Genomic DNA, 288,358 nt, shown 5'->3' on the forward strand with positions numbered 1-288,358 from the left:
TGGCGACCATACTGGGGAGAACAAACTTGTTTGTGGATTGATGTGTTGGTTTCATAAGTCTTAGACGGAGACTGAAGTTACACCAGGTAGCCTTCGAAACGCTTTTGCTTTGCATAAGCGGAAGTAGATAAACGCTGCTTCAGTCAATCTCCGTGAGCTTGTGAATACAGCACTTCATTTGCATTTCACCCCAGTACATGTATCAAGTTCAGATCTGATTGTTGATAGTGGACAACGATCAGACACTTGAAAGGCTGAAATCATTCACTGACGACTCCTTTCACTGCAAGAATCCAGCAATCTGTGCTTCATGGTGACTTCACTGCAGAGAGATTAGTAGCTTTGAGCTTTTCAAGATGGATCGGATCGCAAGAAGATATGCTCCCTTGAGCCGAGATCACATTCCTGGTTTTCCAAATAAAATTCCAAAGGTAGATTGGTCAAGGAATCTGCCTATATTTAAAGATGATGGTAAGAAGGATGTTGCTCTACATCTGGTTAGATTTCACATGCATATTCACAGGTTGAAGGTGGATTTTCCTGAAGATTGCTTGATGAAGATATTCCTGGCCACTCTGGAAGGTGAAGCCCAATCATGGTATGAAAGTTTGCCGCATGCTTGTATTTACTGTTTAAAGGATTTTCATGCCTTGTTTATTGAAAGATATCAAGCATCGTATCCATCATTAAATTTGGTTCATGATTGTTGCAAGCATGCTTATAGTTTTATTGAAAGCCTTGAGAAATTTTATGAAGATGATAATTTTATGGACGTTGAGATTATGGAGGCTCTGTATGAGAATCCATTTCAGCAACATGAAGAGAACCTAGTGGATACCTATCAAGATGATCAAGAAATTTTGCAGCAGAATCAAGATCAGCAGCTTGAAGATAATATGGCTGAAAATGATGAAAGAGAGGGTTCTATTTCAGATCTGCCCATAGAAGAAGACAGCGTGCAGGGTGGTCAAGATTCAATTTCAGAATGTGATGCAGTCAAGTCAGCTATTTCAGATCAACATTCAGATCATGATGACCAAGAATACCTTGTGCTGAATCCTGAAAAGGAGGATTTTGTTGTTGAGATCATAGACAGCGGTATGGATTCAAATGTTCTCAGTCGTGCTGCCAGTCTATCATTAGAACCGAGTCTTCATGAGGAGGTCATTCAGTCAGCTCATGAACAGCAAGGTGAGGTCTTTGCTCAAGCAAATGAAAAAGTTTCTTTGAGTGAATTTGTGGCAGACGATGTAAATGATAATACTGTGCTTGATAATATTGAAGAATGTAATAAGGAACTTGATAATTTGGTTGTGATATCATATGAAGATGACCTACAGCACATTCACACCGTAGAAGAACAAAACATTCAGGATTACCTTTCAGATTCTTCATATGTTTCATGTGCTGAAATGTTTTTCCAAGAAGAGATCTGCTCATCTACATGTTCAGATTTTTTTGAAGCTTATGAGCATACTTTTACTGAAGCACATGATGAAGGCAGATCAGAATTTGAAACAAAGGACACCTTGTTCTTTCAGCAGGAGGTGGCAGTGCAAATCTTCATGCTTTTTACGATCCTCTAGCAAGTTTGTTGCAGCCAGCAGTGAAAGTGATTATTGCAGGGTTCAGTGATGAAGGAGATCATGGTCAGCTATGTTTTTGGATGCCCAGTTACCAGTATCTATTGTTGATCATGAGATCTGATTGGGAGAATCAGTCAAGAAGGCATCTGCTTGATTGGTTACATTGGCATTATGATATAGTTTGATGTATATTGTCTTGTAAGAAACACAGGTGGTTGTCATCATGATTTCAAATCTTGATGGACTGCTGCCCTTCAAAAAGCTTTGTAAGTTCTTGTTTTAGTTAAGTCAGTCATGAGTCATTTGTGTTTGGTCTGTTGAGTGAGTTTTTCAAGTTATTTCAGTTTGCCATCGAGTCGGTTTGAGTCAAGTTTCAGTCAATAAATGTCTCAAAGTTTTATGTCGTTTGCCGAAATAATGACTCCATCGCCTAATGATTGAAAGGCACTGGTCTGCTCTCCCAGAGGTCTGAGGTTCTTGGCACCTCCAAGGAGCTACCATCCCCATTGGAGCCAATGTTAGTGTCAGTCTTTCCAGCCTTCCTCCAGTGATCAAATATGCTCTTACAAAGTGATTTTGAAGTGTCAAGGTCAAATTTTGTCATTTCAGTGAGTCTTCAAGCAAAATTTGGTCACTAGGCATTAGATCTAGGGTTTGCCTTCACTCCTTTTAAAGTTGCCCAAATTCCCATCTATGTCACTATTCAGCTGAGTTTATCATCATTCAGAGGGTTGTCATTATCATGTCAGTGTCTAATGAGTCATTCTACATCTTGTTCATGCTTCAGTTGCGCCTAGGCAAGGTCATTTCCCTCTCCTAGGGTTTTGAAAGCTAATTTCTCTTGGACGGTCAAATCATCGGCAAAACTTGTTTCCTGATGTTCATACACCTTCCCCTATCTTTAAAGTACCTTAAAAAATGCTTCCCATCACTGAGATTCCCCAAATTCTTCATTTTTGCACAAACCCTAGTTTCTAGCTACAACCTCGCAATTTTCTAGGTTGGGCTTGTGTTTTGCCCTTTTGGACCCCTTCCCCTCGCTCAATCTCTGAGATTCCACTTTCCCCTACTTCCTAACATCCCTCCCCACTTCCAAAAATTTCCCCAAGAATTTAGAAGCCCCCTATCCCCTTCATTTCGCTCCATTTCGACAAAATTCCTTGTTTCACACATCGGGACAAGTCACACTCAAATGATGTTCCAGAGCAATAAAAGATGAATTTTGGAAAACTGAGAGAGGTTTTTGTCCATAACATGCCAAAGAAGAAAAACCTCATTCACTTTTTGCACAGGTGTCATGGTTTTAGAGAAATGTCAAAATTACAATCGTCGGATCCAAGGAGGTTGGCCAAGGCACTAAAACGACGGAAAAGGCCCGATCCACTCCAAATTTTGGTCAAAGCCTCTTTGACTGAGCATGGCACTAAACAGCTCAGCACCAGTACAAATCCCAAGAAATTTTGAAAATTTTGGGTCAATTTTGATTTTTCATGCAATTTACAGGTTTTTGCTCATTAACGGGTCTCACCCCCCGCGCGACCCTACATCATTGCAACTCCATTTTGCAAAAACTCAGCATTTCCAGACTTGTCATGAAAAGTTACATATGCTCATCAATGCACTTGAGATTTTATGAGGTTTTGGGCCTCCAGAAAGTCAAAAAACAAGCAAAAAATGACTTTCTGCCACATTTTTGAGTTGCAGAAAGCAGTCTTGGGAGATTGCAATTTTGGAGGGGCCAATGACCACCAAATTCAGAAATTCCAGTTGGGTTGGAAAGTAGACTCACAGACCTTTCCAACAAGCCTACTCTTGCTCAATTTTGACACCTGGAAGTGCCCCAAATGTGGTCCCAAAGGCGCGCGACCCGTCAGGCAGAGGCGCGCGACCCGTCAGGCAAACTTTTCCAAATTTCAGTGTACAGCTCAGAAAAACGCAGTTTGACCCTGTTTGACTTTTTGGGGTAGATTATTAGGCTCTTTGATGTAATTATTGTACTTTTATGACACTTTTACTCTTATGTACCTCTTCTAGAAGATTCATTCATGAAAAAGGTGAAAATTAAATGAATGAATTGGTTTCCTAGCTTATAGAGGCAAGTTGTTTTGACTGCCTATTTTGTAGTGCTTAGTTTAGAAGTGGTTGAAACAGCTCCTAGGATAGTGATTTCGACCCATGGAGGCAGGGAAAGAGGTTAGATGATCTATATTATGTACTTTCTTGCTCATTTTCATGGTTGGACTCTTGAGGGATAAGCTATCATTGTATTATTCACTGTATCTCTGCAATTTTTGGCTAAGGAAGACCAGGATTTTGCAGTCCTCTTTGGGATTCTTGTGGACTCATGTGTTGATGGTGTGTTTCTCAATGTACTTGTAAGTGTGTTATGTGACTCATTTCCTTTCTTTTACTTCTGCTCATTAAACAAATGAGGTGTTAAAGTAAGAATTCATGCTTGCCATGCTCTGCTTTTAAGTTTGTTTAATTTCAATGTTTTTTACTGTCTAAAGAGAGTTCAAAGTTATTGTTTTCTCTCTTAAGCTCCTCACCTTTCATTCCTGACCATCCACCTCAATCAAAGGCATCAATACTGTCTTCTACCTCGCCCCAAAGAACCCCCTGCAGAAACTGTGTCCAATCCCCGCACCCAAAATTGCCCTCTCCTCAATTTGCCACCAAAAACCCAAAAAAACCCCAAAACAACCTTTCTGATCAGTTTACTAGCCTAATATCAGTGTTACATGATTGGTCATCTCATCTATTGAATATTTTACTGAGATAGACCGGAGAGAGCCTTCTCCTGCCCCGTAGGGCTAGCTACGAGGCTAAATGGTTTGATGTTGCCTTGAGGTTTACCTTTCTCAGCCTGAGGTGAAATTTCAAGCGCTAACATATTGGCGACCATACTAGGGAGAACAAACTTGTTTGTGGATTGATGTGTTGGTTTCATAAGTCTTAGACGGAGCCTAAAGTTACGCCAGGTAGCCTTCAAAACGCTTTTGCTTTGCATAAGCGGAAGTAGATAAACGCTGCTTCAGTCAATCTCCGTGAGCTTGTGAATACAGCACTTCATTTGCATTTCACCCCAGTACATGTATCAAGTTCAGATCTGATTGTTGATAGTGGACAACGATCAGACACTTGAAAGGCTGAAATCATTCACTGACGACTCCTTTCACTGCAAGAATCCAGAAATCTGTGCTTCATGGTGACTTCACTGTAGAGAGATCAGTAGCTTTGAGCTTTTCAATATGGATCGGATCGCAAGAAGATATGCTCCCTTGAGCCGAGATCACATTCCTGGTTTTCCAAATAAAATTCCGAAGGTAGATTGGTCAAGGAATCTGCCTATATTTAAAGATGATGGTAAGAAGGATGCTTCTCTACATCTGGTTAGATTTCACATGCATATTCGCAGCTTGAAGGTGGATTTTCCTGAAGATTGCTTGATGAAGATATTCCTGGCCACTCTGGAAGGTGAAGCCCAATCATGGTATGAAAGTTTGCCTCATGCTTGTATTTACTGTTTAAAGGATTTTCATGCCTTGTTTATTGAAAGATATCAAGCATTGTATCCATCATTAAATTTGGTTCATGATTGTTGCAAGCATGCTTATAGTTTTATTGAAAGCCTTGAGAAATTTTATGAAGATGATAATTTTATGGACGTTGAGATTATGGAGGCTCTGTATGAGAATTCATTTCAGCAACATGAAGAGAACCTAGTGGATACCTATCAAGATGATCAAGAAATTTTGCAGCAGAATCAAGATCAGTAGCTTGAAGATAATATGGCTGAAAATGATGAAAGAGAGGGTTCTATTTCAGATCTGCCCATAGAAGAAGACAGCGTGCAGGGTGGTCAAGATTCAATTTCAGAATGTGATGCAGTCAAGTCAGCTATTTCAGATCAACATTCAGATCATGATGACCAAGAATACCTTGTGCTGAATCCTGAAAAGGAGGATTTTGTTGTTGAGATCATAGACAGCGGTATGGATTCAAATGTTCTCAGTCGTGCTGCCAGTCTATCATTAGAACCGAGTCTTCATGAGGAGGTCATTCAGTCAGCTCATGAACAGCAAGGTGAGGTCTTTGCTCAAGCAAATGAAAAAGTTTCTTTGAGTGAATTTGTGGCAGACGATGTAAATGATAATACTGTGCTTGATAATATTGAAGAATGTAATAAGGAACTTGATAATTTGGTTGTGATATCATATGAAGATGACCTACAGCACATTCACACCGTAGAAGAACAAAACATTCAGGATTACCTTTCAGATTCTTCATATGTTTCATGTGCTGAAATGTTTTTCCAAGAAGAGATCTGCTCATCTACATGTTCAGATTTTTTTGAAGCTTATGAGCATACTTTTACTGAAGCACATGATGAAGGCAGATCAGAATTTGAAACAAAGGACACCTTGTTCTTTCAGCAGGAGGTGGCAGTGACAAATTTTCATGCTTTTTACGATCCTCTAGCAAGTTTGTTGCAGCCAGCAGTGAAAGTGATTATTGCAGGGTTCAGTGATGAAGGAGATCATGGTCAGCTATGTTTTTGGATGACCAGTTACCAGTATCTATTGTTGATCATGAGATCTGATTGGGAGAATCAGTCAAGAAGGCATCTGCTTGATTGGTTACATTGGCATTATGACATAGTTTGATGTATATTGTCTTGTAAGAAACACAGGAGGTTGTCATCATGATTTCAAATCTTGATGGACTGCTGCCCTTCAAAAAGCTTTGTAAGTTCTTGTTTTAGTTAAGTTAGTCATGAGTCATTTGTGTTTGGTCTGTTGAGTGAGTTTTTCAAGTTATTTCAGTTTGCCATCAAGTCGGTTTGAGTCAAGTTTCAGTCAATAAATGTCTCAAAGTTTTATGTCGTTTGCCGAAATAATGACTCCATTGCCCAATGATTGAAAGGCACTGGTCTGCTCTCCCAGAGGTCTGAGGTTCTTGGCACCTCCAAGGAGCTACCATCCCCATTGGAGTCAATGTTAGTGTCAGTCTTTCCAGCCTTCCTCCAGTGATCAAATATGCTCATACAAAGTGATTTTGAAGTGTCAAGGTCAAATTTTGTCATTTCAGTGAGTCTTCAAGCAAAATTTGGTCACTAGGCATTAGATCTAGGGTTTGCCTTCACTCCTTCTAAAGTTGCTCAAATGCCCATCTATGTCACTATTCAGCTGAGTTTATCATCATTTAGAGGGTTTTCATTATCATGTCAGTGTCTAATGAGTCATTCTACATCTTGTTCATGCTTCAGTTGCGCCTAGGCAAGGTAATTTCCCTCTCCTAGGGTTTTGAAAGCTAATTTCTCTTGGACGGTCAAATCATCGGCAAAACTTGTTTCCTGATGTTCATACACCTTCCCCTATCCTTAAAGTACCTTAACAAATGCTTCCCATCACTGAGATTCCCCAAATTCTTCATTTTTGCACAAACCCTAGTTTCTAGCTACAACCTCGCAATTTTCTAGGTTGGGCCTGTGATTTTCCATTTTGGACCCCTTCCCCTCGCTCAATCTCTGAGATTCCACTTTCCCCTACTTCCTAACATCCCTCCCCACTCCCAAAAATTTCCCCAAGAATTTAGAAGCCCCCTATCCCCTTCATTTCGCTCCATTTCGACAAAATTCCTTGTTTCACACATCGGGACAAGTCACACTCAAATGATGTTCCAGAGCAATAAAATATGAATTTTTGAAAACTGAGAGAGGTTTTTGTCCATAACATGCCAAAGAAGAAAAACCTCATTCACTTTTTGCACAGGTGTCATGGTTTTAGAGAAATGTCAAAATTACAATCGTCGGATCCAAGGAGGTTGGCCAAGGCACTAAAACGACGGAAAAGGCCCAATCCACTCCAAATTTTGGTCAAAGCCTCTTTGACTGAGCATGGCACTAAATAGCTCAGCCCCAGCACAAATCCCAAGAAATTTTGAAAATTTTGGGTCAATTTTGATTTTTCATGCAATTTACAGGTTTTTGCTCATTAACGGGTCTCACCCCCCGCGCGACCCTACATCATGGCAACTCCATTTTGCAAAAACTCAGCATTTCCAAACTTGTCATGAAAAGTTACATATGCTCATCAATGGACTTGAGATTTTATGAAGTTTTGGGCCTCCAGAAAGTCAAAAAACAAGCAAAAAATGACTTTCTGCCACATTTTTGAGTTGCAGAAAGCAGTCTTGGGAGATTGCAATTTTGGAGGGGCAAATGACCACCAAATTCAGAAATTCCAGTTGGGTTGGAAAGTAGACTCACAGTCCTTTCCAACAAGCCTACTCTTTCTCAATTTGGACACCTGAAAGTGCCCCAAATGTGGTCCCAAAGGCGCGCGACCCGTCAGGCAGAGGCGCGCGACCCGTCAGGCAAACTTTTCCAAATTTCAGTGTACAGCTCAGAAAAACGCAGTTTGACTCTGTTTGACTTTTTGGGGTAGATTATTAGGCTCTTTGATGTAATTATTGTACTTTTATGACACTTTTACTCTTCTGTACCTCTTCTAGAAGATTCATTCATGAAAGAGGTGAAAATTAAATGAATGAATTGGTTTCCTAGCTTATAGAGGCAAGTTGTTTTGACTGCCTAGTTTGTAGTGCTTAGTTTAGAAGTGGTTGAAACAGCTCCTAGGATAGTGAGCTTGGCCCATGGAGGCAGGGAAAGAGGTTAGATGATCTATATTATGTACTTTCTTGCTCATTTTCATGGTTGGACTCTTGAGGGATAAGCTATCATTGTATTATTCACTGTATCTCTACAATTTTTGGCTAAGGAAGACCAGGATTTTGCAGTCCTCTTTGGGATTCTTGTGGACTCATGTGTTGATGGTGTGTTTCTCAATGTACTTGTAAGTGTGTTATGTGACTCATTTCCTTTCTTTTACTTCTGCTCATTAAACAAATGAGGTGTTAAAGTAAGAATTCATGCCTGCCATGCTCTGCTTTTAAGTTTGTTTAATTTCAATGTTTTATACTGTCTAAAGAGAATTCAAAGTTAGTGTTTGCTCTCTTTAGCTCCTCACCTTTCATTCCTGACCATCCACCTCAATCAAAGGCATCAATATTGTCTCCTACCTCGGCCCAAAGAACCCCCTGCAGAAACCCGCACCCAAAATTGCCCTCTCCTCAATTTGCCACCAAAAACCCAAAAAAACCCCAAAACAACCTTTCTGATCAGTTTACTAGCCTAATATCAGTGTTACCTGATTGGTCATCTCATCTATTGAAGATTTTACTGAGATAGACCGGAGAGAGCCTTCTCCTGCCCCGTAGGGCTAGCTACGAGGCTAAATGGTTTGATGTTGCCTTGAGGTTTACCTTTCTCAGCCTGAGGTGAAATTTCAAGCGCTAACACCTTGATATGAGGATTTTTTTTGTTGCAAGTCACCTTGTTCTCTGCATCCCTCAGTCTCCTTTCAAAACTTCATAACCTTGGTCCCATTAAGGAATAATATGATATAAAAGGCACACTGATCCTAAGCTTATTTATAGTGATTTAACTAATGAAGTCTTTCCTTTTAAGTATGTTGTAGCATGTTATTACAGTAAGGAATTTACTTTTATAACCGTAATCATAAGATTACAATACATGACCTAGATTTGAGTTGTGTTAAGCTCTTTCGAGACAACATTCCTTGAACTCTTGCCTTGGTTTCTAGGAATATCTATGTGACCTAGAAATTGTAGTAAGACATTGACATCCCATTGTCAATATATGACATTGATTCTCACCGTACGACAATGACAATAATCTCTTTGTATTAATTAACAACTTCAAGGATTAAATGCACTAAGTTAATCATTGAATTCGAATTTTGTTGTGAGGTATGTTATGGATTATTATACTTGCAGATATCATTGACGTGTTTAAGAGTTACATACATTAGGCTAAGTTTGCAAGAATCCAAAGACATTGAAGACTATATTACTATACAAGATTCAGTAGGTACCATTGGCACACCCTTTCCGGACTATCTCTGTGTTGAAGTTTTATCTCTTATAGTTACAAATCGTAGTGTACCAGGTTCTCATTGTCTCATCATTGCAGCAGTAGAGATTCACTTCATGACTAAGAGCTTTCTAGACTAATAAGAAGAACAACACATATACTATACAAGATGTAAAGGTAAAGCAATTTTATGTACATGTAGTACTATAAATACAAGTGATCTTAGTGACATGCCTAATTAGGTTTGTGAAAGAACTCTTGGACAGTGATAACAACAGTTGTGGTCAATGATATATATATATATATATATATATATATATATATATATATAGAGAGAGAGAGAGAGAGAGAGAGAGAGAGTTGTAATAGTGTTTGATTCATATGATGTGACTGTGGTCTAATAATAGGTGACTTAAACTCAATATACTTGACATTTAGACTTAATAGAGACTTGACATTGACATGTACACTTGACATATAAACTTGACTTGAATTGACAATGACTTGACACATAGATTTGAAATTGATGCACAAAATAATATTTACATAACTCCTAACTATGGCAAGAACTTTGTTGTACAACGGTGATGTTGCAGTGATTTGATTTGACAATCTCAATATGATGTTTTGACTTGACTTGGTAGCATTGTATGAAATTCTGGAAGGTGTTTCATAGCCATATCTGAGCATGCTGGTAACCTTCCTTGCGCAGAGTTTGAGAGCATTGCAAGTAGGTCATAGGGATTACCTCAGTCATCTTTGTTCGAGCCATCATAAGGCTGTAGTGCTTGGTACTTGTAGCAACATTAGAAACTTGGTACAGTGTTTTGGACAGATTGCATCATGAGCCTTTGAGTGCTTATTCACTTATGTGCAGTGCAGTGGCAACAACAGTGACAGTGTATTATGCAGTGATCAGTATTGATAGTCAGCATTTGATGTGCAACTTGTATAATGGCTTGGTTTGGAATTATGATTGAGAGTATGTCAATTTGGTGAATAGTTATTTAAAGTGGTCAGTTAGGGCAGTGTCGAGCAGTGTCGCTGCTATGACTTGCCAATGATATTCTTACCAAGCAAGAACAATAATATCTTCTTTATATTTTTCTTATATTGATTTAGAACATAGGGGGATCCAGTCTAAAATTGTAAAATGTGATATGTTGACTCTTCAAGTTGGCAGGTGTTGAAGAAAAGGGTAACTAGGTTCAGTATTTGTCAATGTAATTTTGATCTTTGTACTTGTCAAGAAAAAGAATTATTATTTTTATAAATTATATGAATGAGTTTCTTTCTCATTCTATAGGTCTAAGAAATTCAAAGAGTCAAAATTATATTGAAGAGCTCTTCTTGAGCATTTATGTAATGAACACGAGTCAACCTAGTGTCAAGCAACCCTCCAAGACAAGCACCATCCTTCAAAGAAGAAGCATGCAAACAAAGCGATGAAAATACATCATGTCGGCCTGCAAATATATATTAAATAACTAAAGGATGACATGTCGGTTCACCTGGATAAGTCGGCTCAAACTGGAGACATAACCACTATATATACCTAGTTGGGGTATCTGCAAAACACAGAAAAATTTCAGACATCTCTGCAACTTCGGATGAGTACAGAGGTACAAAATTTCGGATGGGTACAGTAGGGTGCAGGAACTCGGATTCACTGTAATTTTCGATGGGTACAGTGAGTACAGGATCTCAGATACTTCTGAAATCTCGGTGGTGATTACAGTATGTAATTACAGTGTAACCTTCTCGGTGGTGACAGTCTCGACATAGCTGTAACAATAAGGATCTCAGTGCAGGGAAGAAAAACACAGTCACGTTCTTGGCTTAATTATTATGATGAGGATCTCAGTGATACTCTCTCGGCATACTTCTAGATGTTGTCATAAGTCTCGGTATATTTGTGATAAGGATATCTACTGTCTCGGCATACTTCTAAATATAATCATGATCTTGATGGAAGACCATCTAGATGCAACACTCTTATATGTACATGTCTCAGTATAAGATCTCGTTGTTATGATCTCTATGAAGATGCAACAGTGTTGCAACATTAGTGATCTCAGTGATGACCTTGATAGTGCAACAGTAATGAAGAATTCAGTGAAGCAGCAGTGTTGATGATGACCTCAACAACAAGAAGAGGATTGGTGACTTGGTCTTGGAGTGGCCTAGTAGGTCAAGGGTTATGGTCTTGGTGTTCGTCAATTGAATCTCCATAAGAAGAATTTCGTGTGGGTTTTCCTCTCCAAGAGGGAGAGGTTTTGGCCCTGGCAGAATGCCAACATCTTGTGTTCTTGTCTCTTTGTTTTTGGTAGCAGTTTGATGAAGTAAACACACACACTAATAATAAGAAGAAGATCAAGCTAAGATAAATTGTAAAAGAACTTCACAAATTGTTATCAAGTCTAGAAGAACCTTACCATGTTGAAGAATCTAGGGCAAATGTAGTTAATGTGATTCTTCTTTGCATGATAATTATTTGTGAGGTATTTAAACTTTTTGCTTATTAGCACAATCTTATCTTGATATCATTATTTTGTGTATTTCTTACTTCATCAAACAGTTACCAAAATACAAGAGACAAGAACACAAGATGTTGGCTTTCTGCCAAGGCCAAAACCTCTCCCTCTTGGAGAGGAAAACCCGCACAAAATTATTCTTATAGAGATTCTACTTGACGAATACCAAGACCATGACCCTTGACCTACTAGGCCACTCCAAGACCAAGACACCAATCCTCTTCTTACTGTTGACATCATCATCATCATTACTATGTCATCTAGATCATCATCATAGCTGCATCATTGAGGCCATCACTACTGCACTCTTCATTGTTGCAACATTATTGTTGCACCTTTATGGAGGGCTTTACCATGATAATGAGATCATCATTGTTGTACCATAGTTTCTCCTTTACTTATATCCTTGTTGCACCCTTACTGAGATCATCTTTATGTCAACGAGGTCTTTATAATGTATGAGAGTTGCACCGAGATATTGATCATGACCTTATCTTTATGATTACCACCTCACTAAGATCATGATTTTGGCTAGTATGTCGAGAATGGTTCACTGTGAGGTCACTACTTCTTATTATCATTATGCCAAGACTGTTAAGACATGACCCTTCTTCATCGACACACTGAACCTCTGTCCTTATCCAAGATTCCTGTACCCTGAACTAGGCCGAGACAGCAGAGAAATATGCGAGGAGATTACTGTAGTTGTAACCAATATTTTAGAGGTATTCTGAGGTTTTGTCATCATCCGAAGTTGCAGACACTTATCCGAGATTTCTATCTTACTGTGTTATCCGAAGTCCTGTACCATACCTCTGAAAACTTCAGAGATGTCCGAGATTTTCTGTCACTTTTGCGGATAACCCAACTGGGTATATATAGTGGTTATGTCTCCTGTTTGAGCCGACTTATCTAGGTGAACTGACATGTCATCCTTTAGTTATTTAATATATTTTTGCAGGCTGACATGATGTCTTTTCATCGCTTTATTTGCAGGCTTCTTCTTTGAAGGATGGTGCTTGTCTTGGAGGGTTGCTTGACACTGTGTGTATATATAGTCTTCCGAAGACTTGTAGGTGTAATGCAACATCACTCCTTATATATATAGATCAGCGTTGGTGTATTAGGCAGAAATGAGTGCCTTAAGTTAGGCCAACGTATCATTCAAGAATATCACTATCTTTTAGTTAGCCGACTTGCACAAGGATAGTGACATTCGTTCTTGGAGTGTAGATCTTTGACATCATGACTTCTATAATACTTATGTTGAAACATAAAATCATAAAGACATCGGGAAGAAGTCTTTGACCTATGGTAAACACATCGTGCTCATGAAACCCATGATGCAAGGAATAATAATAATGTGTTTCTTCTTTTACATAATATTATAATTACAAGTCATAATGAAATCCGAACCTAGTTACATTTTGTTCAACACTCCCTCTTAACTAGAGAGGTATTCATGATGGTACTTGGTCATTCTCAATCTGAAGAATTTCTCATAAGAAGAATCAGATTGTTAACCCATCTGTTATAGCATCATAGTAACCAACATTGTTTCCACAGCAAGGCCTTGACTGACAGCTCTATCTCTCATTAGATCAGAGCACAATGTTGGCGAGACCAATGACTATAGACACCTTCATCATTGTCTCTCAAGGTACATACCCACCCGGGTGTTCACTGAGTATGACCTTCTAGGACTATTCTTATCTTGGGTTCCCAACCTTCAAAGAATATCGGTCCTCTTGCCTACTCTTGTCTTGGATGCCCTACACATCCTCAAAGAGCATCGATGTCAGATGATTACCCAATCCTCCATTCTTTCTTCTAAAGTGAAGACAAGAATGTTGTGTCTATCTCTCCCTCTCAACTAGGGAGGATATCATGTCTTTACATTTTTCTTTATGGCCTTCACCTAGACTTACAGTTGTCAGTCTTGGTCTAGTGCATGACACATGAAATAGAAAAACAATTGTCACTCCTTTTAAATTAGAGGTGATCCAATCCCAGCTCCTTCTTGATCAGGGACTTGTCAGAGCTCCCTGTTAACAAGGGAGTCTCATTTTCATCAACAACTTCTTCTTCGTGGGTCCTTTAGCTGTTTGATCAACTTCTATCCTTGATGTCACAAAATTTAGTTAAGCTTCTTCCTTGTAGGGCATCATCCATCGATCACTTTCCTTCTTGGTTCGTCATGTCATTCCTTCCTTCATGGAAGGTGGCCTTCTTGATACATATCTGGAACCTTCGTCATATAGCTACTTTTTTCCCATCATGCTTCTTTCAGGAATTCCATCCACCACATGAATGTTAGTTGTACTTGTACTTACAACTCTTGTTCCAATAGCCCTGCATGCACTTATCCATATATTATTCAAGAAATCAAAACATACCTTACAAGATGGCTCTTCATCATGACATCGTCTTGTAGGTATCAACATCCTGCACACATATTGACACATCTCTCAAAGATATCCATTGTCAAGGGTTTTTATCTTTTTTAGACTTTCATCAGAGTATTCATATCTTTCCGGGAGATTTCCTAGACAAATCTTCTTGGTCTTTTGGATGTTGATTGCCTTCATCATGGTTGCATATCTCACGATCTCTTCCTTCCTCACACATTCCATTCCTAGGAATTTTCAATCAGATTTTCTTAATTGTAGTTAACCACCTCATACTTCGTATGAGGACATATTGTGTTGATTTCATCTAGTGTGACTTACGCCTTCTTGCATCCTTTCAGAGGAGGAGATCCTTTTTCCCTCAATCATGCTTCTCAAGATAGAAGTAATGATCCATGTTACCTGCAACTATACGACATGACATTACAATATTAAATACAAATATACATACCTTATTTTACCTTTAGGTCATCTAGGCTTTTTCCAACAGCTTCCTTGATTGAAGTGTCTTCAACCTCTTGATCTGCTCTTCATCTTATGTCACCATAACATCATCCATGAATTCCACAAATTGGAGTTCTTGATGAAACACTTGCTTCATCTCTAGATTAGTGAACCCTTCGATGAGGATTCCATCAAAGAATCTTGTAAACAATATAAACTTTGAAACGAGAACTGATATTGTTACCCGTTTCGTAGAGATAGCAAAAAAGTGACCCAATTTTGAAAATGGGCAATGCAAAACACACATATTTTTTTTAGAGCATAGTTTTTGGCACTTTAAATTTTTTTATGTACATTACGTTTTAGAATGTTAGTGGTTTGTATGCTGATTTTAAAAAGTGGTGATTCTGCATTAAGCCCTTTTTTTAAAAGACCTATTTTTTGACTTTAAATTTTCTAATGTATGAAATGTAAATAATTATTTTCTAAATTTAATAATTTTTGACACTTTAAATTTTTTAATGTATTAAGTGTGGATATTTTTTTTTAAATGTTACATTTTTTACACTTTAAAATTCTTTATGTCAAATTTTTTTAGACAAAAAAAAAGCAAATATAAAAAAATAAATAAATAAGCATTTAAAAAAAAAAAAAAAATTATCACGCAAACATTAAAATAAATAGAGAAAAAAAAAAAATTAAACTATAAAATTAACTAAAAATAGAAAATTTAAAAATAAACATTAACAAAAAACTACTAAAAAAATAAAATTAAAATAAAAACAAACCGGACTAAAAAAACCAATAAAAATATAAAAAAACTATTAAAATCGAGATTAAAAAAAATAAATAAATAAATACAATATTAATAATATATATATATATATATATATATATTAAAATTTAAAAATAAATAAAAACATTTTAAATTTTAAAATATATATAGTGGATTTTTTTTTTAAAACCATTTAAAAAAAAACATATAGTTTCGATTTTTAAAAAATAAAAAACATTTAATACTTTAAAAAACATATATGCACGCAGCGCTATCGCCTAAGGTTGTGCCCCCACGGGCGGTGGCTGTTTGATTCTTGGAATCGGATAACCACCGCCCGGTCGCCTGTGGAGGTGGCTATCCGATTCTGAGAATCGAATAGCGACTGCACGGTCGTCCATGGGGGCGCGGCCCTGGCGATGGAGTTGCGTGCAGCTCCACCTCCCAGAGGCGTGCCCCCACGAGTGGCCGAGTGGTGGCCTATAAAATTGTTTTTTTTAAATAAAAAATAAATTTTGTTAAATATGTTAATTGTATTTAAAAAATAAATATTAAATATTTTTTTAATTTTATATATATTTGTAAAATATATATTTTTAAATATTTTAAATGTTATTTTAAAAAGATCAAAAATATATTTAGCTTTTTTTTAATTTTAAATGTTTTTTAATTTTAAATGTTTTTTAATTTTTATTTTTTTAAATCAAAATTTTAAATCAATGTCAAATCCAAATCTTAAATATTAAATTTTTTGATATAAAACTTAAAATTTTTTTTTTTTTTTAAATCAAAAATATTTTTTTTTTTTAAATTTTTTTTTTTAAATTTGAAAATATATATATTTTTTAAAATTTTAATTGTTTTGTGGATTTTTTTTTTATTTTCGCATTTTTTAAGGGAATTTTCAAATGTTTTTAATTTTAATTTTAGTAAGTTTTTTAATTTTTTTGTTTTTTTGTTTTTTTGTTAATTTTCTATTTTTTTTTAATCTAGTTTGTTTTTAATTTTTAAATTTTTTTAGTTTTTGTTAATGCTTTTTAAAAATTCCCTATTTTTACTTCCTAATTTTATAGTTTAAAAAAAAATAAATAAATAAATTTCCATTTTTTTATGGTTTACGACATTATAAAAAAAAAACGTTATTTTTTTAAAATATGTTTTTCTTATTATTTATTTCTTTATATTTGTAAATTTTTTAATTCTTATCTTTTATGGGTTAATTTTGTTTTTTTTTAACAATTTTATGATAGATGTTTGTTTGTTTTTTTTTTTTTTTTTTTGAAATTTTAATGTTTTTCCGAGTCATGATAAAATCTTTTACACCATTATTTCAAAATGTTGAAAACTTACGTTAGAAAAAAAAAAAAAAATATATGTGTTATTCAGCATTAATACTTTTCGTTTTGAGAGTGTTTTTCGCAAATTTTTTGCACAAAAAATTGGTTTTCACTGCCAATTTTAAAACATGTTGAAAATTTACCCTTAAAAAAATAATAATAATAATAATAATTGCAACATCAACACTTTTCGTTTTGAGGGTGTTTTTTGCACAAAAAAATTGTTTTCACTGCCATTTTTAAAACATGTTGAAAATTTACCCTAGAAAGAAAAAGTGTTATTCCAACATCAACACTTTTCGTTTTTAGCACTGTTTTTCATGTTTTTCTGGGGTTTTTAAGCTAGAGTTCTCGTTTTGAGTTTATAGTTCCCATTTTAAAGTTTACATTGTTTGTATATCCTCATCTCGCAGATGTATATCCTCATCTCGCAGATGCTTCCTTTTTGTCTTGATGTATGAGCCTTGTCCTGGATGACTTCTTCCATTCCTTCAATGTCCAACGATATTCTCAAGAGCTAGATCCTTCAAGTTTTTTTGTCATGGATTTTGTCCTTTATGATTCCCGTGGTGAGTCACGAGCTCTTGTTTTTAATGCTTCCATGATGCCACGATGCATCATATTATCATTGGCACATCTTATAACAGAAACTTATGATAGGACCCTTTTTGAGGAATACTATCCCAGTTATAGTAGAAATCTACTACTCCCTCTTTCTTGGCCATTTTCTTCAGCTTCCTCCATATATCCGGTGATATGAGCTTCCATAATTTTAGCTATACCTATTCTGCCTTGTTTGAGGACCAAATTTCCTTTCCTCTTTGCACATGATTTAGTCCTTTACCTTTCAATACTTTCACAGCTAAGGTGTTGAAGTCAAAGGAAGGGAAGTAAAAAGAGACATTAAAGCAAGGTTTAAGGGTTGAAGAATCAAGTCTACAACAACAAAGAATTTTTGCCTATACAGCCTTCAACAATCTATACTACTCAGAAGTCTCAATACTATACTATTGAGATCGTGGTGCCACAATAGGATTAAGCAACCTCGGTCAAAGAATGAAGTTTTGATCACAAGTACTTAAAACTCGAGTTCATGACAGCAGGTTTCGATGCCTTTCACAGTCTTAGTCTGTACCACAAGGATCTCAATATAGAATGGTGGTGTTCGGTGATGGGTCTCTACTATAAAATGATCACCATGCCAAGCAGCGTCAATACCTTATGGTTCTACATGATGCTGCAAGATTCCATAATCCACTTATGTGATAGCAAGACAATGCCATCTCCAAAAAAAAATATAAATAAATAAATAAAATTAGATAGTAATTATTACTAATAAAATAAAATTTTAATCTTCAATTTAATTCTAAATATTTTAACCTCGAAAAAACCTTTAATCTTCAATTTAATTCTAAATAATTTAAATCTTCATTCAAATAAAAATTTATATTTTATTTCAAAAATTTAATTCAATGTTAATTTCAATCTCAAAAATTAATAAAAATTAATTGATTTTGCAAAGAAATTAGTAGGTTTAGTTTGTAATCATTAATTAATATTAAGCATTAAGGATCATTGCTTTAATCATTCATTGTAAAACTAAAAAACAATTTAAATAACCTAGTAAATATAATTGTCAACAAATAAAAATTCACTTATTAATAATTAATTTGTGAATCAACCTTTCTTTAAAAGTCAAAACTAGATAAAAACTATAACTAAAAAATATTATCAAATTAGGAAATTAAAACTAAAACTAAATTAAATCATTATCATTTGATTCACTCTCCTTCCTTCAAAACCTATTGTTGCCATTCATTCCCACCCAAACCCTCACATTTATTTATAAACGCTATTGAGTTTTGATTTATTGACTCATGGATCTATTCTAAATGCATTCCCACCCAAACCTTCACATTATTTATAAACGATATTGAGTTTTGATTTATTGACTCATGGATCTATTCTAATGATGAACCTCAGACCATGGTTCGAAATGTCGATTCCAAAAATATATGAATGCGATTCCAAAAATATATGAATGCAATGACTCTGAAAATAACACCACACAAAATATAAATCGCAGAAGCCTCAAATCAATAATTTTCAACCTATACGAGTGAGAGAAATTACAAGAAATTGCTACATTAGAAAGTCAGAGCTCACATTTCTCAAACGTTGCAGAGACGCCTCAGTTATTCCTTGCAGAGACGCCTCAGTTATTCCTTCATTTGCCTGCTTCAAACTCCAGAAATAATCACATGTTCGCTAAATCTAGCCAATCCCTTCTCCGTTAAGATATCAATAAAATCTGTGTTGAACTTAACCTATTAAATAAGAAAACTCTCAACCTACACTTAAATTTATCTAACCACATTGATCCAGCACTCTGGTCTAGAATAGGCGCTGCTCAGCACTGAAATCTCTCAAAATTGAAGAACAAAGTACTTCAAGCAAGCAATAAAATTTTTAAAAACTGGATAAGAAATCAATCAGCTGTACCAACTCTATGACAGCCTCCGGTGAACCTCGGTCTCACTCCAAAATAAATTCTGCACAGATCTCCTTTCTAAATTCACTCGTCTTGAATGATCCCATGCCTCCACTAAACACCCTTCACAACTCGTCGGAAGAATAGGCCATCACTAAGGTATTCAACGTTGTTCCTTCAAGCAAATGCGTTACCAGAATTAAGGACGATACGGTGTCACAAGTTGAACAAATTACAAAAAGGTCGAATTTTGTAGTAGACAACGTGTCTTTGAGGATTGAGACATCAACAACCTGTGATAAGGATTCTGATGAAATAATTAATCCTCGAGTCTTAAATGATTATAACTAATCCTCGAGCGATAACTGTTGTAGCTGTTTAAGAATCCGCCAAACAAAGCGAGTCCAACACCTACGAGGATCCTGATGCCAGAAATAATGATCATACGGCGTCACAAGTTGAACAAATTACAAAAAGGTCGAATTCTGTAGTAGACAACGCGTCTTTGAGGATTGGGACAGCAACAACCTGCGATAAGGATTCTGATGAAATAGCTAATCCTCGAGCGATAACTGTTGTAGTTGTTTCGAAATCCGCTAATCAAAGCGACTCCATAGCTATTCTTCGAGCGATAACTGTTGTAGCTATTTCAGAATCCGCTAAACAAAGAGAGTCCAACACTACGAGGATCATGTTGCCAGAGATAATGATAATACGGTGTTACAATATAATATGGGACATTACAAAAAGGTCGATGGAACATTCTACAATGGACAGCGTACCTTCAAGGATTAGGACAGCCACATCGAATAGCAGCCCCGACGATAAGGCTTCTGGTGGAAGCCTTAACGATGGTAGGGCATCACGCCAAGATCAGGTTGCATCCAAAGAAATTAAAAAGCGACATCGAATGTTGAGAATGTTAACAAGCATATCGTGAATCTCTCCAGCACTGAGATTGACCAAGTCACTCTAGGCCTAGGTCTCCCTGAAAGAGGCTTGGATTTTGCCATTTCCTCTCGTACCATACCAGAGATTTTGTGCAACATTGAGTATGGGATCAAAGATTTACGAGATAAGAACAATTTTTCCATCACCCTTAGAAAAGCCCAACCACCTAGAAGCAACATTTCCAAACAATAATATCTTGAGAGCAAGACCCTAAACCAAAACCCTAATATTGTGGTCTTGAAAGCTGACAAAGGTGGTATAACTATTATTATGAACAGTAGTGATTATGATGAGAAGATGTTGGACCACCTTATATCAAATTAAAAAATAATTCCATAAGAAAAATATCTAGGAATGTTAATAACTTGATAAAATTAAGCAAAGAACACAACATTAAAAATCTTATTGAAACCAATCCCTACACCCGCAGGATTTATAGAGCCCCTAAAATACACAAAGAAGGTATCCCCATAAGACCCATTGTCAACACCATTGGAAGTCCCACTTACCATCTAGTGAAATATCTTGCTAAGAAACTCAAACCCATGGTTGGGAACACCAGTTCCTTTGTCAAAGATTCCAATCACTTCATCAATGAGATCAAGTAAATAAAGCTAGACCCACATGACATCTTGGTTAGTTTTGATGTAAAATCTCTCTATACTAACATTCTCATAGATGAAGCCATGGAAGTTGTCCATAAAATCCCTAATACCGACATAGCCAAATTAGTTGAAATTTGTCTAAAATCAACCTTTTTCAATTTTAAAGATGATATATATGAATAGACTTACTGTGTATCTATGGGATCACCTCTGCCTCCCCTCATTGCCAATTTGTTTATGGAAGACTTTGAAGCTAAAGCAATCAATTCCTCCGCATTAAAACCGAAACTTCGGAAAAGATTTGTTGATGACAGTTATATTATTTGGCCTCATGGAAAAGAAAAATTAGACATTTTCCTAAAGCACCTAAACAGTGAATCTGGTTCTATCAAGTTTACAATGGAGGTGGAAGAGGATGGTAGCTTGCACTTTCTTGACATCCTAATCAAGAGAAACTAGGATGGCTTCATATCTCACCAGGTCTATCGTAAGAAAACCAACACAGAACATTACCTTCATGCCAACTCTCACCATCATCCTGCTTAGAAACTTGGGGTTCTCAACACTTTAGCAACCAGGGCTATTCGCATTTCAGATCACAATCATTTTGAACAAGAGAAGAACCATTTCATGGATGTTTTTGAAAAGAATGGATATAGTAGACACCAAGGAATCAAAGCTTTCAAGAAGGCAGAGAATCCTAAAAACAGACAACCAAGGGATGATTACGCTGGTAAGGTCCACCTCCCCTACATATTGGGCACCGCTAATCAAATTACATATATCTTAAAGAAGAACAATATAAAAACCACCTTCAAGCCTATGAACACCATTAGAAAATCCCTGAAATCAGTAAAAGATCCTATAGATCCTAAATGCCACAAAGGGGTTTATTTGGTTCTTTGTTCTTGTGGCAAAACCTACATTGGTGAGATCGGTCGATCAATCTTAACTAGGATTCAAGAGCATGCCGCTGACATCAAGCATAATCATTCCAAAACCTCAGCTTTGACCGAGCACTCCCATAAAACCAATCATCATATTTGTATTGAAAACGCGTGTTGTGGCCAAGATTGATCATTATCACCATAGGAAATTTAGAGAAGCAATCGAGATAGGAAAGCACCCTAACAACTTTAACCGTGATGATGGTTGGAAAATAAGTGATAATTGGATTCTCACTCGAACCGCTAATTCCACCTTCTCCTAGTTGCTCCCTGCCTTCTTATCGCTAAATCTGACCCTTCAAGGTCTTCCATATAGTATACCATCCCTAAAATTCATTAAAATATCCTAATAATAAGCATTAATCATAAATGGATAATTTTTATTTTTATTATATCAATTTAGTTTAATTTAGTTTAATTTTAAGTTTAACTAAAACTTTAGTTCAATTCAATCCCATTCAATTTTAATCTTATTGACAACATTACAAATCATTGAAAAAAAGATAAAATAAATTAGATAGTAATTATTATTAATAAAATAAAAATTTAATCTTCAATTTAATTCTAAATATTTTAACCTTCAAAAAAAAATAACTTTAATCTTCAATTTAATTCTAAATAATTTAAATCTTCATTCAAACAAAAATTATAAGTAAAAAATTATATTAAATTTCAAAAAGTAAATTCAATGTTAATTTCAACCTTAAAAATTAATTAATGTTGCAGAGAAATTAGTAGGTTTAGCTTGTAATCATTAATTAATATTAAGTATTAAGGATCATTGCTTTAATCATTCATTGTAAAGCTAAAAAACAATTTAAATAACCTAGTAAATATAATTGTCAACAAATAAAAGTTCACTTATTAATAATTAATTTGTGAATTAACCTTTCTTTAAAAGTCAAAACTAGATAAAAACTATAACTAAAAAACATTATCAAATTAAGAAATTAAAACTAAAACTAAATGAAATCATTATCATTCTATTCACTCTCCTTCCCTCAGAACTTGCCGGATGCCATTCATTCCCACCCAAACCCTCACATTTATTTATAAACACTATTGAATTCTGACTTATTGACTCATGGATCTATCCTGATGATGAGCCACAGAGGATGGTTCGAAACGTCGATTCCAAAAATATGAATGCGATGACTCTGGAAGATAACAACACACAAAATATAAATCGCAGAAGTCTCAAATCAATAGTTTGTTAATCATAAATCAGATGTAGAAGGCGAAGAAATTTCAAAGAAATTTGAAGACAATAAGGCAAGCTTCATACCATTTCATCAAGGTTCTCATCCAAAGGAAGCATCAATGCATCTGCTTCAACCATAATTAAAGCAATCAAGGTGAAGATTTCATCTTCACGTGAAAAGTATCTTTTCAATTTATATATTTGGTTAAATGACTTCATGATTGCAAGGACATCTATAGGTTGGATGGGTCAAAAATATTCCTTGCATGGAGGAGGATAGACATAATCCTCTAAGTAGTTGAAGTCATTAAACATATTAATAGGTCTCCTCTGAATTTATAGAAAGGGATGCTCATGAAAGGTCCCCTCACATAGCAATATATGAAACATCAAAGTGATGTAGGTGATAAACTCATTCTCTAAAGTTGCAATGAAGAAGGTCACATGGAACTTATTCTTCGTGAAAGTAAAAAGGGTATCAAGGGATGTAGGATATCTTCATAAGATCCCATCTACAAGGTCTAGGAAAGAAGATAATCATCATCGTTCTAACTGATAGGCAAGGTAACAAATGTCCATGAACAAGAAGGTTACCTCATTCAACAACTTGTGGTCTCTATGCTAGATAGAGAAAGACAAGTTGATTACAAAAATATTGAAGGTTAAAAGAACTCAACCATGTGTACAAAGGAAAGGCAAGGTTGGTCCTCAAACAAGACAGAATAAGTATAGCTAAGATTCAATGCTATAGAAAGATTTTGGAAGCTCATATCACTGAAAGATGGAGGAAGCTAAAGAAAAAGGCCAAAGAAAGAGGGAGTAACAAATCTCTCCTATGAGTAAGATAGTATCCCTCACAAAAGGGTCCTATCATAAGCTCCTAAATCTTGTGTTTTAGGATATGGGAATGATAATAAGATGCATCATGGCATCATGGAAGCATTAGAAACAATAGCTCGTGACATCACCATGGGAATCATGAAGGAAAAAATCCATGGCAAACAAACATGTAGGGTATATAGCTCTTGGGAACCTCAATGGACATTGAAGAAAAGAAAGGAGTCATCTAAGGCTCATCATACATCAAGTCAAAAAGGAAACATATGTCAGTTGGGGATATACAAGATGCTCAAAATTCTCTGATGGAATCCTCATCGAAGGGTTCTCTAATCTAGAGAGGAAGTAAGTGTTTCAACAAGAATTCCAACCTATGGAATCCATGAGATAACGATGTGATGACATGAAGCAAATCAAGGGCTTGAAGATTTATTCAATCAAGGAAGTTGTTGGAAGAAGCCTCGATGACCTGAAGGTAAAATAAGGTATGTATGCTTGTGTTTAATATTGTAATGACATGTCATGTGGTTGCAGGTAACATGGATCATTACTTCTATCTTGAGAAGCATGATCAAGAGAAAAATGATCTCCTCTGAAAGGATGCAGAAAGGCATAAGTCACACTAGATGAAATCAACATAATATGTCCTCATATGAAGTATGAGGTGGTTAACTACAATTAAGAAACTCTTATTAAAAGCACTTGGGAAGGAAATGTGTGAGGAAGGAAGAGATTGTGAGATATGCAACCCTAATGAAGGGAATCAACATCCAAAGACCAAGAAAAATTTGAATAGGAAATAACCCGGAAAGATATGAAGACTCTGATGAAAGTCTGAAAAAGATGAAGACCCTGGACAATGGATATCTTTGGGAGATGTGTCAACATGAATGCAAGATGTTCATACCTACAGGAAGATGTCACGATGAAGAGCCATCTAGTAAGGTACGATTTGATGTAATGATATGTTTTGATTTCTTGAATAATATCTGGATGAGTGCATGCAGGGCTACTGGAACAAGAGTTGTAAGTACAAGTACAACTAGCATTCATGTGGTGGATGGAAATTCTTGAAAGAAGCATGATGGGAAAGAAGTAGCTATATAACGAAGGTTCCATATATGTATCAAGAAGGCCACTTTCCATGAAGAAAGGAATGAAATGATGAACCAAGAAGGAAAGTGATCGATGGCAATTAGAGTTAAAGAGATTCTTCTAGTCATGATAACTATTTGTGAGGTGTTTTTAACATTTTTGTCTTAGCACAATCTTCACTACTTATTATTAGAGTGTGTCTTCTTTAGTTCATCAAATAGCTACCAAAACAAAGAGACAAGAACACACGATGTTGGCTTTCTGCCAGGGCCAAAACCTCTCCCTCTTGGAGAGGAAAACTCGCTCAAAATTCTTCTTATAGAGATTCCAATTAACGAATACCAAGACCATGACCCTTGACCTATCAAGCCACTCCAAGACCAAGACACCAATCCTCTTCTTGTTGCTGAGATCATCATCATCATTACTGCTTCACCGAGATCATCATCATAGTACCACAGAGGTCCTTCTAGTTGCACCATTGCTTGCTTCATCACCATGTCAATGAGGTCTTTCTACTTGAATGTGAACTGCACCAATATCTTGATCATGACCTTGTCTTCATTAAGGAACAAGAACAAGACTGCTACTTCATCAAGATCTTGATTGTGTCTAGAATGTCGAAAATGTATAATGTGAGGTCACAATCATGCTGAGATTGTGATTGTGTCTCAAAAGCAATGTTAAGAGTGCATTACTGAGAGTTCCTTGCATCAATATCTTTACCTTCAATTATGTCGAGACTATTTGTGCTACTGTAGGATTCCTGAGATCTTCTTCACCACTGAAAACAATGACTGTGTTTCCTTCACTAAGATGCGCATCACCCGAGTGTTCACTGAGTATGACCTTCAACATGGTATCAGAGCTAAGGTGTTGAAGTCAAATGAAGGGAAGCAAAAGAGACATACAAGGATTTGTCTTCAAGGACATCAAAGAAAGTTGAAAGCATTAAAGGAGCAAGTATACAACAGGCAGGTCTACAAAATTCATGGAGTATCAACTTCAATAATTACAGTCATGCACTCAACTCATGCTCACTTTGATGGAGTATATCAGTGATCCTTACTTCTTGATCACTGAACTTTCTCCATGCCATAAAAGATAGTCTCAAGTATATGTATATGTATATATATATATATATATATATATATATATATATATATTGCATACATATCCAAGGAATACCTCTCACAATCCATGATTTCATCACTGTCTCAATATAATTATTACATCAAGGCAATTTCGGTGATAAGACAATCTATCTATATAGTGCCACCCACAGTTTAGTTATGTTATTCATTGACAAGTTTGGGCTCTCAATACATTGCCTCTCTACACAATGCACATAGACATCATTGTGTAGTGCCATATCAATATACTTGTCACGGTCTCGAATTTTGTCTATGATTATGATCTCAATAGCATGGTGCTCGAATCAGAACATAGTATCATTAACATGTCAACAATATGTTGAAGTCAAAAGTACCTTAAAATTAATTTGGAAGGTCGTGAAGCAATCTCGGTGATGTCAAGACCATTGATGGCATGGTGCTAGAAGGCCTCCAAGGAAGTTGTGATGAAAGAGTACTAATGATGGGCAGCTCAAGCAAAAGAAGCATCAAGGTGAAGATCTCCTCTTCACACACCAAGTAAGTATCTTTTTATAATTAGATTTGGTTAAATGGTTTCATGATTGCAAGGGGATTTATAAATCGGTTAGATAATCGGAAGTCCTTGCATAGAATAAAGAGGATTGTCATAATCCTCATAGAAAAGAGAAATCATTGATATCTGTGAAGCATGATCAAGAGAAAAAGGATCTTCTCCTCTGAAAGAATGCAAGAAGGCATAAGTCACACTGGATGAAATCAACAAAATATGTCCTCATATGAAGTATGAGGTAGTTGACTAAGAAACTTTGACTAAAAGCTCCAGAAAATGGAATGTGTGAGGAAGGAAGAGATCATGAGATATGCAACCATGATGAAGGAAATCAACATCCAAAAGACCAAGAATATTTGACTAGGAAATCTCCCGAAAATATATGAAGACTCTAATGAAAGTCTAAAAAAGATGAAGACCCTTGACAATGGATATCTTTGGGAGATGTGTCAATATGTGTGCATGATGTTGATACCTACAAGAAGATGTCACGATGAAGAGCCATCTCGTAAGGTATGATTTGATTTAATATGATGTTTTGATTTCTTGAATAATATCTGGATAATGCAGAGCTACTCGAACAAGAGTTGTAAATACAAGTACAACTAGCATTCATGTGGTGGATGGAAGACGCATGATGAGAAAGAAGTAGTCACATAACAAAGGTTCCAAATATGAAGAATACCACTTTCCATGAAGAAAGGAATGACATAGTGAACTAAGGAGGAAAGTGATTGATGGTTGTTGCCCTACAAGGAAGAAGCTCAACTAAATTCCATGACATCAAGGAGAGAAGTTGATCAAGTAGTTGAAAAACCCACGAAGAAGAAGATGTTGATGTATAAAAGAGTCCCTAGCTAAGAGGGAGCTCTGACAGGTCCCTAATCAAGAGGGAGTTTGAATTAGATCACCCCTGATTACAAAGGAGTGACAATTGTGTTTTTCCATTTCATGTGTCATGCACTAGACCAGGACTAACAGTCGTAAGTCTAGATGAAGGCCATGAATGGAAATGTAGACACATGATAGACACAACATTCTTGTCTTCACTTGGGAAGAAATAATGGGAGGATTGGGTAATCATCTGGCATCCGATACTCTTTAAGGATGTGTAGGGCATCCAAGATAAGAGTAGGCAAAAGGATCGATATTCTTTGAGGTCTGGGAACCCAAGATAAGAATAGTCCTAGAAGGTCATACTCAATGAACACCGGGGTAGGTATGTACCTTGAGAGACAATGATGAAAGTGTCTATAAAGCATTGGTCTCGCCAGCATCGTAGCTCATGGTCTCATGGAGAGAAGAAGTTGTTAGTCAAGGCCTTGCACTATGACAATGTTGATTGATATGATGCTATACATATGGGATTACCAATCTAATTCTTCTTATGAGAAATTCTTCAGATTGAGAATAACCAAGTACCATTGTAAATACCTCCCTAGTTAACAGGGAGTGTTGAAGAAAAGGGTAAATAGGTTCGGTATTTGTCAATGTAATTTTGATCTTTGTACTTGTCAAGAAAAAGAATTATTACTTTTATAAATTATATGAACGAGTTTCTTGCTCATTTTATAGGACTAGGAAAGTCAAAGAGTCAAAATTATATTGAAGAGCTCTTCTTGAGCATTTATGTAATGAACATGAGTCAATAGTGTCAACAGCCCTCCAAGACAAGCAACATCCGTCAAAGAAGAATCATGCAAAGAAAGCGATGAAAAGACAGTATGTCAGCCTCCAAAAATATATTACATAACTAAAGGATGACATGTCATTTCACCTGGATAAGTCGGCTCAAACTGGAGACATAGCCACTATATATACCCAGCTGGGGTATACGCAAAAGTGACAGAAAATCTTGGACATCACTAAAGTTTTCGGAGGTATGGTATTGGACTTTGGATAGCACTTTAAGACAGAAATCTCGGGTAAGTGTCTGCAAGACAGGACCTCTAAAATATCAGTTACAACTACAGTAATCTCCTCGCATATTTCTCTGCAGTCTCGACCTAGTTCAGGGTACAGGAATCTCGGATAAAGACAGAGGCTCAGTGTGTCAATGAAGAAGGGTCATGTCTCAACAATCTTGGCATAATGATAATAAGAAGAAGCTCAGTGACCTCACAGTGAAGCATTCTCGACATACTAGTCACAGTCATGATCTCAGTGAGGTGGTAATCATGAAGATAAGGTCATGATCAATATCTCATTGCAACTCTCATACATTATAGAGACCTCGTTGACATAAAGATGATCTTAGTAAGGGTGCAGCAAGGATATAAGTAAAGGAGCAGTTATGGTACAGCAACGATGATCTCATTATCATGGTAAAGCCCTCCATAAAGGTGCAGCAATGAAGAGTGCAGTAGTGATGGCCTCAATGATGCAGCTATGATGATGATCTAGATGACACAGTAATGATGATGATGATGTCAACAGTAAGAAGAAGATTGGTGTCTTGGTCTTGGAGTGGCCTAGTAGGTCAAGGGTCATGGTCTTGGTATTCGTCAAGTAGAATCTCTATAAGAAGAATTTTGTGCGGGTTTTCCTCTCCAAGAGGGAGAGGTTTTGGCCCTGGCAAAAAGCCAACATCTTGTGTTCTTGTCTCTTGTATTTTGGTAATTGTTTGATGAAGTAAGAAATACACACAATAATGATATCAAGATAAGATTGTGCCAATAAGCAAAAAGTTAAAATACCTCACAAATAGTTATCATGCAAAGAAGAATCATATTAACTACATTTGCCCTAGATTCTTCAACATGGTATCAATAGGGTGGTGCAAGGCATGTTTATTGGAATCACCTTCAGGTTGTAGCCTGAGAACACTTCAGGCTGGCAGGGTGGTGCTAGGGCAAGTTATAGCCTGCAACAAGGCGTTGGAGCGTCCTTTTAGTGGGAGATGATAAATCACAAGGCATTGGAGCATCCATCTGATTGCAGCTGGTATATAGCGTGTTGGAGCATCCATCTGGTTGCAGCTGGTATAAGGTGTTGGAGCATCCTTCAGATTGGAGCTTGAGATTTAGGATGTTGGAGTGTCCCCTTAGTTGCAATTGGTAAACCAGGGTGTTAGAGTGTCCTACAGGTTGGAGCCTATAAATCTAGGGTTTGAGCCTCCTTCAGTTGGAGTTGAAAACTTGATGTAATTATTCTTTTTAAGGAATAAGACAAATATTAAGAAGCATTCAGTGGTTTTTGACCCGGAGGGGGTTTTCCATCTAAAAATATGTCTGTTGTCTCTATCTTGTGCATTGTTGTATGGTGTTGTTTACTGCTTTTTATCTCTGATATTGAATAATACTAATATTGTTGAATACTAACTAATGCTTTGAAAAGGATTAATAAAGTGATAATTGCTAAGAAACATTGATTCATCCCCCCTCTCAGTTTTTCCAACAGGATTCACAGTCCTTTCCGCCACAACCTCAATAGAGGTTTCACAGATCCCAAGCTATATTTACAATTCTTCAATCATTTTTCTTTGAAGATGACCTCAATCCTTTCCAAAAACAACACATAATATAATAGTTCACAAGCTCGTCTTTAGTAGTTTTAGATTATCATAATCATTTAAGACTTCAAGCCATCTTCATATTCGAAGTCACAACTGACTTCTTTATATCATGTTGATCTTATCTGCTCCCTCTTAATCCAGAGCTCATCCAATCACGAGTCTTCTTGTAACATAGTTCTTCCATCCATTTCCAACAATTTCCATACCTTGGCAGTTTTCATTATGTACCTGTAATCCTCACTAGGAGGAAATGAAAGAACAAATCCATCCAACAAAGACAAGAGACTAATAATAATTAGAAGAACAATATAAAAAATAATTAAGAAATTGCTTACCTCTTGAGCATAGGTCAACTCCCTCTTGATCTTGGTTCTCTTAGATCCAGTGAACCTCGATCACATCATCAGCTAGGAGTCCAAGTCCATATCATCAAGGGAACCATATCACCAAGGAGACAATGTTCTCATCAAGAAGTCCACATCATCAAGAAATCCATACCATCAATAGATCCATATCATCATGGAGTATATATCAATTATGTCATCAAGGAGTCCCTATCATCATATCATCAAGGAATTCAAATCAAAGAGTCCATATCATCAAAGAGTTGACCTAGGGCCTTGTTATCATGAAAACAACACCATCAATAAATTCACATCATCAAAGGAATCATCGAGGAGTCCATATCGTTATTAGCAAGGAATGAGGGCTTCCTCTTTCAGCAGAAGCAAGCATAGGGTTTTTCCATAAGCTCTAGCTACATATATGACTTTCAACAAAACAAAATAAGTTAGTACATTCACCAAACACAATAACAACACTATCATCTGCACATTTTGTCTTCATACATTAGCACCAACAGTTATACAGGGAATCAATTCTTATAACCCAAGCAAGCATACAATGATATGAAATTATATTCATTCATCAAGACCCATTAGGGTTATATGGCAGCAATACAACAAGAGCGTCTCTTTCTTAACAGTAGTTTAGAATAGGGACAAACAAATCAATACCCTCAACTTTCAAACCTTCTTTAGTTGCCATAAGATCAAGAATCTCGATCTACAATATAGAATGTCCTTTCCGGGTAATGACTTACACATCGAAAAATACTTATGCACAAGTATTAGATCAACAAGGAAAACATATCATAATCATGTGACTAATATATTTGTAGCAAATTTGAGTATTCAGGCTAGGGTTTGAATAAAACCCTAACAATCCTCAAAGCTTACAATCTTCTAAAGCATCACTAACATTTACAACCTAAAAGGTTATTGCATACTACTAGGGCCAATGAATCTCACTGTATCCATCCAAAGAGAAATTAATCTTGTAGATCCATTCACAACCAACAATATACTTTTCTTAGGGGAAGGAAAATGAACTCGTTGAATTCTTTTAACATGAACTTCCTCATGAACCACAAGAAGCCAATATTTTCCCACAAGAGAAAAAATTTGCCCAATATCTATTGCCACAAAATTTCTGAAATTCTAACGCATCACCTACTACTTCATGCAAGAAACCTTGCTTACTGCAAGAGTTGAAAATACACTATGGGGAAACAAAGACCTTAAAAATATCTAACATTGAGCTTACTATCAGTCACAAGAAACCACTTCAATCCAAAACTTAAAAACATATACACAACCTTTGATTCAAGGTGACATGTTTCCTTTATCTTTGCAACATAACTAAGTGACCATACCTCACTGCAGCTTAGATGACTAACGAAACAAGGCCACAAAATCCTTTGATAGAAGTTCAAATTTTGATACAATCTTGAAGTCGGCCTTATGGCAACACATGTCCCTATATAAATACTTGAGACTTAAGACCTCAACACATGATTTGAAATGATCATATGTAAAATTTAAGTAGAATTGATTAATGCCATCAGTGAACTAAATGTTAACTTAAGTACTTTAACCATGAGCACTGATTGAAAAAGAAATGACTTTACGATGGAATTGAAACATAAGAAACATGTAAACATAAGTAATAAGCAACAAAAACACAGCGATACCAAACAGCAAGATTGATTATGGAGTTTGTCCCTGATCGACTACGTCTCTGGGTCCACTTTCAAGATGGGCATCCGCTTTATTAAGATTAAATCCGAGAAGGTTTATTACACAAAAATTTAACTAGACTGATTGAGCACGCAAGCACTTCTGGTCACTATCACAAGAAAGCTCTCTGAATTAGCTTTCCAATGCCTATCACGGTTCCCAATTCTGACTCTGGATGCTCCTGTTACGCTGAAAACAAATCACCCTATATCCTCCAGAATGTGCATACAAAACTCTAAAACCACTCCAATGCTTTCTTCATGACCAAAAGATGAATTTATAACTTGTTTGGGTTCATTTGAGCTCTCTACTACTATGTTTAGCCATGAACCTATCTAAGGTTTCGGTCCAATCCACTAGGGACACCTTGAGGGTTTAGTTATATGGTGTGATTTTAAAATAGACATAAAACTCAACAAAAACCCAAATCCGACTTTGGATAAGCAGAAACTGCTGACGATTTTCTAACCGGGTGGAAAGAGGTGATGGATAACATGTGACCAGCCGCAGTCTAACCGCACACTGACACCCAGCGCTGATCCCCAGCGGTTATGGCTAGCAGACGGTGACGGTGCAATGAGTTGCTCTATTCACATGCCGAGGTTTTCTCTCGATGCCGTTACGGTTGAAATCTTCACGTGGTCAGGCCCTAATACTGTTAACCCCGACGGTTTATCATGTCTGCTCACATCGCACGCTACAGTTAGCTCCCCACGCAGTTTAGGCCAGTGGTTAGGGGTAATGTAATCCATTGTAATGTTTATTATATGGTTTATGTGTATTGTAATGTATTTACATGGCCCGAGAGGGTTTGTAGACTAGGTTTAATTTATTTAAATACATGGAGTAGTTTCTTGGTTACGTTTTTTAGGTGTTAGGGCTAGGACTTAGGTTATGCATTAGGGTTTTAATATGATGTTTTAGAGTTTAGTCTTTTAGATTTTGTCACATGATCAAAAGAACTCCTTTTACAACAATTGTCACAATGTGACATAAAAACCCCACAAGACGACCTATTCCATCCCTGACAACCAAACCCCGGCGGAACTGACGACAACCATATGTCGACAACCAAGTACATATCCTTCGAACACCATGAAAACCATTGACATCACCAGACAACCTGAACCATATACATTATTGTCGAAAAAGAAGATACCGGACACTGAATGCTGACAACGAATACTGGCGAAGTTGATAAAGTTCAAGACCTCATCGACCATGATCATTTGAAGACCATTTCGACTTTGAACCACTGAAGACTCCACTCATGCTGGACTGACAAGATCCTCCTAGATCAATCCTCTCCACTTGAAAGCTTTTGGACCACAAAAGTTTGACTAGACAAATAGCGGGTGAGGGTAGAGCTCCCTCACTCTCCACCTTTCCTGTTTGATGTACCAATACATTCGATCAACAACCTGAAAGTGATTACCCTGATCATGTTGATCATGGCGCATTTTGACTCTGTAAATTGTGCCATCCATCTGCAGTATGCATAACTTGCGAAGATGGTTAAACAACCTGTTATGAATATGGCAATTGACTTCTTTCCACGAAGTACCATGAATTAGTGATTCATAAACATCTTTGAAAATAGTCTCTGCAAAATATTGTTCAATACTATTGACATGTACTAACAATCTATTTTGCGGAATAACAGAGACATTCAAAGACATTCTTAACATCATACCAGCTACTTGACTTGATATACTTTCCTGATTCCTGATTATTAAGTGAACTTGCTGCAATAAACCCATCAAACTGTAATGTGAAGACTATTGCAACTTAGTTTGATTTTGAAAGTATTGAAGTCGTTGTTGATTTGTTTGAATCATTGTTTCCTCACCCATTAAATGATGTTTCCATTAATTAACACTTTCCCTTAATGCATAAGTTTCCCTTTTATGTACTGGATACTTTGACATTGCTTTAGAAAATGTTTTGACATGAAAAAAAATAGGCTTCGTCTCCACTTGAAAAGAGGCTTCAAAACTGTTTGAAATATGAAAGGGTGATACAATACAAGAGAAATGTAACACTGACTTTCCCCAACACTGACCTGCATCCCTGTAACTTATAACTCCCAAAATTGGACTGAAAATACACATTTTGACATTAGGAAGAGGAGCTTTGGACATCAACTGTAACTCATGTTGTATTCCCTGCTTATGAGTAAGATGTTTAGTTTCTTTAAATAGAACTGGAAAAGTTTCTACCTCTTTGATCAAACTATCTTTAAACTGGGACTTATAATCTGAACAAACATCATGTCAACTCTTATGTTGTTCCTTTACACACATGAGTACAAATCTCTTCTTTGAACTTATTAATTGCTTCATCTGATTAGCAACAACTAAATTCAAGTGAGTTTTACTTTTAAGTGCCCTGACAATAAATTCTTTTTTTTTTGTAAGCTGGGGCGGGACTCTCTGATTTACATGTCCATTATGTACCCCTCTACGGGGGAAGGGTAGCCCAAGATTTGAACCCAAGATTTCCGGTTCGGTGAGACTTCATTTCCACGGCCCTTGCCGCTTGAGCTACCCCATGTGGACTCCCTGACAATAAATTCAATCCCATCTTTCTTAAGGTGATATTTATGCTCTCTTCTATAAAATATTGCATCACGATCATAAAGATAAGGAATTCCTAAGACAACTCCACATATGTCTATTGGAACCACATCTAATTCCACTTCATCAATGTAATTAGTTGTAATGGAAAATTTTAACCGACACTGCTTTGTGACTTTTATCTGAGTTGATTTATTCAGCGAACCTAATGGGTAAGGTCTTGGATGATTTCATGTCTCTAAACCCAAGTTCTTAACTAAATATTCAGATATCAAATTTGCTTTTGATCCACTATCAAACATTGTATCTATCTTTGTGTGCTTAGAAGTTATTCTTATGTGAAATAGTTCAACTCTTTTATCCTCATTTGAAGGATTTATGTTTGATGAAGATGCAATAGTATTCGAACTTGAACCAATGTCAGAAGTTTTACCTGTCGAAACTATGGCAGTTAGCCTCCTTTCATCACCTGAATCGGAGCCTTAGTAGATCTTGTTGGATCGCTGCATTTGCTTTCTTTTCATCCTTATCCTTAAGGAACTTCTTTGGCTTAAGTTCGGGATGAAGTTTCCAACACCTAGATTCATCATGACCGACTCTCTGGCAATGGGAACAAGTAGGTCTTTCATTCTGAGCTATCGTTGATTTCTTTCCCTTCGAATTGTTCTTCCTCTTGCTATCATTGGAATCCTTGATTTCCAACTCTTTGGATGATTGTGGTGAAAACTTGAATGGTTTGCCACCTGATTCAATATGTATGGGTTGAACACACACTCCATCAAAATCATCACGATTAAACATCAATAATGTATGCTGCAAATATGAATGTAGACTACCGTTGTATTTTAATAAAGTTTCACGTGTATCCAATGAAATACCAAGCGCCAATGCTTTCTTTTTGAACTCCTGAGTAAACTCCTGAACATTCTGCCCTTTACCTTGCCTCAAATGTTTCCAATCAATAACAGCTTGTTGCATGTATCCTAAAGGATAGAATTGTTTCCTAAGAGCTTTTAAAAACTTAGACCATGAAGAGATGACTTTACCTTTCCACTATACATCTATTTGAGTTTTACTTTCCCACCAAATTAAAGTTGTCCCCCCCATTCTAAGTGTAGCTAACTGAATTTTCGTTTTATCGTCAGAAATGTTCTGAATATGACAATACACTTCTAACTGCTTAATCCAGTTATCTAACTCTTCAAGATTCATTTCGCCATCATAAATAGGTAACTCAAATTTTACATCAAGTTTCACCAGAGAGTGTTTTCTTAGGTTTCTTTTATGTTTCAGATTTTGAGCTGGAAGAAGAAGAAGATGATGATGATGATGGAGGTGTAGGAGGTTTATCAACCTTGCCTTTACCCTTGTCCTTCTTTGATGTCTTTGAAGAAGAAGCTGCATCTCTCGCCTTCTTATCTTCGTAGATTTCTCCCAAAATCTGTTGCATGCTCAAGAATGCTTGCTGACATTGTTCCTTGCTCATCTTAGTTTCAGGAGTTTCACCTACATCAGACCCTGTCATGATCGACTTATGAGCGACTCTTCGCTTTCCAATCTCTAGATCAAACTCCTCGAGTATTCCTTCTCCACATTGCAACTTGGACTTGGTTATCATTCACTGGCGAAATTCTACAAACGCAACCTACTCTGATACCAAATTATATGATCTGAAATGATCATATGTTAAACTGAAGTAGAATTGATTAATGCCATCAGTGAACTAAATGTTAACTTAAGTACTTTAACCGTGAGAACTGATTGAAAAAGAAATGACTTTACGACGGAATTGAAATATAAGAAACATGTAAACAAAAGTAATAAGCAACAAAAACACGATGATACCAGACAGTAAGATTGATTAGGGAGTTCGTCCCTAATGGACTACGTCTCTGAGTCCACTTTCAAGATGGGCGTCCGCTTTATTAGGATTGAATCTGAGAAGGTTGATTACACAGAAATTTAACTAGATTGATTGAGCACACAGGCACTTCTGGTCACTGTCACAAGAATGTTCTCTGAATTAGTTTTCCAACGACTATCACGGTTCCCAAGTCTGACTCTGGATGCTCCCGTTACACTGAAAACAAATCAGTCTATATCCTCCAGAATCTGCATACAAAACTCTAAAACCACTCCAATGCTTTCTTCATGACCAAAAGATAAATTTATAACTTGTTTGGGTTCATTCGAGCTCTCCACTGCTATGTTTAGCCATGAACCTATTTAAGGTTTCGGTCCAATCCACTAGGGACACCTTGAGGGTTTAGTTACATGGTGTGATTTAAAAATAGACATAAAACTCAACAAAAACCCAAATCTGACTTTGGATAGGTAGAAGCGGTTGACAGTTTTCTAACTGGACGGAAAGAGATGATGGATAACATGTGACCAGCCGCAATCTAACTGCAGGCTGACACCCGGCGCTGATCCTCAGCTGTTACAGCTAGCTGACGGTGACAGTGCAATGAGCTACTATGTTCACATGCTGAGGTTTTCTCCCAATGCAGTTACGGTTGAAATCTTCGCGTGGTCAAGCCCTAATACCATTAACCCCGACGGTTTATCTTGCCTGCTCACATGGCACGCTACGGTTAGCTCCTTGCGCGGTTTAGGCCAGCGTTTAGGGGTAATGTAATCCATTGTAATGTTTATTATATGGTTTATGTGTATTGTAATGTATTTACATGGCCCGAGAGGGTTTGTAGACTAGGTTTAATGTATTTAAATACATGATGTAGTTTCTTGGTTGGGTTTTTTTAGGTGTTAGGGCTAGGAATTAGGTTATGTATTAGGGTTTTAATATGATGTTTCTAGAGTTTAGTCTTTTAGATTTTGTCACATGATCAAAAGAACTCCTTTTACAACAATTGTCACAATGTGACATAAAAACCCCACAAGACAACTTGTTCCATCCCTGACAACCAAACCCCCGCGGAACTGACAACAACCATATGTCGACAACCAGGTACATATCCTTCGAACACCATGAAAACCATTGACATCACCAGACAACCTAAACCATATACATTACTATCGAAACTGAAGATATCGGACACTGAATGCTGACAATGAATACTAGCGAAGTTGATAAAGTTCAAGACCTCATCGACCATGATCATTTGAAGACCATTTCGACTTTGAACCACTGAAGACTCTGCTCATGTTGGACTGACAAGATCCTCCTAGATCAATACATAACTCAAATCCCAACCTAATATTGCCACACCCTTACTAACACAGTTATATAGAACTCAACGATCAGCCTTGACGCATGGGATTTTCTTTAAGTCAACGAATTTGATCTAGCTCGGATTTAGTTTCAATCATGTCAAAGTTCCATAGAATTGGCACAAAGTTGGATTACATGCCCTTGTTACAATAACTTGGTCCTTTCATCATTCAGATCTTATTTCAAACTTTACCTCAGGAAATTTGGAAGCTTGAACCTTAGATACAAGAGGCCAACTTCTAGGTCTCAACCTACCAAGCTAATGCAGGAAGTCACTCTCAAGTCATTATTATACTAGGTCTCGACCTAGCAAATAAGATCATATATAGTTGGATCAGAACAAAGGACAAGACTCAGACCATGATTAGAATCTCGCCATAGTGGATCCTCGTCAGGGTCTCAGTCTAGAGATGATCAGTAAGTGATCATTACAAGGATGGGCTATTGACCTCATGTTCTATTGCAGTAGCCTATGACTCAGATCAGGGAAGTTAGTTCTGAACTTCATAATACAGTGACATGGATTCAGATTTCCATAGGAACATAGATTCAGTCCTCCACATAGAAAAAACTTCCACCAGGACATAAAGTAGGTCCTTTGTTGTAGCATGAGATTGATCCTCTTCAAAAATATAAATTCAGGCCTCATAAAATTTGGGTCAAGAAACAATTGATTGACCCTTGGAATTTTGAATCTTCAATAATAGCTCAAAGACTCAGATTCTCGAATCACAATGGAGACATTTAAACTCGAACCATATTGCCATATACTTTGAAGCCTTCTCCTTAGATGCCTTCGCATAGACCAGATCTATAAGATTATCAAAAGAAGACAAGGGAGGTCTTTTATATGATGCCTCTTGAGGGGAAGGTCATAGCCTTAGTACTGGAAAATATGCCCAGAGTCTCACAGAAATAGAGATATATACTTGACTTTAATAGACGCAAAGGAGTCTTAATTATAACATGGGGGCATATCTCAGATTACATCGTATGACAAGAGGATTAGGAGGCCTCGATTATTTCAAATGGTTGTAACAAAAATAAGCCTTAAAGAATAGGTCTTAGAGCTTGCATGCCTCAACTCCTTTGAATGAGCCTAGAACCTTGTTTGAACAAAGATATAGGAGGATCTGAAAGTCTCTTTCTTGAAGGATGAGGCACCCTAGATTTTGCGGATTTGAAGGCCGAAGATCATTTAAGAACAACAAGGGGATAAAAGGTCTAATGGCCGAGACCCTTGTATAAGAAGCATGCCTAAGGACCTTCATATTAGGACCTCAAAAAACTCGTACATACCTTAAGGATAAATTAGAGACTTGGCCTTAGAATCCTTGGTCTCATTCAGACTGCTCTTTGATGAAGATTCTTCAATGCCCCTCCAGCTATGATACCATGTTGATTTTAACTAGGGCATTGCTAGAATTAATTTTCTTTAACAGTTTGCAGCTTCAAATGATCATTACTAATTTTCATCTAACATTAAGCAGTTAATCATCCATTAAATCATGAAAAAGAAGTAAAATAAACCATGAAACCATGACACAAGAGACACAGAAATTAGGCCTGAGGCCAAGGAAAACCCCACAAGGGGAAAACCCAGAAAAGTCTTCCTTATGAGAGAGAGAGAGAGTTTCAAGATACATCAATACATTAGAAACATCATCAGGATAACCAAATCAATACCAAAGAATAAGAGATATCCCAAGCCATGTCCCATAGCCCTTCTCTAGTTTTCGACCTCTTTTCTCCTTCTAAAATTCATCCTCCTTTCCTTCCACAGAACTTGCTGGAGTAGACAGAAAAATGTGTGAAATGAATTGTCCAAGTGAGGAGGAGAGAGTCACATATATAGTCTTCTTAAGGGGTCCAATGGGTGCCTCAAAGGGGATTGTAGGGTGTGAAAGTCCAGTGGTATGAGGACCCTGTTTTACACCCACATTTATTTGTTTATTATTGTTGTTGAATAATGAGAAGTGTAGAGACCATTGTTTCCTGAAGTTTTATGGTACCTGTGAAAATTTTTATCTATTTACTCCAATTGGCTAAGAAGTTGGAAGTTGTTTGGGTGACTCTGACCATGCTGCTATACTTAATGAAGAAGATAGAAGGAAAGGCTTATTTAAGGCAAAGCATATAATCTGCTCTCTATGGGATTCTAAACATAGCCGTTTATTGTTTTCTCATAATCACTTCATTTACTATTGGAAGAAATCCACGAGAGCACTAATTTTCATCTTTGTGTAATTTCAAATTCTTTCTTGATCATCCTACAACCAAAATTTCACTGTCAGTTCGATGTTGCCACAATCACAAGTATGTTCTTGCAACCTCTACTAAGAAATGACATTAGTAAGGGGTTGAAGTTTATGCCCTTAACTAACCACTTTCAAGACTCACTCTCTCTATATAGAGCATCTACGTTGATATAAACATTAAGTGCACATCCAAGCAAATAAATAAAATAAAAATAGAACATCATTTGTAAAATGCAACAAATTAACCAGTCTAAAAGTGGATTGCATAATAGTTATAGTTATATGAGACAAATGAATTGAATAGATAGCACCTGAAGGTATCTCAATCTCTGTTGAAAAAGGAGAACAAAGCAAGCATTCCATAAAATAAGAGCATCACAGTGCAACCTTTATTTTTGACAAGACAATATGTGTTCTCATGATCCGAATGTTTAAACAGAGGATGTTCCATACTTGTTAGACGAAGTCTATTGAGGGCCAATGGTCCAAACCAGGTTAGGATTGTTACAATCCAGATGACCTGGATCTACTCCTTGAATCTACTTTATGCCGTAATTGCAACGAGCAGTGCAGCGAAAAATCAATTGTTACTTCAGTGGATAAAAAGAAAAGTTCTCCATGTTCACAACCTTACATGGAAAACAGCATGTCCAGTTAAAAGCTAGTGTAAAAATCCATGTTGCCGAATAGGGATCTCAAAGGCTGACATTTTTTTCCCTTGAGCAAATCCATTGCGATCAATGGTTACTTGAGAGATATCTTGCTCAATACAAGCTTTAATTATCTCTTCTCCAACATGCCGTGCAGCATCCTGATATTTATTAGAATCATTTAACATGTTAAAAAACTCTAGCATAACAGAGGAATACTTTAGTAGAAATGGCGTTTCAGCATATCTGGAATCTTTTAATCATATGATAGATGAAGATGCTAACAGTCAAGGCCTTAAATTCAACCTCAATGACCAAAACATTCATAAGAAAGCCGATTCGAATATGAAACAAGAGTGTTGGCAAACATATAAACAGGCTGCATTTTTGATAGATTGAAAATTAGCAAAATCATGAAATCAGCATTTGGCATGCATCTACCCCATGCCAAACGGAATGTCTTAAATGGCAACCAAATAATTTTAGAAGTATTTCTACACATAACAGGATAATTTTATTGCATAACAATCTTTATTAGACTATATGGTCTATTTAACAAAGCAGTAATTTTAACCATGCATCGTCTTTCATGCTAAAGTAAATGTCCTTAATGATTGGATGTAAGGGGTTGTGTTAATAATGCTTTCCTGCAAATGCATTTATCCAACTTTCCATTATCTTGATATATCGCTAAGTTTTTTGTCATTATACTTTTGACATATGATCATTCTGTTAAGTTGTCATGAAACAGCAAATCCTATCCAAAACGGAAAATGCCATTTCTTTGGATAATTCAACAACTGAAGGGTCAAGCTTGTGGATTGAAAGTATTTGATAAAGGGCCAAATTGCCAAATGACATATAAGCATTATGAAATAATCTTCACAGAACAGATATATGATACAGGAGCATTCAGAATTTAAGAGGACCTTTCAGGAAAAGATATGCACAAAATGTAAAACAATAGAGAGAAACCCATGTTTAAAATGATCATTGACTGTATGGAGTGGCATTGGTTCAAGTATGGTGCTCCAGATAACCATAAACCAATACTATAGCTCTATTTCTACGTTAAGAAACTAGCAAAGAATACAAAAGGTCATAAATGCAAAGTTTTCTTGTTACTTTACAAAACATTGAAGAAAGGAGGCAATCAAATCAAACAAAGAGAAGCTAAAACTCCCTGTGAGATTATTGTTGAAGAGACAAAATACCACTAATATATTAGATATCATTTTTGGGATTCAACTGCGTTAAGTAAGTCATTCAAACGTATGACCATTTCCATGAGAGGTAGTCGTAACTGACTAATTTCTCATGATTTTTGAATAGTTCACTTAGCACTCATTGCATCGGGTGATGCTCACAGGGGTGAAGAAGTGGGATTGAAACTAGTGAAATGTGGAGAACGAATCACATAGCATCAATCATCACTTCCGGGGCTTGCACCCGGTAACCAGGACTTCCCAGGAGGTCACCCATCCCAGAACTCCTCTGGCTCAAGCGCGCTTAACTGTGGAGATTTTCCCCACAATCAAGCCCACTTAGCTTGCTACCCCATTTGCAAAACCTTAGCAAGTATTGTGCCTCATGAACCATTCAAGTAGAGATCCCTTGACTCTTTCTGAATTTAAGTATGGGGGATTTACGCAGTGCATTATATTAGATATCATTTTTGGGATTCAACTGCGTTAAGTAAGTCATTCAAACGTATGACCATTTCCATGAGAGGTAGTCGTAACTGACTAATTTCTCATGATTTTTGAATAGTTCACTTAGCACTCATTGCATCGGGTGATGCTCACAGGGGTGAAGAAGTGGGATTGAAACTAGTGAAATGTGGAGAACGAATCACATAGCATCAATCATCACTTCCGGGGCTTGCACCCGGTAACCAGGACTTCCCAGGAGGTCACCCATCCCAGAACTCCTCTGGCTCAAGCGCGCTTAACTGTGGAGATTTTCCCCACAATCAAGCCCACTTAGCTTGCTACCCCATTTGCAAAACCTTAGCAAGTATTGTGCCTCATGAACCATTCAAGTAGAGATCCCTTAACTCTTTCTGAATTTAAGTATGGGGGATTTACGCAGTGCATTATATTAGATATCATTTTTGGGATTCAACTGCGTTAAGTAAGTCATTCAAACGTATGACCATTTCCATGAGAGGTAGTCGTAACTGACTAATTTCTCATGATTTTTGAATAGTTCACTTAGCACTCATTGCATCGGGTGATGCTCACAGGGGTGAAGAAGTGGGATTGAAACTAGTGAAATGTGGAGAACGAATCACATAGCATCAATCATCACTTCCGGGGCTTGCACCCGGTAACCAGGACTTCCCAGGAGGTCACCCATCCCAGAACTCCTCTGGCTCAAGCGCGCTTAACTGTGGAGATTTTCCCCACAATCAAGCCCACTTAGCTTGCTACCCCATTTGCAAAACCTTAGCAAGTATTGTGCCTCATGAACCATTCAAGTAGAGATCCCTTGACTCTTTCTGAATTTAAGTATGGGGGATTTACGCAGTGCATTATATTAGATATCATTTTTGGGATTCAACTGCGTTAAGTAAGTCATTCAAACGTATGACCATTTCCATGAGAGGTAGTCGTAACTGACTAATTTCTCATGATTTTTGAATAGTTCACTTAGCACTCATTGCATCGGGTGATGCTCACAGGGGTGAAGAAGTGGGATTGAAACTAGTGAAATGTGGAGAACGAATCACATAGCATCAATCATCACTTCCGGGGCTTGCACCCGGTAACCAGGACTTCCCAGGAGGTCACCCATCCCAGAACTCCTCTGGCTCAAGCGCGCTTAACTAGAAGCAGTAAATAGACAACTAGAGGATGGCCTAAACAACATTATGTACATGTGCAGAACACAAAAAAAGGATGCCTCCCAGTGCTAAGAGTAAAGACTACATCCAAGTCAATATAGGTTTGCAGTTCCTACACTTCATTTTGATCTAAGCTAGAATTAGGAGTTATATTGGCAAGACTAACAATAATAAATTCCTAGTAATTGGTTCATGTGGAACAAAAAGTTTGTGAAGGAATGCTGAGTTGCTTAGGTCTTGTTATCACTAAGGACGAACTTCTCAAAAGTTCATGTTCGTCGATTTGGTATCAAAGATTCATGTATACATTACCACTTGATTCAGCACCAATGGTTCATGAATACAATTTGATTGATTCGCCATTGCAATTTGTGAGTGCTTTAGCCAGACTTAACACATGGCCATAGATCATCATTCTCAAAGTTAGAGGTTAAACTCGTTTCTTGCATAAGATCTCTAGAGTAGTTATCCTCCAAGATCAATCCACATTCACACTAGTACAGAGTTTAACACCTTTTTTTTTTGGAATGAGTTTACCATGATTGCATGTGACATGCAATACTTGGTATGGGAAAGAGGGGGCTTTAAAAGGGTGATTTGTGATTTCCGAGAATTGTCATTTTGAGAAATTTATAATTTAGAAAAGTTCATATTCTTGGGCATTGATCATATTTCTCGATGCCCTTTATGGAGAAGTGAATATATTCAGTTTTGGCGATCAAAGAACATGAAAATTTAGGGCCAAACTAGGTCAAAATAAAAATAAAAATAAATCTTTCTGGAAATTGATCACATTTTTGGATACCATTTATGGAAAGAATGTGTGAAAATATTTATCTTCGGCATGTTCTTTTTCAATATGCTTTTCCAGTATGCTTTTTGAAGCCTTTTCCAATGTGTTTTTCTAGATCTTATCTTCTTTGTTTTGAGCCATATTACGAAAATTGAATACCAAAGAAACCAAACAAGAACAAGAGTAAACTTGAAAGAGAGAAATACTTCTTGGATAATAATAAGAAGTGAACCACCATCTCTTATAGCAAAGGAAAGGAAAACCTTAGATGCATAAATCCTAAAATGGCTTGTGTACTTTAAGTCAATAATACAACACTAAAGCATAAAGTAACTTTATTATTATGAGGTGTTACACCTCAAATTCTTTGCAGTGTACCCTATATTTTTTTTGTCAGATGTGACCACCATGATGAGCCAAAAGTGTGATGATTTTGTTGTATTCAGCCCACAAGGGTTGATTAATTGGTAGCCAAAATTCCCTTTGCCAAAGAGTCGTGGCAGGTCCTTTTAGTCCCCATTCTCAAGGTGCTTGGTTTTATTGCTCTAGCTAACTATCCCTTGATGGTGGCAACTCCCACCAAGTCGAGCATTTATGCCCTGGTAGGTCTTCGAGCATCTTGAGAGGGGTCTACCAAGATACAATGTTTATGGGAACACCTAGCTACTCACTTGTTTTATTTGCTATGTAAAGGTGATTGGGCTTTGTAAAGGTCACACCTGTTGTTTAGCACACCTATTTTACCCCACATGGACCCCTTGTCTGTTATGTGTGTACCATACTTTGTCTGTAAGCCTTTGAAGGTGATTTTGCACATGATCATTTAGTTTCACATTTGCCAAGTTCATCTCACAGTTCTCAAGGCATTGGTAACAATCTTTGAGGCACAAATGGTCTACTTGAATCCACATGGACATCCTTAACACATGCCATGTGCAAGACCCTAGAGCGCTCTTCCCATTTGGCATGTTTTGAGTCGATTTTTATACTTGAGGGACAACCTACATGTCTGATCACATATGACAGTCTTGGTGTTTCTTTTGAACATATTATGATGTGGAAGGGTCACTTGAGTGAGGTTCTAACATGAATATATGACATGGCACTCATTTAAAATCATTTTGATGATGTGGAGGTCATTCAAAGACATGATTTGAGGACTTATGAACCCAAAATAGAGGACCCATTTGTTAATTTGGCAGCTCAAGGACAAATTCCCTCCTTTGGACAATCTTCCTAATCAAGAAAGACCCCTCTTAGCCCTTGAAAGAATTTAATTTATTTAAGGAAAAATATAATTTTATTATGGAAACCCACATGTGCACAAAAGGACAGGTCGGCCCTAAAAGGAAATTGGACACCCTTGGATGGCTATAAATACAAGTCAAGTGACCCTCATTTGGACATCATAATCAATCATTCTTCTTCTCTCTTATTTGGTTTTGGCTCACACAGGACTGAAATTGGTTCACAGGAAATTCATTCGCACAGGTCCAAAATTGCAAGGTCAAAGCTCGCACATACAGATTAGGGGTTTTGGTTCGCAACCACAGGGTTGCCACGGGACATTTTCATTGCAGCCGCATGCATGCAAGCCTCTGCGTGCGGTCGAAAGGCTTCAGCCACACACATGATTGTCAGCTCCATGCAGCCAAGACTCGAGTTTCTTTTCCAAAAATTGACCGCAAATTTCGACAATTGACTGCAAATGTTAACAGTTGACCATAGGCTTCTGCAGATGTTGACAGTTGATTGTAGGCTTCTGAATCATGATTTTGAATAGTATTATTGTTGGGTTCATCTCTGGAATATAGTTTCGTTGGTTTTGTTGGGTAGCCTTGTGAATGAAGAATTGGATGATTGTACCCTCTCTTTGCTGAAATTTTATGACAATATAATAATAAGAAGAATTTGAAAGAGTTTTCCCCCCTGTGGGGTTTTGCCCTAGTCTCTGACCAATCATGGTGTCTCTATGTGTGAATGTTTTTCTTCTATTGTTCCTTTATGTTCAGCTGCATTGATGATGATATTGTTCATTCTATATAATTGCATATGTCATTAATGATGTTATGATGTTGTAGGGTGAATTCAATATGTAAATAATGAAATGCAATTATCAAAGCAAAAAACAATATAACCCTAAAAAACATTAACATGGACAATTTTCCTCATAGAAGACCCTCTTTGCCCTTGGAAGAATTTAATTCGGTCAAGGAAAAATATATTTTAAATGAGAAAATCCTCGTGCACAAAGGTACAGGTCAGCCTAAAGGACAAATTGGGTCTCCAAAATCACATATAAATACAAGTCAACCTCATTTGGACACACATCACACACATCTTCTTCTTCTCGTGGAGGTTCGCACAAGTTTGAAATTGCAAGTCTTCTTTCACATGTGCGAAGAGGAGAGAAAATTTCAAATTGGGAAGAAATCTGTCTTTGACCAGCCTTGAACCAGTGTTGACCTTTTGGTGTTTGGGAGTATTTTGACTTGGTTTGACTTCTGTTGTAGCGGCTGCAACACCCTCCAAAATTTTGGCCTGCATCCAATTTTGAAACCTTCCTTAGGCTTTTCCTTGATGTTTGCCAGCACTCGGGGTCATCCCTGTGAGCTCATGTTGAGTCTTTGTACCCTCCTCGCTTGACCGTTCATCGGAAATCTTTTTGCATGTTGGTCACAATGTCATGCTTGCAGCCATGTTCTAGCTATGCACAAGATTCGTCTTATGAGTAGAAGTTGTATTCGCTATGTAAACATCTGTCGCACTCACACACGAAGTTCTATGCACTGTCGCGCAAGTGTCGTCACAGTCGTTCAACGATCTATCACAAGTGTTGCGCTTGTCGCTCGCACCGTCAGTCAGTCACATTGAGTGTATGTTGTCTTGATGGTTTGAGGCATCTTGTCATCAAGTCATGTTGAGTGTGTGTTCGCAAGGTCATGCATGTATGAAGTCACTCGTTCACACACTTAGTCATTTTGTTGAAGCTATGTCGACCAGACCAACCCCAATAGCCAGACCTCTGCTAAGCTACACTGCGCAATTTCAGCCCTCAGTGAACATGTACTGTTGCCCAGAATTGCACAGAGCTTGAGGCTGCCTCCCAAGCAGTCTACGCTGCACAATCCTAGAATCAACTCGACTAACTGTCAACCAGAACATCACAGAAGTTTCCCAGCAACCCATCTCGATCTGCGTTGCCCACAAGCAAATCAACCAAGCCTCCAGCTAGTCAACTAAAGAGTTTGACCAGGCAGTGACCCCGAGCCTCACTCCTCCAAAAAATTGTGCAGAAGCTGCCAAGCATGCCCACTTTCGTTGACTGAAGAAATTGCACAGACATGCTGGACAGACACCCACTGCCTGTCACTGCACTGCCCTAAAAAATTGCGCAATTTTTCCAGCCAATCACCCTGTCAGCTGGCCTGTTGCTCATCCTGAAAACTACGCAGTTTTCATGAGCAGTCTCCCAGCTACCTAGCATCTCGCTCAGCTCAGAAACTACGCAGGGATGTCCAGCAGGCCAGCCTCCCAGCTCTACGCAGTTTTTGCCAGCAGCCTCCCGCAGCGCGCTGCCAGCACCCTAGAAAAATTGCACAATTTTTGCCAACAGCCTCTCGCATCCCGCTGCCAACTCCCTAGAGAGATTGTGCAGTTTTCACTGCCAGTCTACCTCTGCTTCTTGCACTGTCTCCCTGGAAAAATTACGCAAATCTGCCCTCCAGCCAAGCAAAATCTCGCAGATAGTCACTGTTGATCCGAATTGCCCATCTCAACCTCCCAATGACCTCTGTGCATTTTTCATGGACAGTGCCCGGAGCCCGCCTCCCGAGTTGAAATCTACCTTACATAGTCGCAGAGCCTTGTCCGCTCTCCCGGTCACCTGCATCCGAAAGCAAAAGACAATGCATCATGGTAAACTAGGAGATTTCTGGATTTGATGTCGTCTCGTCATGAGTGATTGCAAATACAGGTACATGGATGAGACATGGCACGACAACGAACGGGATGAACAAGGAGCGCATGCAAGGAGACTTGTTCACGAACGGACAAACACATGAAGCTTGCCAAAGTACAATCGAACACCAAGACCATCGAAGACTCCGCACACCTTGCCATGTGGAGGTGAAGCTATGATACACCAAGAGCACATCCATCACTCAGCAGCACTACAACTCGACATGCACACCACCACCAGCATGAACATACCAGCTCTGTTGTGTCGAGTCATGTCATGAGTCATCTCGGCCACATCACTACTGTGGGCCACACTGTTGTAATCAATGTAATGTAACGTGGAAGTCCAAGAGACCCACATGTAAATCTGAAGAGTCATGTAAGTCAAACAGTCATGAGGGAAGTCGAACAATCACAAGGGCCAATTTTACCCTTGGCTATAAATACCCCTCATTTGTACATGCAAAGGACTTTTCACCTTGGCTCCTCCCACATAGCCTTGAGAGTCTGTAATCTTTTCTTTGAGGAGCGAGCAGTGGCTCCAACGCTCCGCTATCGGGGTTAGTGATGTAATGGTGTATGGATGTGTCTTGGAACTTTCGATTAATTCAGAACCCTGTTAACAGGCCAGCCTGCTTTCACACATGCATTGTATTCGTTTGTAAGACTATTCTTTGGACGTTTGTAATGCATGTTGATTTAACCTGTATTAAGACAGTTGAATTATTTTAGTTGTTTTAGTACATAAGCTATTGGAAATGTGTCGTATCAGTTATTAACAATGTCTTGCCCGTGTGGGCTATCCCGCCGGACATTCGACAGGTTCATTCTTGTAAATTTGTTATAATGCCCATCGCACTCGTGTGGACTATTCCGCTGGGTGTTGTACGTGTTATCTGTTCACCTTGTGTTTGTAACTGTCGAATCTGTGTGGACTACTCCACCGGAAGTTGTGCATGTCTTGTTGTGTTGTGTGTTTCTAGCACAGTTGGGACTATTCCCTTTCAACCAGAGACTCACTTCCACCCTTTCCCTCTGTAGTGAAAGAACTTTGACACAAGTGGCACTAAGCACTCACCAGGCACGTGAACCTCACTGTTCGAAGACAAAGAAAATGACTCTCACGTGTTAACAAGCAAGAGCTAAGGCATATCTTTAAGATAATGGCAACTGGGCCATCGTACTGGATGGGACTCCTACACCAAACGGTGTGAGGTCTAGTTGGGACTTCATATCGGGGAGATCCCCTGAATGTTGGCAGGTCCAGCACCATCAACATTTCTGGCACTAGAAGGAGGGCCAGATGACAAGATGAGCCTGTTACATCTGGTTTGAATCTCTTACCAAATGGATCATACACAATTCGTGCTCCCGGGGTGTTTCTCTCATTTCTCCCTTAATCAACTATCAATCCCCGATGAGCTTCTCAATCACTTGTCCTTGTTAAAGTTTGACAGTGAGGACAGAACGTCCATAACCAAGCATATTTCTGATTTTCTTCATTTCTGCGAATCTCATGAAATCGATAGTGAAGAGCTTGTTTGCATACTTTTCTTCCTCACCCTTGAAGGTCGTGCTAATCGGTGGTGTCATACCCTGCCACCTACTTCCGTCCATTCCCTTCTCACTCTCCTCAAGGAGCTCCATCAAGCCTTCGATAAGTGTAACCACCAAGATGTCTATGAAAGAATCTCTCGTTTAAGAATGAAGCTTGGCTAGCCAGTTGAGGACTTTTCTACTTGCTTCCTTCACCTTTGTCACGAAATTCCTGAATGGTTTGTGGACCTTAACTTCATGAGCGAAGAGTTGAAACACTTGGTTCATGTCTCCCGAAACGGTGAACCTCCTGATTTCCCTTCTTCCTCGACTCTTGCGGATCATGAGACCCCTCATTTTGCAGAGGAGGAACCCAACACCTCGTTTGTTCCTTGTCCTCCTCCCTTTCCGATCTCGAAGAGGGTGCCCCCTCGCAGCAGCTATGAAGCTAAGAAATCTGCGCAGAGGGTGCCCCCTCGCAGCAGCTGTGAAGCTAAGAAATCTGCGCAGATGGTGCCCCCTCGCAGCCGTCGCAAAGCTGAGAAATTTGCGCAGCATGTTCCCAACCCATCTTCTCAGCCGTCTCCCACTCCCATGGAGGAAATTCCATAATGGCTCAGAAAGCCTATGGCGAAGATTCATTCCTCCATTCTGCAAGAGGACATCACCGTTCATAACCCAAGTCTTGAGTCTAATCTGTGTCTCTGTTATCCTCCATCATCTACAAGCCATGACTCCTTGTACCATGACTCGCTTGATCAATCCGCTTCACAAGCTAGCTGTGTGCATTCTCTTGATTCTCAAGCTATTGGCTCAAGTTGTAGTCATGTGCAAGGCAGTCTCATTATATAGGAGGAGGAGCAGGAAGGTGAAGACACAATCAATTCCTCTTCTATGTTTCAAAATGGTTCACATCAAGACATTGAGCTTCCATTCTTGATTGACTCTCAATCCGCTAATCTTGGTGAAACATCATGCACAATTAATTCTTTCAATCAACCTCCAGTCTTGGGTTGTCATCACTCCCATGCTTCCGTATGTTGTGATGAACGCCCAAGCACATCATGTGATCTATTGTTCTCTCATGTACACTCTAACTCAGATCTAGAATGCGCACCGGTCAAAGCAGACATCCATATCAAAACTTCCTTTGCACCTCACTTTCCTGTGTGTCCTACCATTCACAGCGCATCTACATGCGGCAGAGATACTCCCTGTTCTCTTGCTTCTTCATCTGATGAGTTATCTCCTCGATCGATACTAGGCAGTGAGGTTGTCCATGATGAGAACAGTCTCAATGCACAAAACTCTTCCCACTCGTCATCATCTTGTGTGTTGCATGAAGACAACTCGTCAAGTCAACTTGCTAAAGCTGGAAAATTTGATGAGGTCTATGAAAGATATGGTTGACATCTTAAGAGCAGTTTTGAAATCAGCAACAACAGTCATCCTCAAGCCATGCATGATCTAGTTCACATCTCAAAATGCAAATTTTCAATTCTGGAAAGTTCCAGGACGTGCCAGGGAGTCGAGGCACTTCAACGTCTGTTGATGGTTATGTCAGGACCTCGCGACTCTGGTAAGCCCCTCGAACCAAATCAGATCTTGTTTCTCACGCACAATCCGTCTATCTGCATGGTTTCACTCGACGTGGATCCCCATGTAAAAAATATTTACTATTCCAGGTGTGATATTTCAAAATTCAAATTTTCACTAATGACTGAATCCACGAGTCTGTTACAGCATGTCCATCTTCATGCACTTCTCTTACATCCAATTCGGGTTGGGAGTGTCCATCCCTCATGCAATCATGGAACTGTGAAGTTGATCATCTCAAAGACTATCTTTGTCCAGAATCATACTTATCAGATGTTCTCTCTCGTGATCAGCTCCTTGGTCTTCTTGCAAATCTTGCACTTCAAATCTGCCCGCTCATCACACCAGCAATCTCCCTATGTGATGACAAATGCAGAAGCTATCACACAAATCAAGTTCCTCTCATTTCACCACACCCCAACTGGCTTCACACAGTCACAGTGCTAGTATCCTTCCTACATTCTTGTGATGACCATGATACCTGTGCAATTTTTCACCAGTTGCAGGTGGGTGTTCTGTCATATCTAGCACATAGCGAACTTGGTTCCATCATTCAGAGTGTTCGCAAGATTGTTCAAAAATCTTCTATGTTCATGTCAAACTGGGAATCTGGCATCTCGACCAACTCATCTGATCTTTCTTCTATCTTGGGTGACTGTCATGCAGTTTATCATTTTCCCAACAGTACATCCAATGACAGTCGCTTCGCGCATTATGATCTTCAAAGTTCACCGTGTAACATCTTTCTCCTCAAACTTTTGTCAAGCAGGTGAGGCACTTCGGCCTGCGCTGATGGCTATGGCAGGTCCTCACTGTCTTGACATGACCAACGAGAATGATCAGATCTATCTATCCGTACCAGATTCCCATCGTGATCCCCTCTCTCGAATCAGGAACCCATCTTCTCAAAGATCACGAATCTTTCAAAGCAGCCATCATGAATTTTATGATCCAATCGTTGAATGGCTGGAACAATCTTACTTGGCGAGTTATGTTGCAGGTAACAAGCTTCAGTCCTTCCTCGCACTCGCTAAGAAACTTGGTGCAGAAGAACACACACTCACAAGAGGCCTCCAAGGTTTGTTGAAAAACGGTAGTCGCCGACGACGTGAGCATGTGTGCTGGGTGGTTGTGACACATCTTTCTGCCCATAGGCGGGACCTTTTTTCTCGTGTGCAAGTTTGTCGAGTTTTTGTATTTTCTATTGCACACTATTTTTTATCTATTTTAATCCCCTGTATCTTTGTGGTCGTAGGTCGGGTACGCCTACGGTGGCTTCACTGGAAATTTCATTTCACATAACCCCAACCGTTTAGCATAGAAGGAGTAGTGTTTGCTTTCTTGCTTGTCTTTTCTTTCTGGTTTGCATGTTTGTTTGCTTGCTGACTTGGTTTGGTTTGTTTGCTTGCTCGCTTTGCTTGCTTGTTGTCTTTTCGCTTTACTTTACTATTTTTGCTTTGCTTTGTTTTGTTTGCTTAATATCATGCTATTTTTTGTTTTTTCAATAAGTGTTTCCCTCTACTGAGTTCTGGCTTTTGAATGAGTATGTGGTTGAGATCCAAGGAGTCTTGTGACACTGCAGCACTTGGCCAATCCTGTGTCCGTCTTCTCTGTGCTTGGTTGTAACCTTCGGCCGATGAAGTCTTGATAGAAAATATGAGCCGTCTGCAAGGGAAGCTTGGGTCCAACCATGAACCTGTGTCCACACTAGGAAACCTCGTGCCTGTACTCAGCCTTCTGCTCTGTGTGTTTAAGCTCAAACTAGTAGAAACGGAGAAGGGGAAAATCTAAACAAGCAAACCTATGTCAAAGGTCTTACATGCTTCTTTGAAGGAACAACCTCTCCTGCTCTTGATAAGTCGAGATCCCTTTTCCGCCCCAAAAATAAATAAGTGCCTATGCACAGTCCTCTTTTAAAAAATACAAAGGCGAAAGAATAGAGGCTTCCTGCGCAAAGAGGTGAAGCATGCAACTGCACCTGGGTACTGACCAGGCTCGCTGGCAGTGGAGCAATGCATGTATTCCTGCGTGACTCCGTCGGGGTACTGTCCAGGCCTGTTAGCAGCAGAGCAACACCAGAGATGAAAACTTAAAATTTTAACTCACGACCCAAACTACCCTTCTCGATTTCTAAACATTGTGATCAAGCTGAAATCTGTTGTTGTGTTTGATTGAGTTGGCGAAAGGTGAACCATGTCTGTCCATGGGGTAAGTGGGGAAGCCGAAGTAACCTGCACAACGATTCAATACTCCCTAAAAGACCAAGGCCATGCGCTGTCAATGGACCAAAACAGAGAAGCTAGAGTTCAACCAGTGTGTCGCCAGGTGTTGTAGCAGCTACAAAACCCTCCAAAATTTTGGCCTCCATCCAATTTCGAAGCCTTCCTTGGGTTTTTCCTTAATGTGTGCAAGCACACGAGCTCATCCCGTGAGCTCGTGTTGAGTCTTTGCACCCTCCTCGCTCTACCATTCATCAGACATCTTTTTTCATGTTGGTCACAATGTCATGCTTGCAGCCATGTTCTGGCTATGCATCGTGTGTACAAGTTGTATTCGCTATGTAAACATCTGTCGCACTCACACACAAAGTTGTATGCACTGTCGTGCAAGTGTCGTCACGATCGTTCAACGATCTATCACAAGTGTCGCGCTTGTCGCTCGCACCGTCGGTCAATCACACTGAGTGTATGTTGTCTTGATGGTTCGAGGCATCTTGTCGTCAAGTCATGTTGAGTGTGTGTTCGCAAGGTCATGCATGTACGAAGTCACTTGTTCACACACTTAGTCATTTTGTTGAAGCTATGTCGACCGGACCAACCCCAACAGCCAGACCTCTGTTGAGCTGCACTGCGCAGTTTCAACCCTCAGTGAACATGTACTGCTGCCCAGAATTGCGCAGAGCTTGAGGCTGCCTCCCAAGCAGTCTGCACTACGCAATCCTGGAATCGACTCGATTGACTGTCACCCAGAACAGCACAAAAGTTTCCCAGCAAGCCATCTCAATCTGCGCTACCCACAAGCAAATCAACCAAGCCTCTAGCTGGTCAACCGAAGAGTTTGACCAGGCAGTGACCCCGGGCCTCACTCCAAAAAATTGCGCAGAAGCTGCCAAGCATGCCCGCTTCTGCTGACTGAAGAAACTGCGCAGACATGCCGACAGACACCCGCTGCCTATCACTGCACTGCCCTAAAAAATTGCATAGTTTTTCCAGCCAGTCACCCTGTCAGCCGGCCTGCTGCTCATCCTGAAAACTGCGCAGTTTTCATGAGCAGTCTCCCAGCTGCCAAGCATCTCGCTCAGCTCAGAAACTGCACAGGGATGTCCAACAGGCCAGACTCCCAACTCTACGCAATTTTTGCTAGCAACCTCCCGCTGCCACCTCCCCAAAAAAATTGCGCAATTTTTGCCAGCAGCGCGCTGCCAGCTCCCCGGAGAAATTGCGCAGTTTTCATTGCCAGTCTCCCTCTGCTGCCTACACTGTCTCCCTGAAAAAATTGTGCAAATCTGCCCTCCAGCCGAGCCAAATCCCGCAGACAGTCACTGCTGATCCGGATTGCCCATCTCAGCCTCCCAGTGACCTCTGCATAGTTTTCATGGACAGTGCCCAGAGCCCGCATCCCAACTTGAAATCTGCCTTACACAGTTGCAGAGCCTTGTCCGCTCTCCCAGTCAATTGCATCCGAAAGCAAAAGACAATGCATCATGGTAGACTAGTAGATTTTTGGATTTGATGTTGTCTCGTCATAAGTGAGTGCAGATATAGGTACATGGATGAGACATGGCGCGACGACAAACAGGATGAACAAGGAGCGCATGCGAGGAGACTTGTTCGCGAACAGATGAACACATGAAGCATGCCAAAGTACAAGCGAAGGAGTGACGTGCACATGCAACATCAAGCGAACACCAAGACCATCAAAGACTCTGCACACCTTTCCATGCGGAGGTGAAGCTATGATACACCAAGAGCACATCCATCACTCAACAGCACTGCAGCTCAGTGTTGAAAATATCGGTATCGGCAAAATATCGGCGAGGGTCCAGAAAACATCTTATCGGCAATATCGGCAAAATATTGGCAAATATCGGCAAGCATAAAAAATATTTTTTCCAAATTTTTAAACATAGCCGATATTTTGCCAATATTTTCAAAATATCGCGATATTTTGCCGATATTTTCAAAATATCGCGATATTTTGCCGATATTTTCAAAATATCGCGATATTTTGCCGATATTTTCAAAATATCGCGATATTTTGCCGATTTTTTCAAAATATCGCGATATTTTGCCGATATTTTCAAAATATCGCGATATTTTGCCGATATTTTCAAAATATCGTGATATTTTGCCAATATTTTGAAAATATCGCGATATTTTCTCGGTGATATATCGTTTTGCCGAAAATATCGCGATATTTTCGAATATCGTTGATATTATCAACAATGCTGCAGCTCGACATGCACACCACCACCAGCATGAACATGCCAACTCTGTCGTGTCAAGTCATGTCATGAGTCATCTCGGCCACATCACTACTATGGGCCACACTGTTGTAATCAATGTAATGTAACGTGGAAGTCCAAGAGACCCACATGTAAATCTAAAGAGTCATGTAAAGTTGAAGAGTCATGTAAGTCAAACAGTCATGAGGGAAGTCGAACAGTCACAAGGGCCAGTTTTACCCTTGGCTATAAATACCCCTCATTTGTACATGCAAAGTACTTTTCACCTTGGCTCCTCCCACATAGCCTTGAGAGTCTGTAATCTTTTCTTTGAGGAGCGAGCAGTGGCTCCAATACCCCGCTATCGAGGTTAGTGATGTAATGGTGTATGGATGTGTCTTGGAACTTTCGCTTAATTCAGAAGTCCATTAACAAGCCAACACGTTTTCACACATGTATTGTATTCGTTTGTAAGACTATTCTTTGGATGCTTGTAATGCATGTTGCTTTAACCTGTATTAAGACAGTTGAACTATTTCAGTTGTTTTAGTACATATGCTATTGGAAATGTGTTGTATCAGTTGTTAACGCTGTCTCGCCAGTGTAGGCTAGCCCGTCGTACACTCGACAGATGCATTCTTGTAAATTTGTTATAACGCTCGTCGTACTCATGTGGACTATTCCGCTAGGTGTTGTATGTGATATTTATTCACGTTGTGTTTGTGAATGCCGCATCTGTATGGACTACTTCGCTGGAAGCTGCGCATGTCATGTTGTGTTGTGTGTCTCTAGCAGAGTTGGGACTATTCCCTTTCAACCTGAGACTCACTTCCACCCTCTCCCTCTGTAGTGAAAGAACTTTGACACAAGCGGCACTAAGCACTCACTAGGCACGCGAACCTCATTCGAAGACAAAGCAAACCACTCTCACATTCTAACAAGCAAGAGCTAAAGCATATCTTTAAGATAATGGCAACCAGGCTATCGTACCGGATGGGACTCCTACACCAAACGTTGTGAGGTCTAGTTGGGACTTCCGGGGAGATCCCTTGAATGTTGGCGGGTCCAGCACCGTCAACAACTTCATATTTTGGATCTGTTTTGCAAGCCGAATTCTTTGGCAAGGAGGATGAACTTTTCTAGGCACTTTGACCTTGGTTGACTGTAGTTTTGCAACTAAGGTTTCAGTAGACTTTGACTTTGACTTTGACCAATTTTGGAGGACTGTTTTGGGACTATTTTGACTTCATTTTACCAGCATTCAAGACCGCATTTTTGGACAGTTGACCAAGCTATTTTGGAGGCAAGATGACCATTGACCATCGACCATCTAGGATAACTGTTGCTGCCATTAACTTTGACCAAAATTGCAGATTTGACTTGTTGACCATATTTGACTATTGGGCTCATCATTTGGATATTGATTGGTTGATTTAGTTGGATAGTCAAAGGTTCGACTTTGACTCTTGTTAATGAATTGAATTATTGTATCTCTCGACTGAACATTTGATGACAATCTAATAAAAGAAGAATTTGAAAGGGTTTTGCCCATTGTGGGGTTTTGCCCTAGTCTTTAACCAAATCTTGTGTCTCATTTCATTGCTCTTGATTGTCTACTATTGTACATTGCATTTATTGTTCTATCTACAACTGATATTTATCATTGAAAGATTAAATTTGATTGCTAATTGAAGAAAAGATTGGGCTAAGTAATTGTAATAGCATAGAATAGTGGAAAATTAACATGGTATCAAATCTAAGGTGAATACAAGCCCAACGAATCAGTAGACGAGCAATCATCTTTGAAAGAAGTTAAAGGAGCCTATTTGACTTGGTCAAGATGTCTACCTCCTACTTCAAGGACTCTGAGAAGCTGGGTGACTCATCAAATTTTGTTGCTTCGAAGGATAGGTTGGAAGTAATATTGGATGAAAATGATGTCTTGGAATATGTGGAAGGAAAAGTACTTGAGCCTCTAGAAAATGCTCCTATTGCTACCAAGTCCAAGTATAAGAAAGGTGAGATCAAAGCTAAGAAAATTCTTATTGATTCCTTGCAAGATCATTTGCTTGTTTATGTTGGAAAATTGAACAAGTCTAAGGACATCTATGATAAGCTGGTTGGGATGTATGAGGTCAACAACTTGAATCATATCCTCTCCTTGAAGAATAAACTCAAGGAATTGAATATGAACAAGGGGGGATCTGTGCAATCCTATGTCCTGAGGGTATCCCAACTATGTGCTAAATGTAAGTAGTGACAGTGTTCAAAATTGTATTTGAGTCATGATGTAATGTATTTTTCAAAAGAAGCAAAAAGAAATTTTATTGTAAAAGAAATTGACTTATTAAAGCATGGGTTTCATGCTTGGGTCAATGATTTTTAGGTCAAATCCTCCATTGTAGACTTCTAGGGTTTGTGTCAAGAATTCTTGTCCTTGTCATTATGTAACAGACACTACTTGGGCATTATCAGTCAAGAAAGAAATTTATTTTAGTGTCAAATAAGTCATTTAGGCCTCCTCCACGAAGTCAGCCTCAACCTGGACAAGTCGACCTAATTGGGAGGTAGAATCCACTATATAAAGGCAGTAACTCGACCTCATTTGGAGACAAATTCAACAAGTTTGATCTGCAGTTATTGAAGGAAAATGTGTGATATTCACAGAAGGAGTAGGAAAACCTAGCGAAGGAGAAGAAAGTATTTGTCAAGCAAAAGAAGTTGATTTTTCTCTCTCTGTCTCACACATGTGAAGGAGTTGAAGCTGCAGGTGGGCCGAAGTTGCAGACATGACACTGGGTCGAAATTCTGAAGCAGTAGGGCCAAAATTTTTGTCTTTGATGCAGTATTGTTGTAGTTGATCTTTGAAGTTTGGAAGGACGGTTTGAGGGCTGACTTGTTGGAGGAGAAAGGTCATTTGGTTTGGTCTAAAGTCTTGGTCTATCTCAATTTGAATTTTCTAATGGAAGAGCTTCACTGGGTTTTCCCCTCTAGAGGGGTTTTAGCCCTAGCTAAGTGCCTATATCTTGTGTCATTGATCTTCATGTTTTGATTTGATGATTGCTTGATGAAAGAAGATAAAAGAATAATATAAAGTTAAGTTAATAAGACTACAAGAATATCACAAGTAATTATCAATATAAGAAAATATTTCTACCTTTCTGATTTTATAACATAGTATCAGAGCTGAGGAGGAGGAAAGAAAAAGGCAGCAAGAAGGGTTAAGAAGGAAGGAACAAAAGAAGATCATTAAGGAAAGGATCATATAAGAAGAAAAGCTTACTATCTATATCAAGTAAAGAAGATATTATAAATTCTATGGAAACCTTAATGAAGACAAAAAAAAAGCTAGAAGGAGCCTCCAACTATAGGGAATGGAAGAATAGGATAGATCTTATTCTTGCTAAGCATAGAGGTTTGGATTTTGTTCAAGGAAAAGTCAAGGAACCAGCAGATGATGCAGGAAAAGAAAAATACAAAGAAACTAACATGTTGGCCATGAATTTGATTGTAGATGGAGTGAAGGACAATCTAATCCCATACATTTCTAATATAGAGTCTACAAAAGAGATGTTTGAAGCCCTCTCCAAGTTGTTCACCATCAAGAACATTAGTCAGATAGATACTATCAAGAATGAACTAAGAACAATAAAGATGACAAAAGATGATATTGTATCATCATATTTTACAAGGATCTCTAGAATAAGAGATGAACTCCAAGCTATCGATGAAGTTGTATCAGAGAAAGAACTCGTGATTGTTGCACTCCTAGTGTTAATCTAGGTTGTCATTGATGTCAATAGTTGATCGTTGATATAGTAGTGACTGGATCGCAAATATTCTTGAAGATGCCAGAAGATTACTACAACTCTTGTTTAAGTCGATGGAGTGTCAATCATGATTCTTAATGACATGTCTACGATAAAAGACTACATGATGACTTATGTGGACCATGATGATGACTTAAGTGGACTACACTTGGAAGACTGCCTATATGACATAAACATGATGACATGCCCTACCTACAATGATCTTCATGATGACAAACCTCCAATAATGTTGAAGGAGAGAAGGTGATGAAGAAGGCAATCAAGAACATAATTAAACCATAAAGAAGTCCTACACTCAAAGGCATTCTGCCTTGCCTCCATTTTTGCACTCATAAAGGACCAGTCACATTAAAAATTATTTTTCACCTCCTTAGAGGGAGAATCTCACCATGAGACCTTCACCATCTTGAAGAGCTTAATTTTCCTTTCCAATGAGCTATTACTCAACCCGAAACTCCAAGCAGTTTGGGAGAAATGAATTTTTGAAGTTAAGTTATTAATTCTGGACATGGAGCCGATCTGAGCAAACCTACCTTGTCGAACAACAAAAGAGGCATGTATGTTCAAGGTTCACGTTCAAGAAGCCTATTAATAGGAGGTTCGAGCTCCTTGTTTGAATCATCATTTTTCGCAAATCAAAAAGATAGAAGTTTATTAGATGTTCACAACTCGTGAACTGAAGGAGGTAGAATTGAAGGCTTGTTTTAGGTTATAAAGACTATAGCTCCTATAATATCTTGGACCTTACCTCTATCTGTCTTGGAGTTGCTATAATAAATTTCTTTCTGGAGCTCGAACTTCACCTTACCTTAGTTACTTGTGCAGCCCTGTATATCCATTACAGTGGCAGTGATCACCTTGGTAACTCAGACTTCAGTCGTGTGGAAGATTAGTGAGCAGTCACCAAGACAACTCGAACTTCACCTCAGCTCGGACCTTCAAAAACAGTCAAGAGCTCAAATCTGTGATTATAGTTCACAATTGCACATAATTGTTGGAAGAGCTCATATTACTGCCTTAAGCTCAAACCCGTGGAAGAGCTGTATAGATATATATAGAACTCTGTTAATTTTAGGTATGTTTTATCCTTAGAGCAATTTATTTCAATTTTCACAGTTAGCTCAATATCTTTTCCAGATTAGCAATCACATCAGCATTAAAGTAAACTGCAAATAGAACATAAACATAAATCGCAAAAGACAAGCCAAGACAAGAGGACACAAGATGTGGCGCTAGCCAGGGACAAACCCCAATGTGGGGAAACCCTTGATCAATTCTTCTTATATGTTCTTCAATAGTTCAGCAGAGAGAGAGAGATAGTATGTTTACAACGGAAATCAACACTTTGACTTATCTAGATAAGAGCATAGATCATCTCTAAGAAGATGATACATGAGATCAGTTAAAGACATGCTGCTTCAACTGATTCTCCAAGGTGACTCCACCTATCGTTGTGCTGCATTTCGTCATCACGCTGCACCTCACCATGTTGCACCCATCATCACTATGTTGCATCTCATCATGCTTCATTAATCATGACTGTACCCATCACTGTACTGCATTATGTGCCATTGTTGCACCATGTTGCCATACTGACCTATGTGTTGGCTGCATCTTGCTTGCTTGTTGTCCCTAGCATGCTTGTTGTCCTTTGCATGCTTGTTGTTGCATGCTAGCTGTAACATTGCATGCTTGGTGTATTTGCTGCTAAGTACCATACAACTGTCCCAATGTTAGTTAGTTGTCCCTTGCATGTTGCTCTCCTTCAAAGACAGATGCTCTGGCTGTTCCGACAATTCCCAGCAGTTCCGACAGTTCCGGCTATTCCCGGTAGTTCCGTCTTTTGCCTTCTGCGTCAGCTTTCCCGCCTGTTCCGGCAGTTCTCGGTAGTTCCGGCAATTCCGGCTGTTCCGGCAGTTCCGGCAATTCCAGTTGTTCCGGCAATTCCCGGAAATTCCGACAGTTCCGGCTTCTGCCCTCTGCGTCAGCTATTCCGATAGTTCCGGCTGTTCCCGACAGTTCCGGCTATTCCCGGCAGTTCCGACAATTCCGGCAATTTCGACTATTCCCGACAGTTCCGGCAATTTTGGCTATTCCGGGTAGTTCCGGCAGTTCCGGCTTTTCTCGGCAGTTCCAGCATTTCTCGCCAGCTCCGGCTTCTGCCCTCTGCGTCAACTTTCCCGCCTGTTCTGGCAGTTCCTGACAATTCCAGCAGTTTCAGCAATTTCGGCTATTCCCGGCAGTTCCGGTAGTTCCCTGCAGTTCTGGCAGTTCCGGCTTTTCCTAGCAGTGTCGGTAGTTCTGGCTTCTGCCCTCTGGATTAGGGCAGCATTATCCCTTAGGATCTCTCCTACTAAAACCCAAAGAAGTAGAGAGAAAGAGATCCCAAGTGTGTTGAAATGACTTGAAGGCCACCTCTATTTATACTAAAACGTTGGGCACAAGTGGGGTTTATTTGGTTGCTGGCCGACCTTGATGAATTGTCCCATAACACAAATAAATTCGTATCTCCATGAATACTTATCAGAATCGAATGATCTTTAGACCAATCCTACACCTCTCGATGAGAGGGATCCAAGAAAAATATCAGCTTCCATTAATAAGATGACCCACATGGAGTTTGGCCCTAGTTGCCAATTTTAACACTCCCTCTCAACTAGGGAGAACTCCATCCGTTGATCCATATGTCCAACTATACTATCATCAGTGTCCTGCATTGCTCTGCTATGTTGAGCTCTGCTTTGCTCTGCTCTGTTGAACCATGAAGAAGAAGAATTGATCGAGAATGTCTCGTACCATTCTCTACTGACCCGAAGTTAGTTTCATCTAAAGAGAGTGTGTCACATCACTTTTACTGGCCCAAAGTCAGCTTTATTGATCCCAAATCAATATCACAAGAGAGTGTCTCAAACCACTCATACTGATCCCAGATCAATGGAGGTCATCCTAGCATAGGGAGTATAGTAGATACATCGATGCATCCATCGATAGTACTACTATAGTCCCTAACCCCATTTCCCTGTTCATTGATCAAATGGGAGGTACTTCCCATGAGTCCCAGAGTGCATGGGTAGGATGCCTCGACAGGAGAACTAATCATCTTGTCCATAGGAGAACGAATCATCCTGCCCCACAGTCGCCACATGAGAACTAATCATCCCGGCCCACAGGAGAACTAATCATCCTATTTCATAGTTGCCACAGGAGAACTAATCATCCTGTTCCACAGTTTCCACGGGAGAACTAATCACCCCGGCCCACAAGAGAACTAATCATCCTGTTTCACAGTTGCCACAGGAGAACTAATCATCCCGGCCCACAGGAGAACTAGTCATCCTGTTTCACAGTTGCCACGGGAGAACTAATCATCCCGGCCCACAAGAGAACTAATCATCCTGTTTCACAATTGCCACGGCAGAACTAATCATCCCGGCCCACAGAAGAACTAATCATCCCGGCCCACAGGAGAACTAATCATCCTATTCCACAGTTGCCACGGGAGAACTAATCATCCTGTTCCATTGTTGCCATGGGAGAACTAATCATCCTGGCCCACAAGAGAACTAATCATCTTGTTCCACAGTCGCCACGGGGTATCACAAGGGAAGGTTGAACCTGTCATCCTATACATAGCGCACCACCAAGGGAGGGTGAGTCGCCCTGTGGTCGTATGTTGCTCCAGTAAGTACCCCAAGCCCCCCAGAGCTCCTAAAGCTCAATGCATGCAACATGCAGGACCCTTATAAGAAGTTCTCTCAACGACTCCAAGTCGTTCAGGAAAGTCACAGATTTGACCTTTCCCCAGGGTTTTGACAAAATGTCTGCGACTTGTACATCAGTCTCAATGAGATGGAGCCTCCTCGCTCATCAACTTACCATATACCAGATAAGGTAGTATCTGATGTCTATTTGTTGGAGCAATCATCGAATACGAGATTCCTCAATAATCGAATCCCCCCTCTAGTTGTCACAGAGAATCACAGTGGTATTCATCATGTGTACAAACAGCTCACTTAAGAGCTTCTACAACCATGCAGCTTCACACGAGATCATAAGCTATGTATTCGGTCTCGGCAGTGCTTATAGCAACCGACTTCTGCTTCTTGCTTATCCATGATATCGAAGCAGAATCCAAAGAGAACCAACACTGAGAAGTGTTCTAGTGATCCTCCACACTTCCTGCCCAGTCAGCATTCGAATAATCATGCAATTTCATATTTCTGGCAGTGTATCTCAATCCATGAGAGATTGTGCCCCGAAGATATCTCAGAAGATTCTTGGCACCAATCTAGTGAGGCTCAACCAAATATGAGCTCACCATGCTAACTGCAAAACATATGTCCGGACAGAAGTTCACCAAGAACATCAACGCGAATGAGTTTATGAAACGCAGAGGCATTTCCCAAATCTGGTCCGACATCACTACCATATAACTTTTGAAAGTTAAGATCCTCGAGGTAGTCACAGGCTTGCAGTTTATCATTCCACATCCGGAATCCAACTCCCTCTTACTTCTGCAAATGAGAGGGTTTGCACCTGTCATAAATAGGTCGTCCTCATAAGGTGCCGGTATGAGAGGTTTATCATCCACAACCTTTGGGTAATGGTTTGGATCAGTTTCACTCCTAGTGAATCTTAGCTTCATCAGACAGCGATCAATCCTCTCATACTACGCCCGAGGTGTTTTGCCTCAAGCCATAGAGGGCTTCTTCCACCTGTATAAATGAGATTCCCGATCATGAATCTCAAACTCCTCGGGTTGTTCCAAACTTGTGGACCTGCTGCATGAGTGGAAAGGTCCCCTTATAAGATTTTCCTTCAGTATATCTCAGACATGTGCCTTCATGCTCTTCTTGAATTCAGGCATACCTATCACCATCTGACTCACATCGAGTAGGGCCCCATAGGTAGACCTCCGGTGTTATAGATGCGATATGTCAATTGACATGATCCCCAATGGACCATCCTGCAACTTGATACAAATTGCCAACCTTGAACCCATGAGAAAAATCATCTTTGAAAATTCTATTTTTTAACACGTACCTTTCCATCGATGAATGCCACCCTGAAACCTTTGACTTCCATTTCCGAGATGGACACCAGGTTCTTCTTGCGATTAGGTACATAAAAGAGATTCTTGTAAATGAATAGAGTTACCCTCATTCAATTGAGGGGTGACATTCCCTACACCCTTTTTGGGATAGGTGGCATCGACTCCAAGTATAATCCCACCATTGTTTCCGTCTCTACCAAATTCGAGAGAGCACCCTTCTATCCGATGAGGTGCCTTGAAGCACTACGATCAATAAGCCAGATTCCCAAAGAATCTGAAGGAGAGGGCCAATACAAGATAACGCTTCTTTATCTTATCAGAAACAACATTTGATTCTTCATACCTGGGGTTCCTTGCTTTCTCTGAAGAGTCGTCGTTTCCATGATGACCTGCATTACCTGTCATTCCTCTGATCATTGAAGATGTCCCTGGAATGATTGTTATCATCATCGAGTGATGTGTCCCTACCTCAGAAACTCCTTCGCATAATGGTCGAACTTATTACAACCAAGGCATCTGCCTTTCCTTCCACCCTTAGATCCGGACTTCCCATTGAAGTGATCTTTAGGTAGGCCATCAGAAACTTCTGTTGCGCCATTCTGATAATATTCTCTGCTTCGACTTCACCCTTGGTGAATTTGAAGAGGGATGAGGAATCCATTGATCCTTTTTTTTTCCTTTCCCAACTGTCTTCGGTGATTGCTCTTTCACTCTTGCTTGGGCATTGTCTTCACCTCAGCTCTGATACCATGTTAATTTTAGGTATGTTCTATGCTTAGAGAAATTTATTTCAATTTTCACAGTTAGCTCAATATATTTTCCAAATTAGCAATCACATCAGCATTAAAGTAAACTGCAGATAGAACATAAACATAAATCGCAGAAGACAAGCCAAGACAAGAGGGCACAAGATGTGGCGCTAACCAGAGACAAACCCCAATGTGGGGAAACCCTTGATCAATTCTTCTTATATGTTCTTCAATAGTTCAGCAGAGAGAGAGAGATAGTACGTTTACAACGGAAGTCAACACTTTGACTTATCTAGATAAGAGCATAGATCATCTCTAAAAAGATGATACATTAGATCAGTTGAAGACATGTTGCTTCAACTGATTCTCCAAGGTGACTCTTTCACCTATCTTTGTGTTGCATTTCGTCATCAAGTTGCACCTCACCATGTTGCACCACGCTGCACCGATCATCACTATGCTGCATCTCATCATGCTTCATTAATCATCACTGTACCTATCACTGTACTACATTATGTGCCATTGTTGCACCATGTTGCCATACTGACCTATGTGTTGGTTGCATCTTGCTTGCTTGTTGTCCCTAGCTTGCTTGTTGTCCTTTGCATGCTTGCTGTTGCATGCTAGCAGTCCCTTGCATGCTAGTTGTAACATTGCATGCTTGGTGTATTTGCTGCTAAGTACCATACAACTGTCCCAATATTAGTTAGTTGTCCCTTTGTTAAGTTATGGTATGTTCTATGCTTATAACAGTTTACTTCTTTTTCTTATTATATTCCACCAATTAGCAATCACATGTACATAAAGTAAAGTGCAGATAGAACATTAAACGATCGATAGAAAACAAGCCAAGACAAGAGACACAAGATGTGGTGGCTAGCCAGGGACAAACCCCACAAAGTGTGGGGAAACCTTTTGATCAAATCTTCTTTTATCTTCAATAATTCAGCAGAGAGAAATAGTACAATAAATCTGATTCATATCAGCAGTAGCAAACCCTAGATCAGTAGCATCAGCATTAGCGGCTTCATTATCAAACTAGAGCAGACCATATCTCACAAACCGACAGTCGGATTGACTTCATTCCACCACCAAAAGTTTCGGCTTCCAGAGGAGGTTCAGATGAACCTACAGCGCAGTTCAGATGAGGAGATCTTCTAGGCCACGCAAGTCAATCTTTACTTCTGCAGTTGCAGCTTCAGTTTCAGCAGTTTCCGGCTTCAAACTAGGGTAGTCGATATCTTGCAAACAATTCGTCGGATTGACTTCATTCCACCACCAAAAGTTGCGGCTTTCAAAGGAGGTTCAGATGAACCTACAGCGCAGTTCCAAAGAGGAGATCTTCTAGGCCACGCAATTCAATCTTTACTTCTGCAGTTGCAGCTTCAGTTTCAACAGTTTCCGGCTTCAAACTAGGGCAGTCGATATCTTACAAACCGTTCGTCGGATTGACTTCATTCCACCACCAAAAGTTGCGGCTTTCAAAGGAGGTTCAGATGAACCTACAGCGCAGTTCCAAAGAGGAGATCTTCTAGGCCACGCAAGTCAATCTTTACTTCTGCAGTTGCAGCTTCAAATTCAACAGCTTCCGGCTTCACATGTGTGAGAGAGAGAGACCCATTTCAGTGCAGTAGAGAAGAGACTCATATCTGCGCAGTAGAGAGAGAGAGATGTGATGAGATGAGTGAGTCTAAATGAGGAAAAGTCCTCTTATACTTATACACAACGTTGGTGGGTGAATAGATGCGACTGTTGGGCTTCTGAGCCTACATGAGTTGTAGGTCGGCTTGATAATAATTCCATAATCAAAATAAATTCATATCTCCATGAATACTTATCGGAATTGGATGATCTTTATATCAATCCTACACCTCTCGACGAGAGGAATCTAATAAAAATATTATTAGCCATGAATAAGATGACCCACATGAAGTTTTGCCCTGGTTGCCAATTTTAACACTCCCTCTCAACCATGGAGAACTTCATCTGCAATCTGTCTATCGGTCGTCACTATTCATCCATCAAATGCACTGCCTTGTACAGCCTGACCCTTGCCCTGCTCTGCTCTATTTTGCCTGTTCTGCTTTGTCTTGTTCTACCCCGCACTGATCTGTATTGTTTTGATCTGTTCTGCTTTGCTCTTGCATTGTTCTGTTCTACTCTGTTTTTGTCCGAATTATGAAGAAGAAGAAATGATCGAGGATGTATCATACTGACTCAAAGTCAATCTCAGAGTATGTACCACTGGTCCCAGACCAGTCTCAACCAACCCAAAGTCAGCGTCATAGTGAGTACAACTCCAATGGTCCCAAACCAATATCATCCTCCACTGACTCAAAGTCAGTCTCAGAGTATGTACCACTGATCCCAGACTAGTCTCAACCGACCCGAAGTCAGCGTCATAGTATGGTACAACTCCTACCACTGGTCCCAGACCAGTATCATTGATCCCAGATCAATGGAGGTCATCCTAGCGTAGGGAGTACGGTAGTTACAATGATGCGTCCATCGGTACTACTATGGTCCCTAACTTCATTTCCCTGCTCATTGATCAGATGAGAGGTACTTCCCATGAGTCCCAGACTGCATGGGTAGGATGCCTCGACAGGAGAACTAATCAATCCTGTCTTCACAGGAGAACACATCAATCCTGCTACAATTGCCATGGAGAACACATCAATCCAGGCCGCCATGGAGAACACATCAATCCAGGCCTCACAGGAGAACACATCAATCCTACTACAATCGCCATGGAGAACACATCAATCCAGGCCTCACAGGAGAACTAATCATCCTGCTACACAGGAGAGCGAATCATCCTGTTCCACAAGAGAGTGAATCATCTTGTCCCACAAGAGAGCGAATCATCTTGTTCCAGTGTGCACCACCAGGGGAGGGTGAGTCACCCTGTGGTCGTATGTTGCTCCAATAATAACCGCAAGCCCTCAGAGCTCCCAGAGCTCAATGTATGCAACATGCAGGACCCTTGTACAAGGGTTTCTTACCGACTCCAAGTCGTTTGGGAAAATCACAGATTAGATCTTTCCTCGGGGCTTTGACAAGGTGTATCAACCTGTACATCATCTTAATGCGATGGAGCCTCCTTGCTCATCAACTTACCAGATCCAAGATGATGTCTATCTGCTGGAGCAATCGACGAATACGGGATTCCTCAATAATCGAATCCCACCTGTGGTTGTTATAGAGAATCACAGTGGTATCCAATGTAAATCCAAACAGCTCACTGAAGAGCTTTCGCAACCAGACTACCTCACACGAGGTTATGCTAGCAACAATATATCCTGCTTCGGCGGTGCTCAAAGCCACCGACTTCTGCTTCCTGCTCATCCAGGATATCGAAGCAGATCCCAAGGTGAAACAGCACCCGGAAGTGCTCTTACGGTCCACCACACTGCCTGCCCAATCAACATCAGTATATCCAAGTAGTCTCACCTCTCCGGCAGTGTATCTTAATCGATGAGAGATTGTGTCCTAAAGACATCTCAGAAGATTCCTGGCATCAATCCAGTGAGGCTCAACCAAATATGAGCTCACAATGCTAACTGCAAAAAAAGTATGTTCGGACGGAGGTTCACCAAGAACATCAATGCGAATGAGTTTATGAAACTTAGAGGCATTTCCCAAATCTGGTCCGACATCACTACCATATAACTTCTAAAAGTTAAGATCCTCGAGGTAGTCACAGGCTTGCAGTCCATCATTCCAAATCTTTCCAATATCTTTACCACATATTTCCCTTGAGATAGGAAAATTTCCCTTGGCTTCTGCCATACTTCAAGTCCTAGGAAGTAGATCAGTCCTAGGTCTTTCATTTCAAGTTCAGAGGCCAGCTCCCTCTTACATTTGTGAATGAGAGGGTCTGCATCTGTTAGAAAGAGGTCATCCACATATAATACCAGTATGAGAGGCTTGTCATCTTCAACCTTAAAGTAAAGGTTAGGATCGGCTTCACTCCTAGTGAATCCCAGCTTCATCAAGTAGCTGTCAATCCTCTCATACCATGCTCGGGGTGCTTGCTTCAGCCCATAGAGAGCTTTCTTCAACCTGCATACATGAGATTTTCGATCATAAATCTCAAATCCTTCGGGTTGCTCCACGTAGACCTCTTCTTTGATCGAGCCAGGCAAGAATGCAGTCTTGACATCCATCTGATGTAGGTTCCATCCTTGTGAAGCGGCAAGGGCTATGATCGAGTGGATGGTCGTATATCTGGCAACAGGTGCAAATATCCCATCATAGTCTATACCTTCCTTTTGGGAGAAACCTCGAGCAACAAAACGAGCCTTATACTTTTCTGTGCTTCCATCTATTGCATGCTTTATCTTGTAAAGCCATTTTGAAGTAACAATTGTCTTGTCCAGGGTTTTGGAACTACTTCCCAGACATCATTCTCCATAATAGACTCATATTCTACGGTCATAGCATCCTTCCATACTTGATGCTTGACGGCATATGAGAATGACGAAGGCTCATTTTGTATGATCGTGCTCATGATGGTCAGGTATCCTTGATACCTATTAAGTTTCTTACTTTGACGGAAGGTTCCTCAGGGTGCAGCATGTCCTTTAGCATCATCAAGTATCCCCCTAAGCCATGAAGGCCTCTTCCTAGAAGAGGAAGGCTCATGTGGATGAGAATCTATCAGATCCATGGGTTCTTTTACATCAGGCATTGATTCATCATCCTTTTCTTTCGGTTCCCTGGTGTTGGCTTCTTAAGAGCTCCTCAAAGTCGAAAGATTGTTCACCTTGCGGTGAACTTTTCTTTAGGAGTCTTGGAACCCAATGCTTGATGAGGGCATCAATTTTGTACATATACGACGGTGATTGTAGTTTCAACCCATAGAAACATCAGAAGTCTTTGATCATGTAGCATGGCCCAGACAGCTTCCATCATCGTGCGGTTCTTCCTTCCCACCACACCATTCTACTCAGGAGTATGTGGTGTAGTAGTCTCCCTCTTAATGCCAACCTCAGGTATGCCTGAGTGAACCAATTGTAATATATTAGAGGTCTTGCTTTGGCTTGAGGGGAATGGTCCCCTTTTGAGCTTTCCTTCAGCACATCCTGGACATACACCTTCATTCTCTATTCAGAATTCGGGCATCCCTATCACCATTTGTCTTACACCGAGTATAGCTTTATAATGAAGGGGGGAAAACCTCTAATGCCAAAGTTCGGACTGAAGAGATGTGTCATAAGACATGACACCTAGCAGACTTCCATAGACCTGATATAATGAATCACTAAACCCAAGAGTAAAGGCATCTTTAACATTATTTTTCCATATACATACCTTGCCATCGCTGAAGGTTACCTTGTAGCTTTTGTCTTCCGTTCCCGAGATGGACACTAGGTTCTTTTTGAGGTCAGGTGCATTTAATACATCCTGGAATTTATGGCCTTCTTGAATGCTTGTCCTCTTCCTTGATTCCCAGCTCTCCTCTTACCTTTGCTGTTGAATTTGTCATTCCTTTGATTGCCATCAGAGGGATTTTGATCATCGTCCTAGAGTGAGTCCTTTCTATCAGGGCACTCCCTTGCATAGTGACTTGCTTTATCGCAAATGTAACATCGTCATTTTCTTCTAGCCTTAGGTCCAGCCTTTCCTTTTGATTTAGTCCCGGAATTATTTCTTTTCTTTGCATGAAAAGAAAAGGCAGCAGGAGGACCTTTAGGCATGGGCATTTCTTACACCTCTTCCCTTGTTTCTTCTTGAATGCATCTAGCCATTAATTCCTCGAAACCAGGAATTATAGTTCAGAAGAGTAGTCCTGAACACATACCATTCAGATGGTAATCCTTCAAGAGTTGTGAGTGCCATTTCTCTGTCAGTAATAGTTTCCCCAATAGATAGGAGATCGTTCTTGATCTCGGTGATTCTTAAGAAGTATGCTTGCATACTTTCATCTTTACCGTTCTTGATTTCCCTCAGCTTATTTCTAAGAAACAAAACTTGATTTGCATCATTAACTTTAAACAAACTCACCAATCTGACGTAGATTTCCTTGGAGGTGTCTAGATCAGAGATGTAGGCCACCAAGCGCTTGTCGATAGAGTCCTGGATGATCTTCTTTGTTTTGACTTCTCCATTTTTCCATTTGTTCCAGGCAGCAGCAGATGCATTTGATGAAGGCTCAACAATATTGCCTCTTACATGGTCCAACACTCCTTGATCTTCAAGGGTTAGATCGATAGACATCTTTCATCCGTGATAGTCAGCTTTCTCACGGAGCTTGTCTTCGGCAGGAAAGAGTGTTGAGGACCCCATAGTTCTTTTAGGATAGCCTTGCCAATCTTCTCTTCAATGATTGCTCTTGCTCTTGCTTGGGCTTTGTCTTCACCTCAGCTCTGATACCATGTTAAGTTATGGTATGTTCTATGCTTATAACAGTTTACTTCTTTTTCTTATTATATTCCACCAATTAGCAATCACATGTACATAAAGTAAAGTGCAGATAGAACATTAAACGATCGACAAAAAACAAGCCAAGACAAGAGACACAAGATGTGGCGGCTAGCCAAGGACAAACCCCACAAAGTGTGGGGAAACCTTTTGATCAAATCTTCTTTTAACTTCAATAATTCAGAAGAGAGAAATAGTACAATAAATCTGATTCATATCAGCAGTAGCAAACCCTAGATCAGTAGCATCAGCATTAGCGGCTTCATTATCAAACTAGAGCAGACCATATCTCACAAACCGACAGTCGGATTGACTTCATTACACCACCAAAAGTTTTGGCTTCCAGAGGAGGTTAAGATGAACCTACAGCGCAGTTCAGATGAGGAGATCTTCTAGGCCACGCAAGTCAATCTTTACTTCTGCAGTTGCAGCTTCAGTTTCAGCAGTTTCCGGCTTCAAACTAGAGCAGTCAATATCTTGCAAACCGTTCGTCGGATTGACTTCATTCCACCACCAAAAGTTGTGGCTTTCAAAGGAGGTTTAGATGAACCTACAGCGCAGTTCCAAAGAGGAGATCTTCTAGGCCACGCAAGTCAATCTTTACTTCTGCAGTTGCAGCTTCAGTTTCAGCAGTTTCTGGCTTCAAACTAGGGCAGTCGATATCTTGCAAACCGTTCATCGGATTGACTTCATTCCACCACCAAAAGTTGCGGCTTTCAAAGGAGGTTCAAATGAACCTATAGCGCAGTTCCAAAGAGGAGATCTTCTAGGCCACGCAAGTCAATCTTTACTTCTGCAGTTGCAGCTTCAGATTCAACAGCTTCCGGCTTCACATGTGTGAGAGAGAGAGACCCATTTCAGCGCAGTAGAGAAGAGACTCATATCTGTGCAGTAGAGAGAGAGAGATGTGATGAGATGAGTGAGTCTAAATGAGGATAAGTCCTCTTATATTTATATACAACGTTGGTGGGTGAATAGATGCGACTGTTGGGCTTCTGAGCCTACATGAGTTGTAGGTCGGCTTGATAATAATTCCATAATCAAAATAAATTCATATTTCCATGAATACTTATCGGAATTGGATGATCTTTATATCAATCATACACCTCTCGACGAGAGGAATCTAATAAAAATATTATTAGCCGTGAATAAGATGACCCACATGAAGTTTTGCCCTGGTTGCCAATTTTAACACCCTTGCATGCTACTCTCCTTCGGAGACAGATGCTCTGGCTGTTCCAACAGTTCCCAGCAGTTCCGACAGTTCTGGTAATTCCAGTTGTTCCCAGAAGTTCCGACTTCTGCCCTCTGCGTCAGCTTTCCCGCCTGTTCCAGCAGTTCCCGGTAGTTCCATCAGTTTCGGCAATTCCAGTTGTTCCCGACAGTTCCGGCAATTCCGTCAATTCCCAGCAGTTCCAGCAATTCCCGGTAGTTCTGGCTTCTGCCCTCTACGTTAGCTTTCCCAGCAGTTTTGGCAATTCCGACTGTTCCCGGCAATTCCGGCTATTCCCGACAGTTCCGGCAGTTTCGGCTTTTCCTGGCAGTTCCGGCTTCTGCCCTCTGGATTAGGGCAGTGTTATCCCTTAGGATCTCTCCTCCTACTAAAACCCAAAGACAAGTAGAGAGGAAGAGATCCCAAGTGTGTTGAAATGACTTGAAGGCCACCTCTATTTATACTAAAACGTTGGGCACAAGTGGGGTTTATTTGGTTGTTGGCCGACTTTGATGAATTGTCCCATAACACAAATAAATTCATATCTCCATGAATACTTATTAGAATCGGATTATATTTAGATCAATCCTACACCTCTCGATGAGAGGGATCCAAAAAAAATATCAGCTTCCATTAATAAGATGACCCACATGGCGTTTGGCCCTAGTTGCCAATTTTAACAAACTCAGACCTCAGCTCGAACTTAGTCAAGATTTGTAGCACAGTGCTTGGATTTAAGGGTGAACTGTGGTCACAAACAGCTTGGATAGAATAGTGACACTTGAATTTGTAATCAATACCTCAGACTTGTTACACTGCCTAAAGCTTGGATTTGTTGGAGGACAGATCTCAGGTTCAAAACTGTGCCCCTGTATCGTGTATAAACTTTGGACCTAAGAAGAAGACAAGGGGCTTGGATTTGTAGCTCAGACTAATACTTAGAACATTTGGGCAGTGATAGTTAAGCTCGAATCACAGGCCTTATTCATTAATTTCGTCCTAAGGTATCATATTCGGGCCTGTAGCAGCATATCAAAATTCCAATCAATAAATTGGTGCAACATGGTGGCAGAATATTATTGCTAAAGTTTTGGTGCAATAAGGACATTGGTGAAGCTGTGGTGTAGAAGTCTTGGTGCAGTGTTGAAGTCTTAGTGCAAGAACATTGGTGCAATATTAATGAAGAAGTGTGGTGCAGAATAGATGGTGCAGTATGGTGTATAAATCCTTGTGTAGAAGTATTGGAACAGTTTGAACAGTGATCTGGTGCAGTGTGGTGCAAGGACATTTGTAAAGAAGAATTGTCACAATCTGTTGATTTGTGGTAGCATCGGATGTGCTCTAGCCACGAAATTTGGTGGAGAGGTTGGGGCACATGAGATCTCCAATACCCAGAAAGGGTTTGGGCAGATTTTAAACAGTTTAGGAAATATTAAAATAATTAATATTTTTAATGGAGTCCCTAAGTCTAAACTTAGGGAAATTAAAATATTAATGTGGATTAATATAAAACTGTGTTAGAATGGTCCAAAAGACATGGATCAAGTCAGATCTAATCTTAGCCGTCGATTAGGGACTTAATCTCGGTCGTTGATATGTCAAAGAGAAAAGTATAAGAGGAGGCTTCAGGGTCACTTGGAGAACACACCAGAGTGATCAATCATTCTATTCTTTGGGTTTGCTAAGAGAAATAGAATCAGTGATCGAAGTTGCAGCTAAGGGGCATTGAGTACAAAGAGACAGAGAGGCAGAGATAGTGCCGGGAGAGCAGTGCAGGAGCCACAGAGAGTGATGCAGTAGCCACAGAGAGTGATGCAGTAGCAGCCAGGGCTCACGCAAAGGCAGCCGAGAGCTACGCAATGCTTCGGAGAGGCCAGCGTTGTTGACGCAGAGGGCCAGAAGGCTGACGCAGGGCCTTCTGAGGCTAACGCAGGCCCATTCAGGGTGACGCAGGGCCAACGCTCAGTTAACGCAGTCCAGAAAGGCAAACGCTGGGGTTTTTGGGGCAGATTGGAGCTGAGGAGTTGCCGGAAGGTTTATCCGGGGTTTCAACCAGGACATTTGTCTCAGATTGAGAGATACTACTGCCAAGGAAATTCTCCGTTGGGTAAGCCGGATTTGGCACCCCGATTATACTCTGAAATTGCTTAATAAGAAAACCCTTAGATAGCTGCATCGGTTTTCTCACATTGGGTTTTTCTGGGGACATTGGTCCAAAAATAACGGTGTCATTTGGTGTGATTGTTTCTGTTTCCTTTAGTTGTTGACCTGTAATATGTTGAGCATGCACTACTGTTTATTTTTAGTATTTACATTGTAAATAACTTGTTAAGTAACGGAACAAGTAGGCAGGAATAAATCAGTAAAGTGCATGGAGGGTTTCTAACTAGTAGACTTAGAAACTTCAACATGGTATCAGAGCGTGGTTGCAGATCATAGGAGAACCGAGGACATCAGCCGAGCGGAGCAATAGCAGCAAAAAACAGTTGTCCCGATCGACAGAAGTTGTTTCTGGCATAGCAGCAACAAGGGAAGGGTGACACAGTGTCTGCATCATCAAGTGTGAGCCAGGAAGAGACATCGCAGAGGCTAAGGGAGGCAAAGGGAGCCTCACGCAGAAGCTAGGAGGGCTGACGCAGTTGGCTAAGGAGGTCGAGTTGCTAGTGCCGGGATTGCGCAGAGCCTAGGAGCTCTCACCTTCAGGTTGACGGGGTTTAGAAGGTTGTGGGAACGTTGCAGAGTGGAGCTGGTGAGGTACTGTAGTCAGAACAATACCTGGTAGAGCAAGGCCAAGAGGAGGGAGTTGCTACCAAGGGTTTCTAGCCGAGAAATCCGGACCAGTGGTGTTGTTGCATAGACGATCAGAGTAGAGGGCATCTCGACATCAGCAGAAGGATTTCCAGGAGGGAAATCAAGACTCAGAGGGAGTCAGATCGAGAACTTTCAGGAAGGAAGTAGAAGAGCATCAGGCACTACAAAGAGTAAGAGCCCAGGATATACTGGACGGAGCGTCAAACTTCGTAGTTTGGCAGGCCAGAATCTTATCCGTACTTGACACAAATCGTGTCAAGCACTTCGCCTTGAAGAGGATAGCTATCCCAATCGACCCAGCGAAGAACGATAAGTACGAGGAGGCAATGGCGAGGGCCAAGAGCATCATCCTTGACGAGGTCAATGACCATGTAGTACCACACATTGCCGAGAAAGAAACGGCATATGAGATGTGGGAGGTGTTAGCGCTCGAGATTTCACCCTAGGCTGAGGAAGGTAAACCTTCAAGGCAACATCAAACCATTTCACCTCGTAGCTAGCCCTACGGGGTATGAGAAGGCTCTCTCCGGTCTATCTCGACAAAATTTTCAATGGGGTGAGATGACCAATCAAAGGTAACACTGATATTAGGCTAGTAAACTGATTAAAATTTTAATTTGGGGGTTTTTGGTGGCAATTGGAGGGAGTGCAATTCAGGGTGCGGGGATTGAGCTCAGGTTTTGCAGGTGGGTCTTTGAGGCAAGGTAGGAGTTTGTGCTGATGCCTTTAGCTGAGATGGATGATCAAGGAAGAAAAAAGAGAAGCTAAAGAGGGCAAACAATGACTTCGAATCCTCTCTAGACAGTGGAAAACATAAACATTAAACAAATTTGAAAGCTGAGCATGGCAAGCATGAATTCAAACTTTATCACTTCATTTGTTTAATAAGCTGCAGTAAAGAAAGAGATGGAACACATAGACACACTTACAATTACAGTAAGAGAACACACCATCAACACAAGAGTCCACAAGAATCCCAATGATGTCTGCAAAACCCTGGTCTTCCTTTTCCTCAAATTGCAGAGATACAAGTAAAATATACAATAGGAGCTTCTCCCTCAAGAGTCCAACCTTCCAACCTCTGAAAATGATTAAGAAAATACATAATATAGGCAAGCCAACCTCTTCCCTTGCCTCTAGGGGTCGAGCTCATCCTTCTAGGAGCTGTTTCAACTAATTCTAAACTGAGCACTAGATAATAGGCAGTCAAAACAACTTGCCTCTAAAACTTAGGAAACCTATCCATGCATTAAATATTTACCATTTACATCAAAGAATCTTCTAGAAGTGATGAATGAGAGTAAAAGTATCTAAGTGCCATGAAAATTACACAAAAATCCATCATTTACATGCCTCAAAAGTCAACCAAGATGAAAACAGTGTTTTGCTGGCCGAACTGGTCAAAACAGGCAAATTTCCCTGACTGGTCGCGCACATCACTCTGACTGGTCGCGCACATTCACAGCTCTGTTTGAGGGACTTCCCGGTGTCCAAATCAGGTGCAAGATAGCTCGTTGGAAAGGTCTGCGAGTCTACTTTCCAACCCCACTGGAATTTTTGAATTTGGAGTTGATTTGACCCCTCAAAAGTCATTTCTCCCAAGACAGCTTTCTGCAACTCAAAATAGGGGCAGAAAGTCAAAATTTGCATGTATTTTGAGCTTTTGGAAACCCAAATCTCCATAAAATCTGAAACACATCCATAGGCAAGTGTATTTTTGCATGACAATTCCAAAAATGCAAAGTTTTCCCCGTTCTGAGTTGCCCCCATGTATGGTCGCGCGCGGGGTGAGACCAGTCAAATGGCCAAAACCTGTAAAATTCCCAAAAATGCTAAAAATGCCTCAAAACTCTCAAAATTTCTTGGGCTCCTCTCTTTTATGATGACCACCTTTGCCTCCCCTATGAGGCCTCCGCTGTACCTCAACCTCTGTGGAAGAAGACCGGTCATCACCTTGCTCATAGGTTTCAGTGGTTGACATGGTGCTTTTGAGCAAAGTGGAGAAAATAGATAAAGTAAACTGCTGCCCTTGCCTGCAAAAATACTGAGTTGTATGCTGTTTTCAAGGGGAACAAAATCATGAAGGAAATGTTAGGGGAGGGGATTTTTCACAAGGAAAGGGAAACAAGTTGTATTGAAACAAGGATATTTAGGGGATAAAAGGGAAAAGGAAAAACAGGGTTTGGTTTTGGGAGACACAGCAACATTATTTTTGTAATGAATACTCAAAGCAATGTCTTTTTGATAAATATACACAGCTGCATTGTCTTTGTTTTTGCTTTGAATATACACAGCAAATATGTTCTCTGTTTTGTAATGACTATGCACAGTCATTTTGCCTTTCTTTTAGTTTTTGTCATTTTGCCATCATATTGCCTTTTTCTTTTTGCACATCATTTTATTCTTGCTGTGTTTATTTGTTATCCTTGCTGTGTGAAGGACGTTAGGGTTTTGGGTAGATTAGATGGAGGGCATTAGGGTTTAGGGAATGTATGTGAGGGAGGGATAGGGTTTAGGTATTGGGGATGGGAAATTTAACATTCTTTGCCAATGACATAAGATAGAGACATATCATAACAATTGTGAATTTAATGGGAAACAATGGAGGGAATAAATGGGAGTTTAAAACCTTGAAAAAGAACACCAACCCTAGCATAATGCCTACATGAACAAGCAATAACTAAAATCCATTCCTCTTTACATTCTTGGTAGCAAATATATATGAACACAAGCCCAACATCCTTGATTTCAAGCATCCAACATGTTAGAAGACCCTACCTCGATCAATTTAGCAAGCAAGAGGGCGATTGAGCAAATTTGGAATGGTTTTGTGGAAGACAGTTTGACTGGTCGCGCACGGGCTTTGACTGGTCGCGCACAGCCTGACTGGTCGCGCCCGTTAGGAATTAACACTGCGGAGGAGCTGCTGACTGGTCGCGCACTGCCCAACTGGTCGCGCACAGCTCCTGAGTGGTCGCGCACCTGAAAATGACCCAAATTCTCTGCAATTCGCCTTCTTCGCCCTCTCACTCTTCTTTGCAAGCTCTTAGATGCACAATGAGGGTGTTTTAGAGGGAATTTGACTCTTTATAAGCCCAATTTGAAAAAATTTACTTACCAAACCCACTTTCTAATGTTTTGTTTTGACATTCTCTTTAACACTGTTTTGAGTTTGCTTTGTCCTGAATTTGACTTTTTGGGTGCTTTAACTCCGTTCTTTTTGCAGGTTGACCATCTGATGGACTCTAGTGAGGAGACCAAGGTTATTGCCGGCATTTTGAAGAATTTTGAAAATTTCCTTATTTTTTGCAAAATTGACATGACCTTGGCTTTAAAAACATGGTTTTTAAATCCAAGGTATAAATGAGCTGTACCTGATGAAAATATCAATGAAACATATTTACATACCTCCTTCCGGCTTGCTGGGGACCCATGGACCTCTGACTCATGATCTTGCAATGACATTTGACTGAAACCCTAGAACTAAGACTTTGGACTTCAAGACAAAACAAAACAGGAGGCCCTAAAGAAATTGTACCAGCATACTTCTGTGCAGAGAAGGATGTTACTAGAGAATCAGCTGAGGTTATATCAGATGAAGAAGGGAGAACCGATTGACACCTTCCTTAGAGAACTGAATGAGATCCGAGATCAGTTGACTGCTATAGAAGCCACGCCGGATCAGGAATTGATGGTGAGGACAACCCTGAATGCAGTCTCAGAAGACTGGGAGGTATTTTTCCAGGGTACACAGGGTAGAGGGACACTTCCAACTTGGGATGAGATGTGGGCAGCGCTTCGCCAAGAAGAGATTAGACGACAATCAAAGGTGGGAAGAAGCAATACAGGGATCAAAGTCAAAGAGGAGGAAGATGTTGCCCTAGCATCTGAGGGAAAGCAAGAAAAGCGGAAGAAGAAGGATCTCTCCAAGATCAAGTGCTTCCACTGTGGGGAGCTAGGTCATTATGCGACCCAGTGTCCAAGGAAGAAGAGTAAGGGAGAGTCTTCCGAGACTGAGGCAGCACCAGCAAGGGCAGAGAAGGAAGTAGAGAAAGACGATGACTATGCCATGAGTGTACACGCGCCACTTGAGAAGAAGTGGGGAGACATCGAGCTGTAGTCAGGCGGACTACAGGCGATGAGGGGCAAGATCCTCGAGGTACCCAGCCTCTTGGATTAGACCTTGCTATGGGAGCCCCGAAGAGGAGTAGTAGGACTGGCTAATGTGGGTAGAGATGGATGCAGATGGAGCGGCAGCGAGAGCTACAGTGCAGGAGTCCCAAGACAGCGCAAGGCTAGCAGGCTGCAACAATGCGAGAGGCACGGGAGTGTTGCACCAGTGCAGGATGGCACAGAGAGGTGTGCAACGGTGCGAGAAGCAGGAAGTTATTGCAACAGCGTAGAGGTCAGAGATGGAGCACTTGTCAGTGACAGAGGGAGCTACAGCATCAAGAGGGTCTCTAGCCCAACAAAGAGGTCAGAGTTGGGAGATCAATTACTTACTTCTCAGTAACTGAGTTGCAGTGCAGCAGTGGGCAGCACGATGCAGCATGATGAGAGGAGTTGCAGTGCGGATGTAGTACAGATGCAAAGGGAGTTGCAGTGCGGATGCAGCAGCGGCAGTGGCAGGGCCATGGGTAGCAGTGCAGAGGATGGTGGGCAACAAGGCCTAGCATCAACACAGGGACCGATGTCGGATGATCAAAGTAATACTCAATGAGGAGTATTGCTAGAGCACAATCCTTGCTAAGAGGGAGTGTTGATTTGTGGTAACATCGGATGTGCTCTAGCCACGAAATTTGGTGGAAAGGTTGGGGCACATGAAATCTCCAATACCCAGAAAGAGTTTGGGAAAATTCTAAACAGTTTAGGAGATATTAAAATAATTAATATTTTTAATGGAGTCCCTAAGTCTAAACTTAGGGAAATTAAAATATTAATGTGGATTAATATAAAACTGTGTTAGAATGGTCCAAAAGACATGGATCAAGCCATATCTAATCTTAGCCGTCGATTAGGGACTTAATCTCGATCGTTGATATGTCAACGAGAAAAGTATAAGAGGAGGCTTGAGGGTCACTTGGAGAACACACCAGAGTGATCAGTCATTCTATTCTCTAGAGCGGGGTTTGCTAAGAGAGATAGAATCAGTGATCGGAGTTGCAACTGAGGGGCATTGAGTACAGAGAGATAGAGAGGCAGAGATAGTGCCAAGAGAGTAGCGCAGGATCCAGAGAGAGTGATGCAGTAGCAGCCAGGGCTCACACAGAGGTAGCCAGGAGCTGCGCAGTGCTTCAGAGAGGCCAGCGTTGCTGACGTAGAGGGCCATAAAGCTGACGCAAGCCCATTCAGGGTGACGCAGGGCCAGCGCTGGGCAGAGAGAGGCTGACGCAGTCCAGAAAGGCAAACGTTGGGGTTTCTGGGGCAGATTGGAGCTGAGGAGCTGCCGGAAGGTTTATCCGGGGTTTCAGCCGAGACATTTGTCTCAGACTGAGAGGTACTACTGCCAAGGAAATTCTCTGTTGGGTAAGCCAGATTTGGCACCCAGATTGTACTCTGAAATTGCTTAATAAGAAAACCCTCAGATAGTTGCACCGGTTTTCTCGCATTGGGTTTTTGCAGGGAAATTTGTCCAAAAATAACGTTGTCATTTGGTGTGATTGTTTATGTTTCCTTCAATTGTTGATTAGTAATATGTTGAGCATGCACTAGTGTTTATTTTCGGTATTTACATTGTAAATAACCTGTTAAGTAACAAAACAAGTAGGTAGGAATAAATCAGTAAAGTGCATGGAGGGTTTCTAACTAGTAGACTTAGACAATCTAGTGCTGAAGTCTTGGTGCAGTAGTGGTCCAGTTGTCTTGAGATAATCTGGTGTTGAAATATTGGTGCAATGCAGAAGTCATGGTGCAAACCTTTGGAGGTAACTTCATGTAATCTTTGGGACTAACCTTAGACCAGATTTGAAGGAGGTGCAGAACTTGGTGCAGTTAATTGAAAACACATTGAAGTGTTGTATTGAAGATCATAATGCATTGTTAATGTCATCATGAGGTAACCTTGAAGATTTTGTTTGGGTGAAATGAAGAGTTGTGGTGGCAGCTTCATGAGAAGACAAAGTTGTCATTGATGAGCTAAGTGCCTTGGAGGAGGCATTGCTGAAGATAGACAGGGGTCATTGAAGAAGACATTGGGAACCATGAAGAAAAACCAATAACATCTTGATAAAGTGAAGCTAAGGGTTGGAGCCCAAGAGGTTGGAGCCTCGAAAAGACAAGGTTGGTGCCTTGGAAGATAGGGTTGGAGCCCTAGAGGATTGGAGTCCTATAGAAACCAGGTCAGAGTCTAAACCAAATATAGGGTTGGAGCCCTTGAGGTTGGTGCCTCAAAATTGACAAGGTTGGAGCCTTGGAAAGTCAAGTCGGTGATGGGCACATTACAGGTTGGAGCCTGGGGAATTGAAGATCGGTGTCTTCATCTAGGGTTGGGGCCCTACATATGTTGTACTTGATTTATTGTAAAGAAGAAATTAATAAAAGCATTTATTCTTATTGTTCATTTTGTGTTCTAAATATAAGTGATCTAATTGGTAAAAGTAACAATTGAATAGAAACACTGATTCACCCCCCCTCTCAGTATTTCCAACAATTGGTATCAGAGCCAATACCTTCACTCAAAGCCTAACAGCTTGAAGGTTGATCATTAGAAAACAAATGGCAAAGCCAAGGAAGAAAGTCTCCAATCCTCCTAAAGTTGTGTCTCCCTCAACCATTGCAATTGAAGTCAATCAATTTGTGAAGGCTCCATTGTTCAATGGAAACTTTGATATATGGGAGGCAAGAATGAGGAATTTCCTAAAGACTCAAGGCATTGAAGTCTGGAAATCGATGATTGTTGATAGCATGATGGATGGAGAATCCAAGGAACATAATACAAGAGTAATCAAAGCAATCTTGAATGGGCTACCTGATTCTATGAAGGCCAATTTTGCAAAATGTTTGTCAGCAAAAGGCATATGGGATAAACTTCATGATCTTCACTCTGTTGACCTCTACTGGTCAACTACCCCTGCAGTACATCCCCCTTTTCTTGGCAAAACGGGGCAGCACCTGATCAGCATGTCCGTGCCATCCTGCCATCATCAGCAACTTGATCTTTTTGATTGTAAACCCAGTCTGCATGTATTAATTGTAAATAATCTTAGCAGACATGAGTCATGTATGTAGTTTGCCTAGGTGGACCTAACTTTCTGATGATAATCTACGTCCCGGAAGGTTTTTCGTCTCACCGATCCACGGATCGGCAGAGTTTTCCTTCAAACCTGACCCCAAAGCCGGGATGCATTTTGTCATTAGAACTTTAGGAGAATCCTAGTGTGTTGATCTGCTAGATTATAGTTGTGTCGCAGAACTGGGTGATTTGTGAGGGTCTGTATTAAGTGAGTTTGTCCCCTTAAGATGTAAATTTGTAAAAGTCATCATGAAATGTGTCTTGAGGGTTGAAAATGTTTTAAATCCCCTCATGAGTCCTAAGTCCTAGGTCCTAGGTGATGTTTCCGAAGGCTTAGTTCGGTGATCCATAATAAAATGAATTAAAAAATTAAAAAATGAATAAAAATAATAAAATAATAATAAAAAATTAAAAAATAGAGCAAAAACCCTAACTAATAAAATAATAATATTTTAAGTGAATGCATTTTTTAATAATAAATCGACGGATGAGATCAAGAGATGTCTTGATCCTCATCAACGGTCGAGATCATTTCAGCATGGATCACTCGAACTAGCCGTTGGAGACATTTCCTTTAAGTAGGGTGCTAGGGGTCATTTTCAGATAATCTGATCTGTGAGTCTGTACTGAAAAAGCTCTCTTGTAAATCTGTTTCTGGTTAATAAAAGAAGACTTTGGGGTCCATATCTGGCTGGTGTTACTCTCTTAAAATGCTGTGAGATTGTTTTAGTTTCTGCATATTTTATTTTCAGTCATTGATAATAGCTTTTTTAAGAGTATTGTGAGCACAGGTAGCTTGTTCACTTGCTAGGGTTTGGGTGTTGTTAGGGTTTCTGAAGTAATGGCAGGTATCTCCATTACTGTTTGAAACCTAGCAGCATTTTTGCCCTCTTTACTGATAGTTGTTTCTGAGCTGTGCAGAAAGCATTTTCTGAAGGAATTTTGTGGGCGTTCGGGGAAGTTCTCGGCTGAACCAGCCAACTCCCGCAAGCATTTTTTGCTGAGCCCAGTTGGATTTGACCCTGGGTCTATCATTCAGTTTTATTTTTCTGATCTGCATGAGAGATTTTCTGAAGATTTTCACAGTGACAATCTGAAATTTCTTTTCTTTCAAATATTTATGTGCTTGCTGCTAAATCTGGCTATCAAGGGGCCAAAAATTTGTACATTAATCAGCTGTTTTAGGGTTTCAAATTTTTGATCTAGGGTTTTAAATTTTGGCTTTTCATTAGGGTTTTGTCTTTTTTGCAATTGCAGGATCACCGTCAAGGTTGACACGCCAACACACTGTGCATAACCAGCAGATTTCAACGTGATGCATTCTTTGGTTGTTGGGTCTTGAGGTTCTCCGCCAGCTAAAGGAACGATTATTTTTGCGCTAGTCTTTCTCTTCATTACGCAGACGTTGGATATCAGACGCAAGCTTGCAGAAAATCATATGCTGGGTATCATTACGGCTGTATAAAAGGTTATTCCAACATCCATTTCAAGCCACCAGCAGTGATTAACGAGTTCTGGTGAGGTGATTCACGAAATATTTGTTGAAGTTTCTCTCGTCAAGCGCCAGGAGCGTGCCAAGACCTCCCTCAATCCAGACGAGGATACCCTTCGGCTTGCTGGACATTCAAACAAATCAACGTGGGCTTCAGCAATACGCATTTCTGACTCACGCCAAGGAGGTTTCACGTTTCATCATCACAGCTAGCCATTGATGGTTTGCAGACTCAGTATTCACCCTCGGCCCAGGTAAGAGTCTCTCATAAAATTGATTGCCGTCTGTTATCGTAGAAGTTATAATTTTCATCGTGCTCCAATCCTCGCCGGCAGCAGGGTTCCTCGTCTGCGTTTGCCCAGGTAAACGTATGTATCCGCAGGCAAATCGTTTTCATTAGTCATACAGCATTTTTTATAGTTTGCGTAGGATTTTTTAATGTTCATGAGGTTACGTTAGATTAGGGTTCCGATTTATATCGTTTTAGTTTCATTTCATTAGTTTTAGATTTAATAACTTTTGATCATATGAAAATAAAAAATGCGATTGGCCTTTTAATGTAGATTTTTAATATTCGTATGGTGTGTTTTATATAGATTTTAATTAATGTTCAAACTTAGCTTTTGTTAGACTTTACCCTTATTAGATTTTATTTCTTTTTAATATAGTTACGTATTTCATTTCTTTTTTTAGATTTTAATTCTTTTCTTTTAGGTTTAGTTTCGTTTTTGTTAAATTTAAATTTATAAAAAAATCAAAAAATATAAATATATATATTTGTGTTTTTTTTTTTAGGATCTAGATTTAGTTAGAATTCATTTTAGGTTTTGTTTAGTTTTTTTTTTTTTTTTTTTTTTAGTCTTTTAAATTTTGCTTTCAAATATTAAAAAAAAAAAAAAAAAAAATTATTTAGTTTTTTTTAGATTTATGTTTTTGTATAATATTTTAGGGTTTTAGTTTAGATTTAGTTTTAAAATTTCGTTTTCTTTTAAAATCTTGAAAAATATAAAAAAAAAATTTGTCGAAAATCAGTTTTGCCAGATCCAGTCATTTTCGGGATTTATCATCTTTCATGCTGAGATCTAAAATTTTCAAGTCGAGATGCGAATATGATATCTAGTTAACAATTCATGATTCTCGTGGTGGTTTAAGGCTTTCATCTTTTCAAAATTTTCAGTTGCTGGATATCGTTTTGGTCATTTTAAGAGCATTGTGATTTAGCTGATGACAAATGATTGTTGTTCACGATTTACGTTTCTATATCATCTAACAAGTAATCATCTTAACTATAATCTCTTAAGGCACTGGTCTGCTAAATTAATTAAATCTTTTTAGTGCTTATCTTAAATCGTATCTCGTGTCTCCCAACCAACTGGTTGACAGTTGGTCTCATCATCTCGCAGGGACTACCCCCCTTAGCCGCGGGAGACAGGCTTAAACGGAGAGACCGGGGATCAGAGTGACAGCCCCCGGTCTGAGCGTTGTCGTGTCAATCCGCGCGACAACATTTTTTGGCGCCGTTGCCGGGGATAGAGTTTTTCTGTCCTTGGTTTTTCAACATCTTTTCATCATTCATCTTCTCATCTCTCACCTCTCAGTTGAGCTGGCGGATTCAATATTTTGGCAACTTTTCATCACATATCAGCAGCGCCTCTTGGGTTTGTTTCCTGTTTGGGTGGCGACTCCACTTTCTCATTTTTCCCAGACAAGAAGCTTTCCTCATATCTGCTTGTGGTTACTTTTTGGATCCTAGAATCAGATTCATTGTTCAAGTGGCGACTCCACTTCTCTCATCTCTTAATTCTCTTGAGCAGAAATCTCTCTCTATCATCCATTTGATCCCTTGTTGTTCATCATGGATTATTCATGTAAACCATGTCATTTTACTAATAATCTCCATGATCTTCCGAAAGAGGTCATTTCTAAATTATTTAAGTTCTCGGGTGATGATCCGGTCGCTGTTAGACATCATTTAAACATGTTTACTTGTGTAATGACCATATATTGTAGACTTCCTCAATATAATCATGAAGATTTCAAGATGCGTCTATTTGTCCATTCTTTAGAGGGTGATGCCTTGAATTGGTTTAATAACTTTCCTAATAATTTTTTCACTTCTTTACAAGACATTCTCAATGCTTTTAAAGATAGATATGATAGTCCAAACAGCTTGCCTTCTGCCCCTAAAATTGTGCAACAGAAAGAAAGAGTTCAAGATCAGAATGTGTCATCAACCGGAACTATTGCAAATCAAGTTCATGATAGTGAAAAATCAGGGATAAATGACAATGAAAAGGAAGAGCAAAAGCAAATAATACAAGATTTAATGATGCTGGTGAAAAATATGGAAAGCAACCAAACTAATCTTATCAATGATGTTAAAACTTTACGCACCCATCTGGAAAAACGTAATAAGGAGATTGAGGACACGCAAAATCAGCATGTTAAGGAAATTGAGGCCATGAAAACTAAACATGAAACAGAAATTGGAAACATGCAAGCGAATCATGAAGAAATAAATTCCATGCAACATTGCTTGATGAACATAAAGGAAGAAAATGTTAAAGTAATAAAAGACATGGAAGAACATCATGCCAGACAAATTAGTGCTATAAAGGTTGAACACTCTAGACAGATGGATGCCATTAGAATACAGGTTCAAAAGTTTCAGCAATTGGAAAATGAAAGAAACCAGATAACATCAATAGATCAGGAGCCTTCTCATTTGTTGCAACAAGCTCCATCTTATTATGAGGAGGTTATTAGTTCAGTTGAAAGATGGTTGATTGAAGATGGGCTTAAGAATGATAAAGATCAGATGCGGGCTAAAGAGAGACATATCACGCATACTTCATCTGATAGTTTCGAGACAGAAAGTTCCAGCTCATCAGTGATTCATCCTGCCAGAAAGAAAAAGCGCAAGAGGAAGAAAATGAGAAGAAGATTTGACGCATCAGACGGCCGCGAGCTGCTTGATTTTCGGATAGGAAAAAGTCCTACCATATGCAAAATTGGACATGGCACATCCGACAAGCAGCCGACAGATTTGCCTGAAAGTAGGCAAATGCTCAGTATGCACTATATTGAACACATCTGATGCCGTGGGGCATTTTTGTATTGTATTTCTAACTCTACTCCTCGTCTTTTCAGCGTTTCATTTCTGTTTTAGGATTAGATTTACTTTTCATGTTATTAGATAGTTAATAAATGAAGAGCTTTTATGTGCTTAATGTATATGCTGATTTTTTGGATGGACGCTACTTATTTTTTGTGTTGTATGGATGCAGATTCTGGATTCTCACATTCCTGCAAGCAGCAACGTGTCCCCAAGTAGAGCCAGATGTTGACCTCTACTGGTCAACTACCCCTGCAGTACATCCCCCTTTTCTTGGCAAAAAGGGGCAGCACCTGATCAGCATGTCCGTGCCATCCTGCCATCATCAGCAACTTGATCTTTTTGATTGTAAACCCAGTCTGCATGTATTAATTGTAAATAATCTTAGCAGACATGAGTCATGTATGTAGTTTGCCTAGGTGGACCTAACTTTCTGATGATAATCTACGTCCCGGAAGGTTTTTCGTCTCACCGATCCACGGATCGGCAGAGTTTTCCTTCAAACCTGACCCCAAAGCCGGGATGCATTTTGTCATTAGAACTTTAGGAGAATCCTAGTGTGTTGATCTGCTAGATTATAGTTGTGTCGCAGAACTGGGTGATTTGTGAGGGTCTGTATTAAGTGAGTTTGTCCCCTTAAGATGTAAATTTGTAAAAGTCATCATGAAATGTGTCTTGAGGGTTGAAAATGTTTTAAATCCCCTCATGAGTCCTAAGTCCTAGGTCCTAGGTGATGTTTCCGAAGGCTTAGTTCGGTGATCCATAATAAAATGAATTAAAAAATTAAAAAATGAATAAAAATAATAAAATAATAATAAAAAAAAAAAAAAAAAATAGAGCAAGAACCCTAACTAATAAAATAATAATATTTTAAGTGAATGCATTTTTTAATAATAAATCGACGGATGAGATCAAGAGATGTCTTGATCCTCATCAACGGTCGAGATCATTTCAGCATGGATCACTCGAACTAGCCGTTGGAGACATTTCCTTTAAGTAGGGTGCTAGGGGTCATTTTCAGATAATCTGATCTGTGAGTCTGTACTGAAAAAGCTCTCTTGTAAATCTGTTTCTGGTTAATAAAAGAAGACTTTGGGGTCCATATCTGGCTGGTGTTACTCTCTTAAAATGCTGTGAGATTGTTTTAGTTTCTGCATATTTTATTTTCAGTCATTGATAATAGCTTTTTTAAGAGTATTGTGAGCACAGGTAGCTTGTTCACTTGCTAGGGTTTGGGTGCTGTTAGGGTTTCTGAAGTAATGGCAGGTATCTCCATTACTGTTTGAAACCTAGCAGCATTTTTGCCCTCTTTACTGATGGTTGTTTCTGAGCTGTGCAGAAAGCATTTTCTGAAGGAATTTTGTGGGCGTTCGGGGAAGTTCTCGGCTGAACCAGCCAACTCCCACAAGCATTTTTTGCTGAGCCCAGTTGGATTTGACCCTGGGTCTATCATTCAGTTTTATTTTTCTGATCTGCATGAGAAATTTTCTGAAGATTTTCACAGTGACAATCTGAAATTTCTTTTCTTTAAAATATTTCTGTGCTTACTGCTAAATCTGGCTATCAAGGGGCCAAAAATTTGTACATTAATCAGCTGTTTTAGGGTTTCAAATTTTTGATCTAGGGTTTTAAATTTTGGCTTTTCACAAATTTTTCATTAGGGTTTTGTCTTTTTTGCAATTGCAGGATCACCGTCAAGGTTGACACGCCGACACACTGTGCATAACCAGCAGATTTCAACGTGATGCATTCTTTGGTTGCTGGGTCTTGAGGTTCTCCGCCAGCTAAAGGAACGATTATTTTTTACGCTGGCCTTTCTCTTCATTACGCAGACGTTGGATATCAGACGCAAGCTTGCAGAAAATCATATGCTGGGTATCATTACGGCTGTATAAAAGGTTATTCCAACATCAATTTCAAGCCGCCAGCAGTGATTAACGAGTTCTGGTGAGGTGATTCACGAAATATTTGTTGAAGTTTCTCTCGTCAAGCGCCAGGAGCGTGCCAAGACCTCCCTCAATCCAGACGAGGATACCCTTCGGCTTGCTGGACATTCAAACAAATCAACGTGGGCTTCAGCAATACGCATTTCTGACTCACGCCAAGGAGGTTTCACGTTTCATCATCACAGCTAGCCATTGATGGTTTGCAGACTCGGTATTCACCCTCGGCCCAGGTAAGAGTCTCTCATAAAATTGATTGCCGTCTGTTATCGTAGAAGTTATAATTTTCATCGTGCTCCAATCCTCGCCGGCAGCAGGGTTCCTCGTCTGCGTTTGCCCAGGTAAACGTATGTATCCGCAGGCAAATCGTTTTCATTAGTCATACAGCATTTTTTATAGTTTGCGTAGGATTTTTTAATGTTCATGAGGTTACGTTAGATTAGGGTTCCGATTTATATCATTTTAGTTTCGTTTCATTAGTTTTAGATCTAATAATTTTTGATCATTTGAAAATAAAATAAAAATGCGATTGGACTTTTAATGTAGATTTTTTAATATTCGTATGGTGTGTTTTATATAGATTTTAATTAACGTTCAAACTTAGCTTTTGTTAGACTTTACCCTTATTAGATTTTATTTCTTTTTAATATAGTTACGTATTTCATTTCCTTTTTTTAGATTTTAATTCTTTTCTTTTAGGTTTAGTTTCGTTTTTGTTAAATTTAAATTTATAAAAAAATAAAAAAAAATAAATAAATATATATATATATATATATATATATATATATATATATATATATATATATTTGTGTTTTTTTTTAGGATCTAGATTTAGTTAGAATTCATTTTAGGTTTTGTTTAGTTTTTTTTTTTTTTTTTTTTTAGTCTTTTAAATTTTGCTTTCAAATATTAAAAAAAAAAAAAAAGATTTTATTTAGTTTTTTTTAGATTTATGTTTTTGTATAATATTTTAGGGTTTTAGTTTAGATTTAGTTTTAAAATTTCGTTTTCTTTTAAAATCTTGAAAAATATAAAAAAAAAAATTTGTCGAAAATCAGTTTTGCCAGATCCAGTCATTTTCGGGATTTATCATCTTTCATGCTGAGATCTAAAATTTTCAAGTCGAGATGCGAATATGATATCTAGTTAACAATTCATGATTCTCGTGGTGGTTTAAGGCTTTCATCTTTTCAAAATTTTCAGTTGCTGGATATCGTTTTGGTCATTTTAGGAGCATTGTGATTTAGCTGATGACAAATGATTGATGTTCACGATTTACGTTTCTATATCATCTAACAAGTAATCATCTTAACTATAATCTCTTTAAGGCACTGGTCTGCTAAATTAATTAAATCTTTTTAGTGCTTATCTTAAATCGTATCTCGTGTCTCCCAACCAACTGGTTGACAGTTGGTCTTATCATCTCGCAGGGACTACCCCCCTTAGCCGCGGGAGACAGGCTTAAACGGAGAGACCGGGGATCAGAGTGACAGCCCCCGGTCTGAGCGTTGTCGTGTCAATCCGCGCGACAACACACTCAAAAGGAGTGTTGACAATGATCTCCAGACAAGAAAATGATGGTAAACAAGAAGGAAATCCAAAGCCCATCAAGGAAGCTGAAGATAAGAGTGATAACATCAAGGCTAAAGAAGACCTAGAAGATGAAGAGGATGAAGAAGATTTTGAAGAAGATCTCCTCACTAAACTTATGGCTGCCATAGAAGAGGTTAAGAATTTGAAAAACGAAAATGAGGAACTTAAGAAGATAGCGCAAGTTGGCGACCAGGACAAGACAAGGAAGGAATTTGACCTTGTCAAGCTTCAAGTACAAAAAAGAGATGAGGAGCTCGCCGAGATTAAGGAAGAATTTCATCAAAACAAGAGAAACCATCATGAAGAAGTCATATCCATGACAAATCAATTGGACAAGGCAAAGAAACGAGAAGATACCTTGTCAAGCCACCTTGAACAAAGGCACAAGAGCTTGAACAAACTTGAAGCAGAGATTGGTCAATACAAGGAAGAGGTCTCCTCCCTTAGATCTCAACTAGAAGAACCAAGGAAACAAGCACAAGGAGCTGAGAAGGTGATGGAAGCTTTGGCATTCATAGCAGGGCAAGTTGATGAAGCAGAAAAGGAGCGAAACACCATGATACGCCAACTAGAAGAAAAGGATAATGGCATCACCAAGTTAAGATCAGAAATCACTTCTCTTAAGGCCCAATCATGTGTAGCAACCAAGATGAAGGAAGAAATGGAGATCATTATATCAAAGAAGGATGAAGAATGCAAGCAAATGAAGGAAGAATTTGTCTCTCTTAAAAAAGAAGTTGACTTGTTGAATAAGAACTTGAAAAGTTCTCAAACCCTAGATGACATCCTAAGTCATCATAGGTCTCCCCTTGATAAATCAGGTCTTCGCTATGCAGGTGAACCCTCAAGCAAGAATGATGCAAACCCTAATGCTTCAAACAACAAGGATGTGGAGAAACTTGGAATAAATATTGATGCTCCCAATTCCAGCAAAGGCAAGGAGAAGAGTCAAGACAACAATGGAAGAAATCCTATTCCAAGAAGAAATGCAAATGGTGTCAAGGATGCAAGAAGCAATGGTTATCATCAAAGGATCCCAAGGCAAAATGACTTCAGAAGTACATCAAGGAAACTTTCTTCTCCCATGTACCAAAGTATATTTCTTGGTTATTGCTATTCTTGTACAAACTTTGGGCACATGGCAAAAGATTGTAGGGCATATCACAAAGACAAATATAATGGTCACCGTCAATCTCCGAGAAGCAATTTCGCAAGAAGTCATGAGTTCCTATTTATGAACAACATAGAGTGCTTCAAGTGTCATAACAATGGTCAAATGGCACGTGATTGTAACTTGACTTGGGCTCCTACACAAGCTAGAACCATGCTAGAGAAGAAAGTTACACAAGTAGGGAGAAGGAAGCAAATACAATCCGAAAATCTCTTGAACTCTCCAGCCAACAAAACAGGCATGTATGTTCAAGGTTCACGTTCAAGAAGCATATTAATAGGAGTTTCGAGCTCCTTATTTGAATCATCATTTTTCGCAGATCAGAAAGACAAAAGTCTATTAGATGTTCACAACTCGTGAACTGAAGGAGGCAGAATTGAAGACTTGTTTTCAGTTATGAAGACTGTAGCGCCTATAATATCTCGGACCTTACCTGTAACTGTCTCGGACTTGCTGTGATAAATTTCCTTCTAGAGCTCGAACTTCACCTTACGTTAGTCACTTGTGCAGACCTGTATATCCATTACAATGATAGTGATCACCTGGTAGCTCGGACTTCAGTCTTGTGGAAGATTAGTGAGCAGTCACCAGGACAACTGAGACTTCACCTCAGCTCGGACCTTCAAAAACAGTCAAGAGCTCAGATCTGTGATTATTGCTCGCAATTACACAGAACTATTGGAAGAGCTAGAATTACTGCCATAAGCTCAAACCCGTGGAAGAGGTATCTATATATATAGAACTCGGACCTCAGCTCAGACTTAGTCAAGACTCAAGATTTGTAGCACAGTGCTTGGATTTATGGGTGAACTATGATCACAAACAACATGGACAGAATAGTGACACTTGAATTTGTAATCAATACCTCGGACTTGTTACACTGCTTAAAGCTCGGATTTGTTCGAGGAAAAATCTCAAATTCATAACTGTGCCCCTGTATCTTGTATAAACTTTGGACCTGAGAAGAAGACAAGGGGCTCAGATTTGTACTCGGACTAATACTCAGAACATTTGGGCAATGACATTTAAGCTCGGATCACGGACCTTATTCATTAATTCGGACCTGAGGTATCATATTCAGGGTTGTAGCAGCATATCAAAATTTGGATCAGTAAATTGGTGCAGCATGGTGCCAGAATATTATTGCTGAAGTCTTGGTGCAGAAAGGACATTGGTGAAGCAGTGGTGCTGAAGTCTTGGTGCAGTGTTGAAGTCTTAATGCAAGAACATTGGTGTAGTATTGATGAAGAAGTGTGGTGCAAAATAGATGGTGTAGTATGGTGTATAAATCCTTCTGTAGAAGTATTGGAACAGTTTGAACAGTGGTCTGGTGCAGTGTGGTTCAAGGACATTTGTAAAGAAGAATTGTCACAATCTAGTGCTGAAGTCTTGGTGCAGTAGTGGTCCAGTTGTCTTGAGATAATCTGGTGTTGAAATATTGGTGCAGTGCAAAAGTCATGGTGCAAACTTTGGTGCATACCTTTGGAGGTAACTTGAAGTAATCTTTGGGACTAACCTTGGACCAGATTTGAAGAAGGTGCAGAACTATTATTAGAGCTGGTGCAGAACTTGATGCAATTAATTGAAGACACATTGAATTGTTGTATTGAAGATCATAATGCATTGTTAATGTCATCATGAGGTAACCTTGAAGATTTTGTTTGGGTGAAATGAAGAGTTGAGGTGACAGCTTCATGAGAAGACAAAGTTGTCATTGATGAGCTAAGTGCCTTGGAGGAGGCATTATTGAAGATACACAGGGGTCATTGAAGAAGACATTGGGAACCGTGAAGAAAAACCAATAACATCTTGATAAAGTGAAGCTAAGGGTTGGAGCCCAAGAGGTTGGAGCCTCGAAAAGACAAGGTTGGTGCCTTGGAAGATACGGTTGGAGCCCTAGAAGATTAGAGTCCTCAAGGAACTAGGTCGGAGCCTGAACTGAATATAGGGTTGGAGCCCTTGAGGTTGGTGCCTCAAAATTGACAAGGTTGGAGCCTAGGGAATTGAAGCTCTGTGTCTCTAGGGTTGGGGCCCTACATATATTGTACTTGATTTATTGTAAAGAAGAAATTAATAATAGCATTTATTCTTATTGTTCATTTTGTGTTCTAAATATAAGCGATCTAACTGGTAAAAGTAACAATTGAATAGAAACACTAATTCACCCCCCTCTTAGTACTTCCAACAATTGGTATCAGAGCCAGTACCTTCACTCAAAGCCTAACAGCTTGAAGGTTAATCATTAGAACACAAATGGCAAAGCCAAGGAAGAAAGTCTCCAATCCTCCTAAAGTTGTGTCTCCCTCAACCATCGAAATTGAAGTCAATCAATTTGTGAAGGCTCCATTGTTCAATGGAAACTTTGATATATGGGAGGCAAGAATAAGGAATTTCTTAAAGACTCAAGGCACTGAAGTCTGGAAATCGGTGATTGTTGATAGCATGATCGACGAAGAATTGAAGGAACATAATACAAGAGCAATGAAAGCAATCGTGAATGGGCTAACTGATTCTATGAAGGCCAATTTTGAAAAATGTCCGTCAGCAAAAGGCATATGGGATAAACTTCATGATCTTCACTCAAAAGGATCATTGACAATGATCTCTAGTCAAGAAAATGATGGAAAACAAGAAGGAAATCCAAAGCCCATCAAGGAAGCAACAGATAAGAGTGATAACATGAAGACCTAGAAGATGAAGAGAATGAAGAAGACCTCCTCACTAAACTTATGGCTTCCATAGAAGAGATTAAAATTTGAAAAATGAAAATGAGGAACTTAAGAAGAAAGCGCAAGTTGGCGACTAGGACAAGACAAGGTAGGAAGTTGACCTTGTCAAGCTTCAAGTACAAGAAAGAGATGACGAGCTCGCGAAGATTAACGAAGGATTTCATCAAAACAAGAGAAAGCATCATGAAGAAGTCATATCCATGACAAATCAATTAGATAAGGCAAAGAAACGGGAAGATACCTTGTCAAGCCACCTTGAACAAAGGCACAAGAGCTTGAACAAACTTGAAGCAGAGATTGGTCAATACAAGGAAGAGGTCTCCTCCCTTAGATCTCAACTAGTAGAAGCAAGGAAATAAGCACAAGGAGCTGAGAAGGTGATGGAAGATTTGGCATTCATAGAAGGACAAGTTGATCAAGCAGAAAAGGATCAAAATGCCATGATATGCCAACTAGAAGAAAAGGATGATGACATCACCAAGTTAAGATTAGAAATCACTTCTCTTAAGGCCCAATCATGTGAAGCAACCAAGATGAAGGAAGAAATGGAGTTAATTCTATCAAAGAAGGATGAAGAATGCAAGGAAATGAAGGAAGAAATTATCTTTCTTAAAAAGGAAGTTGACTTGTTGAATAAGAACTTGAAAAGTTCTCAAACCCTAGATGACATCCTAAGTCATCAAAGGTCTCCCCTTGATAAATCAGAGCTTGGCTATGTAGGTGAACCTTCAAGAAAGAATGCTGCAAACCCTAATGCTTCAAACAACAAGGATGTGGAGAAACTTGGAATAAATATTGATGCTCCCAATTCCAACAAAGGCAAGGAGAAGAGTCAAGACAACAATGGAAGAAACACTATTCCAAGAAGAAATGCAGATGGTGTCAAGGATGTAAGAAGCAATGGTTATCATCAAAGGATCCTAAGGCAAAATGACTTCAGAAGTAGATCAAGGAAGCTTTCTTCTCCCAGGTACCAAATTATATTTCTTGGTTATTGCTATTCTTCTATAAAATTTGGCACATGGAAAAAGATTGTAGGGCATATCACAAAGACAAATATAATGGTCACCGTCAATCTCCGAGAAGCAATTTCGCAAGAAGAAGTCATGAATTCTTATTCATGAACAACATAGAGTGCTTCAAGTGTCATAACATTGGACATATGGCACGTGATTGTAACTTGACTTGGGCTCCTACACAAGCTAGAACCATGCCAGAGAAGAAAGTTACACAAGTATGGAGAAGGAAGCAAATACAATCCGAAAATCTCTTGAACTCTCCAGCCAACAACACATGTTGTTGACCTGATCTTCGACAATCTAAGCATTTGATGGGGAAACTCTGCCAAAAGGAAGATCATGCATACAGTTAGGGGAGCTTATGATGATTAGGCATTCTTGCAAAAGCTATTCATGGAGGGATCCTATGAAAACCTTGATGAGTCATATCTAGACATTCATAGATCATCTCTCAGTGACACTCCATTGAAGAACATAACCCATATTCATCTGATGGACTATTGCTAAGATCTCTTCCACTTAATCACTAAGCACCTAATCTTTCATGAGCTAGAGGAGGTCATGCAAATAGGGGGAGTTGGTTCATCACATGAAGGAATGTAACCACATCTATCATAGACCACATTGCTAGAAAGAAGAGCACCGTGACAAGTGTAGTAGCATACCCATGAAGATTTACTATTTGTGAAAAAAGAAGCAGCTTGACAGGGGGAGTACTTGGGCACTCTATTTGCCATTGATGTCAAAGGGGGACAGAATGTTGAAAGGGCAAGAATATTGCCATCAATAACAAAGGGGGAGATTGTTATTCTAGGTTGCCATTGATGTCAATAGTTGATCATTAATATAGCAGTGACTGGATCGCAAATATTTTTGAAGATGCCAAAAGATGACTACAACTCTTATTTAAGTTGATGGAGTGTCAATCATCCTTCTTGATCATGTCTATGATGAAAGACTACATGATGACTTATGTGGACCATGATGATGACTTAGGTGGACTACACTTGGAAGACCGCCTATATGACATAAACATGATGGCATGCCCTACCTCCAATCATCTTCATGATGAAACCACATTATGACAAACCTCCAATAATGTTGAAGTAGACAAGGTGATGAAGAAGGCAATCAAGGACATAATTAAACCATAAAGAAGTCCTACACCCAAAGGCATTCTGCCTTGCCTTCATTTCTGCACTCATAAAGGACCAGTCACATTAAAAATTATTTTTCACCTCCTTAGAGGCAGAATCTCACCATGAGACCTTCACCATCTTGAAGAGCTTAATTTTTCCTTTCCAGCGAGCTATTACTAAGCCTGAAACTCCAAGCGGTTTGGGAGAAATGAATTTTTGAAGTTAAGTTATTAATTCTGGACATGGAACCGACCTGAGCAAACCTACCTTGTCGGCCAACAAAAGAGACGTGTATGTTCAAGATTCACATTCAAGAAGCCTATTAATAGGAGGTTCGAGCTCCTTGTTTGAATCATCATTTTTTGCAGATCAGAAAGACAAAAGTCTATTAGATGTTCACAACTCGTGAACCGAAGGAGGCAAAATTGAAGACTTGTTTTGGGTTATGAAGACTGTAGCTCCTATAATATCTCGGACCTTACCTCTATCTATCTCGGACTTGCTGTTATAAATTTCCTTTTGGAGTTCGGACTTCACCTTACCTTAGTCACTTGTGCAGACCTGTATATCCATTACAGTGATAGTGATCACCTTGGTAAATCAGACTTCAGTCCTGTGGAAGATTAGTGAGCAGTCACCAGGACAACTCGGACTTCACCTCAGCTCGGACCTTCAAAAACAGTCAAGAGCTCAGATCTGTGATTATAGCTCACTATTGCACAAAACTGTTGGAAGAGCTCGGATTACTGCCTTAAGCTTAAACCCGTGGAAGAGGTATATATATATATATAGAACTCGGACCTCAGCTCAGACTTAGTCAAGATTTGTAGCACAGTGCTTGGATTTATGGGTGAATTGTGATCACAAACAGCATGGACAGAGTAGTGACACTTGAATTTGTAATCAATACCTCGAACTTGTTACACTGCCTAAAGCTCGGATTTGTTGGAGGAAAAATCCCAGATTCAGAACTATGCCCCTATATCTTGTATAAACTTTAGACCTAAGAAGAAGACAAGGGAATCAGATTTGTAGCTCGGACTAATACTTAGAACATTTCGGCAGTGACGGTTAAGCTCAGATCACAGACCTTATTCATTAATTCGGACCTGAGGTATCATATTCAGGCCTATAGCAACATATCAAAATTCGGATCAGTAAATTGGTGCAGCATGGTGCCAGAATATTATTGCTGAAGTTTTGGTGCAATAAGGACATTGGTGAAGTTGTAGTGAAGAAGTCTCGGTGCAGTGTTGAAGTCTTAGTGCAAGAACATTGGTGCAGTATTGATGAAGAAGTGTGGTGCAGAATATATGGTGCAGTATGGTGTATAGATCCTTGTGTAAAAGTATTGGAAGAGTTCAAACAGTGGTCTCGTGCAGTGTGGTGCAAGGACATTTGTAAAGAATAATTGTCACAATCTAGTGCTGAAGTCTAGGTGCAGCAGTGGTCCAGCTGTCTTGAGATAATCTGGTGTTGAAATATTGGTCCAGTGCAGAAGTCATGGTGCAAACTTTGGTGCAGACCTTTGGAGGTAACTTCAAGTAATCTTTGGGACTAACCTTGGACCAGATTTGAAGAAGGTGCAGAACTATTATTAGAGCTGGTGTAGAACTTGGTGCAGTTCATTGAAGACACATTGAAGTGTTGTATTGAAGATCATAATGCATTGTTAATGTCATCATGAGGTAACCTTGAAGATTTTGTTTGGATGAAATGAAGAGTTGTGGTGACAACTTCATGAGAAGACAAAGTTGTCATTGATGAGCTAAGTGCCTTGAAGGAGGCATTGCTGAAGATAGACAGGGGTCATTGAAGAAGACATTGGGAACCGTGAAGAAAAACCAATAACATCTTGATAAAGTGAAGCTAAGGGTTGTAACCCAAGAGGTTGGAGCCTCGAAAAGACAAGGTTGGTGCCTTGGAAGATAGGGTTGGAGCCCTAGAGGATTAGAGTCCTCAAGAAACCAGGTCGGAGCTTGAAACGAATCTAGGGTTGGAGCCCTTGAGGTTGGTGCCTCAAAATTGACAAGGTTGGAGCCTTGGAAAGCCCATGTCGGTGCTAGGCACATTACAGGTTAGAACCTGGGGAATTGAAGATCAATGTCTTCATCTAGGGTTGGGGCCCTACATATATTGTACTTGATTTATTGTAAAGAAGAAATTAATAAAAGATTTATTCTTATTGTTCATTTTGTGTTCTAAATATAAGTGATCTAACTGGTAAAAGTAAAAATTGAATAGAAATACTGATTCAGCCCCCCTCTTAGTGCTTCCAACAATTGGTATCAGAGCCAGTACCTTCACTCAAAGCCTAACAGCTTGAAGATTGATCATTAGAACACAAACGGAAAGGCCAAGGAAGAAAGTCTCCAATCCTCCTAAAGTTGTGTCTCCCTCAACCACCGAAATTAAAGTCAATCAATTTTTGAAGGCTCCATTGTTCAATAGAAACTTTGATATATGGGAGGCAAGAATGAGGAATTTCTTAAAGACTCAAGGAATTGAAAATCGGTGATTACTGATAGCATGATCGATGGAGAATCCAAGGAACATAATACAAGAGCAATGAAAGCAATCGTGAATGGGCTTCTTGATTCTATGGAGGCCAATTTTGAAAAATGTGTGTCAGCAAAAGGCATATGGGATAAACTTAATGATCTTCACACAAAAGGAGCATTGACAATGATCTCTAGTCAAGAAAATGATGGAAAATAAGAAGGAAATCCAAAGCCCATCAAGGAAGCTAAAGATAAGAGTGATAACATGAAGACCTAGAAGATGAAGAGAATGAAGAAGATTTTGAAGAAGATCTCCTCACTAAACTTATGGCTGCCATAGAAGAGTTTAAAAATTTGAAAAACGAAAATGAGGAACTTAAGAAGAAAGCACAAGTTGGCGACTAGGACAAGACAAGGAAGGAAGTTGACCTTGTCAAGCTTCAAGAACAAGAAAGAGATGAGGAGCTCACCAAGATTAAGGAAGGTTCATCAAAACAAGAGAAAGCATCATGAAGAAGTCATATCCATGACAAATCAATTGGATAAGGCAAAGAAACGGGAAGATACCTTGTTGAGCCACCTTGAACAAAGGCACAAGAGCTTGAACAAACTTGAAGCAGAGATTGGTCAATACAAGGAAGAGGTCTCCTCCCTTAGATCTCAACTAGAAGAAGCAAGGAAACAAGCACAAGGAGCTGAGAAGGTGATGGAAGCTTTGGCATTCATAGAAGGACAAGTTGATGAAGCAAAAAAAGGAGCGAAACACCATGATATGCCAACTAGAAGAAAAGGATGATGACATCACCAAGTTAAGATCAGAAATCACTTCTCTTAAGGCCTAATCATGTGAAGCAACCAAGATGAAGGAAGAAATGGAGATCATTCTATCAGAGAAGGATGAAGAATGCAAGGAAATGAAGGAAGAAATTGTCTTTCTGATAGAATGACGAAGAATACAAGGAAATGAAGGAAGAAATTGTCTTTCTTAAAAAGGAAGTTGACTTGTTGAATAAGAACTTGAAAAGTTCTCAAACCCTAGATGACATCCTAAGTCATCAAAGGTCTCCCCTTGATAAATTAGGGCTTGGCTATGCAGGTGAACCTTCAAGCAAGAATGATGCAAACCCTAATGCTTCAAACAACAAGGATGTGGAGAAACTTGGAATAAATATTGATACTCCCAATTCCAGTAAAGGCAAGGAGAAGAGTCAAGACAACAACGGAAGAAATACTATTCCAAGAAGAAATGTAGATGGTGTCAAGGATGCAAGAAGCAATGGTTATCATCAAAGGATCCCAAGGCAAAATTACTTCAGAAGCACATCAAGGAAGCTTTCTTCTCCCATGTACCAAAGTATATTTCTTGGTTATTGCTATTCTTGTATAAACTTTGGGCACATGGCAAAAGATTGTAGGGCATATCACAAAGACAAATATAATGGTCACCGTCAATCTCCGAGAAGCAATTTCGCAAGAAGAAGTCATGAATTCTTATTCATGAACAACATAGCGTGCTTCAAGTGTCATAACATTGGACATATGGCACGTGATTGTAACTTGACTTGGGCTCCTACACAAGCTAGAACCATACCAGAGAAGAATGTTACACAAGTATGGAGAAGGAAGCAAATACAATCCGAAAATCTTTTGAACTCTCCAGCCAACAACACATGTTGTTGACCTGATCTTTGACAATCTAAGCATTTGATGGGGAAACTCTGCCAAAAGGAAGATCATGCATATAGTTAGGGGGAGCTTATGATGATTAGGCATTCTTGCAAAAGATATTCATGGATGGATCCTATGAAAACCTTTATGAGTCATATCTGGACATTCATAGATCATCTCTTAGGAACACTCCATTGAAGAACATAACCATATTCATCCGATGGACTATTGTTAAGATCTCTTTCACTTAATCACTAAGCACCTAATCTTTCATGAGCTAGAGGAGGTCATGTAAACAGGGGGAGTTGGTTCATCACATGAAGGAATGTAACCACATCTATCATGGACCACATTGCCAAAAAGAAGAGCACCATGTCAAGGGGAGTAGCATACTCGTGAAGATCTACTATTTGTGAAGAAAAGAAGCAGCTTGACAAGGGGAGTACTTGAGCACCCCATTTGCCATTGATGTCAAACGGGGACAGAATGTTGAAAGGACAAGAATATTGCCATCAATGACAAAGGGGGAGATTGTTAATCTAGGTTGTCATTGATGTCAATAGTTGATCATTGATACAGCAGTGACTGGATCGTAAATATTTTTGAAGATGTCGGAAGATGACTACAGCTCTTCTTTAAGTTGATGGAGTGCCAATCATGCTTCTTGATGGCATGTCTATGATAAAAGACTACATGATGACTTATGTGGACCATGATGATGACTTAGGTGGACTACACTTGGAAGACTGTCTATATGACATAAACATGATGACATGCCCTACCTCCAATGATCTTCATTATGACACCACATGATGACAAACCTCCAATAATTTTGAAGGAGACAAGGTGATGAAGAAGGAAATCAAGGACATAATTAAACGAAAACGAAGTCCTACACTCAAAGGAATTTTGCCTTGCCTCCATTTCTGCACTCATAAAGGACCAGTCGCATTAAAAATTATTTTTCGCCTCCTTAGAGACAGAATCTCACCATGAGACCTTCACCATCTTGAAGAGCCTAATTTTTCCTTTCCAATGAGCTATTACTTAGCTCGAAACTCCAAGCGGTTTGGGAGAAATGAATTTTTGAAGTTAAGTTATTAATTCTGGACATGGAGCCGACCTGAGCAAACCTACCTTGTCGGCCAACAAAAGAGACGTGTATGTTCAAGGTTCACGTTCAAGAAGCCTATTAATAGAAGGTTCGAGCTCCTTGTTTGAATCATCATTTTTTGCAGATCAGAAAGACAGAAGTCTATTAGATGTTCACAACTCGTGAACTAAAGGAGGCAGAATTGAAGACTTGTTTTGGGTTATGAAGATTGTAGCTCCTATAATATCTCGGACCTTACCTCTATCTGTCTCGGACTTGCTGCGATAAATTTCCTTCTGGAGCTCGGACTTCACCTTACCTTAGTCACTTTTGTAGACCTGTATATCCATTACAGTGACAGTGATCACCTTGGTAGATCGGACTTCAGTCCTGTGGAAGATTAGTGAGCAGTCACTAAGACAATTCGGACTTCACCTCAACTCGGACCTTTAAAAACAGTGAAGAGCTCAGATCTGTGATTATAGCTCACAATTGCACAGAACTGTTGGAAGAGCTCGGATCACTGCCTTAAGCTCAAACCCGTGGAAGAGGTATATATATATATAGAACTTGGACCTCAACTCGAACTTAGTCAAGATAGTGCTTTGATTTATGGGTGAGTTGTGATCACAAACAGCTTGGACAAAATAGTGACACTTGAATTTGTAATCAATACCTCGAACTTGTTACACTGCCTAAAGCTCGGATTTGTTGGAGGACAGATCTCAGGTTCAGAACTGTGCCCTTGTATCTTGTATAAACTTTGGACCAGAGAAGAAGACAAGGGACTCATATTTGTAGCTCGAACTAATACTCAGAACATTTGGTCAGTGACAGTTAAGCTCAGATCACAGACCTTATTCATTAATTCGGACCAGAGGTATCTTCAGGCCTATAGCAGCATATCAAAATTCGAATCAGTAAATTGGTGCAACATGGTGCCAAAATATTATTGCTGAAGTTTTGGTGCAGTAAGGACATTGGTGAAGCTGTGGTGCAGAAGTCTTGGTGTAGTACTAAAATCTTGGTGCAATGTTGAAGTCTTAGTGCAAGAACATTGGTGCAGAATTGATGAAGAAGTGCAGCGCAGAATAGATGGTGCAGTATGGTGTATAAATCCTTGTGTAGAAGTATTGGAACAGTTTGAACTGTGGTCTGTTGCAGTGTGGTGCAAGGACATTTGTAAAGAAGAATTGTCACAATCTAGTGTTGAAGTCTTGATGCAGCAGTGGTCCAGTGGTCTTGAGATAATCTGGTGTTGAAATATTGGTGCAGTGCAGAAGTCATGGTGCAAACTTTGGTGCAAACCTTTGGAGGTAACTTGAAGTAATCTTTGGGACTAAACTTGGACCAGATTTGAAGAAGGTGCAGAACTATTATTAGAGTTGGTGCAGAACTTGCTGCAGTTCATTGAAGACACATTGAAGTGTTGTATTGAAGATCATAATGAGGTAACCTTGAAGATTTTGTTTGGGTGAAATGAAGAGTTGTGGTGACAGCTTCATGAGAAGACAAAGCTGTCATTGATGAGCTAAGTTCCTTGGAGGAGGCATTGCTGAAGATACACAGGGGTCATTGAAGAAGACATTGGGAGTCGTGAAGTAAAACCAATAACATCTTCATAAAGTGAAGCTAAGAGTTGGAGCCTCGAAAAGACAAGGTTGGTGCATTGGAAGATAGGGTTGGAGCCCTAGAGGATTGGAGTCCTCAAGAAACCAGGTCGGAGCCTGAACCAAATATAGGGTTGGAGCCTGTGAGGTTGGTGCCTCAAAATTGAAAAGGTTGGAGCCTTGGAAAGTCCAAGTCGGTGCTTGGCACATTACAGGTTGGAGCCTGGGGAATTGAAGATTGGTGTCTTCATCTAGGGTTGGAACCCTACATATATTATACTAGATTTATTGTAAAGAAGAAATTAATAAAAGCATTTATTCTTATTGTTCATTTTGTGTTCTAAATATAAGTGATCTAATTGGTAAAAGTAACAATTGAAAAGAAATATTGATTCACACCCCCTCTCAGTATTTCCAACAACTAGGTCTACCAAAAAGCTTGGAGCTCTTTTGCATCAGGAATTGAAAGTTGGAAAGATACACCAACCTTTGAACAAATGTGGAATGCATGCAGTCAAGAAGAAGCCTGCATCTCATTAGTAAGGAACAAAAGGAGGATGAAGAAAACAAAACTTCAAATGCCTACTATGCTCATCATAAGAAGAAGGGAGTATACAAGAAGTTCAAAAGACCAAAAAAGAAGGATGACCTATCAAAGATTGAATGCTACAATTGTCATAAGATGGGACGCTACAAAAGTCAATGTCCTGAAAATCCAAGAAATAAGAAGAGAGAAAAAGAATATGGAGATATAGTCGATGAAGCTCCAACCAAGAAAAACAAGACTGAAAACTCTGAAGTCAAAGACTTATTTACTAAAGTCTCTTAGGGATACTATCCCTTACATATCCTTCTACTTTAATTTTTGTAATGTTTTTCTTTTATGTTTTTAGAGTTCGTAGATCTAATATATCTTTTTAGAACTTTTTGAATTGTTTTGATAAGTTGTCGGTATCCCTCAAGGAGCCTTCACCATTTTACCAAAAGATAAGTATATTGTTCTTTGTTTCATTTTTCATGTTTGGTTTCCTACTCACATCAATATTTGTTTGTATTGTATACTAATAACATTTTCTTTATAATTTTCCTTCGTAGTAAAGTATGCAGAATACACAAAGGTCATGGAGGAGACTTCAAAGGAAAGACTTGAATCATGAAAGAAGTTATGTTGCAAAGAAAGCCCTTCAAGAATTGATGTTCTACAAGGTTTGTTAAATAACAACTCAAGGTATGTCTTAGATTAAAAGCTTTGTTGCAAAAGGTACGATTATTCTCACTTAAACTTTATATTACTAACAACTTTATGTCTAGGGTTTTGAATCATAAAGATTCTTGTTAGGGTGATTAATCATTAGATTGAATCTACCCTTGTTATATCGTCTCTTGTCATTTGATCATTCTTGTAAAACCCTAACCCTTAGGGTTCACTGTAAAACCATAGCCTCTTGATGCGAAGGGTATGTCAATGTCAATAATGAAACCCTAGTCTACTTAAAGATTGTTGATAAAATCCAGAACATATAATGAAATCCTATTCTTTTGAAGTTTAGGGTTTTGGTAATGATTGTGGTAAAAACCCTAGTCCTTTAGGGTTTGTTGTTGATGTCTTACTTATATAATGAAACACTAAATTTTTAGGGATTGGTGAATCAAGGTTTATGAACAAAACCCTAGTATAACTAAAGTAAGATCCTAGGAATGAAACCCTCGGTATATTCATCAGTATGATCGAAACCCTAGCTTGGTCAAAATTGTTGTATATCTAACTTCGACATATTGATGTTTGTATCTCGGGTTTACCTAGTAGATATTGATATGAGATGCTAGTGCATGATAATGTTGGGCATTGGATAATCCAGTGCTCCATGTGTGTTTCGTGACATGTTCTTAACCGCCTCTCGAGGATCTGTTAACTCTGGCGATGCGTCTGTTTACTAACACCTGCAGGTTTTGGTGTATCAACAATCGTGACTCCAACAAGTGGTATCAAAGCCAAAGGTCTCGAGTTCGAATCACACCCAGCTCACGTTGGGGGGAGATTGTTGGGCATTGGATAATCCAACGCTCCCCGTGTGTTTCGTGACACGTGCTTAACCGCCTCTTGAGGATCCGTTAACCCTAGCAATGCATCTGTTTACTAACACCTGTGGATTTTAGTGTAACGGCAATCGTGATTCTAACAAATAATCCTAGATATGTATATGTGAGTATGCTAACTTGATTATTGATCAATGTAATCTAGGGATTGTAACAAAAACCTAGTAGAATTTGTTATAAATTCTAGGACATAACATTGAAGCCCTAAATTTATAGTGCTATGATTGGATTGATATTGAGTTGTTTTAAGTCTTGATGATGGATTTTAGGGTTTGTGACAAAACCCTAGCAAGTTGTTGAAGTCTAGAATATAAAAGATGTGACCCTTGCTAAATATGAACCTAACTAGGTTTAGGACCTGTAAATGCCTCCTTGTCAGATTTGTCTTCTACTATCTTATGAGGATCTAATAAGATCTAGGATTGGCCCTGGGTGGCCTAATGTGATGTAAGACTTATGTCTCATGATATTTGTGCTTTGTATCTCAGCTTAGCATTTGATGAATATCTAAGAAGAAGAATTTGGGTTTTCCCCCTTGTGGGGTTTTGCCATGGTCTCTGACCAAGATACTGGTGTCTCTATTGTGTATGTTTTTCTTCTATTATTCCTTATTGTTCCGCTGCATTGTTGATGTTATTGTTCTCTCTACAATATTTGCTAAACAATGATATGATGTTATGGGGTGAATGTAATGTGAAAATACTGAAAAAGTTTTAAAATGCAATTATCTACAGCAGAGAACACACTAGCCCTAAAAATTAACAGTAGTGACTGGTGCATATGGTGGAGGAGTTGGCATATAATCATCATCAAGCAAATGTGTAGGGCTGCTTGTGGTCTGGCTGTCCAAATGGGAGAAAAAGTTTTCTCCTAGGGGGTTACCCATTTTGGTGGGTAACAATGTCTACAAATCTTGCAGCAAGGGGGGATTGGTGTCTCCTATAGGTTAGTGCCTACAAAGTTTGTAAGAGTAGGTTGGTCCCTATAAAGTTTGTATCAATAGGTTGGTGCCTACGAAAATCTATTATATCTTGTGTTCCATATGTGAGATTGTTTGGTTATGATTCATGAATGTTTAAATAAGTAGAAAATTGTCTTATATTGATTCACCCCCCCACACTAGTATAAGTGTGAATCCAACAGTTGAAATGATGGTAATCTTCAATTGTGGTTAACAAACATCATGGCTACGTACCCTCATTATTATATTACTAGGATATGGTTTGAAAGCCAACTTAGTCAACATTATTTTATATTATTCTAGATGGCTAATGTTGGACTAGGGATTTATGCGCGTCCATAAACCCCTCATGGTGGAAGGAGACAAGTCTTTTGTACTATCATCTCAAATAAATTAGAAGAGTCAAAAGTTATAGTGTGAACATATGAATACCAAGATGAGGTAAGCAATTTTCTAAATTCTAAATGACATTTGCAAACATGCTAGCTGCATGAGACATTAGCTAAGTTTAAGGAAGATGAGGAAAAGTATAAGACCTCACAAAAGGAGGGCATCTAAATTCACTATTTTTAAGTTTTAAAATCGAGTGGAGGATTTTTTTCCTAGTTCAATGGTAATAATTTTAAACATATGAACCCCAACATGAGGTAAGCATCTTCTAATTCTGAACGACATTTGTAAAGATGCTACCTGCAGCAGAGCTTATCTAAGTCTAAGGAAGATGAGAAAATATACGAGACTTCATCAAAGGAAGGCATCTGAATTTACTGTAAAAGGAATATAGGATGGCAGATCCATTTATATAGAGTGCTTTTAACATAAACTGAAAGGATCTTTTCATAATTCCAAGAGCTTGTTACTGAAAGTCTTTTCAATAATGATTTTTTCCTACATTGTTGGCATGTCTGGACAGTGACCCATCCATTGAAAAGCCTAGCGCCATTTGATCAAGAGAAAACTCAAGAAACAGTTATCAGGAAATCTTGTCATAGATATGGATCTACCGTAAGAATGACAAGAATACTTACAACAGTATTGCAAGGCTGATTACCACATATAGATTCCTGTGCAGTGGATGCAAAAGCCAGTGTCTTCTTTTTTGAGTCATCAACCAATTGAGCATATAAGTGCTTGCTGGAACAAAAAATTGAAAGCCTTGGCTTCTGAGCTGTTCCATTAAACTTCAACCAGAAAGAAGCATGTCATAAGAGGTAACAAATGACAAATAGTAAAGGACATGCACTTAAGTTAATTTTAATACATACAGCCAAAGGCTAATGTAAATTGAAGCATCAGAAATATCACTACAAAAGTTTAAAGCTACCTCACAATTTCAACCATTAATAACAAACAAAAATGATGAAGAAACTTTGTAATGAGATATGAAGGCCCACAATAGTAATCTGAAAAATGATGAAGAAACTTCGTAATGAGATATGCGGGCCCACAATAGTGATCTGATAGTGATTCTTCTTAAACATCTAGCTCATTGTTGATCTGGTAGATATCTAATAGGGCCTACCCGCTACCTCCAAACATAATGACTACATCTTGAATTCTGGTGCGATTTAGGAAGACTATAACTGGAGAGAAAACAGCAAACATGTTTTTCAAGCATGTTTGTGTGACTGAGAGACTTCTTCATTCCATCATTTAGACAAGGACAACAGATTCCTCAGTTAGTTTTCAAATGCACTTTAGTCTCTCTTGGACACTAAGCTAAAAAAATACAGCATTTCAAGTGAAAACAGACAGACAAACTGAGGTAGTACACTGAACTGTACTTCAGTTGCTGAGAACCTACAGTCTGACATCCGATTTTGGGATGAAAGATTGCTGGATAGAAATATGGGATCCCAAAATCGCCATCAGAAATTTGTTTGGGATTTAAACCTCAAGCACCCACTGAGTATTGTAGAGCAAAGTTCATTGCCAAAAACCTGACAAGAAGAAACTGCATGTACCGGCTGAAAAGACTGCCAAACACCTCTGGATAATGCATCAACAAGTGTAAGAAATGCTGCAAAAAACTCAGCAGAGGTACAAAAAATGGTGTAACAAGCACCAAGTCAAGCACAAGTTTGAAGTAGGACATCAGGTTTGGCTACATAGTACACAAGAACAATCCAAGAAGAAGAATCTGAAGTTGAGAGTTGTTAGAGATAAAATTCCCTTTTCATCTGGGAGCCTTGCTCTACTAAAATGAGAAGTGGGTAGGTCTAGAAGTGTATGGAAAATTTAGAGGGGAAACAAATTCAAGTTATCCTATTTTTGGCTAGAGGATAATAGTTATCCTCAGCTGTCCGATTTTAGAACAAATTTTGTACTGTGAGTTTATGTTTCTGTGGAATACAAAGAGAGAATAACTCATATGTGAGAATTGTCTTGCCACGAATTTGTGATCTCAAAACCCAACATGTTATGAGAAAGAAGGAAAGAGATAGATTAATGTTCATTAACAGCCAAAACAGGTAAATGGAACTTAACAATACAGCAAATAAAAATAACAGAACAGAAGTGCTCAAAACATCTCCTCCCTAAAGCTGGACAAGAAAGTAAATAAAAAGAATAATATCCAAAGTTTTAACAAAATGCAGGAGGATATATAATGCAGAAACCCTCTGCGATAGAGTACAACTTTGAAGATAGATATGGTCAAAACAAGCGATGCCATTGAAGAAATGAAGCTGTTGAGATCACCAGTGCTAAAACACAAGAGTTATCATTGATCTGCATCAGGTCATCAGAGGAGTGGCATGAACTAAGAGTTAATGGCACTACCCTATGAATTGACGAAGAGTTACACTCCAAAGCTCTCCTAACAATCAAAGGTCAATGAACCCTCAGTAGAGGGGTGAGGCGGGGGCGAGGGGGGTTGATGGATTCCAAATTTGAAGGGAGCACAGATAATCATTGGAAAACACTGCAAAGTTTCATTCAGTTTGTAGCAGCAGGTTGATAGGCTTCTTGTACCTGGTACCTAGACCTCAAAAGAAGATGCCACTGCTGGTAAAATAAAATGACTGCTATAGCAACTTGAAGTTTACAGACAGAATGCCAAACTTTAAAGCAATTGCTGCTGTTTAGGGTAAATGAGTCACAAGAAGGTTATCCTATGAGTTTACTGAAGATAGTCATACTGAATAAGCTGGTTTATACAGAAAGAAGATACTAGTTTGCACTCTGAAGAATAGGATAAATCTGCTCAAAAAGTCACCATTGTTAAGAAAGGAAAAAAAACAGATTAAAGAAGGCATCACCAACCAGTTGAGTTTTCTGTAGCAAATTGTGGAAGCTGATTTGCAGAAAAAATTGTGATTGTGAAGCTCAATGCCTTCATGGGAACTGATTTGGAGAAAAAACACTGGGAAGAAGCCACTGTTGTCCAAGTTCAAAGGGATTCCAATAAGAAAATAACGTCTGTCAAAAGAAAGGCCTTGAAATTAAAGAGTAAGGTGAAAAACAATTGTTGAAAATCTAAAAAAGAGAATATTGAATTTGGAGTTTATTATGAGCACAATCTGAATTTGACTTGGTGCCCTCTCCTCTAAGTAGAGTGCTTCTTTTAACAGAGGTTTTTATTTCCCACAGAGGTGTAGTTTAAAGGTCACTCTTTTATGCCATTATGGCAGAGCCAATGAAAAACAAAATGCAGGAACAACAACTGGGGAAAGGCTCCTTCATATCGAAGCTTTGGAAGCCAGTTCTTCCACAATCGTACAAAAACCATAACAATGAATAAAGGCCTTTATGTCATGATCAAAAGAACACGAGGAGGTAACATTGTAAATTTAGAATCCCAAACTATAGAATAAAAAATAATTTAGCTCCTATTAAATCTAATGGCAGTCACAATCACGATGATGCATTGAGAAGCGAGAGTCAAAGATGATTCATTGTTGATTGTTGAACTAGAGTCAAAGATGCCAGGCATGGTCATTCAAGGCCTAGTGCTACAAGAGTCTAGCACAATGGGCATTGTTGAAGCTCTAGCACAATGAGCACTACTAAGGCTCATGTGATAAGCTAGAGAAGGTTGCAAGGGCTATGAAAAAATCAATGTAAGTTTTTTTATTGGGAAAGGAGGGCACACACAGACACATATAAAACCAATCATTTTCTGAAGGAAAAATGCTTCATATATTACACTAAAAGCACAACCAATTTGCAACTACATTTTGGAGCAGAGGCCTAACAATAATGGCTTCCTCACTCAACACACAGTAGAAAAGCCAACGTGTCAGCTTTAGCTCCTACTTCAAAAGAGGCTAGATCCTTTTCTGAAAGATAAATCCTAGCCATGATCTAATCTGCTAACTCAGCCTTGAAGGCTGAAAATTCTTCTAAGTTGAATTTGCTAAGCTCCTTATTTGTTGTTGCCCTGCAGCTCCTCCTCCACAAGAAATAAATGATTTGTCGTATATCATACACCAGATATCTCCAACATGCATCCTAATCATCTAGTTATCTCATAAGATAATTCTAACCACCTTTCACGTCCAACAAACAAAACTACATATTTTATTACAATCCAATTCCACATACTACGCAGCAACTCCAAAAATCATGCCGCATTGTCTGCTCCTTGTGACAAATATCACAATGTCCATTTGACCAGTCTATTGCATGGAGTTTATCCTCAACTGCCAGGCTCTAATGAAGGGCAATCCAAACTTTTAAACTTTGCAACTTAAGATTACATATACTGGGTTTTCATTGGTAAAAGGAGAAATGAAACAGAAAATCCTAACTACAATTTTGTGCAAGGAGGAGTTAGACACTCACCTTCCTCCCATTTATTTATGTTCCTTTTTCATTTATTTTGATACTCAAAAGTAATTGCATCAGATGCACTTTATTATAAGCCAGAAAAAAGCAACACACAAGACTATTACAAAATGCCTTTGTAGTGAAAAGTGTATATTGCAACTGCAAATCGAACTTGACAAAAAAGAGTGAAGGAAACAAAAATATCACGTGTTAACTAGATGACTTGGAGCAATAAAGCTGCAGCATGGCATCGGGCAATGATGTGCAACATCCCACTCTAATTCTGTGAGTATACTACAAAATTTGTTTTCCTTAATTTTAAATTATATGTTAACAATTCGGCAGAATCAATTCATGATTTTGAAACATCTAGGTGGAGAACTGAGTTTGTTAAGTCCATCCAGATTTCTATTCCAACACTTGCTCTGATTTTAAATGAACTTGTGCACTGATATCAATAGAATAAGCTGAACACGGGTATGTACTCTACTCAGCTTCTTAGGTTGCAATTCAATGTTCCTGTTATAAATTAAAAGAAAAAAAAGAAATCAAACAGAACATTTGTATTCCTCAATAGCAATATTGAGATACAGACAAGAAAAAGCCTACCAATCTATATTCAAAGGAGAAAGCCAGTCTCCCAGAACTGCACTATGAAAGAATTCCCTGAAAAGTTGGGATATGATTCAAAAATCAAATGATTTAAAAACAGAAATTGATTTTAAAAATATGTAGCCTTTATAGATTTCAATAAAATTTACCCACAGTGCCTTCTGGCAAGCACTTTGTGCTTTTAATGCATTACAAGGTACTAAAATTTAAACATGGAAAACTACATCTATATCTTCAAAATTTGATACAGATAATATAAATATGCAACACAAAAAAGTTATCCAGCTCCCAATTCCATACCTTTTTCCGCAGCCTTCGGTTGCGAACTTTAGCACTTTCTTTGCGAGTTGGTTCTCTTGCTTCAATCTTCAAGGGGAACCGGAAAGAATCTGGACAGTATAAAATTAGAAAAGTTGCTTAGATCCACAAATCTCAATACAAGATCTATACTTTCAATGTCAAATGGAAACATGATCTTCGATTTATATGCTAATACTAATTTCCGTGAAAATAATGTCCAATAACTACAACAATATCTATCTATTTACTCAATCTCTTCCTTTGGAAGAAGATTGAAAGATTCTTAATATATTTTTTCTGTTTAGCAAAGAGATTTTATTTTACTTTGAAATGAGGATGCCCATTAGCAATCTATATTCAAACTATAACATGTCACATAACAACTAAGAAAGCAGTCATTACATTATGTTGTGAAACCCAAAAAAAGGGAAATAAACATAAAGAGAAGATGTCTCAAATATGTAAACAGCAGTTACAAGGGTAAATATCAATAACATTTAGCAAATTTGCAATCTATTCCATTCAAAATGAGGTAGGTCAAGACGATCATAAAGTTATAGTGAATTTACCAATTGAAGGGAATCGAAATAGCAGTTTTTGGTCAGTAAAGCATAATGTGTTCTGAGCAAATGGAGAAACATTAACAAGAAAATAGTAAAAAAAAATACTAACCTTCCTGACTGAAGATTTACCTGATGAAATAGAGCACACAAGCATAGAATAAGCCAATTTTTCTAGCTTTCCTTGTTGACAATATATTATCCCATTGTAATGATGTTCCTTAGACCTTATATAATCTGTCCAAATCAATGCAATCCATCAGATCCATTTAACACTCCCCTTGACCAATTTTCATAAAACAACATAGAATTTTCCCTTTCAATTGGATGAGATCATGTAAGAATTGCATTACTTTTGGTCAAGGTGTTCATAGCAATTTTCCCAGATCCATCTCTTTTTTCCTTATTTGTATCTTTGTTTTTGGATCTTCACTTGAATGGCAATAGAAAATATTGACCAACATTTGTTTGCTCTTCATTTTTCTCCCATTAGTCATCTATATTGCAGCACCAGTAAACCATTATATTGCATTCCTCATCTGACTGTAAACCATTTTATTGCAAACCTCGTCTGATTGCTTCCAATTAGCAATTGAGGAAAGCCATACATTCAAAACTCAATCTTGGACGTTGGCTTTAATTACAACAATTAATTCTTTCATCCTTGTCTGGAGCAGATTTGCATAATTCAAAACTCCAATGTCAATGAATTCAAGTAACCTAGCACAGATTCTGAGGGCATGCCTGTAAATCGGAATGCAGATTACCGGAACCCCACCAATAGGTTCAGAGTAGTAGCTCTTCTCAGTCCGAATTAAATGACTCCCTTCATTGGGGATCTCCCTCAAGCAGACAGTGCTATACAGTCAAATGGCACTATGAGAAGCTGCTGAGCATAGATTTGGACCAGCCTCTGCAGGGCACCAAAGGGAGCAAAATCGGGACATCTTACTTATTACCCAAAAGTTCAAACTTCAAATGTTTTTTATTGGTTTCTAGCATTGAAAAGGGCATTAATTCCAGAAAGCTTATAGATAGGGACATTCACAAGCCATTTAGGCACCCACTATGCCTAGAGTGGGAAGAACCTCTACATGTTTTTCTCTGGTGTGAACAAATCAGAGGTTTGTGAGCAAAGCTAATGATAATCGCAAGCCTCTCTGAAGATTTAATTCCAAAATCTCGAGGAGACATCCTTTAGAAATGATCAGATACATCTGAAAGAAAAATCTGTTTGAAAATTTAAACAAATAATTTTTCACAAGAAAAATAATGAAGTAATCATTCCATTTAGTGGAAAAATCTATACGGTAAGGATGACAAATGAAACTCAGTACTATACATCAGCAGAAGTCAGATGGATAGGAGATTGTAAAATTGAAGACTGGATCAAATCAAAAGGAAACCTTAACTGAAGTAGAAGTTCCATTGGACAAAACGCAGATTTTGGAAGGGGAAGCACAGTTTAGACTATTTTTCAGTGACGTGACCAAGTGAAACCCAGGCAGAAATAGGGATGGGGAATTTATCAATGACCCAGGCAGTCACAAGTTATCAGCCATTGCTATCAAGTTAGGCATTAGTACTAATAAAGTGGCAGACGCCTCTGCACTTCACCAAGGATTAATGATGGGTCATCGCAAATGATATAGCAATTGAGAGTTTGATATGCATCTGAGACTCTAGATTTCTATAGATATGATGAAGGGCAAGGCTGTCCCTTAAAACATCATGATAGCACATATTGTGGCCAAGATGCCCTTCCTTATTAATATCTCTGATTGTGCAAGTTTTGTACATGTAATATGTCTTAGATATCTGACTGGATGAATTAGTGTAACAAACAATCCCTATTTAATACTTGATGACCGAATATTCCTGCAAATATATATTGAATAATAAATGGTTGATAGAATGATAAGAATGATTGGTTACAATAAGCCTCATGATGGTCTATTTATACACATTGACTAGTGATGAAGTGGAGGGGTATGTGCCCTTTGACTTTTCATTAAACTAATTACATTATTATTTTGTTTATAATATTGCCACCTCTTAAGGAATGTTTTGTCCTCAAAGTAAATAGGATTATTTCTAATTGAGCATGTTTCTGTGGTGGAATGAAGTTTATCTATTTTTAGGGGTTTGACTTCATCCATGCTTTGGGTGTTGGTGAGGTTCCTGTTACCACCCAAACTAGTTGGGTTGCCAAGGTCTTTACAAACTACTAAGATGGCACACACAAAACAAGTTTCCACTGTCACCTCAACACACGAGTCTCCACTCTTTAAGCCCAACTTCCTCTTGAATGGCTATGGGAGGATTCCCTGTATAAAATGACTTCACCCAATGAAAATTTAATCAGTGTCTTGTATGGAATCTTGGGTGAAGAGAGGAGTTAATTGTCTAATGCTTTACTGATCTGGAAATGTAAATTATGCAGGGAAAAAGTGCAAACTAGCAAGATGATTCACTCAAAACTGAAGATAAACAACATGCAAATAACTCAAATGAGTGAAAATTTAATATATTTAACAAATCTATGAGTTATCATTGAATTGAACCTTTGGTAAGGAGTTTTTTGCGTTTTTTTGCTGCTTGTCTCATGACTGCAAATCTGAAATCTGCAGAAAAATGCAGGAAAACAGCAAAGTGATCCCTTTATAGAGCTACACACAACTACCTAAACACTCTAGGTAGATAATTTAGAGGTGGGGAAGCTAGGAAAGCAATGTTAGATCACTTAGGCCCTTCCTAAGCTTTCTATATGCAACAAATACGTGTTTCCAGCTCTGTTGCAGAGCTCGTGGGATCAAATCCCACTGGGTAAAAACCGAGAAATAAATTCCAGCTTATAAATTAAACATCTAATTATTGGAATGTGCTTAAAATAGTTCCAAATTAACGATATTAACTTGAATAACAGATCTAGTAACTATCACAACGTTTTTTAGATGAGAATTACTTGGAGAAGCCCTTGTACCTTGGATTTTGTGAAATTTTAAATATTGTTGCAATTACTGGTTATTATTTGCCTATTGTTGTGAAGAAAACCAGTGCATAAGAAGGTAATTGTATGTGTAGAATGTAAGAATAAATAGGTAAATTGTATTATTGATAAAATTGAATAGTGATTACAATTCTTCGTGGCGGTGTGCCTATATAGGCATTGACTGGCCACAAAGATAGGTGGTCACATCTTTTGACCCATGTCCCTTCATAATTAATGGGATATTAATTAATTTAATTAAATAATTATTATTAATACTTGTTATTTAATGTTTATTTATTAATTGATGTTTGTTATGAATATTTTATTCATAACATTGCCACCCCCTTTAGAGATGCTTTGTCCTCAAAGCATAATCAGAAGGGTTTCCTCTAGTTGAACATTGTTGCTATGGAGTGGCATCTTTACGTTGACTGGAGTAGTCTTCACAAGTAATTGTACCTTCCTTGAAGTTGGGATTGTTAACACCATATAATTTATAATGTCGTCCTTGCCAGTTAAACTCCATGAATTGTTCTTCAAGGTTTGTAGTATAGCTTCCTAGTTGTATTAACCATTCTGCACCTAGAACTACATCCATTTATTTGAGTGGAAGGGAAAATAGATATGTTTGTAGCTCCAATTCTTGTATTTGGATTGAAGCCTTATGACATTCTCCTATTTCCTTGAACTCTTGCCCAATAGCGACAGACATGGTCAGGTCCTTGATTGGGCATATGCAAAGATCAAGTTGTTTAGCAAGATCGATGTTTATACAATTGTGAGTACTACCAAAATCTACAAGTATATTGACATTTCTGCCTCCCATGAATCCCTTGAGCTTTAAGGTTTTAGAACATAATCTCCTCCTCATGTTTGTTGATGGTGTAGTAAGCTTAATGTTCCTTCTTGGAGATTGGTTTCTCTTCTTTCGAAGATGTGGTGGAACATATTTTGCAATTGCTTGTTGTTCTTGATCTCTGGGAGAGTTACTATTTTCATCATGGTTTTTCCAGTCACATGAGATTGTAGCTAATGATGGTTCCTCTGACTCTGAATCTTCACTATGTGTGACACTGATTCCTTCATCACGTTCTTGTACTTCAACTTGCTTCCCATCTATTATTTTATTGTAGTGCAAGGATGTGTCTTCACATTTATGTCCTGGCATCCAGTTTTCTCCACATTTGCGACAATTATTTTTCTTTTATTTTTATTTTTTTTCTGACTCATTACTTTAAGTGTCTGATTCCTTCTCGACTTCATAAGTATATAACTTCTTGTTAAAGCATCTGTGTCCTGATGTCCATTTGTCTCCACAATACCTACATTTGTTAGTTTCCTTTTTTCCCGAGTATTGTTGTTGGTCTTCATCTTCCTTGAATGATGACATTCTAAACTTATGTTTTCTCTCAATAATTATTACTGCATGTCTAGCTTCTTCAATGGTTTTGGGTTTATATAGTTTTAATTCTTCTCGAATGTACTCTTTAAGCCCACATCTATACATTTTTAGCAGTTCTTCATCTGAGAACCCCCTTTGTCTTATAGCTAATACTTCCCACTTGTGGGTGTATTCGCTTACAGATCCTTTTTGTTTGAGGTGAATGAATTTTTCGTAAACATTGTCTTCTTCTTCGTCATGGAACCTTTTGAGCAGGGCGTCTACAAAAATTTTCCAATTGAACAAACGAGCCTCACATCTGTTGGACCACCATAGGAACCAATCATATGCTTCAGCTTCCAGGTTGTTAGATGCGGTCATGACCTTCTCTTGTTCACCTATTGGCGGGTTTGCTCTGAAGATGACATCCATTTTATTTACCCACACAATGGCACCCTTATGGTCCTTACCATCGTACTTAGGTAATTCCCTTTTAATTTTGTGGTAGTCTCTTTCGGGGAATTTTGTATAGTACTGACTTCCTTGGAATTGTATATGCGGTATTCGTGGGACTTCGTGCATCGACGGGAATTCATGACTTGGAAAAACTTCGCCTTCTGGAGTCTTGGGACTTTGTGGTGACTCTTGTGTGCTTAAGGGATTAAAGGGTGGATTGACTCCTCCCATAAACTGGCTCATCATATTCTCTATTTTTTTATATTAATTGCCATTTGGTCTTGAGTGCTAATTATCCTCTCTTGGTTTTTTCTGAATTCCTCCTGCTTCTTTTCGACATTGTCAAGGCATTGGCACATTCTATCGATTTCCTCCTGAAATTTCCTTAAATTCACATCGTCATGGCTACTTCCCATTTTGTTCCTCTTTTTCTTAGTAGACCCAATTTTAATCTTTTTATTTTTTTAATTAAATAATAATAAAATTATATATATATATATATATATATATATATATATATATATATATATATAGATATATATATATTTTAATTTATAATAATTAAATTAATTTAAAAAATTTAATTAATTTAATTATATATTGATTTATTATTATTATGTACTATATAGTAATATGAATTATAATATACAATGTAGCGTTACATATTAAAATCGAACCGAGCCGTTGTTTGACTGTGGAGTTGCCATTTGACCCTATCTACATCCATCCTACTTCAACGGCGTCCAATTCAGACTCGGTTAAAACACTAAAATTGTATGCCCAAGTCAATGCACGCAGAGGTCAATGCATGAAGTTTTTAATATAGGTCCTCTACGCCATCTTCACTCCACACGCTGCCTACAATTTCAATTGTCGGATGCTCCACAGGTACTTTCCTTTGTTGTTGGTCTGCGCAGATCGACCCACGATTGCTTCTTAGTTCCATGCTTGTCACGCAGGTTCTTTAGCAGCAAGATTATTCTACACTTCCAATGTTGCTTTACATAGATTCTGCACATGAACAAAAAGCATACACACCTGAACAACAAAATCACTCGTCGAGAACAACAAATTTGCTGAGAACAACAGGAGTCTTCTCACCAATTCAATAACAATCCATTTAGTCCATTACTCTGATACCACTGTTGTGAAGAAAACCAGTGCATAAGAAGGTAATTGTATGTGTAGAATGTAAGAGTAATAGGTAAATTGTATTATTGATAAAATTGAATGGTGATTACAATTCTTCGTGGCGGTGTGCCTATATAGGCATTGGCTGGCCACGAAGATAGGTGGTCACATCTTTTGACCCATGTCCCTACATAATTAATGAGACATTAATTAATTATTATTTTTAATACTTGTTATTTAAAGTTTATTTATTAATTGATGTTTGTTATGAATATTTTATTCATAACACCTATCTGTTTAGTTTATTTGTCTTCTGCAATTAACTTTCGGCAAATATTGAACAAAACACAACTGCAACTTCACATAAACTAAATAACCACATGAACTGAAAAATTTATGCACACGCACACACACAATTAATGGACACCAATATTTTTTGACCAATATCCCTGGAAAAACCCCAGCGTGGGGAAAACCAGTTATGCAGATGAGTTATTTTATTATTCTTCAACAAAATCTGTGATGGAAAATTTACAAAATTGCTTGTGTAAATTAGCAAACCTCCGAAAAATTATTCTAATCACTTTTGCAAGTCACTCTGACCTCCTAGAAGCAATTCGTCCCTCCTGATCAAATTTGACCCCCCTTTGAAGCTCAGCCTGGCTCACATGTGTGGCATGGAAAATAAACTCGACCCTCCTGGTAACTTGCACTAGTTGGGAAAATCAACTCGGCCTCCACTGGAAAATCTAACTTCAACTGGCAAATCAATCCTCCTGTGCAAATCAGTGTGTCCTGGAATTTCTCCTTCCTTCGGAATTTCTCCCTCTTTGAGCAATTCGCACTGCCTACTAGGGTAATTCACACCACTACCTAGAGCAACTCGCATTGCTCGAAAATCGCCTCTCTACAAACAAATCAATCTCCAAATCTCCTTGGAAATCACTGTGAAGAATCTCTTCGGTAATCTCGACTCCAACCATTGTTGATCTCTCTCTGTTGATGTCCCTATGTTGCCTTTGTGCCCTTGCTATCACTGCAAATTTGCCTCAATATGTTCTCCAAATGCCCTTTGATTTCCTCTTATAATCTCTCATTAGCGAATCAACGACCATGATCTAATCACAATTAATGGCTAAGATCATCTTGACCTCATCAAGTGACTTTTCCAGAAGTCTCTAGAGGAAAATCAATTTACCCCAATTAATACTAATTAATTAAGCTTATTTCCCTAAGTTAAACTTAGGAAAATTAATTAACTACTTAATTAAATCTAATTAAGACCTTTTCTTGTGAAACATTTTTTGGGTATTAGAGAAAATGTGTTCCCTAGCCTCATAGACACAATCTAAGACTAGAACACTTGTCTGAGCTACACAAACTAACAAATTTCTGCATTTAATGTAGATGTACAAAAAAAAATTCAAAATACCCATGAAATATGTGTTTGAAAGCTTAAAATTGTTGAAAATGTAACTAGTATCGGTCTTCATAATTGTTGTCTAGCTCATAATATGATGTATTTATCAAAAGATATGAAAAAGGAAAATTATTTATAAGCATGAGTTTCATGCTTTATTCATTTTGTTTCTAGGTCAAAGCACCCATTGAGTGCTTCCAGGGTTTGTGTCTTGAGTCATTGTCCTTGTCATTATGTACTAGCCCCTCCTTGGGCTCATTGTATCAAAGAAGAAAATTATTTTTATGTAAAATATGTCACTTATCTCTCCTCCACCAAGTCAGCCTCAAGAGAAGACAAGTCAGCCTCATAAAGGGAATTCAACCACACCTAAAGGCTATATATAGAAGTACAATTTGACCTATTGTGGCATCTATCTATCCAAGAGTTCGATCTGCAAATTAAGGAACTAAGAAGGCAAGGAAGAAGACTTAAAGAAGAAGGAAAAACCCTAGCAAAGAGAAGAGGAACCCTAGCGAATAAGAGAAGCTCATTTTTCTTTTGTTTCCCCTCACACGTGTGAGATTTTATGTTGCAAGAAGGGGCCGAAATTGCAATTCTACAGTAGGGCCGAAATTCTGATGCAATAGGGCCGAAATTTTTGGTTGATGCAATATTGATGTAGTATTGAAGAAGTTGATTGGAACGACTGCCTTGGGAGGTTGACTTGGTGGATTGGAGGTCTTTGTCTTGGTCAAAGATTTTGGTTGTCTCATTTGATTTGGTTCTAAAGGAAGAAAAGAAAAAATTTGGGTTTTCCCCTATGAGAGGGGTTTTGCCCTAGCTGAGAGCCTACATCATGTGTCCTTGTTGTTTTGATCTTTATGCATTTATGTTTTGATAGTTGCTTGATGACAAGAAGATAAAAGAAGACAAAAAAGAAGTTAATAAGATTGCTAAGAAATCACAAGTAATTATTAAGATAAGAAAATCTTTTTGCCTTTCTGATTTTCTAACATGGTATCAAAGCTAAGGTGAAGTAGAAGAAGAAAAAGGCAACTTGAAGATCAATAGCTCTCATCATCTTAAGGAAGGATTCAAGGAAAGAGACGTGAAGTTTTATCTATTAAATATTTAAAGATCTACAAGAGTGAAGGAAGGATTTCATATACAAGAAGGAAGGATGTCTTGGGAAGGTCATATACTAGCATACTATAAGAAGAGAACCTTTTGAAATCTTCAAACATATTTGGTAAGGATGACATTTACAAATGGCATCATCAATGAAATCTGAAAGCAAACTTCAAGGAGCCTCTAACTTTAGAGCATGGAAGACAAGGATGGACCTCATCCTTGCAAGGAATAAAGTATTGGAATTAGTACAAGGAAAAGTAAAAGAACCTATAGATGATGCTAGAAAGGAGAAGTACAAAGAGAATGACATTATAGCCATGAACCTAATTGCGGATGGAGTTAAAGACAACTTGATTCCCTACATATCCACTTTAGATACTTCAAATAAAATGTACGATGCTCTATCCAAGTTATTTACAATCAAGAATATTGGACAAGTGACAACTCTAAAGAATGAACTTCCAATTGTCAAAATGACCAAATATGATACAGTATCTTCCTATTTTGTAAGAATTACCCGTATAAGAGATGAACTACAAGCAATTGATGAAATAATCCTTGATAAAGAACTTGTGATTGTCGCCCTTCTAGGTAAACCAAAGTCTTGGAATGCCTTTGCAGCTGGAATTACTACTTGGAAAAATTCTCCCTCCTTCGAAGAAATGAGGTATGCCTGTATTCAAGAAGAAGCTCATCTTTCCTTGATAGGAGGTAAGCAAGAAGTGAAGAAAATACCTCAAATGCCTATTCTGCCCATTCCAAGAAGAAAGGAGGAAACAAGAAATTCAAAGGGTCAAAGAAAAATCATGGGAAGATTGACCTTTCTAAAATAAAATGCTACCATTATCACAAGATGGGACATTATAAGAATCAATACCCCGATAATTCTAAGAACACGAAGAGAGAAAGGGACCAAGTTACAGTTGCTACTAATGATAATCCTCCAAAGAAGTCTAAAACTGGGGATTTTGAAGTCAAAGACTTAATTCTATTAAGTATCATATATCCTTTACTTTATAGGTTATTGTTTTAGTTCTTGTAGAGTTTCTCTTATGTTTGACTCTAGGATCAATCTTTCTTTTTATTTCTAGGATTTACAGATTTAATATGTTTTGTTAGAAAGTCCTAGAGTTGTTATGATGATTTAAAGGAATCCCCACAAAACTAGATTGATGCAAGATCAAGAGGGAGCATCCACCTTTTCATAAAAAATAAGTACTCCTTATTTCTTTCATTATTTCGTTGATTCCCTCTATACATATTTAGCCTTATTTTTGATGATTGATAATAATCCTTTCCTTGTGTTTTTTACTTGGAAAAAGGATTGCAGATATATTCTAAAGAAGTAAGGATTGTGGTTAGATTCAGAGGGAGCCCCCAAAAGGAAGACTTGGGAAGCCTTGTTGCACATAAAGCCCTTCAAGGTTTGTAAAGAGAGGAACTCAAGGTATGTATAAGGTTACCAAGTTTGTAACATATAAGAAGGTACAATCATTTTGTCCTTAAAAGTTACTTTATATCAATGACTCTCTCATGTCTAGGGTTTTGCTATAGAATCATAAAGATTCTTATATTGTTAGGATGATTGTTCTTTAGATCAAATCAACCCTTGTCATATTGTCTTTTGTTATTTGATAAAACCCTAGTATTTTGATTTTTAGGGTTTGTTGTTGATATCTAGGGCATACGATAAAAACCCTAGCTTTTTTGGGTTTGATGATATTATCTAGGGTTTATAAGATTCTAGGACTTGAAAGAGAAACCCTAGATGCTTTCATTATGGTTGAAACCCTAGCATAGTTTATTTTTTGAAGATTTAATATTGAAGTTTTGATGATAATATCTAAAGTTTATGACAAAACCCTAGCAAAGGTTGTTGTAAGACTCTAGGGCATGAAAGTGAAACCCTAGCTGATTGCTTTTGTATGATTGTGATCCTATCTAGGTTTAGGTTTTGAATATCTAAAGTTTAATTTCTTATTCAAAGTTTTTGATAACACTAGATGCTCTCCTTATGCTAGCATGATAACCTTGGATTGATAAAGTTAATTTCATGTTCTCGTACATATATGTTTGTGTGCTTGGTTGTACATGTTAATGAGATTTGCAGGTACATAGTTTTTAAGTAATTATAAAGAGGTATGTCTATCTCATACTTGATGATGACTTTATAATGATATTGAGCATAATGGAAAGAGGGAGCTTGGATGAAGGAAAGTGTATATCCTCCATAATTGGTATTGATGTGTTGAAGATGAGATTTAGTTGTTTTGAGAAGTGTTGAAGATGAGTTTGGTGTTGCTGGTGAAGTTGGAGAAGGAAGCTTCCGCTGAGATTTGTTTGGATATTGTGATGACCTAAGCAGCATCAAAATGATTGAGGACCTCGGATATTGTGCTAGCACATCAATAATAAGAACCAATATATTGGAAGCAATTGGGGTCGTGAAGCTAAAGTATGTTCAGATGAAAGAAAAAGTCGTTGATGTGTTGATCTCTCCCTGAGAAGTTTGTGTATTTCAGAAGCATGATTAGATTGGTGGATAACTCTAGTTTGGTAGAGAGGGAGAGATGAACACCATAAGTTGCTCGTATGATGGTACTTGGGAGGACATCTTGGCCTAGTTGGTATTGAGATCTCATGTTATGGTTTGACCTTGATGATGTCTAGATCCCGATGTGGGAGGGAATCTTGGTCTTGTGGAGCTCTATTTTAGTGTTTGGCCTTAATGATACCCAGATCCTAAGGGTTGGTGTCTTGGCATGAAGGCCTAAATGGTATCTATATCTTGTTGTATTGATACCAGGGTTGTAGCCTGATGGTACCTATAGTGGCAAATTGTCTTGATGACACCTTAGTCCCTGTTAATGTCTTAGACCCTTGTATTAGTGACTTGGAAATGACACTTGGATCCTTGAATTGGTAATGATGCTTGGATCCTTGAAATAGTGTCTTGACACTTAGATCTTTGATGTGATATCTTGGTAGTTTGGTATCTAGCATTACATATGTTGTTGTACTCTTCTTGGAACATTTCAAATTGAGGTCAACCTTGTACCAGTTGAAAAATTATGAATACCTCCCTATTTAAGAGGGAGTGTTGAAAATGTAACTAGTATCGGTCTTCATAATTATTGTCTAGCTCATAATATGATGTATTTATCAAAAGAAAAGAAAGAGGAAAATTATTGTAAAAAGAAAATTATTTATAAGCATGTGTTTCATGCTTTATTTATTTTGTTTCTAGGTCAAAGCACCCATTGAGTGCTTCTAGGGTTTGTGTCTTGAGTCATTGTCATTGTCATTATGTACTAGCCCCTTCTTGGGCTCATTGTATCAAAGAAGAAAAATATTTTTATGTAAAATGTGTCACTTATCTCTCCTCCACCAATTGAGCCTCAAAGAAGGCAAGTCGGCTTCATAAAGGAATTCGACCACACCTAAAGGTTGTTGAAGAATGTAACTAGGTTCGGTCTTCATAATTGTACTTGAGTCAAAATGAAATATATTTATCAAAAGAAAGCAAAAGAAATTTTATTATTAATTAAATTGACTTGTTAAAGCATGGCTTTCATGCTTGGGTCAATTGTCATAGGTCAAGCCTCCATTGTAGGCTTTTAGGATTTTTATTTAAGTCAAAGTCAAATTTATTTTGTTAAAAGACTCCTCCATCAAGTCACCTTGCAAAGTCGGCCTCCAAACAAATCCTCCAGAAGTCGGCCTCACAAAAAGATCAAGTCGGCTTATTTCACTGTGGAAAACAACTATATATAGGCATGTGGACTTCGCTCAAATTGCAAAGATACAAGTTCGAAAATTTCAGAGAAGAATTCGGTGAATCTCAGTGAGGGAATTCGGTGAAGTTACAGTGAAGAATAACTCGAAGTTTCAAGAAGTTGAAGTGTCAGTGCAAGCCGAAATATTTTAGGGCTACCACCACCACAGATCGAAGTCTAGGCTGCCACCACAGGACCGAAACTTGGGCTATCACCACAGGACCGAGGCATGACTGTATTGCAGTGTTTGCTATCATGACAAGACCGAAAACTTGGGCTATCACCACAGGACCGAGGACTGAAACTTGGGCTACCACCACAGGACCGAGGCATGAGTGTATTGCAGGACAGTGAGTGCTATCATTACAGTACCGAACTTCACTGAAGGACTGTATGATCGTATGTGTACTAATTCTACAACACCGAAGTTTGTTATGTCACCATATGAGTACTACCATTACAGGACCGAAGCACATTTGGAATATCATAGAACTAAAGTATTGAAGCTTGTTTGGAACTTTCAAGGGATTGAAGATTAATTGAGATGCCACATAACTAAAGCATGATGTGTCAAGGTTGACTTGATGGATGGAAGTAGTCTTTAGTCTAGGTTATGAGGGTCTTGGTCATCTCAATTTTGTTTTGAATCTACTGAAGGAAGAATTCTTGACTGGGTTTTCCCCTATGTAGGGGTTTTTCCGTGGATGCGTGCCTACATCTTATGTCCCTCCTCTATTTATTGATTGGCATTAGTCTTGATGATAAGAACTAGATAAATCAAAAGAAGAAAACTAATAACGAAATATCACAAGATAATGTCATAATAAGAGAAATCAATTAACTTGCCTCCCTATTGGATTTCTCAACAAAGGCTATATATAGAAGTGCAGTTCTACCTATTGTGGCATCTATCTATCCAAGAGTCTGATTTGCAATTGAAAGAAGTACAAAGGCAAGGAAGAAGACTTAAAGAAGAAGGAAAAACCCTACCAAAGAGAAGAGGAACCCTAGCGAAGAAGTGAAGCTCATTTTTCTTTCGTTTTCTCTCACACATGCAAGATTCTAGGTTGCAAGAAGGGTCTAAAATTGTAGGTCTGCAGTAGGGCCGAAATTATGATTCGGTAGGGCCAAAAAAAATTTATTGATGCAGTATTGAAGAAGCTGATAGGAAGGACTATCTTGGGAGGCTGACTTGGTGGATTAGAGGAGGTCTTTATCTTGATCAAGGGTTTTGGTTGTCTCAATTGATTTGGGTCTAAAAGAAGAGGATAATTTTTGGGTTTTCCCCTAGGAGAGGGGTTTTGCCCTGGCTGAGAGCCTACATCTTGTGTCCTTGTTGTTTTGATCTTCATGCATTTATGTTTTTATATTTGTTTGATGATAAGAAGATAAACAAAGACATAAAAGAAGTTAATAAGATTGCTAAGAAATCACAAGTAACTATCAAGATAAGAAAATATTTTTGCCTCTTTTATTTTCTAACAAAAACAAGGTATATTGATCTCTTGGACCAAATTTAAAATTTATGCTCAAAACCCCAAGGGTTGCTAGCTAAGTGTGAGAAAAAATATGAAAAATGAAAGTTAGTTTAATAAAACAGAAAATAAAAAGTTTTTAGATTTTTTAATAAGAGAATGGTTGTTGAGATAAGCTTACCTTGACCACAACTTTACCTCTCAAGTGCTAGATTATGAATCACATTCATTCTTAAGTCAGTCTTGCAATCTGGACAGTGAAGTGAGTTTGGAGCTGAGAAGATTGTGTCGCCCCCACCTATGTCTAAGATACTGCATCAGCTTTTGAATCCAACTAGTAGCTACTTCTAGCAAGGTGTCTCCAATCTTTGGGTCAATTGTGGGGTAGAAGAGATATTCAACCCCCAAAAAGGGAAATAAAGACTAGCACCTTGGCTATTCCAACCACATGGCTATGTAGCCCCTCAATGGATCGCCCATCCAACCTTTATGTGACTCTTACTCCTTTTGTTTTATCTTATTAAGCCCTATTACAACAAAAACCAAGAAAAAATGAAATAGAAAAAGCCAACCCATGAATTGAACACAAGATGGTTGCAAATAAGAGTTATATTATGGCATGAGTGATCTCACATATCAACAACAACTTGGAATAGAGGAGGGACTAGTCTTATGTAATTTCCTTTAGTAATAAAAAGTTATACTTCTCTCTAAAAGTAATATTTTACTTGTCATACACAATCGAGAGACAAAGTAAAATTCAACAAAATAGTTTTAAATTTTAATTACGTTACTTTCTCCGCAAAGGAATTCAACTTGGCTTGATTTGTCCCTTAGAAGTGCAATGTTTCCTTTGACATAACACCGGAAAGGAAAAATGTGATGAATAGTGGTCAAAGATGCTCAACATCTTGCTCAAGAAAGTTCCAACGACTAGTTGAGGTAATTCTCTCCACTAATCTTTGGCTCGATTTGGTCCTTTGTGATTCAACTTGGTCCATGGAAGTTTTCTTTGTCTGAAAGGAAGATGGTTTGACTCTTGCAATGGCTACTTTTTGTCCACATAATGATCCAACAATTCATCTGACTCAAAGGGGCTAGTTTAGCCCTTTGCAACGACTAGCTTGACCCCCATTTGGCACAAAGGAAGGTTGTCCCCTTGCATGGATGCTAGATCTCCAACACCCTTGAAAATTTGAGGATTCCCTCACATGGGTTTTGCTCGACTAATTTTTTAGATAACTTTTGACATCAAGTTTGCCCCTTGACGCTAAGCCTCTTGACCCCACGTGGCATCTAGTGAGGACGTTATCATACAATAAATGAGGAACTCCAACGCCCTAGAGAAAATGATGAATCTACCACCTAGGTTTTCTCCAACCAATTTCATAAATAATTTTCTACTGTTGCATGTATCATTTGACCAAGACCCTATTGTGCCACCTAAAACCGACACATGCTATTAGACCACCTTTGATTGCCATTTTCTTGATGATGCCTTCACATCTTGGAAAATTTTCAGTGTGGCATGTCACTACATTTTATGCTAAAGCATTTTGAGACTAAGTTGAATTTTTCCCTTCGAGGACAACATGCATCAAGAAACGTGTACTACCTCAGGAAACGTGAATTGATGAAAACCTATGAGACTGTCATGTTAAGAACTACCTGATGAATATACCATGGCCAATACAACCTCAATAAAAACAACGATGTGGGAAAGACATGTGTGCATAGGGGACATGCGTTGGACTATCCCTACAATGTGTAATCACCCCTACAAAAACAATGGCTCCCCCAGACCATGAGTCCCAATGAGATCCATCGGAAGCCCTCCAATCCTATTCGGGACAAAAGGACTAGGAACTTACCCCAAAGGGACCAACCATAGTAGGCATAGGATACCATAAAACATAGCCTCCACAATACTTACAGGACCTTTGACTTGCATTCTTTGGGCTTAATAATGGTGCTGCCAAAAATGAAAAAGTGCTTAAATACCCCTGTTGAAATGAGGGGTAACAATTCCTTTGTATTGTTTGCATCATAGTTTGAAGTCTTTTGACATAATTGTTGAAGATGAAAGCTTTAAGCTTCCTAGAAATATATTTCCCTTATTTGCTTTGTTGTAAGTTTGATTGTCTCTCACTTTTTTTTAATTAATTGTAATTGATTCTTCTTGAGAATGGAACCTTCAACACCATATAATTTGTCGTGTTGACCATGCCAATTAAACTTTGTGAATTGTTCTTCAAGGTTTGTGGCATAATTTCCCGATTGCATCAACCATTCCACAACTAGCAACATATCCATTTCTTCAAGTGGTAGATCATGGAGTCCTATTTGTAATTCTAGTTCTTGTATTTGAATTAAAACATTATGACATCTTCCTACTTCTTTGACCTTTTGTCCATTAGTGTCTATAATAGTGAGCTCCCTAATGGGGTACAGGAAGAGATTTAATTGTTTAGCAACAACAGTATCTATACAATTATGAGTACTACCAAATCTACGAGTATTGTTAGATTTCTATCTTTTATGACTTCCTTAAGCTTCAAGGCCTTAGGTTGTGGTTTCCCTATCATGGTTGCCAATGGAACTACATGTTTGTTTTCTTCTTTTCTTGGTGACTAGATCTTATTCTTTCTAAGATATGGTGGGATGTATTTTATAATTGGTTGTTGTATTTGGTCTTTTGGAGTAATTATTCCTCTTCAAAGTTAGTTTTCTTCATTTCTATTTTGTTGGGCATGTGAAACTGAAGCTAGTGATGCTTTTTTGCAATGTTTCATCATAGTCAAAATTTGAAATTTACACTGTATTGATTTCATCATCTCGTTTCTAGGCTTTTACTTGCTTTCCATCCACTATTCTATAGTATTGTAATGGCATCTCTTCATAGTTATGTCCTAGCATCCAAATTTTTCAGCACTTGAAACAATTGTTTTCCTTCTGCCACCCCCCCCCACTAATTGGTGATATTTGGAAGAGTTGTAACCATATGTTGCACTATATTTGGTTGTCTTTTTTGGAAATCCAAAAGCCACCCCATGTTGAGTATTGAGCTTCCTTTCGATTATCTTCACCATGTTTCTAGATTCAATCAAATTCTCAGGTCTTGATAGTCTTAGCTCACTATGAATAATGGGGTTTAATCATAAAATATACAATTTTAACAATCGATCCTCCATAAGGTCTATGAATCTAGTAGCTAGGACTTCCCATTCATGGGTATATTCATTTATTATTTGTGTTCGATGTAAATGAGTGAACTTAGTAAAGGTGTCATCTTCTTCATCATCATGAAATCTTTTTAGAAGATCTTATGTGAACATTTTCCAATTAACAAATAAGCCATTTGTTTTCTTTGACCACCAATTAAACCAACCATAAGCATCACCGTTTAAGTATATAGAAGCTACTCATATTTTTTTAGTTCATTGGCAACCAGGTTCATAGCAAAAATCCCTACAATTCTATTAACCCAAATCATAACTTTTTTATCATCTAGTCCATCATACTTAGGTATATCAACATTACAAAGACGATGTCTTATGCTATTAACTTCATCTCTTCATCAGTTAACATCTTGTAATTCATCATTGCTAACTATCTTGGAGTTGGAGTTGACCTTTTTCTTTGTAGAACCTACTTTTAATTCACTTTAAAAATGGTATTTTTAAAGTTTTTAATTTTAAGGATTGTCTTTATGAAGTGGTAGCCAACTTTGATATATAGAATGCCAAGATTAATTAAAAAAATATTTATGAGGGTGCAACATATCAAGATTAAACCTAGAAATAATAATTAATAAATTTATTCAATCTTGTGTTGACTGCATACGGACTATATGATTTGATTGTGGCAGTTGGGGTGTATAAACGAGCACATGACTTTAAACACGGTCACATGGAGGTAAAAATGATTTTAATTTAAACAACTAGGAATTTTAATTAAAATGGTGGCCGAGTATGCATAGGATAGAATGTACATAGTAGTAGTGCGATGAATTAGACGTGGTCTATACAAATCAAACAACGACAACAAGTAGCTAATTTGATATGGAAGGCGCATACGACAATAATGGTGGTTGTGGAACTAATCGCAGACTATACAAACAATGTAAATGGTGGTCATGGACACTAATTTCATACGCTAATGCAAATTTACCGTACGACGACTATAAAGTTAGGTATAACAACAGTTTGTGGTGAGGGCTAAGTCTACTCGCTCTAATACCAATGTAATAAACAGTCCCTGTTTAATTCTTGATGACAAAACATTTCTACAAATATATATTGAATAATAAAACGTTGATAGAATGGTAAGAATGATTACTTAAATGAGCCTCATGATGATCTACATATACACATTAACTGGTCACAAGGTGAAGGGATATGTGTCCTTTGACTTTTCATTAAACTAATTGCAATATTATTATGTCCATACAATTCGCAAATCAAGGAACAAGTCTTGCAAATGATTCCCTGCACATTATGGCCAATCATGTCGAAAAATGAGTAGACTTACGTATTATAGATGAATTTCCTTAACTTGAAAATTATTCATGATATGTATTGGCCTTTTATTACTTCATTAGATCTTGTTCATCAAGCAATTACAAAACAATGAATATCACAACAAAACAAAGTACGCAAGATATAAGCTCCAAGCCAGGGAAAAACCCCTCCAAGGGGAAAACCCAAAAAAATGCTTCTCTTCTTCTAAATAATCTGCTTACAAAGAGACTTCCAAGACCCAAAGACCAAAGCCAACAACCCTACCAAGCACCAAGTCAACCCCCAACAAGATCTTCTCCAAGGCAACTTCCAAACTTCAACCTACTGCAACTTCGTCCCATAATTTCAACCCTGCAACTGCTCCTCAAAAATTTGGCCCTGCAATTTCAGCCTTCTGCAACTCCAACTTCACAGAAACCCTAACTTTGCATGTGTGGACAGAGAGAGATTTAACCCAAGAAACTTTGATTCTTCCTTCCTTTCCTCGTCCTTCTAGCTCTTCTTCTCCTTCGCTATTGTAGATCAAACTTGACTTGGATGAGTGTCTCAAATGAGGTCGATCTCTTTGTATTTATAGCCTCCTTGAGGGGTCAAATAGCACTCCCTTAGGCTAACTTGATCTTGCTCTTAGGCCGACTTGGTCTTGGGATACAAAATGGCTTTTCTTGATAAAATAAATATCTTGCTTTATTACAATGAATCCAAATGGGACAATGACACATGACCAATATTATTCTTTATCCTAGAAAACCTAAAAGCATGAACATGCTTTTGACTCAAACCTGAGTATGAAACCTATGCTCCAAAATAAAAATATTTTTTTTCTTTTTCTTTCTTTATAAAGAATATACAATGTCATGATTACAATTAGGTCATTATGAAGATCAAACCTAGTTACAATTTTCAACACTCCCTCTTAACTAGGGAGGTATTCATAATCCCATTACATGGTAGAAGGAATCTCAATCTTGAAGCATTCTCATAAGAAGAGTCGGATTGATAATCCATCTTTGTCAAGCATCTTTATCATAACCAACACTATCCTTGAAGACCTTAACTAGACAAGCTCATCCTTATTCGAGAGCATTATGTTGGGAGGCTTTACTTGAGCTGCCACACTACCTCTAAGGCACATACCTCATTCGATTTTTCACCGGGTATGCCCTTTTAGGATTATTCTTATCTTGGATTTCCAATCCTAAATCCTTAAAGAATATCAATCCTCTTCGACTACTCTTATCTTGGATGCCCTACCTCATCCTCAAAGAGTATCAGTCAACAACTTCTTTTTCCTGGATTCTCTAATCCATAAGAAGTTCCAATCTTTAGATACTTATCCAATCCTCCAGACTCCATTCTTTCTTTATGACCTTCACTAAGAGTTATAGTTGTTAGTCCTAGTCTAGTGCTTGACTCATAAAGACAAGAACTATCCAATCTTACTCTGTCTTAATTAGGGAAAAGATATCCAACAAACCAAGCTTGCCTCTCAGGTACTCAAGCTTCTTGTTTGGTTACACTTTAGTCAAAATACCTGCTACCTATTCATTTGTAGGTAGATAGTGCAACTCCACGACCCCATCTCGTACCAAGCTTTTGACATAGTGGTACTTGTTGTTTATATGCTTCATCCTAGCATGAAACACCGGGTCTTCGTTCAATCTTATACAACTTTCATTGTCACAGTGTATATGTGTAGGGCTAATCGGTCCTTCAAACAAATCTGATAATAACTTCCTGAGCCAAACAGCTTCCCGACAGACTTCACTTGCAGCAACATACTCTGCTTCAGCACTACTCAAAGCAATTGTATCCTACTTTCTGCTCATCCATGAGACCATGGAAGACCCAAGGCTAAAGCATCCACCTATTGTGCTTCTTCCATTTGTCTCACTACCACCCCAATCTGAATCTGTATATCCCATGAGCTGGATTTCATTACCAGTATACCGGAGGAAATGATGTATGGTTCCACACAAATATCTTAGGATATGCTTGGCTACAATCCAATGATCATGTTTTGGCTCCATCTAAAACTGACTAAGGACATTCACTGCAAAACAAATGTTCGGTCTTGTATTTACCAGATACATCAAGGACCCAATCAATTGTCTGTAGCAAGTAGGATCCACTAGACTAGACTCTGAACTCCTCAACTTCTTTAGATTGGTAATCATAGGAGTCATCATAGGCTTGTTATCCATCATGCCAAACTTTTGAAGTATCTTGATCACATATTTACCTTGACCAAGATATATCTCACCTGGCTTCTGCCATACTTCTAGTCCCAAGTAATAATGCATAATTCCAAGATCCTTCATATCAAACTTGGTTGTTAACTGCTTCTTACATTCCTGAATCCGATGCTCTACACCTGTGACTAGTAGATCATCCAAATACAAGAATATGATAACTGGTTCACCCTGAACCACCCTGATATATAGGTTAGGTCCGCAGTACTCTTGGCAAAACCAAGTCTCAATAGGTATGCATCCATTCTTGCATACCAAGCTCTAGGTACTTGCTTTAAGCCATATAGAGCTTTCTTCAACCCGCAAACATGAGTCTCCCTCTTATTTATGTCAAATCCTTGAGGTTGTTCAATGTAAACCTCCTCATCAATGGTCCCATTCAAGAAAGCTAGGTCCATTTGATGGATGTTCCATCCCATAGTAGAAGCCACTGAAACAAGCAATCTTATTGTTGTATATCTAGCTGTGGGAGTAAAGGTTTCCTCGTAATCAATCCCTTCTTTCTGTGAGAAGCCCCTTGCTACAAACCTTGCTTTGTATTTATCAATGCTCCCATCTGTAGCGTGGTTTATCTTGTAAATCCATTTCGAAGTGACTATAGATTTGTAACTTGGCCTAAGGACAATCTCCCAGGCATCATTCTTCATCGACTGGTATTCTTCCTGCATAGCATTCCTCCACTCTTGATGCTTAGTTGCATCTTCATAGGAGGAAGGGTCTGCTTTTTTGTCATATATGCAACATACCCAGAATACCTTTTCGGTCTTTTATTTTCCGTGAAGGTCCGTGATGTTATATACCCTTCTACTTCTTGTAGAGTAGTTCTCAACCAAGCAGGCCTCTTTCGATGTTCTGAAACAATCACTTGTTGTATAGGCTCACTAGGACCTTCAACATCTTCTTGAGTAGATGTTTGATCTTGACCATCATTGTCCCTTGAGATATCCTCAAAGATAGGTATCTCTTCTTCATCAAAGTCAACCGGAACATCCTTTGATTTCTTGTAAGCTATACTTTCATCAAAGATGACATCCCTACTTACTTCAATTCGATGATCCTCTTTAATATAGATTTTATACGCCTTTGATGAAGCACTATACCCAACAAAGATGCCCTTTAGACTGGTAGGATCCAATTTCTTTCTCTTGTCCTTAGGTATATGAATATACATAGGACACCCAAATATTCGAAGATGATCCACACTTGGCTTCTTTCCTATAAATGCTTCTTCCGGAATCATGTTGTTGAGGATCTTGTGAGGGCTTCGTTTTGCAAGTAAACAGTTGCCATACATGCCTCTCCCCAAAGGAATTGAGGGAGATCTTCATCATCTAGCATGGCCCTGACACATTCTTCAATAGTTCTATCCTTCCTTTCAGCCACACCATTCTGTTCAAGATTATAGGGAAAGATAAGCTCCCTCTTGATCCCTGCTTCCTTGTAGAAAGGCATCGGTTACTTGGAGGTGTATTCTCCAACATTTTATGACCTTAGAGTCTTGATCCTTCTCTCGGTTAGGTTCTCCACTTCATTCTTGAACTCCTAAAACTTTTCGAATACCTCGTCCTTGTTCTTGAGAAGGTATAACCAAGTCTTCCTTGAGAAATCATCAATGGAGGTTACATAATATTGATGCCCACCAAGAGACTTAATTGCCATAGGTCCACATACATCTGAATATATGAGATCTAAAACTTCCTTAGATCTGGTATCACTTCTTACAAATGGCTTCTTCACATTCTTGCCTAGAGCACATCTCTTACAGGTCCCTTCATGTTCTTCCTTCAATTCGGGGATGCCATTGACCCTTTTGTTGAAGAATCTAGGGCTATTAGAGTTAATGAGATTCTTCTTAGCATGATAATTATTTGTGAGGTATTTTAACTTTTGCTTATTAGCACAATCTTCTCTTGATATCATTAGTGTGTGTATTTCTTACTTCATCAAACAGTTAACAAAATACAAGAGACAAGAACACAAGATGTTGGCTTTTTGCCAGGGCCAAAACCTCTACCTCTTGGAGAGGAAAACCCGCACAAAATTCTTCTTATAGAGCTTCCATTGACGAATACCAAGACCATGAACCTTGACCTATTTAGCCACTCCAAGACCGGGACACCAATCCTCTTCTTTGCCACTATTAAGATCATCATCATTGTTGCATCACTGAGGCCATCACGACTGCATTACTGTTGCACCATCACTGCACCTCCACCAATATTTTCATCAACGAGATCTCCATATATATATGAATGAGATCTGCACCTAGGTCCACCGAGATCATGACTGTTTTTACCATAGTTGCACCTTCATTAAAGACATAACCTTGTGACTATGTCTCCTTTAAGATAGAGACCATATCACTAAATACCTTCTCCTCACAATTATGCTGAGACTGTGACTTCATTTAGAGAGTAGGCCAAGACAGAGAGTGTCACTTCATAGTCTTCCTCTTTACAAATATCTCAGGACTATAATGTTACTTCTGATATCATTGAGACAAGGAGGAGGCCAAGATTATATTCATCATGAGGATGAAAACATAATGGACAGACCTCCTGAGTGTTATCTGAAATCATGTCTGCAACTTCCCTCTGAAACATAAGAAGTATCTGAGTTCTCCGCTCCTGCAATGCGGATTGCAGGCCCCTGTAATCATCCGAGATTCCTGTACCCACTATGCCATCCGAAGTTGCAGAGGTATGTTCGAAATCTATGTTTCTGTGGTGACTCTAGCAGCATATTTATAGTGGTTAGTCTCCCATATTTAGCCGACGTGTCAATGTGAATTGATGTGTCTATATATGTAAGCCGACTTGACATTTATATTCATTTGCAGGCCGACATGACTATGTTTTATATCGTTTTGCTTGCAGACTTCTTCTTGTGCTTGTCTTGGGGAGCTACTTAACCTTTCTATAGATTTGTATACATTACACATACGCTCAAGAAGAGCATGACATTGACTCTTTGACATCCTAAGGCTCTCAATGGGAGCCATCTATAAAATAAACCTCTTGCTCATGAAACCCATGCAGCAAGGAATAATAATAAATTCATTTTCTTGTTTTACAAAAATCATAATTACAATGTCATGAAGACCGAACCTAGTTACCCTTTCTTCAACACTCCCTCTTAACTAGGGAGGTATTCATAATGGTACTTGGTCATTCTCAATTTGAAGAATTTCTCATAAGAAGAATCGGATTGGTAACCCATCTGTATAGCATCATAGTAACCAACATTGTTTCCACAGCAAGGCCTTGACTGACAGCTCTATCTCTCATCAGATCAGAGCACAATGTTGGCAAGACCAATGACTATAGACACCTTCATCATTGTCTCTCAAGGTACATACCAATGTTGCACAAAGCGCGATCGGGATTTAATCGGCGCCGGGAAAAAAGCGGAAAAAATCGTTAAAAGCGGGAAAAAAGCGTTTGGCACAAAAATATTCATTTTTTTTCATTTTTTTTCAATTTTTTTAATATCTAAACCATCTACAACATAAAATAAATACATTGACACATAAATATGATAAAAAAACTAATATATAAGATGTTTAATATCATTTCTAGCGCTAAAATCACACATAACATTGAATCATGTCCTGAATAGTAAGTCCTGAGTCCCAACTCAGCCTCAAAATATCAACAAAAAATATGATAATGTATCTCATTATGTCATAATGTCATATACAATAAAATGAAAGTCTAATCCTATTGATTTCCTCCAGCTCCTCTCCCTCACCTCTTCTCCTCCTCCTCCGCGCGCAAACAGCAAAATGACATAAAAAAAATCGATTTTCGCCTATTAAAAACCCGCTGCCCCGTGCCTCTGCGATTTTTTCAAAAAATCGCGATTTTTTCCGAAAAAATCGCTATAAAAAAAAGTCCGCGATTTTTTGGTATAAAAATCGCGATTTGATCGGGCAGAGGAAAAAATCGCGATTTTCCGATAAAATCGCGATTTTAACAACACTGGTACATACCCACCCAGGTGTTCACTGAGTATGACCTTCTAGGACTATTCTTATCTTGGGTTCCCAACCCTCAAAGAATATCGGTCCTCTTACCTACTCTTATCTTGAATGCCCAAAGAGCATCGAATGCCAGATGATTATCCAAACCTCCATTCTTTCTTCCCAGGTGAAGACAAGAATGTTGTGTCTATCTCTCCCTCCCAATTAAGGAGGATACATCCATCGTGTGTTTACATTTCTCTTCATGGCATTCACTAAGACTTACGGTTGTTAGTCCTAGTCTAGTGCATGACACATGAAATAGAAAAACACAATTGTCACTCTTTTTAATCAGGGGTGATCCAATCCAAGCTCCCTCTTGACCAGGGACTTGTCAGAGCTCCCTCTTGACCAGGGACTTGTCAGAGCTCCCTCTTAACAAGGGACTCTCCTCTTCATCAACAGCTTCTTCTTTGTGGGTCCTTCAGCTGCTTGATCAACTTCTTTCCTTGATGTCATGAAATTCAGTTGAGGTTCTTCCTTGTAGGGCATTAGCCATCAATCACTTTCCTTCTTGGTTCGTCATGTCATTCCTTTCTTCATGGAAAGTGGCCTTCTTGATACATATCTAGAACCTTCATCATATAGCTACTTCTTTCCAAATTTCCATCCACCACATGAATGCCAGTTGTACTTGTACTTACAACTCTTGTTCCAGTAGCCCTACATGCACTCATCCAGATATTATTCAAGAAATTAAAACATAACATTAAATCAAATCATACCTTACTAGATGGCTCTTCATCATGACATCTTCCTATAGGTATCAGCATCCTGCATTCATGTTGACACATCTCCCAAATATATCCATTGTCAAGGGTCTCCATCTTTTTCAGACTTTCATTAGAGTCTTCATATCCTTCCGGGAGATTTCCTAGTCAAATCTTCTTGGTCTTTTGAATGTTGATTGCCTTTATCATGGTTGCATATCTCACGATCTCTTCCTTCCTCACTCATTCCTTTCCAGGAGCTTTCAATCAGAGTTTCTTAACTGTAGTCAACCACCTCATACTTCATATGAGGACATATTATGTTGATTTCATCTTAGTGTGACTTTATGCCTTCCTGCATCATTTCAGAGGAAGAGATCCTTTTTCTCTTGATCATGCTTCTCAAGATAGAAGTAATGATCCATGTTACCTGCAACCATATGACATGACATTACAATATTAAACACAAGCATACATACCTCATTTTACCTTTAGGTCATCTATGCTTCTTCCAGCAGCTTCCTTGACTGAAAAGATCTTCAATCCCTTGATTTGCTTCATGTCATCACACCATCATCCCATGAATTCCATAAGTTGGAGTTCCTGATGAAACACTTGCTTCCTCTCTAGCTTAGTGAACCCTCTTATGAGGATTCCATCAGAGAACCTTGAGGATCTTGCATATCCCCATCTGGAAAATGTTTCCTTTTTTACTTGCTCTATGATGAGCCTTGTCCTAGATGACTTCATCCTTTCCTTTAATGTCCAATGAGGTTCCCAAGAGCTATATCCTTCATGTTTGACTGCCATAGATTTTGTCCTCCATGATTCCCATGGTGATGTCACGAGCTCTTATTTGTAATGCTTCCATGATGCCATGATGCATCTTATTATCATTGTCATATCTTATAACAGAGGCTTATGATAGGACCCCTTTGTGAGGGATACTATCCCAATCATAGTAGAGATTTGTTACTCCCTCTTTCCTTGGCCCTTTTTCTTCAGCTTCCTCCATCTATCCGGTGATATGAGCTTCCATAATCTTTCCATAATCTTTAGCTATACTATTTTGTCTTGTCAGACTTCTCTTTCTTTCTGCACATGTTTGAGTCCTTTATCCTTCAATACTTTTGCCGTCAACTTGTCTTTCTCTATCTAGCATAGAGACCACAAATTGTTGAATGGGGTAACATTTTTGTTCATGGACATTTGTTACCTTGCTTATCAGTTAGAACAATGATGATTATCTTATTATCATCTCTCCCAGATCTCCTAATTGAGATCTTATGAAGATATTTCTTCATTCTTTGATACCTTCAATCAGGTCTAAGTGATATAACCTTCTTCACTGTATTTCAGAGAGTATATCTTCTAGCATTTCATATCTCTCTTTTATGTCACCTCTCCTGCTACATAGGGATGAGAGGACTGAGGATTGATTTCATATGACTTCTCTTCCAGGGTCTATATCTATCCTCCTTTCTTATGCAAGGAATCTTGATGACCCAACCAATTTATAGATCTCCTTGCAAATACAAAGTCATTTAACCAAACTTGATTATAAAATGAAAGATACTTACTTGAGATGTGAAGATAAAATCTTCACCTTGATCATGTTGGAAGTGGTTGAAGCAGATGCATTAGAGCTTCCTCTTGAATGATCTTCTTTCAAATGAGAAAGCCTTTCCTCAATAGAAAAGGTTGCTCCTTTTGATGAGGATGATTTGTTGCTTCCTCGAATGATCTTCTTCTAGGGCAAGGAGATGATCCTTGCTTGTTTTTAGAACCTTGAAGATGACAATGCCTTCTTGCCTTCAATATGCTTTGCCTTCTTTTGTAGTGTAGATCAGGACTGCTTCTAGGGTTTCAACCTGTTCCAAGATGATGTGATCTTCGTTTTTGAGGTCCTTTGAGCTACCTTGCTTTGTAGACAACTTGATGAGGGTCTTGATGGCCTTTTGATGATGACTATGGAGACAAAAGCTCTTGTTGTTGTAGATTGTTGTTATGGACTGATTTTTGTAGATCTTGATCCCTTTCTTTGATATCCTTCTTGAAGCTTGATCCTTGAATGTCTCTTTGCTGCCCTTCCTTTGACTTCAGCACCTTAGCTCTGATACCATGTTGAAGAATCTAGGGCCATTAGAGTTAATGAGATTCTTCTTAGCATGATAACTATTTGTGAGGTATTTTAACTTTTTCTTATTAGCACAATCTCTCTTGATATCATTAATGTGTGTATTTCTTACTTAATCAAACAATTACCAAAATACAAGAGACAAGAACACAAGATGTTGGCTTTCTGCCAGGGCCTTCTCCCTCTTGGAGAGGAAAACCCGCACAAAATTCTTCTTATAGAGCTTCCAATTGACGAATACCAAGACCATGACCCTTGACCTATTTAGCCACTCCAAGACCAAGACGCTAATCCTCTTCTTTGTCACTATTAAGATCATCATCATTGCTGCATCATTGAGGCCATCACTACTGCACCACCAAGATCTTCATTATTGTTGCACCATGATTGCACCTTCCCCGATATTTTCATCAACGAGATCTCCATATATATATGAATGAGATCTGCACCTAGGTCCACCGAGATCATGACTATTTTTACCATAGTTGCACCTTCACTGAAGACATAACCTTGTGACTATGTCTCCTTTAAGATAGAGACCATATCACTGAAAACCTTCTCCTCATAATTATGCCGAGACTGTGACTTCATTTAGAGAGTAGGCCAAGACAAAGAGTGTCACTTCATAGTCTTCTTCTTTACAAATATGTCAGGACTATAATGTTACTTATGTGATCACTGAGATAGGGAGGAGGCCGAGATTATATTCATCATGAGGCTGAAAACATAATGGACAAATCTCCTGAGTGTTATCTGAAATCATGTCTGCAACTTCCCTCTGAAACATAAGAAGTATCCGAGTTCTCTGCTCCTCCTGCAATGCGGATTGTAGACCCCTGTAATCATCCAAGATTCTTGTACCCACTGTGCCATCCGAAGTTGCAGAGGTATGTCCGAAAATATGTGTTTTTGTGGTGACTCTAGCTGCATATTTATAGTGGTTAGTCTCCCATATTTAGCTGATGTGTCAATGTGAACTGATGTGTCTTTATATGTGAGCCGACTTGACATTTATATTCATTTGCAGGCCGACATGACTGTGTTTTATATCGTTTTTCTTGCAAACTTCTTCTTGTTCTTGTCTTGGAGGGCTACTTGACCTTTCTATAGACTTGTATACATTACACATAGGCTCAAGAAGAGCATGACATTGACTCTTTGACATCTTAAGGCTCTCAATGGGAGCCATCTATAAAATAAACCTCTTTCTCATGAAACCCAGGCAACAAAGAATAATAATAAATTCATTTTCTTCTTTTACAAAAATCATAATTACAATGTCATGAAGACCGAACCTAGTTACACTTTCTTCAACACATTTGACTTAGAGATGGAAAAATCCTATAGTGAAGGCACCCATACCTTCTATGCCATAGTTCGAAAGGACTCACATCCAAGTGGACTAGGGCATGAGATAGAGGTGTAAAAAGTCTATATAATGTCCCCTCACGAATCCCAATCACCCTAGCATCATCAATACTAGAGCCCTTACCCCAAACCAAAACCTTGCCATCAACAAAAGCAACTCTATCACCCTTATCCTCTAGACAAGAAATAGAAAGTAAGTTTTTCTTCAAACCTGGAACATATAATATATTGTTGAGGTGAATGCTTCCACCAAACTAGAGCTCCAACGAAGTAGATCCAATGTCTTTCACTGGATAGCTCTTCTTATCTCCAAGTTCGATTGAGTGAGAGGAGTTTCCTTTAGATAGGGTTTGAACTTGGTTGCATTCTCCCATCATATGTCTGGAGGCACCACTGTCAATAACCCATACATTCTTGTCCTTGAAAGTGTCGGATAAAGCAGAGAACAAACTTCCATCTATTACTTCCTTCGCAATCTTGGAGATAATCTTCAATATGCAATCCTTGATAGATGTAGTGAGGTTCCCAAGAAACTTGAAACCCTTCCTTATAAACCTTGCCATAGGGTCAACTAAGATGTGATCTTCAGTGTCCTTGCACCTTAGCTCTGATACCATGTTGGAAAACCAAGAGACTTACGTATTATAGATGATTTTCCTTAACTTGATAATTACTTGTGATATGTGTTGGCATTTTATTACTTTATTAGATAGATCATGTTCATCAAGCAATTACCAAAACAATGAAGATCGCAACGAGACAAAGTACATAAGATATAGGCTCCAAGCCAAGGCAAAACCCCTCTAAGGGAAAAACCCAGAAAAATGCTTCTTTTCTTCTATAGAATCTACTAACAAAGAGAGACTTCCAAGACCCAAAGACCAAAGCCAACAACCCTACCAAGCACCAAGGCAACATCCAAACTTCAACCTACTGCAACTTCATCCCGAAATTTCTGCCCTGCAACTGCTCCTCAGAATTTCGGCCTTCTGCAACTGCGACTTCACAGAAACCCTAACTTCGCACTTGTGGGCAGAGAGAGAGATTTAGCCCAATAGACTTTGATTCTTCCTTCCTTTACTCGTCCTTCTAACTCTTTTTCCCCTTCGCTATTGCAGATCGAACTTGACTTGGATGAGTGTCTCAAATGAGGTAGAGCTCCTTGTATTTATAACCTTCTTGAGGGGTCAAATAGTCCTCCCTTAGAACAACTTGATATTGCTCTTGGGCCGACTTGGTCTTGGGATACAAAATGGCTTTTTCTTCATAAAATAAATATCTTTCTTTATTACAATGAGTCCAAATGGAACTATGACACATGACCAATATTATTCTTTATCCTAGAAAGACCTAGAAAACCTAAAAGCACGAAGAACATGCTTTTGACTCAAACTTGAGTATGAAACCCATACTCCAAAATAAAAATATAATTTCGTTTTCTTTCTTTATAAAGAATATACAATGTCATGATTACAATTAGGTCATTATGAAGAACGAACCTAGTTACGATTTTTAACAAATCATGGCCTTGAGGTGCATAATTCCCCTTAAAATCAAGGATTGAAAGCATGAAGAGAAGAGAGGAGTGCAAAGGAAGGAAAGCAGAGAAGTCGACAAAGATAGCAAGGGGCAATGTGTTGACATTAGTTGCAATGGCACCAAAAAGGTATGGATCCTTCAAATCATTATTGGCAAAGGACATGGAAAGGCTGAAAACAAGGATACTTGACATCCCAGTTAAACAAAAGGAGATTCTGGCCAAGGTAGCCATTGTTGATACAAGCAACAAGTTCATAGAGCAAGTTTAGAACATGCTAGATGACCTATCAATAGGAGTTATGGACTTAGAAGACCAATGGAGAAATTTTGAAAAAATCTACAAGGCATGGGACTTAGCAGAAGAGAAAGAACTCAATCTTCAAAAACTCCATATTTGTGTGATGGCTCTTATTCATTGTCAAATACCACTGGCAATGAAGAACATGTTGCGGTCAATGAATTTGAATTCAAAGAGGAGGATGAATATTGAGATTCACAATAGATAGTGAGAGAATTAAATGGAACCAACACAAACCCTAACTCTGCAAAAAATAGAAAATAAACCAACACTAGGGCATCCCAACTCTTGAAGAGAAATCAGCCAAGAGGAATGCAACCTAAGAGAGAGAAATAACACAAGTACAAGTGCACTAGAAAGAGAGACCCATAAACAAAAGAAAGTGCAAAACTTGATGGTTCCCTTAGGCATATCACTTTTATAAAAGATGAATAAGAGTCACTTGAGATATATTATAGATGAGTGGGTGTATAAATACCCAACTCAAGAGGTAAGACGCTTTCCTCAATAGGGATTATGAACCTCCATGTACAAAATCGGCTTTAACCAAACCTAAAATTATAATTAATCATATAATATAAGGTTGACCATGGCCAAAAGTGAAGATTACACCATTTCAACATCCCACCTTAAGTTGAATAAGTGATAAATAAAAATGAGAGTGAGTGTATAGATACCCAACTCAATATAAGGTTGGTCATGACTCAAATGCAAATGAGAGTGGGCATATAAGTACCCAATTCATTATAAGTTCGATCGTGACTAAAATATAAAGGAGAGTGAAAATATAAATACCCATCTCAATAAGTTCTCCCATAGCTTAAATACAAATTAAAGTGGGTGTATAAATACCCAACTCAATATAAGGTCAGTCATGGCTAAAAATGAAGATTACACTCATTTTTCAACATCCCACCTTAGGCACAGACAAAAACCAATACATCACAAGATTCACATTCCCCCTTAATGCTTAGTATGGGCCATAGAGAGAATATATTACATGACTTGCCCCCTTAATGGAAAATCTCCCACATCGGTACCATCTACAATCTAGTGAAGGTGTCCTCTACCAGAGGTATGGAAGAAGAAACATTTGCAATATGGAATACAAATTAGTCATCAATAAGCTCCTTATCATCAACATTTTCCTATTAGTCATTGTAGGATCCCTAAGTAACCACTCATATGATTGAGAGGAGGACAAATATCATAATATGAAGGGGAAAGATCCATTTAAAGATGTTAAGAATCATCTACATGTGAATCATTTGCAAGAAGCAACAGAAGAGATCATGGCAAAATATGAGTATAAACTTCATCAAAGAAACCTAATGCAACCACTTTAAAACCATCATTTATGTCCTTTATAACCCATAGATCTAGCTAAAAATCCAACTTTTTTGTTAGTGTGAGTGACTCAGTAAATAAAAAGAAGATTTGGTTAGACTCTATGAATGTGAAGGACATCTCCAAACTTGGTGGTGTCAATGATCACATCACGAAATTCTAAGGCTAGTGAGGCCCAATATCAAAGAACAAAACTGAATGTGCATCATAAAATCAATCTATCTAGTTTGATTTGAATAAAGTCTTCAAAAGTTTGCCTTGATTGACCCAATAAAATAAAGGTACCAATTTCTTCCAAACAAATTTGTAATGTACTTCCTTGTGTTTGCAATATAACGAAGGAAGGAAGAGTGTGTTGGCTTTGATTAAGGGTTTAAATACTAGGAAACCCTAAAAAGGAATGATCCAAAGACCCTACTTCTACAATTGCAAAGAATCTTTATGATATGTCACTAGCCAAAAATCTTCATATCAACTATTGAAGTGAGCTCTTGAAGGAGGGTTTAAACCCTAGAAAGAGATGATCAAAACCCCTAGTTACATAGCCTTTCAACGATATGACTGGCCAAAAACCTTTGGATCAACTACTGAATTAAATGAGGTTCACCTTTGCTCCAATACATGTTGAGGTTCACAAGAAAGTGACAAAATAGAATGGAACCAACAAAACCCCTAATTCTGCAATAAAGAGAAAGTGAATTAGCGCTAGAGAAACCCAACTCTTGAAGAAAAATCAGCCAAGAGGGGCATATCCCTAGAAAGATAAATAATCCAAGTATAAGTGTGATAAAAAAAGAGAAAAAAAACTCATAAACAAAAGAGAGTGCAACACTTGAGGATGGCCTCAAGAAAATCATTTCTATAAAAAATAAATAAAAATCACTTGAAATATCTTATAAATGAGAGTGGGTATACATATACCGAACTAAAGAGGTCGGTCACTTTTTCCAATAGGGGTTATGATCCTCTGATTACAAGGTTGACCTTAACTAAACTTCAAAGTATAATTAATGATACAACATAAGGCCAACTATTGCCAAAAATGAATATTACACCAATTTTAGGATGCTAAAAAAATATAGAGAAAGTATTGGTTTTGTTATCCACTAATCTAGCATAAGGGATTGTGAATTGCTTGCAAAAATTCAAAAACATTTTGCCACCATCTGTAATAGGTTTGCAACCGATTGTGCTAAAAATCTTTGGTACTTATCATAAACAAGTTGGGGAGTACAGAACAGGCAATAAAGTTGGTGACAATGCAGCATGACAATGCACTATGGGAAGCAAAGCCTGTTCAACCCTAAAATGGCAGTAGTCATGAATGCACATTGGATATTCTCCAAAAAATGACGAGAAAGAGAGTTAACCATGCATATTGTTTTGTAATTTCTCCTTATCCTTACATAGAGTAAATGAGATTGGAATAACCCCAAATTTTGTAGTGCTTGACATATTCTATTAAAGTGACTCATTGGAATGTCGAGAAACTAAAGTAAATTGGGAAAAATGGTCCTAATGTTTATCTTGGAGAAACACATTTTGAGGATGAGCAAGGAATAGTCCATTTATTCATTGTTTTGAAAAACCAGCGCAGTTCTGTTGCAAAGAAATTACTTTGTACACCTGGAGTAACTTCATCTAGTGGGTCAAGACAAAACATAGATTCTGCTAAAAATTGAAGGAAAGACAGTCTATCCTCACCATCAAGATAGAGATATACTTTTCATTAATCAATAACCTACACTTCAGAATCCCAGTATGATGGCTCATGTTGCTCATGTACTTAAAGGGGAGAAAACTATTTGGATAAACTATGCCAATTGCAACACTTAAAATGCAAACTTTGATGGGGATGAAATGAATGGCTACTTCCAACAAGATGAAATTTCTCTAACAAAAGCATCCAGCATTGTAAATGTCAATGAGCAATATATCGTGACAATGAGTGGTGATCCAATTCAAGGGTTGATTTAGGATCACATTGTATAAGTGTTGCACTGCTTAGAATGAGGAATACATTTTTTACCAATAAAGAGTATCAAAATCTGATTTACACTGTTTGGGTGTCAAATGTTATTCCAGTTTTTCAACAACGAAAATCATGTCCAAAAGCTAATATTAAGGGGCTAACCTCTATTGAAAGAGTGCTCATTTATTGATGGAAGTGCTTGTTCATTGGAACCCTCATGTCCACATTTGAAGGACCTTTCGAGGCTGGATACTTCCCATGAAGCTGTTTCTTGAGGTTCTTCCTCCCTAAGGGTGGGGTATTCACGTTAGATTAATGTACATATCACATAAATAACCCAAATTTTGTATGTTTAGATTAACTAATTGGTGAATGTTAAATTTCGAATACCAGCGAAATTTATTTTCTCACGGCAAATTAATTTATCCTTAGCAGTTTATTTATTAACCCAAATAAACACTTATTTACCGAAAGAGCAAAAACAAAACAAAAACAAAAAAATCACTAGTATTTTTAACATCTAAAATTAAAAATATGTAGCGAAAATAAACCAAAGATATCAATCAACGATTGCAAAAATTATTAACCACAAAAATTCATCGTCATTTCATTCACTGGAAAATTTGGGTTTTTCGACCCATATAGATATAAGGAAAAATACAATCTAGAACCTACAACTCAGCATCCTCCAGATAAATACAATCTCTCTCCATCAACTTGGCCCTGCAATCTCCTCCTACTCGGCCTCCTTGGATTCGCACGAACCCCCTTGCACTTCTCCTCTGCGAACTAGTCCACTGAGCCACTCGCACTACAAAGAAAATCACTCTCTGAGTGATGACTCGATCACACAACTTACGCTCTTTGTTTTGTGTCTTTACCTCCTCACTAGGATCCCTTTATAATCTTCATTGAGTCCAAATCCCTAACCTCAATCTCCCTTCTAGAACCATCTTGGAGATCAACAGTTGAGATTATTTCTAATTATTGTACTTGTCCTAAGTTAAGACTTAGGAAAGAAGACATAAATCACTAGAAGAGGCAAATAATGCCTCCCACGTGCTAAGACACCAAGCCAATGTAGAAGAGCTTCCGAAGCTGTTCACATCAACAATGAAGAGCGCCTTTTGCCCCTCCATAGGCTAGATTAGGGGCTTTTACTTAAGAAAATAATATTTTAATGAAAAAAGAATTGAGCATCTTCTCCAAATAGAGATGCACTTCCTCAATGTTTTCTCATGGTTAGACTAGACGATAAATTCCTTAGCAAAGCCTAAAATTTATAAAATTTTGTTGGAAAACTTTAGTCTTGGGTTGGGTGCTACGAATGGAAGGCTAATGTGCTTCATTGGAGAGATGATTTCTGGTTGAACATTTTGCAATTTCTTTGATTTTCATAGCTAGGATTTATGAATGAGCAATGATTTCTTGCGCAACTAGTCTCCCTAAGTCCTAAGGATTTATTTGTTGAATGTATTAAGTGCAAATGTGAATATCTAGCGGTGGTGATGCATTCTCTTTGTATTGTTCTTGGATAGATAATATCTTCTAAACCCTAGGAAAAATTCTACTGGAGAATCTCCCCTTGAAGTTATTTCAGAGCCTATAAAAGTATTAGGATGATCTATTAAGGTTAGTATTGGACAACTCTAGTCATCACCCTAGATCCATTCACACCTTCTCAACGGAAACCTGTTTGACCCCATATTCCCTACGAAAAAACATTAGTCTCCAATCCTCCCATCAACTTTCATACCCTAAAATTTTACCAAAACCATTTTGTTGGGTTTACTCTTCATATTACCTTCAAACTCCTTGCCTTCAACCTTAACAATTTTAACCTAGGGAAGCCCCCCTCCTAGTTTCACTCAGATCGCACTTGATCTCTTTCATACATTATCTCAAGAAGAGAGATTTTGTGTGACAAGTTATTACATTTTGGTGTCGTTACTATGGACAAAGTTCATTTCCCAAAAGATGACATTGGACGAAGTTTCATTCTTAAAGATATTTACTCATCCTAATGACTCCATTGGAAGAACAAAGACCTTGTTCTTTACATATTTTGAAAACTTCATGTTTGTGAGGTGAGACAAGCATCGTTGTGAAGGCATTAACAACTCACCTTGGTGACTTCATTGTAATAAGGTATGATATTACATTTATCATCAATTTTGACCTTTCATATTAAAAAATGGCTGTGATAAAGATGGCTCTACAAGAATTTCATGAAATATATAAGGATTTTTGGTGTCAAGAATATCCTCGGGTACCCTAATCAATGTCCACCAAAATGGTGGGAAGATTATCTGATATTTGATGGAAACAAAACATGGGCCATCAGAAGATTTGTCTGAAATTTCAAAACTCAATGTTGTACATGAAGATTTGAAGATGGGGTCTTTTGTTTACTCTATGGATACACAAAAGGATTGGCTTGTATATTCTTGCAAACCAAGGACTATACCTTCTATTGCAATTTTCACATTAGAATTTCTGAAGCAATAAGACCCCAGGCATTGAAGGCATGAACATACTTATCAAAACTTGATAATAGCTCTATGAGAAGAAGTCTTTCTTGATCACATTGAAGATCATAAGGTTCTCAATGAGAAAAGTTACCAAGCACTTAAAAAGAGCATTAACGAATATAAGAAGTTTTGTGAGTAACTAGTTGAAGCTTGTTGTGACATGAATTTATTCATTGGAATCTATATTGAAAGAAGGAAGGAATTTGACATTGTTTTGCAAGCTTATCCTACAAATCTTCTTGTCCTAGAGCTTGCCAAAAAGCACAAGGCAGTGAATTTTCTATGTGTTGTTGTAGCTAAACATATGGCAACAAGAAAGACTCTTAAAGACTGGTCCAACCCTTCATCTTATCAAGGAAACTAGAGCTTGACATAGTTGAAGAAGAAAGGGAGATTTTGAAGAAAGCATCCCAAACTAACTAGAAGAGCAGCCCCATACCCTTGTCGTGGAATTTGATCAAGTAAGAATGTTGGATCAAATCTTTAATAAAGAAGCTAACCTCATAACAGAGCCAAGTATTGCAAACTCCAACGCATATTCAACAGAACATTTCTTGGCTGATCAATTTGAAGATGATGGGGAACATGACCAATGTCAACAGAAGCATTTCCCCTAGCTCCGAGTAGGTGTGCTCAGGGAGCACCCTTGGGAGTACACTCCTAAGATCCATGAACACACTCCCGACGAATTTGAGACCCTCTCTACCCTTTTCAGAGTATGGCACTCCCTAAGATGCTCTTGAATCCAAGGAACACACTCCATTGGCATTCCCTAGATGCTACCTAAACACTCCCTAGGGTGCTTGTTGGGCGCTCCCTAATGGTAATGTCAAAATTTTACCTTTCCTTTTTATCCTTTTCTTAAATTTTCAACATTACCATTAACTGTTTCACAATATTTGAAAGTGGTTCCTTCTACCCGCCAAAATGGGTAACCCCATAGGAGAAAAAACCTTCTCCTACATTTGATAGCCAGCTAGCCAGCAACCCCTGACATTCACATCTTGCTGATGATATGCCATATGCCTCCACCATCTGCATCAGCCATGCAACTCTCACCATCTAGCATCCCTCCTAAATGAAGGTGGGTTGCTACTTAATAGGTACTTTGACCCAGTGTTGCAGGAAGCGCCCCCCCCCCCCCCCCCCCGGATCCTAGGCCGGAATCGCGTCCCGTACGGAAGCGTTCCGGAAGCGCCAAAGGAAGCGCGATTCCGTTTTTCCCGAAGCGCGATTCCGCATTTTTTGAGCGATTCCTGGTTTTTGAGAAGCAAAATCATTACCTACAGCTTCATCTAATATTTGCTAGGCATTTCATTGTCAGAAATAAACGGTTGAACGCCGCGTAGAGTCCCTCGAGGCAAGTTACAATATGATTATTTGAAATGCTTACCTAACACGTTATCCAGAAACGAACGAGAGAGGTTGAGCCCCGTCTCAGCGATGAGATCATTCACAGAAAAAAATAATTAAAATCCCAACACTTGCGTCGAAAGTCACTCTGCTTTCATTCGTAACAATGACGAGTGATGATAGGAGAGGAGGCCATAAGAAAGAGCGGCATAACAGGTTACCGGTTGTTTTAAATTGAAAAATACAGCAGTGTGCTAATTTCGTCGTTACCTACGTATAGAATAAGATATCAGTTTATTAAATCAATTGAATATATACTTGCAACTTGCGAGGAATGGCGTAAAATAAATATAATGTACTTCGGGCTCCATTTGATATTAAAATTTAAAAGTAAATACGTGCTGTTAGTAAGTGATATGATATTTAGGTTTTGGTCAAATTTATATTATTAATTTAGGTTTTGTTCAAATTTATATTATTAATTTTGCCTGGTTTTGAAGGGAAAAAATTTGTAAATTTGTTATAATATTAAAAATAAAAAATTATTATTTTTAGATAATATTTTAAATTATTTAAATTAAAATTAATCAAATAAATTCTTATTATATAATCATTATCAATATATATCCATCAGTATCATACTCCGAAATACATATTATGAGCTAATGCAATCTGTAACATGACATAATAAAGTCTGTATTATGGAATTACAGTTACAAGTTACATATTATTATTTAAAAATAAAAAATCATCCCAAAATATTACCTTAAAGTATGAAAGAAAATAGAAACTGAGAATTCAATGACTATGACACTATTTAATGAAAAATAATTAATAGATGCGTGAACCTTTGTGTGACTATGAATTCCTTCTAGAAGCCCAGCCAGAAATCTTTGAATAAACTATAGTTGGTTTATTCCACAGTATCTTCATAACATTAAAAAGTGCCAAAGAGCAAGGAAATCAAGAAGTGCCAAAGAGCAAAAGACAGGGCCAGGGGATTCTGATGCTTACTGCATTTACGTTGGTCGGTTTTCATGATGTATGTTTGTAATAGCTAGAATATAGATGATTGTTGTACATACTAGTAACTACAATGGAATCATGGATGCCATATCTATCTTGATTTATGCAAAAATATGCATGTTTTCATGTCTTCTACAATTAATTTGGTATTTGGGATGTTTGTTTTGAGTATAAATGCAAAAAAATATAAAAAAATATATATATATAGCAGACGCTTCCGCGGACGCTTCGCTTCCTAGATTTTTGGAAAATGATGCTTCCGCGCTCCGCGCTTCCGCTTCGCTCCCGCTTCGTGCAACATTGCTTTGACCATTTTGCAATCGGGTACTTATACTTGATGTTTTGGGCATTTAGTACAGATAAAGGAGTGATCTGGAAATTGACCAATCTTGATTGTAAATTTGTTCTCTCTACTGGAAATACTAAGAGGGGGGGTGAATAGTGTTGCTTAGCAATTAGCACTTTATTAATCCTTTTTAGAGCATTAGTTAATCTTTAGTTATTATTATTGTTCTTCTTCAAATAATCATAAACAATATTAGACAACACCATACAACAATGTCAACAATGTACAAAGATAAAATAGAGGACACAGAGTTTTTTAGGTGGAAAACCCCCTCCAGGTCAAAAACCACTGAACGTTTCTTAGTAATTGTCTTCTCCTCCTCTTTAAAAGAAAAGTAATTACATCAAATTTTCATCTACAATTGAAGGAGGCTCCAACCCCCTAATTCATAGGCTACAACTTGTAGGACGCTACTAAACCCTAATAACTTGCCACAACTAGAAGGACACCCCAATGCCCTGTAAGTCAGGCCACAACCCGAGGAGCGCCCTAACACTCTATTTACTAGTTGTTGTCGGAAGGATGCTTCGTCGCCATGTAGTTTATCAGCCTCAACTGAAAGGACGCCCCAACGCCCTGTGCGGGCTACAACCTGCCCTAGCACCACCCTGTCGCCTTGAAGTGTTCTCAGGCCACAACCTGAAGGCGACTCCAATCACCTGCCTTACACCACCCTACCACCTTGAAGAGTTGACGGACCACGTTTCACAATTTTCAAACTGGATCCCCCTATGCTCTGAATCAATATAGTAAAGTTGTAAAGAAGATGTTGTATATCTGTCAAATCTTGGTAGCCACTGACCACTGCATAATGTTGCACATAAAAACTCACTGCTCAATTGTACATCACTATCACTACTCAACTGCACATCATTGTCACTGCACACATAGATCACTGCACATCTGATTACTGCTCAACATCAAGAGCTCACAATGTTGGCTACCACTGCACATCACTGTATTGAACTGCTCATGAATGAATAAACATCAAGGCTCATATGTAGACAATCATACTTCATGCTACTTCACTGTTCCAAACTGCTCACAATGTTGCAACCATCTGGCACTACTATCAAATGGTGGCACAAACAAAGGTGCCTCAGGTCATCCCTATGACCTGCTACCAATGCTCTCAAGCTCTGTCCATAGAGAGCTACCAGCATATGTCTAAACACTATTGCTCAACTAGTCAAACCCTGTTATCCATCTTTACATCAATATGTTGTACAACTGGTTGATATTTCCTTCAAAGACCTGCTACAATGTAGAGTCATGTCATTATGATAGTACACCCTCTAGGTCAATACTAAAAATCCCTAGGTCATCACTAGTGCAAATTCCTAGATTATCACTGACGTAGGTCTATGTACCTCAGTCTATGAGTCAAGTCAAAGTCAAGGTGTCATCACACTGTCAATGTCAAATCTAGGTGTCAAGTCAATAGTAATGCATCACTGTCATATAGTGTCATAGTCAAGTAAAGTCAAAGTCAAACATCTCATCATAGAATGCTCACTATGTCAATCAATGTTTCACATCATAATCAAGGTTCTTGTCATGTTAAGGTATCAAGTCATATGTCAAACATCTATATGTCAAGGTCCATTAGTTATGTCTACACGTTAAGTCAATTCACATTTCTCAGTTTTGTCAACAAGCATAGATCAATACCCTATACTGCAAAAATCATATAGTATATGAATCAAGTTCTCTGCATAGCATAATCAAAAGGTGTTGTTGCTTTATACATTATCATAGTAATGTTATCATATCATTGGAGGTTAGATCATTCGGTCTTTAAGTCACTGTTAGCATCTGCAAGTAGTCACAGATCTGTTGCCTCAAAACACATTATCAGTTCCAGTATTAGGTCACAAAGTTGCTTCATAGTTTTTCCTTATAGATGTTACACCATAGTATTGTTTTTGCACCAAATGATGACGCTTAATATAGAACATGAGAGTGCCCAGTAAACAAGAAACTACAAATGATGCTCAAAAATCATTCATTGTTGATTTCGGGTAGCATCGGATGTGCCCTAGCCATGAAATTTGGTGGAGAGGTTGGGGCACATGAGATCTCCAATACCCAGAAAGGGCTTGGGCAGATTCTAAACAGATCAGGAGATATTAAAATAATTAATATTTTTAATGGAGTCCCTAATTCTAAACTTAGGGAAAATAAAATATTAATGTGTATTAATATGAATCTGTGTTACAGTGGTCCAAAAGACATGGATCAAGCCAGATCTAATCTTAGCCGTTGATTAGGGACTTAATCTCAACCGTTGAGATGTCAACAGGAAAAGTATAAGAGGAGGCTTGAGGGACACTTGGAGAGTACACCAGATAATCGGTCATTCTATTCTCTAGAGCGGGGTTTGCTAAGAGAGATAGAATCAGTGATCGGGAGAGCAGTTGAGGGGCATTGAGTACAGAGAAATAGAGAAGGCAGAGATTGTGCCGGGAGAGCAGCGCAGCAGCCAAGGAGGGTGACGCAGAGCCAACAAGGGCTCACGCAGGGCCACGCAGAGGCAGCCAAGTGCTGCGCAGAGCACCAGAGGGGCCAGCGCAGCTGACGCAGAGGCTCCCAGAGTTGACGCAAGGCCTCCTGGGGCTGACGCAGGGCCAGCGTGAGACAAAGAGGGGCTGACCCAGTCCAGTTTGGGCAGATGCTAAGGTCGCAGAGCAGTGTTGTGCTGAGGAGCTGCCAGAAGGATTTTCCGGGGTTTCAGCCGGGAGATTTCTCTCAAACTGTGAGGTATAGTTGCTAAGGAAATTCTCTGTTGGGTAGGCCAATTTCGGCACCCAGATTGTACTCTAATATTGCTTAATAAGAAAACCCTCAGATCGCTGCACTGGTTTTCCCGCATTGGGTTTTTCTGGGGACATTGGTCCAAAAATAATGGTGCCATGTGGTGTGTTTGTTCTTGTTTCTTTTAATCGCTGATCTGTAATACGTTGAGCATGCACTCGTGTTTATTTTCAGTATTTACTTTGTAAATAACTTGTTAAAGAAAAAATAACAAGTAGGTAGGAATAAATCAGAACAAGTGCATGAAGGGTTTCTAAACTAAGTAAACTTAGAAACTTCAACATGGTATCAGAGTGTGATTGCAGATCACAGAAGGACTAAAAGACATCAGCCGAGCGGAGCAATAGCAGTAGAAAACAGCTGTCCCGAGGTGACAGAAGTTGCTTCTAGCAGCGCAGAAGCCAAGGATGTGTGACGCAGAGCCAACCAAAGCCTCGCAGAAGAAGTCGAGAACTGCGCAGAGCCTCAGAGAGGCCAGCGCTGCTGACGCAGAGGGCTGACGCAAGGCTAATGCGAGTTGATGCAGACCCATCCGGGGTGACGCAGAGCCAACATTGGGCAGAGAGGGGCTAACGCAGTTCAGAGAGAGGCAATGGCTGGGGTCTAGAAGGTTGCAAGAATATTGCAGAGTGGAGCGAGTGAGGTAATGTAGTCAGAACAGTACCTGACAGAGCTGGGCTAGAGGAGTTGTTACGAAGGGTTTCTAGCCAAGGAACCCAGATCAGCAGTGCAGTTGCACAAGACGATCAAAGTAGGGGGCATCTCGACAAGCGACGGTAGGATTTCTAGGAGGGAAATCAGGACTCAGAGGGAGTCCAAAAGAGAACTTCCAAACGGGAAGTAGAGACTCAGAGGAGTCAAACAGAGAACTTCCAGGAGGGAAGTAGAGGAGCGTCATGGCACTACACGGGGTAAGAGACCAGGATAGACTGGACGGAGCATCGAACTTCGCAGTCTAGAAGGCCAGAATCTTATCAATGCTTGACAGGAATCGTGTCAAGAACTTCGCCTTGAAGGTTATAGCTATCCCAGTCGACCCCAATGATAACGACAAGTACGAAGAGGCGATGGCAAGGGTCAAGGATCATGTGGTACCACATATAGTCGAGAAGGAAACAACAGTTGAGATGTGGGAGGCTCTCAAGAACCTGTACCAGCATACTTCTGTGCATAGAAGAATGTTGCTCGAGAACCAAATGAGGTCGTATCAGATGAAGAAGGGTCAATCGATTGACACCTTCCTTGGAGGTCTGAATGAGATCCGAGACCAGTTGACTGCTATAGGAGCGATACCAAATCAAGAGCTTATGGTGAGGACAGCCCTAAATGTTGTCTCAGAAGATTGGGAAGTGTTTGTCCAAAGTATCCTGGGCAAAGGGACTCTCCTACCTTGGGAGGAGATGTGGGCAACTCTTCGCCAGGAAGACATCAGACGGCAGTTGAAGACAAGTAGCAGCAGCAAAGGAATCAAAGTTCAGCAGGAGGAGGAGGATGTGGCCCTAGCATCTAAGGGAAAGCAGGAGAAGCGGAAGAAGAAAGATCTCTCCAAGGTCAAGTGCTTCCACTGTGGGGAGATGGGTCATTATGCGACCCAATGCCTAAGGAAGAAGAGTAAGGGAGAGACTTCCGAGAATAAGGCAGCGCCAACACAGGCAAAGAAGGAAGTTTTGATAGACGATGACTGTGCCATGAGTGCGCACACGCCACTTGAGCGGAAGTGGGGAGACATCAAGGTGTAGTCAGGTGGACTACAAGCGATGAGGGGCAGGATCCTTGAGGTACCCAACCTCTTGGATTAGACCTTGCTACGAGAGCCCCGACGAGGAGTAGCAGGACTGGCTAGGTGGGTAGAGACGGATGCGGATGAAGCAGCAGAGAGAGCTATAGTGCAGGAGTCCCGAGATAGCATGAGGCTAGCAGGCTGGAGTAGTGCAAGAAGCACAGGAGTGTTGCACCAGTGCAGGATGGCACAGAGAGGTGTGCAACGCTGCGAGATGCAGGGAGTTGTTGCAGCATCACAGAGGTCAAAGAGGGAGCACTTGTCGGCGGCAGAGGAAGCTTCAGCATCAGTGGGTGTTTCTAGCCCAACAGGGAGGTCAGTTGGGAGATTAGTTACTTACTTCTCAATAACTGAGTTGCAGGACAGCAGTGGGCAGCACGATGCAACATGATGAGAGGAGGTGCAGTGCGGATGCAGTGTTGGGAGAAAGGACCAGTAGCAGCACGGATGCAGAGGAAGTTGTCGTACAGATGCAGCAGTGGCAATGGCAGAACCATGGGCAGCAGTACAGGAGGCAGCAGTGAAGAGGATGTTGGGCAGGAAGGCCTAGCATCAACACAGGTACCGATGACGGATGATCAAAGTAGTACTCAGTGAGGAGTATTGTAGAGCACAGTCCTCGCTGAGAGGAAGTGTTGATTTTGGGTAGCATCGGATGTGCTCTAGCCACGAAATTTGGTGGAGAGGTTGGGGCACATGAGATCTCCAATACCCAGAAAGGGTTTGGGCAAATTCTAAACAGATCAGGGATGTTAAAATAATTAATATTTTTAATGGAGTCAAAATATTAATATGTATTAATATGAATCTGTGTTAGAGTGGTCCAAAAGACATGGATCAAGCCAAATGTAATCTTAGCCGTTGATTAGGGAATTAATCTCGACCGTTGAGATGTCAACAGGAATAGTATAAGAGGAGGCTTGAAGGTCACTTGGAGAGTACACCAGATGATCAGTCATTCTATTCTCTAGAGCGGGGTTTGCTAAGAGAGATAGAATCAGTGATCGGGAGAGCAGCTAAGGGGCATTGAGTACAGAGAAACAGAGAAGGCAGAGATTGTGTCGGGAGAGCAGCGCAGCAGCCAAGGAGGGTGACGCAGAGCCAGCAAGGGCTCACGCAGGCCACGCAGAGGCAGCCAAGTGTTGCGCAGAGCACCAGAGGGGCTAGCGCAGCTGACGCAGAGGCTCCCAGAGTTGACGCAGAGGCTCCCAAAGCTGACGCAAGGCCTCCTGGGGCTGACGCAGGGCCAGCGTGAGACAGAGAGGGGCTGACGCAGTCCAGTTTGGGCAGACGCTGGGGTTGCAGAGCAATTTTGTGCTGAGGAGCTGCCGAAAGGATTTTCCGGGGTTTCAGCCAGGAGATTTCTCTCAAACTGTGAGGTATAGCTGCTAAGGAAATTCTATGTTGGGTAGGCTAGTTTCGGTACCCAGATTGTACTCTGATATTGCTTAATAAGAAAACCCTCAGATAGCTGCACCGGTTTTCCCACATTGGGTTTTTCTGGGGACATTGGTCCAAAAATAATGGTGTCATGTGGTGTGTTTGTTCTTGTTTCTTTTAGTTGCTGATCTGTAACATGTTGAGCATGCAGGTGTTTATTTTCAGTATTTACTTTGTAAATAACTTGTTAAAGAAAAAATTAACAAGTAGGTAGGAATAAATCAGAAAAAGTGCATGAAGGGTTTCTAAACTAAGTAAACTTAGAAACTTCAATATTAATAATGTTCCTAAGAAAATATGTCAGGACTCTCCAGCATAATGCTTCAGATGTCTACTACTAATGATGGAATCAATACACCAAAGGATGCTTGCACATGTTATTGTATTCATCTTTTGTTAGCATGATCATAACTTCTGCAAATTTGTCACAGTTCCATGCCCTAGGAGGTTTGGAATCTCATCATAAAAAGGATCCAAAACAATGCATTAAACTTTTGTCATACACAAGACCATTCTTGTAGGAATATGCAACAACTAATCTCTAGTACTTGTACACATCACAGTTATGTCAAACTGTCAAGTTAATAGCAAGTCTAGGTGTCAAGTCGATTTAAGTCATTGTCAATATTATACTAAGTGTCACAGTCAAACATGTCGAGTCTACATCAAATCACGACAGTCAAGTACTGTTGTTATGAATGATGTAGTTAACTTCGAGGTCACAGGTTACTTACACATTTATACTCAAGGAACGACTTTGCATTACGAACATATCCACTAAGTGTAATGGGGATTCCTTTCTTCAAGGCAGAGTATTCTCATAGAATTTTTCTAGGACATTTTAGGTCAACTTCTTTATTGATCTTGACAATCACTAAACAAATATATATATATATAAATGCAGTGTGATATTTTCCTTAGTTCGGATCAGACTTGAGAAATAAAGATACCCTTGTGTTTCAACAATGTTTTGAATAAAGCACCAATCATATTTCTCTGCTTCAAAAGATAAGCATATGAGACCTTTGCTACTTCTAAACCAATAGGTCCTTTCTTCATAAATCGATGCCCTAACCAAAGATCCTCAAGTGTTGGACTAAAATACCAAGGAGAAAAACTTGTGAAAGATATACCTTTGTTGTTCTAACTCCTGAGAGAGTTCCTAAATGTTGTGCCCTAAAAATTGTATAGTCTTTGTTGCCAGCAAAAGAAAAATTCTCAAACAAGCCTGCGGCCTAGCCCTAGCAAAGAGGCTGAAAATCATCAATCAAACCACAAAAAAGAGAACTTTAATCTTACCTCTAAACTTTGTTGTCCTATTTTCCTCAAAAAAAACATCTAAACTTTCTCTGCCTCAGAGATCACAGCTAGGCCGAATATTTCAGAGCATATGTTGTGAAGATTTTATGTGATTTGAAATAAGTTAATGCGTCCTTTTATAGGTTAGGGAGGGGTGAATTTAGAGATAGACATTGAGGATAGGAGGGCTTCTAGGAGGAGAACTTTGACTTAGGATATGTTAACAATAATTTAAGGTAATATATGCCTTGTGGGCAAAGTAAGAAGGGTCACTAGCCTTGAGGGATTGATAAGGTTATTATTATCATGTTTTTGTTATTTTAAGACACTAAGGGACACTCCCTAAATAAATGTTATGTCAAAAATCAATAAGCACCCTTTAATAATTAATAAATAATAGTAACTGTTGACCCTGCCGCCTACACCTACCTACAGGTCAGTGAGAAAAGCCTTCAACCCCACAAGGTGTGGTTGGTGGCAGGGAACTCAGAGAAGGGGCTGTCACACTAATCCCAACTCTCTTCATTTGAGCTATCTCCTAGGTTAGCTAAGGGGGGCGGTCCCTAATGGAAAGTTAAGTTAAAAAACAAAGATGTGAGTTTCTAGGAGAATTGTTAGAGCTAAATAGATTATTTATTTAAGATTTATAAGCAAACCTGATATGAGCAATAACCATAAACACATAAGATCAGCATGAGATACATAAACAACCAGTGCCTTCAAAGTATTGCTATTTGAGAAAAAAAAAAAAAAAAAAAATATTTTTGCTTAGAATGAAGTCAAATGCTTTCAAATGAAAGCCCAAATAACCTTTCACTTGGGTTTCCCAACGGAAAAGGGTTACTTAGCTTATGCTTTAGCTTTCTTCTTTAAACTTGAATTGCTTCCAGGAACACCTGTAGGAAAGCAAGCAAAAGAGTTAGCGTGCAAAAATAAAAAAATTATCATAAAAAATACAGCCTCCAATGCTAGATAAAACCGATATACACACAAATGAAAGAAGAAAATATGGGATAATTTTTCAAGATAGAAAATAAGCAAAGGGCTCAGGAAACCCCCTCTTAAGTAAATCTTTTGATGTCTTATAAGATTGTTGGCTTGAACAACTTGTGGGACCTTTGATATCCTTGGAGGTGACTATTCCAACCGAAGAAGTCCTCACACTCCAATAGAGTTGGCAACCTATCCTTTGAAACACAAAAATGCCTGCAAACCAATTGTTAGCGCAAAAGAGACTTGGCATATAGAGACCAAGTTGAGTTTGTCATTCAACCGAAAATGACAAGCTACAACAAGAGCACAAAACATACCAAGCCCAAAGGAGATTTGAGATAGCTGCAAATCTCTCCTCCCTAGACAATAATGCCTTCAGGCAAATGCACAAAAAAAAACAACTAGATAGCAATGTATAATCGAATGAATAATAACATTAAATGACACAGGGATACCTCATCAACCAAAGAATGCACCACAAGAGAAGCTAGTAACCCCAAAGACTTTTATTTATTTATATAAAAGTTGAGTACAAAATCCAGCAGAGTCTCCGCAAGCCCAACAGCTCATTCTATCCATCCTAAATGAGAGCTCAAGACTCATATAAATAAGAAAATGGGAGCCAATCCCAATGGGAGTGCAAGTGACAAGTGGAAGGGTGAAGATCCCAAAGCAAAAACGAATTTGCAAGTGGTTGCAAGAACTGTCCAAGTGTTGGAGATCACTGTTGTAAACTGCTCCCTAACTAGCTGTGTATATCTCCCTTGAAAATCAGCGTTCATCCAACTGTTGGTGCATATTCTTTATGGCTGCCAAGTGCATATATAACTGAAGTAAATAGGAGACAAACTCCCACCCAAATCTTCAACTAAAACCTGTGATTTGACACATCTGCAACCAAATACCAATGCTGCCAATCAAATCTGTGTATAGCAGCCAGCGTAGAGGTTGATCTACTGTGCGTGTTTCTCTTGAAGATTAACGTGCCATATTTTTGTTGCCAGGTGTGAGTATGAGTGGAGATAAGGAGGAGTTTAACTCCCATCAATTTGTTGTCGTAAACTGCCAGCAAACCAAAGTTTTGATTGCTGTGATAAATCCTCATTTAAATGACCACTGCGTATTGTCTTTTGCTGGTCTGCGTTGACTGCTGTAGGTACCTTTTTAGCTGGCAGCGTGGAGGCTAAGTGGAGTTTAATGCATAGACAGTCCTCACAAAAACTTGAGTTAACCTTACTTAACATTCCGTCAAAGTCTGCTGATTTTCTTTCGCTGCGTGGAGATATCTTTGACTAACGTGGATATTCCTTTGTTGTAGCTGTACGTGGAGATATCTTTTATCATGTGCCTTTTATCAAACTAATGTGTAGGCTATAGTTATGTGGGGTCCCTCCAAGTTTAATTAACTTTTTTACCTTAGACTTTAATTAACATTTGATTTAAATTAAATCATAGTCACTTCATACATTTGCTTGTACGTACTTCTCATGAGCTCATTGTGGGCCCCTTTGACTTTGACTTGAAACTTTTGACTTGAGCCTGTTGTACCTTATGAGGTGGGTCCCACACGCTCATCACATCACCCTTGACTCTCCACATAATTTCCATGTCAAAATTTGACCCAATTATTCATTTTTTTTGAATTTTTCTTCATTTTTGCTACTGTCACTTGAAAAATCGGCTTTTGAGGGGCTCTAAGTCATTTTTTGACCCCGAAAGTGGGTCTTAGAATAATGTTGGGCCTCTGAGGATGAATTTCGAGTAGTCATACACCCCAGACATTTCCTAAGGCCACTTATTTACACCATTACATAGAAAATAATTAAAAAATCCCGTTTTGCGGGAAATTTTTAATTATTAAAAAATCCTACTTAGACCTAACCAAATTCCACGAAACATTTTGTGTGATCTAGTATGGTAATATACATCGACTCTAGACACCAAGATGTGTCAGGGGCTCAATCTTCAAACCGTCACCCCGGCTTTGGGGTAAAACATGAGTGAAAAAATCCAGAAAATTATCCGCCTCTGAAAAAGAAGGGATAATTAACCGGATAAAAAAAACACTCCAAGGTGTACTTGTTTGCTGATCGAATCCCAACATCCTAGGCCTGTTACAAATTCAAAACTCATCATAACTAGTATCACTTATTACAATTCCCCGTAGGGTGTCGAATCTAGGTACAAGAAAGATGATGAGAAGATAGAAGTAGAGTTAAAAAACTCTGTTGACTGATGATATCTGATGGTACAAGTGTCCTCTGGATCATCCTTGGGCATGGAGTCTTCACATAATCATCAGGTGCCACTCCAGTGGTCAACAGTAACTAACCCTTAAGAACACTATTTAAAGTTTGAAATCAATGATTGGCTTAGTGCATATGGTCCTACTTGGTTGTGAAGTCAATGATTGGTTTATTGTCTTTGGTTCTTGCGGCGAGAATTATTGTTATATATTGACAACCGTAGGTGAATTAATGATAAGGTTTCACGTCAGAAACCTTTGGGGTTTCAGCCCACAAAGTTGGGTCTTCAACTTCAAATGTGAATATTTCTCAAACTAGGAGGAATCACATGGCGTACCACATACCACGAGAAACATCTTTCCAAGGAGAAACCAGTTATGTGGGTCTCCATCCCAAACTCAATAATTTTCCATGCCAAAAACCCTCGACAAAGTCGGGGTATGCCCTTAGTCCAGAGAACCCAAACCCTAGGAATGGGTTTTCAACCATTCAACAATGTAGCCTTCAACTTGATGTAATCCAAACAATTCTAAGAAGCATTCATTGTTCATTTAACATTAATGACTGGTGTTTTAGTCAAAGTCAAACTCAGTCAAACCCATGGGTTGACATCACTAACAACACCATCCAACACTCTCTCCAGTGGGACCTCCCTTGCAGCCATAGGGTTATAGGACGAGCGCTACTTGGAAACCCAGGATTGAAGTAGCGTGTTCATTCTCCCTTTCACCATACTTCACACTTTCCATGTCACATTATAAGCCCTTGATTATAATCCATTCTTCGAGTCTAAATTGTCAATGGTTCATTGGGATTTGGCACCCTCTTCTCCAAATCCCTGAGTGGGGCCGAAAAACATTGCCCTGGAGGTTGATGCAGCTAAAAGAATGGAAAAACATAATATGGCCACAATGAAAGAAAAAGAAAGTCAAAATGCAAAAGACGGCCAAGACATAAGTTAGCATGTGGGAAAAATCCTAGCATGAGCTCTACCCTCCTCATTAGCCATCATCCGGTTCCTTAGCACTCAATGCTCTATCTCATCAAAAGGAACCCTTGCATGTCCCAACCCTGATGAGCAATAAACTACCTCATCTTAAGGGGTAAATTAAATGCTATATCATAAAGAGCAAGCTTTGATCCTTGAGCTATGCACTATAATACAAAGCATTATCAAAAAGAAGTAAAAGGTGCACCAAAGGGGTGGAAAAAGCAAGCCGAGCAAGGTAACTCATGCATCCACAATTGCTCCCTCCTTTACATCTATAAACTCAAGATGTGGACCCCCATTAATTGGTCCCTTGACCATGAAGCCTTTCCCCTCTATTGCCACTCATTTACAGCAACACCTACTTGGAAATGCCACCTCCTCTTGAGGGTTGGACGCACCTAATACGGTTGACCATCAAATACCCCTACCAAGGTAAGGAACACCTTTACAAGACTTGGTCTATTAGATGTTAGAAGGTGATCCCAATTTGAAGTATTAGTATGCCCTTAACATGCAAGTTTGGTCCACTAAGATGCTTTTATAATCTAAGTCTCTAGTGAATGGTTGCTTTCACTTGAGTTTAAGATGGTCATGCCAGGTGGCCCACAACACCACGGGCCTTGAGAGCACCCACTACACATGCCGAGGCCCTACAAAGAAATTGATGACTTAGCAAATGCAGTGTTTCCCACTTGCAGCAAAGTGTTAGGGAGTATGATGACTTGAGCAGCCAATATACATCCCAGAGTACCCCCAGGACCCAGGACATTGATCTTCTTTTTCCCAACATAGAAGATTCTTGAAGATTGCATCACTAGACCCATCATGACCCCAGGGTGGCCTTGACACTACCTAATGAGCAACCCATGATTCAGAGCGCAGATGAGGATCTTCCATAGGATGACTAAGGAGGGCTTGTTGCACCTAATGGAGCCCTAACGTTGGAGAGAGGAGGCACTACATTAACCAATGGAGACCCATGGAGATGACATGGGAGCACCCCAGCTTGATTTGGGAACTTTGGAGATGATTTGATGTTTTATTTAAGGATTACTTCTCAAATGAGGGATGATCATGATGCTCGAAGACACTTCCAACCTTCTTGTCACCATGTCTCGGCATTTGGAGCCCAAAAAGGGCATGCATCACCATATTAGAGGCTTACGGGTCACATGTGTGGGTCTATTTTGGCATTATTTCATGTTGAGCTAGTGGGTTGGCTTGTAACCCATGATTTACTTTATGTTTACTCATTATCAAACTTGTTTAGGGGCTTCTTAGTTAGAAATTAGGTGAGGTAGAACTCATATAAATAAAGGTCACCTCAATTATGTTAGTTTTTGTAGCATCGGATGTGTTCTAGCCATGAAATTTGGTGGAGAGGCTAGAATACATGAGATCTCCAAAACCCAGAAATTGTTTCTGGAAATTCCACCTAGAAATGACTTAATTAGATTATTAACCAGTTCTTAAATATTTCCTAAGTCTAAACTTAGGGAATATGGTTAATTAATTAGCATTAATTAAGTCAAGGCGAGAATCATCTAAAAACTCACACAGATCGATCCAGAGATGATCCTAGCCATCAATTATGTTTTAATCTTGGTCGTTGGTGCTCCAACAGAGGATTATAAGAGGAGGTCGATGTGGTGATGGAGAAATCACTTGAGACACTTGAGCAGTTCGATTTCTTGGCAGATCGATTTCCAGAGTAGCAACAGTCAGTTGCCAGAGAGAGCTAGAGATCGAAGCAATGAGAGAGGGGCAGAGACAGTGAGGTTGGAGGAAGTATTCCAGATCTAGTGAGTGCATTTGCAGAGAGGCAAAAGAGCCACAGAGAAGCTGACGTAGGGGTAGCGCAGCAACTTCTAGAGGCAAGTTCGATTTGTTGAGAGGGAAAGATGTCTTTAGTTCCAGAGGCCAAGAAGGAGTCCCAGAGTGCCGGAGAAGCATTTTCCCAACCAGCAGAAGGTAGAACGACTTCATCAGAGTCTAGTCAGAGGCTTGACGTCAAGCAAGCTGTGCAGAGCAACGTAGAGGACGCAGAGGGTCAGAGGGCCATGTTGATTTGGGGTAGCATCGGATGTGCTCTAGCCATGAAAATTGGTGGAGAGGCTAAAGCACATGAGATCTGCAAGACCCAGAAATGGTTTGGGAAGATTCTAACTGGTTTGGGAGATATTAAAATAATTAATATTTTTAATGGAGTTACTAAGTCTAAACTTAAGAAAAATAAAATATTAATGGCTATTAATATAAAACTGGGTTAAAAGGTTCCAAAAGTCATGGATCAAGCCAAATCTAATCTTGGTCGTTGATTAGATATTTAATCTTGGTCATTGATGGACCAACGAGAAAAGTATAAGAGAAGGCTTGAGGGTCAGTTGGAGAACACAGCAGAGTGATCAGTCATTATATTCTCTAGAGCAGGGTTTGCTAAGAGAGATAGAATCAGTGATCAGTAGCGAGGGGCAGTGAATACATAGCAGAGAGGCAAAGTTGGTACCAGAGAGACAGCGCAAAGCCTGGAGAGGTTGACGCATAGGCAGCTGGGTGCTATGCAGAGGCAGCTAGGAGTTGCGCAGAGCCAGGAGAGGCCAGCGTGTGAGACGCAGAGGGTCTAGGGGCTGACGCAGAAGCTCCAGAAGATGACGCAGAGGCTAGCAAAGCTGACGCAGGGCCAAGAGGTAGCGCTAGAAAGATTTCGTGGGACAAACTAGTTGCTGGTGAGCCGGGTAGGGTGACGCAGTCCCTATCAGAGTGACACAGAGCAGTGAGAGCTGCAATTGTTGTTGTGGGATCGTTCATCCAGTGATTGATCAGCCGGAATATCTATCTCAGAGGAGAGGTACTACTGCCGAGGGCATTCTCTGTTGGGTGAGCCATTTCTGGCACCCTAGTTATATTCTGAAAACTGCATAATAAGAAAACCCTCTGAATAGCTACATCGGTTTTCCCGCATTGGATTTTTCCAAGGACATTGGTCCAAAATAACGGTGTCACTTGTGTGCTTGTTTTCTTTCAATTGATGATGTTGATACTATACTTGTGTTTATTTTCAGTATTTACATGGTAAATAACTTGTTAAGTAATTAAACAAGTAGGAAGAAATAAACCAGATAGTACAGGAAGAATTTCTAACGGGTTAAACTTAGAAATTCCAACATGGTATCAGAGTGTGGTTGCAGATCATAGGATAACTGAAGGCATCAGCTAGCAGAGCAATAGCAACAGATTCAGCTGTCCTGAGTGACAGAGCTGATCCGTGCAGAAGGCGACAGAGGAAGGAGTGACGCAGAGAGACTGTGTCATCATTCTGGGCTAGAGAAAGGCAACGCAGAGGCTAAGGGAGGCAAAATCAGGCTCACGCAGAGGCCAGGAGGGCTAACGCAGTTGGCTAGGGGAGCTGATTTGCCAGTGCCAGGATTGCGCAGAGCCAAGTGGCTCAATCCTTCAGTTCCTGGGGTATAGGAGGCTGCAGGTAATTTGTGGAGCGGAGCTGGTGGGGTATTGTGGTCAGAACGGTACTTAATAGGGCAAGACCAAGGAGGAGGGATTTCCAGAAGGGAAATCGAGACTCAGAGGGAGTCGAACCGAGAACTTCCAGACGGGAAGTTGAGAGACTCAGCAGGAGTCGAACAAAGGACTTCTAGGAGGGAAGTAGAGAGACTCGAAGGAGTCGAAAGAAGAGCAGCATAATGGCCGTGAATGGACTGAGAGATCAGGATAGGTTGGACGGAGCATCCAACTTCGTGGTCTGGAAGGCTAGGATCTTGTCCATTCTAGACAGATATCGCATCAAGGACTTCACCTTGAAAACAATAGCGATCCTAGTTGACCCAGCTAAAAATGAGAAGTACGAGGAGGCAATGGCCAGGGCGAAGTGCATCATCCTTGATGGGGTCAAGGATCATGTGGTGTCGCATATTGCCGAGAAGGACATGGCAAATGAGATGTGGAATGCCCTAAAGAAACTGTATCAGCATACTTCCGTGCAGAGGAAGATGTTACTTGCAAATCAGCTGCGGTCATACCAGATGCAGAAGGGAGAGCAGATAGATGTCTTCCTCTGTCGATTGAAGGAGATCCATGACCAACTAACTTCCATAGGGGCCACGCCAGATCGGGAATTGATGGTGAGGACCGGATTGAACGCAGTCTCAGAGGATTGGGAGGTATTTGTCCAGAGCATATTGGGCAGGTCGAGCCTTTCGGATTGGGAGGAACTGTGGGCAGTTCTTTGTCAAGAAGAGATCAGACAAGTGATCAAGGTGGGGAATAGCGGCAAAGGGGTCAAAATCAAGAAGGAGGAAGAAGAGGATGCGACTCTAGCATCTGCGGGAAAGCAGGAGAAGAGAAAGAAGGACCTCTCCAAGGTCAAGTGCTTCCATTGTGGGGAACTGGGTCATTTTGCGAACCAGTGCCCTAGGAAGAAGAGTAAGGGAGAGGCTCCTGACACCAAGGCAGTGCCAGCAAGGGCGGAGAAAGAAGTAGAGGAGGATGACGATTGCGCCATGAGTGCTCATGTGCCACTTGAGAAGAAGTGGGGAGACATCAAGTTGTAGTCAGACGGACTACAGGCGATGAGGGGCAAGATCCTTGAGGTACCCAACCTCTTGGATTATACCTTGCTACAGGAGCCCCGAAGAGGAGTAGCAGGACTGGCAGATGTCGGTAGAGACGGATGTGGATGGAGCAGCAAAGAGTGCTATAGTGCAGGAGTCCCCGGACAGAGCGAGGCTAGCAGGCTTCAACAGTGCAAGAGGCACGAGAGTGTTGCATCAGTGCAAGATGGCACAGAGAGGTGTGCAACGGTGCGAGATGCAGGGAGTTGTTGCAGCAACGCAGAGGTCAGTAGAGGGAGCACTTGTTAGCAGCAGAGGGAGCTTCAGCATCGAGAGTGTCTCAAGCCTGACAGGGATGTCAAAAGTTGGGTGGATTAGTTACTTACTTCTCGGTAACTGAGTTGCAGTGTGCAGCAATTAGCAATGGCAGTGCTATGGGTAGCACGATGCAGCATCATGAGAGGGGATGCAGTGCAAATGCAATGCGGGAGGATGGACCAGCAGCAGCACAGATGCAGAGGGAGCTACAGTACGGATGCAGCAGTGGCAGTGGCAGGGCCATGGGCAGCAGTACAAGATGCAGCAATGCAGAGGATGTTGGGTAGGGAGGCCTAGCATCAGCACAAAGGCCGGTGCTGAATAATCAGGGTGATACTCAGTGTGGAGTATTACTAGAGCACAGTCCTCGCTAAGGAGTGTTGATTTGGGGTAGCATCGAATGTGCTATAGCCATGAAAATTGGTGGAGAGGCTAAAGCACATGAGATCTCCAAGACCTAGAAATGGTTTGGGAAGATTCTAATCGGTTTGGGAGATATTAAAATAATTAATATTTTTAATGGAGTTCCTAAGTCTAAACTTAGGAAAAATAAAATATTAATGGCTATTAATATAAAACTGGGTTAGAAGGTTCCAAAAGTCATGGATCAAGCCAAATCTAATCTTAGCCGTTGATTAGAGATTTAATCTCGGTCGTTGATGGACCAACGAGAAAAGTATAAGAGGAGGCTTGAGGGTCAGTTGGAGAACACACCAGAGTGATCAGTCATTCTATTCTCTAGAGTGGGGTTTGCTAAGAGAGATAGAATCAGTGATCAACAGCGAGGGGCAGTGAATACATAGCAGAGAGGCAGAGTTGGTACCAGAGAGACAACGCAGAGCCGAGAGAGGTTGACGCAAAGGCAGTTGGGTGCTACGCAGAGGCAGCGAGGAGCTGCGCAGAGCCAGGAGAGGCCAACATGTGAGACGCAAAGGGTCTAGGGGCTGACGCAAAAGCTCCAGAAGCTGACGCAGAGGCTAGCAGAGCTGACGCAGGGCCAAGAGGCAGCGCTGGAAGGATTTCGTGGGACAAATTGGGTGTTGGTGAGCCGGGTAGGGTGACGCAGTCCCTATCAGAGTGACGCGGAGCAGTGAGAGCTGAAATTGTTGCTATGGGATCGTTCATCCGGTGATTGATCGGCCGAAATATCTGTCTCGGAGGAGAGGTACTACTGCCGAGGGCATTCTCTGTTGGGTGAGCCACTTCTGGCACCCTAGTTGTATTCTGAAAATTGCATAATAATAAAACGCTCTGAATAGCTACACCAGTTTTCTCACATTAGGTTTTTCCGGGGACATTTGTCCAAAAATAACGGTGTCACTTGTGTGCTTGTTTTCTTTCAGTTGATGATCTGTAGATGTTGATAAGTAAATAACTTGATAAGTAATTTACATGGTAAATAACTTGATAAGTAATTAAACAAGTAGGAAGAAATAAACCAGATAGTACAGGAAGAAATTCTAACGGGTTAAACTTAGAAAATCCAACAGGCCAAATTTCTAAAGGCAAGTCGTGTCGGGAGATTGCCTGTGGGGTGAGGAAAATTCCTCACTGGATCTTTGCCAATATTTTTCTCTGTAGGATTGCCAGATTTGGGCATCCAGTTGTACTTGAATTTCTCACGGTTGCATAATAATAAAACCCTCACTTGTTGCACTGATTTTCCCAAGTTAGGTTTTTTCGGGGACTTTTGTCCAAAAATAATTGTGTTATTTTTGTGTGTGCTAACATTTCTCAGTTTCTAGCACATTATTTTTTCCGCAAAATTTTATTTGTGAAGGATGCAGTGTGTTTATTTCGATGTTGTCGTAGCAATAAACTGAATAATTAATTTATCAGTTAGGAGAAATAATACCAGTTGTTGCAATAGGATTCCAGTGTAAGAATTTTCACAAATTATTCATTCATCATCACTTGTGGGTTAATTCGACCTCTTTTGAAATTTCGACCTAGCTCTTGTACCTCACTACTCTTGTGGATATGTGATCTTTGTGGATTTTTGCTATCGAAGACTAGTTCTTATTGTGGAGATGTCATATTGGGATAGAGAAGGATTGTTCATTGATATCTTGTGAGAACTTTTCTTGATGGATATCTTTTATGGCTATTGCATGCAATGTATATTCCATGTCTAAATGCTTATCTTTATATGAAATTCTTGGTGAAAATATTGCATGTTTTAATTAAGAACCTTGAACTTCCCTTGAGAACCTCCTAATGAGTTTTTCTCATGTTTTCTTCCTCGTATTGGATGATGGCTGGGGTTTTAAAGTGAAAACCTAGGCTTTCCCCTTACCCCCTTCTAGGGTTTGATATTTCCATATAAATTTTCCCATAGACTCCATCACCCAAGTAGTTAGTAGGCACTGGCATCCACAAAGGTGGTCAAAACTACAAAAACTTTATCCTTTTTCTCTTTCCTCACCTAATTTGGCGCTTTAAGGCAAGCAGCTAGGGCTAGGGCTTGAGGTTGAATTCAACTAGGGTTGAAGCATTGACCTATTTTGAGGTTGCTACTGCTTGTAGGAGTTTGTCTCGCTTAAATCTTGATTTTTGCATGGTTGGAATAGCCTCCTTAGGGGTAACGTCACAAACCCTAGGCAATTCTAGGTCAAATAACGTTAATCTTGCATTAAGGCTTCAACTTAGGGCTATTTGAAGGTTTGTTGCTCCTCTTTGTTGATCATATCTTTCTAGCAAACCTTTTCTTTGTCTTATATGCCTAATTGTGCCATTTTTGCATCATATCATTCAAATTCTAGGCTATACGTTCTCCTTTATAAGGTATGTTATTCCTTATCACATAGAACTAAGCCTTCTTCTTAGTCTTAATACCCAATCTGAACCTATTGTAACTATCAACTTTGACCTATTGACTTAGAATATCCTTTAGGTAACTTATACTGGAAAGCCTTCCGTGTGATGAAAATCCACTAAAGAGTAGGAGGTGGAGTGTTGAGGTGACAGTGGCCTCCACCCCATTGTTGTATCTTGGTCTAGCTCTCGTCTTGTGAAACTTCTCACAAGACCTGCTAGATTTTGAGGCAACAGTTCCAACCTCATTGGACTTCATATGGGGAAAGTAGAAATTCATATCCCATTCTAAATCAATAGGCTTAATAGTTTTTGTATTTCAAGATTGATGGGATTGCAACATTTTCATTGGATTCTATCACATATGAGGGTATGTGATTGGCATTTAATCAAGAACCCCAAGCCCTATATGTAGCCCATGTTGGTGTTAGTTGTTGAAATCCTTTGTCATGGCCTTAGCACAAATATACCCTTCACTCAAACCAAAATCATTGATCAAGTAAATTAAGCTTCTACTACCATATCAACGCTTAGATTAGACAGTTTCATCAAAATTAGGTGGTGTCAAATGATGTCCCTAAAGGAACATTGCCTACCTAATAGTGGTGGAATGTGCATGGTCGTGCTACCCCATAGCTACAACAAGGGTGTGTTTACAATTGGTGAACACTTATTCTATAAAGAGGTGTTTAGCAACTAGCTCAGTTTATTGTTTTGGACCTTTCGATCTTCATAGTTCAGTGTGCAGATGGCCTACTTAGTAAACATAGCTATTTGGTTATGTTATTGTTGACGATGGCTAGATAGCCTATTTCATTCCATAAGTTAATGGTCTACTTTCTATTACACAGCATAAAAATTTGTATGTTTGTTTGCAATTGCCAGAATCTAGATTCTAGATGATGGTCTAATTATTAATCATTAATGTACTCTATGTTGAGAAATCTAGAGCATGGATAATTAAAAGATTTTTCTACTTGATAATTGCTTGTGATATACTTTTACTTCTTAGCTTATGATCTTTTCTTCGTTATGTTATTATTGTGTTCTTTTCATCAAGACAATTACCAATAATAAAAGACAAGTGACACAGTATGTAGGCTTGTCAGCGAAGGCCAAAACCTCTCACCTCTTGAGAGGAAAACCCAATCAAAAATTCTTCTTCTAGATCTTCAATTGACGAGTACCAAGACACCCTTGACTCTAGTATCCTCCCAAGAACCTTGTCACTAACCTTGATGCTCTACCTCTTCCCTTTCTCAACTTTCTACTTGAACTTTAACTGCTCTCCTCGGCTCCTTCTAGAGAAATTCGGTCTCTATACTTCACTCTGCTTTTTCTCGGCTTCCTCTAGAGAATCTCGGCTTCTAGGCTTTCACTGGTTTCCTCTAGAGAAACTCGATCTCTAGATCTCTGTCTCGGTCACCAGAAGAATCCTTCCTTTGTTGTCCCAGAAGAAACCTCTTTTTTGCTTGCCTGGAGAAAACCTCTTCTTCGCTTGCCCAAAAGAAACCTCTTCTTTTCTTTCCCAGAAGAATACCTCCTTCACTGATCCAGAAGAACCTCCCCTTCGCACTTCCCAGAAGAATCTCTCCTTCGTAGACCCCAAAAGAAACCTCCTTCACTCTTCTTCACACTTCTCTTTGTAGCCCTTCTTCTTCACTCTTCTTCGCCGAATTGCTAGACGAGTTGCTTGCTTCTAATGGAGACCGAGTGTGGCTATATATATACCTCATCATATGTCCTTTAGGCCGACATGATAGCTGGAGGTTAGGCTGACTTCTTCTAGCATGTTCTTCCATCGTTGTAGGCCGACTTGAAGAGGATAAGTGACAAGATCTTGGAGGATAATTTACATAGACAAGTTTGACGTTTTACAAAGTGTAACATGACTTCATTACATGACAATGACTAACATTTTATGACTAGATGGACAATAATTCCTAAAGACTCTCAATGGGAGTCTTGACTCAAAAACAAAATCCCTTGCTCATGAAACCCATGAAGCAAGTCAATATAATAAAATTATTTTTCTTCTTTATATCACTTTACATAAAATCATAATCACATGTCATTGTGAAGACCGAACCTAGTTACACTTTTCAACACTCTGGATGCCATTTCTACTTTCATTAATGTACAAATATGCATATTTTCGTATATTTTACACCTAATTTGGCATTCTGCACATTTTTAAAATATATATATAAAACAAACGCTCTGCTCTGTGCTTTGGCAACAATAAACTGACCATGAAGAAAAACCAGACTTGGAGCCATTATGAATATTCAATTTTGGCAGAGATTTAGATTCTAAAACATGTGACTCAGACGAGTGTCATGTATCTAGATCATGATAGGGGTTTTTCTTCACGTTTTCAGATGATAACCCTCAAGAAGATAACATAAAAAATCTATTTTCAGCCTCAAATTCCAACTGTGAAGAGCAAACTGTGGCAATGCCAGATCTGAAAGAAAGCCTCGAGGTAATTTCAAATTTTGATGATGCCCATGCCTTTCGAAAGGAAAGCAAAGAACAGATCTGAAGATGACATTGTTGATACTCTAGATCAAGAAGGGAGTTTTGAGGGTGTTCTAACTTCTAACTTCTGGATAATGCTACACATTATGATGATAGAATGGAAGAATTCTGTGAGGAGACTCCGTTCATTTCCAGCCTCATGACTCATTGTCAAAGAAGAGAATGGTGATGAATGAAAATTCTGCTGGCTGTGAGAAGAGAAAAACCTCTAGTAATGAACCCTACGAGATTTGTTATATGATGGCATGTGTTCTGTCCCAGGAAACGAGTCCGACGACCATAATATCACAGAAGCTTATGAGTCTAGTCTCAATACATCGAGATGGTTACTTATGAATTTGGGAAGGATATCAGTGTTTGCTACAAGAATGAAGTTGAGAACAATGCACATCATGAAGATAATATTGTTGACCTGGTTGAAGAACACCCAAATTGCAAACAGATCTGGAATTTGTAGGATTGTGGTGTTGTAAATGTCCTGGTCTCATATGTCCAAAATGATGGTCCACACCACAATTATGCAGATAGCATGTCACTAGCAAACCTTCCCCAATTTGGCTTATACGATGCTGTCATGAGTCAGTGGAATGGTAAAATCATGGTGGTCTCATTAATAAGAAAACAAAGTAGCAGCAACTCTGTCTTACTAAACCATCTGTCTGGCTCCCTTACTGATATTGCAGGGGCCAGATGCACTAACGAAGTATGGATGACAGTGTGGATGAAGTCAATTTGCCTCTATGTGCGGGTCGAATTTGAGGGATTGGACAGTTTTGAGAGAACAAAGCAAGAAGATGTGCTACTCAGTCTTAAACACCGCCTTAAGTAACTTAACAATATTCAACCAAAAGGATTTTCGACTTGACATCGATACAGACGCTATCTTCCAGCATATCCAAAATGGGGTGAACTTGATGAAGAATGATGAAAAGCTATTCAAGGGACCATTTTACAGCACTATTAGGAATGTGGATGTCTCTGATGAAGAGGAATTAAATGAAATCCATGTAAAAGTTACATTAATTTGTGAAGGATCTAGTGAAAGCTTCCTGACAAAATATGTGTGGAGGAATGGTTGAACTTGCTGCTATGCCTTCTTTTACTGTAGAAGAACAACTCGGGCATAGTTATGAAAGTGGCAGTGCCCTCTTCTCGGATTTGAAGCTTGTTGCTGCCCAGATAGTTGTGAAGAATTGGATCCCTATTGATATCAAAACATATACTTAAGACTCTACGAAAAATTCATGTATCAAAGGACAGGATAAAGTTACAAGTTCAAAACAGACGGAAAAATGGGATAGCACACTATTTGTCCAGCAGCATTATTTTAATAATGACAGGCTTGAATTTCACATTGAACAAAGAGTAGAAAAACTTGTGTGAGGATTCCTTCTCATTTCTGGTAGAAAGAATGAGATTGTTTCAGAAGCCCTATGCCCTGCAGCTTGACATGTAAACTGTGACATGGAACACAGTGCAAAATGGGAAGGGCTTAGAGATGCATATAGTGAGTACTGCAATCACTTGAATGCAACACCAAAAGCACGTGGCTCTACACCCAACTCAGAAGTTTCTACTCCAACTGCTCAGATTTCAACACCAAGGAGATCTGTTGTCACTATTTATGGCTATGACAGGTTGAAAACAACAAAACCAAATAATGGGGATTACAGTACAGTGGATCATAGTAAACAAATCAAATTCGTAGGTATCTCCAGCAAAAGGCTTGAATGTCTGCAAAGCTACAATGTCATCTCAGTGTGAAATGAAATCTGCACTGAACAATTCAGTAGCTCTTAAAGGATCTGGCCCTTAGGTTTGGGAATTATGCACTAACAGCCAATATATGGGACACAATAGTGTGAAGTTTGAACAGGTTGCAGATTATCCATTATATGAATATGAGATTGGCAATACATATGATCATCCTTCCAAAAGAAACAATGTCACCTTCCAAGGTTCATAATCCAGCAAGCCTCCCATAACTAAAGCTGAAGAAACAAGCAAAATCAAAAAAATTCTTCAGTATAGGTGAAAACTGTGAATGATCTCAAACTACGTATGGGAGAATCTAATTATCGTGATGGTCCTGGGCATGAAAAGGGTCCATTGACATTCACACAGCTTCAAAGGCCCATTTCTGAAGGTACCTTACATAAAGATAGCAGTGAATACAGAAAGAGTGATGACACTTGGGTTCCAGTTTCAACTCTCCATTTAAAGAAAATTTTACCTGTTCATTCCTCCTGCCAACCTCCTGGTACTGATAATCCCATTTGTATAATTTCAGAGCAGTCTGAGACTGAAAACTGTTTAACAAGCCAGGCTGATAATTGTTTCAATGCATGGTATTCTCAGTTTTATATGCAAGAGAGAGGGAGAATAAGTTCTTTGAAGTTTGAACCTATCCTCGTGCTAGAGAAATGATGACAGTTTTGTAAAGGGTTTGGAGATTTTCGTCAGCAGAGGTTTGATCAGTACTTGAGTTTTGATGTGCCAACAAAGGAAAGGTGCCCAGAATTCTTTTAGCCCAGCATTAATGGAGAAGTCATCGTAGAAACACTTGGCTTTGATATATCCTGTATTACATGATGATCAAACACAAAAGGAAAGGGGGGATTTATTTTCAGATGGCAAGATTCTGAGGTTCTCATGCACTCTCGTGGAGAGCACATCCCCAAGTAGAAGCCTATGTTATCCACTAATCTGGAATAAGGGAGTTGTGACTTGCTTGCCAAAATTCAAAACATTTTGCCACCACCTGTAGCAGATTTGCAACTGGCTGAGCAGAGAAGCTCTGGCACATATCATAAATAAGTTGGGGGATATGGAGCAGGCAATAAAGTTGGTGACAATGCAGCATGGCAATGAACAATGGGAAGCAAAGCCTGATAAACCCTGAAATGGCAGTAGTCATGAATGCACTGTTGCATACTCTCTAAAATATGATGGGAAAGAGAGTTAACCATGTATGTCATTCTGCCATTTCTCCTGATCCTTACATAGCAATAAATGAGATTGGAATAACCCCATATTTTGCAGTGTGGTTGACATATCCTGAAAAATTGACTCATTGAAATGTCTAGAAACTAAAACAAATTGTGCAAAATAGCACTAATCTAAGTCACCTGACATGAGGACACGGGACACGTAGGACACGAAAATACGAGTATCCAACATGTGACACAACGACCCCCAGAACGGGTCACGGAGAACACATTATATATTATATAGTAAAAAATATAAAAATAATTAGTGAATTACACAAAATATGAAATATATAAGACATTTAGATGATGATGATACAAATTCAATACACAACTAATGCATATAACCAAAATAACATTGAGTGCAAATGCAATCCATCTCTGAACCAAAAATACATCAACAAAGAGGCCCTAAATGGCCTGTATAGTCCAAAAAAAATCATGCTACAACAAATAACTAGTACTATATATCATCAAAATCATTGTCTATATAGAGATCCTCATCATCAACATCATCCTCTAAGCATTAAAATAAGATAGAAAAAGCTAAACATGTCAAATCGAGATTTTGTTTGAGTGATGGGTGCATTTTTACTATGGTCATGATAGAGGAGTTCAACAATCAATGCCACCAACATCAAGGTGTGAAAATTCCGAAATCCAAAATCCTACTGGAACAATTGATTAAGTTTCTTCTATTTGTTAAATGAAATGAACAAATTATTTATTGCATCCTACGGTAAATATCGAAACTAATACACTACAGCGTTCACAAATATAATACTATGGAAGAAAAATAATGCTGGAAGAATAGATGCACACACACACAAATACACAGTTATTTTTGGACCAATGTCCCCAGAAAAACCCAACTTGGAGAATCGGTGCAGCAGGCTAAGGGCTTTCTTATTATGCAATAGTAAATCTGAGAACAAAAATATGGATGCTCAAATCTAGCAATCCATACATAGAAATGACTGACAAGAAGTCTAGTGCGAAAAATCTCACTCCCACTAGCAATCCAACAATGACCTTGGCTCAAGATGAGTTGCTCTTTGTTGCCTCTGCGCAATCCCTACGTCAGCCTACACAGTGTTGCTTCCCACAACTCGAACCAGTGTCTCTCTCACTCGCTGATCACCTGTTGTCTGGAAGATCGATTCTCCTGGCCTCTGGGCTCCCACTCCGGCTTCTTGCACTAAATCACTGCTTCTTCCCAACAAAAGACGAATTCCCCTCTAAAGCATTGCGTTGACTCTCTTTGGCACCCACTGCGTCTCAATTATGCACTCACCGGACTAGAAAATATCCCTCCGGCATTACTATCCTTGCCCCTCTCTCTCACTACTTCAATCTTACTGAATCACCTCTGGCAACTGAATGCTCCTACTCTAGAAATCGATTTCCCAGCAAAATTGAATTTCTGGTATCTCAAATGTCTTCTCCAACCCCATCGAATCGTTGAGACATCAACAGCCAAGATTAAAACCTAATCAATGGCTTAAGATTAACTAGAACTCGATCCATGTCTTCTTCTAGAAGATTCTCACCATGACTATATTAATACCCTTTAATTAATCAGTTTTCCTAAGTTTAGACTTAGGAACCATTAAAAAAAGATTAATCATTTTAATTAAGTCGTCTCTAGGTGGAATTTCCAAAAACGATTTCTGGGTTTTGGAAAATACATGTATTCTAGCCTCTCCACCAAATTTCATGGCTAGAACACATCTGATGCTACAAAAACTAACACAAGGTACATAGAGGGCTTGCTCTTCTTAATTAAATGCTAGTTCCATACACTCGTACATGACAAACTGCAATGGAAACTTTGTAACCCCCCAATCCTAAAATCCTGAAAACTATTAAGTTTGTTGGATTTTGACTGGGATCTAAAATTCTACTTTCTCCATATGAAATCCAACAAGGTTGAAACCACTCTCAAACATCCTGAATCATTTCATGGTAATATTAGATTTTAAGTAAATGGATGAAAATGAAATATAAAGGATGACATTCTCCTTTACATTTCATTTTCATCCATTTACTTTAAGAATTTAACATTACCATTAATAGCATTAGTAGGGCTTGGACAAATCCACTTCCCAACACTTGGAATCCCTTCTAACATTGCTTAACTGCCCTTCTTCACACTTCAAAACCTACAAGAGTTCCAAAATTGTGACTGAATTGTGTGAGAATGAGGCAATAAATCGATTTCAGGATGTTTTTCTCACAGGACACGTGTCCAAATTTCAAGACACTAGTAAGGCTCATGTCCAACATGAGTCAAACTCGTGTCAGACACGTGTCAGGCTCGAATCGTGTCAGGCTAGAATCGTGCCAGACATGCAAGAATCACGACATGTGGGGGGAGGAATGTGGTTGGTGACTTAGGTCCTAATGTTTTGTTGGACATTGGATAAACCAACGCTCCCTGTGTGTTTCGCGACATGGACTAACCGCCTCTTGTGGATCCTCATCTCTAGTGATGCGATCGTTGACCAACACCTGCGGGTTTTGGTCTAACGGCAATCGTGATTCCCAACAAGTGGTATTAGAGCGTAGGTCACAAGTTCGATACACACCCGGCTCGCATTCGAGGGGTGATTGTTGGACACTGGATAAACCAATGCTCCTTGTGTGTTTCGCGACATGGACTAACCACCTCTTGTGGATCCTTATCTCTGGCAATGCGATCGTTGACTAACACCTACAGGTTTTGGTCTAACGGCAATCGTGATTCCCAACATGTTTATCCTGGAGCAACACATTTTGATGATAAACAAGGAATAGTCCATTTATCCAATGTTTTGCAATATCAACACATTTATATTGCAAAGAAATTACTTTGTACATATGGAGCAGCTTCATCTGGTGGGTCAGAACAGAACATAGATTATGCAAAAAATTGAAGGAAAGGCAGTCTATCGTCATCTTCAAGATGGAGATATACTTCTCATTAATTGACAACCTACAATTCAGAAGCCCAGTATGATGTCTCATGTTGCCCATGAGCTTAAGGGGAGAAAATTCTTCGTATGTACTATGCCAAATGCAACGCTTACAATGCAAACTTTGATGGGGATGAAACGACTAGGCAATTTCGACAAGATGAAATTTCTGGACTAGAAGCATACGGCATTGTAAATGTGACAGCCCCACCCATGGTTCTCTCATAAAATGCATTGTAAAAACTTTTACAAATATATGAAATTTAAAAATAGGGATTGAGTCAAAGGGACACGGATTCCAAAGTTGGGGAGGAGGACTGCTTGCTTGGGAGGCAAAGGTTTTCTTTTGTAGAACACCCGAATTACTGAACATCCGTTAAAAATTGGTTGGTGCATGAATTAATGAATGGGATCTTAAATTGAATGAGATGCAAAGGAAGGTACGCAGGCCCGTACACTGGAGAACCTTAGCAAGGAAAAGAGGACAACAATTTATGGAGGACGAGACCAGGAAGGCAGTAAGGACGGGGGATGAAGAATCCCTGCAAAAACAAGGAAAAGAAGGCAGCAGAGACCATTCGAAGGGGGCTGGCAGTAGTTGGAGAAGGCACCACCTCGAAGCATCCAACGAAGAATAATTTGAGCATCACAGAGAACTCTGGTTCGATCAGCAGGTCGCACAGAACAGAAAAGAAGAGAAGAGAAGGGGATTGGGCCTCAGGTTCCCTGAAGGTTGTGGGTTGAGTTGTTGGTCTTTGGAGCCCTGTAACAGCTTGGGGTCCCTGGAAGTTGTGGGTTGAGATGGGATCCCTGGAGCCCTATAATAGCTTGGGTCCCTGGAAGTTGTGGGTTGAGACAAGGTCTCTAGAGCCCTGTAACAACTTGGATCCCCTGGAGGCTATGGGTTGAGATAATAGGCTCTGGAGCCCTAGATAGCTTGGGAAGAGGCTATCCTAAAGCAGTATCAAAGGAAGACTTGATTGAAAACCTATGGTTATTTCCTCCTTGTTACAGTGGATTCTGGACTTCTTGGAAGGAAGTGAATCACTTTGCGCTCACTTAGGGTGAGGTGGAGAACCTCTGGACTCCTTGTGCTGAAGAAGATGGTAACAATCAACTAGTGGGATTGAGGAGGAGGCCCTCTAGATTCCCTGTTTTGGTTGGTAGCTAGTGAGCAATTCCCTTAAGCAAGCACCCCCCCAGACTCTAGAATCTGGCTTGGGGATGATAGCTGCAAGTAAGAGTGGTTGTAGTTGTCTATGGTTGGGTGGAGAGTCCTTGTCCCTGACTCAATTGCCCTGCAAGTTTAAAAGATAAGTATCCATTTATGCTTGTTTACCTGTTGATGAATTTATGATGCATTTCCAGTTGAAATGGTTTGGATACTCTTGGCACAGTATTGTGCTATTAATATGACGAACATGTGGATGCACCTCTATGCAAAGATGGCACTTATAGTTGTAGCAACTACACATAAGTCTATGTGCACTAGTGTAGCGAACATCGCAATAATCGTGATTTTTTCATGGTGGTGATTAAATCAATGATTTTTTTGCTTTGAAGAACCACAATCCGACCCGAAAAAATAATCGGGTCGTGTGACAACGAGTTTTTAAATGCGGTTTTGGGTTTTTTTATTCATTTTACAAAGAGAGGCAAGGGTGAGAGCTAAGGAGGAGGAGAACTCATCTACAAGGGCAAAAGAGGAGAAAAGTGAAGGAATTTAGCATCCCAAGCAAAAAAAATAGAGTTTGGACCAAGTTTCTTTAGCAAGGCGTGGTTTTCAAATATGGGCATCAAATTTGACCATATTTTTTTGTTTTCCCTTGTTTTTCCTTGTTTTCAGTCACCCATATATTTTCCATGATTTTTGTTTGGATTCGAGTGTGTTTTTTTTGTCATTTTTGTTGCATTTAGTGAATAGGATTTCTTTTTGTCAAAAATGCAAAATCTTGAATGTTAATTTTATTTGTTTAAATTATTTTTGTGCCCTAGTTTTTTTCCATGACTTTTACTTGGGTTTGAATATGTTTTTTTGCCATTATTGTTGCAGTGAGTTGAGGGTTTTGTTAGCCCTGCTATGCAGAGTTGTCTTTCTAATGTCAGGAAAAAGCTTGGTCTGTTTGGTGGTGTCTTCAAAGGGGCCCCACATTGGTCGTTTTCCCTTCTCCTCCTACCCCGCTTACTCTCCACCACCTTCGTTTCCATATTTGCCTCCTAAACCCGACAAAATAACCCCCTTTTGGCCTTAGCCCCAAGCGCCAAACCCCAATCCCGTCATAAAACCTTACTCATACGCCCTCGCGCACTAGTAAAACCTCTCATCGCATCCCTGCCGTTGATCACACCCCACCAATCTAACGGCCCACATTGCGCCCGATAAAGTAACCCATCCGACCACTCTCCACCGTCAAATCCATCTCCGCCCAATCCGACGCTTTTCGCTCTCATCGTGCCAACTACTTAATTGAACGATAACGCGCGATGAGAGCAGTTTTTCTCTCTCATCCACCGCTACGTGTCGATCGCTGAATGGAATCGCGCGACCCCGGGCATTTACCGCTTAACACCCGAAAGCGATGCGATAAATACCATTACTGCCCGACCAACCTGCTCCCGCCCGTTTATCGCCCGCGCGACTCCGTTTCCCGATGACCGTCCGATCTGTCTGTTGCAGATCTAACGACCCAAATTCACCCCGCTCTCACCTCAATCGGTAACCTCCGTCAAGCCATCTCCGCTGTCCAAATCCTTGATCTGACGGTCATCCTTCCCTCTCAGCCCGACTGTCCGTTTGCCCATACATTCCACGTCCTCTAACCATTCGGTTGCCCGAAGAAGGAGATGACTAGTTCCGCCATCATTAGTCATTGTCAAACCCCCCAACAACCATATTAAACAGAAAGCATGGCCAAGGGAGAAAAGGACAAGCACAACCCTGTAACTGAATTTATCAGTCATGGACTCCACTGGTACGAGCATTCCAACCATCTAAGGGACAGCACAACACCTGAACAAATCATATTTATCCACTGAAGCAAGCAAACACATTCAGAGACTCCATCAGGCAATGAAATGCAGTTGGTGGTCAATTATGACCCCTCCATACCTAAGCGGCCAAGTGCCCTTGTAATGTAAACCTATAAATACCCAAAAAGAAGATGTAATCAGGGTTGGCATTTGATGTAAAGTTCAACTTCTGGAGACTGTAGATATTTTGTCACTTGCAGCATCTCGTCTTCATTTTCAGCTAATACAAGCTTCTTTTGCTGTTAACTGCTCACTTTCCATTTTCCTCTGTTCTAAGTTGTGCCTGATATGCTATGTTCTTGATCTCTTGATGTTTAGCACTAGATAGCTGTCATCCTATCTCTGTGTTAGAATCTTGTATGCATCATTGAATAGGTGGTCCAGGTTTCTTTCTGTCTAATGCAGGAGAGTTGTCATCATGTCTGTGCATTAGTAGATTAGATTTGCAAACTTCTTTACTAGTTGCAGTCGGCCATCACATGGTCTTGTGCATCTGCTGGTGTGGTTAGTATTCTCCATATTCACCTTATACCTCAAACTGTGAGCAATTGGTGGTCTAAAGCCTTGTAGTCTAGGGGTGTTCATGCATGTCTAGAGTGGAACAAGGTAGAAGTGGTTATCTGGCTTGAACTAAACCATCAGTCCTTCCATTAAACCTGCAACAAATAGTTGAATTTATATGTTACCAGGCATCTCCGAGCTACAACCTAGGAGAGTTTCTTGGAATCCTAACAGGTTTTTTTTGGTCAAAAATTAAAAATGTTGTATGTAAATTTTAATTTCATTTGTTTAACTTGCAATTCTTCTTGTGCCCTAGGTTCAAACTTCAATCTTGTGAAAAAATTTAACCCGAAATTCTACTACAGTAACTGATTTAATTCACCTACTTATTTCATATTTGTCATAATAAGTTATTTACAAAATCCCTTTAGCAAACATTAAAATAAATTCTACTGCAGTTATCACATAATTACATAAAGAAAAATAACAGTGATATACAAGCACAAGAACCAATCACATCAACACAGTTGTTTTTGGACAATTGTCCTCCGAAAAACCCAATGTGAGAAAATTGGTGCAGCAGATGAGGGTTTTATTAACCTTCAGCAACAATCTCTTTACAAGGAATGATTTTACATAGAAAGTGAGACCTGAGAGAAAACACCTGAGACAAGGTTCATCCCTCTGCCGGAAACTTTCTGACACCCTGGAGACCCTTCTCCCACTTCTGCATCACTTTTGCATCACTCTGCGTGGTTCTGCGTCCCTCTACGTCAGCCTGCGTGAGGATTGTATCTTCCCTATGCGTTGTCTCTCAATACCCCTGTGTCACCTCAGTCACTGACTGTTGCTGATGCCCTCCTCTTCCTCCACCTTGCAACTCTCCCTCTGAAATCGATCTCCTTCTCTTTGAGAATCAATTTTCCTTGGGATACTGAGTATCTGTCGGTGTGTCTCCAGATGACTCTCAAGTCTTCTCTTATACTTTTCCTGTTGATGAATCAATGGTCGAGATTAAGTCTCTAATCAACGGCTAAGATTAAAATAGACTTGATCACTGTCTCTTAGAAGCTTCTCACCCATATCTTTATTAATACCCATTAATATTTTTATTTTCCTAAGTTTAGACTTAGGAACCCATTAAAAATATTAATTAATTTAATAACTCCTCATCCGAGTGGAATTTCTCCAAACGATTTCTAGGTCTTGGAGATCTCATATGTTCTAGCCCCTCCACAAAATTTTGGAGCTAGAGCACATCCGATGCTATCCAAAATCAACACTCCCTCTTAGCGAGGAATGTGCTCTAGTAGTATTTCCCAATAGAAGCACCACACTAATCCACGGCATCGGTCCCCTGCGTTGTTTGATGCTCGGTCTACTGCCCCACATCTACTACGCTACTGCAACCTGTATTGTTTCCCATGACGCTGCAACTGTCACTATTACATCTGGACTGCAGCTCCCTCTAAATATGTTGCATCATGTTGCCCATAGCACTGCCACTACTAATTGCTGCACTGCATCTATACTATCTGCTTTTGCTACTGAAGTGGATTCTTCACCATCCCCATCTTCTCCCTGAAATAAACAAACTTTGTTCTTCCCAGAGCCTTGGTGAGAATGTCTGCTACCTGTTCCCCAGTAGGAGTGTACCTCAACTATGTTGCCCCTCATTGGACACAATCTCTAACAAAGTGACACCTAATATCAATGTGCTTCGACCGATCATGAAATATTGAATTCTCAGAGAACTTGAAGCAACTTTAATTATCACACAAAATACTGGTCACTTCCATCTTCCTCCTGAATAGATTCACAAGCAATTTCCTAAGCCATATGGCTTCGCACGAAGTTGTGCTAGCTTCCATATATTTTGCTTCAACTGAACTCAGAGCCACGGATTTCTGTTTCCTACTACACTAAGAGGTCATTCCTGATTCAATGTTGAAACAATACCCAGTGGTACTTTTCGATCTACTGAACTTCCAACCCAATCTGCATCAATGAACCCACTCAGCCTGATGTCATTGCCTTGGGTGTACATTAGTCCATGCTCGATTGTTCCTTGTATATATCTGAGAACATGCTTGGTTGTTGCCCAGTGCGCCCTCTTTAGTTCCACCATGAACTGACTGAGAATATTGACAGCGTAGCTACTAACAAATCCCTGGTCTGGTATTGACCAAATACATCAGGGACCGTATGAGCTGCCTGTACAAGGTGGGATCGACTTCTTTATCTTCAGATGCATCAATCTACTTCCAGTTGGTGATCATTGGAGTAGCCATAAGTCTACAGTCCTGTATATTGAACCTTTTCAAAATCTCTGTAGCGTACCTCCCTTGTCCAAGGAAGATTTCACCCTTCTACTGCCAAACTTCCAACCCCAGAAAATAATGCATCTGTCCCAAATCCTTCATGTTGAATTTTGTGGCTAGGTTCTCCTTGCAATCTTTGATGAGCCTGGATGAGCCTATCAAGAAAAGATCATCCACATATAACACCTGGATTAGAGGCTCATTCTCTACAACAAGGTAGTAGAGATTAGGATTTGCGTCACTCTTGGCGAATCCCATCTTTTGCAAGTAGCCATCAATTTGACGTCCATGCTCTAGGTGCCTGTTTAAGCCCATACAAGGCTTTCTTCAACCTACATACATGAGATTTCTTCTCATGTGTCTCAAAACCCTCTAGTTGTTCAATGTATACTTCTTCTTCTATCACTCCATTCAAGAACGTCGTCTTGACATCCATCTGGTGAATCTCCCACCCCATCTGTGTTGCAAGGGATATCACAGATCTAATATAAGTATACCTAGCTACTGGGGCGAAGGTTTCTTCGTAATCTATCCCTTCCTTCTCAGCATACTCCTTAACCACAAACATGGCTTTGTATTTTTCCACACTGCCATCTGCAACATATTTGACTTTGTAGATCCATCTTGAACCTACCACTGACCTGTCCTGAGGCCTAGGTACCACTTCCCAGACATCATTGACCATTATAGAATTGTATTCCTCCACCATAGCATCTACCCATACTTGATGTTGAATGACCTCCTAAAAACTAGAGGGTTCCCCAACCTGAGCTACTAAGGCTTGGTATCTGTCTAGTTGTCTTCGCTCCCTTTTCTCATTCCTGGGTGCACCAACGAAGTCCTCTGCATCCAGTAGAATCTGTCGAAGTTCCCGGCTCATTCTTCCACTAGTAGTGGGTAAATCCATCTGCTCTTCCTCTTCCTGAGACTCCACTTGTTCTGAAGCTTTGTCTTTAGGAGAATTACAGGTACCAGTTTCTGTTGGTCGGGGCGGTTGTACCAATGGATCATCTTTTGACTGCTCCTCGTAAGGCATTTCTCAAGATTTCCTGAAAGCTCTGTCCTCCATGAACTTTACATCCCGTCGAACTACTACCTTCCTATTCCCTGGAAGATAAACTCTATATGCCTTAGTATTCTCGCTATATCCCACAAGATATCATTTTTCTGCAGTTTGATCCAATTCCTTTCTCTTTTCTTCGGGTATATGGCAGTATGCCAAACTCCCAAATATCCTGAAATGACTAACTTCAGGTGTCTTCCTGGTGAAGACACTTTCTGGAGTAATCTTGCCAATGCCCTGTGAGGAGTCCTGTTCTGGACATAAAGTGTCGTGTTACATTCTTTTGCCCACAAGAATTTGGGCATATCCTGATCATGCAGCATCACCTTGGCTGCTTCCACAATAGTCATGTTCTTCCTTTCTGCTACCCCATTCTGCTCCGAATTGTAGGGAGTTGTCCACTCTCTTCTGATGCCTTCCCTAGCGCAAAAATCAATGAAGTTCTTGTCAACGTACTCTCCACCATTGTCTGAGTGCAACACTTTTATCTTCTTTCCTGTCAGATTCTCTACTAGAGCCTTGAACTCTTTGAATCGACCAAAAACATAATCCTTGGTTTTTAGAAAATAGATCCAAGTCTTCTTGGAATGGTCATCAATGAAGGTGACGAAGTACTCGGCACCACTAAGAGATTTTGTGGACATGGGTCCGCAGATATCTGAGTGTATCAATCCCAAAACACTCTAAGCCCTATTGTTACTTCTAGAAAACATTGCTTTGGCATACTTGCCTAGAGCGCACCCTCTGCATACATCGTCTCATTCGGTACTTAATTCTGGAAATCCTGATATTGTTTTCCCGAGAATTCTCAGAGCCCCATGGTGTAAGTGTCCCATCCTCCTGTGCCATAATCCATTCAAATCTTTATCCCCATTGTTGCCTATCAGTGCCATTGGAGATTCTAGCTGTAATCTATACAGCCTATTACCTAAGTCACCTGACACAGGGATTCGGGATTCGTAGGATACGGGATTCGAGTATCGGATTCGGACACGTTGACCCCCCGGAACAGGACACGTAGGATTTGTTATATATTATTTTATAAAAAATATATATATATATATATATTAAAAATTAGATATTTCTTACACAAATTCTCATTAATGATACAAGTTCATTGATTTCAAACATAGATCTTCATCTAGATGTTAGTTTTACTGTTTACAAAGTAAGTTAGTAACATTATAGCATGCATAGTACATACAAAATTCAAATATCTGCATAAACCCTCACAAACTTCATAAACCCTCCCAAACCTCATAAACCCTTACAAACCTCATAAACCCTCACTCATAAACCCTCCTTCATAAACCTCATAAACCCTCACTTTTTTGGGATTCGAATCCCAAAATCGGGACACAAAGTGTCCTAACGGGACACGACCTGGATTCGATGGTGTCTTGTTAGGACACATGGTGTCCCATTTTAGGATTCGAATTCCCATCAAATTGTGTCGGATTTGTGGGATTCGGACACGTGGCCTATTTTGGACGAATCCGGTTTTATAGACTATTACTTATGATTCCAATCTGGGCCTTCTTTTTCCAACTCGGGTGTTTGACATTTACTTTCTCCTTAATGAAGAAAACGTCAGAACCCTTGTTTTGAAGTTGAGATACGGAGAGTAAGTTCATCCCCAATCCTGGCACATGCAGCACATTGGTTGCTCAAAGCCGCTCCCCTGCTTTGGTTTGAAAGACTACAGTACCTCTTCCTATGGGGGTACACTTTGCCTTATTTCCCATGGTGATTTGAAAATTCATCCCTTCTTCTTGATAATTTGAAAAGCATTCTCGTATTCCTGTCATATGCCAAGAAGCTCCATTATCTATATACCAAACCTTAGAGGAGGCAGAACTTGCTAGGCAAGCAACTTCTTCTTCCAGTCTGGAAGCTAACATAGAATAATCGTGATCCATGTTCTTCGCGCTTTCTTCTTTTTCTGGAAATCTGCGTGAGTCCCTCTGAGTTGATGCCTCTACATCATGCTCCTGACCCATAGCAGATTCTTCTCTCCTGTTGTCGGATCTCTGCTCTGATACCATGTGAAAATTTCTAACCCGAAATTCTACTACAGTAACTGATTTATTTCACCTACTTATTTCTCACAATAAGTTATTTACGAAATCCCTTCAGCAAACATTAAAATAAATTCTACTGCAGTTATCACATAATTACATAGAGAAAAATAACAGTGATATACAAGCACAAGAACCAATCACATCAACACAGTTGTTTTTGGACAATTGTCCCCGGAAAAACCCAATGTGGGAAAATTGGTGCAGCAGATGAGGGTTTTATTAATCTTCAACAAAAATCGCTTCACAAGGAATGATTTTACAGAGAAACTGAGACACTATTGAGAGAAAATACCTGAGTCAAGGTTCATCCCTCTGCCGAAAACTTTCTGACACCCTGGAGACCCTTCTCCCACTTTTGCGTCACTTCCACGTCGGCCTGCGTGAGGATTGCGTCTTCCGTCTGCACTTTCTCTCAATACCCCTGCGTCACCTCCTCCTCAATGACTGACTGTTGTTGATGCCCTCCTTTTCCTCCACCCTGCAACTCTCCCTCTAAAATCGATCTCCTTCTCTTTGAGAATCGATTTTTGTTCTAGCCCCTCCACAAAATTTTGGAGCTAGAGCACATCCAATGCTACCCCAAATCAACAAATCTTACATTAAAACTCAAGAGTTCAACAAAGTTACAAACATGTCAAGGAAATTGGACCCTATGTGGGAATTTGATGAACCTGATGGAGGGTTTGACAGATCAAATTTGACTTGCAAGTTATGTGGGCAACATATGACAGGGGGAGTACACAGATTGAAATTCCACCTTGCACAAATTCCTGGACATGAAGTAGGGCTTTGCACAAACACAACTCCAGAAATCATCCATAGAGCCCTCAAATCATTGGAAGATATAGAGACAACCAAATTGACCAAGGCAACTCTGAAGAGTCAAATGGCAGGGGGTGGAGTGATGGGATTGGGAGGTGACCGTGAGAGTGGTATTGGTTCTTCTTCAGCATCAATTTCTACAACCAACCCCATAGTTGCTTCATCATTTTTTGTTCCTAGAACCACACCTGGTGCACAACCATCTATTAGGTCAACTCTCAAAAAAAATAGAGAAGGAAGAAGCTGACAAGCTGTTGGGAAGGTTTCTTCTTTGGAGTGATATTCCTTTCAGCATTACCAGGAACAATCCATTTTTCCAGCCCGCAATTGATGTTATTGCTATTGTTGGCCCGAGATACAAAGCCCCTTCCTATGATGACTTTAGAGGGCATATTCTTCAGAATGAAAAGGCTGAATGCACTAAGAGATTAGAGAAGTTTAGGGCTCATAGGCACGGACAGGATGCACTGTGATGTCAGATGGTTGGACAGATTAAAAGGGTAGAACCCTTATTAACTTCTTATTTAATTGTCCTAAGGGGACAACGTTTATGAAATTTGTTGATGCATCTTCACATATCAAAGATGCACGGTTGTTATGTGATTTGTTGGATGTGTTCATTCAGAAGGTGGGTCCACAACATGTCGTTCAGGTCATAACAGACAATGCTACTAATTATGTTGTTGCTGGCAAGATGCTTATGGAGAGGCATCCTAGCATATTTTGGACACCTTGTGTTGCACACTGCATTGACTTGATGTTGGAGGACATAGGAAAAATTCATTTTGTCAAGAATATTGTTGAATCATCAAAAAGCATCACAAAATTTATATATAATCATGCATCCATGTTTCATTTGATGAGAACATTCACCAACAACAAGGAGTTGGTGCGCCCTTCTATTACACGGTTTGCCACTAGCTTCATATCTCTTCAATCCCTCTTGAATTATATGTGGGATGTGAAGAGAATGTTTCTTTCAGATGAGTGGTGTGCTTTGTCATTTAGCCGCAAACCAGAGGGAGAGGCCATATGCAGGCTAGTTTCATACCAGGAGAGCTTCTAGGCAGGAGTGCAGGAGGTGTGTAGCATTACTAAACCTTTGGTAAAAGTTCTTCGATTAGTTGATGGAGACAAGCCTACAATGGGCTACTTGTATGAGGCCATGGATAGGGCCAAAAAATCCATTCGCAGTTATTATGATGATAAGGGGGATGAGGGGTTTGAGAAACAACAATTGATATGGAAAGTGATTGATGAGCGATGGAACAATACACTCCATCATCCCATTAATGTTGTAGGGATCTACATGAACCCCACATTTTCTTACTCCTGTGGTTTCTTATTTGATGTTGAGGTCATGGATGGATTCTTCACTTGTGTTCAGAGGATGGTGTCATCTCCAGCAGAACGTGCAGAAATCTCCAAAGAAATGGAGATATACAGGATGGCAGGTGGCACATTTAGCTTTGACATGGCTATCCATGATAGGAAAACCAAAATGCCAGGTAAGCTTTAGTTTATTTCAATTTTCAAATTTCATTGTCTCTTCATACTTTGCTTGAACTTTCAAATTTCAATTTTTTTCTTATGTTTATCTTATTTGTTGTAGATGAATGGTGGAGAAGCTATGGTGGCAGAGTACCCAATCTCCAAAGGCTTGCCATTTGAGTGTTCAGCCAAACATGTAGCTCCTCTGGATGCGAGCGCAACTAGAGTGTATTTGAAAAAATACACACCAAGAAGTGCAACAGGTTAAAAAATTTCCAATTAATTTTTTGAATTCATTAAATAATAAACAATATAATTTTTTATCTTTTATTTTTTATAATTATTAATTTATTATTTATAATTTATGACCCTTATACAGGTTAGAGTCCTAGCGCCTTAACGACATGGTCTTCGTCTAGTACAATCTCCAATTGTGGGTGAGGCAACTTGAGAGAACACCTAACGTGGAGGCCATCTCATTGGATGGGATTGACAACACTTTTGCATGGAGGGTTAAGGCTGAGAGGCCTATCATGGAATCAACCCCTGATTGGTTAGAGGAGGTAGTGGATAGGGTAGCAGTTGTAGAGGAGGAGGAGGTGACACCACCTACCTTGGTCACCAATAGAGGACATGGTCTGTCTCCTATAGCTCCTAGTTCTTCAGCTTCTAAGGCACAGTAGAGTCCACTGCCAGCCCCGGGGCCTTCTTCATCTAAAGGGAAAGTTGTTATATTTTCTCGCAAGAGGGGCAGAGGAAATCAGTAATACTAGTTACTTGGTTCATTTTATTATATATGATATTATGACTCATGATATGAGATACATTATCATATTTTTTTGTTGATATTTTGAGGTTGAATCAGGACTCAGGACTCAGTATTCAGGACATGATTCACTGTTATGTGTGATGTAGAACTAGACATATTACACATCTTATATATTAGTTCTCTTTTCATATTTATGCGTCAATGCATTTTTTTTATGTTGTGGATGCTTTAGATATTAAAAATTTTGAAAAAAATGAATTTTCTTGTATCTGCCGATTTTTACAAATGTTTTCCCGATTTTTTCCTATTTCAAACCCTCGTCGATTTAATCTCGATCACGATTATCTCAACATTGGTGTGCACTTGGCATCACTAAAATGAGCAATGCTGATAAGCAAATTGAATGAATGTATATACTTATTTACATTAGAATGAGATGTTGTGTTAAACTGTTTGTTACTGTGGTCTATGACCACTAACATACAACAGAAAGTAAAGTGTCGTATACATTGGCTACCTTGGGTTGTATCCTTGTGTTGAACCCTTGCTCTATGCAGCAAGAGCCATTGAGATTGACAATAACATTTAAATAAACAACATAGAAATATCATGCCATGCTACAGGTCGTAGCAGAAGCCATAATAATTGGAATAAAAACTTGGAACATTGGGTATAGAGTCTCCTTTTATTAATATGAAATAAATTACACAGAACATCGTCTGCCTAGCAGGGTCTGCAATTGCTTACATTAACTTATTGCCTAAGTCACAAGTTGCTATGTCGCACGGCAAGTGTTGTCTGAACGCAGAGGGGTTTCTTTTCCCTTGGGGCCAGTCGAGCCCCGTACGCTTTACCTAAATGGCCTATCAGACATGTATTATCAACAGCCTGGATGTCTTTCGCTAGCATCAAGGTGAAGCTAGTTCAGCCCTGGAAGGTTCTGCGTAGAGCTATAGAGTTGCTTGCAGCCTAGACATGGATTCTGGCACTATGGACGTGTGGTAGGAAAGGTGGAGACCTTTTAGGAGTCCACACCAAGTCGGTAAGTGTCGCAGGAGCGCCTATGCCAGCATGCCTGGAATTCCCTATTCGAGAACGGGGAATGCAAATGGGCCAGGAACTTGTTAGGGAGTCTGTCGCCCAAGCTCAGGAGGGGTTGCACCCTAGGGCACCTTAATAAACCCTTAACGTCGGTACCGAACACTGGCATTGATCCGAAGGTCTACAAAACCTCTAAGACAGAACCATGGTCGAGATAACAAGCTTAGGAAAATCATGGCAAGGTCAAGACTTGCTCTTACGATAGTTGTAAATATCGCCATCTGATGCATTGCTTAAGGCAGGGTCAAGATCCCTTCGTCAAGGCATGGCGGGGATTAGGTGCTAGTTCAATGTGGCACACAGGGGAATGCCATAAACTTATAGCACATTCCTGCTAAATCTCATTCTAACATTGGAACGTAACCCTAGACGAGGAGGCCCCCCATTGGCACGACCAGATTTCCCCTTAACACGATTGGTCATGAGAGTATTGACGTGGCCCGAAGGTGGAACACGGAAGGGTTACCCAAAAGATTGTTATGGGAAGCAATGGGGACGAACCAAGATGTAGCTAGCCGGGAAGAGCTCGCGGACACGCTAGCCCAAAAGTTTTATGATTGGTCAAAGGTGGGCCCTCATGACAGGCTGACCCGTTCAAGTTCACCCCAAAACTTTTGCTAGGGCGCAGGCGGGGGAGAAGGTTGGGTTAATGTGTCGGGATGACTTGGACAGGCTAATGTGTGCCTAGTAGTAAATCCATTGGCCAGAAGGGTGGCCACTGGCCAGGTGGCCCGAAAGTCTTACCCTGACGGAACATTGGAGTGGAGGAATCAAGTGCGCAAGGCAAATTCTTGTCGGATGACGTAAGGTGGGTGCGTCGCAGGGCCAGCACCATTGTCATGGCACTATTGGTTGTGATTTGGCCCACCTACCAAATCAGCCCGACAAGTTCACCCTGAATGAATAAAGCAAGTAGTCCATAGTAAGCGCCTGGAGGAGACTAGGGGGATGACGTAAGTCATACCACGTTGGTGGAGCGCATTCCTGATTGGTGGAGAAGGGTCCCGCCGGCCAAGCCAACCTGATGCTATGAACCTGGAAGGATAGAGGGGCGCAACAAGAGGAGGAGCGAGTATGAAGGTAGCAGGATGATGTGGGGTAGGTCACGATGGCAGGTCAGAGTGGAAGGGTTGACCAATGAGGAGGCGGCAGCACAGCCCCACCATCCTCACAAGCCCAGAACAAAGGCCTCAACGATAGCTAAAGTGCGCGCTTGGGGAAATCGCCAGGAGAAAGTAAGCGGGGTGGAGTGTCCAGTGGGACCCACCCGGAAGGAATGACGGCGTCGGGCCACAGCAGAGAGCGGAGGCTATGCATTCGACAAGGTTGATAAATACAACTATAATTATACATGCACGCATATATATATATATATATATATGCACGCAGATTACAAGCCCTAAGTTGAGAGGGTCTTATGATGAGTCGGGAAGCCAAAGCAAAGCACAAACGACCTAAAATATATAAAAAAAAAATGTTTACCCCATTCCTCTAACAGGACTTGAGGGGTTGGGTATGTTACAGTAAATCAAATGAGCAGTACATCATGCCAACAAGTGGTGATCCAATTCAAGGGTTGATTGAGGATCACACTGTAAGTGTTGCACTGCTTACTAAGAGGGATACATTTTTTACCAAGGAAGAGTATCAAAATCTCATCCGCACTGCTTTTGTTGTTAAAGATGAGTGTGCATTTTATCACTTCCTCCAACAATATTAAAACCAGAACCTTTGTAGACTGGAAAGCAGGTCATAACAACAGTGCTACATTATATCACAAAATGAAGACCACCTTTTACTGTGAACAAGAAAAAGAGGCCTTCAAGATCTTTCATGAAATGGAGGCCCACTGCAAGCCTGACCTCCAAACATACGGTCTGCTGCTGAAAATGTGCTGGAAACTGAAGAGCATGAAGATACTTTTTTATGTGGGAGATGTTACAATTAATAAGCGATGTAGTCCTAATATTGGAACCCCAGATAGTAGAAGAACTTGGACTTTGTCAGATCTGTAATTCAGCCCTGATTAAAGACCAGAAACTATAATTAAAGATGTGTTTGATTCTTAATGAGTAATTTCCCACCAGTCCTTGTTATGTGACCTCAAGATTAAAGATTATACTGTCCGTGTCTTTATCAACAATGACTTTGCAGCAAGGATCAAGATCCAAATGGCAAAGAATTCAGGATCGTTTGAGTATCCTGTAACATTACATTTGTTTCCAGCACATTTTATAGGTGTGTGCCTTTCAGAACTGCAGGTCTTGAAGTCTATAAAAGTTACATTTCATCACCCAATGAATGGCCAGCAGCTAGCATCATTAGATCAATCTTTCAGACAGCTCCCGGCATGAAGAAGCATTATTTAAATGCTGTGCTCTGTTTGGTTAAGTATATATATATATATATATGTCTGTGCCTTTCAGAACTGCAGGTCTTGAAGTCTACAAAAGTTACATTTCATCACCCAATGAATGACCAGCAGCTACCATCATTAGATCAATCTTTCAGACAGCTCCCAGCATGAGGAAGCATTAGTTAAATGATGTGCTCCTTCTGGTTTTATATATATCTGTGTATGCGTAAAGGAAATTAAAGAATTGGATGTTGGAGGTTTGCTATATGCTTGTCTTAAGGAAGTTTAGCTTTACACTTGACTTGGGGAGCTAATACTAAGGGACCAAATACTAAGGGGCCAACCTCTGTTGAAAGAGTGCTCATTTATTGATGGAAGTGCCTCATCATTGGAACTGCCATGTCCACATTTGAAGGGCATTTGGAGGTCAAATGCTGCCCATGGAATCCCTTTCTTGAGACTGTTCCTCCCTAAGGGTGGGATATTCACTTTAGATTATTGTACATGTGGCAAAAAGCCCATTTTTTGTCAATTTCTCCCCCATTCCAACCATGAGAAAACAATGGGGAAATACATCTCTAGTTTACATTAATTAAGTGGTGAAGAGGGCCTTTTGCCCCTCTATAGGGTAGATTAAGGGATTTTATTTAAGAAATTAATATTTTAATGTAAAAGGAAATTACTTTTTGCAATTTCTTTGATTTCCATGGCTAGGGTTTAAGGATGAGCAATGATTTCTTGAGTAAGTGATCTCTCTAATTCCCAATGTTCCATCGAGTTTTTGGGACAGGGAAACACGGGAGCGGGGATACGCAAAAGGGGGACGTATATAAGCAACCCCAAAATTTAGGGAACTTTCAGGGAAACGGAGAACGTCAGAGCCGTAAATTTATAAAATTATTAAAAATTTAATATATAAAAATAAAAAATAAAATCCCAACAATATGTCAATAACTAAGTTAGTAAATAGTAAATCTTAATAATTATGAAATGTACATCTAAATATGATCATCATTTCGTATTAAACTATTATGAATCATAATTATCATTTGACATTTCTGCAATCATCAATGCAAAATTGTAAATCTAAAAGTAAATTACTAAATTGAATCCATCATTTGACATATGCAATGTTCCATCTAAATTCATCATTTGGCAATGGGCATTAATATTATGCAAAGTACATCTAAATTAAATTAATCATTTGACAGTTGAAATTACATAATGCACATCGAAAGTAAATTCATCATATGACAATGACATAGCCATAGAATACTAAACTAAAAGTAAACATAGAAAGATGAAATACTAGTAAATTTCTCAAAAAGTACTAAATAATAAATCCCAGCTCCAATCCGATGGCTTCAAGTCACAAAATGAAAACCGTAGCTACAATCTGGCAGCTCCAAGTCACAAAATGAAAATTGCAGCTCCAAATATCTCAAGTCCCCGGTCGATGGTAAATCCGAATCAAAGCGAATTGCAAATGGAAAACGTCAAGCGACGACAAGAAAATCTTGGGTGATAAGGTAACATGTTGAGCAACAGTAGAAGGAAAATGTAGGGCGACAAGGTAAAATCGCAAAGTTAATGAGAAACGAATGAGAAATGTGAATGATTATGTTTTAAAGTTTTAATTTATTCTTTAGTTTTTACTTCATTTTTTTATTATTAAAATTTGTAATTTTTTATGTTTTTAATTGTTATTAGCAAAAAAAATGGGGGGATGTCTTAATTTTTTATGTTTTTAATTGTTATTAGCAAAAAAATTTGAGGGGACGCAGGAGGATGGTTTTTGTCACCAGAAAAAGTCCCCCCGGAGTTTCCCCGAGTTTCCCCGAAAAAGGGGACATGGGGAGACGTTTTCCCGGGAGTTTCCTCATCCTGGGAGCATGGGGGAGCAAGACAGCGTGTCCCCCACCCTGGGGACGCATCCCCGTGGAACATAGCTAATTCTTGAGGCTTTATTTGTTGAATGTGTTATGTGCAAATGTACTTATCTAGTGGTGATAGTGCATTCTCTTTGTATTGTTCTTGGATAGATCCTATCTTGTAAACACTAGGAAGAATTATACTAGTGAATATTCCTTTGAAGTTATCTCGGAGACTATAAATGTACTAGGAGTTTCCACTATGTTTATAGTAGACAACCCTAATCATCACCCTAGGTCCATTCATACCTTCTCAAGAGACACCTGCTTGACCCCATATGCTCAATAAAACGACTCTAGTATCCAATCCTCCCATCAACTTTCATACCCTTTACCAAAACCATTTTATTGGGTTTACTCTGCATATCATCTCCTTCAAATTCATTGACTTAAATCTTATTAATATTAACCTAAGGAAGCCTCGCTTGAGCCAAAGGAGAGCCAGCCTGAAGTGAGAAGAGGGTTGGTGAGGTGACAGTGGCCCCCTTATTAGTTTCACTTGAATCGCACTTAACTTTTTGGACTTTATCTCAAGCAGTGAGATAACAAGTTCAAGTGGTGGATAAGATATCAGAGCCAAAGGGGAAATCTTCTTGTCCCTCTAAATTTTGACAGTAACACAACCAGGTAGGCAGTTTTGGGGAGATGGGATAATCAATGGGCTTCAGCCTTTTGACAAAAAAACAATCATGGATATGGGTAAACCATGGGCTTCGCGCTGTTAAATAGACTTTAGCTCCTCTAGATATGGCCAACATGCACACGATATATATCGAGGGCACTACTAAGGCCCTCATTAAAAAATTATCTTTCTATCATAAACTTCCACTATAGTAAAACCAATTTTCCTGTTAGAAAAAGCTTGTGTACCTTCATTGTGAGGCTCCAACTCCCACATAAATTACTTCAAGAAAGTGCAACATTGACACAGATATCAAAGAGACACAGACAAGTTAGAAGACTGCACATGCACCCGTTACACCCCCTGTCACGCCCCTACACCTGCGGTAGTCTTCCAACCGCTTGTAGCAAGGTGCGGCACCACCAAACGCTTTCTTTTCACCAATACTAACATTCGTGGACTACGCCTACTTTCACATTAACATTACTTAGCTTGTGTTTCGCAACCAAGTAAACATGCAATTATCCTTTATACTTAATGAAGCCCATACTCATTCATTATCCATAGCAATTATAACAAGAACATCAACAATTGCAACAAGTATAAAGGGGAGGGGCAACTCCCCGTAATGTGAGTCTGCCCGACAATATATTAAGAATATCAGTTTACAACATACAAGTGTGTCTTGCCAAACCAAGTCTCACACTTAGCCAAATATTACAAAGAGAGGCAACCCTGCCTTTTACAACCGTGTGCACCTCTTGCACGAAGGGCGGTGCTCACCCGAGCCACCTAGATACCCTTGCCAAGTCCTACACAATTCTGCACATCCACCGAACCCCGGGCACACCTTGCCCACACCTCGACCGGCTCAAGACAACCTCCAAGTGCACCTCCAAGTAGTGCGCATGAGCTATGCGCAGCTCTACCCAAAACTGTGCACTTCTTTTCCTCTCAAGCTATGCGTAGAAGTGATGAGTTCAAATTGATGATTGAATGAGCTCTCATGCTCATATGTTTATACCCTTTTCTGCGTGGGTTTACATGTGGGTGGCAGCCCCTTGGCCGACCCCCAAAACACTCACAACGCACCCCCATGAGGGCTCCTTCCAAGTCGGCTTGCCTTAACACAAGTCTCCTTTCAATCGTTGTATAAAGCTCTTGTCGTTTCATCGCATTCTCCAAAGTGTCGCATATTGTCACTTCTTTCTTCGCATTTCTTCCGCACTCCCGTCGCACTTCCGTTCGTCGCGCGCCCGTCGTGCGCCCGCGCCCTCGTGCACGGCGACTTCGCCCGGCGCCCGTCGCACAATCGCCCGAAGGCCTTACATCCTCCTCCACCTGAAATCATTGTCGTCCTCGACAACATACCATCCCGGTAGCCATCCACCAAGATCATCATCATCCATGATGTCGACCTCTCCACACAAGGCAAACATCCCTGCAACATATGTAGAGCCTCATCTCCATCATATCTCGACTTAGTGACCAACTGCCACCAAGCTCACCATACCAAGGTATGCACCTCAACGGTATGTTCTCCATCAGATATCATCTCGATCCATGATCATCGACCCCTCTGCCACAATCTCCACTGCAACATCTCGTGTCGACCTCATCATGTGTCCCTCCTCCATGTAGTCTCCCTGTCAGATGTCAACACGTATGTGTTACCATGTTTCGACTAATGCCAACATATCTCTGCACATTGGTACCCCTCATGACTCGAACTAGTCGGGTGATCAGTCCAACCATACGCCCAAACCATAAGAATGCACATCCTTATGCCATCACAAGTCTTTCCCTGACTTCTGCTACATCTCGGACTCATCAAGAATCTATCAATCATCCCATGCTCAGGTCCATGGAAACTCCATCCCATCTGCAACATGCTCCATATAACCAACCTGATGTCCATGACTCTAGTTGTCCATGATGTCCAACCCATGTAGACTCCATCTCAACCTCTGGTCATCTGCATCCAAGTCTGCACCTGTCATAAAGAAGCCTCCTCCAAGGCCCCTTGTAAAGTTGGTGTGGTTCCTCCCTAACAAGGCCTCCACACCAACCTTCCTCCAAGGTTATCTATAGAGAAAGGAAAGCCAGGAAGTTTCCTCCCTGACTCTCATCCACCCATGTGTCAAATTGATGTTGTGTCCTCAAGTATCTATGCACAGCTTCAATCTCCTCACATGTACATCCAAGCTCACCTAGCTTGTCCTTTGTCAACTAAAAGTCATATATGCCCATAGCATATCTACAAAAGTCCACTATCCCGGCAGGATCTCTACCTCCATAATCCTCATCAACCACTGCCTCTGAAGTCGCACTCGGGCTCCCTTCACTTGCAACTCCATTGTGAAGATCATCAGTAGAGGATGCTCCCAACAAGTGTCTCCATGTTCGTGAGGTTGTCTTCTCACTCCCTTTATTCTTCTTTCCGGCTCTTGCAACGAAGTCAACCAACTTCTTTTCCTTCGTTTTTTGAGTTACACTCCCAAGTCCTCTTTGCTCCACATCCTCATGCTTTACATTTGGATCTTTGGGATACAAGGTCATAGAAGCCACCCTTGGTCTATACCCCAAGCAACTACTTCTATTCATCGGTACCATCATGGTCTTCCCTTCAGCTGTGATCAAGAGAATGTCCCGGTCCACCATTGGTATGGCTTGTGCAAGCTCCATAAAGTCCAGCCCCAACACCATAGAATGATCATCCATGTCCACAACTCTCAAGTCCAACTTTCCAAACCACGATCCTACTTTCACCTGAGTGTCCTTCAACACCCCATCAACAGCTCTAATGGTAGAGTTGACTGCTTTGAAAGCACTCCATTCCCTCTCCATCTTTGCTTTCTTCCCAAAAGACTTTGTTGCCTTCCTGCTTAAGAAGCTATGAGTAGCCCCCGTATCCACCAAAGCTGCAAATCTCTTGCCCTTCACGGTCACCTGCACAAAACTTAGCTTCAAGGAATCACCTCCCTCTATTGGCTTTGTCTTGCGCCTTACATCAGCAACCTTCTTCAAGAATTCGGCCTCAGAAGTGTCAATTGGCTCATGCTCCACCTTGACATTCCTCCTAAGGTACTTCACCTCCTTGCTTGGCTCCTCTAAGCAACCCGATCCTGGTCCAGCTTGACTCCCTTCAAGCTTGCCCTTCATCGCATCTTGCTCAAGTGCACCAACCAAGTGTCCACTGACCAAGTTCATAGAACTAAACTTCTGAATGTCCTCTGGATGCTCTCGGTATTGAGTTCCCAACCTGTCAATGTAGTTGAGCTCTTCCTGCTCAATCACAACAACATTCTTACCAAGAAGCTTCTTCTTTATCTCTTCCTAAATTTGCTTGATTTCGGCCTCCACCCTGGCACTTTCCTTCCTCAACCGGGCTCTTTCATCAAAGAGCTCTTGAAGATCAAGACCACTTCGTTGGATCTCCTCATCAAGTTCCTTGAGTTCAACATTTGTCGTACTTCCGCATTGGCTCTTGAGTTCTTCAAGTTCCCTCCTTAGTTCCGAACAGCTCTCCCGAATCTTCATGTTCTCAGCCTTCATCGAAACCCAGTTAGAACTCCATCGACTCATCTGTTCCAATACTTCGTACCGGAGAGCTTCAACTGCACCATGGCTAGACTCAACTTACATAGGTCCATCTACCATCACTGCCTTTTCAACCTTCTCCATGTTCACCGAGTCACCTGCAACCTGAACCAACGCTTGTTCCACTTGTGTGAACGGCTTCCTTCACCTGCAAGTACCCTTTCCACTGTCACGAGCAACCCTGCTCACCGGCTTCAAACCAAAGCTCTGATAAGCTCTTTACCGAGCTCTGATACCACCTGTCACGCCCCTACACCTGCGGTAGTCTTCCAATCGCTTGTAGCAAGGTGCGGCACCACCAAACGCTTTCTTTTCACCAATACTAACATTGTGGACTACGCCTACTTTCACATTAACATTACTTAGCTTGTGTTTCGCAACCAAGTAAACATGCAATTATCCTTTATACTTAATGAAGCCCATACTCATTCATTATCCATAGCAATTATAACAAGAACATCAACTATTGCAACAAGTATAAAGGGGAGGGGCAACTCCCCGTAATGTGAGTCTGCCCGACAATATATTAAGAATATCAGTTTACAACATACAAGTGTGTCTTGCCAAACCAAGTCTCACACTTAGCCAAATATTACAAAAAAAGGCAACCCTGCCTTTTACAACCGTGTGCACCTCTTGCACGAAGGGCGGTGCTCACCCGAGCCACCTAGATACCCTTGCCAAGTCCTACACAATTCTGCACATCCACCGAACCCCGGGTACACCTCGACCGGCTCAAGACAACCTCCAAGTGCACCTCCAAGCAGTGCGCATGAGCTATGCGCAGCTCTACCCAAAACTGCGCACTTCTTTTCCTCTCAAGCTATGCGTAGAAGTGATGAGTTCGAATTGATGATTGAATGAGCTCTCATGCTCATATGTTTATACCCTTTTCTGCGTGGGTTTACATGTGGGTGGCAGCCCCTTGGCCAACCCCCAAAACACTCACAACGCACCCCCATGAGGGCTCCTTCCAAGTCGGCTTGCCTTAACGCAAGTCTCCTTTCAATCGTTGTATAAAGCTCTTGTCGTTTCATCGCATTCTCCAAAGTGTCGCATATTGTCACTTCTTTCGTCGCATTTCTTCCGCACTCCCGTCGCATTTCCGTTCATCGCGCGCCCGCCCGCGCTCTCGTTTACGGCGACTTCGCCCGTTGCACAATTGCCCGGAGGCCTTACACACCCAATCCAATAAGGACTAACTTCTAACATTTAGCAGAGAAACTGGACCATATGAACACTTTATTTTTCTTTTCCCTAATTTCATGTGCGTGTGATTCTCTTATACAATAATTTGCCAATGTTGATTTTTATATAGCTTTTGGATTTAGTGCTTTATTCGAGAGAAATGTGTGAATTATTCTGATTCTGTGTCTCCAACAAATCCCATTTCTTTGCCTGCCAGTATAAAATTCTCATATGCAGCAATTTACATTTTCTTCAGCAGCTATGTGAAGGGAATTCATCTTCCACTGGTTATAAGATTCAAGAAACCTCAAATTGCCAGTATACAAAACCAAATTAACCCAAACTTAGAACCACTATTGGACATAGATAAAGCTTCAGCTGGAAGAAGAAAATAAAAACGTTACCAAGATAAGAGCCAGCGCAGAAAACAGAATGTTGAACCACACCTTAGAACTTGATATAACACTATTTTACAAGGAATTCAAAATGGGTACAGTACCAGAAACAAAAAATCTCAGATTTCGTACAAGTGATATTTCCAGGTTTCTTGGGAATTTTTTTTAATGATATGTGAAAATATTAAATCCAGAAGTCTTCCAACATTGACCCACAACTAATAACTTGACCCTTTTCATGTTGCTCATTGCTTAAAATGGCACCCATATCTATTCCTTCTACCGTCGAAAGAAGAGTACTCACAAGCTTCTAACCCTTTGTTTTCTTCTATGATATGTTATCTAAGAAAGTGGCTAACAGGAAATCACAATAGAGCGGAGGAAAAAAAAAATTGCATGTAAATGGATGAAATGTCCCTGAAATGTGGTGATAATTCGATGCTCTCCTCAAGTTTCCAACATTGAAGCTCCATTCTCCAAGATGTCCTCAAAGATTTAGGAGCCCAATGTTGGTTTCCAACCTCTCAAACCTCTAGCAGATCCAGTGAAGGGACTCACCAGACAAGGGCCAGACCCTATGGCAACAATGAGGAATGGTTGCCACTATTACCTCAGCAACCTTCCTCTTATTGTTTAGTAGGATTTCAACCACAAGGGAGGCTTCACTATGTCGCCTATAAGATATTCTAATGATAGAGCTCAAGGTGATTTGTTTTGAAGGTCCAAGGATGGATAGAGGGCTTGAAGGCAAAGATGACATAAATATTCAAAGCTCAGGTTCAAGCTCTCTAAGGTTAGACCAACGACAAGTCTCCTATAAGTTAGGGTTTGAATGATGTTCAATCTTAGGGTATGCAATAAGGCTCCTATAAGTTAGGGTTTGAATGATGTTCAATCTTAGTGTATGCAATGGCATAGGTCAGCCTTAGAGAAAACCCTACAAATGATAATTAATAAGAAAGGAACAAACTTTTCTAATAGAGACTAGGTCTAATGCAAGCAAAAGGGTTTTAGGGCTATTAGATATGTATAAACATCAATGAATAGGGATGACATCAGCCCTTCTAGGACATGCAAGACAAATTATGATGCTAGATTTTGCTTTTAGATGGTTTAAGTAAACCATAGTTATCAGAACCGGACCGGTCATTGAACCGGTAGACCCCCCGGACCGGGAACCGGTCATAACCATATAGAAACCGGTAAAAAAACGGGACCAAAAAACCGGTCAACCAAAAACACATAAAATATTCAAATTTTAAAGAAAACATATATATTTATGTGCATCCATATGAATCCAAACCATTTATACACAAATAAGCAAAAAATTCTCATTTATATAGCGTGTAAGGGTGCACATAACCAAAATAGCATCGAGTGCAATCCATCTCTAAACCAAAAATACATTAGCAAACAAGCTTCACATGGCCTCTAACATCCAAAACAAATTATGCTACAACAAATATCTACATATCATCAAAATCATTGCCTATATTCGGATCTTTGTCATCAATATCACCCTCTAAGCATTAAAATAAGATAGAAAATCATAGCATGTCAAGTCAAGATTTTGTTTGAGTGATGGGTATTTTTTTTAGTAGGGTCACGATAGAGGAGTTCAACAACCAATGCCACTAACATCAAGGTACATAGAGGGCTTGGTGCTCTTGATTAAATACTAGTTTCATACCCTCGTACATGAAAAAATCCAATGTAGCGTTGCAATCGCCCCAATCCTGAAATCCTGGAAAACTGTTAAGTCTGCTAGATTTTGAGTGAGATATAAATGAAAGATAAAGGAGAATGTCACTTTTACTTTAAGAATTTATCATTACCAAAAAATGCATAGCAATAGTAGGTCCATATGCTTGAATATTAGACACCTATTATGGGCTAGTGCCCAACTAAGACAAACATTAAAAGAAAAATAGCAAAATAGGCCCCACTTTATTCGTTCTATGTGGCTTTACTGTACCGAACCGGACAAAAACGGTTCAAGTCACTAGTTCGAACTGGTTTTTGCCTCAAAACAGTTGGACTAGTCTGAACAGGTTGGTCTGGTTTGGTCCTTATAACACTGATGAATTTAGACTCTAGAGCCACTCCTATGCAATAAATCAACCCTTTACACACAAATCAACACTTGAAACCATAGTGACTACCCTAGTCGTCCAACAGAGAGAGGATCTAGAGAATTTATTTAGTTTTAAGGTGATCAACACACTTCTAGACCAGTGCCTTAACCTACAAAGGCAAATGGTGCAAAATACCAAGAACAGATTATGATGGAGTAAGGGGGGATGCTCTAGCGAATCCACTTGTAAAATCCTAGCTACTATTTTTATGAGGGGAAAAATTAATTATAAGGTCTGCACACTAGGAGTTTCCTTATAGTCTATGAAGAAGACAATTTTACATGCATTTACAAAACAAAGTTTCATCAATGACAAGCATTTAGACATGGAACAATAGAAATCCTACTTAAAACAATTAGAGCATGCAAAATATCAATAATCAACAATAAACTTATAAAATCTTCCATGGTAGGTCTTCTTTCAATCCCATAATAATGTCTCCATGCAAAAAAATTCACATCCAAGAACAAGTCGCATCCATAAAAGATCACATTATGCCCAAGTAGCAAATAAGAAAGCAACGCAAACTCAATTTAGAGAGGTTGAATTCATGTGTGTAATGATGAAAATGGAAGTGAGGGGCAACCTCTATATATATGAGCCTTCTCCCACTCACTTAACAAATAAAATGACTAAAAAGCCCTAAAGACAAGTTCATTTTGAGTGTTCCAAAGGCGTTACAAACCAACCCTTATAGCTCAAAAACAAGACAAATATGCCATAAAAACCCACATGTGTGAGAATTTAATGCTCCAACAGTTGACGTCACCCTCCAAGTGAGCTCTGTTACCCACCATTTTGTGTGTGATATCCCTAGGAGAAACAATTTCTCCACGATGGTCCTCAACCAGCAGCCAGTAGCCCCTTGCAACCACCAACTAGCTCCATGTGTCATTTCTCCGCCACCTGAGCCAACCATGTGGTCCCTCACCCATCTGTCATAATCGTATGTTTGAAGGTGGGCCTCCCAAACCTAAAGGTATGTCTAATTATTTGGAAATTGAGTATTCTAGTTTATTTGTCATGGAAGCTTTTGGCATGGATTAACGGGGGGATTCGGCGGAAAGAGTGGTCTAGGTCTGTGCTCTTGTCCCCTAGGTCTCTTTTGGGATGTTAACCTTGCACCCTAGTCTCGTGGGATCTCTTTTACTGACCTATTGGTTTCAGGGATGGTACTACATGGGGAACCCCAATTTTGATTGTGTGGTCCCACTCCCCAATTTGCTTATATTACTCCCTTTCCACTCACTACACCCCCAATCTTCTCTTCTCCCACCCGGGTCCACATTCCTCCACTAGGTCCACATAGGGTCAGCCACCCCTTCCCCTTTCCCCACACCTTGGGTCGAGCCTGGAATGATGCCCAGAGGTTGATGCAGCTAAAAGAAAAAGAAAAAAAGCATAATTGGCCACATTCAATAGAAAATTGTACCACAAAATGCAAAAGACGATTGGGACAAAAATATTTAGCACGTGGGAAAAACCATGACATAAGCTCTACCCCATTGCATGGCCATCACCCTGGTTCCTACATGGCCCTTGATGAGCCTCATTTATCATTTAGGAATCCATAATTGTCCCAACCCTCGGTGGGCGATGAACTAACCCACCTTAAAAGGGGACATCCACTGCTATACTTTACACGTCATGCTCTCATTACCTAGAGTCCCGAGTAGTTAACCAAAGAAAATCATTAAAAGGAAAAAGGCATATGAAGAAGGGTGGAAAAATCAAAGTCGGGTAACTCATGCACCACGATTGCTCCCTCTTACACATTATTTGCCCAAGTATGGGCTTCCCTTTTATTAGCTACCCTTGTACCATGGCATGTGATCCAGGTTGCCCCCTTTCATTCCCTACTCCATTCCATCATTATGCCACATGCCACCACCATTTGAAGGATGTATCACGGACATACCACCCCCTTTATAAGTAGAAACCACCTAATAGGATGCTTGGTTAACCCTATTTGGGACTTGGAGACATTAGCACATACCAAAGCCCACTATGGAAAGGCATGCCATTGTGAAGCGCCCACTTGTTTTCCATGGTTTATGAACTCTTTTACTTGATTTCTTTAATGATTCGCTATGCTAGAAGGCACAGGGACACATTGGATCTTATGCAGGATTGCATATTGTTTCCATTTGGGTTTGGTCTCCCTATACGGGGTCCTAACCACCAGAGGGCTACATTGGCACATGTAGGGTGTGTGTAGAGAGCCATGGGCCCCCACAGCCATTCAGAGATTGCTTGTGGTTCATTTATTGGATGAAGAAGATGCACCTGATCCGTCATTCCTAGTCCCCCATAGTTGCACCATACACTTGGCAGATGATCCAGGACTTGCACGATGATGTGGCATCACCTACACCATCATCCTAGCCCTTGCAAGCGATCTACAAGCATCTTCGATTTGTTTGGAGACCCATGAGGACACTTGTGTGCCCCCACATACCATTTGGAGCACCACAGGTTATTAAAAGAGGCAAACCCCTTGTCCACTGTTTTTAAAAGTCCAACCCCACATTATGGCACATATGGACTTCATTAAGCCTCCTCCAAGGCCCAACGACATGCATTATTGATTATTCAACCTCTTGAGAGGCTTATTCCTTCGCTTATGAGCTAGTTTGGTGGGCTTGTCACCAAAAGTTAGTTATTTTGCACAATATTTTATTGTAGGGGCTAACGTAGGCCTAATTAGCTAAATCAAACTCATTAGAAGCGTATAAATAGAAGTGATGAGGATTCATTTTAACATCATCACTTGGATTTGGAACTTGTATCTCTTTAGAGATTTTTTCTACCCTTCTTGGAGGTCGAATTTTTGGAGCATGGAATGAATTTTGATGTTTGGATAATTTTCATATGTCTTGGAGCTTCTTGATGGCAAGTTTTTGGATGGTTGGATATATTCTTATACATGTAAGTACATTTTAACGCTATTCTTTCTTTCTAATTTTGTCATATACATTGTTGCTGGGATTTCGGTATATCAGGGCTTATTTGTTGCACCTCTTATGCGAAGTTGTGGAATTTTTGTTTCTGGATAGTGAATGAATCATGTATGGGCCATGTATAATGAATGAATGTTCCTAGAGATGTTTCATTACTGAAATTCATCTTGATAAGCCATCTATCTTGCAAAACGAAGTATAAAGTCTTTGAAGTTGCTTTTGTTGTTGCCCTAGTGCCAAGCAAAGTTATCTTTGAGGCCTCCTTGACCTAGAAAATTCAAAGGTCCATAGTCATAATTCTACCTGACTCCAATCTCTTCAAAGGATTAGGCACTAGTCCACCCATAAACCTATTTTCATTCTCCCCTCTCCTCTTCTCTAGGTCTAGTCCTCTAGGTCACCTAGGGCATCAATTATCTCACAATCTAGCCATCCAAATACTTTGATTTTTGGTCCACAACTACATTGGTGTATCCTCAAGAAGCCCTCCAAATTTCATGAGATTCCAACAGTGGGATCTTGAGATATCGCAAGCCCTAGCTCAAAGACCAATTCTTGCCCTTGGTTTCCCTTAGGCTAGAAACCTCACTAGGATCCTTGCATTGCCTTTCATTGAAAATTCATTCCTTGATCTCTTTCCCCTCCCTAATTAGGTCAAGCATATCATTGGTTGTTAAATCTGATCCCCTTGACCTAACCTCGGGTCCACTTGGTTCAGTGTGGTCCCATGCATTATCAAGGTTAATTCTTCGAAGATCACCTCGAACCCAAGTTTCCACAAGAATTCTAGGGCTTAGGAATCTCCTTTATTAGACACATACTCAAAATCTAACCCTTGAAATCCTCCCCAAGCCCTTCCTTGAGAGCCTCCCATCTTGTTTTCCAAGACAAGCAAGCCACATATTTGAGCCTCTCTTGTGAATAGGCTCCCAAGATCACCCCTCACCCTATCATTGGTCCATCCATTTCTTGATCCTTATCATAACGGGTCCCCTCCCATTGGTGAAAGTTCGTAAAGAGTAGGGAGCCTTAGCCGAGGTGACAGTGAGTTATCGCTCCATTGTTGCCCTTAGCCTGGTAGTAGCCCTTCAAGGATCCCCTTTTAGGACCCCTGCTAGTTTGAGCGGTAACAAGCTCAACAAGCCCTCGAAATGTGAAAGAAGGGCTAAGGAGTGCTCCATACTCCATGAAGTGGCTCAACAATCATGTGCAAACCAAAGTCCCTCCATGTCAAAAAGTCATGCCCAAAGTGCTTTAAGTCACCCTTAAAAGGGGAAACGGAGTGATGTGGCATCAAATATCTCAAGTGTTGGGGCTTCAAGATAATGTATAAGCCCTCCCATGTCATCTCAAGGATGACCATCCTCATCTAGGCTCTAGATCAAGTGATGCTTATTAAACAATGTCAAGGACAGCCTAGGGGCGTCCTAGGTCCACTAGGCACATCATCAATATCTCCATTACTAAGCATCATGGGCTCAGCGTTTCAACATCTGGGGGCCCTCCGAGTGTCAAGCAACATGTGAAGTCCTCAAATAGCCCAACACTTTGCTATAGGTAGGAAACACTACATCATCAAAGTCAATCTCTCTCTGTAATGGATAGTACGACCTCTACTATTCTTTTGAGGAGGTGGGGCAATCACCTCTAGAAGCTTTTGCCACTGTGACGTAGACCACTTGACAAAACCTCCTCGAGATCAAAATGTAAATCAACAATCATTAGGTTGGTAGTTTTTGTAGCATCGAATGTGTTCTAGCCTTGAAATTTTGAGAGGCTAGAATGCATAAGATCTCCAAAACTCAAAACTCGCTCTGGAAATTCTGCCTAGAAATGACTTAATTAGATTATTAGTTAGATTTTAAATATTTCCTAAGTCTAAACTTAGGGAATTTGACTAATTGATCAAAATTAATTAAGTTAAGGAGTGAATGTTCTAGAAATTCACATGAATCAACTTCAAGTTAATCCTAGCCATCGATTAAGATCTAATCTTGGTCGTTGAAGTCTCAACAAAGGATTATAAGAAGTCGATGGGGCTTGGAGAAATCACTTGTGCAGTTCGATTTCATGAACAGATCAATTTCATGAGTAGCAGCATTCAATTGCTAGAGGGAGAGCCAGAGAAATTGACGCAATGAGAGAGGGGCAGGGACAGTGAAGTCGGAGGAAGGATTCTAGTTCCAGTGAGTGCATTTGCAGAGAGGCAGAAAAGCCACAGTGAGGCTGACACAGAGCAGCGCAATAGCCTCTAGAGGCAAGTCGAATTGCTGGGAAGAAGCAGAATTTTAGTGCCAGAAGTTGGGCAAAGGTTCCAAAGTTCGGGAGAGACGTTTTCCGAGACAGCAGCTGATCAGACAGGTTGAGGAGAAGTTGTTCCAAGCTGAGAGCAGCAGCCACTACACTAGGGTGACGCAGTGACTGCACAGAGGCGGTTTGGACGGCTCAATTTGAGTTGAGGTCAATGTCGGGATTTACCTGTGGCATGAGGAATTTCTCTTCACTAGATTTTCTTGCCAATATTTCTCTATAGGATTGTCAAGTTTGGCATCCAAAAGTACTCAGTTTATTTCACTATTGCATCATAATAAAACCCTCAATTGTTGCACTAGTTTTCCCGAGTTGGGTTTTTCCGGGGACATTGGTCCAAAAATAACTGTGTTATTTTATGTGTGTGTGTGCTAGTATTTCTTCTAGTGTTTATTTCTTCCGCAGTTTATTTGTGTAGGTTGTAGTGTGATTGATCCAATATTTGTTGTAGCAAACAGTAAATAAATTGTTAAGAAATGATCTAACAATTAGGAGAATTATTTCCAAGTGCTGCAATAGGAATCAGGTTTACGGTATTTCACATAGGTAACAAAAACCATGCATGCATCATAGTGGACCATACTTATTGTTAGGGGCACAACAAACACTTCAAACAAAGATCACCTTCAAATATCTAACGAGACCAATTCCCATACAGGTGTTCCCTCTCTTGTGTTTGGGATGGCTAGATGGATAACCCTATTAGGTGTGTCCAACCCCCAAGGGGAAGTGAAAAGTCTTAGGTCAACCCATCAGTCCATGTGGCAAGTGTAGATGGTGGCAATGGAGTGGGCAAGACTTCACGACCAGGTGCCATAACCAAATGACTAGCTAATGGTGGTCCAACATCATGAGTGTATAAATGTAAGGAGGGAGAAATCATGGAAGCATGAGTTACCCCTTCCCTCAACCCACTTTTTTCTACCCCTCTGGTGCACCTTTTACTTCTTTCTAATAATGTTTTGATATGGGTGCATAACTCAGGAGCCTAAGCTTGCATTTGAGAGATTTAGCATTGATTACCCCTTAAGATGAGGCAATTTGTTGCTCATTGGGGTTGGAGCAATACACGGGTTCCCTTTTATGTGCAAAGCATCAAGTGCTCTAGGAACCATGTGATGGTTGATGAGGGGGGTAGAGCTCATGCTAGACTTTTTCCCACACACTAACTTTTGTCCCAACCATATTTTGCACTTTATCTTTTCCTTTTATTATGGATTTCTTTGTTTTTAACATTCTTTTAACTGCATCATCCTCCAAGGCAATGTTTTTTAGCCCAAACTCAAGGATGAGGATGAGAAGGTGCCAATCCCCATGACCAATGACCACCAACCTGAAGAATGAATATGGAATAGAGTGAATAATGGGAAGTGGCAAGTATGGAATATCATGGGCAGCATGCTACTTCAATCAAAGCCTCCCCAATAGTGTCCTATCTATAACCCTAAGGCCTCAGAGGAGGTCTCACTCGACTAGGTTCAAAGACTAACCATCCAAGTGAAGTGAGGGAACAAGAATACAGTGAAGATTGATCAATCATCTAGATCACCCCTTGATTCGTATTAGCATGCCCCAAAACAATAAGCAAAAGCACATGATTACAAAATGGTTAAAGTACCTATCAATGGATGATCACCTTCCTTTAAGGAGGAATGGCGGATGAGAGAGAAATCTGACTAGAGCATATATATGTGGAGGGTACATGGCATCATGCCAAGTGTTGATCAATAAAGTTGCTGGTTGGCTGTCTGTCCAAGGAGGAGAAAAATTTCTCCTATGTTACTCACTTTTTAGTGGGTAACAGTGACCATTAACCATGACACAGTCACATAGGAATTTGCAAATGCTCTCAAACTTTAGTAGTGGGTCTTGTAGCAACCAATCTCTTGTATTCTTTACACAAAATGTATGATCATAAATATATTTTCGTGACTTTATTAAAACTATTTTAGCATGTTTAGGGTTTCAAAGTTTTAGTTCCATTTTCCTTTTTTTATAATTTAATTTTTTTTCTTTTTCATTTATATTCTTGATTCTTGGAAGGTGGCATACTTTTCTTAAGAACACCAATAGTTTCTTGAATAAACAACCAAGTTTCATCAGTAATAGAGTGGGTTTCTCAAGCAACAGCTTACTCATCAAGAAATCAGAAACAGATTCTAGAAACAGTATTTTATGGGGTTTGACCAAATACAGTGCCTCACCTTCAGTTTCTAGTTAAGTTACATGCAAAGTATGCCACAAACTGCAGTAAAAATGAAGAAAGGTTCACTCCACCCTCTCTACAAGGGTGGCAAGTATGAGATATAGTTGCTAAATATAAGGGGCATCCAGGAAATAAGCACTAGCTCGCATAACCTCCACTATAAAAAGACATAAGAGACTACACCTAGAAAATCATAAAATGCAAAGATACCCTAACATGGATGGATGATAACAAACAATGTGGAAGAAATGTTGTTACAATGTATGAAATTTGTTACAAGATGTGATGGTATTCATAATTTCATATATCAAAAGGTCAAAAGAGGTGGAGTAATGAACTCTTATAATTCATTAGCTCCCAAACAGCTTTGTTGGAACTTCTCCGGGAGGGTAATTTAGAGAGCACTCCTAGTAACCAGAACTCCACAAACAAAATTCAATCATAAAAGGGTAGACCGTGATAGTAGAAAACAGATGAGCAGAAAATGAATACATTCCATGTCACTGTATAAGCTTGGTTGTCTGTTAAGCACGGAGTTAAGTTTGAGCCCTGAGCTTTGCAGACCATGTAAGCATTCCATGCCACAGTCTGAACTTGGTTGTCTGGTAAGCATGAAGTTTAGCTTGAGACCTGAACTTCACCAACTCAAAATCAGTCATACGTTGAATATTAGCAAAGACTATCATGACAATGCATGACATTTATCCACATCCATGACAAGTACAAGAAGTGACACATTCATAGCAAGCAGAGATGGACTAATAGCTTTTATACTTCACCCTCCCCCAAGCAGCTTTGTTGGAACTCCTAGGGGATGGTGATTTAGAGAGCACCCCAAGTTACTGGAGCTACTACAAGCCAAATTACTAGTAGAGTGCTTGATCATCATGATAAGAAATGCATGAGCTGAAAGTGCAGACCTTCCATGCCACAACAAAAACTTAGTTGTTTAATAGGCATGGGATTAGGTTTGGGCCCTAAGCTTCCGGACCATGATAACAAAAAATGCATAAGCAAATCATGCAGATATCCCATGCCTCATTGTCTGATATGCATGGACTTGAGTTTGAGCCCTAAATTTCCCTAAATCAAAATCATATATTGGAAATCTGCAAAAATATTGTTACAGTGCATAATATTTATCAGCATCCATGTCAAGTACAACAAGTAATGACATTCATTCATCACAAGACAAGCAGAGGTAGACCAATGAGCTTTTATAATTAACCATTGTCCAAACAGATTTATTGGAACTGCTAGGGGAAGGTTGATTTGGAGAGTACTCCATGTGACTGGGAATACTACAAGCCAAATTATTCATAGGAAGCTAAACCATGATGATCAAAAACACATAAGGTAACAGTGCAGACCTTGCATGCCCCGCAAAAAACTTGGTTATTTGATAAGCATAGAGTTAGGTTTGAGCCCTAAACCTCTGCAGTTCAAAATTAAAATCATACACTACAAATTTGCAAAGAGTGCACGCTCCACAGAGTAGCCATGCCAAGACAAAAACTTCATTGTCTAATAAGCATGAAGTTAGGTTTCATGCTTGAGCTTTCCCAGGTCAAAATCAAAACCATACACTGTAAATTTGCAAAAAACTACTTTGAGGGAGAAAGTAACAAGAATGATTAAATGTAACCAAAAAAAAAAATTGCAATATAGAGCATACGCTTATTACGATGTAACTTAGGTGTTACAAAAAACATAATGACCTAAAACTGTAGTACTAAGCCTTGCAATTATTATGAACATGAATAAACTTGGTCTGATAAAAAAAACATAATCATCTAAAACTGCATAAAAAAACATAATGCCCTAAAACTGCATACTGAGACTTGCAATTGTTATGAATATGAGTGATGCATGGACTTATCAAACATATTAGAAGTCAGTTTTCAAAATTGACAAAGCTTTTAGTGCAAGTAATTCATTACTTGCCAAAGCCAACTTTCGAAATGACAAGGCATCATCTCGCCTTGTTATGGCTGCGGGGTTATTCACGACACAATTAACAGGATTTACTTCCCAGAGCCAGCTTTCAAATTTACAAAGCTCTCGAGTGCAAGTAAGCGGGACTATTCACAAGCACCATCGGACGATATACCACTGTCGATATTGACATATCAGAATTTTGTAGCCAAGATCGACAAATAAAATACAGGAATTCAAAAGCCTTTAGCCAAAACACATTCAAACAATGGGCAACACCGATTAAAAAACTAGCCAACCAACAAACTGGTCGCAATTTTGAAACCCAAGGCACTTGTAAAACATAGCCAAACTTTAAAGTATCAACGATGAACAGCATTACTGAATCATTTACACCAACAGAAATGCGATACTATTCAACAAGTATTTTGAAAGTGCTAACAGTGCAAAAGGCGCAGAAAGTTCAGCCCGTGAAACTCTACACCTCCTAAATGAAACCCTAAACATGTCAATCAAATTATTGGTTGCCTGAGGAGCAGGCGCGGAGACTCAATTGAACGAACCTCTTGTTGTGGATATGGCCACATGAAATGGAGGCCAGGGTGACGTTAGGTATCCGAGGCGTTCGATACGGGGTGGAATTTTATATGCAGTACAAATCCTCGTAGGAGTTGCCACGGCCATATTCATATAATCATTTGGTATACACAGAATTGGCTAATTCCAACATAGACATAGAGGTATAGAGGTATTAATCTGGGCCGTAGTCTAACCAGACTGCTTTTTTCCATGAAATTTTTGGAAATTCTAGCCATTCCAGAAATTTTAGTTATAATTGTTAATCTTCAATATTTGGATGGTCAAGAGGTTTTTGATGGTGCTAACTCCATTTCTTCCATAATCTAAACACTGCTACTTCATAATTTTTTGGAATTTTTTTTTGACCGAATTCCACCCATTTTGACAGTCCAGCCAAGTCCTCCTCCTTAAACAACTCCTTAATCTGTGTTGGAGCAATACTTCAAATAAAATAATAAACAAAACATAAGTGTATTTAGGATGTGGTGGAGCAATACTTCAAATAAAATAGTAAACAAAAAACAGGGGTATATTTTGTTAGATGTGAGACTTTTGTGATCCATGTTGTAGATAAAATGTGTTTCCTATTAATCACATCATTAAGATTTTTAAGTGTATATTTTTAAGACTGAGATATATTTGTGATTTATTTATTTTTATATTTTTTCTGAAGAGAAAAATCGTAATCTTCCATTATATGAGAAAAATTACATGTAATAGATGCCTGTGCACATATGCGCTATCTGGTTTTGTCCGCCAGAGCTATATACATATTTTGCATTCGCAAAACTTGACCTTGCCGGCCATTTTTTAAAAATTGTCTATGATGCAATTAGCAAAAAATAAATATTCATGTTTAGTTCTATATATGCACTTTGAATACAAGAGAAATAACAAAAACATTCTGCAATGCCTATGGTCTATCCACCCTGTGATATTCCTGATCTATGTACGGTCTATGGTGGTATTGATAGACTTCTCCATCCTTCTGCTCTGTAATTATCCACAAGCCTCTGGGAAGTAACGAGCCCTCCTTGGAAAGCCCGTCAGCATCCTCATTGTATTCCCTGTGAATGTGTTGACAAGATATCAAATTAAAGGCTGATTTGAGATTTAGCATGTCAATAAGAATGTTTTGTAGAGTAATGACATGACATTGATTAATAGCATTGAACCAATTTATGATGATTTGTGAATCTCCATAAATCTAACAGAAGTTATGTGAGAGGGAAAAATGCAGCAGGTGTCTAAGTGTAAGGAGCTCAGCATAATTATTAGACCGGCTCCCAAACCCAATTTGATTTTGTAAGAATGTGTTTCACCTCTGTAAAAATGTGTTTCAGATAAAATTTGTGCTTTATTTATTTTTTATATTATATAATTTGTGTTTTATTTATTTTTTATATTAGGTAGTTTGTATAATTAGAGATATTAATTATTGGTTTTTCTAAGTGTATTATGAATTTTAACAATGATGTATAGCTTTTCCATTTTGAGTTGTAAAATCTATAAATATTTTGATAATTTCACTTATCAAGCAATATCATTATAGTAATTCCATTCAATTAGCTAACAATAATGATGGAATATCATATTTTTTTTATTAAAATTAGTTGGCGTTTTTTTCTACCTTTTAAAAAATATTTTAAAAGGTTTGCTTATAAGCATTTTAGGTGGATTAGTCTTTTTCTATCCAATAAGTCCCAAGCTAGTAAAAAAACAAAAAAAAAAAAAAAATGTATATATATCTATATATATATATATATATATACTTTAGCCTTAGCCCAGACAGAATTACATAATAGATTACAAATTGAAACAGTGTGTCTCACAGAAGCAACAAGGTTGGGAAAATTAACCGAGAATAAAGGAAGACTAATTGACATAAAGGTGAGCTCCATTAATCATAAGTACGACATACTTAGTAAAACCTCAAGTCTAAAAGGAACGGGAATATTCATAAATGAAGATCTCATTCCAGAAGATCAAACAGAATTAAGAAAGGAGGTTCAAAAGGTAAAAGAAGCTAAAAAGGAAGGAAAATGGGCAATAATAAAAAATAGAAAAGCCTTTATTCGAGATAGAAACCAAAAAGATAGTAATCAATAGCAATTAAACATGCTCCATATCCTTTCTTGGAACTGTCGAGGCTTCCCATGGAACAAAGGCCCCAAGCTAAGTTGGATTTCAAATGATGTTGATATTATTTTGCTTGTTGAAACTTGGGAGCACGAAGAATCTAAAGTCCCTAACATAGATGGCTTTATGCTATGGTCTACCTGGAACAAGCGATCCTCTCATAGAGGCATTGGGGGAATATCTTGTTACATTAAGAAGAACATCTCCCCCCATGCTAGGATTTATAAAAACGACCCTCACAAAAAATATAGTTGGATAGAGATCATAGACATTAATAATAAAAAGTCCTACATAGCAATATGTTATTTTCCCCCCCACCAATTCTAACTTCTATAAGAAGAAGAATCTAGATAAAACTAACCCTTACAATGGTTTAGAGAATGATATTTCTGGCCTAAGGAATAACGGTAATATCCTTTTAATAGGTGACTTTAATGCTCGAACTTCAAACAACCAAGCTATTATTCTAAGCAATCATTCCAACCCTAATCTTCTTTGGTTAAACGAAGACCCTACTTGGCTAGTAGGTACAAAAGGAGCTCTGAAGACCTCGGGGAAAATTTGTTTGGGTCGAAGCTAGTCTAGCTCTGTAGTGCTCAGGATCTCATAATTTGCAACGGTCTAAAGAAGTGGCTCAATTCCAGCAAGATGACCTGCATCCATGGACTTGGTAGCAGCGTGGTAGACTACGTTATTTCCGATCTCCCATTATACAACGAAATAATAAATTTTGACATCTTAAATGACCACGAACCTGACTTTGACATAGGCCTTTACTTATAACTCTCAATTTTGTCATGCATAGAGTTCCCACAGAAAATAATACTTACAGGCAAAAGAACTTAATATTTGATAGAAATAAAAATGATCTCTTTCTAAATGAATTAAAAACTAATTTGCTTCCTTTATCTAATATAGACAACATAGAAGACCTCTATCATAATTTTACTATAACCCTCTCATATTCTATTAACAAGTTCTCAATTGAAGTTTCAAATAATAAAAGAAATAGCAAAACCAATCCATGGTATGACAAAGATTGTAAAAGTGCGAGGAGAGCAATTAAGGAAGTTGTTGATGAATCTCTTAAAATGGACAAGATAAAAATATACAAAGCCCTAACTAAAAGGAAAAAGAGGCAGTGCATTCGTCAAAGATAGGAGAATCTCTTACACCTCTCTACGGTATCTCCTAAGAAATTTTGGAGGTAGATTATGACTAGGAAGACTAAAGATAATAATAAAATTGCTCTTCGCGATTGGAATTCCTATCTTAAAAAGCTTTATGAATCTCCAAATGTCATGGATAATTTGGAAACCCTGCTCACAACGAAAGAAGTTTTCTCTTTAGAAGACATTAAGTTTGGGGTTAATCACCTCGCTAATGGGAAAGCTAAGGACATTGAAGGTTACCAAGCAGAAATCTTAAAAATTGGAGGTCCTGTCCTCATCCCCCACATTCACAAGCTTTTCAATCAAGCAGTGAAGTAAGGGTTCCCTAAACCTTGGACTGAGAGCCTCATTATCCCTATTTTTAAAAGTGGGGATACAAATAACCCTTCTAATTATCGAACAATTATGATCAACCCTCTCTTAGCCAAGTTATATGGTAGTATTTTGGAAAAGAAGTTAAGCATATGGCTTGAAAGTGAAGGTAAGCAGGCTAAAGGCCAAGTAGGTTTCAAAAGGCATCACTCAACAACATACCACCTCATTACGCTTAGGATCATTGCGGAGGAATGTCGTAATGATAAATCCAATTTATTTTGTTGCTTTGTGGACTTTAGAAAGGCTTTCGATACGGTTCCTAGATACAACCTTTGGAATAGACTAGAAGAGCTAAAGGTTCTTCTCGAGTTGAGAGTTGCCACTATAAGGTTATACGAGAATGTAATTGCCAAGCTAAAGAGCAATGAGGGGTGGTCAAAAGATATTAAGTGTAACATCAGAGTTAAATAAGGTTGCCCCCTCTCCCCTACCCTATTTGGCATTTACATCGATAAGCTCGAAGGCTATTTAGAGGAAGCAAGATGTGATGACACGATCTTAGTTGGGATAGTCGTCATCCTTCTTCTCTATGCTGACGATATTGTTCTTTTGGCAAGGTGCCCATCTAATCTTGATAAGCAACTCAGGATTCTTAAGGATTTATGCTCTACCATGGGTATGACTGTTAACACTGACAAAACAAAAGTTATGATTATCAAATCCAAGAAGGACACTTACGCTAATTTTATGTATGACAATAATAACTTGGAGGAAGTGTATTATTACAAGTACCTAGGAATTGATATTCATCACAAGCTCAACTGGAGCCATAGCATTGACAAAAGGATTAATGGGGGGTGGAAAGCTTATTTTGGTCTTGAAAATAATTGTAAAACAGCAAACCTTGTAATGTGGGACAAAAATAAGTTCCTCTTTGAAACTTTAGTCACTCCTGTTATCTTATATGGCTGTGAGGTTTGGGGTTGCAGCATCTCTAGAGAATCATGGAGAAAGATTGAGCAAATCCAGAAGCGTTTTATAACTTATAACCTGAAAATTAAAAGTAATACACCCTATCCTATTCTCCTTATAGAAGCAGGTCTTTCCCCTATTGAGAGCCTAGCTATGATTAGGTTTCTGTTGTACAAGCAGAAACTCAATAACATAGACGATCATAGACTTCTTAAGCTAGCTTTAAATTCCAGCCAAAACCACCTAAGGCTCAATCGGGTGGCATAAAGACACAAGGGCCTGGTTAAACTATTGGGAGATCAACGAGAATGATGCATTGCAAAACATAAATAACATTAAAGATACTGTTACTTCTAAGTTCAAAGAAAAAATGTGGTGGGAGAAATATTTAGCAGCTAAAAGAAAATTAAGTTATTATAAGAAGGTCATCAACCCCACCCTAGAAGATCAAAAGTATCTCTCTATTTTAACTAGCTCAAAGAAGAAAATTAATATAGCAAAGATTAGAACGAATTCTCATGAGCTCCCTAGTGAAATAGGTCGTTGGGTAGTTCCTAAAACGCCATGGATGGAAAGGATCTGCCATTTATGTGAGAATAGGAACATCGAGGATGAAAACCACTTCCTCTTAGAGTGCCCCGCGTACAACCACATTAGATCTCAGTTTCACAATCTTTGTTACAATACTGACCTTCCTAGCCTTTTACAATGTCAAAATTATAGTGAGCTCGGGAGGCTTCTCTCCAAGATTTTTGAACATAGGAATAAAATCTTAAATCAAAATAAATAATTTGTTTCTTTAGGTCTGATAGACCAATGTTTGGTCTCAGCGGACGTTAACCATCATCATCATAAAATGATAAATTTATAACAATTAAAATAACTATGGTAAGATACTTACTTTATATATATATATATATATATATATATATATATATATATATATATATATATATATATCTATATATCTATATATATATATATATATATATATATATATATATACTCTAAATTTAAAATGACTAGTTTCTACAACATACTTGAAAAATATCATAATGTAAAGTAATAAGTTTATAAAATTGTAAAAAGATTCTTGCTAACTATTTATTCTCTAATTCACACCTAAATTTGAGCATTGATAAGTGTTTGAAACATTCATTTCCATGACCAATTTCCATTATTAATTAAAAATAAAAATAAAACAAATTAGTGCATCACTTAATAATATCTCGTAAAAAAAGTAATTAGTAAAATATCTATTATTAATAAATAATAATAAAAATGAATATTGTGTCATTTAATAATATCTCGTAAAATATATATATATATACATATACTAGTAAAATATGATACATGGGAGTTTAATACTTCTCTAGAAGTAAAATACAATAGATTTGGAACAAGGTACACAATGTAACAATGGAGATAGATAATAGAAAGAGGAGCGTTAGAAAAATCACAAAAAATTAAGGAAGCATTGTTAATTGAGACTCTAGGTTAAGAAGAAATTTATCTATAATAAAGGTACTAGAATCTAATGTTTAAGTGAGTTACAGAATATAATATGACTTCATAGAATATTTTGTGTCATGGCATGTCCAAACATCAAATGTATGAGGTGATTAGTATAGAGTCCCTAAGTTAGGACGATCTAAAATGAATATTTTTATGTTAAAATTAAACAATTTATAAATAATAAAGTCAAATATTTATGGTCCTTGTAGTTAAGAGTCCTCAAGAATGCATGTGACTCTTTAAGCAAACAATTGTATCATGCATAAAATTAATTAAAAAATAGCATATATACATAAAATGATCTTATCATAGACCAATTTTACATGTACATTGTTCACTTAGAATGTGGTAATCTAACTCCATTTGCTCATACCCTAATTATGCATCCTCAATTTTCATAATTTCAAAAAACATATCAAACCCAAGTCTAGATGGATGTATCATAGTATCTAGACACAATTCACCCAACTTATTAGCTATATTAAATGCTTCAATATCCACAAGAATATATACAAACATGAATTCCTTCAGATATATTTATGGCGTGCAATTTCAATGTCTTCGTTTTGGAACATAAAAAATAAAAAACTTTTAAAAATTACATGTTTTTCTTAATCAAATCATTGACTAGTATGTATGTTAATCACTTGTTGTCAACACATTGGTAAGGTGACTTGGTCAAAGTCACTAGTTCTCATATTGGACACCTACAATCCCATGGGGAAATGCTTCATTAATAAACCCAAACAAATATAATGTGTATCATGTTAATGCATGCTGAGATTTATAACTCACTAGAAAAATAACAAAAGGCATATATGTATATAGAAGGGGTGGTAGGCAAGGTGAGGGGGAAGGGTTCTCTTTGGCCTCGAAGGACAAATTGAACTAGAATACTCATGGAGCCTAGGCATAAACTCTAACAACCAAGTTGAAATTTATGCTCCCTTCTAAGGCATCGCCTTGGCTTGATCTTTCCCAGTTAGATATCTAATTATAATAAGTGACTCTAATAACTCCATCTATCATCTTGCTTTGGGAACCTTTTCTTTGGAAGCTATGCTTTGTCATGTTTACACAAGAATTTTGAGATCACTCTCGTGGATTCCTCACATTCAAGTCAACACATGTTTTAGAAGACTTGAACAGGGTAGTAGACAAATTGGAAAATCAATGCTTATCATTCCCTCCTGGAACTTTGAGGGTCAATAAAACCTTGTAGGAAGCAATGTTACCTTAAAAATATGACGATGAATTTCAATTTAAAAAAAAATGTTATACAACTATTTGCATACGTAAGTGTGGCACTTCATAGGCACAAGGGATGAGTGTGGAGGTCATTATGAGTTGCCAAAGTCAAACAGGGTGGTACAGTTTAAGGAGTAATCAGGGAATGGGAAATAAAGGTGGTCTTCATTCAATTAGATAGAGGAATGTTATGGACATTCCTGAGATCTCTCTCATGTGTGCAAAGGTTAAGAGATAGTATTTGGGTGCTAATCAAGGAAGACTTTTCATGTAATTTGATATACAACACTCCCCGAACTAGAGTGGTAGTATGGATTGTGGATCGTGGGAGGGCAGTGTATCAATTTTGGAAATTCTCAAGTGCTCATTCAAATTGTTCAGCAAACATCCAAGGTGCAATGAGAGAACAAGTGCATGAGATGCATTCTTAGTCCTAGGTGGTTTGAGGTGGATTTTTCCTAGGGAGGTGGATAATCGTGAAGTAACTCACAACATAAGCAAATTCAAAAGAGCATTAAGTACCTTGGTTTGCAACTACCAGTTATTGTGTTATCTTGTGGTGGAGGAAAAGAAAGGAAAAAGACAAGGTGCAAATAGAATATAGAGGGATGTTGATGAGGATGTGAGGACGGAGATTACAATATTAGGAAGAAAAACAGATTGCCTCTCAATCCAAATTGAACATTAATAAACATTCTCTCTACTCAACAACTACAAATGCAAAATATGAGTATTGGCATACATCATATTCAATCTCAAGTGCAACAAATCTAGGTGGTGCAACACGGACACTCAAGGCAATGAGCACAAAATATCTTCTATAAACTCAACCCAATCTGCCCCAGCCAAACTGCCTAATCTCAATCACATAGTTGTTAATGGAAATTTGATCATTATAAAGGACTAGGAGTCAAGCCTTGTTATATTTTGATGTGAGAAAAATGTTACCGTGTTGATGAAATTTTATATAGATTGTATTTGTATTGCTTTTTTGGAACTTAATATTAGGATCAATGCACAACAAATCTGACCATACTAGTGTAGCCTTAAAACCCTATATATATATGTGTGTGTGTGTGTGTGTGTGTTTGTGTGTGTGTGGAGAAAGAAACTAAATAATTAGGATCCAATAATGAGAAATGATGAGTTTTTACCATTGACCGAAGATATTCTCGTGAGGAATTTTATGGCCCTTTAAGGTGGTCATGGGGTTACTAAGAGGTAGTATTTAAACATGTGAGGCTTTCTTTGAATTCCCACTATGCACGTATGTGAATCAAATACCACCCCTTGTCCTCCTTACGGTTAACCAATTTTAAATGTCCTTTAAATTATGGTCTTGTTGTTGAGACAAGTCATTGCCACTTAATAGGCCCAAGTTCGGACCTTTGTTGGCTTAAAGCCATATTTGAGTTGGACAGGGGTCTCCACATTCACATAGGTTGTGTTACAACAAATAGGATTCATAGCTTGTCATGACAACCAAAGGCATTTATCCTTGCCAAAAAACTAGATGAAAGCTATAATGATCACACATTAAATATATAGCTCACTAAAAGAACAAAGCATAAAATGTATTGTTGTCATGGTAAATAAGTGTTGAATTCATATTTTGTGACAATCAAACATTGTTAAGAATACCATTGTATCTCATGTTCAACTTTAAGATCAAAATTAAAAATAAATCCATATTACTCAATGATATAATTATGATGCAAGTGACCATTTTAAATCATATACACAACCAACTATAGGAACCTAGTCTTCCCATGGAGCACACAACTACTTGTATGCAAGTGTTAATAGAAATTAAAAGGTAACAAATGCAATGAGGAACTAAGGGTTACACGAAAAAGATAAGAGAAAACAACATTTTTTATTGCATATTCACATAAATGCCAAATTATTTTTACAATCTACATACTTTCCTACTTTGCACTATAAATATGCACACACCATCTATTTCACCATCATACTCAACTAGTTATTCTTCAAATTTGTTCATTTTTTCTTTATTCCTATGTTCCTTCTCTCTAGCTCCATGATCTTCTCTTTTTTCTCCTCCTTCCGTTCCTATGCATGTTCCTTTATGTTAAATGACGAGTTGGAAGCTAGACAATTGTGGCAATTCTACTTCCTCATCCATTTTCCAAATTAGTTAATATTCCCTCACATAGATGGTCTACCGATTTTCCACAAATTCATCATAAGACATGTGGAATCACAACAAGGTGTGATTCATAATGTTGTAGTGGAGTTGCAACACTCCACCAACACTCACAGAACTGCAGATTTACAACATTGTGGCAAGAAGGTGGAGTTGCAACACTCTTATTCCATCATCTAAACTACTAGTTGAAAATCAATTAACACGGATTGCTTTATGCCAAAGATTCTCTTGCACCAAACTTTCGCAGTAAGAAAAACATGAGCTTCCAACTCATCTAGGTGCAACTATAGATGTTATAGCGGAGGAAGGACCGCACAGGTGTGCCAGTTCTTTTTTAAAAACCCATGAAGCATCCTTGAAACCTTTGTTTCTCCACTTGACCAAATATTCATAACACTCCTTATTCTAAGTCCTTTTACTAACCCTCTTTGCCAAAACTTACTCTAATTATTTAGTTAGCTTACGGGAAATTGTTTCTCCCACTCATACAGGGTACCTTATTCAACATCCTCTTCTCCTTCATAAAACTCATATAAGCCAATAACATTGAATATCAAGGAAATATAAAAATTCTTCTGTAACTCTGACTTATAGGAATTATCAGAAATATTCGACAAGACTCAACATTGTCTGATTCCTCTTGTATTTGAGTTTACTATATGTACCTTTGGGAATTTTTTCTTTCTCTAAAAGTGCCATTATTAGGCCTCCTTCTTCAAAAGTCTTATATATTCTTCACAAATCTACCCCTTTCTTATATCTGGCATTGCTTTATTGTATTCTTAGTTTTACATGCTCATGTATTTCCTACATGTCCTTTGCAAGCTCACTTTCATCAACATTATTTCTATTGTTAGCAACTTAGCCAAGTCCACAACTCCCTTTGGTGACCTTCCATAAACAGTCTAAAATGGACTCCTTCCAACATACCTATTGATTAAATCGTTGTGGGAAATCCAGCCTAGGCCAAAACGAAATCTCATTGTCCTAGTTTTTCTCCACTAAAACTCCTCAAATAAATTCCCAAGGCTCTGATTAACCACTTCGCTCTATCCGTCCATTTGTGGATAGTATGTGGAACTATACAACAACTTGGAGCCCATTTTCTTCCAATGTATCCTTCAAATATGTCCAATAAATCTTATATCTCTATTGGAAGTGGTACTCCTTGGTAGTGCATATAATCTCACAATTTCTTAGAAGAACAAAATGACCACTTCAATAGCATCATTAGTCTTCTTGCATGGTAATAAATGTTCCATCTTTGAAGACATGTTTACTACAACTATCAAAGAATCATGACCTTTTTGTGTTCTAGGATGTCCCAAAATGAAGTCCATACTTACATATTCACATGGCTTCTCAGGTATTGGCACTAGCATATATAACCTTGTGTTTTGACTCCTTCCTTTTGCTAATTGACAAATCCTACAACACTCAAAAAATGTCTTAACATCCTTCTTGTTAGTAGGACAAAAGTATCTTTTTTTCACTAATGTTATGGTTTTGTCAACACCAAAATATCTAAACCCCCACTATGCAACTCTTTAAAAAGATTTAGTTGCAACAAGGTCCATGGAATGCACAAATTTTGTTTCTTAAACAAGAATCCTTCTTGGATATGGAAATCCAATATGGAGTTCCATTACTACTCCAAGGTGCTTTGCATGCTTTCCAAGCTTTTGCAAAATTTGCATCATGTTCATACAACTCCTTCATACATTCCAATCTCAACTTTAATTGACAAAGTATTCAATAACATTATCCTCTCACTTAATGCATATGTAACCTTATTTGATTTTCCAAAATTTTGCTTCAAAATAATCTGTAGCTTTGCAAAAATTCTATTCATTTGGAATGCTTTTGATTAAGCTTACCTTGGTTGTTGATGTATTGCAGTGCCTTATGATCAGTAAATAAGACAAACTCCTTTAATAGATAGTAATGTTGTCATTTCTTCACAGCTTGTACAATAGCAAAATATTCTTGATCATAAACACAATACTTCTTCTTAGAATAATTCAACTTCTTGCTAAAGAATGCAATTGCGTTTCCTTCTTGAATCAAAACTGCTCCAATCACTAAACCACTTGTTGGAAATAATACCTGAGAAGGGAGGGGGGGGGGTGGTGGCGGGCGGTGAATCAGTACTAGTCAAATGAATAACTTTTTCTTTTCATACTCTGATTTATATATGCTACTTCAATGAAGGTAACTCTCGTGTACACGCAACTATCTTTAAAGCAACCAACATATATCTAGCAAACTTATGAATCAGTTAATTCATCATATGTTGTTCTTTAATCAATGCATCAGTACTTCATTAACCATATAAATAGTAACCATGTGTAGTAATAACAGAATAAACCATCACACATAAGCAACACACATGAACACCAAGATTTAAGGTGGAAACCTAAAGCGCGACAAAAACCACCTATTGTTATCTTCTTTTAATATAAGAAAAACCTATTTACAATCTTGTACTGGTGTAGACTCATACCAGTACGTAGGCACCCACCTGTAGAAGGCTACAACCTTCTCTCGTTTCCTAGCTGCTACTGGAAGGGAGCTCCAACCCCCTAGCTCTTGTACTAGCCAATTCGTTTACTAGTACGTAGGCGTCGGCCTACAGAAGGCTCCAACCTTCACATGTTTTTTAGCTGCTACTAAAAGGGAGTTCCAACCCCTGGCTCTTGTACTAGCCGATCGATTTACTAGTACGTAGGCACTGACCTACAGAAGGCTCCAACCTTCACTCATTCTCCAGCTGCTACTGGAAGGGATCTACACCCCCTAACTCTTGTACTAGTCGATATGTTTATTAGTACGTAGGCGTCGGCCTACTGAAGGCTACAACGTTCACTCGTTCTCCAGCTGCTACTAGAAGGGAACTCCAAACCCCTAATCAAATCACCAGCCACTATTGGCAGGAAACTTCAAATTCCTCACTAAAGGCTCCAACCCTCAGCATCCTCCAGGGACCACGTTTCATTTATTTCCAGAATGGATACTCCTGGAACACAACACTACAATCTTAAGGCCTCGTTTCATCAAATTTTCATATTGGATCCATCAGCAACATTGAAGCTCAAAATAATCACCATTGGAATACAACCAATCACTGAAAACCCATCATCACTGAAGCAAATCACATTCAATCAATTTGAAGATTCAGAACACTGTCACCAGAACACAGTCACCAAAACACAGAGCAGAACCCAGAACAATCAGAACCAACTGCAACTTCAAACATCGTATTTCATAATGTATGCTCTACTTCGATGTGTCGAACCAGTGTGTATACGCGCTTTTATCAAATCAAACCAGCGTACAGATCTGCAAATACTAAATTAAAACTTCACAGCTATTCCAAACTTCTGTCATACTTAGATCAGAACATTTACAGTGTAAATCATGCGTTAGCATTCAGATATAGACTATCCATGATCAAACCACATAATGATAATTCATTTCAGGTCTTTTGATCCTGATTCATCATTAGATCCCATCCCTCATCAACCACTAAGGTTCATCCTTAGTTCAGATCAATCAAAGCACCATAAACCCATAACATGCATATTTGCTTTTGATCTCACTCTTCATAAGATATTCATTGCTTGCACACCTTGGCCTAATGATCTTCTCCTCCTTATATAGTTTTAGGCCTTTCTCAATACCTCGGACCAAAACCTTGATTTTCCATCCCATATGCACTTTTCCTTCTGTGAAAGTGCGTGCATACGTATGCGCTCCTTTTGTTCTGTTAACCCGCGTGTATATGCTACTTGGACAAAATGAACCAGTATATACCTCTCTTTCTTCAATCTCTAGAGTCTGATCTGTAATCCTTTGTTGTTAACCTATTCACTGTGAACTGTAATCTATGTGAGTTGCCATCAAGGACAACATCTGTATCATAATGCTAACAATCTCCCGCTTTGGACTTCATGGCAACCACAACACCAAGATACTCTCCCCCTTGACATCAAGGGCAAAGGGTGAACCAAGATACTCTCCCTCTTTGATATTAATTATGTTGTCCATGCATAATCTGCAAAGATATTTTTCAAAAGAATAACATGACTCTGTAACTCAACTAAGTGATTATGACTTCCCTAAGACCAATGACTCATACATACATCAATCACCCAACCAAGTGGGGATATACCAATTGTTATACATGACAGAAATACAATAATTATTACATCATCCTTCCCATGCATAGTGGGGTTATAAATTAGGTCTTTTCATGACCTTTACATCAAATGATATACATGACATTTATAACAAGAACCAACAATCTAAACAAGACCATGATAGTCATCAGCAACCATCATACACCATATATGATATGCACCATCAACATCTGTCAACAACATCAAGATCAACAGCCTGTATATGTCCATCATCAAACGATTTACTTGAATCAAACAACTATGTAGATCAAGCAATATAATTATCTTCATGTACCAAGATCTTCTAACATAATGCCAACAATCCATTATTAGAAGCAAATGCTCCCCCTAAACCTGTGCCAGTTGTTCACTGTCAAATCTTATCGTTGCAAATATCAGTAAGAATCATCAAGGCATCATCATATATCAGATATACATCAAGTCATTAACAACTTATGAGGGCCAAGAGCACTTCTTCATATTATCAGCAGACTGTAATCATCATCAATCAGAACAGATAATTGATAATTGACTGAACCATATCAGACCCCTTTTTCAGAGTCTGTCCCACTGCTTTTTCTTCAAAACACCATATACGCGACTGTGCAGCTTCTAACTCGGGTATATACGTGACTTGTCTTCATGATAACTACGTATGAGAATTGGAATTATGAAGTTTCATACTTTTAGCTCCCCCTGAGTTTGTTATGTCTGTATACTTTGCTATGCCACATCTTTCTGATTGTACTTCCTTCTTCTTCCATATCTTCGAGTGTGATGATGTTTTCTCCTTTTTGTATGGTGGCCGAAATTTTCTCATGCATTCCTTTGCTATATGTCCAAACTTGTTACATGCATAACATCTTACATGTTTCATATTCTTCTATAGCAGTCGATGGCTTTGTGGCCAAACATATTGCAAGAAAATCAATATTCCTTAAAGTACCTGAAAGTTGATGATCTTTTTGTGTGACGATTATGAGCTTGAACCATTCTACTTCTGCATTTGGCTGCAACATGTCCAAAATTATGACATACAAAACATTCAACATTATTCATCAGAGGAAATAACCGACTATCACTTCCATAGTTAGGAGTAAATGATTTTCTTTGAAGGCTTTCTTTCCTCGGTTGTTGATGGGGTTGACCTCTTATCTCCTTGTTGAGAATTTTAGATTTTGCATTAGAGTTCCTTGCCTCATCTTGTGAGTTAGATTCACCTTCATCAGTTTCATGAAAACCAAGACTAGTTTTTATGGTAGGAGACCTTTGACTACTAAGAATATTATCCAAAATCTTAGTACTATCTTGAAATGATAACAATTTATCCTTTTCTTCTAATTTACCTTTTAAGATGTTTACCTCAACCTGATATTGCTCTTCCTTTTCCAGATATGGCTTCTTCATGATTTCTTCAGCCTTTCTTCCTTCTTCCACTTGTTACCTTAATTTGAGAATCTTATTTTCTTGTTCTTCATCTGCTTGAGGTGATTCTTCATTCTGCTTATTTGAATTTTCAAGATCTTCTTTTAGAGAGACGATCTTAGCTTCAAGACTTTCATAGTAACTGGATCTATCTTTAAGTCTCTTGATTGTTGTACTCTTTTCATTTACTTCATTTCTTAATGATGTCACTTCATCCTGCAGCTTTTGACATTTATCTTCCTTTTCCTTGTACTGCTTCCTTACTTTGTTTCATTCCTCCAACTGAGCTTTTAATCTGGTAACTTCTTCTTTGAAGGCACACTCCCTTTTGTTAAATAGATATTGTTGATCTCTGATTTTATTTGCGAGTCTTTTTACTTCCTCCTCTATGTTTCTTTCATGATCACTTTCAATATCTTCAACATTTCTTGAATGGAGAAAAGTATCACTAGAAGACCAAAAATTTGTACCTGATACTTCTTTTGCTTGTTCATCTTCAATCTGAGGTGATTCTAAATCTGAATACTTTCTTCCACCTAATGGCCAATTGTCTCTCCTGCTGTCACTATTCCTTTGAGATGTCTTCTTTGTCTGAGGCGCTTTCTTGTTTAGCTTCTTTCCCGTTGTTTCTATGAATCTCCTTCAAGCGAACAAACTTCTGGCAAAGGACCTACTCTGATACCAATTGTTGGAAACAATACTAAGAGGGGGGGGGGGGGGGTGAGTGAATCAACATTAGTCAAATGAATAACTTTTTCTTTTCATACTCTAATTTATATACGCTACTTCAATGAAGGTAACTCGCGTGTACACACAACTGTCTTTAAAGCAACCAGCGTATATCCAGCAAACTTATGATTCAGTTAATTCATCATATGTTGATCTTTAATCAATGCATCAGTACTTCATTAACCATATAAACAGTAACCATGTGCAGTAATAACATAATAAACCATCACACATAAGAAACACACATGAACACTAAGATTTAAGGTGGAAACCCAATGCGGGACAAAAACCACCCGCTTTTGTCTTCTTTTAATATAAGAAAAACCTGTTTACAATCTTGTACTGGTGCAGGCTCATACTAGTATGTAGGCACCCACCTGCAGAAGGCTATAACCTTCTCTCGTTTTCTAGCTGCTACTGGAAGGGAGCTCCAACTCCTTAGCTCTTGTACTAGCTGATCTGTTTACTAGTATGTAGGCGCCGGCCTACAAAAGGCTCCAACCTTCACTCGTTTTTTAGCTACTACTAGAAGGGAGCTCCAACCTCCTGGCTCTTATACTAGCCGATCTTTTTACTATTACATAGGCACTGACCTACAGAAGGCTCCAACCTTCACTCATTCTACTGGAAGGGAGCTACACCCCCTTGCTCTTGTACTAGCCGATATGTTTACTAGTACGTAGGCGTCGGCCTACTGAAGGCTACAACCTTCACTCGTTCTCTAACTACTAATGGAAGGGAGCTCCAATCCCCTAATCAAATCACCAGCCACTACTGGCAGGAAGCTTCGACTTCCTCACTGAAGGCTCCAACCCTCAGCATCCTCCAGGGACCACGTTTCATTAATTTTCAGATTGGATACTCGTGGAACACCTCATTTCATCATATTTTCATACTGGACCCAGCAGCAACATTGAAGCTCAAAATCAATCACCATTGCAATACAACTAATCACTGAAAACCCATCATCACTGAAGGAAATCACATTCAATCAATCGAAAGATTAAGAACACAGTCACCAAAACACAGAGCAGAACCCAGAAAAAATAGAACCAACTGCAACTTCAAACATCATATTTCATAATGTATACGCTACTTCAATGTGTTGAACCAGCGTGTATACACACTTTTATCAAAGCGAACCAGCGTACAGATCTACAAATACTAACTTAAAACATCACAACTATTCCAGACTTCAGTCATACCCAGATCAGAACATTTACAGTGTAAATCATGCGTTAGCATTCAGATCTAGACTATCCATGATCAAACCACATAATGATAATTCATTTCAGGTCTTATGATCCTGATCCATCATTAGATCTCATCCCTCATCAACCACTAAGGTTCATCCTTAGTTCAGATCAAGCAAAGCACCAGAAACCCATAACATGCATATTTGCTTTTGATCTCACTCTTCATAAGATATTCATTGCTTGCACACCTTGGCCTAATGATCTTCTCCTCCTTATATAGTTTTAGGCCTTTCTCAATACCTCGGACCAAAACCACTTAGGACCAATACCTCAGACCAAATACCTCGGACCAATACCTTGGACCAAAACCTTGATTTTCCATCCCATACACGCTTTTCCTTCTGTGAAAGTGCATGCATATGTATACGCTCTTTTTGTTCTGTTAACCCGTGTGTATACACTACTTGGACAAAATGAACTAGCATATACCTCTCTTTCTTAAATCTCCGGAGTCTGATCTGTAATCCTTTGATGTTAACCTGTTGCACTGTGAACTGTCATCTATGTGAGTTGCCATCAAGGACAACATATGTATCATAATGACAACACCACTTGCATCGTAGTCCAATTGAAATACCTTATTAAAATCTGGAAGCACCAAAATTAGCTACTTGGTTACTTTCTTCTTCGAGTTTTCAATTCATTTCATTGTTGTTGCTATCCATTGGAAAATCTATTTCTTCATACATTATGTAAGTGGTGCACAAATCTCATTGAAATTTAGAATAAATTTCCTATAGAAGCTTAATAAATCGTGAAATCTTCTCACATCAAAGGTACACTTAGGTGTTGGCCTATTGAAAATGTCGTTTACCTTTTAAGGATCCATATTCAATCCTTCCTAAGAAAGTACAAGTTCCAAGTGCACTAACTCCTCCTTCATATATGTACCCTTTTTCAAATTTATCAATATATTATCTTCCCTCAACTACTATAACATATTTTTCACATGCTCCATGTGTCCTTCCTTGGTTTTACTAAATATCCAGATGTCATATAGGTATATGGTTAGAAAAAATCGAAAAATGGTTCCAAGACTTCATTCATAAGTCTCATGAATGTGTAAGGAGCATTGCTTAACCCAAATGGCATGACTAACCATTCAAATAATTCAACCTTTGCCTTAAACATTGTCTTCCATTCATCACCTTCTCTTATTCAAATTTGATGATATCCACTCTTCAAATCGATCTATGAAAATTACTTGGCTCCATTCAACAATCCTTGGTAAGGGAAATATATACTTAATAGTGATCTTATTGATATCCCATGAGTCTGTACACATTCACCATTTAGTTCATTTCTTGGGTGCCAACACTGTTAGTACAACACAAGGACTTAAACTCTCTTTGATTAGTCTTTTGTTAAGCAACTCTTGTACCTCCCTTTTCACTTATTCACTGTATTTTAGATCCATCCAAAAAGGATATTTGTTAGGTAAACTTAACCCTTGTATCAAGTCAGTATGATGTGATATAATTCTCATGGGAGGTAAACTTTCTCGCAAATCATTTGCAACAATCTCCTCAAATCATTTCAACAAAGATTGAATATCTGGCGGTATAGAGCTCATTTTCCCACCTCCTTCGACATGTTTCAACATTGTGGTCAAATAGAAATGAACCTTTTTTTGTTCCTTAAAAATTCCTTAGTTGAACACAAAATAACTCGATTGCTACTACTTCTTGTTATTGTCCTTACCTTTCTAGTATTGGTTCCAATTTGTGTCATTGTTAAGCCTTCGTGAATTCATAAGTATTCTTCTTGCCATCATGGAAAAAATTAATATCAAATAACCATGGTCTTCTAAGTAGTACATGGCATGCATCCATCTATGCCACATCACATAAGACTTTTTCATTGAAGCTTCTAATCTAAAAATTTGACAATCACTACTTCATCATGGTCACTTGTTGTTCCTTTCGTGAGCATGAGATCCAATATGGGTTAGGATGGGGAATGCATTTTTACTTTAGTTTCTCTATGACTTTTGTAGACACCAAATTTTCTATACTTCCACCATCTTTGACCATATTACAACAACTTCCCTTAAATTTACACTTAGTCTTAAAAACCTTCCTTCTTTGTTCAAGTTTATAAGTTTGCTTCTTTTCAAGTTTAAGCAACACCCTCTAGAACATTAAATTATCACCTTGTTCCTCTTGAAGGACCATTATATTTTCTCCAATAATGGTTGCCTCATCTGCCTATGTGACGTATTTGGGCTTCACTACATTATGTTTTTCTAGACATTCATATGCCCTATGACCCTCTACTCCACATCTATAGAAAGTAATAACATACTTACCTTTTCCTCTTCCAAATCCTCTTCCTCTTTTAGTGTTATTTCCTACTTTACTACTTGGCCACTGGTGAATTCATTTTAGTTTTCATTGCCTCTAGTAATATTTGTTCTGTCTCTGCCTCTAAATCCTTTTCCTCTAAATTTTTTATGTATTCAATATTTTCTTCCACCTTTAAGGTAGCTTGCCAGTATTCATCTACATTTCAAACAAAATGTGTGCTCATCTCATCTTGAATCTAACATTTTGATCCATTCATGTATCTCACCACTCTTTGATATTTTGGTTCTTTAATCCTTGATCTAAGTGACAGTTTTAAAAATTCCTCAGTGTACTCCCAAATAATTAGCTCTCTCTACCTTAAGTTTTGTACTTATGTACACAAATTCTATTAGTAATTAGCAAGCAAAAAATTATCCTTAGTTTTCCTCACCATCTTCCTATAGGTTATAATCTTCTCCTTCCAGTTGTCTGCCTTGTCCTTCTATACCATATCCCACCAAAGTGCAACATGTCCCTTTAACTTTCTCATGGAAAATTGAATGCAAATGCGGTCTTGAACATTTTCATACTCAAAGTACCTTTTGAGCTCCATTATCCAATCAGTTAGAGTCTCGACTTTTAAAATGCCATCATAACATGAAAGTTCCACCTTTTCACTACCCCTATCCTTTAGAAAGGATATCAAACATACTACTAGGTACAATTCCTCAACATTTCTCTTTTCATCAATCTTGCCTCCCAACTCATAAGTATGCTTCAACATCCTTAAGCCTCTTATTTTCCAAACATTTTATCCTCCTTCCTAATTCTCCATTCCTAACACCTCATCATGCTACTCCGCTATGTGGTGGCATTCATGAGGGTTGTTTAGTGGCATTCAACTTGGCTAACATTCACAATCCTTATCTAGGCTTGGTTTCTCACAACATTCCTTCTAACAATTTCATTAAAAGACCCCTATCGGGTCCTTCCACAACCACAGACTATAGAAACATTGACAAGAGACCAATCTTAGGAGCTTAAATAGACTTTGAAACCACTTAATGTATGTGATCATTAAAAATCTTGTATATAACCAATTACAAGGACCTAGTCTCTATCCACAAATAACAAAACTACTTGTATTCTAGCATTAAAAGAAGTTTAAAACTAACAAATGTAATCAGGAATTGAGAATTATAGGAAACAAGATAAGGGACAATGGAATTTTTTTATTTATTTCTTATTCATATAAACACCAATTTATTCCTACAATTTGTGTACATTTCTACTCTGCGTTATGACTCTACATATGCACTATTTGTTTCACCACTAGACTCAACCGATGATTCTTTAATGTTGTTCATCTTCTTTTTGTTCCTTTGTTCCTTCTCTCTCTCTCTCTTTTTCTCTTCCTTTCGATCCTTTGTCTTATTCCTTTCTCTTAAATGATAGGTTGAAATTTGGATAGTTGTAGTGGTTCAACTTTCTCATCTGTTTCCCAAACCAATTATTATTTCCTCGTATCAACGACCCATCGAATTTCCACAAAGTCCTCGTAAGACATGTGCAATTGAAACAAGGTGTGATCCATAAATTTGGAGCCGAGTTGCAACAATTACAACAAGGCATAGTTTCAACACTATAGAAACAAGGGGGGGTTGTAGCATTATAACAACAAGGCGGAGTTGCAACATTGTAGCAACAATGGAAAGTTGTAGCACTCTTATTTCATCCTCCAAACCATTAACTAAAAATTGATCCATGCAGATTGCTCTAGGCCAAAAATTATTAGATTACATTATAATATTGGTATTTAAAACAAAGTTCAAATTTTAAATCTCATATGTTAAAATGAATTTGTTTTTTTTTTTAAATGGTTCATGGACCTGGAGAACAGTGACTACTACCACGGAGCCTAACCCGCCTAACCCTGAGAGTATAGAGAGAATTAAACCCGTGACCTATCAATAGCAAAGATGCTTTAACGACAGAGACTCGACCAATCAAACTAACCCTTGAAACTTGAAATGAATTTGTTCTATTATATTAAAATTAAAATTCAAAATTATCTCAATTAAATTAAAATATTTACATAAAATTTAACCACTTCATTACGAGGAAGAATAAAAGACAAAACCATTAAAAAAAAATAAAAACACCACATATATTGGAAAAAAAATTAAAATGAACTATACACATTGAGTTATCCTTATATATATGTCAATTGAATGTTATGGTGGCCCGATATTCAAAATGGAAATTTTAAAATTTTATTTTTACTTCTAACTTGAATTTTGGGTTTATGTTTAAGATAATTTTACTATAAATGATATGTCAATGCAATACTTAATATTATTTAATAATGGAAAATTTTAAATTTTAACATCATTTTAAGATAATTTTATCATATGATATAATATTTTAGTATTTAATATTTGTAATAGTTGAAGGAAGTGATCTGAATTCATTTGGATGGCTTGTATTCGACCAAATTATTATATATTATGTTATATTTAATATCTTTATATATAAGTAAAATGTAAATTTTGACATTTTAAATGACCATGAGTATAATTATGGTCATAGTCCTTTAAATTTAACTCTAAACTTTTTCATGCATAGAAGCTTTATTGAAGAGAATTATGATGAAAAAAACGTTTGCTAATAATTTTTTTTTTTTTTAATTTAAATAATGAACTAAACCTCCTATCTAATAAGTACAATATTGAATACCTCAATCATAATTTTGCAACAACCTTTTCTACTTACATTAATAAGTTCTTTGAGATGAACAAAGTTCATTCTCACACAAAAATATTTAAAATGTCTCGAATATAAAGAATACATGTGACATTGATAGTATAAAAGAAACTGATAGTAGAAAAAATGAAGGTAATCAAGTCTTTCCACATGTCCTTCCATAATTATTAACTATATGTATTAATTATTCTTATTCTTATTATTATTAGTTTGTGATCCAATGGAAAATGGAATTCACCCATGGTATTTATCCACCCATGGAATTTACCCATGATATTGTAAGTGGCATCCACCCATGGTATTCATTCACCCACGGTATTGTATGTGGAATCGACCCTTGGTATTCATCCTCCCATGGTATTTATCCACTCATGGAATTTACCCATGGTATTGCAAGTGACACCCACCCATGATATTCTTTCACTCATGGTATTTACCCACCCATGGAATTTACCTGTGGTATTGTAACCAATAAAGGCTCTTAGTAATAAGTTGCATTTTGTAAAAGCTACATTGTGGTGGACAATATGTCCTTTTACAAAATGTGACTTGTTACTTATAACCTTTATTGGTCACAATACACAGGTAAATTCTATGGGTGGGTAAATACCATGGGTGGATGTCACTTACAATACCATGGGTAAATTCCATGAGTGGATAAATACCATGGGAGGATGAATACCATGGGTGGATGCCACTTACAATACCATGGGTGTGTTAGCGCTTGAAATTTCACCTCAGGTTGAGAAAGGTAAACCTCAAGGCAACATCAAACCACTTAGCCTCGTAGCTAGCCCTATGGGGCTGGAGAGGGCTCTCTCCGGTCTATCTCGGTGAAATCTTCAATGAATGAGATGACCAATAGGGTAACACTGATTTTAGGCTAGTAAACTGATCAAAAAGGTTGATTTGGGGTTTTTAGGGTTTTTGGTGGCAAATTGAGGGGATGGCAATTTTGGGTGCGGGGATTGGACACAGTTTCTGCAGGGGGTTCTTTGGGGCGAGGTAGGAGACAGTATTGATGCTTTTGATTGAGGTGGATGGTCCGGAATGACAGGTGAGGAGCTAAGGAGAGCAAACAATAACTTTGAATTCTCCTTAAACAGTAGAAAACATTGAAATTAAACAAACTTAAAAGCAGAACATGACAGTCATGAATTCTTACTTTAACACTTCGTTTGTTTAATGTGCAGAAGGAAAAGAAAGGAAATGATTCACATAACACACTTACAGGTACATAAAGAAACACACCATCAATACATGTAACCACAAGAATCCCAAAAAGGACTACAAAACCCTGGTCTTCCTTAGCCAAAATTGCAGAGATACAATGAATAATACAATGATAGCTTATCCCTCAAGAGTCCAACCATGAAAATGAGAAAGAAAGTACATAATATAGATGATCTAACCTCTTTCCCTGCCTCCATGGGTCGAGCTCACTATCCTAGGAGCTGTTTCAACCACTTCTAAACTAAGCACTACAAACTAGGCAGTCAAAACAACTTGCCTCTATAAGCTAGGAAACCAATTCATTCATTTAATTTTCACCTTTTTCATGAATGAATATTCTAGAAGAGGTACATAAGAGTAAAAGTGTCATAAAAGTACAATAATTACATCAAATAGGATAATAATCCACCCCAAAAAGTCAAACAGGGTCAAACTGCGTTTTTCTGAGCTGTACACTGAAATTTGGAAAAGTTTGCCTGACGGGTCGCGCGCCTCTGCCTGACGGGTCGCGCGCCTTTGCGACCACATTTTGGGCACTTCCAGGTGTCCAAATTGAGCAAGAGTAGGCTTGTTGGAAAGGTCTGTGAGTCTACTTTCCAACCCAACTAGAGTTTCTGAATTTGGTGGTCATTTTCCCCTCCAAAATTGCAATCTCCCAAGACCGCTTTCTGCAACTCAAAAATGTGGCAGAAAGTCATTTTTTGCTCCTTTTTTGACTTTCTGGAGCCCCAAAACTTCATAAAATCTCAAGTCCATCGATGAGCATATGTAACTTCTCATGACAAGTCTAGAAATGCCGAGTTTTTGCAAAATGAAGTTGCCGGGATGAAGGGTCGTGCGGGGGGTGAGACCCGTTAATGGACAAAAACCTGTAAATTGCCTGAAAAATCAAAATTGACCCAAAATTTTCAAAATTTCTTGAGATTTGTGCTGTGGCTGGGCTATTTAGTGCCATGTTCCTTTTGATGTGATGCATTCTCAGCCAGAGGTGGAGTGTTGCTTTCCACTCGAGGTGAAGTGTTGTTTTCTACTCGAGGTGAACCACTCTGAATACACCTGTTGACCTCTTCAGATGCCCTATGCAATGGAAACATGTGTTCATATGGAGCTGACACATTTGGGTATGGTCCACCTTGTTGATAGTCATTAGAAATCCCCCGAGTTGCATTGCCCTTCACCAGCCTTGTGTGTAATGTTTGAAAATTTTGTGGCTACAAGTAAGCATCCTCTACAACCATCTTAGACCGAGAGTCTTCACGTTTTATATCATCCTGTGATATCCTGGTGTATAAAGAAGGATTCTGGGGCCCAATCACAACATCCACTTGAGCTGCCATTGGTTCTCTAATTCTGTTATCATTAGATGCAGCACCACCTAGAACTTCACCATCCCTACACGACTTCATGAGACGATAAGCAACACCAACACGATCAAAACTTCCAGATAGTGGTGTTATAAGGAATTCATACCATCTAAAATGACACACAGCAACTTTGTCTCTTTCGAGGAGATAACCAAGAAATGTCTCAAATTCTAATGATTGTTGCCGATTCTGGTCAGCTGCATGAAAATAAACCCGAGGCAACTTTGATAGTGGAAGCATTGCCGCTGGAGTCATCTCCTTAACATGCAAGGCTACATGTATCTTCACTAGAGAATTGGAGCATGAAACTTGGCTGATTGTCTCTCCATCTTTGTACAACATAACAAAGGTATTTGACTCATCTTCTTCGGGGACCTTATTCAAATCCATCAACACCATTCTCATCCTCGATTAAGCAAACCTTGCAAAATTTGGCAATTTGTGGCTCCTTGGCAAATTTGTAGGCAGTTTGATATTGAGAGCGCTGACGGGTCGCGCGCCTCACCCAACGGGTCGCGCGCCACTGACGGGTCGCACCTGTGTAAATTTTGCACTGGAAAAGGCAGCCTGATGGGTCGCGCGCCAGGCTCAACGGGTCGCGTTTTGCAGGAGGCTTTTGGAGGCTTTCCAGGTGTCAGAATTAGGTGCAGGATAGCTTGTTGGAAAGTTCTTTGAGTATAATTTCCAACCCAACTGGAATTTTTCAATTTGGAGTTTATTTGCCCTGTCAAAAATCAAATCTCCCAAGACTGGTCAAAATGTGCCAAATGAGGCTGCTTCAAGGAAGAGTGCTGTTGCAGTCAACTTTTGAATGCCTTCCTCAACCCCAAATTGAGCTCATGATAGCTCATTGGAAAGATATTTGTGTCTAGTTATCATTTTACCCATAAAGAAAGTCATTTGACCAACCAAGCTAGGAGAAAAATTGATTTTCCCAAGGTCACTTCAGAGGTGCCTTTGATTCTCCTGAGGCAACAGTATTTTTGACATTTCTCTCAAACCATGACACCTGTGTAAAAAGTGAAGGAGGATTTTTTTCCTTGGCATGTTTTGAACAAAAAAATCTCTCAGTTTTCCAAAATTCATCTTTGATTGCTCAGAAACATCATTTTAGTGAAACTTATCCCGATGTGTGAAACAAGGAATTTCGTCGAAATGAAGCGAAATGAAGGGGATAGGGGGCTTCTAAATTCTTGAGGAAATTTTTGGGAGTGGGGAGATATGTTAGGAAGCAGGGGAAAGTGGAATCTCATAGATTGAGTGAGGGGAAGGAGTCCAAAAGGGCAAAACACTGGCCAAACCTAGAAAATTGCCAGGTTGTAGCTAGAAACTAGGGTTTGTGCGAAAATGAGGAATTTGGGGGATCTAAGGGATGGGAAGCATTTGATAGGGTATTTTAAGGATAGGGGAAGGTGTATGAACATCTGGATACAAGTTTTGCCGATGACTTGACCGTCCAAGAGAAATTGGCTTTCAAAACCCTAGGAGAGGGAAATGACCTTGCCAAGGCACAACTGAAGCATGAACAAGGTGTACAATGACTCATTAGACACTGAGATGATAATGACAACCCTATGAATGATGATAGACTCAGCTGAATAATGACATGGACCGACATTTTGACAACTTTAGAAGGAGTTAAAGCAAACCCTAGACCTAATGCCTAGTGACCAAATTTTGCTTGAAAACTCTTTGAAATGACAAAATTTGACCTTGACACTCTGAGATCACTTTGTAAGAGCATATTTGATCACTGGAGGAAGGCTGGAAAGACTGAAACTAACATTGGCTCCAATGGGGATGGTAGCTCCTTGGAGGTGCCAAGAACCTCAGACCTCTGGGAAAGCAGATCAGTGTCTTATCTATTGGGCAATGGAGTCATTATTTACATTGTTGACACAAAACTTTGACACATTTATTGAATGAAACTTGACTAAAAACTGACTGAAACTTAACTGAAACTTGACTCAAACTGACACAATTATGAAACCTACATGACTGAAAATTGATTCACAAATGACTCATGACTGACTTAACTAAAACAAAAACTTACAAAGCTTATTGAAGGGCAGCAGTCCATCAAGATTTGAAATCATGATGACAACCACCTGTGTTTCTTACAAGACAATACACCATCAAACTATATCAAAATGCCAATGTAACCAATCAAGCAGATGCCTTCTTGACTGATTCTCCCAATCAGATCTCATGATCAACAATAGATACTGGCAACTGGGCATCCAAAAACATAGCTGACCATGATCTCCTTCATCACTGAACACAACAATAATCACTTTCACTGCTGACTGTAACAAAGCTGCCATTGGATCTTGAAAAACATGAAGCTTTACCATTGCCACCTCCTGCTGAAAGAACAAGGTGTCCTTTGTTTCAAATTCAGATCTGCCTTCATCATGTGCTTCAGAGAGAGTATGTTCATAAGCTTCAAAAAACTCCGAACAAATGGATGAGCAGATCTCTTCTTGGAAAAACATTTCAGCACATGAGACATATGAAGAATCTGAAAGGTAACCCTGTATGCTATGATCTTTTGTAGTCTGACAATATGGTAGGTCATCTTCATATGATATCACAGCCGGATTATCATCTTTGTGAAGGAAAACATTATCTGTTTGCTGATCTACAAGACAATCATCTTCTTCAACAAAGGAAGAAGTTTCCTGACTATGTGTGCACTGCAAATCTGCTGTAGCTTGGGCTGTAACAAGATCTCTCAAAAGCTGATCTATCTCCTCTTCAGACAAAGGAGATAAGGCTTTTTGTTTTCTTCTGCTTAAACAATAATTATCTTCATATGATAGGGCACTCAAACTATCATTTATTACTGAGTTATTGAAAGGAGATTCATCACTTACTTGTACAAAGATCTCACCTTGCTGTTCATGAACATCTGAATCCAAAACTCTGTCTATGATCTCAACAGCAGAGCTCTCTTTGATGGGCTTTAGCACAAGATATGCTTGGTCATCATGATCTGAATGTTGATCTGAAATAGCTGACCTAACATTATCACATTCTGCAATCTGGTCTTCTTCTGTGGGCAGATCTGAAACAAGCTCTTCTCTTTCATCATTTTCAGCCATATGGCCATCTTCAACCTGCTGATCTTGATTCTGCTGCAAAAGTTCCTGATCATCTTGATGGGTATCCACTAGGTTCTCTTTATGCTGCTGAAATGGATTCTCATACAGAGCCTCCATAATCTCAACGTCCATAAAATTATCATCTTCATAATATGTCTCAAGGCTTTCAATAAAACTACAAGCATGCTTGCAACAGTCTTGAACTAAATTTAATGATGGATAAGAGTCCTTATATCGTTCAATGAACATAGCATGAAAATCCTTTAAACAGTAAATACAATCAGGCGGCAAACTTTCATACCAAGATTGAGCTGCACCTTCCAGAGTGGCCAGGAATATCTTCATCAAGCAATCTTCAGGAAAATCCACTTTCAACTTGAGAATATGCATGTGAAATCTAACCAGATGTAAAGCAGCATCCTTCTTACCATCATCATTAAATATAGGCAGATTCCTTGACCAATCTACCTTCGGAATTTTATTTGGAAAACCAGGGATGTGATCTCGGCTCAAGGGAGCATATCTTCTTGCAATCCGATCCATCTTGAAAAGCTCAAAGCTACTGATCTCTCTGCAGTGAAGTCACCATGAAGCATTGATCTTTGGAGTTTTCAGTGAAGGAGTCGCCAGTGAATGATTTCAGCCTTTCAAGTGTCTGATCGTTGTTCACCATCAACAATCAGATCTGAACTTGATACATGTACTGGGGTAAAATGCAAATGAAGTGCTGTATTCACAAGCTCACGGAGATTGACTGAAGCAGCGTTTATCTACTTCCGCTTATGCAAAGCAAAAGCGTTTCGAAGGCTACCTGACATAACTTCAGGCTCCGTCTAAGACTTATGAAACAAACACATCAATCCACAAAGAAGTTTGTTGTCCCCAGTATGGTCGCCAGTATGTTAGCGCTTGAAATTTCACCTCAGGCTGAGAAAGGTAAACCTCAAGGCAACATCAAACCACTTAGCCTCGTACCTAGCCCTACGGGGCTGGAGAGGGCTCTCTCCGGTCTATCTCGGTGAAATCTTCAATGGATGAGATGACCAATAGGGTAACACTGATTTTAGGCTAGTAAACTGATCAAAAAGGTTGATTTGGGGTTTTTAGGGTTTTTGGTGGCAAATTGAGGGGATGGCAATTTTGGGTGCGGGGATTGGACACAGTTTCTGCAGGGGGTTCTTTGGGGCAAGGTAGGAGACGATATTGATGCTTTTGATTGAGGTGGATGGTTCGGAATGACAGGTGAGGAGCTAAGGAGAGCAAACAATAACTTTGAATTCTCCTTAAACAGTAGAAAACATTGAAATTAAACAAACTTAAAAGCAGAGCATGACAGTCATGAATTCTTACTTTAACACTTCGTTTGTTTAATGTGCAGAAGGAAAAGAAAGGAAATGATTCACATAACACACTTACAGGTACATAGAGAAACACACCATCAATACATGTAACCACAAGAATCCCAAAAAGGACTACAAAACCCTGGTCTTCCTTAGCCAAAATTGCAGAGATACAATGAATAATACAATGATAGCTTATCCCTCAAGAGTCCAACCATGAAAATGAGAAAGAAAGTACATAATATAGATGATCTAACCTCTTTCCCTGCCTCCATGGGTCGAGCTCACTATCCTAGGAGCTGTTTCAACCACTTCTAAACTAAGCACTACAAACTAGGCAGTCAAAACAACTTGCCTCTATAAGCTAGGAAACCAATTCATTCATTTAATTTTCACCTTTTTCATGAATGAATATTCTAGAAGAGGTACATAAGAGTAAAAGCGTCATAAAAGTACAATAATTACATCAAATAGGATAATAATCCACCCCAAAAAGTCAAACAGGGTCAAACTGCGTTTTTCTGAGCTGTACACTGAAACTTGGAAAAGTTTGTCTGACGGGTCACGCGCCTCTGCCTGACGGGTCGCGCGCCTTTGCGACCACATTTTGGGCACTTCCAGGTGTCCAAATTGAGCAAGAGTAGGCTTGTTGGAAAGGTCTATGAGTCTACTTTCCAACTCAATTGGAATTTCTGAATTTGGTGGTCATTTGCCGCTCCAATATTGCAATCTCCCAAGACTGCTTTCTGCAACTCAAAAATGTGGCAGAAAGTCATTTTTTGCTCCTTTTTTGACTTTCTGGAGGCCCAAAACTTCATAAAATCTCAAGTCCATTGATGAGCATATGTAACTTCTCATGACAAGTCTGGAAATGCTGAGTTTTTGCAAAATGAAGTTGCTGGGATGAAGGGTCGCGCGGGGGGTGAGACCCGTTAATGGACAAAAACCTGTAAATTGCCTGAAAAATCAAAATTGACCCAAAATTTTCAAAATTTCTTGGGATTTGTGCTGTGGCTGGGCTATTTAGTGCCATGTTCCTTTTGATGTGATGCATTCTCAGCCAGAGGTGGAGTGTTGCTTTCCACTCGAGGTGAAGTGTTGTTTTCTACTCGAGGTGAACCACTCTGAATACACCTGTTGACCTCTTCAGATGCCCTATGCAATGGAAACATGTGTTCATATGGAGCTGACACATTTGGGTATGGTCCACCTTGTTGATAGTCATTAGAAATCCCCCGAGTTGCATTGCCCTTCACCAGCCTTGTGTGTAATGTTTGAAAATTTTGTGGCTACAAGTAAGCATCCTCTACAACCATCTTAGACCGAGAGTCTTCACGTTTTATATCATCCTGTGATATCCTGGTGTATAAAGAAGGATTCTGGGGCCCAATCACAGCATCCACTTGAGCTGCCATTGGTTCTCTAATTCTGTTATCATTAGATGCAGCACCACCTAGAACTTCACCATCCCTACACGACTTCATGAGACGATAAGCAACACCAACACGATCAAAACTTCCAGATAGTGGTGTTATAAGGAATTCATACCATCTAAAATGACACACAGCAACTTTGTCTCTTTTGAGGAGATAACCAAGAAATGTCTCAAATTCTAATGATTGTTGTCGATTCTGGCCAGCTGCATGAAAATAAACTCGAGGCAACTTTGATAGTGGAAGCATTGTCGCTGGAGTCATCTCCTTAACATGCAAGGCTACAGGTATCTTCACTAGAGAATTGGAGCATGAAACTTGGCTGATTGGCTCTCCATCTTTGTACAACATAATAAAGGTATTTGACTCATCTTCTTCGGGGACCTTATTCAAATCCATCAACACCATTCTCATCCTCGATTAAGCAAACCTTGCAAAATTTGGCAATTTGTGGCTCCTTGGAAAATTTACAGGTAGTTTGATACTGAGGGTGCTGACGGGTCGCGCGCCTCACCAATGAGTCGCGCGCCACTGACGGGTCGCACCTGTGTAAATTTTGCACTGGAAAAGGCAGCCTGATGGGTCGCGCGCCAGGCTCAACGGGTCGCGTTTTGCAAGAGGATTTTGGAGGCCTTCCCGGTGTCAGAATAAGGTGCAGGATAGCTCGTTGGAAAGGTATTTGAGTATAATTTCCAACCCAACTAGAATTTTTCAATTTTGAGTTCATTTGATCTGTCAAAAATCAAATCTCCCAAGACTGGTCAAAATGTGCCAAATGAGGCTGCTTCAAGGAAGAGTGCTGTTGCAGTCAACTTTTGAATGCCTTCCTCAACCCCAAATTGAGCTCATGATAGCTCATTGGAAATATCTTTGTGTCTAGTTATCTTTTTACCCATCAAGTAAGTCATTTGACCAACCAGGCTAGGAGAAAACTTGATTTTCCCAAGGTCACTTCAGAGGTGCCTTTGATTCTCCTGAGGAAACGGTATTTTTGACATTTCTCTCAAACCATGACACCTGTGTAAAAAGTGAAGGATTTTTTTTTTCCTTGGCATGTTTTGAACAAAAACCTCTCTCATTTTTCCAAAATTCATCTTTGATTGCTCAGAAACATCATTTTAGTGAAACTTATCCCGATGTGTGAAACAAGGAATTCTGTCGAAATGAAGCGAAATGAAGGGGATAGGGGGCTTCTAAATTCTCGAGGAAATTTTTGGGAGTGGAGAGGGATGTTAGGAAGCAGGGGAAAGTGGAATCTCAGAGATTGAGTGAGTGGAAGGGGTCCAAAAGGGCAAAACACAGGCCAAACCTAGAAAATTGCAGGTTGTAGCTAGAAACTAGGGTTTGTGCGAAAATGAGGAATTTGGGGGATATAAGGGTTGGGAAGCATTTGATAGGGTATTTTAAGGATAGGGGAAGGTGTATGAACATCTGGATACAAGTTTTGCCGATGACTTGACCGTCCAAGAGAAATTGGCTTTCAAAACCCTAGGAGAGGGAAATGACCTTGCCAAGGCACAACTGAAGCATGAACAAGGTGTAAAATGACTCATTAGACACTGAGATGATAATGACAAACCTATGAATGATGATAGAATCAGCTGAATAATGACATGGACCGACATTTTGACAACTTTAGAAGGATTTAAAGCAAACCTTAGACCTAATGCCTAGTGACCAAATTTTGCTTGAAAACTCTTTGAAATGACAAAATTTGACCTTGACACTCTGAGATCACTTTGTAAGAGCATATTTGATCACTGGAGGAAGGCTGGAAAGACTGAAACTAACAGGGTGGATGTCATTTTCCATTTGGATCATTTTGTCTATGTTTATATTTATAACATTGCCTTCCTCCTAGAAAATGTTTTGTCCTCAAAGTCTATCGATTGAAAGGTTTAATATCATTGTCTTTGTCTTTAATATCTTCGCATTTCTCCCAATTCTTGGAGGTATCATTTTTTTTTATGATACAAGATAATATGAAATGTAAATTTTAGTTAACAATGGTATGTTCACAATTTACTTCAATGTTCCTTAGTATCCCAAACACAATTTCCAATAGCAATCACAATAATCACATTGACAGTAAAAGCAGATAGAACATGAAACAAAATGTCAAAGACAAGCCAAGACAAGAGGACACCAGATTTGGTAGATGCCAAGGAAAAACCCCAATGTGGGGAAAACCCTTTGATCAATTCTTCTTATTATTATATCAAAAGTTAAACAAAGAGAGAGAGAGAGTACAAAAGTCAAATTGACTTGCCCAATTCAAAGTCAAAACAACCCTATAAATTTCTGCAGTCAAAATTCAATCCTAAGCAAAAAGTCAACACTAGTCAATACAACAACAAATCATCCCTCAAAGAAACTCGATCTTCCTTAGTCAAACTCGGACTGATTAGGAGGTCAAAGTCAGCCCAAAATAACTCGGTCAAAGGAGAGAGAAAACTGTTGTAATTTTTATGCGGTCAAACTGCAGTCAACCTTGAAGTCAATGGTGGTCAAAGTATCCATAATTCCTCAAATTTTGTGCCTAGAAATGCACCCTAAAAAGATCAAAATTTTGACCCCAAAACTGCAGTCAAACTTGGTCAAAAGGCCCTTAGTCAACATTGGTCAAACCTGTCACAGAACTCTGAAATTTTGGTCTGCAATTCTGCCCAGAAAACTCATCCTCTTTGCCACACATGTGAGAGATAGACGATGCCAAATACCTATATGAACCAATCGGATGAAGAGAGAGAAGAATGTGTGAGTGATGATGATGCCAAGTGAGGTGTGAGGTCTCTTGTATTTATACAATTCGTTGTGGGTGAGGAGATACATTCATTGGGCTTCTTGAGCCTACATGATGATGTGGCCAACCTAAAAAATTTGCACATATGAGGGCATAAATTCAAAATCACACTTTTTCTTGTCCGATTGAGATGATCTTTATATCAATCTTGATCCTCTTGAAAAGAGGAATCTAATGAAATCATTATTTCCATCAAGTGAGTTGTCCCAAGGTGGAATTTGGCCCTAGTTTCCAATTTTAACATGAACTTATGAGTGCTAAGAAAAATTGTTGAACTGAAAAATGGTTGGAAATAATACTGAGAGGGGGGTGAATCAGTATTATCAGATCAATAATTTTATTTCCCAAACAGATTTATATACGCTACTTTAGTGAAGTGAACTAGCGTGTACACGGGATTGTGCTTAAAGAAACCAACGTATATGCAGAGAACTTCTGATTTAGACAATTTATCATGTGTTGAGCTTAAACCAATATATCAGAGATTTATTAGACAGTGCAGTAAAAGCAGAATAAAACATCACACATAAGCAACACACATGAACACCAAGATTTGAGGTGGAAACCTAATGTGGGTAAAAACCACCTGTTGTTGTCGTCTCTGTCTTCTTTTAATAATAAGAAAAAAAATTTACGATCTTGTATTGGTGTAGACTCATACCAATACGTAGGTTTCTACCCGCAGAAGGTTACAACCTTCTCTAATTCTCCAGCTTCTACTGGAAGGGAGCTACAACTCCCCTAGTTCTTGTACTAGCTGATATGTTTACTAGTACGTAGGCACTGACCTACAAAAGGCTACGGCCTTCTTTCTTCCTCCAGGGACCACGTTTCATAAATTTTTAGATTGGATACTCCTGGATCACAACACCACAAGCTGAAGGCCACGTTTCATCAAATTTTCATACTGAACCCATCAAAGCCTTTTAAACTTAAATTGCATCAACCAATATTTAGTTAATCTGAACGATCAAATCACTGACACCAAAACTCTATTCTGAACCCAGAACCTTGCATCATCATCGAGAACCAGCTGTAATCTCAAAAACCATGCATTAGAGTGTATATGCTACTTGGTTGAACCCAACCTACGTGTATATGCCACTTCCTTTAACCCAACCTATGTATATCTCTAAAGATACTGAATCATACACTTTTGAACCATGGACTGTACCAATTAGTGACATTATGAAGATCTACTGTCATATTACAGAGTTCAAAACAGATAGCAACAAGGATCACCCTTCCTTCTTAATCAATCAATCAATCAGATTCAATTTCCTTATACAAAAGTTCTACGTTCAGATCTAAGAGGACTTCATTGATAGACAATAGTACAATAGAATTTGATCAGATAGATTAGTCAGATCTGAACATAAGCTTTTCTTTTTGTATACGCTACTTGGAAGATTCGAACCTGCGTGCACACGTGCTTTGGCCGAGACAAACCTGCGTACAGACCTGCAAATTTTGACTCAGAACTTTGTTGCAATTCCAGACTTCAGACAAACCTAAATCATGATAGATAACAAATAGAACAGGAGCAAAACATCAAATCTGGTCATAACAAATATCAGTTCATTCAAGAATAAGTCATTTCAAGTCTCATGATTCCTGATCCGATGTTGAACTCAAGGTGCACATGAATATTTCAAATCCAATCCCAAACATAACCCTGCAACATAATATATACTTAAGATAGAAGTATTCCTTAGAATCTCATTGCTTGCACACCTTAGCCTAATGATCTTTTCCTCCTTATATACTCTTAGACCTTTCTCAATACCTTGGACCAAAACCACTTAGGACCAATACCTTGGACCTAATACCTAGGGTCAATACCTTGGACCAAAAACTTGGTTTTCCAACGTGTACGCACTTTTCCTCCTGTGCAAGTGCGTGTATACGTTATACGTTACTTTTGTTCTGTTAAATCGCGTGTATATGCGCCTTGGACAAAGTGAACCAACGTATACCTCTCTTTCTTCATTCTTTGGAGTCTAATCTGTAATCCTTTGTTTTTGACTTGCTGCACTATGAACTTTCATCTAAGTGAGTTTCCATCAAGGACAATACTTGTATCATAATGTCAACAATCTCCCCCTTTGGACTTGATGGCAACAACAACACCAAGATACTCTCCCCCTTTGACATCAAGGGCAAAGGGCGGACCAAGATATTCTCTCCCCTATGATGTTCATGCTCCCCCTGAGTACATGCTGAATTCTCTGTTTGAGCTCCCCTTTGTACATGCTGAGATGCACTAAAACCATCCATGCTCCCCTTGAGCACAAGCAAATTCTACAAAAATATTCTCCAAAAGAACAACATGACTCTATAACTCAATTATGTGAGTATGACCTTCCTGTTACCAATGACGCATACATACGTCCATCTCCCAACCAAGTGGGGATATACCAAATTTGACTCATCCACCCAACCAAGTGAGGATATACCAATTGTTTATACATGACAGAAATATAATACATCATCCATCCCATGCAAAGTGGGGATACAAATTACATCATTTTTCCAATAGGACTCATTCAAATGTATGAGAAGACATATCACACCCCAGACTTTTACATGACTTAAGTAACAAAAAGTATAAATATCTGAAGCCATAGCTGGACTCATCAACCATAATGCCAACAATGCAGAATGTGAGTGAAGGTTAATGCTCCCCCTGAACCTGTGCTACCTATGCATTGCTAATAATTCAATGATCAACGCATCTTTGTCAGTTAGATAAAAATTAATGAACAGAACATATCAATAGACTGTAATCATCAACATCAGACAGAGAACCCATATTAGAGCCTGCCCCACTGTTTTCATGTCTGAAAAACATATACACTCCTTGACCCACAGAAACCCGCGTGTGTACGCGACTATACTTCATGAAACACGCGTATAATAACCTTTCTCTGAAAAAATAGATTTAACAGCTGGATGATGCAGCAACTACTCCCAGATTTTGTCTGAGATATTCAAATGTTTCTCTGGGCATTGGTTTAGTGAATATATCAACAATCTATTCTTTTGAGGGAACATACTCCAATTTGACCTTTTTCTCAAGCACTTGTTCACGTAGAAAATGCTATTTGATGGGTATGTGCTTGGTCTTGGAGTGCATGACTGGATTCTTTGAAATATTGATGGCACTTGTATTATCACATAGAATGGTGATGGGTAGAGTATATATGATCTGAATGTCTTGCAAGGTTTGCATCATCCAAAGTAGTTGTGTGCAACAAGATGTAGCAACCACATATTCTGCTTCAGCTTTGGATAAAGCAATTGAACTTTGTTTCTTGCCGAACCAAGACACTAACCTGGAACCCATATAGAATGCACCACCACTAGTGCTTTTCTATCGTCAACACTTCCTGCCCAATCTACATCTGTATATGCATGAAGAGTAAGATCTGTATCTCTAGGATACCATAAACCAAAGTCCTGAGTTCCTTGAAGATATTTGAAAATTCTTTTGACTGCCTGAAGGTGTGATTCCTTTGGATTTGCTTGGAATCTTCCAACTATTCCTACTGCATGCATGATGTCAGGTCGGGTACCTATTAGATAAAGCAAATTGCCAATCATGGATCTGTAAGTTGGTTGATGTATTGCTGTTGATTCATCATTTGAGTTGAGATTGCATCCTGCTACCATTGGGGTACAAATAGGTTTAGAATCTTCCATTCCGTACCTTTTCAAGATATGTTTGAGACATTTGGTTTGTGAAAGAAAAATACCATCTTTATTTTGTTGAACTTGTAGACCGAGAAAATAGGTAAGTTAACAAAGCAAGGACATTTCAAATTCTTGCTGCATTATTGAAGCAAAATTCTGACTCATGGATTCTTCATTGCTACCAAAAATGATATCATCAACCTAAACAATCATAATTATCAATTTATCAGTTTCAATTTTTGTATATAGATTGCTATCTGCTGAACCTTTTGTAAAACCTTTTTGGTGTAGATATTTGTCAAGGCGGTAATACCAGGCCCTTGGAGCCTATTTCAGACCATAGGGGGCCTTTTTGAGTCTGCATACAAGTTTTGCATCATTTCCAAGAATGAATCCTTCTGGTTGTTCAATATAAACTTCTTCTTCTAAATCTCCATTTAGGAAAGTTGATTTTACATCCATTTGGTATACTTTGAATTTCTGAAAGCTAGAAAGAGCAAGAAACATCCTTATGGCTTCAAGTCTGGCAACAGGTGCAAAATTTTCTTCAAAATCTATACCTTCTTGTTGAGCATACCCTTTACAAACAAGTCTGGCCTTGTTTCTAATGACTTCTCCATTTTCATTCAGCTTGTTTTTGAATATCCATTTAGTTCCTATAATATTTTTATCATGTGGTCTAGGAACTGATTCCCAAGTATCATTTTTTTCAATTTGCTCGAGTTCTTCATCCATGGCCTTGACCCAACATTCATATTTGCATGCTTCTTTTACATTTTGAGGTTCGATGGAGGATAGTAATGATAGATAGCTTGAGGTCCCTGTAATAGTTCTTCTTGTCTATACACCTGCCTCTTTTTCCCCTAAAATTTGAGTTTCTGGATGATTTTTCTGAACATACCTCGACGAAGTCTTTTCTTCTACCATTATTTCCTCTTCTGGTGCTTCATTGATTTCTTCTTCAATATGATTTTGATTTGAAGTGGGAAAATAATCCCCTTCTTCTTCATTGTCATAATCTTCTGTTGATTCTATCTGTTTTGGATTTTTGCATGCTTTATCAACTACAACATCAATGCTTTCAACTATTTTTCCAAGTCTTTTATTATAACATTTATATCCTTTACTTCTAGAAGAATAACCAAGAAGAATACCTTCATCTGCTCTGGGTTCAAACTTACCAAGTTTTTCATCAGTCCTTTTGATATAACATTTGCTTCCAAAAACTTTAAAGTATTTTACAGTAGGAGTCTTACCATACCAAAGTTCATGTGGAGTTTGAGTGCTGTTTACCCGAACATTTGCTTGGTTGAGAATAGTTATGGCAGCGAATGTAGCTTCACCCAAAAAGGTTGCAGGAGTTCCAGATTCATCTAGCATAACTCGAGCCATTTGTTGAACTGTTATGTTCATTCTTTCTACCACACCATTTTGCTGGGGAGTCCTTGTGGTGGAGAATTGCCTTTTTATTCCATGTTGTTCACAAAAGTCAAAGAATTCATCCAAGGTAAATTCCCCTCCTTGATCAGATCTGAGGCATTTGATTTTTCGATCTGATTCATTTTCAACCAAAGCTTTGAAGGCTTGGAACTTTTCAAAAGCTTCATCTTTATGCTTTAGAAGACCTATCCAACACATTCTGGAAAAGTCATTAATGAACAAAATAAAGTATTCTTGTCCACGACGTGATTTTTTCCTTGATGGTCCACATAAATCAGTATGGACAAGTTCAAGAGGCTTACTAGCTAACCCTTCTTTTTCCATGAAGTGAACTCTGGTTTGCTTGCCGATTTGACATGGTTTGCATATTGTATTTTCTGGGATGCTGATATCTGGAAGATCACGAACAACCTTGAATCTGCATGCTTTTCTTATTTGAGAAAAGCTTAGATGTCCCAATCTTCTATGCCACAGCCAGTTTTCATCATTTTTGCTTAGATAGCATTGTTGTTGTCCTCCCTTGAGTATGTATAAGTTGTTTGGAGTTCTTGTACCTTTGATCACGGTCTCTCCTATATCAAGCTCACGAACAACACATCCGTTTGATCGAAACACCACTTCATTTCCTTGATCACACATTTGACTGACACTCAATAGGTTATGCTTTAAACCATCTACATACATAACATTTCCAACTTTAACCTTTTCTTTCAAGAAAACAGAGCCTTTACCTTTTATGACAGCAGGAGTGTCATTTCCAAATGAGACATTCTTTTCCTTTTCTAAGGCATTATATGAGTGAAGTTTTTCTTTGTCACTTGTCATGTGTTTTGAGCATCCACTGTCGATGTACCACTGATTTTCTTGTCCTTCTGCATACAAGGCTATACCACATCTTTTTGTTTGAGATTCTTTCCTTCTCCATATCTTGGGATTTAATGGAGTTTGCTCCTTTTGAGATGTTTGCTGAAATTTTCTCCTGCATTTAGATTCTTCATGACGAAAGTTGTTACAGATTAAGCATTCTATTTCATTTTCAAGAAGAGAAAAGTTATTATAGGAACTTTTCTTGATCCCTGTTACATTCCTTTGATTTCGTGCTTCTCTAGTCATGATGGTTTTGTAAGCAACACATTGAGTAGCTCTATGTCCAAAATTATGACATGAAAAACATTGCCCATTAAAGAAGTTCCCGCGACTATCAAATCTATTGACCCGGTGATTGTAGTTTCTATTGATATTCATCTTTGGAGCAAATTGAGTATGATTTACCTGAGGTTGGTTGTGGCTTCTATTCATCCTTGGAGTAAAGTGAGTCTAATTTACTTGGTGATCTACTTTATGCCTTTGCTGACGATTGTCATACTGTTCACTGGTCTTTGCTGCATCAAGATAGTTTTTGGTGGAGGTTGACAGCTTCTATGATTGAGATGCTTCTTCAGTATATCTGAGACCTGTCTTGATCAGAGGAGAATGCTGAACTTTGATAATTTCATTTAAAGTTTCTGATCCTTTAACAAATCTAAGATTGAGAGATTTCGTTTTCTCAAGATCCTTTCTTAGACCCACAATTTCACATTCTAGTTTTTCATTATGTTTTTCTTTTTCAACAAGTTGGTATGTTATCTATAATCATATTATTTTCTTCTAAACAGATTTTGAGTTTAGATATTAATTCATGAAGGTCTTCCTCTTCTAAAGCATCCCAAAAATTATCATCGTCATAAGCCATGAGAAGTCTGTAATCTTGTCGCGTTTCATCTTCATCACTATTAGATAAACCATCGCTATCTTCATGAGTATAGTAACTCCTTTTATTCACGATTTGTTTTCTATTCCCTTTTGCATATTCCTTTCCTTTTTCAAATTTATCTTTACGAGGACATCTGGCAGCATAATAACCAACTCTACCGCAAGAAAAGCATTTGAAGGGTAACTTACCTCTAAACCTTCCAGAACCTTGTTGAAGCTTTTTGACAAAGTTTACCTCATCTTCTTCTTCTGAAATATGTCCTAATTCATTGTGTTCTTCCTTTCCTTTTGCTGAAGCTTTGAATGCAGCTTCTCTCATATCTGATGGTCCTCCTTTTCTCATCTCAAAGGCAGTTAAGATTTCATGAAGCTGCGTCATAGTGATATTCTGCAGTTCCTATTTTTCTTCTATGGTAGACACTTTGGATTCAAATTTAGCAGACAAGGATCTCAAAACTTTCTCAACTAAGGTAACTTCCTTAATTTCTTCACCCAAATTCTTCATACAATTGACAACCTCATCTATACATAGGAAGTAACTAGTTATGCTTTCATCACTATGCATCTTAAGAGTTTCATACTGAATTCTGAGAGTTTGAAGCTTAGCATGTTTTACCTGAGAGTCTCCTTCATAGCTCAGAACGATTTTGTCCCATATTTCTTTGGCTGATTTGAGCTGCATGACTTTGACAAACTCTGATTGTGACAGACTTCCCAATAAAGTATTGACAGCTTTAGCATTGGTTTCATATTGCTTTTTACCTGCCGTATCTGTAGGAATTGCTGTTGGAAATGTATATCCTCCTTCCACAATTTCCCAGACATCCGTTCCAAGCGATTGTAGATAGGTTGTGGTTCTTATTTCAAATAAACAAAGTTGCTCCCATCGAAGATTGGCGGTCTAATGGATCTCATGCTTTCTTGATTATTCATGTTGATGGATCTCCCTTCAAGCGATCAAGCTTCTTCTGAAGGACCTGCTCTGATACCAATTGTTGGAAATAATAATGAGAGAGGGGTGAATCAGTATTATCAGGTCAATAATTTTATCTCCCAAACATATTTATATATGCTACTGCAGTGAAGTGAACTAGCGTGTAACCGCGACTGTGCTTAAATAAACCAGCGTATATGCAGAGAACTTTTGATTTAGACAATTTATCATGTGTTGAGCTTAAACCAGTATATCAGAGATTTATTAGATAGTTGAGTAAAAGCAGAATAAATCATCACACATAAGAAAAACACATGAACACGAAGATTTAAGGTGGAAACCCAATGTGGGTAAAAACCACCTGCTACTATCGTCTTTGTCTTCTTTTAATAATAATAAAATCTGTTTACAATCTTGTACTGGTGCAAACTCATACCAATACGCAGGCTTCTACCTGAAGAAGGTTACAACCTTCTCTTGTTCTCCAGCTTCTACTGGAAGGGAGCTACAAACCCCCTAGCTCTTGTACTAGCCGATATGTTTACTAGTACGTAGAAGCCGACCTACAGCAGGCTACGACCTTCTTTCTTCCTCCAGGGACCACGTTTCATAAATTTTCAGATTGGATACTCCTGGATCACAACACCACAAGCCTAAGGCCACATTTCATCAAATTTTCATACTAGACCCATCAAAGCCTTTTAAACTTAAACTGCATCAACCAATATTCAGTTAATCTGAACGATCAAATCACTAACACCAAAACTCTATGTTGAACGCAGAACCCTGCATCATCATGCAGAACCAGCTGTAATCTCAAAAACCATGCATTAGAGTGTATACGCTACTTGGTTGAACCCAACCTGCGTGTATACGCCACTTCCTTTAACCCAACCTGTGTATATCTCTAAAGATACTGAATCATACACTTCTGAACCATAGACTGTACCAATCAGTGACATTATGAAGATCTACTGTCATATTACAAAGTTCAAAACAGATAGCAACAAGGATCACCCTTCCTTCTTAATCAATCAATCAATCAGATTCAATTTCCTTATACAACAGTTCTACGTTCAGATCTAAGAGGACTTCATTGACAAACAACAGTAAAACAATAGAATTTGATCAGATAGATCAGTCAGATTTGAACAAAAGATTTTCTTTTTGTATACGCTACTTGGAAGAGTCGAACCTACGTGTACACGCGCTTTGGCCGAGACAAACCTGCATACAGATCTGCAAATTTTGACTCAAAACTTTGCTGCAATTCCATATTTCAGACAAACTCAGATCACGATAGATAACAAATAGAACAGGCGCAAAACATCAGATTTGGTCACAACCAATATCAGATCATTCAAGAATAAGTTATTTCAAGTCTCATGATTCCTGATCCAACGTTGAACTCAAGATGCACATGAATATTTCAAATCCAGTCCCAAACATAACCCTGCAACATAATATATACTTCAGATAGAAGTATTCCTTAGAATCTCATTGCTTGCAGACCTTGGCCTAATGATCTTCTCCTCCTTATATACTCTTAGGCCTTTCTCAATACCTTGGACCAAAACCACTTAGGACCAATACCTTGGACCCAATACCTAAGGTCAATACCTTGGACCAAATGCCTCAGACCAATTACCTTGGACCAAAATACCTTGGATCAAATACCTTGGATCAAATACCTTGGACCAAAAACTTGGTTTTCCAAAATGTACGTGTTTTTCCTCCTGTGAAAGTGCGTGTATACATTATACGCTACTTTTGTTCTGTTAAAGCGCGTGTATACACACCTTGGACAAAGTGAACTAGCGTATACCTCTCTTTCTTAATACTTTGGAGTCTGATTTGTAATCCTTTGTTGTTGACCTGCTGCACTGTGAACTTTCATCTGAGTGAGTTGCCATCAAGGACAATACCTGTATCATAATGCCAACAATTTAACCATTCAAATTCAATTTTTCGTACAACATTGCACTTACTTGATACACGAGACATTTTTCCCAATTCTTGGTGCTATCATTTTTTATGATACAAGATGATAGTATTGAGCAAAATTGTTGAACTTAAAAATGATCTAACCATCCCAATTCAATCTTTTGTAGAACATTACACTTACTCAATACACGAAATGAATTGTTATTGTAATACTTAATTATTTTAGCATGAATATTTGTCGGAATGTAAATTGGTTGCTTTTGTCTTAAATGGCCTTTTTTTTTATCAAGTGGTTCATGGACACCCGCGATCACTGGGTGGCCGCTACGTTGTTATAGACATATTTTGGCACATCAACCCCAACTCACATGTCGATGTATTAGGGTTCATTAACCCCTAAATTAGTTGTTTTATGCCCTAAAGGAACTAAGTCATATGAATGCCTCATTCCCCAAAAGTTCCATCTAAAAAATCATCGAGAAAGTTCCTAAAATGAATCATTGCTGAAAGCCCTGTGTTAGGGTGTTATGCATAGCAGGTACTACATTGTCAAAGTGCTATGCATCGTAGTTTGGCCCTTTGTAAGGTGCAATGGGCAAGGTAAGACAAAATTTCGGGAGAGTTTGAGAATCAGTTGCTCATGGAAACTTTTAGAAACTTCTCTCGTGCCACTTGCCCCTCTGAGTTCGCCCAAGAATGACTAAAGGAATTAGGAAACCACCTCCAATTCCCCTCTTCCATGGAACCAATTCCTAAAAATAGAATGGCATTCATCATCCTCATTGATGACTCAACCTCCTACATTCATCTATAAATGGATCCCTCATCCAAGAGATCAGGGGGCTGAATTATTCGTAGTTGTAAGGAAGTGTTTCTAGTTTTAGTATTGAGGTGAGAGCATTGTGTTATTGTTGGTATGTTCTTGCTGATTCATGAGGTGAAGAAGGCTTGAAGCTGGGAGGATGGTGCTGGATCAGACTTCTTATGGGTTGTAATTCTCCTTATTATCAATAAAGTTCTTCAAGATTTTTGCCAATTGATTGTATTAACTGTAAATGCATTCATTTGTTTATCATATTTCTAATTCTATGATGTTTATGCTGTGATGGATCATTATGCTTTGACATGTCTTTGTTTCTGCAGCTATGCAGGTACTCTCCAAGTGTGTTAAGTACGGGGAGGAGTTACAGGATCAGCCAAAGGAGAGGGAGATCAAGCGAGGATTCAAGCGAAAGTTACAGGTTGGTATTTCATAATCTCTTTCTTATCTATCACTCATAGGAAAGATAGTGAATTGCTTTGACTGTTGTTTCTAGGTTAGCTACCAAACCTAGAGGGCTAGCATTTCTTAGAAATACTAGTTTTCCCATAAACAAATTGGCGACTCCATTGGGGAATTGATGATTTTTTTTTGCTGTTGTATGCTCTATGATGAATTATATAAACTATATACAGAGCTTGAAGCTAGCCAGGAAGCCTTCGAACCGCTTTTGTTATACAATTGCGAAGTAGATAAAAGCTACTTAAGTTAATCTCTAGTTTAGTTTGAGCATTTGATTTTGTGAAAAAAGAATTTGAATGCCCTTTTTGGTAGCTTAGTAGCCTCTTAGAACATTCCATTACACTTTACTTGCCATTGTTCATTGAAATCAAGCTTAATCCACTGAAAATTGCATCAAATTTGAGCCAAAAACAACTTCAGGGTCGCTCCCAGTGACCATCGCACTGTCCTAAGCTGCAAGTTGCTATGCATAGCAATTCCCCAAAGGAAAAAGTGCTATGCATCGCACTTTCTATCACTACAACCTGCGATGACTGATTGAAACTCAATTTTCCCATCTAAGAGTTGAGGTTTTTGACTAGTTTCATCTCTATTTGATTTCTTGTTGAATATGAATGATGTCTCATCCCTAAAGCCAACTTTCATCACTTAATTCAGCCTATTTAAGATTATGATTGGTGAATGTATTTATGTATTTTTTTTTCCATTGCAATCTATTGCCAAAAAGTAGTGTTAATCGATTGTCGTTTCGATAGAAAAAGTGTCGTAAAGTCTTCAATTTTCGTCGAAAAAGTGAAGTGTCATAAAATCCTCCTTCATGGCTAATCGATTAATCTATTTTATGCATTTCATTTGATTTCATTCAAAGTGTCGAAAAGATATTTCTTCAAACTTGAAAGTGTCGTTTGAGTCTTCGCTTCTCTCTTTGAAGAAAAATTGTCCAAAATTGCCATTTTGTGTGAAACATTTTGAATTGTTGCCGCATTTAGTTTTCCTTCTTGTATAATTCATATTAAGGGGAGTTGAAAACAAATACATGCATTTGAATTTTAGAATTTTGATTTGTGTGCTCAAAAGAATGATTTAGGGAATTGCACTAGTGTGTGCTCTTTGGTGTTTGCTCAAAAGTACTTCTATGCTCTATCCCTTGTAGTGAGGATTTTTCATTGTTCAAATAAATGGAAAGATTGCTTATCATTGTAGATGCATCTTTAGGAATTTCAGATCACATTTCACGATGAACCATCAAAGGCAAACTTTTAAGAAAGATCAACTTAAAATGAACCTCAATGAACTTAACAACGCTTTGGAATCTAACGCAACACATTTAGAGGTCTAGGCTAGAGACATGTTCCGGCATCGTTAAACCTAGTGTCTATCATTTTCACTGAAGGTTGGATGATTCCTCCTCTTTGATACGACAAGTGCTAGCACGGACTTGTGCTCCCTGTACTGTCGCATATATAGTGGGAGACCCCAATAGGGTTAAATCCTTTATCCATAGGAAATCGAGTCTACCGCCTTATCGATCGCAATGAACTGAACACAACATTCGGGAAGATTGACTGCCGTACGTAAAGTCCTTGATAATTTCTCTTTAATTTATCACCAAGGTGTATATTGCAGTTTTGCGGTTGGTTTGGTAAACCTTTTTGTCTAGATTCTCTAGAGTAGTCACTTTCATTCCTTTTCGACTCTTTAAAAGAAAAGGTCCATTTGAGCACTTGTCCTTTCAGGCTCATTAAAAATCGAAGGCAACTAGAGTCATCTTTAGCTTTTTCTCGACTCTTTAAAACTGAAAAAGTGAAGTTGTGTCTAAGTGTTGTTGAAATTAATTGACTATGAATAACATCATTTTCCCTTAGTTGAGTTTTAAGTTGATCAAGTAATCCACAATCGTGGAAGAAAACCAATCCAAACCCTATCGTTCACAGAGATTAGCGAGTCAATCGTCTTTGCCTCTAGAAGTGAAACCAATTCGGAGAAAGCGGTCTCGTTTAACGAAGTCTAGTTCATCTAGGTTGTTTGAAACATTCGCTTCAACATCTTCAGGGACTCAAGTTACTCCAATCATTTCTGGTACACCCATCTCTAAAGAGGAAGTCTCGCAGTAACCTGAGGACATTAGAACTGATCCTAGTGTAACGGTAATCGAGGTTGTCCAACAACAAATTGATCCTCAATTTGAAATTATTCAACCAAGAAGTATGTTTGAACCTGAAACAACTCCATCAAGAGTTGGTTCGGAACCTATTCTAGTTCGAACCGAGGTTACATCTGAACCAGGAGTTGTTCAAGAACCTCGCTTTAAGACTGTTGTTCAGTTACCTGAACATCTGGACTTTGAATTTCAGGATCCAAAAGTTGTTACCCCTCCGACATCAGTCGTTGTCTACACCTTCTTCCACACCAGAAATCTTTTACGGACCTGACGGTCAACCTCTTCCACCTGGTTTGATTGCTATAGAGGAGATAGTAGAGGATCCTCCATTTGACACCCCGTTTCATTTTGGAACTGGTATTAACATTTATCCTACTACTAATTATTTTGCTTCATTTGATCCTTCTTCATCGCGAGTTCTTGTCGAATCTCTAGGACGGCTTTTGGGTCAGTTAACCATGTCTGAACAAACGTCAACATCCAAGACTGTATCATTTGATGCAGTTGTAGCAGAATATTCTGTTGCCGCACCTTCGATGTTTTCTGCTATACCTGAGTCACACTTATACGATGCATCATCTGTTCTAGTTGGTTACCAATCACTAGCTAGAACCCACTCAGGGGTTGCTTTTGCACCATGGTCAACTCCCATTTACTCGTCTAGAATCCCATCTGGTTTTTCTCACATGGAAACTCAGCAATTTGATCCTGCATATCAGTATCAATTTGGGAAAACCAGTTATCAAAGACTGATATATCCGTTAAACACTGGACTGCCACCATATGGAGAGCAGTATGCTTACTCACCGTTTCCTCCTTTTTCCGGGGGACAACCATATGAGAGTTTCCCACAGTATTCAGGTCAAACTGGAGTTAGAGCTAGTGGTTGGCAACCAGTACTGCCAGATCAACCAAGGGTTGTATATCCAACACAACCAATCCAACCTGTGTCCAATATTCCCACTACACCTGCTGTTACGACTGTGCCGCAGTCACAAGCACAATCTGTTGTATCTCAACCGGTACAAACTGTTCCTTCTTCCTTGCAACCTCAGGTTTCAAGGCAAAAGGCTCAAGTTTCTTAGGTTGTTATACAACAACCACTTGTTTCTGGGGCTCAACAACAACCTCAGGTTAGTGTTCCTTTATCCGGAATGACTCAGGCACACACAGGTACAGTTAATCTGCAGCTTGGTCAGTCTTTCAGTACTGGGCAGCAGCAGTCGATCCAACAACCGTGGCTGTCGCAATATCAACAACCTCAATTCTAGCAGTCCCAACCCCAGTTTGGACTTGGTTCACAAGCTCAAACTAGTCTGGGACAATATCAAGCTTACCAAGGATCTAGGCAACAAGGCTTTGTAGGTTATGGACAACCACGTTTCCAAACTAGTTATCAACAACCGCCCTATACTGGTTATGTCCAACAACCTTACCAAGGTTACCAGATGTAGATGCCCTACACTGGTATGCAAAGACCTATGGCACAAGCAATTCCATCTTATCCTGGGTATGCTCAACCTGACCTGAATCAACAGTTGCCATTTGTAGCAACTCTAGAACTACTAGATTTGAACCGGCTCACTAATGATCCAATTGCATATGCACCTTGGTGGCCGGTGATTCCACATAAATTTCCATCTGACATTCCAAAGTTCAATGGAAATCCAGGAGAAGACCCATCGAATCACGTAATGACTTTTCATTTATGGTGTTCATCCAACACCCTAAATGATGATTCGATTAGACTTCGTCTTTTCCAGAGAATGCTTACTGGTCTAGCTGCAAAATGGTATATTGAATTACCTAGAGCTTCTTTTGATAACTTCACCATTCTTGCCACTACCTTTCTAACCCACTTCCAGTTACCTATTAGGTACGAGACTGGAATAGAACTTCTGACCAACTTTAAATAGACTACCTCCACTCACATATCAGATCATATTCATGAGTGGCGGCGTCGTCGTCGAATGGTAAAGACATATGTTCCTGATCAGCTTTTAGCTGAGTGGTTTATAAAGTCCTTATTGCCATCTATCACTGAGGATGTGGCGAAAGGAGGAGTTGTCACAGAAGAGCAAGTCATTGCTCATGCCCAATATTTGGATCTGATTTATACACAATCAGGCACGCTCTATGATAAAATTCCTGACACACCTAGACCAGCTTTCATCGTTCCACCGCCTCCAAAATGAAGTAGGGACTCTCATGCCGGCGACGACGTGATCGGTTCCTCAAGCACACAACCTGAAAAGGGACCATCTGGAAAACCCTTGTTATTTCCTACCAAAATGCAAATCAATTTGAAAACACTCTTGCCTCGGAGATTAATACCATGTCATCTGACAAAGGCAAAAATCCAAAGCAACCAGGAGGCAAGAAAAAGGGAAAGAATAATAAGAAGAAGTAGGAGAATTCCACTCCTAAAAAATCATTTGAATCCCCTTCTGCAGCTAGGAAACCTCGTTATCCATGTCTGATATGTAATGACGAGCATTTTACAAGAGATTGTCCACATCGATTTGAGGTCTCTAAAATTTTAAAGGCTTCGAATACCTCAACAGTGTTGACAGATCTGTTTCTGAACCCATAAACATATTTGGTTGCCACTAATAATGCTTCCACATCCAAAGTTCTTATGTTGTCCATTGCAAAAACACAAAATGATATTTTGGTATCGAGAAGGAATAAAGATTATGGAAATCCGTCGTCGTCGAATAACCAGGCTACTGATCAACCTAGTATATCGACCATGACTTCACCAAAAGTTGTTCCCCCTATTATACCTGAATTAACAATAAAGCCACCAAAGGGAGTTGTACACAAATCGACATTCAATCCTCGTTCTCGAGCAGCTCAGAACTATAACATAGTAGAAGACTTTGCTCAATCACCTTCCGCTATATCGACACCTGAGGTATTGCAAAACTATCCCTCCCAAAAGCAGGCTTTATTGTCGGCGATAGGTGGAATCGATCCTACAGATTCTAATCTTGTGGTCTTTAATCATACAAGATATACACCACAGTTACCAGCACAACTAGCTTTCCTTATACACGTAAAAGCCCTCAATAAAAATGTTCATAGAACAATTATTGATGAGGGGGCATCTACTTGCATCATGTCTATGAGTTGCTGGAAAACTCTTGGTTCACCACCATTGTCACGATCACCAACAACATTAAAAGCTTTCGATGGACGAACATACACTCCATATGGGATTTTGAGAAACTTGCAAATTGAACTAAGGGGCAAAACAGTAGATGTTGAAGTCAAGGTCGTTGATGGACTCCTTCATTACAACATTTTGCTAGGAAGGCCTTGGGTATATGCTATGGCTGTTGTTGTTTCCACATATTTTAGAACGATTGCATTTCCCTTCAAAGTTGGAATCACAGTCATCAATCAACTAGCCTTCTTCGCTAATATTTCACAAGCTACAGGAAGCATTCCATTGATACATGGAAATTCACAATCACTTCAAAATGTTGGAGTAGGTCTCCTAAAAGATCCTTCCTTGATGGGTACTTTTACCCTTCCGTCTCCATCTGGTTTTGCGGAAGTGGCGAGAGTGGAAACCTGCCACATGATTTCTTCTACATCATCTAATTTTAAGAAGAATTCCAACTATTTTGAAAGTGATGATTATCGCGAGGCGATGCCACCAAGCCCCATCGAATCATTATAGCAATCAATCTATTGGGCTTGTGCGGCAAACCCTAATCCGCACTCAACAGTTGTATGGGTAGATAGGTCTTTAGAATATGGCACCTCTTCGGATCCTTTTTCACGTATACATTCTACAGATGAAGGAATCATCCAATCAATGATGATAGGAGAGACGCCGTGGGAATATTATCATCATCGTTCCCACCTTCGAGATGACAATGAAGATTATTCAAATGAACTCAATCACCCTTCAATCGTTGATTTTTTTTCAAATACTGTAAATACTATCGATTCTGAGCGAAATCTGTCTAACATAGAAGAAACAATTGCTATAAACATTTCGACCAAGCCTAATGTTATAGAAAATATTCACGTTGACAAATCTTGTTCTCCATTGGAACTAGATAATTACTGTGCTCTTTTTCACGAATTTCGAGATGTCTTTGCATGGTCTTATGAGGAAATGCCAGGCATTGACTCAAGCATTGTTGAACATGATATTAAAATGTATCTTGATGTCAAACCGGTACGACATCGGCTTCGACCTATTCATCCTAAGAAAGCCGTTGCCATTAAAGCAGAGGTTGAAAAACTTTTGCGTGCTAGCTTCATTTTCCCTGTACCTCTCAATAATTGGGTATCAAATATTATTCCGGTGATGAAAAAACAAGGAACAATTCAAGTGTGCATCGATTATAGGGATGTAAATCAAGCATGTCCGAAGGACAACTATCCTACACCTTTTATTGACCATATTATTGACGAATGTGCCGGATGCGAAATCTTTTCATTCATGGATGGATTTTCTGGCTACAATCAAATCAGTATCCTCCCACAGGACAAATCAAAAACATAATTTACATGTCCGTGGGGCACATTCGCATATCTAAAATTACCCTTCGGTTTGAAAAAAGTAGGGGCCACATTTCAGAGGGCAATGAATTATGCCTTCCATGACATCAAACACATTGTTCAACCATATCTTGATGATCTGCCTGCTCATTTGTGAAAACAAACTGATCACCCGCAACATTTGAGAGCAATATTTTTACGTTGTCGACACTACAAAATAAGACTCAATCCACACAAGTGTGTGTTTTGTGTTGGCTCTGGTCGTCTGCTCGGTTTCGTAGTTTCGAAAGACGGAATTCGACTCGATCCCATAAAGGTTCAGGCAATTCTTGACATGCCTCCACCTTCGAATTTGTTACAAATTCAGAGACTTCAAGGGAAGGCAAACTTTCTGAGGAGATTCATTCCAAATTACGCTAAATTGGCTAAAGGTTATACACGTCTTTTGAATAAAGGGGTACCCTTCCATTCGGACCAGGTTGCGCAAGCTTCCTTTGATGCTCTCAAAAATTCCCTGATTAAAGCATCATTAATGCATGCCCCATATCAAAAATACTTTTACCTGTATCTCGCCGCTACAGATACAACCATTGGTATGGTTTTAGTGCAAGAGGAAAATGGAATTGAACATCCTATATATTATTTGAGTCGCAATCTTAATGATACAAAAAGTAAATATTCATACGTTGAAAAGTTAGCCTTAGCAGCCGTTCAAGCTGTGCAGAGATTTCGACATTACATCCTCCTTCGCAAAACTACCATTATATCAGATTGCAACCCTATGACATACATCTTGTCACGTCAATTGCTGGGGGGAAAATATTCTAAATGGATAGTTATATTGTAGGAGTTTGATTTAGAGTTCATCAAATCCAAATCAAAGAAATCTCTCATCTTTGTTGAGCTACTTTGCGACCTTCCCTCATCCTCCAATGATTTAACATCAGAAACATCAATCTTGGATGAGTCTCTGTTTTTAATTTCGTCAAGTGATCCGTGGTATGGGGATATAATGGTCTATCTCTAGACCCAAGCTTTTAGCCCTAACACCTCTTGCTCTGAACAACGACGTACTCGATACCAAGCCAAAGATTATCTAATCATTGGTGATACACTTTATTGTCGTGGTGTCGATATGATCTTACGAAGGTGCCTTACTCATGAGGAGGCCGAAAAAGCTTTGAATGAATGCCATTCAAGTTACGCAACTGCACAAAAAATCTTGCGAGCTAGTTACTTCTGGCCATCTATATTCAAAGACTACATACTTGCTATCAGGAAGTGCCATGCTTGTCAGATTTTTGATCATAAAACCAGATTGCCACCTGCACCACTGCATCCAGTCGTTGCTGTTGGCCCATTCGCAAAATGGGGCATTGATTTCATGACATGTAACCCCACCTCGGCCGGGGGGAATGGGTATATTATAGTCGTTGTTGACTATTTTACCAAATGGGCTGTGGCGATGCCTACATTAAACAACAGTGATGAAACGACTGCTCTTTTTTTTTTCAATCATGTGGTTTCCAGGTTCGGTGTGCCACAAGCTATAGTTATAGATCATGGGTTGCATTTTCACAATCACATGATGATCGAGTTAACTACCAAATTAGGATTGTCCCATGATAGTTCTACTCCATATTATCTACAAGCTAATGGACAAGTTGAGGCAATCAACAAAGTCCTTAAGTGCATGTTGCAAAGAATGATTGGAGTCCATAAACGGAATTGGTACTTAATCCTGTACTTAGCCCTGTGGGCATATCGAACCTCGGTGAGAAATGCGACTGGATTTACGCCTTTTCAATTGGTGTACGCTTTGGAAGCAATCTTACCAATTCAATGTGAAATCTCATCCCTCAAACTCGCAATTGACCTGCTACCTGATACTTCTGAAGAAGAAGCTCGTTTCTTTGAATTAATCCATATGGATGAAACCCATCGTGATGTCGCATTGGCTAACGGAGCACATAAGAAACACATCAAGGCACAATATGACAAGAATGTTAAGCTTCGTGTCTTCTCAAAAGGTGACCTGGTCTTGCTTTATGATCAAGATTCTGACAAATTAGGAACAGGGAAGTTTGGAACATTATGGATGGGCCCCTATATTGTTAAACATGTGTTGACAAAAGGAGCTTATGAGCTAGTCGATTATGATGGGATTCCATTGTCGCAGCCCCGGAACTGGTTGTATCTTAAACGTTACTATGCTTGATTAAGTGTAGTAAAACTCACTGTTCATATGATTTCATTGCATTTTTGTGTGTTAAGTTTCTTTTAGAGTTTCAATTTGGTTAGGTAATCCACTTCACATTTGTTGCAGATGTATAACTTTTCGGAACCATTTGTTGGGTATGCCAACAGAGCTAGTTGTAGTACACAGAACCTATCTTCTGCAACATGGGCCATCTTCGTTCCAAGCGGCGAGTTAGTGAGTTTCAGAGGGATTTGTATTGGTTGATCGACAAACAATATCGCTGAGTATAGCACGTTGATTGAACTCCTCTCTGATGCCATTTCACATGGCATACACCAAATCATTGTTAGGCTAGATTCACAACTTGTCATTCTACAGCTTACTGGCGTTTATTCCGTCCGAAACCCAGCTATTCATCGCATGTTCCTAAGAGTTCGAATTTTGGAAAGGCATTTTGAATTCATTCAATATCAACATATTTCCGTAAATTTAAGCACATTGACCAACTCTCTAGCAAACTATGTGTTAAATAGACATTTGCAACATATGTAAAGAAAACATTTCACATCATCATTTGCATAGGATTTCATCACTTAACCACAATAAAACTCCGAAAGTCAAATAGATAGCTGTATATAAGTTTTTACAAATATTTTGTGTCCAAGACAAAATTGGTCATCTGACCCCAGAAACTCAAAAATGAATGCAGAAAAACATCCTAGACTAGTTATGCTGATGATAATAGGTCACTGCCTGTGCTATCATATGCAGGAGCCTCGTCTAATGACTCAGCACACCAGTGGTATGGCGCTGTAGCCTCATGGGTAACTCATCAATCCGGACATTCGAAATGCCGAGGGTTAAGCTCTCCACATGATCCTGCAACTGAGCCAAGGTCTTTGCTATGTCCAAGTCTCTAAGGACTTCCTTCTCGACAGCTCTCTCCATTGGAGCATCTACTTCCCATGGGTGTGCCGCAGGTCAAACTGGTCCAATATTTGCATACAAATATGAGTTTATTTAGTCTTGGTAACAATAAAAAACACAAAACAAAAAAAAGAAAACTTAAAAAGAAAAGTGTGGTCAAATCAATTTACCAATAACGCTCCACTGAACCCCAACTGACAATGCTAAATTTGGATCGCCATGGAAATCCATCCCAGCATATGGATACTCCGCAAATGCCATCTCCTGACAGTCGAACCACTCGAAGAAGGCAGATGAAAATGAGATTTATGACTGGCCAGCATGCCTAGCCATAAGGTCTACCCATCACTGCATCCGTGGTTCTCTCGGGCCAGGCACTCCCAGAGAAATGTTCTATGGTTGCATGAGCGGGATTCTTTCCAAAGTAAAGGAAATCAAAATAGACCCATAACCAAAATTCTTGGTCTTTCTATCCTTCACTTTGGTCAGTTGGTCTTTCATAAGTGGAAGAACCACCTCACACTAGTTGAATACCTTCGATTCCAGGCATTCCAAGGCGTACTGCATATAAGATCTGTTTTCTAATTGTAAAGCCGCACTGCCAGCCAATCTAGCAAGGGTAAAAAGGATAGTCCTCAAAGTTCGATCAATAACATCTTGGATATGAATCTTTCCATCTCTGCTGGGTTGAGATCCTTCTTGTGTGGTAGCTGCTGACTTGGTACCTGGTTCTTGTGGGGCAGCTACGGTTTGTGCAATGTCCTGGTTATCTATGTCTTGCTCATCAACAGTTGGTTCTTGTGTAGCAACTGCTGAATCAGTAGCTGGTTCTTGTGGGGCAACTACATCTAGGTCGTCTGTTTTCTGTTTATCAACAGTTGGTTCTTGTGTGACAACTGTTGGATCAGTAGCTGGTTCTTGTGGGGCAGCTACATCTAGGTCGTCTGTTTTCTGTTTATCAGCAGTTGGTTCTTGTGTGACAACTGCTGGATCAGTAGCTGGTTCTTGTGGGGCAGCTACATGCTGTACATCATCTTGGGTATCTAGATTTGGTGGATCAACAGCTGGTTCTTGTGTGACAGCTGCTGAATCAGTAGCTGGTTCTTGTGTGGCAGCTACATTCTCTGAAAGAAATGATGTCACAAAATCCTGGGCATCTTGCATTTCAGTACCCGAGGGTGAGACAGGTAAAGATTCAGGGCCTTGGGACTATGGTGGGGTATGGGGTTTTAGAGTAATAGGTGGGGAATTTGGGATGGTGGTAACAGTTGCTGCTTCAGTAGACGTCCTTGTTCGTCTTCGAGGTAAAAAGGCAGGGAAAACAATGGTTTTTCTTTTGTGAGTGGTTTTCTTTAGAGGAGGAGGGTCATGAGGGATGGTAGATTCTTTGGTTGAGGCCCTTGTTCATCTTTTTGGTAGGGAAGCAGCCTTTTCTTGCCTTTTTCTTTTTAGCTTAGCAATGGGAAGGTTATCATCAGAATCATCACTAGGAATGTGGACAGTGGGAGTGGATGATTCTGTTGAATTATGGGATGGAGTTAATGTGGTGGGAGGGTCAATTGGATTAGTAGATGTGGGTGGTGGAATTTCTGGGGGGTCAGAAATGCTTCCTGGTTGTTGTCGGGAAGGATTTTCAACTTGTTGAGGGATTCTAGGAGTTTGTTGAGGAATTTCAGCGGCTTCTTGGGGTTCTAGGGGTGGATTGTTAGGTGGGGGAGGGTTCTGCTGAGCCAAACCTCTTTGAATTAATAACTGGATGAGACGATGATGGGTGAGGGAAAGGAGTGGGTATTTTGAATGCATACCGTAATGTGACATATTCTTTAGACACCTAAGTAGATAATACGGCATATTTAACAGTCGACCATGTCTCAAATGATTTAACAGGACAAAATCATGCTGATATACTACCTGGTAGCGACCTTCACAGGTAAGATAGTGCTTGACAAATTCGGCAACCATCGGCCATGGAAGTGGTAATGAATGAAGTGCAACACCCCTGCCTTTAGGCTCGACCCACTCTCCTAGTAGAAGAAAGTCCTGCTGTGCATTAAGAATGATGTGTTTACGACTAAACCATCGAGTGCCAGTGGCTGGTAGGCCTGAAACTTGTGCTATATCATCCTCTAAAACTGGAATTTGAACTCCTTGAACAGTAGAATAGCCATCCCATAAATTACGTACAAATTCAAGGACTTGCTGTGGATCAAATCCCTGGAGCCTCCGAAAATAATCTACCCAACCGACGCGCTGAAAAATATGATATACCTCTGGGTGTAATTCTAATAAAGCTATCGAGTCGGGCTCATAACGAATAGCAGGTCCTCCCATAGTTACCAGCTTCAGTAAAATGCACAGTGACAAACCGAGTTACCGCACCCGAGACAGAGTAAATTTGCAAATGAGTTCATGGAATAATAAGACAGAGACGGGGTGATGAGACGTAATCATGGGTAAAAAAAATGACGGTGATTGGTGTGTTGTGAAATGATGGCGTGATGATTTGATATTGCCCCCAACTACGGCTAGAATAATGAGTTTTAAATGTACGACGATCGTGGTAATAATGTTGTAATCTTCTCATTTGACTATAGTTTAATAATATTTAGACATACAAATACATACCTCATGTTTACCTTTGATTGATATTCAGAAAATATATAGTATACATTGCTAATAGATCATCAATGGTTATGGAAAATGGGTTTTGAAAAATGAGGGTAGTTGTATGAAAGGCCTACATAATGATAGGAGAAGGCAGTGAAAGAACAATGCAATAGATGATTCTCACAACTAAAAGTAATGTATATTCATTCCTTGAGAAGAAATGGTGTTTCAGTGACAGGGAAAATGGTAAGAGTTAGTGTTTCAGTAACGGGGAGAAGAATGTTGCTGTAAATGGGAGAAATAAGGAAAATGTTGCTGAAAAAAACTTATGATAAGAATGGGAAAGATATTGCTGAAAAATAATGGGGGACATAAGGAGGGGAAAAAGGAAGAATGATCAAAATGGGGTAATGAATTGTGAATTGGAGTGAGATAACAATGCTTCACAAGATGAAGCTTAAATCTGTTTGCAGTAAGATTGTTCTTTTCAACCAGCCCCCCTACGTCTGAGATCTGCAAAATAATCAATTGTAACATGGCAACCCTTGACAGGGATTATTATTTAAGAAATCTAATCTAATACTAAAAAGAATACAATGCAGAAATTAAATGCAATGAGGGGTAGTAGGCTCCCCCAAAAAGATATAATGTGAATCTGCCATGCAGGTAGCTTTAAAATCCTCTTTAGAACTGGGCTGCTGGTAGGGACGAAGCCGATAGCCATTTACTAATAATGGTGTTCTAGAATCATCAATTGTTAGGAGCCTTACTATTCCATTGGGAAAAACAGTATCTATTTCGTAAGGTCCCAACCATCTTATTCGTAATTTCCCTTGAAAATTTTCAAACCGAGAGTCATACAATAAAGCCCAATTACCTTTTTGGAACTGCTTATGCTTAATAGTTTTATCATGCCACCTAGTTCTTTGCTATTGAATCATAGTTGTTTGATGGATGGCATCTAACCTCTTTTCATCCAATTCCTGAAATTGCTGCAACTTGGCCGTTTGTGCATTAGTCAAATCAAGGTTAACAGCTAAAGCAGTTCGTAAGGTTTTAATCTCAAATTCCACAGGAAAAACATCACTTTTACCATAAACCAGTTCATAAGGAGAAAATCTTGTAGTGTTCCTCTAGGTAGTTTTGTAAGCCCATAATGCCTTAGACATCCTTTTAGACCAATCCTTCCTATTTTCCGTCACTGTTTTTGTTAAAATAGCTTCTATGACCTTGTTTGTACTTTCCACCTGACCATTGGCTTGGGGGTGATAAGGTGTAGTCATTTTATGATGAATATCATATTTTTGAAGCGTGGCTTTAAAACCATGAGAATTGAAAGGAGGTCCTCCATCTGTAACTAGCTCTCTAGGCACTCCAAATCTAACAAAGATTTCTTCAAATAGAAAAGTTAAAACAACTTCTTCATTAGCTCTAATAAGTGCCTTATCCTCCACCCATTTAGTCATATAATCTGTATAGACCAATATGTAAACTCTTTGACTGGATGGAGGATTGATGGGTCCTATAAAGTCTAGAGCCCATCTTTAAAAGGGTTCAAGTATTACCTGGGGATTCAGTGGCATTTCATCTCTATGATTAGGTTGACCCATTCTTTGACAGCTATCACAGGCCCTAACATATTTCTTCGCATCCTTGAAAAGTGAGGGCCAATAATATCCCATTCTGAGAATTTTATGTGCTATCCTCTTATCAGCAAAATTCCTTCTGCAAGGGCCATCATGAAAAACCTTCAATATATCATAAACCTCATCTTCTCTAATGCATCTTCAGATTTCATGATCAAGTCCTGTATGGAAAAGACACCCACTTATCCAACTATACCGATCACTTTGTTGAATGATATTTCTTTTCTCACGATGTGATAGGTTTGATGGTAGCTTCCCTGCAACCAGATAATTGGAAATGTCTACATGCCAAGGTGAGTGAGCAGATACTGCAAATAAATACTCATTAGGAAAGGAATCATCTACTGGAGTATTATCATCAGTTTTTATCCGAAAAGGAAATCAGCAAATACATTTTCTTTACCTAGTTGATCTACAATTGTAATATCAAATTCTTGTAATAGCAATAACCACCTGGTAACTGGAGCATTTGTGATAGATTTGTTCATTAAATACTTAATATCCGAGTGGTCAGTATGAACAAAAGTAGGATAACCAGTAATGTAATGTCAAAATTTATTAATAGCATAAATGACTGCTAAAAATTCTTTCTCAGTAACTGTGTAATTAAGCTCAGCAGGGGTCATATTCTTACTAATGAAATAAATAGCATAAGGAAGATGATTTTCTTCTTGTCCCAAGACATCTCCAATTGTAGTATCCGAAGCATCAAAGGATATATGAAAGGGAAGAGCTCAATCAGGTCCCCTTAGAATAGGAGCTGTAGACAACTGATACTTAAGTTCATCAAATGCTTTTTGACAAAGGTCAGTCCACTTAAATTCAACATTTTTCGTAAGTAACACAAACAAAGAAGATGCTATTTTAGCAAAATTTTTGATAAATCTCTTGTAATATCCAACATGTCCTAAAAAACTTCTTAGATCAGTTTGTGTTTTAGGGATAGGAAGGGTCTGAATTACCTGTACTTTGGATGGATCTACCTGAATCCCTAGGAATGAAATGAAGTGCCCTAGTACAATTCCTTCGTTCATCATCATATGACATTTTTCAGTACTCAAGGAAAGGTGAGCTTGTATACAACGTTTAAGTACTTTCTCAAGGTTTTGTAATGCATCTTCAAAAGTCACACCATAAGGAGTAAAGTCATCCATAAATATCTCCATAGAGTCATTAAGCACATCAAAAAAGATTCCTATCACTGCTCTTTGAAACTTTGTTGGAGCATTACATAGTCCAAATGGGAGAACTCTATAAGCAAAAGTTCCCCAAGGACTAGTAAAAGTGGTCTTGTCTTGGTCTTGGGGTGCAATTTTGATTTGGTTATATCCACTAAAACCATCTAAAAAGGAAAAGAATCTCTTCCCTGACAAATTGTTTAGAACCTGATCAATGAATGGCAAGGGGAAATGATCTTTTTGAGTGGCTTTGTTTAAGGCTCTATAGTCTACACACACTCTCAATTTTCTGTTTTTCTTAGGTACTATCACCAATGGAGAAGCCCATTCACTGTCAGATATGGGGTATATAAACCTTGCATTAAGCAATTTTTGAAGTTCTTCTTTAACAATTTCCCTCAAATTGGGATTCATTCGCCGCTGGCATTGACATACTGGTCGACACCCTTCCTTAATATAGATACGATGAGTACATAATTCAGGAGAGATCCCCTTCATATCTGTATAGTCCCATGCGAATGCTTCCTTGTTTTCTCGAAGTAACTTCATTAGTTGTTGTGTTTCAGCATCTGATAAGTTGGGGTTTATGTTCAATGTTTTGCCAGGTTCGATTTCTACTATTATGCTTTTAGAGGAGATAGCAGTTGATGTTTGAGGTAAATTTTCAGATTTAAGCTTTTCCTGGGTTTCAGGTTCCAAAATTGCAGTCAACTGGTTATATGTTTCAGAAGTGACCGAGGAGGGTTCGGAAATAAAATTACTAATTACTTCATCCTCCGTGGTATCTTTAAGAGTTAAGGCTTGTCCGATAGTCAAAATAGGTTGAGTAGCATTATCATCATAATCCAACCATACAGAATCATCATTATTAATCATAGGTGTGGCATGAGGATAAAGAGTAAGCTGCTTAGTTTCATATCCATTAGAAATTGTCACTGAACCTGATCTACAACTGATAAAAGCATCTGCTATAGCCAGCTAGGGTCTCCCCAAGATTAGAGGATGTCCCCCCCAACTTTGTTTTAGTCTGTAATACAACAAAGTCAGCTGGGTAATTCCAGGATTCAACTGAAATGATTAGATCTTCAATGAATCCTTCTGGTCGATTGTGGAACAGTCAGCTAACTCCAGGATGGTTGGTGTCTCTCTGATTACATTCTTTAACTGTAATAGTTGTGAGGTTTCAAGGGTCATAATATTTATAGCAGCACCTAAGTCTACCAGAACTCGTGAAACAATAGTTTTTCCAATCTGTACTGTAACCGTAGGATGACCGGGGTCACCATATTTAACAGGGGGAGTTTTTCCGGACATTAAAGCAGCTAGATCACCCATCACATGAATTGTAAGGGGATCTTTAGCTTTCCTACTAGGTTCTTAATACAAATGTCTTTGACGGTTCTGGCATAAATTGGTACATCTCTGAGTGCTTGTAAAAGTGGGATTTTAACATAAAGATTCTGCAATTCCCCTAAAAGATTAAAAGCAGGCGGCTCCAGTCTCTTAGTGAGAGCTAGATGCTCAGGGAATGGTGGCTCTGCTGTTTCAGCACCTTTATTAGAGGGTGGCTCGACTGTTTTAGTACCCTTATTAGGTAAATTATTCTTTTCTGTCTCTTCTTTGTCAGAGTCAGAAGAGGTAATATCATCAATAATTGGCTCAACTACTCTCCCAGATCATAAATGAATATCATTACACTGCACAGGGTAAACAGGAGATGTAGGCAGGTTCTGAATATCGATGACTTGCACAACTTTATTATTATTAGGGTTAGGGTTCGGTTGTACAGGCAGCTGGGGTCTTATTGTCTGATTATTTGGTGGAGCACCTGATGGTAGAGATAGTGGTTGCTGAAACTGAGGAAATTGGTTTGGGAATGGGATTTGTTGAGCTCTCCAGTTTGGGTTCCATTGATTAAAATAAGATTGTTGTGGAGGCCAAGGAGTCCACATTGCAGGGTCTATAAAGGGAGGGTTTGTTTGTTGCATGGGTGGGAAATTCATTTGATTAAAGGGTGGGTATTGCATTTGGTTGAAGGGCGGGTAGTTTGCTTGATTAAAAGAAGGATAATTATTCCAACGATTAAATGGCATATTAGAGTTCATACCTTTTCCTCGTGGTTGCCATTGCTTCCTTTGTGTCAGAAAATAAATTGCTTCAGCTTCCTCCTCGGTTGGTTGCAACGCTGCTTTTATTCCTGGTAAAGAAGGGCATTGTTGAGTTTCATGGTCCTTCTCACAAATGGTGCAAATTGGTACCTTTTCCAATGGGCATTCCCTTAGTGGATGTTTTTCTCTGCATTTAGGACAGAAGATGGCCAAAGCAGCTTCTGCCTCTGCTTGTTTCTTCTTAACCTGCAAGGTATCAATCTGTGAAGCAAAAGAACTTAACATTTCAGTTTTGAATTCCTCAAGTAGATTACCTATTTCAGCTCTTGTTGCTCCTCCACTGGCTGATTTTTGGACTCTTGAATATGTATTATCCCTGCTTTTTGATCTATTTGCAACTCCTCTTGAACATCTCTTGCAGAGGTTGACAATTTCATCATACGATTATTTAGATATGTCCCCTTTACCAAGCATATTTAGCATGTCTAAACAATCATCCCTTACCCATTTCAATAATATTGTCTTAATAATATCTTTACTTACATTGGGGTGATCGGATCTCTGCAGATTGTATTGTAGTCTTTCCACAAAGTCCTCCAGATTTTTGTCGTCCTTCTAAACCATCTTAAATAATTCCTCCCTTTTTTCTCTTGTCTGGCAGTAGTCTTGATATTTGGTCAAGAACTTCTCCTTCATTTGTTCCCATGTCATGATTACCTGACTTCCTAGACTCATAAACCATCTTAGTGCATTTCCTTCTAATGTTGCTGGAAATAGCTTCAATTTCTGAGCATTAGTAACATAATCATAACTTCTACACAATATATCAAACTCAAAAAAAACTCATCAGGATCCTCAAAAGATAAACCATGGAAGTTAGGCAAGGCTGAGAGTGGGATATTCTTCATAGGAGTTTCCCCCTAGGAAGATCCCCAATAGGAAATCCTAACGTAGAGAGAGAATTTTCCCCTCTTCCTTCCTGTCTTCCATTATAGAATCCTTAATTATTCTCTTCCATTGGTTGTTCTCCCGCTGCACTTGCTCTGTCTTCAATGTTTTCTGTTAGCTCCTCAATGTCCTTAACTGGTTCCTCAACGTCCTTAATTGATCCCTCAATGTCTTCAACTGGTTCCTTGAAATATTCTGCTGATTTTTCAATTTCTTCTACTGTTTCCTCAACTTTTTCAGGACCCACAACTTCCTCTGTTTCGTAGTTTGTTTGGAGGGAGAGCCGAGGCTTGGGCTTCCGAGAGCTCCGCCTCTGAGAAATTTCAGCCTTTGATATAATATCATCAATAAAGGTCTTCCTTCCTCCTCCTTTACCCTTTCCACCTATATGGTTGTTTTTCTTGCATCCTCTCATGCACTCTGCATATCTAAAAGAAAAACGTTAATGCTTTTTGAAATCTACATTTTCTTTCCCCGGCAACGACGCCAAAATGTTGGTCACTTTAATTGCTTATTAATTAAAACAACTAAGTGCTACATAAATTGTCAACCCAGGGAAATCTGTTTATTTCAAAGGCAACTACGCACTGTATGTGCTCAATCTCAAAAGCAATAGAAATAAATTAGTCACACCTTGCTCTAAGCAAAATGAAGATCCACTCTGAGTTACAACAAAAACAATCTATTGCAGATAATCACCAAATAATGCTTAATTTCATTAAAAGAGTAATCTAATGGAAAAGGAATCAATCTGCAAAGGAAAGCACTAGCTATGCTATAACAGAGAACAGGACCCTATTCCCAAAGCAAGAACCTTCGACACCTGTTTCTGATTACCATGCTTGCCAACTCACTCTGTAAACTCAATTGCCAATGGAACACTCATGAATTAACTGTAGATGAACTAAACAATGCAGCAATCAATTGGAAAAATAGAGTTCAGGAACAATGCATAAGCACATTCAGTAAACATAACTTTTAACAAGGTATGGATATGAAACACACTTAACACACTGCAGAAATATAATGGGTGAATCTTGTGATGAAGGTGGGCCCTGTCCTTCTCACAAGATTCCCCAGGAAACAAGAACTAGAAAGAAATGTTCAGAACAATATTTTATTCATCCATCAAAATGTCATGTTACAAAAAGATTCCAGTTCTTCTCCTTCAGCTAAAAACCCTTCCGCAGTCTGTCCATCCCCTCTAATGTAGATGTCTCCTCTTTTTAAAGAGGAGACATCTATTACAATTGATTACATGGTAAGTCCTATCTTTAACCCAATATACCAAAATAGGGAAATCAGTTTTCCTATTAACAAAATGTTGTTACAATGGTTATGGTAATGCTAACTTTGGAATGTGGTAGTTACAGCCAATGTAGCAGCTCCTTCGATGATCTTCTTTTGTTGTTGTCGAATCTAGAATGCAAATCACGACTGCTTCAGCAACGGGATTTTCTCCTTGTTCTAACTGTTACAACAACATGACCTGTAATAATAGCCCTGCAGTCTTCGGGCTATTTCAACAACGTAAACTGCAATGATAACTGTTTTAGCAACTATCCGTTTCAATAAATAAATAATGAAAGTAATGTCATTGTATGTAAAATAAATTAAACGTATAGTAATGAGAAGAAATATTGTATACCTTTGGAAAGGTGGGTTAAAGCAATAATAAGGACTTTAAATATTGGTTGAAAACGGATGACATAATAGCAAAATATATGGTCAAAAAGGGACAATGTGAGGTCCTAACAGTTTGTATGGTCAAAAAGTTGTCAAGAGGCCCTTGACACCCTGAAGGACAAGTTAACCACTGCATCGATTCTCAGACTCCCAAATTAGGCCCTTCCCTTTCATATACATGCTGATGTCTCACACAAAGCCATAGGAGCAGACCTAGGCCAAATAGATGAAAATTTGCCTTATACCATTTACTTTATCAGTAATAAATTGTTAAAGGTCAAACTAACTACACAGTGGCCGAAAAGGAGCTCTTGGTTGTTATGCATTCATTGAACAAATTTAGGCATTATATTATAGGCTATCAAACATTTGTACGTACTGACTATGCTACAATCAAATATTTAATAAATAAACCTTATGTGAATGCCCTAATTATTAGATGGTTACTTTTATTACAACAATTTGATATAACTATTGTTGATAAGCCTGGAAAGGAAAATGTTGTTTCAGATTTTTTGTCCAAATTAACTTTGCATGCAGGTGAGGAGGGAATGGTTGATGACCAATTACCGGATGAGAACTTATTCGCCATTTCAGTTCTCTCTCCATGGTTTGCTGACATAGCAAACTATTTGGTATCTACACAGTTCCCACTGAATTTGTCCTCCAAAGAGAAAAGAAAGATTGTGAGGAAGAGCGCCCCCTTCACTTGGATTGAACCTCTTCAAGCTAGGCCTGGATCAAATTCTGAGAAGATGTCTTAGGGAGGAGGAAGTCTTTGACATCCTTCTGACTTGTCATGATGGGCCTTGTGGAGGTCACTTTACAGCAAAGATGACAACATTTTTTTTTTTTTAACCGAAACGGATATTTTATTTAAGAGTGGCCTAAGCCATATCAAGTTTTGCATTTTCTGTTTCTAACAGAATGATTTCTGCTTTTACTAGATCGACTTGCCCTTTTAAGGGATGGCTGCCATGCTCGGTTCTCCTGCATTTATACTTATCATGTTCTTTTCTAGATTGCATCCAATATTTGCCAGACTGTCTGCTTCTGAGTTTAATTCTCTGAGGATATGAAAAATTTGAACTGAAGAGAAGTCCTTCAAGAGTCTGTTCACTCTTATAATCTGTTTGTTCAGAACTGGATCCTTAAGCCCTTTCATTTTTAGAAGAGCTTTTATCAGCAATTCTGAGTCTCCAAACACTAAGATTTCCCTTGGGTTTTCTTTTCTGGCCAGCTGGCCAGCTTTTAGAAGACTAAGAGCTTCAGCCTGGTTGTTGGTTTTGATTCCGAGTCCCCAGCTGAATTCCTCTTTTCTTCCATTCGGGAGATAAATGACCCCCCCTGCTCCTGACCTGCCTGGATTACCTTTCGAGGCTCCGTCAAAAAAGATTGTGCATTTTCCTTGAGATTTCCACCACTTCTGAAAGCTTTCCAAATTGTCTCGAATCTGCCAGTTTTCCTTATGCTTTGGTCGAATGATTGATGAAAGACTCGCTGTAGAAGTGAAGTCACCCAACCATGCTCTCTCTTCATCTCTTAGGGAATTTTCTCTGACATTGGATTGTCTTAGAGTATCTATAAGAAGTTTCTTGGCCTTTTCTGCGACATTTCCAGCTGGCGTTTCTTTTTGATTAAAAACAGTTTCGTTCCGGGAGAGCCACAACTTCCAGCACACATATTTTGGAGCTGCTATCCACACCTTGTACCAAGGGGATTTGGCTGCGATGCTGTAGGGATACCTATCTTTCCAAGATAAAAACATGTCTGATATCGAACATTGCTCTGGGGGTCTTACATTCAGTCCAGCCAAGAAGCTAGTCTAGGCCTTCTGTGCGTACTCACATTCAATAAAAATATGCGCTGAGGTCTCCAAGGCTTTTTTACAAAACACGCAGCGATGTGGACTAGCTATATTCCTTCTACATAGATTGTCTCCAGTTAGGATTTTGTTATGAAACAAAGTCCAGAAGAAGAAATTGATCTTCGGAATGCTGAAGCTTTCCCAGATCTGCTTCCACACTGCTTCCGGGTGCAAAGAGTCCTTTTTGCTTTGCATCTGTATGTACCCTTGTTTGGCTGTGTATACCCCTGTTGGTCCCCAACCCCATGAATCTTCCTCGTCCTTATGCACTGGAGTAAAGTCTGTGATTTCTTCTATGAAATAATTTAACTGATTTTTTAAGTGCGCTGGTGTGTTGGGCAAAGTCCAGCACTGCCAATTGCCTTCATTATCCCACTCTGCAATGTCCTCGATTTTCCTGACTCCTTTTGATCTCAACCAAACTCTTATATCTGCGATTTCATTCATGTCCGAGAGTGGTGGATGGCCCATGATTCGGTCTCTCCACAACAATGTTTTTTTGCCAGTCCCTGGAATTTTGTACAAATGTGTTCTGAAAAAATCTATCCCTTTACAACAAAGCCTCCAAGCCTGTGTTCCTTTAGGAGAAGACGCTGGATTGAAGGAGATAATCGACCGATTTCTGAGATATTTGAGATTTAAGAGCTGGCTGATTGGGTGTCTGGGCTCAGTTATTAGCTGCCACAGAAGTTTACAACCCAGGGCTAGATTTGCTTGTTGGGGGTCTCTAATTTGAAGTCCTCCCTCAACAATTGGTCGCTTCACCATTTCCCAATTAACTAAATGGAAACGGCTGCTGTTCCCCTTTCCACCATTCCACAAAAAGTTCCGCATTAAACTGGAGATCTGATCTGCGATTTGCCTTGGAGCCAACAGCAAGGAGGCTTGGAAAGTAGGCAGAGCTGAAAGTACAGAGCGGATGAGAGTGAGCTTGCCTCCTGTGGTTAGCCAGACTCCGCCCCATGCTGCTATCTTCTTATTGAACTTGGAGATCACCTCCTCCCACATATTATTACGATTGGACCCCATCGTCAGCGGAAGACCGAGATACTTTATTTTATCCCACTCTGCATAACCTTTGAACCCGAGTCCACTGGCTATCCTTTCAATTGTTTGTTGATCGGTATTCCATCCGTAAACAACGCTTTTCCGCTCACTAATTAGAGCTCCCGTAACACTACAATACTTTTGGAGGATTGTCTTGAAGGAATTAGCGATTCTCATGGATGCGCCCCCGAGCAGGAGTGAATCATCGACAAAGAGCGCATGATTCACTGGGGCGACGCCTTGCACGATTCTAATCCCAGGAATGGTGCCCCTTTGTTGCTCATGTGTCAACTTTCTGCTTAGTGAGTCCGCCATCAAAATATAGAGGAAGGGAGACAATGGGCAGCCTTGCCTCAGTCCCCTGGTGGCTGAAAAAAACTCTGTTGGTCTCCCATTGACCATTGGAGCGATCCAGATATTTTCGATGCAGGCTTTGATAAGGTTTATGAATTCCTGTCTGAACCCAAAGGCTGCAAGAACCCTGAGCAAGAAAGAACGATTAACACGATCAAAAGCATTACTCATATCTAGTTTGATAATCATACCTTGTTCTTTCCGTGTGTGGCTGGAATGAAGAGCCTCTTGGATTTGAATGACATTATCTAAGATTTGTCTGCCTTTAACAAATCCTCCTTGAGCTGGAGAGATGAGTTTTTGAAGAAGTGGCTTGATTTTGTTTGCCAGCAGTTTGGCCACGATCTTGTATGATGAATTACACAGAGAAATCGGCCTGTATCTGTCGAAGGATTTTGGATTTGTTTCCTTAGGGATTAAAGCTAGAAATGTGGATTTTATTCCACCTCCCATTTTTGCTTTCCTCATGACTCCTCTTATCATTCTGAAGAGATCAATTTTGATAATCTCCCAACAAATTCTGTAAAAGTGTATTGTGAAACCGTCGGGGCCTGGGGCTTTATCTGGTTCCATGGACCATACAATACTGGTTATTTCTTCTTCCGTTACTGGGCTCATCAGAGAGACATTATCTTCCTCACTGACTAGATTTGGGATGGTTGTGAGGAACTCTGCTTCATCCTCCTCATTCCCATTTCTTTCTGCTCTAAGAAGGTTTTGGAAATGATTTACAGCTGCTTCTTTGATTCGAGTGAAACCTTTATATATCTGTCCACTAGAGCTGGTAATTTCTGTTATGTGATTGCGTGAGAGTCGGGCCCTGCACTGTCTATGAAAATAAGAGGTATTTCTGTCCCCGGATTTGAGCCACAGACTTCGAGATTTTAAACGCCAATATTCCTCTTCATTTCTGAAAGAACAGTATACCATCCTTTGAGCAGTTTTTTCATTGGCTAAATCTGTGGAAGAGGGTTCTTTCTCCTCCATTTCCAGTTGTATTCCTTCCAAATGAATTACTGCCTCCTTCCTCTGCCTATTGGGAGATTGCATGGATTTCTTTATCCAATCTTTAAGTTCTTTTTTGGTATTTTTCATTTTTTGCTCCCACACATAACTAGGGGAACCGAGAACTTCTATCCTCCATGCTGCTTGAACTGTTTCTAAAAACCCATCTTTGCCTGCCCAAAGAGGGTTGAAACGAAATGGAAGGGGGCCTAAATCCTCTTCCTCTTTTAGACATAAGAGGATAGGTTTATGATCCGATGTTAGCTTTGGAAGAATCTTGGAAAAAACTATTCTGTTGTCCATCATTAAAGAGCTGCTTATAAGAAACCTATCCAATCTGGCTGAGATATGATTTTCACCGGTTCGATTGTTTGACCAGGTATATTTGCCTTTCACTGGTTTGAAGTCTACCAGATCCCACTGCAGAATCAAATTGCCCACTGTATTGATGAAAGGATCTCTAGACAGTATCCCTCCTTTTTTTTCTTTGGGATCTAGAGTTATATTCAGATCTCCACCTATGACTAAATTTGTGGGACTGATTTGCGCTATATATTCTATAAGTGACCTCCAGCACTCTCTCTTTTCTTCATAATGCACAGGAACATACAGGTTAAACAAAGCGAGGGTAAGATTACTTACGGTGTGACGCAGCTCTGTAAAAATCCAATGTTGAGTCTCTAGGAATCGTTCTAGTGAGAAGTCTTTTGTCCATAAAGTGCCTAATCCTCCAGCTGTGCCCCTTGCACTAACAGCCTTTCCTGAATCAAATTTCCATTTCTTAGTACTGGTGTTTAGAAGGGTTTCCCCTTCTACTTTGGTCTCTTGGAGCATAAGGATGTCCGCGGTCTCCATCTTCAATAAGTCTTTGATAGCCTCTGCCTTGTTGGGATTACCCAGACCCCTACAGTTCCAAGAGATCAACTGCATCATTTACCACTTGAAGGGGTTGGCCCTCCTCCTTTGGAGGCCCTAGGCCTGATATTCCTCCCTAGTGTCATTTCGATGGTAGCTTGACTGCCGAGGGTTTTTTGTCTTTCTGACTCCTCTTCTCTAGTTTCCTTGTTTGATCTTCGTCCTACCCTTTTTGTTGATCTTTCTAGTGTTTCATCATCCGATGATCCCATATTCTCCATTGTTTTCTTCTTTTTTTTGATTATATCTGCGTATGATGGAGATGAAATGTTGCTTGGGAAGGAGATTGGGGTGTTACCTGGTTCTAGAGTTTCGATATTCTCCTGCTGTGGTGGTTCTTCTTCCCCTGCTTCTGGAGGATCCGAAGGAGGTGTGAGGATTTCAAAGGGGTTTTTATCCCCCTCTTTGCCTTTTGCTTCACTGCTTCCAGCGTTTTGGTTGCTTGTGCTTCCCTTTTCTACTGTGTTCTCTGTCCCTTTATCCTTGTTTTTGTTGCTCTGCCTGTTGAATGTTGTCTTCTTTGCCTGTTTCCATTGTTCTTCTTTTTCCTTCTCTGTTGTCTCGTCGCTTCTTTTTTTGCAGTATCTAGCAAAATGCCCATACTTGTGACAGAAACGACACTTGAAGGGCAACTGTTCATAATCAAGCTCTTGTATGTGTGTCCAGTTTGCCACCGATAGCTGAATCGCTTCGGGTAATCCTGTTTCCAAATCGACCTCCACGCAGATCCGGGCACAGGAATACTGGTCCTTCCTTGGGGCTTGGTCAATGTATTTTCCAAGAGCATTTCCGATGGACTGGAGTGAGCTTTGATTCCAGCAATGCAGGGGAAGATGCGGGAGGCGCACCCAAACAGGAACCGCCTTGGGCACATCTTGCGCTGGGTCAAAATCTGCAGACCATTTGTTCAGGTATAGTCCTTGGGGCCCCATGAAGTATGGCCCATTTCTGAAAATCAGGCCTCTGTCCTCTGAACTTTCAAACAGGAAAACAAAGAATCCTTTGCCTACAAAATAGATCTTGATTCCTTCATTTACCAGAGGTAGCTAGTTCCTTTTGACCCATTCTTCAATAGCTCTAGGGGATGGCCACAAACCCGTGAACTGGCCGATCAGACCTTTTTCTGCTAGATTCAGTGCAGATCTGCAGATTTCCGCCTCTGGAAGGGCCACCTTGGGAATACTGTCCAGTTTTTTGACAAATTTCTGCTGCGGGCCTGAGGCCTGACGTTTTCCTGATGCATTTACCAGAGCCTTGAAGGCTTCGATCTCTGGAGGGAAGGGGGGAGGGGCCGCAGGGCCGCCTCCGGGCTCCATGAGGGAGGGCGCTTGCAGGGACGCTCAGAAGGGTTGCAGCGCGGCTCGCGGGATGACAAACCTAGCTCAAAGATGACAACATTTAAAGTGTTACAAGATGGTTATTATTGGCGCACTCTTTATCAGGATGTGAAAATATATACTAGTGAGTGTGATTAGTGCCAAAGGATAGGAAAGCCTACTCCAAGAGATGAAATGCCTCTACAACATCAAGTGGCTTTCATGTCATTTGACAAGTGGGGCATGGACTTCATTGGACCTATTGACCCTCCTTCCAAGAAAAAAATAATATCATTGTATGCACTGACTATGTGACTAAGTGGGTTGAAACCAAGGCATTCAAGGCAACAACAGAAGAGAAGGTGGATGAGTTCTTAAGGGAGAATTTATTTTACAAGTTTGGGTACCCTAGAGAATTAGTCACTGATCAGGGTAGCCATTTTACCTCCAACATGATTGAAGACTTGCTAAGGCAACACAAGATCAAGCATAGAATCTCCACTCCCTATCACCCACAAGCTAATGGGCAAGTGGAGGTGACCAATAGAGAACTAGAGGGCATCTTGACCAAAGTGGTTAGCATCAACAGGAAATATTGGATACATAGACTAGTTGAGGCCACCTGGGCCTATAATACCACTTTGAAGACCACCATTGGATTCAAACCCTATGAGCTGGTCTATGGGGAAAAGGCCCTGATGTCCATTGAATTTGAGTATAATACATTGAGGATGGTATCCCAACTCAATCTAGATCACAACAGTGCACAAAAAGAGAGATTGCTCCAGTACAATGGTTTAGATGAGTTTAGAATGCAGGCCCTCCTACACACAGAAAGCAATTTCAGGAAGGTGATTGGGATTTTTTATATGATTCAGATATAAAGACTTTAAGGGAAAGTTAAGGACAAGATGGTTAGGTCCTTATTTTATAGAGAGATGTCATGATAATGTTTCAGTGCAGATCAGAACCATAGATGCAGATGCCATTCCTTTACTTGTTAATGGGCACGGATTGAAAGTTTAAAAAAGGCCATTGTCAAAGCAAGAATTCATTGATGGTATCAATAAAAAAGTGATT

General features: G+C 39.1%; 2 protein-coding genes across 3 annotated transcripts; both read right to left on the reverse strand.

The window, feature by feature from the left end:
* Window positions 1-40,823: 40,823 nt before the first annotated feature.
* Window positions 40,824-216,576, reverse strand: LOC149176107 (uncharacterized). 2 transcript variants are annotated; one of them, XM_089419858.1, is made up of 5 exons: window positions 216,288-216,576; window positions 114,134-114,238; window positions 113,442-113,530; window positions 108,788-108,940; window positions 40,824-41,302 (listed from the first exon to the last, which is right to left on the reverse strand). In XM_089419858.1, exons 1-5 carry the CDS (start codon window positions 216,412-216,414, stop codon window positions 41,153-41,155), a joined length of 624 nt encoding a protein of 207 aa, XP_089275984.1. In that variant the 5' UTR covers window positions 216,415-216,576; the 3' UTR covers window positions 40,824-41,152. The 2 variants fall into 2 exon arrangements, with proteins under 2 accessions (XP_089275984.1, XP_089275985.1); XM_089419859.1 differs by lacking the exon at window positions 114,134-114,238 and having other exon boundaries at window positions 40,854-41,302; window positions 216,288-216,561.
* Window positions 216,577-281,735: 65,159 nt separating this feature from the next.
* LOC149176108 (uncharacterized) lies at window positions 281,736-282,542 on the reverse strand. The gene has a single exon (XM_089421347.1). The coding sequence runs from the start codon at window positions 282,540-282,542 to the stop codon at window positions 281,736-281,738; it is 807 nt and encodes a 268-aa protein (XP_089277473.1).
* Window positions 282,543-288,358: the final 5,816 nt, after the last annotated feature.

The sequence above is a fragment of the Pinus tabuliformis genome, chromosome 4_1 (genome assembly GCF_031772625.1).
Source record: "Pinus tabuliformis cultivar Carrire ecotype Pingquan chromosome 4_1, CPIR1, whole genome shotgun sequence".
Classification (NCBI taxonomy): domain Eukaryota; kingdom Viridiplantae; phylum Streptophyta; class Pinopsida; order Pinales; family Pinaceae; genus Pinus; species Pinus tabuliformis.

What these genes read in the sequence shown, in the direction of transcription:
- LOC149176107 (XM_089419858.1), bottom strand. Translation starts at nt 216,414, where the DNA reads ATGAATATGGCCGTGGCAACTCCTACGAGGATTTGTACTGCATATAAA. An exon ending in ACCGAAGGCTGCGGAAAAAG is followed by an intron (nt 108,941 to 113,441) that starts GTATGGAATTGG and finishes TTCTGGTTGAAG; the next exon opens with TTTAATGGAACAGCTCAGAA. An exon ending in ATCAGCCTTGCAATACTGTT is followed by an intron (nt 41,303 to 108,787) that starts GTAAGTATTCTT and finishes AATAAATATCAG; the next exon opens with GATGCTGCACGGCATGTTGG.
- LOC149176108 (XM_089421347.1), bottom strand. Translation starts at nt 282,542, where the DNA reads ATGTTTTTATCTTGGAAAGATAGGTATCCCTACAGCATCGCAGCCAAA.